This window comes from Scatophagus argus, chromosome 7 (genome assembly GCF_020382885.2).
Source record: "Scatophagus argus isolate fScaArg1 chromosome 7, fScaArg1.pri, whole genome shotgun sequence".
Lineage (NCBI taxonomy): Eukaryota > Metazoa > Chordata > Actinopteri > Scatophagidae > Scatophagus > Scatophagus argus.
Genome location: NC_058499.1, coordinates 8,729,922 through 9,018,279, shown reverse-complemented (window position 1 = coordinate 9,018,279; position 288,358 = coordinate 8,729,922). Strand labels below are relative to the sequence as shown.

The following is a 288,358-nucleotide window of genomic DNA, read 5'->3' as shown; positions in this document are numbered from 1 at the left end:
ATTAGAGGAGAAAATGTAACTTGCAGCGACAAAGTAAGCTGGAATCAAACACTGCGCACAACATCGCCCATTAGACACGCTGTTATAAATAATGACTGGGCAGTCGTGAAAACAAGCGAGGGCTTCAAAATGCGCTTTAGCTTTCAATTCAACAAACATTCAAGTTGGAGACACTTTTGTAGAGCCGTGACGCGTTTCTTACCTCAAAGCGCAGCTCAGTGCCGAAACCCCTGGCTGTGACAAGCTCTTTCCTTGTGAAACGTCACTAAACAGACGGTTTTGAGAAGCCTGTGACTGCTAGAAGTAAATATTCAAATAAAACAAAAAATGCCGATCAGCTGGGACGTCCACGGGGCTGAATGGCAGCACCGTCCCACTAAACAAAAATCCACCGCTCCGAGATCAGCGATCCCAGTTCGGACCAGCACGCAGTGCTGAGGACAGATTGGTATGCAAACAGTTTTCTGAAGTCGCTGAAAGCGGAGCGGTTCATCCAGCAGCCTGTTCTGCTCCGGAGGGCGGAGACTCTCCTTCGGCATACACGCCTCCGGTTTGCCTTCTCTATTGTCACTCCTCTCAACTATATCCAGCTGGACCCTTCTGCGTTATGTGGGAGTGGGGAACAACCTCAGTGGGGTAGAAATTACGCCTTTAACCATCTACATCAACAGCAGAGAACCACCTGTCAGTATTAGCTAGGTGCAACGAACAGGCTAGCTACCTCTGAGCTGAAATTAATTTATTCCAAAAGTTAGCTGTGCTTGACTTATTTCCCTTACTGTAGGGTTATATTAAATTGGTTTTCATTAGCCGACAATATTTTGGGAAAATACACTTATACGCTTTCTTACCGAGAACACCGAGGATTAGAGCTAATTACTTTAGTTTAAACTAGCATGAAGCTAATGTGAGATGACAAAGTGTTACTATGGCTCCCACTGCTTTTCCTGAAAAGACGCGCTCTAGTCAGCCTCTGATTCGCTGATTTGTCGTTCTCTGATTCTGATTGGCTCATCCTAACGTTCTTAAAATATCCTAGCTTAGATGAAACACAATCACAATCTACTCCTGTATCAGCATTGCTGCTGGCTATTTCTTATACGCTTGAGAGAAATGCACAATTGCCTATTCATCAGCCTCTATGCTTGATTCAAACTTTTGATTCATAGTCATGCCTAACCAACACAATCAACAAATGTAACCAGTCAGAAGCAGGGCGGTGAGAGCCATAATAACGCAGCTGGAAATAGGGCTAACAGCCTAGAAAATAGCCTAGTTCAACAATAATCTGCTTACCATTACTTTTCAAGATCACTAATGAGCTTAGGGGTATATTTCATGTATATTTTAAATTGTAAAAATGGCAAATTGCAGTTTTACCAGGGTTTATGTATGCGCACAACTAACCTATTTCTTGGCTGGAAGCAGCTGCTTCCTGTGAGGTTCACAGGCAACCACTGGAGACTAAAGTGAGTTATTGTGCTTGATCAAAAAGATAGTACACAACCCCTTGTTTTTATGGATTAAACAAAGGAGATGCGACTTGTTAATTAGTCAGCTTTAGAGGCTGTTTCCAGTCTTTCTTTGTGCTAAGCTAAGCCAATGGGCAGCTGGCTGTACAATTAGCTTAGCGGAGAGAGCAGTATTGATCCTCTCATCTAACTCTGAGGTAGAAGGTAAATGCACTTATTCCCCAAACTATTTCTTTGATGTTGGGCTTATTATTTGAGTCACAGAATAAAAAGTACATGTGCAGAATTTTGATTGAAGCCCCCCTTTTAAAAAAAAAAAAATCAGCTTCTTTTTTAAGTAATCTCAGATAACAATTACCTTTGTCACGGTGGGCACATGCCTTTTGTGTGTAAATGTAGGACTTACGTCACAAAATAGAAACAATGATATTTTATACATGCAGAAAATCAGCAAGGTATTTATACAGATGGGATGAGATGCAGTCATTACTTGTGGAGAAAGTACTGACAAAGTTTTGGAACACAACACAACAGCAAATAACTGACTCCTAGAGAGTATCCTAAGGGATTAAGTAATATTATCTTTGTGAGAGTAAGGGGTGTTGCTTGTTTGAGAAATGAGCTCAACGTTGTTTTTGATTCCAGCAACAGATTAAGTGACAGTTCCTAGATAGGCAGCGCAAAGTTATTGTTTGTCCCTTGTTAATTATTCATGCCCTGTGCCCCTCTCACATCCAGAAAACAGGAGGAGTGCTTTTGTTTCAGGTTTGGAGGGGCTGTTAGGGGGGGCCTGAAGTGTTTTCTATCCCCCTGTGCTCCTCATGTCACAAAATCTACTACAGATGGAGAGCAAGATAAGCGCTCCAGAGACTGATCTTTTTGCCTTCTCCTCTAAGGTCGTGACACTGACATTCCCAGTGGCATACGTGATATGTCCAACCCCCAGCCTCCTTGTGTTTTCTCGTGATCCCTTTCTTATTGGCCCTTAGGAATTCTGCAATTTTAAGAGCATTTTTGAAGTCAAAAATAAATGACATCCAGGGGTTTAAAGTAAAGTTCGAAACAAGGTGGAGATTAGCTTATGGAAAGCTTGGATTCAGTTGCTCATCAGGAGCTCATTTCTGATGTAGGGCCTCTGCTTGTGTAAGAAAAGTATCACAGGAATGGTTTGGCTGCGTAGACAACAGCTGTGAGGTATTTTCTTTTTGGCTCCTTGGGTATTTTTGGAGGGCTCAGGGTAAAGAAAGACTGAGGTGAATCACTGACTAAACACCCCTACCCGCCTCTGAGTGCTCAAATGGATTGAGGCATTGAGGAGAAGTCATCTCCTCAGTCTCTGACACAGCTCAGTGCAGTCATTATTTGTTTTTCTTAGCTAATCAGTGATTGATCAACAAATGTAGTGATCTGTGGCCCTGGGGATGTAGTACATGTGTCAATACACACCTCCAGAATCAGTTTACAGTCTCAAACTGTGATCTTTCACTGATCGTTTAAGTCACTCTGCAGTAATTCAAGGAAACATTTAAAGCGAAAATCAACTCAGACTATTTATTTCAGTGAAAGCTTCCAATGAAGTCATGTGGATTACATGCTGTGTTCATTACATGTGCAAAAATCATTTGAAACTCATTTTTTTCTGGCATTATGTGGTATACAGTCTACTACATCCAAGCTGCTGGCAATAACATTTTACTCTTGTGTCCATGTTAATCACATAACACACACACACACACACAATGATAGGCTGCCTATGCTAGCTTACAGGCCGTTCCTCATATGCACATTCTTATCGCACACAAACCCATTTAATTCAATTTACACAGCCTGCGCTTCAATTTCACACACATAGCATCATACCACATGCTATCTCATTAAACAGGCTGTGGACATGCTTCACAGGCTCTCACAAAGTAGGCTGCATTATTGTGCTCGCACACACACACACACACACACACCCACACAAACACACAGATCCACACAGGGGACGTAGTCTTAAGGAATTTCCCCAGCAACAGCATAAGAGTAATTTAATATTGCTTTTTTTTTTGTAATGTGATGCTTGATTGTTTTGTCTTTAAATCTTTTTCTAATTTGTAAATATTGAAAGACGAGATGCAATTTCATGATTCTGTTCTGTGGGCGCAGAGATAAAGCTGTTTCTTCCCCACACTGAAGTGTGGCTTATGTTGTGCAGGTTTAAAATGCCACGAAAGCCTCTCTTTCCCAATAGGACTGTGAAGCTTATTTTGTTCTGATATTGACATGCATAGTGTGTAGTGTAAAAGAAAATATGCTTATTTGCTTTCATGCTGAACTTTGTATGAGAAGATCACATCTGTGTGTCAAATATAGCTGCAAACAAATATTTACATTATTTCATTCTCTGATTATTTTCTCAATTAATCATTTAACCATTTAGGCTGGGTGATGTCTTCAGAGTGCTTCTTTTGTCCAAGCAACAGTCTACAACAAAAATACATTATTTACATACACTTCATAGACAAGAGTATTGGGATGGGAATGTTTGTCAGGGTTTGGGCTCAGCCCCTTACTTCCAGTGAAGGGAAACCTTAATGCTTCAGCATACCAAGACATTTTGGACATTTTGCTATGCTTCAAACTTTGTGGCAACAGTTTGGGGAAAGCCCTTTTCTATTCCAGCATGACTGAGCCCCAGTGCACGAAACAAGGCCCACAAAGACATGGTTTGATGAGTTTGGTGTGGAAGAACTTGACTGGCTCACACAGAGCCCTGACCTGAACCCCACTTAACACCTTTGGGATGAACTGGAAAAGAGACTGTGAGCCAGGCCTTTTGGTCCAGCATCAGTGTCTGACCTCACAAATGCTCTACTGCATGAATGGGCAAAACTTCCTACAGAAAAACTCCAAAGTCTTGTGGAAAGCCTTCCCAGAAGAGTGGAAGATTTTCCAGCCGCAAAGCTGTCTATGTGTTTAGAATGCAAAGTCCCTGTTGGTGAAATGGTCAGGTGCCTCGATGCTTTTGTCTATATAACACAACAGTGAAAAGCCACGAAGTCTCACACTGGAGAGGAATGAATGTTTGACATTTTTGCTTATTACAGTATATTATATTATATTATATTGCCAGTCAGTTGGCTGCTGATCAACCAACTGTTTCAGCTCTAGTGTTAAATATGTATCTAGAACCAGGAGACACTAAGCTTAGCTTAGCTTAGCATAAAGACTGATTCCTAAAGACTTTTTCTTGGAGACAATCCGCCAGATGCAACGACTTCTTGGAGCAGACCTTTCTTATTTTATTAATTACAGTTATACCAAGTATCTGTAAAGCTGTAGCACATGAGCAACACATGTAATAGGTCTTGCACAATTCAAAGTCCCGATTTATTGCGCCCACCCCCATAACTCTCGTGTCTGTTTTGGATTATAACTTTGTCTACGTTTTATGTCAAACTGTTCCTTTTAAAGGTGATTGAGTCTCATTCCCAGGCTTCCAACTCAAAACTTTGTTATTTGCCTTCCATTATTCTGACAAATGTAACACCAACAGAAAATCTGGTATTTGACGACTTGGGAATGAGACTCAGCAATCAACCAGAATTGCTTATTGCACCTTTAAAAGTAAAATTTCTGCAGGCATCAGATAGACTCAGTGATTGAACATTAACTGTTCAGATTAGGCTCATTTGCAAAAAGGCAATTAAAAAGTTATTTGGTAGCTTTAAAAAATAAACAGAGCAGAAATCACAGTAGGATGAGAAGCCACAAAGCACTGATGATTGCTTTTATGATTCATTTATTTTAGATTTTTATTTCATTTGTTTGAACAAACAAACAAAGCCCTGGAAGTCTTTCCCCCAACTGTGCAGTTTGCCTCCCATTATGCTGATAAGCGTAACATCCCTAAGACACACAGAGATGTATATAAACACAGATGCACACAGGAAGATCACTGAGCAACCTTGCAGCCTCAATCTGTCAAGGGGCATCAGCCAGTACCTGGGGGGAAATGTGCCATGTCTCATGGCTTCCTGTCCCCCCATGACTCCAGGACGGGATCAAACTGTGAGACAGGGTGGAGACGTGCAACGTTCATCTTCTTGATGCCCTTTCGGAAAACCATACACAAATTCAGTTACACTACTGCTAAACAGGCTTGCAGTCCTTAATTTTCCATTTACTGTATGAGTCATAATTTGGTTTTGCAGAATTTCAACACGTATTTGTCTGGAGGGCAACCTTTAGGAAAACAGTCCTCTTTAACCTAGATTTTTAAGCAGAAACTGTCCTTGTAAGGTAAGTGACAAACATCTTGGCCCCCAAGAATTTGTCTGCGATGTTCGAAATCAGTGTCCTTTCACATGAAAACATCTGTGAATTCATGCATCTCCATTTGGCTTAGTGAGCCTGTCAGTGTCTGTCACCTAGCTGAGCTGACAGAGAAGGGATAGAGGAAGGTGACAACAGTTTCACTCTTAAGCTGGCAGGTAATGAATCATCTTTATTTGGAACCACCTTCATCTTAAGAACTCCTGTGGTAATGCTGTATGTTACCTGGCTGTACCCTAGCAACAAGCCCCGAACACTGTATAGAGGAGTAATAGGACAAATCCGTGGGAAGAGGCGTAAAAAAGAAAATCAGAGTATTAACACACTGAATCTGAAATTAGAAAGCTTTTAGAAGTATCTTTAATGCTTGCGTACTGTTTCATTTGTACTTTTTGTCTGTTTCTGTGTGCATTCCTCTGCATTAAAAAAACACCTGTAGGCAATCTAGTGTGAGACTTTCCTCCACCTTAATAATTATGGATGTCTACCTGCTGAAGCTCAGTCAGTGACAGGAGCCTGAGGATACGAGGGAGGGAGAGGGAGAAGGAGGTGGAGTGGGAGGGAAAGTGGGAGAAGGGCACAGAGAGGTATGTCAATCTGCCTCTACCTACACAGGGGAGAAACATCTGCTGGCTCTGAGTTTAGCCAAGCAGCAAGAAAACACACACGAGGCACCAAAGCTGTAGAGCGAGAGTAAATGGAGAGTACAAAGATGGAAACATGGGATGACTGGACCATTTTTGCCCTTGTTCCCTCTTTATGTACAGTAAGCGTGCTGACCAACTCTCCCTCCTCGCCACCTTGAGTGCAGCCATTTCTCTTGTGTCCTGCCATGACAGGCCAAGCGTGGCTGAACTCCCTGCATATACTGTACCTCCAGTGTTCCCAGGAGGATGAACTGGCTTGTGGATGGAGGAAAGTAGGCCAGGGGAGCCACCACTGCATCCCCTCCTCCACCTCCTCCTCCTCTGGAAATCTGATTCAGGGAGAGGGAAAGCGCCATTTGTCTGTCACACAGAATGTCTCTGCTCCTCTGCTTTATTTTGGGATTTCGTTTACCTCAGAACATATATCTTTAACGCTGTAGATTTATTTTTTTGCATTGAAACAGTTGTTTTAGGTGTGCTATACATTCCAAGTGTGTTTTGACAAGACGTCACTGTTTAGTTTGATTCAAGCAGGTCTGGGCCACTTCTTGTGTCAGGGGGAACGTCAGTGGTTGTGTGTGCAGCACAAGTATGGAGCTCTGTGGTTAATGGTCCAGCCCAGACACATTTTCTGGTCTGGGAGTCTTGGAAGGTGGAACTGTGGGATACAAAAGATTTTTAAAAATGAATTATGATTTGTGGATTGGAGGCGTTGTGGCTCAGTGCACTGTAAAACACTGTAAGCTGATTGAAGTTGAAAGTATAAGAGCTAACTGGCTACACAAATTCACTTTTATGTCTTAAAGAATTTTAGCAGTTTCTGCAGTGGATTCACCCTCACTGTGACTGAACACTGCTTCCTGGTTAAAAACTGAATAAAAGACTCCAGCAGCCACAGCAACAATCATGATGTGACTAGTCTGTCTCAAACAGGATGCTGAGCCATTAACCTTAAGGTTAATAACAAGCGTTTAGGATGCCACCTCTCTCACTCTGCCATCTGAGCTGATGATGGTTCAACTTTTTCGACCTGTAGTTTAGCTTGCCATGTAACTATGGCAACCACTATAATACTAGTCAGAGAAATAATACATGAGCAAATTTTACTGAGACCTGAAACATGCAGAGCAAACAGACACATTAATGAAGACAAAGGGTATTGGAGTTAAGTAAGACAAGTTTTTTTTTCTCATTGTTTATCTTTTTATGTTAGTTAACAAAACTTGTGTCAAACTGCTAGCCATGTAGACAACAACTGGCTGAAATAAAACAAACAAGCTTTGAAACAAGCTTTTATAGGCCTTATACTGAACTGAATGTAGCAGCATCAACAAGCAACAGACTGATAGATACTAAAATGTCAAATAAACTTAAAATTCTAAGATCAATCATCATTTCTTTTGCCATACATAGACATTAGAGTGACATTTCTTTTCCACTTACGTGCTTACAGTAGGGAGAGTCATTTACCTCAAAGTCCTTTTGCTTTCCCTGTTGGAGCCATTTCCCTACCAGTGCTGGAATAAAGACAACATTTGAGATTGTTCCCATTGCCTTCGATTAGCGACTAATACACACCGTCATCAAGGTTAGCACTGGTTCCATTTTTATTGAAGGAAACAACAATGACATAACTTAACTTGTGTTAAAACACACTCAGCTGGAACCCATCATGTGTGTTTCCTTCAAATGACAGGAAAGAAGGGTCAGTATAGTCACACAAATAATGTCAGGATAAACAGAAAACAAGACACAATATAAAACCCAGCACTTGACACTCCATAAGAAAAATGAAATGACAGACTGAAAAAGACAAGAGACTTTACAATTACAAAAGAAAATATACAGTAACCTAAGTACAGCCTTGTGGTGTATTTTTTTTTCTGAATGAACAAATCTCATTTAATCACAGTAAACCAACACATCGCTTTGCCTGTGAAGCATTAAAGTTCAGCATATGCTGAACATGTCTGTTTGGAAACTTCATGAGTTTAATGAACTCTCAGCTATTCCTTCATTCAAATCATCATTTCAAGATTTCAAGCCAGTGGACATCATGTTTCTAAGGATTCATGTAATGTTTTACAGTGTACTTTGGCGACATGTGTGCAGAGGGTCTGGTTTCAAGAGCTTTTAACTGAAGAGCAGTAACCAGGTGAGGAAACAACACCGTCATGGTGGTGACTACTTTTCCTGCATCCAAATTGTTGGGGACCCCACTCACCATGATTAATGTGGAGACCTGTTAACACAGAACCATAACTCTCCTGCTACTGTCCAATTCCACCACTAACGTTATTTTTTTTCTTGTCCACAAGCCGATAATGACGTTCCCAGAGCTTATTTTGGACCTGCTACACTTACACTGCAGCCTTTTTACAGATGCCCAGGTAATTTTCCTGCTTCCCTTCAGAGAACTATAGTATACATAAATGAAATATGTATGCAGCTCAGACATCAACTCCAGCGGCATCCAATCTCTTGAATCAACTTTGGGGATGTTTCTCTGCCAACTCCTGCTTGGATACCAACACTTCCTTAGCAACTGCATGGCCAGCAGCTATATATGTGCATTTAATGCTGACAGGAGCTGCAGGGCTCAGCTGCTGATGGCACACAGTTATCCTTTTTCTCATTACTGTCTGCTCTATGTGAGATCCAACAGGCCTGAGGACAACCATCAGGGACTTACGCGTGTGTGTGCATAGCGTGGCCAATAAGGAAAACAGGCCTGCTCCTTGAAAACACCTGTCCAATTCTCTGTACAGATATACAATACAAACAAAGGATTTTTCCTCAAAACCTTCCAGATGTCATCAGATAAGGATGTAAACACAACTCCCCGAGAAAAATGAAAATTGCTCAAACATGTTCGAAGTGCCAGAGCTTGCATACATAATTTAATTTGTGACTATAAAACACAAATCAGGTGTTGTTCCCGTGAGGGCAGGGTTTGCTAACCTGTTTCTACACGCACAAGAGCAGCAGGATGCTTCAGTTGAAAAACACATAAGACAGAGAATACCAAAAAATCAGTGTCCAAAACGAAACCTGCACTGACTGAATGTTTTTATTTTCATTCTGTTTCTATGGAAAAATGAAAAACACCTCCAGCTGGAGAAAAGGAGATTTCAGGAGAAATAAAAAAGACATCTTGACATTTTATCTTTCAACTGGATATTTCTCTTTACAAGACAACAGCTCTTTGTCTAACTACCTGTACATTTAAAAATATCAGCGGACTCCTGTAAGGTCCCTGGTGGTCTCAGAGGAGAAATCAATAAAAACACTGTTTACTGATTCCCTCCTCGCCATACAGAACTTACTGCTAAGTGGGCTCCCCTACCAGCCCCTAATTGTCACACAAGGTCAGCAGCACAGACTTTCCTCTCTTGAAAATCCCTGAAAATCCCTATGTTCAAAATAGGGGGTGTCACGATACAGCAATATCAACAATAACAGTGATATTATTATTCCATATCTCTCAGTTCAACTGCCCATTTTAGCATGTTTCTGCCTTTTGTTTGAGTTTACAGCCTTTTTACTGTATGGTTAACAGTTATAGTGCTGTTTTCAGTAAAAACAGGCAGCCCTATTCAGTGATAAAAAAGAAAACAAAAAACCCATCTATACATCATCTGCTGAGCATCAAACAGCAGGAACATTTAGCAGCTCACTGGTGAGCACAGTAGAGCATGTTAACAGCTAAACAACCAGATATTTACCTCAGGAGTTAAAGACCAAAGGCAGACTAAAAAGAGCATACGTTAGACTTACATTCATAATGTATACACAAACATGACTCTAAGTAAATACTAAATGCATGTGTGAGTAAGCAACTGTCATCTTAAATAGTGACGATTTGTCTGTGATGCATTCACAGCCTGTTTCCGCTGGAGTCAACATGTCAAAAATTCGCTGGTATGAATATTTGTATGTAAACCTTAAAGGAAACACCATAAACAAAGGAAATGGAATTATAATGTTTGCTTTTTCCATCAGCAGATCAGAACATTTTAGCCCGCAGATGCTTTCCTCCATATGGGTTCTGCTTCTATGGTTCAGTTCTGCTCACAACAACACCGAGCTGCCAGCTCTGCTAAATGCACACCATTCTTTACTCTCACTAAATAATACAGTGTAAAGAATTATGTATAATATAGCATCATTTTAAGATAATTAAAATTCAACTAAAATTAAGGCAGTAATTATGCCTTACTGAAAGGTCATGTCGCCAACAGGCCTGTCAGAGAACGTGAAGCGATGGACAGACAGTTATTTGTCCACCAGGGCAAAGATGAGCCTCATCACGTCTGAGAAATGTGACACATTAATTTAATAATGGATCTCAGTTCCATTATTTGAAGATGTGGTCAGTCTACAAAGACAATTCAGGTGATTGATTGGGACGGTCTATCATGTGAAACTGAGGAGCACTGCTGTAATTATTTCCATACAAGGACATGACAAGGTGAAGGTGGACAGTCTGATTGAACATTTAACCTTGGAGCATCATCGGTGGTGATTCAAGTCTCAGCCAGCGAGGTCACAGTATAAATTGTGAAATATTGTCATGTGAAAGTTCTACTTCAAGATCAAGCATGAAGAACAAATGGCAAGCATGTCTCATACAATGTGAAATGGAGGACTTAATGAAAAGGGAAAGCAATGAGGGTTGGAAAGCAAATAGGAAAAGCAAAGCAGCCCAGGTCGGCTCTCTTCATCATGTCAAAACTCAGCAGGCACTTTCAGGGGACACACCTGACTGCTGTGGTTGATATAAAAGATCATTTTAAATCATAAATCCAAGGCCCCGGGTCCATCAGGGGAGAGCTGATGCCTTTGTCATTTGGTAGTGTACACATTCTTAATAAAAAAGGATCAGATTCTTTAATGTGATATTTATATTCCCTCAGGATGAATGTTCAATTTGCTCCGACTCCGTGGAAGGACTCACAAAGTGACAGGCACATGAAACTTTAACATGAGATGTGGATTCAGGGAATAGAGCTCGTATAAAAACACAAGCCCCCTCCATCGGTTTTTCTCATTTGAGCTTTACAGGAAGACTTGTCATAAATCTGCTCCAGCCACTCACCTTGTGTCGAGAGCTTCCAACTCAGATGCTTTCCGTTTCTTTATTAAACTGTTTATCCTGAAGGAAAGTGCATTGTTAATTACTGCTAACAATGCAGATGTTCACTGCCGGAGGGCCTTGTTTAATAATGAAAACATTTTCCTCCCTCCTGGCAGTGATGTACTCTACAGTAAACTGGAACAAATTACTGCTTGTGTTCTTTTAGGCCGACACTGATCAAAAGATACCACCCATGAGGCAAACTCACCGAGTTTGAGAGATGTTGTGACTATACGTCGACTTTATTTCTGATTTTTATCATTCATATCGTCAGAAGTTGAACTTGTATAGCAGAGACAGCAGGGGGGAAAACTGGATAGGACAGACTTCCTCCCTCCTCTGTAGCACATGGGATAACGATTTCATAGGGCAGGTAGAGAAAGGCCTGATTGCAATCAGCCAGCAATTTGACCAAAGTGAGATCATGTCTTTCTCTAAGCTCCAAAACCAGCAGGTATTGTCTTCTAGCATCCAGATAAGGCACTTTGGTAAAAAGGAGAACAGCATTTCACTGAGGGAATGGAAAAGACATTTTGGGAAAGGACTTATCTTACTTAGCGAGAGCGAGATGAGAAGACTGATAAGAGCACTCATATCTGTACAGTAAATATGAAGCTAGCGCCAGCAGTGAGCTTAGCTTAGCACCACGACTGGAAACAAGTGGGAAACAGGCAGTCTGGCTCTTCTGATGGCAGATTTGTATTTACCAAACAGACATAGTATTGGCATCAGTCGTCTCATCTCACTCTTGGCAACAAAATTGAGGATTTTGTTTTTGATTGATTTCAATTGTATTAGAACACCTAGTTTAAAAAAAAAGTTTCCATTTTTAATTTTCATTTCAAAGAGTTAGTTAACATAGCAGAAGATGGTTTCCGTGTGATTATTTAGGACAAGATGTGGAAAGGGAGATATTTACAGTTTTGGTGTTGGAGGAAGAGTGGAGTGACCATAAGGCCTGGTTTTAAGGGAAAAAGGGAGGTTAAAAATAATAAAAATCCCACTGTCTGTTAAAGGAAGATGTAAATAAAATGCAGACCAAATATATTCTTTACACATATTGTACTCTAAAGAAATTTTTGTTTTAAAGAACATAACTTTTAAAGGGTGAAACAGTCCTGTAGTCATACATGCTCTACAAAGCTGGACTCCAGTCATACTGTTCCTGAGGCTATGACTGTCTGAAAATAAGGGCAAAAAAAGAAAAGCAAAAAAAGAGAGAGATCTTAACTTGGTCTTCAAAGATTAAATGGAAAATAAAGTATAGGCTGCGTCCAGCTTTGAATGATAGGAAAATATTGGAGCCTTTTGGCAGCGCTTCTTTTGTTTGTAACTAATGCTTTCAATCAGTGAAAAGTACTTTTCTTCAGAGTGAGACGCGAGATGGAGAGGAGACTGCAGGCCACATCCTCCATTCACCTCATGCTCTGTGAACCCTCTTCTAATGGCTATTTAATTCATAGTACTAACGGATTATCAAAGCCATTTAAATTAGTCATCATGGAGAAGATAGATTGTGAGACAGTCATGGGAGGTGGGTCTCGTTAACCAAAAGGCCTGGAGGAAAGATGAGGAAAGCATGCAAATGAAATACAAAAAAAAGGATGATTTTTCTTCTCTCTCTGTAGATTCCAGAGGCTCTACTTATGATTTAATCTGCCATAAAGCTGAGCCCACTGTGGGAAGCCCTCAGGGAGGAGTCTCTATCACTTTTACCAGAAATAATGTTACAGATTCAAAAGAATCTGAAGAGAAAGAGTTGAAACAAAAGAGGATGTGTGTGTGTTAGAGACCAAAGCTGGAGAGGGAAAATGGAGGAGCGCAGCATCGAGCATGAAACACAGGAGGCACAAAAGCCAATAAAATATAGATATCAAACATCAAGCTGAAGCGACAGGGTGACCTTGCAGCAAGTGAGTGCCATTTATGAAAAACTAAGAAAAGGACAAGCAAATACAGTTAGACTGGACTGTATTTATTTTATGTAAGCCTGCATTACTCTTCCTGCTCTCTACTTTTTGCAAGGTTGCTGGACTGAAATCAGACCCAGCAAAATCCTGGTCACAATGAGAGGAAAACTGTATGGCACTGAAAACAGTATCAGTGTGGGATGAATTAGAATTGTGTCATCCAGCTTTAAGTTACACAAATGCACAGTAGTGCAAACATAATCCATTTTCAGGCCTCTGTAACAGAGAATAATGATTCAAATTTAGAGGCTTGCTAGAGATGAGTGAGATTTAAATGGGTGTAAAACCCAATAAAGAACATTTGGGTTACATTAAAATCCCACATTATTATTCTTACTGTATAACCGTGTGAGATTTAAGGCTGCTGGGAAATGTACTCGTGCATCCACACATGAGCACAGTCACAAATGTCTGACACAAACCACTTCATCAGCTCATGTCGCTGCTCACCACAGGCCACGGGTTCTCCTCCACCGTGAAAATATCTTCCAAACCACATAAATATTTATGTCCATTAATAGTAAAGAGGCAGCGCGAGTAGATGCACAATGCTCTGTGCTGGTCTTATTTTCATAGGAGATGTACTCCAACTGCCACGTCTCTGTCGCCATGACAACAGAGTTTAGCAAGCGAGCCAGGACTTGGCCCTGTCGGTCTGCTTAGACAAAAGTATGAGTCTCCCAGAGAAGGGAAACAATGTGTACGTCAAGTGTGCTCCAGCAACAACATGCATCTCAATGTGAGCCTGTAGTTACTTGAGCATCACGAGTCTTAGTGAGACGGAGTGTGCACAACATGATCCAATGCTGCCTCTGAGAGCAGGCTACAGCACTGATGTCAAAATGTGGATATGGGCATGATTAGGTGATCTCGGGCCATTTCTAGACATTGTTACCAGACGGCAGGAGCCACAGAATACTTTGACCATATAAAGATGTGGACGCTTATGAGGAAAACAGATGTGAGGAATTACAAGCTATCACATTCACATTCCACAGACCAAAGTTTGCCTGAGTCCAAGTCCAAAATATTGTCTTAACAAGGAGCCAGAGATTTATTATGCTCCTGCTGTAAGATGTTAGTCAATGTGGGAATTTTTGAAAGAATCACTATACATATGAACACACTCACTCATATAAACAGACAAATAACGTCACCCCCAGCTTCACTTCTTCTTCCATCTCGCTCACGCACATGCATGCAGTTCCTGGTGCTCTGGGCTTTAGCCTGTCAGAGCACTGAGGTTTTGTGATCACGGACATGATTTCGCTTTGCCCTGACATCTCCTCCGGGAGCAGCGACGGTTCTGGGGTAGAAGACGGATGCAGAATGAAGGATGGGGTGGAGTGAGGGGTGTCCAGCTACAGCTGGTGGATGAGAAACAAATAAAGGAAGCGCAGATAAAGCTGAGGCGTGTGTCAGAAAGCAGAAGTGGTGTGTTATTGGAGTGCGTGTTGAACACAGCACCTCCACGAGGGATTAGGAGGCCGAGCAGAAGCCGCAATTTGCTCCAGAGACGACAGTTTACCGACTTTCTGCTTTCAAGGTAGCACAGATTTCACTTCCAGACCCAGCATGCATGCATGTTCGGGCTCAAAGTGCATCCTGCAAGATTTACAAGGAAGTTGCTCATTGTGTGAAGAAAATATCCTCCCTCAGAAGCTGGCTGAGTTTTTTTTCCCCCAATGAAAAAAGTTTGTGAGCTGAGGGTTTGCATCATACAGTTAGTCATTTTCCCCATGATGAGAGAGCTCCTCTGTAATGACAAAGGTCTTTCCCCTCAAGTGTGTCCTCAAAGACTTTCACTTTCCAGCAGAAAGATGATCTTGAGAGAGAGACAGCACAAGCTTATTTATAACTTCAAGCAGAGACAACTGACAAAGAGACTATTTGACATGGAATAAATGAGAAAATCAAAGCTACAGGTGTTTTAATTCTAGAGTGGTGAAGGTTGATTCATTTTGTGTGCAGCGTAGAAACAAAATGCAGCTTCATCGTGCTTACGGTTTAAAGCTCTTAATGTCAACATAAAGGACCAGAATTTAGTTCTTATTTTTTAAACAAACTAGAAGTGTATTTTGGACCTGGACCAATTAAGTGCTTCATAAACTAGCAGCAGCTCTTTAAATTATGTTCTACGTAGGTGAAAGCTGGTGTAAAGATCACATGGGGAATTCAGGTTTACTCTCTGAAAAATGCAGTGCATTCAGAAGACTGCAAACAGAAGTGGGCAACTGAGCACATCACTCCTAAACGAAACTCTTATTACAACTTGTGTTTTATTTTTATAGCTCTGGACATCTTTTCAAATTTTATAATGTTAATGCAGAGTAACATCGGACTCTGAAATCTGTACTACAACTGCTTCATTTGGGGGAGAAAAAAAGGAAATATCAATGGGCAGCACACCTGATATCTGTAACTATCCCTCATTCAACAGGAAAACTGCATGCGCACACAATCGCAAAGGGTCAAAGTTGAACCAGGAACTGTGATGGATGCTCATAACCGACAGCTTGGGTTAATAATGCTACAGTTCGCCTTTGTTTTCTCTTCTAAATAAGTTTGGCTAAGCAGTTGCAGTGTTCTCAGACCTCCTGAGAGCACAATGTTATTGCTACTGATAGAAACGACGGCCTGGGCTACAAAAATAACACCCGCATTGAAACAGAGATGATATTTTCTTTATGAACAGGAATAATGTGTTTGGATCTCCTGGTTCTTGTTAAAACTATGTGTAGCCCCGTGTATGATATGACTGTATAATGGCCTTTTTGTTAGAAGCTCTGTCGCATTTGCAGTCGTCCGCACTGCTGGAGATGAGGGAGTGGATGAGCTCGTATGGACATGAAATTTTCTTCGTATTCACATAACTAGTATCCGCTGAAATACTTGTTTTTGTTTCATCACTACTTTGTGTTTTCTACCCATTAGAGGTGATGTTATGTGTTCAGACTGCAACCCCCACCATCCCCCACTCGTATCTGAGTGGGTGTGGGCGAGAGAGACCCCATGTAGAGACAAAACAGACAAGCGTGTGGACAAAGACTGGCCTGCCAGCAGTGACAGCAGGACGTTCCCACACACACACACACACACACACACACACACACTAACTGTCTCTCTTCCAGTGATATCCCCAAAAACAGCAGGAACCGCAGGGAGCAGGAGAGGAGGGTGGAGGGTCAGAGGGTGTTTTTTTGAAGGGGATCTCAGCTGTGCCCCGAGGACAGTGAGACAGCAAAATCCAGGACAGTAACACACACATATAAATACACACACATGCCACTCACCGTTATTAATACAGGTCGTCAATTAAGCCTGACCTAGAAAGCCTGTCTGCACGAAGGCTCCACAACACGCTGAAACAGACTGACGGGGCTCCAAATCCCTCCACTCAGCCTACTGTCTAAAACCCTGGATTAACACACACACTTATCAACACAACATACATGCGGACGCAAAATGCCAAAAACTCTTCACCCCCGAGACTGATTTACAGATGCCCTGACATGCAGACAGGCGTATACAGTTAACACTGCATATTGTGGGACAGAATGACAGATAGACGCGGGGTGCCAACACTGAACCAAGGCAACATCATTTAAAGCCTTTGAAATTACTCTCTGTGCAGTTGTCGACAGAAGAGACAATTAGTTCCAGCATGTCTGTAACTTGTTTCTTGACTCGGCAGGTACGACATATTGTGAGGAAGCTGGCAAACCACGTAAACAACACCAGCCTGCAGTGAGAGATATGCATACCGTCACTTTTTTTGTCTCTGGGCTTTATTTCACATCGTCATCGAGAGCGCAGGGAAAGCAACTGTCACGAGTGGTTTGGTTCAAGTTGAGTGCATTAGCAGCAGATGAGGGGACTGTTGAGGAAGAAGGATGTTCTGAAGGTGAGGAGGGTTAAAGCTGTCCTCCTGTGCCAGGCATGTGCTCTCAGTTAGCGGGCAAGGACATGCCAGGGGCAAGCAGCCGTGTCTGGCTCTGTTCCCTGCACCCAGACTCTCTGCTTTCATTCATGGTCTCGTCTTAAGCGCTTTTTCCTTCTCTATTGTTACACAAGGCCTGTCTAAAGGGTTTATGCCTCTGACTTGTGCTAAGCACTCAGGGTGACAGAGCCAGAGCTCATCACAAATCCTAAAACCCTCTGCAAATGCTTTTCTCCTTCCTCGCTGCTTTCTGTGTTTATTATTGTTTTTTACACCCCCTCCCCCCCTCACCCTCTGCTCTCTTCATATCTTAATGCTTCTATCTGCACTCTCTCTGTGACAGTGCAGTGCAGGCGTGCTCTAATCTAAACCAGATGAGCTAGAAAAACACAGGCTTCCTTCGTCGTTTGCTTTCCCCATTAACCAAGAGGCCCATCATTTCTCTCTCTCTCTCCAATCACAGGACAGACTTCTGAGGTTTACCAGCACATCTGCATACGCACTACAGCAGACTGGCCAGTAAAACTCCTCCATGAGTGATTTATAATGACACTTGATGGCTTTGCTGCTGTCAACTTTTATCTCCTCACCGCAGACTATTGGGCAGTGGCTCGGATCCAGACTCTTGGCACCTGTTGAGAATACACCACTATCAGTTTTACATAATGTTCACTTTTTATGGATGGATTTGGATTTCCAACATATTCAGGATCCTGAAGGGTTTGTTTTTTTTTAGTGTCAATCAAGCAATCAGACTGTCCAGTCGCCATGAGGGTTGAGCTGAGACTCCTTCCTCCCCGTCATGGTGAGTTTGGGATGAGGCTTTCATTTGGGACCAGCTGACGCTTGCCCACTGCTGAGGCAGAAGGACATCATGTCCCTCTGGGGACAGTTTGCCGTCCCGCCCTGTCACTTTCACTCTCTTATCCACAGGCCACGAAGCACAAGGCACACAAGTCCAGACTGCAGTGAGTCAGAGGAGGGAAGAAGAGAAAAAGAAAAGGAAAATAGACAAATTGGACACTTGGCAGAAGACCGCAGATGGCTGGGAATTAAAAAAAAAAAAACAAAAAACAACAGTTAAGAGTTTCTGACTCAGTCTTTATCTGGGTTAAAGGAGTACTTGGGGAAATAGGCTTATTGGCTTTCTTGTGAGAGTTAGATTAGATGATCGATACCACTCTCATGTCAGTGTGGTGAACATGAAGCTACAGCCAGCAGCCTAACAGCATAAAAGACTGCAGCTTAGCTTAGCATAAAGGCTAAACAGAAATAAGTAGTGTGGCTCTAACCCTACCCACAACCCAAAGGTAAAGTAATTTGCTCACCACCACCTCTAAAGTTTCTGAAATAATGAATTATATGTTGTTCTTTTAATGTGTACTAAAACAACAGTGTAAAAATCACGTTTTAATTTTGAAAGGCATTACCTGTGGGACTACTTCTTGGACAGACTTCCTTGTGTCTTGTCATCTTCAAACTCACTAACCCATTAAATCTTGCGTGTTTAATCAAACAAGTGAAACAGAGCAGACTTCCCTCCTGTCTAATCTAGCGGTTGCGTCCTTGTTATTATACAACAATGGGTCTGCAATCCAGGAATATGATAAAAGTCTATGCTATGCAGTGACAATGCTGCACTTGGTTACACATGGGAACAGATCATGCTTTGGCTTAAAATACCAAATTGCCACTTCTGAACATCGTACAAACCTTACATATCTGTGGCTTGCAGAGACATCAGCTTTTTATTGTGGCGATGGGGCTGGTCTCACAGACAAACACACGGTAACCTTACAGAATATGATGCATTGCTGTAGCTTCAACTATCCAGCATATAAAGTAGTTAAAATTGGCTTAAAATTAAACGCCTTACAGCAGTGACTTACACTACTAATATTAATCATAAAGCAGCATGTTTACAGCTTTGTCTCCAAGAAATTATGTTTATCTAGAACTAATGTGCAACAGCAAATACATTTATAAGGGAATTGTAATGGTTACCGGTCACGTTTTCTCTTAAAACAATATGTTATTAATTAATGTCGCAGAAATGTTGATACAGAGCGCATCAGAAAATTAGTTGCTGAGAACGTATTTCGTGTATTTTCTGGAACATTTAATTGAAAAAAAAAAGATGCTTCCATAACCTCAAGTAATGTTTTGAATGCACAACTTTTAACTCTGTATGTGCATACCGTATTTTCACGGTATGGCATTAGCATTTTTTACTAAAGAAATCTGAATACTGCTTCCTTTGACTGCACGTCAAACTGAGCCTTTTCAAAATTCCTCTCCCCTCACACTCCTTCTTCTTCTTCTTCTTCTGCATCCTCCCTTGTGCCACCCCCAACATCCACCCACCTTCAGCTCACCGCAGAGGGTACAGTAAGTGAAGATGGTGAGACTTCAATCGGAAGTAAGATTTAGGGAAAAACCGAAACTTTCCTCTAAGAATTTATCATTCTCCAAGCCTCCCACTGCAACAACTCATCTCTTACACGGCACATCTGAGATGCTAAGTTAATAACACAGTGAGGAGTGCATGGTGCGGCAGGAGGACAGGCTCAGGACCGCACAATAACACACTCACTAGCAAGCCCCACATGAATCAAAATGACAAAGCCAATCTAGCGAAAAATTTTCTCTTGCTGGCAGTAAACTGCTCTGCTCTCTGGATGGATGGATACAGGAGTACAAGCTGGGGAAATTGAGCTCAATTTAAAAAGTAAAATTCAGTTAGGTGTGCAGCCTCTACAATCCCACCTCTTATTCTCTGTGGTGGAGTTAATTACGTCCTCGTTTATGGGGCGAGTATTCCTCCCAGTGATGCAGGCTTTCACTTTCTGTGGGTGCACATGTGTACCATAAAGGCCTGTCAGTGGAGGTGGGAAAGGTCAGTAAAAGTCGAGCGGGTTCACTTATTCCCGCAGCAGCCTGTTGAGAGTAAAACTAAGCAGAACCACAAGCTAACCTCAAGAGGGTACAGTAATCACTCTATATACTGCTCGGCTTCACTGCTGAATTCTGCTGCCTCTAGAAGAGCAAGAGTTATCGCAACCATGAGGCAACAGGTCATCGGAATAGAGGAGTCTTTGAGAACTGACTGGGAAATACATTATAGAAGTGGTGAGATGGAAACATGAAGCATGGAAAAACCACAGGGGGAGAGAAGGGGTTAAGCTGCTTTCTCCATCGAGAGCCCAGGTGCACCATGTCCCACCCCCAGGCTGTGAGAGTCTCCATGCTGGGGAGACCTTTAATAGCCTGGAGATGGAAGCACACTATCCCCAATAACCCATAAAAGACTGTGTTCCTCTGTCCTATTCCCCCCTGTCTGTCTGGTATGGCCTCATAAAAGACTAGAGTGGTCTCACATGACGCCTCTGTCCACTGGCACAGTGATTGGCTGGGTCTTCAGAAGCTGGACAATGCAACTGGACACTTAGATTGCAAAGGACAAGGTGGTTCACTGCCGAACTCATCCTGTCAAATATTTTCAAGAAATAATAAAGTTACTGTCTCAAAAATCTTCAACGATTGCAATTACAATTGCAATTCTATAACAATGTCAACCCAGTGACATCGTCCTTTTTCATTCCAGAAATGCTTCTCCCTTGTCAAAACCTGCTGCCTACATTACTCACAACGCAACCTAACTGTCGACAGTTTGGTGTTATGCTAGTAACGTAATCCTAGTTGGTACTACTTGTGTATCAAGTGTACGGGTGTCCAGAGTTTGGGGAAATGTTTGAGTTTAAATACGAGTTGAAAACTGTTTTGCCTTTGCTCTGTTTCTGGCTCCTAGTATTTACTGACCTTAGTCTTATGCATCTTCCACTGTAGGCAAGGCAGTTTTCACACCCAAGTATTCTTGGGTAAACCTTGCGTTACCCACCGGGGAACAACAAACAACTCAATGCTATACTACAATCAACAACAAATTAAAACAACAGGTAAGTAAAATCTAACAGCACATGGACTGTGTTTCAATGGTTTGTTGTAGAGAGCTAAATACAATCATATGACAAAGGGATGAATGATGGTGGGCTACACATATAAATTGTTATGATGTGGTCAAAGTGTGACCACAGGGTTTGCAGCAGTATGGCCTGGTCACGGGCTGTGTATGGTAACATGTGGGGGACTTTTCCCTGGATGTTTGCTGGTGGTTTTTCTGTTTTGTTTTTCCTCAGCTGGGGGAAGCTGGGTGATGTGACCAGAGTGCAAACACTGCACCGCTGGGATCCATCCCTCCATCTGACCTCTGCTGACCCCTCTCTTTCTGTCACGACGCTGAAGCTGCAGCCACTACTGCTGAAGGAGTGTGTGGCCTGGGGGAGGCCATTAGCACTGGCCTGACTTTTTCTTTTTTTTTTTTTTGGCCTGAAACAGGATTACCTACATGCACACACTCACACACACACACACAAACACACTTCTGCTTAATAGGGGCCACTTTACTCTGGCTGCAAACACCTCCAGCCTCCCTTCCTGCCGTCCACAATCAAGAGTCTCAAGTATTTCCTTAAAAACCTCTCTGTCGCCCCCAACTATCCCTCACTATCCTCTCCCCCGACCTCTCTCTCTCTCTCTCTCTCTCTCTCTCACACACACACACACACAGGCATTCCAACACATTTGTTTCTGTTTCTGCATCTGGCCAATGTTTTACTCTTCCATCTTTCTTTTAAGAGCTCTTATTGCCAAAAAAAGTAATTAGGTCGCAGTTTATCTGAACAAAAGTGATTGCACAATACTCACATCTCTAGCTTTCCCTCTTATGAAAAGGATATGTGCACATTATGTCCTCAAACTGGCTGGATTAAGAGTTTCTTTCTGGGGTCAACAGAGCTGAAAGCCGCAGATGTTCTTGCCATGAACTCATCCTTAAGCTTAGTGAGCTAAAACATCTGGGGCCATACTTTCCCTGCACAGCTTTCCACTGTGCCCAGAGATGGATCTTTCAGGATTTGGCTGGTGGGCAACACACATATACAACGCACACACACACACACATGCTGAAGTGCTCTGTTGAGTGGCAGCACCTGACAGGCTATGATGCACTGCTTATAGGTGAAGAAACCAACAGCAGTGGCCCGTTTGTCATTACTCAAGTTAATGTGGCCCAGCTGCCTGCCTGTCACGCGGCGTCTCACGTACTCAAATCCCAAGATGCTCTGCGTGTGTGTGTATGTGTGTGTATGTGTGTGTGTGTGTGTGTGTGTGTGTGCGCGCACACGTGTGGACTCGCTGCTCCTGAAGCGTTAGAGCACCTCAGGTGGAAGACACAGGAGGGCTGTGCGAAGTGTGTCATGTTAAAAATATGACTCCACAACTGTGATCATTGCAGAGTTTAGTGGAAAAGGCCCGATCCCCTGCTGTCTCAGTCCGGTGTAAACATGGCTCCCTCTGCGAAGAAGGGACACGCAGAGAAGAAGAACGCGAGAAAAAGAGCAAAATGATGAGAAGAGTGAGGGGACCGAGAGAAAGGAACGGCACAGACAGCCACAGCAGGGGGCATGCTGTTCTCCATATTAGGCTGTCAATGAATCTCATTAACATGGCTTCTCTAATCAGCATCCGAGAATATTCCACTGAAGGCCATCCGCTCGGCTCCCCACATCCTTCCTCTCATTTTGATTACACTGATGCATAAATTTACCATTACTTTTTCCCCCAGCTTTTATTAAAAGAGCTCGATTTTAACTGAGAAAGCCATGTCTGCTGTTCTCTGCTTCAACCACATCCAGTGGCCTGTCTTACATGCGAAGCACGGCAGGGTGCCATGTTAAAGATACGCACCCCGCACTTGTCACATCAGGAGAGGCTTGTTTTCCACCATTTCAGCCCCACTTGCTAAGGAGTGGAAATACATGGGCACTCACGCTTTTCCAAAATGACAGCTCACTCCGCTTACTTCCAAACATCGCTCACAATGATGCTTAAAAAAACTGGTTTGCTTCAAAATGGTACAGTAATTTCTGAGACGTCAACAAGAGTCCCCTTGCTTTTATCTTTTCAGATTTGTTGGCAATGCCGACACTTGAGAATTCTTTAACATTTTTCTTATCTGTGCATGTGTGGATGAAAAGCAAAAAGGATGGCAGGATGTTTGCATTTCTAAATTGTAGGGCAGGTTTTCCCCTTGAAAGTCAAGGATGAACTCTCAGGGACAAAGAGATGTCACATGTGTGCCATGACGGGGCCCCAACAGGAAGCTGGTTGGTTGTTAAACAGGAAGGTCTGACCCTATGAAAAGGGTGTTCCTCTTTTTTATTTGTCCATGCTTGTCCTTAATGAGAGCAGCTGGTATCCAACACAAACTCACTCCAGTTATTGTCCACAGACATCAAAACAGCAATATTTGATTGCCCTCTGATACATTTGCGCGGCACAAGATGAAACAGAGGAGATTAGAGTTTGGAAGTGAAGAGTCGTGCCAGAGACATTCCCAACACCACACATGCTCATTCTTTAATCATGATCAAGTCCTGCCAATATTGGGAAATCTGAATTCCAAAGGCTGTCTGGCATCAAATGGGACCAGCAAAGCCTCATCTGTTTGTCTAACATCTGACAGAGTGACTAATGGGAGCTACTGAAGCTTTGCTCCCCCAAAACCCCAAACCTAAACGTCCTCAGCACACTCATCTCCGACTTCGACTTTCTCCTTTTACGCCTTTTGACGCAGCTTCCACTTTACATGCAACAGTTCTGACAAACAGGTCCAGACTGATTTACTATCTGTCCTCCAAGTCCTCTCCTTTCTCTGCACTCTCCAGTGGCTTGAGGCAGCATTCCCATAGTCCTGTGTGCTCTCGGGGTGTGTTCCTGGCACTGAACATGCAGATAGGATAAATAAATCACACACACACACACAGGCCCTCTGGAGAGAAGAGAAACTGACAGGAATGGGCTACGGGGAATAAAGAAGACATCTGGTGGAGGAGCTGAAGCCTTTCTGATGAGGAGAAAATGACTTACAAAAGACATTATGATAGGATGACAAGTGCAGCCAGCTACAGCGACTCTTTATATGTTTAACCTTAACCAACGTGGCCTAGAGGTTGGATAAGCGGCTTGTGACCGTCGGTTCAATTCCCAGTCCGGAAGTGTGGTGGAGTGATTAATCAACGCCCCCCCTCCCCATTAGCTGGATGATGTGCTCTTGTGCAAGGCACTTAACCCTCCCCGACCCCAATTTGCCTGAAATGGCAGCCCACTGCTCCTGTGTGTTTCACTGCATGTTGTATGTGTGTGTTCAATCAGTGATGGGTTAAATTCAGAGAGGAATTTTGATGTACGTAAAAATATATATATATATATATACTGACAATAAAAGGTTTGAAGTTAACTTTTCATGGATTTGTTGAAAAATGTAAGATTTACACACCAAACATATGAACATATTAAATTTGATATATTTTTAAATATTAAACTACCCATTTACTCCCTTAAAATTGTAATATTTGAAGGTCACAACATTTCATGTTGACAAAGTTGGTTGCTTCCGATTGGATGACGCTATGAATGTATCCTGGAAATCAATTAACTTACAAAAAAACCCCAAAAAACCTTAAGTGAAGAAATGTTTTAAGGTCAGAACCTGATTTACTTGTTACATAACATAACATAACATAATATATTGAGGATAGTGTGCTTCCATCTCCACATAACATAATGGAAATTGCACTACAGCCAGTGCAGACCAATCCTGGTGTTATAAGCTGAAAAAGTCTTCTCATTGTGAGTTAAAATCAACCACTGACCAGAAGGACAGATCACATGTCCTTCAGCCAGCACACGAGTTGACTCAGAGGGCGTATGTTGTGTGATAGCACACACTGTTAGCCATTTCAGAGAGACTGTCACATTTGTAGTCCAAGCACAAACGCAGCCACGAAAGCTAGAACAGTTGATCCCCTATCAACCCTGGTCCCTTTGGGTTGGTGAACACAGATCCTATTAAATACTGTAGCTGCTGCATTCGGTAGAGGACAGGGAAGACACACATGCGGCAACCTCCATCTGCTATGGTCAGCTTTGGCACAGATTCAACAAGACTCTCCAAATGGTGGAGCTTACTGCTTACATTGTGTGTGTGTGTGTGTGTGTGTTAATGTACAAAGACGCAGTTGAAACTGAAAGAGGAAAACAGAAACAGAAGGAGAGAGATGGAGCAGGGTTGTAAGTCAGGCGAAGTAAAAAGAAAAAAAAAAAGAAGAGCGAGAACAGTCATCCGCAACAAATGTGCTGCGAGGCTTTCATATCAGGGTGACAGGTGCATTATCATAGGTTAATGAGAAGCCTAGTGCTGCCTGTAGCTTCAATCGAAGGAGCGCGGCCTCCACTAACACCACCATCAATCAGATCAAACATAGACTCCCATTCAAGTGTCGAGAACACACTTTAATACGCACACACAGGTATAAGTATACCAACACATACATGTACAGGTACACATACGAACATCCTCAAGCATTCAGTGCAGGTCATCATAGCTCATGAGGTACACTGATACAACAACACTGAGGCTGCAGTTTGGCACAAAAGATTGCAGCATGATTAGGAGGTATTTATGGATACAATGAGAGATAATTAGCACCTCAAGCACAGCCTTCAGGTGTGATCATCAAAAGATGTGAACTACAGCAGGTGCTGCCGTCTGCAGAAACATACAGTGGAGTTGGATCCTCTACTTAAAGGAACCGATAGCTTCGGATTCTTATTAGGGGTTACAGACTCCTACATGAATACACCACGTTCAGCCAAACCACTGGTTTGCACATTAGATACTTTAGCATTTGTCTTCTGTCTTTGTTCAGCTTCCATAATCAGCATTTAGCAGTACTATAACAATTGGTATTAGGATGTGGTAATGGTTGGTTGTTGTTTTTGTTGCCACGGAGACACACACCACCCTCGATCAAATCTGGTCAACTTACACCCACACACTGCTGATTATTTTCATGACCGATTAATCTGCCAGTTATATGAAAACAAATGTCAGAAAATACTAAAATGCCCCCCCACCATAAAAGTGACATTTTCAAATGTCATGTTTTGTCAGACCCACAGTCCAAAACGAACCGACAATTAGATAGAAGTTAGGAATATTTGGCATTACTGGTTTAAAGAAACAAATAACTGGGAAAAAATGGTTCCATTATAAAAATAATTGCTTTCATGCTAATCAGCTAATCAATTCAGCGCCACCAAGTCCGTCTTCGAGTGCTTCTGGTTTAGTCATGAATATTTTTTATAGAAGCAGAATTAAGATTTAAAATTTTCCGGTACTTCAAGTAAGTAATAACACGCTGTGAAAATAGCCCATTACAAGTAAAGGTCTCATGACAAGCTAACTAGCAAGTTCCCATCACCACATCACCAGCTACCAGCTAACAGTCAGAGTTATGCTAATTAGCATTCAACCAGCGCTAACGTGGACGAGCCGTTCAAACAATTTTCCTCAGCTCCCTAACGAGTAACAGGACACCTGTTGACAAAATGTAATGTCGGGCCGTGATTATGTGCAACCAAGCTTGAAATCCCAGTAATATAAAAATCAACACTTAATCGATTCAGCTCGTCTAAAAGGAGCAACAGATAGCTTGTTCCTATCTGGCTTCAAACGGCTGTAAATACTGCTAAAGCAGCTAATATTGACTATTTAAATGATGTGACTTAAAGGCTAACCTAAAGGGGGTACCTCGCACTTCCGAGTCAGGATAAAAGGATTTTCGTACTTCCCGTCTTGCAGGCGTGCAGCGACGTTGTCCTGTCTAATGCAGCATTACACTTTGCTGCAGACATGCTAACTACCAGCAACCTGCCGACAACCCGTTGGCTAACCAGCTGCACCGAAGCTCCACTTACACTATATGGACAGAAATATTGGGACACACCTCTCTACTATTGAATTCGGGTGTTGTATGTGGCTGTTTTTCAGCGGTTGGGCTCGGCCTCTTACTTCCAGTGAAAGGAAATCTTAATGCTTCAGCATACCAAAACATTTTGGACAATTTTGCTATGCTTCCAACTTTGTGGCAACAGTTTGGGGAAGGTCCTATTTCTATTCTAGTCCATAAAGTTATGATGACAGCTTCTCAGAAGAGTGGAAGCTGTCATAGCTATAAAGCTGTCTATCTATGTAGCGTGCAATATCATTAAAGTCCCTGTCAGTGTAATGGCCATGTGTCCCAATACTTTTGTCTATATAGCAGATCTTACCAAACAAAAATGAATGAAATGAGTTTGACTGAGAATTCACTGCCAGCTGTCAGTATTTGAGACCTAACTTTTTACTGATGCATAAATGGCATTTTATTGTACTTTACTTAAGTAAAGTACACATTCTGTGTATGGGTACAGTACATACTTTACGAGCTGCTGCTTCTGTGGTGTTTTCTGTGGGATATGTGACATGTAGATAGCTGTAGTTTCTTTCTCCCTCAGTCCACTCATCTCTCTCTTTCTCCCTCACCCTCCCAATCTCACCATGCAGGAGTGGAAACAGTGCGTTTTGACAGAGTCATATTGCGGTTTGGCCGTCGCAGTGGAGGTGCAGAAGTGTCTGCACTCACCGGGGGCCAAAGAGGCCTCACGGAGAGGAGAGCTTTCCCTTATCACAATGGATTAGCCCACAAGACGAATAAGAGACAGAGAGGTATGAAAAGGGAGAAGGGAGAGAATCCCTGGTGTTGGATTCTACAAGCCGCTGGGCAGGAAATGAGGCGGAGGACACTCACTGACCTGCAGCCACTTGCCGCCTCTCAGCCTATCACAGAAACAATTTAAACAGTTAATGGAACCAGGCTGATGCTCATGGGCCACTGTGACTCATACTGTTCATTTCTGATTAGAGCTCCTCAGGCTTGAAAGTAATCTGCACCAGACGGGGGATAGGCCCAGCTAGTTATTATACATAACCACCAAAAGGATATGTGTAAGCGAGTTGAGTGCACACTGTTTGTTTATGTATTATCCCTTAGAGAGATTAAAAACAGGAAAGCCAGCGAGGGCCTGCACAGGAGGAAGGGACCAGGCAGACGGGTCAGCCTGCAGGTGGAGGTGGGGTCCGTTGTGGGGTGACTGGGAGGCATGTGGGGGTGCTGCCTCAACATGTTCATGACACAATGTGAACAGGATGCTGGGAGGAAGAGCAGAGGGGCAGCCGCAGAGCCCCCACCACCACCACCATCATCTGTGGTGCATGAGCACCAATGGAGCGGAGAGCCAACTAAAACACATTGATAGGGAGGCAAATACTTACGGGAGGGGGGGGGGGACATGCCTGCAAACATACCTAAATCTCATTTGTATGCATGAGCTCTATGCAGTGGTGTAAAAATGCATGTATGCTCCATAGCGAGCAAAGACAAAGTTACAAAAGATTTATACGTTCCCGAGAGATGTGTTCTTCAAAGCAGCATATTCTTTTGAGTCATTCCAGGTTACTTAGGGCTTACTGAACATGTGGACTTGACATTTTCATTATTCATCCTTTTATTTCATTCGCTCTCAGTGGAATTGTCATCCTCACTGACTGACAGTTATGTGGAAAAAAACAGAGGAAGTGTTCCTTCCTCGTTATGTTTGGCTTGGACATTGTGTGTGTGTGTGTGTGTGTGATCTGATGAGCTCAGCCACAGCAGCAGAACACGATCCTGCAAAAAGGTCCCAGCTAGTTTTCCACAAAGAAAAATCCATTAGTTAACCCGGTGGTTTGCTTTTTAAGGTCATCCATTAGGACTCCAAGCAACAGTTGTTTTCACTGTTTCACTCGATTCATCAGCTCATTTTGTCAACAGAATGTCAAGTGAAAAATCACCTTGACTCCAAGGTAACATCTTTGAATGTCTTGTTTTGACCAAACATCAGTTCAAAATCGCACATAATCAGTTCACTGACATGTGTGATGTTCCATTGAAACAGTTATTTGATTATCTACAAAACGTTGAGAATCGGGTAATCGTTGCGGCTCTCCAGATTGCTTGTTTTGTTTTAGAAACCGATAAAAATCCCAATTTGTTCACACTTTATTATGAAACAAAAAAATGCTCAACTTTTAGGAGCTGGAACCAATAACATCTCTGCTTGCTAAATGACTTAAAAGATTAATTGAATATCAAATTTGTCGATTAAGTTAATGTGGGTGGGGAAACAATAAGTAGAGCTGAAACGGAGGGAATTATTGGACTTTTCTCCCCTCTGTGCCAAAACTATTTTTATGATTCCTGTGAACTTGTTGCAGATATTTTGAGTTTTGATAACACACCTGGAGCATCTCATTGTAAGCATTGTTGATTGTGACTATGCTAAACTACGGCTTCACTATGATGTCAACAGGATGGAATCAGTTTTGTGCCAATATAAACTTTGTCCTTCGCCATGTTGGATATTTGCCTCATGAACATAAGAGAGGGAGTCAAATGTTGTCGGTTTTTTCACTCCTATAAGACTTTGGGAGTTTTAAACTCGTTTGTGGATGCTGTCTGTATCTTTCATCCTTCAGCCACAGCTGCTGCTCTTAAGTTGATGCTTGGCGTTCGAAGCACACAGCGTGGACGCAGCTCCCTGATGAGATGAGGCTCTGCTGAGTTACTTTAAACCAGCCTCCTGAGGAAACACTAAGCTGTACTCATTATGCAGAGGTTAAGTGTCTTTGGTGATAGTGGATTAGAGCAGAAACTTACAAGCTGCTATTGTGTTGTTTTGCTTTAAAAGACGTGCTTGCTTTAAAAGCCGTGCTGGTAAGAGTCAGTGGTGAGGTCTTAGCTTCTGGCATTACATGACATCAGGAGGCTCCTTGTCCTTGATAAGACTTGCTGCACTTAAATCTTCCATATTTACCACAGACAAAAACAAAAAACCCTGTTATCAGACTGAAATAAATGGATGTGGAGCTCTTTGTTCTCTTCAGCCACAGGGTAGTCAGACTAAATCAAGAAGAAAATACAAAGACTAAATTTGGAAATAACAAAAAAATGAGAACTGAATTAGCTGTGAGGTGTAGAACTGTTAAGGTAGTGAAATGAGTAATTTCACAGAATCTGCATAAAACCCATAATTAAACCTGCAGCTTCTACAAATCAGGTTTTTAAAACATAATTAATCTACTGATGAAAAATCTTCCATTACACTTAAATTGCCACAGCACAGTAATTTTGCTCATCTTGTCTAAATGCATTTCTGTCTGAGGCTGTGCTGTTGGTTATATACTGCCATCTTCTGGTGGCTTTAGGTACAAAACCTTCTACAACTGACCAAAGGAAAGGACAAATACGCGCATCTGCCGAACAAATGATGCGTCTGTACGTTCTAACACCATTATTCAAAAATTAGACAGGAGTTCCACAGATCCTAGTGGGTTCAGGTTTATTAATAGTTTTCAATAATATAAAGAAACATTTGATTTTAAACATAGCATACAGGTCCACAATTATTTTTTCTACTAAACAAAAATCTTTTTTTCTTTTTTTGCAAAAGTGTAAAAATACCTTAGACATACAATAAAAAGCCTTCATCTCTCATTCAATTAAATTAATCTTTCAATTTGGCAGGTCAAAAAAGAGAGGCTGAATGTAATGACTGACAGACAAAACTGCTTTTGTTGAATGATCAGTTTCCTCCCTCTTGTGTAACTGCAGCATGATGAACAAGAAACTTGAAATGACTCAAGCAAGATGGCATGAAAAACTAACCAACCACATAAAAGTGCAATCTCTCCACTGAATTAAACATAAATTCATCCATCCAATAGTGTGTTTGAAGTGAAGTGGAAGAGCTGAGATGATGAGATGGAGAAGTGGAACGAGGAAACTCAAAGCGACATTTTTGTAAAAACATTTTTAGCAAAGATAGCATGAGTTGATGAACAGTCATTTTCTGGTCAGAGCGGCTTCTGAAATATGCAATCACTCCTGCCTCTAACAATTTTCTCTGCTCTGGTTATAATACAACCTGGCAAAATGACTTCTGAGAAAACAAACAATACACTGTGGTCACACAGCCGCAGTTTTCATATCTTACTGCTATGATTGCTATGCTATGATTTTTCAAAACGAAGGCAGGTGTTCAGAGGTTAAGCAAAGATGTTTGGCTCAGATGCTATGTTATGATGTCTGTTCATAATCTCATGCTGTGCTAAATAAATGAAAATATAGCTTTAATAACGATGACAGATTTCCAATTTCTCTGATTCAGACCTAAATAGTGCCCACGAGCTCATCCTAAACAACAGACAGGAAATGAAGAACAATAGGACTCTTAAAATAAGAGCATGTGGGTGACAGCTTTCCCATATAAAACACTGACTAAGCACTAAAAGTGCCATAATCCCTTGCCAAAGTCATATGTACAGTTGTAAAAAAAAAACAAAAAAAAAACCTAAAAAACCAAAAAAACAAGACATGATGATGACATGAGAAGGTAAAAAAAAAAAAAGAGCAAAAAGAAAATATACTCACTCAACACATCATACACACAGTTACTTCATGCCAAACTAGTCATTTTGGGAGCTACTGGTTACCAGTCAGACACACCCGAGAGGAGACGTGATTTAGAGATGCTAACAGATGGATCGTAGGAGGGAGGAGGAGGCGGTGGCGGTTGGTGTAAACGGAGGTTAATATAAGGGCTACTGGGCACAAGGAGCTGATGAAAGAAGCCAAAACCTCCACCACAGCAGCCCTGCCCAGGCTCAGCCCTGGGCTTCTCCTCCACCCTCTGGAACCAAAAATACCAGCAGCGGGATCGCATACAGTGGCATTAATCGTCGAGAGCGCCTACCACGCACCCACCCACACCCTCCCGTCTCCCTCTCATCTCCGTGCCCCAGAGTCAGAAGATGCTCCGGCTCTTTGCTCGCAAAATGTCACTAAAGTGCTCTCTCTACTACCATGTTAAGCGCTTCATTGAGGTCAGCCAAGAAAAACAAAATGACACGTAAATGAACACTTGCATAGTATCAAACAGCAAAAAAATCTCAGGCTTTCATCACAAAAACAGTACAGAAACATCATGAACGTCCCCTTAAAACACAACCTGAAATGCTATGACAACAATAACTTGCGGACTCGAGTCCAGCAAGCGTGTCGAGCTTGATTGAGAGGTGTGTGTGTGTGTGTTTATGAGTGTGTGGCGTGAGAAATCTGGACAGCTGCTGAGGCTGGAGAAGCTCAAATGGTGGAGACAGCTGTCTTAATTTGCGGGTGTGTGTTCATAAAAATGTGAGACAAGGAGGGAGAGAGAGAGAGAGAGAGAGAGAGAGAGAGAGAGAGAGGAAAAAGAGTCCATCCATGTGTGTGTGCCGTGAAGATCGCTCTGTCTTCAGCTCAGTACTTCGGCACTTTGGTATAATCCTCCTGGACAACACTCTTGCACAGACACATGGAGAGGATCATCCCAAGGAGCTGCAGGAAATAAAGTTGTCAGCTTAGTTATTGGATTTGAAATTTACTCACTCAAGAGGAGCATTAAACACACATACAACACTTTCCAGCCAAATCTTGGGTAAATTTTAACCAAGTTTCCAGATATTTGGCAGAAGAAAATATGAATTAATGTGCGTTTCTGAGTCGTTCAGTTTCCTGAATACTTTCAGCCTTTAGTAGAGACGAAGCTTTTGTTGTAGATCAGGTCACATGCTTCATGTATGTCATGATTAATTTTCTGAATTAGTTTCCGTTGCACTTCATGCTTTATCAAATTTCAAAGATCAGCTGAAGTTAATATGAGGGCTCATGAATACACAAACATAGTTTGTATTTCGGTTCTGTTAAGTGTAGGTTACCTACTGATATTTTAAACGTACATGTGACTACCGCAAGATATCAAACTGATGAAGTCTCATATTGGCTTTGGCTGAATTAAATGTACTATTTATGTGGATTCAGTTGCATCAGAGAGGGACTGATTCATGGCCAGTACGAATAGAAGCAAAAGTGACTAAACTGTTTTGATTCCCTGTGCATATGGCAACACAGAACACAGTGTTTAGATCTCATCCTTTAGGCCTAGTTGGGGGAAACGACAGATACCTCCACAACTGCCACACCGACACAGATTCCCAGAATAACTCCGCAGTTGTCCAAGAGCCATTTCTCCACGCTGGTTATACAGCCCTGGAGAAGAGAAAAAGGGAGACAGAGAGAGAGAGAGAGAGAGAGAGAGAGAGAGAGAGGTTAAGTAAGACACAGAGTGGGAGGCTACAGGATGACGAGCAGAGGAGAAATGAATGGCTACGTGATCCGAGCCGGACGTGAACAGAGCCCTTTCAAAACACCACTGTTGGCTTTGGACCGAGCCAGTGAGGGGAAGAATAACACGGCTTAGCTGAGCTGAGGAAAACTGTAGAAAGAGGGAGAGAGCGAGTAAAGTTTCTGAAACACGCAGACCAAACAAAAGAACAATGGACCCTTCCTGGTGTTTGAACAAATCACACACCGCAAACAACACGTCGCCGACCACAGTGCCACACTGAGCTGGCAGAGTTACACAACATGAGCCAAACCGAATTATGTAATGAGTGAAGCTGTAAGGTTTATCAGAACAATGCAGCTGTGCTGTAGCAACAAAATATTCCTATACTGTAGTATCACTGCAAAGTGAGTATAAAATTATGATACACAGACATTTAAAGATGTCCTGTGACGGGCAACATGTTTTATAAAGACTTAAAGTTCAGTGTTTTGTGGTACTTCAGAGATATACTGTAAATCAAAGCAAAAACAGCTGAACTAAGCTGCATCCAACAGGTCTGCGAGGGGAATGAATCATAGCTGGTCATCGCTGCAGTGAGGGAGAAAGACCCTTCTAAAGTCTGTTTCATCACAGACAGGCTCAATGAAGAACTGAGCTGCAGCTGCTCTACAACAGCAGTTTCACTCAGTGACCACAACAATTATGAACAAGGAGGAACAGTTGGAAGGATTTTACAGCCATTAGCAGAATTACGCTCCTCTATAACAAAGATTTATCCACATGCACCGGCTGGCTTGATACTTGATCCTGAACTCTGACGGGAAACTTGGATAAACAGCTGTTGGTTTATCACTAAATTCACAATTATTCTTTTGAAGATGATTTCCAACTTTAGTGCAGAAAGACCATTGCAGTAGTGGTACGCACCGTTTCGTAGACGGGTAGCTCTGTGGACAGGTGCTCACACAGGCCGACGTACTTCATCTCTGAACCAGGCAGGGATTCGTTGCGACAGGAACATGGGTAGAGGTTATGGGAGCTGTTCTTGATCACAATGTTTTCAGTCCAGTTGCCCGGACCAGTCCATCCACAGCACTTCATCTGGCGATGTGAAGGAGAGGGAAGACGTGAGGCAAATGATTAGGAGAAACACAAAGTGCAGAAGAAGGAGAGAAAATATGCAAAAAAGGACAAGTTGGGGGAAATAAATATTATGAAGGCGAAACTACAGGAGCAAATCCACTGGCTCAGCAACTAAGCATTTCTATTCTGTGTGTATGAAACCGCTCTCTTCCTGGCTGCTGTTTTCTTCACAAAGATCAGGGGAGAGAGACTTGGCAGGAAAGACAGAGACAGAGAGGGGGAGGATAGAGAATTGCATTTTCTTGATCGGAGTACAGAAATAATGTAATTTCAGCTTGTTAAACATTTGTTTTTATTGCTATGGAATGATTAGTTTAATGAGTGAGTTCATCCACAGTATAAAAAAAAAAATCAAGACAACACGCTTTAAGTGTCTGGTCGTGCAAATTGTTTCACGCACTGTGAGTCTGAGATGTGTGCCAACATGAAACAATAGCACTGAACGGACTCTCCTCAAAGCAATCTTTTAATTAGAAAAAACACAACGACAACATGGTTTTTCTGAAACAATGTGTCCCTTATTCAGGAAATAAGATCTCACAACCGAGCTTTCACAGGGACTAGTTCTTCAGTAGAGAACAGCTCAATGGAGGCAGAGCATCAAAACAGCATGGCTGTTATATGAGCTATGCAGAGATATGCAGAGTTAATTTCGCTTTAGACAATAACTAGGAACCAGGTCAGAAAAACGTTAAGGCTCTGAGGTGTGATTCTGAGTCAGAAGGGGTTACAAGCTCAGGTCAGACTGGACACAACAATTCTAAATATACACACACTCATGTTCCTTTAAGAGTCCCTTTAAATAACAACAAAATGGCATCTGCTAATCCAACCTGCTGCTTTTTATCCATCTACAGCAACATATATTCTTATGACAACATTGGCAGTGCCGTGGTCTGCTTGCACAGCAAAGAGGTATGAAGAACCACCAGTTCCAGAAAAAATATCCAGTTGGTGATTGTTGTAGACATTTTGGGTGTGTGCTATAAAAAATAAATCAGTTTGAAGGGTCAACTCACTGTCCTCTGAATGTAGTCCCAGGTGTGCTCTGTGGTCCTGTTGAGTCCGGTGTAGTTGACTAACATGCCCTTTATGATGTTGGACATCTCATATTTCAGCTGGAGATGGAATGAGAATCTAATATCAATAATAATATCAACAACAAGAGTTATGTATCACAACATAAACAGCATGTATGGGCATGTTTGTATGTAATCCATGGTCAACAGATTGCCCACACAGAATCAATCAATCTTTCAAGCAGGGCAGAGAGACAGTGTGGAAGAAGAGAAAACAAACAAAGAAAACACCCACACTAAATCTTTTTCGAAAATTTACATCTAACATCTAATTTTGATGTTTCTTAGGGCAACACCGCCCAAGGTGGTGGCCCTGTCAAGTCCCCGGCTGAGCTAAAACATTGCACAAATACAGCTTAGCAGGAGCCTGACTGAGTGTTTATGTGTGTGAGACCACAGAGCAGTGGCAGTGATGTGTGTTCAGAGCAGTGTATATGAGTGACTGCCTCACCCTATTCTGGGAAAGAGCACCACCCTGCCCTGTGGTCAGCCTTAAACACAGGCAGTGCATCTAAGGCTACAGTCACATTCATGCTCTCAGAGACACACACTTAACACACATGTGCGCACAGGGCGAACAGCTGAAAGGGGGACATCAACCTCTGCCTATCCCGGGTGCTGCAGGTGTGACTTTTATCAAGAGAAAGGCTTGTTATGTCCTTGGTGGGAACGGCTGTGTTCAGGTTTTGGAACTTGTCCAAGAGTTTGGTGTGTCTAAACACAACACACCCTTCACATGCGCAGTGCAAACATCTTTTGTTTAGGCTTGTGCTATTATTGATTTGAACCCAGATTCAATAGAAAAGGTCTCCGAGGAAAAACATTACCTCAGTCTGACCCCTTTTGTGCTGTAATTTTAGAACTTTTTAGAGAGATTGTGTTGAGTGTGTTAAAGATGTCCATGTGCCACAGATGTAAAACTCAAAACAACATGTACAATTTGATGTATTTTTAACATGTGGCTGCATCCAACTATCATGCTTTTTTTTCCTCTAAGGTTTGGGTTCATATATACTATCATATTTGAGATTTTATTAATCCTGTTTTAGGTGGATCACTTGTGATTTATCTTTTAACTTGGCAGAATCCTGTGCAAAACTGTCATCTTAAAATGTGTGTGAGAAACACACATTTTAAGATGTCTGTCTGTACATACAATGTACATATAATTCATATTGTTGCTGCCCTGTGAAATAAAAAAAAAAACACTCTCGTATTCAGCTTCATGACAATTTGTGTGTTTTGTTTATGTAGCTTAAGATGTAGGGGAACTTTATGAAGCACAAGGAACACTTCATCTTTCTGTTTACCTGGAATATTCATCCATTTTTGAGATGCACAGTTTTCACTGAACACTGACAACATGTGGTTTATTGTGACCTGTCTGACTTGTTTTCTAATGAACCATTTTGACTAAAGTTTCCCCCTAGGGTTTCAAACGCAGGCAGACAAGACTGAAATGTACACAATAAACTCTGGTGAGGTAATGATCCCACCTGTAGGGGGCGATGTTTCATCAAAGACTTCGGTATAGAGTGGTTTCTACCCACTCGTTCAAATACAAAACCAAAACCACAGGAGGGGGGGGCTGAGGTGACAATGGAAACCGTCCCTTGAAGAGCTTGTTCTCTGCTTCCTCTACAGTTGTCACAGGTTTCATTCCATCGATCTGCTTCATCGCACTTTATACCAGCATCCAACGTCACATCAGTCCCAAACTGAAACCGACATCTGACACTTTCCATTCATTGAGGTACACCGAGGTGTTTGATCACATGATGCAGGGGGCTCCATGACGGGTTTCACTAACGCCTAAATGCAGCCAGTTACAGCTGTGAAGATGGGAAGTACAAAAACCCAGTGGGCCCCAGCTGCGTCAGTGGGAGATGGGGTGGTGGGAGGGACAAGGCATGAGAAGTAATGGAAGGTCAAAATAGGGTGGAGAGTAAAAAGGGAAAGCACTAAGAAGACCAAATATCATACTGTAAAGACAAGAGGACAAATAAAAAAGAAGAGAAAGGTAAAAAAGAAAGCAGAGAAGACTGGTTAAGCATTTTAGAGCTGACGTCTTACCCGATCTCTTTGGAAGTAAATGAGAACTCCAGCAGTGACCTGGGCAATGAGGATGAGCAGGAGACAGGTGAAGTACTGTGGGGATTGAAGGACAATGTCAGTACGAAAGATTGAACAGTAAACAGTGACAATACCGCTGGAAATTAACAATATCCTTTTACAAATTATGGAAAATGAAAGAAGAAAAAAATGACTTGAAAACACTTAAGCAACTATAATCAAATATATTAAAAGAAAATGTGAAAGAGTTCACTCCGAATTATGAACCTGAAGAGATTGGAAAGCTCCCTTCTGCTTTACAGAACTTTATAGTCAGCTTTCAGTGCATATGTGCATATTTACCATTCTGGTTCACTTGCACTGCTCTCACAAGGTCAGAGAAAAAGCTCTCAATCAGTTAAATAACCAATAACCAAATAGCAGACAGACACAGTTGGTAACTAGCTGAAGAACATAGTGGAGCATGTAGCCAAAGTGAAAACTGGACTCATATCTAGGGTTGCATATCTAAAAAATTACAGCACTCCTCCCAGTGATTTTTACAGAAATACATTTTTAATGCGTTCAAATGAAACATGGAGCTGTTTCACAATGCACTGCCCTGAAATTCACTACAACACAGACTTTATCGCTGGCCGTGGGCCAATCATAGTCCTGTGCTCGAAATCATTAGCTGTGAGAATAACCATAAAATTTTAGTAACTTCTTTCTAAATCAAGATACAGAAAGAATTAAATATAGGTATTGTTTGGCTGAAGACATTTTGATACTACTTGATAGCTGAAGTTATTTCAGTTTGTACCTTAAATACCTGCGACACAGCCCAACTTACATCCATCAGGTGGACACAAACATGACTTTAAATGACTGATAATGTTGCTCTGTAAGTGCCTGTTTTCACTGCAGGTTTAAAAATCCTGCATTATGGAACAAAACAAGCAGAAAAGAATTCCACTCTTGGGCAGACATTTTAGCCTTTAAATTGTCTTTAATCTCTAAAGCCTTCTGTAAGAATAATGTAAGCCATTAAAGATCTTTCCACAGCTCTTCTATGTCCTTCCCCAGTGTAAAGGTGGTGTATGTGTGTGTGTGTGTGTGTGTGTGTGTGTGTGTGAATTCAGTCAGGGAAGTCCTTTGCCAGCTGGTCGCTGTCACTGGGAGAAGTAGGTCACATCAGTTCTTCAGTTAACCCCTAGCAGGTTTAACGCTGTGAGGTCACGCACCCATCCCCGTTCTCGTTGTACCCCCTACATCTCACTGGCTTTATCCCCGTCACCCCCCTCCCTTCTGTAAATCCACACATGCTGCGAGCCCCCAGCCCACACAAAAGCAGAAATGCGAAAGGGCTTTACTGTCAGCAGGAATTTATCATGTGTTGTTAGCCAAGACTGAGATCTCATGAGATTTCATGCAAAAAATAAGACTGGAAACTGGAACTATTTAGTCGACAGGCCCTTAGATACAAAACCAATACAGACTGAGAATAAGCATTATTTTGGAGCCTCTATTAGATACTCAGACTCATTAAACGGAAATTAAACCTATTCGATGCCTCTGTTAGTTTCCTGTGTGGTAAAGACTGAGATGTGGTTGAATCTTGACAGACCTTGTTTCACAAGCACATTCGGGTTTAAACATCCTTATTTCACTGTACTGGCAGTGGTGGCCCTACGTTGGCTTCTTAGAAAATAAAACCAAGTTACAGCTTGCTTCCATTGGAGCTTTAAGCGAATGTAATTCCTCACCAGACCCAGCAGACAACGTATTTCGTAGATGGCTCCTATGCAGCCGAAGAAGCCCATGGCCATTGACAAGGAGCCAACACCGATGAGGATGTAGGAAGCCACTTTCACAGTGTCTGACGATTCCTCTAGAGAAAACAGACGTAAGCAGTCAGAAAATCACTGGAAGAGCTCAAGCTACAAAAGAACGTCTGACACCTGTAAAGGCAATGAAAACTATATATCTGATCCAACAGTTTTATAACAACAGTTTGTGGTTAAAATCAGTTCTTTAGTTAAACTCAGCTCCCTTTAAAGAGAAAATACACAACCACTTGGCACACAAAATGAGAAAGTGCTGTTTTTGTGTGTGTGCTGGCAAACAAATGCCAGCACACGTTCATATGTAAAACCATTAACATACAGATGGTTAAATCAAGCCAAAAGTTATCCACAATGCAAACATTGTACTTCTGTAATTCAGAGCATTCTGGTGATTTTTACCCGCATTATTTTTATTATTTTAATAGGCTACCAGAGAGAGCTGGACAGAGACAAGTCATCCTGTGGTGAGATTAACTGATTTCCCTCTTTGGTAATTAGACCTCCTGGAGGAGGAGGGTAAAGGGAACAAAATGGAAGATTGGAAGGTTGGAGAGGAGATAAACTGGGGCCATTATGCGGCTGTGTGTTATCTTGGGCTGGAGAAGCTCCAGAGAGTCAGAGCTTGGTCTGCAGATGAAGCCAGAATCTGAGCTCTGTGAAATGGCTCCAGCTCCTAAAGATTCCTGGGCAAGTCTAACCAGCCAGAGTTATCAGACAAGCCCCTTCCAACCATTTGCTGAAGAAGCTGACAGAAACAGCAGCTCCTCAAATGCTGCTCAATGAATATAAAGCAATGCGGCTCCTTTGCCTGCTCACTAGAAAACTGACTAGATGTAGTTATTCCAAAGTGTCTAATGATATTAGCTACTGGGATTTCATGCATCAATCACTATATACAGTATGAATACCATTTTTAGGGCTTCAAAGCTTCAGTGAGAATTGGATGAAATAGGGTGAGGATTCTTCCCAGAGCCGTGAGAGCCGTGCTGCTCTGTTCCTCAACACATCCCAAAGGTCACACACACAGTCCGGGTTCACACAGTAAGTTTTTTGGAGTAAAGTAGCTATCCTCCTGATAAGTCCTGAGCTGTCTAAAACAATTATTTCAGAAACTTGAAGTTGAATTCTGTTTCTTCTGGATATATGCTGATGATTGAAAGCAGCCTTTCGAATCATTCAAGTAAATTATTAAAGAAAACACTCTTCTATCAATACAACACACAAACAAGAATTCACCTGGAAAACTTGTGTTGCTCCACATAATTTAAAAGGCAGTAAAGCCTGCAGGGACTGGTAGTGGTGGAGTGAAATGTGGGTGCAGGGCTATAAATTGGATAAAATAATCTGTTTGGGTGGGTTGGTGAGTTATACATAGCCTTCATGCAGATTCGGATGAACTTAGTGCTGATCATCACAACAAGCTTTCATACCTTCCCCAAACTTGCTGTCATTATTTACTCCTACTATTATTGTAATTATGAGTTGAATATGAGAGCAGGACAGCAGGGGACAAATCAGCTACTGTTTCTGTCTCAGTCCCTTCCTGGCTGGACTGCATTTGTGCATGCAGAGCAGACGTGCTTGTGGATACTGTCCTATGCATTTGTACTGCATGCACATGCTTGGTTTTTACTTTAATTAAATGCCATAGAAGCACCATCAATTTCTCCTTGAAAGAAAAAAAAAAGCTGTCAAGTTGTCTCTACAAGTACAACTCTACTGTATAAGACTGAATTCTTGTACATACACTGAACCAACATGTCCACACATACATCAGACTACATGTCCAAGTCAGCAAGTGGCTGCTTATTTGATGTTGCACCACCTTACTTTGCGGACCTCCTCAGCCTCATAACTCTAATCACAGGATGCAGGCTGTATCATTATCCCAAAGATAAATAAGCAATCTGTAGGGTGGCAGAGAATTTTCCGACCATGCCACAATTCTTTGGAATAAACGACTGCACTCGATCCCAGATGTGAATACTAATGAGGTTTATAAATCAAGACTAAAAACTCACTTATTTCTAAAAAACTAAATTCAAAGGTGCAAAAAAATTAATTTCCCATGAACTGGCGAGACCTTGGGCTCTCATTTTTTTGACATTTTATAGACCAATATCAAAGATATTTAGATTTAAGTTAAGTCTTAAATAAATCTATAAATTCTTGTATATGCATGCTTGCACAAAGACATCATTACACGCATGTGCAACACTGACTTTACATGGGTTACCAGAGCAGTGCATGTTGTGGTGGTTTGAGAATAATTGAAAGCTTAAAGTACTTCAACATATGCAGAGCGCTTAAGTGGCTACTGGGGAGTATTTAAAGGGAAGCAGGCAAGCATAGTGCATGTTCTATATCAAGTCCTCTGCTGAAACATGTTATTTCAGTCAAGCAACAGATGTCCACCGCTTTCTTAACAACAGGAATTACCTGATGAATGTGAGAAAATGCATGAAATGACAGTATCTTCAGTGAATAGTTAAAAGATTGAGTAAGATCATCAAATTACACTGAACCCGCCAAATCAAAGCTTGCAAGAGAAACTTGTTATCTGGTTGGTGTTGTAACAGATCAATATCTATAGCACAGACGGAATAAAAAGAGCAGTGAAGCAAGTTTTAAGTGCCGAATAGCCTAAATGTTTCTTGAAAGCATCAAAACTATTTCACTGCGGTTGCGGCACATTAGACATCATAAAAGAGATTTAGTTAGTGGACCTTCAAAATATCTGTTAGATCACATGTTGGTTTTCTATGATTATTAATTGTGGAAGGTATAATTGAGATTGATGTTTGTATGTGGTTTTCCTGCAGCTCAGTGCTTAAATGAAGACGCGTTCCAGTAAAAACATACACCCTGGAGTTAGAGGAAATGTCATGCAATAAAATGCAGTGTCTCCACTTCTAAAGTTTTAATAGAAGTGGAGACACTGCAGTTTTTCTAATATTCTTGGCAATGCATCTGAGCATACACATCAAGGGGAAGAAGTAGCTAACAATGTAACACATTTAAGGCGACTTTCACTTTCAGTCACTATTTCTGTTCTACATTGTTAAAATGAAAGCATTTTTTTGTGTTTTTTTTTTAAAGTGTTTCCTGTCAGACCATGTGCCAGGTGTATCAAAAATACAGAGCAACAGACTGCACCGTACTGTAATTTCACATACACTGTGTTTGCAGCAGCAATGTGTTTGCCTGGTTACTGTGTTCTGTCGTGTAATATGGCAAGTTTCCATGTAAGTCCCTCCTGCATATTCTAAAATAGTTTCTTGGGTGGTTTCCATGGAACTTTCCATTTAAAGAGGCAAAAATTATGGTGCCCTTCAAGAATGCTGCTGAGGGAGAGGGGGGGGGGCTGTTTGGTATTGCAGGTCCTTCTGTAAACATGACCAGAGTCACACATTCAGCTTGTATAGAGCTGAAGAAATGTCACGATTGAAACTGTGTATGGATTTAAAATATAAACATAAGTAGATCAATCTTCTGCAGAATCCTCAGAGACTGAGCACCCCCCAAATTTTCCACAAAGTTCTCTTTTCTCTGCTCATCACTTTGGAAAGTTTCTGTATTAATCTGCAGCGTGTTTCCAAACTCTGCTTTGCAGCACTCTCCGGCTCACAGAGCTTCTTTCCAAGGTTGACTTTTGTTCCAGCAAAAGGCAAGCTGTGTTTTGGCAAGTTCCAGCAAGATTAACTTCGAGGCATCATATCACCGAAGTAAACTATTACAATGCTGTACTGAGTTAGAGCGGTGTACACTGAGGGGGAGATGCTCCTTTAACTGCATAATAAAGGACGTAAAACCAAAACACTCTTAAAGTTCCCCTGCCTGAAGTCACAGGAACAGCTGCAGAGGCCTCGATTAATGCAACTCATAAAGAATGGAAACTGAAAACACACAGATCCTGTTTATGGTCAGGCAACGGTGCAACCTCTGAAGGGAAAACTCAGAACTAATAAACAGAGTTGCTTGGTTTTTGCTCCTCTAACGGATGGTAAAAGATTTCAAATGAGGTCAGAAATTCAGGGATCCAGGGAGGAGCTGAGGTTGACTCATCTTTGGTGCAAGGAGCAAAAATACACTGAGGAGAGAAGGTTATCAAGCCCCACATAGGAAGGGATATCCTCACAGTATGGGTTCAGCGGGAGCTCTGCTATCTCTAGAGGAACAGCTGGATTATCATAACAATAGGACTCTGGCTGGCAGGGCTGATGGATACTGAACTGCCTTTATGTTCTGGATGCCTGACAAGATAAGCAAACTCAAGTCAATAATAACCTTGGAGCAACTCCTCTCAGAGTAGAGACTTCGAGAGCTGAAGTATGAGCCAGAGAAAGACGAGGCTCAGTCTGACTAGCTTAGGATACAAGGTCAGTTCTGGCTGGTCTTCGTCAAAACCCCAGCCTTTTTACCACTTATTAGTCAAAGCAGAACAGACGTCCAGCCTAAGTATAGATTTCCTTAGCTCTGCTGATATATGTACAAGCTTCCCCAGCTGAGTTAGGGCTGCAACTTATGATTATTTTCACCACTGATTAATTATTTTACATCTATACATCTATTAATTGTCCAAAACCAGCAAAAACCACAATATCTCAAAGCTTGAGATGATGTTCTCAGATTGTTTGTTTTGACTGAAGAACAGTCCAAAACCAATAGACATAAAATAGTGTGAAGCTGCAAATTCTAAAGTTTGAAAAGCTGGAAGAATAATTTAAAATAGTTGCTGATTCATTTAGTGTTCAAATAGGAGCAGGAAATTTCCTAGTTCTTTCAGAGTGGCAAAGTGTTGCACGTTATTACCACATAAGAGGCTGATTTGAACGGGATAACAACTCTAATCATCATAACATAACTTTGTGACCCACATTGTATGCTCATCTCTTACAGGAAAGGGGTATCCCATTGAAAGAAACAAATATTTGACTTCCAACACATATTATGCTTGCCGAAAATAAATTGAAAAAATCTTTCTTTAGAGGCTGATGTTGGGAGAAAAGTTAACTGCTGCTCTCGGCAGTGCTCCATCTGGGATGAATACACTGAAAGCATTTATAACAAGATTTATGGCAACTAAGAGTTTCCATCCGTGGCTCCCTGTTCTTTTCAGGCAAGGGTAGAACTGGGTTTCATAAAGCTTTCTCTAGTGTCTTCACAATAGATAATCTAAGTTAGATGTATTGCTGTCTGTGAGAAAGCTGGTAACTTTGTGTCTTTCACGCCACACAGCATCTACAAAAAGTTCTCTGACAGCATCTGTGAAGGTGGGAAATTGTATCTGTGCCCCCCTGTGTCATCTGGAGAAGCTAAGAGAATTCAAAGTGCAACTCTGTGGAAACTGTGGGGAAAATAAAGTTGCTATTTTCCAACATAATATAAAACAACTCAAGATGTCTTAATAATTTTGAGTCTATCACCTCCCCTTAACTAACGCACTCCCCTGGATCTCCACAGATGTGTTTATCAGCATGTCTCTGTAAGACTGCAGGGCAGCTTTTTGAGGGGCTGAGGAAGTTGTTAAGTTTCATCTGTGAGTCACATTTTTGGTTTGGTGAGAACATCCCGTGGGATTGAGTCCTATGGGATAAAATCCACATTATCGTCATAGAGTGGGCCAGAGGTTTTAGGATTTGACAAGCACATTTTCCAGTCTCTATTTCCACTGCACTCAGGACAGCTGAACAGACATGGGTCAAAACTGCTGAATATTTGCTGACATGAGAGTGAACACTAAAGGACGTGGCAGCAGCACTGTGGGTGCGTGAGTATTACAACACTTACGTAGAACAGCAATGAAGCTCTGGTTATCAAAGAGAACCCACAAGCCAAAGCCCATGATCAGTGCTCCGAAGATCTATGGAGGGAAAACAGAAAAGAATTAGTCCCGGGATCTCATATGAGAGCGCAACACAGAATCTGCGCTGGTGTTTCTTAGACAAAGGGTCTTATTTTGTTTCCTCAGTCTGTCACATCTGGGATTAATCAGATCACATAACTCTTCTTTCTGTCTCTTTCTCTCACAGAAACACGCAAAGGGAACGAAGACGTTGAGAGAATTAAGGGACTCGCTCTACTGTTTTTTCTCACCAAGCCAGTCGCAGTCTTTAATATCCCATTAGGAACAGCGAAGTGAACAGTGTTAAGCAAGGATAAAGAAAAAAGGCAATTAGAAGAATCATCACTTCTAGACTAGAACATTTTATCACTGGCGTCTGAAAGCCCCAGAAAATGATCAGTTTTACCTCATGTACCCTTGTAATGAGGTTATGAAGTGCAGCCCTTCTGTGTAATTAAGACGGCCCGTGTTTAGACGTCGTGGGGCACTGTAGTGGGTGCAAAATACATAGATGAGAGGCTTTGTTGATTCATCAGCTTCAACCTTTGTACTGCCACCCTTCCCCAGACCCCACAACAGTCATTAGAGTCCTGGTTAGAGCTGTTCATTTGCAGGGACTGTTGAGCTCCCAGCAGCCATCATTAGCCCACCACTTCCTGGCTTCCCCTTGCCTCCACTAGTCTAATCTGTCCACATGGACAAACACTGACACAGGCACACACGCTTCCTATTAGACACCAGTTGAGTGTTCACATCAAAAGGTCTGAGTCAGGTTTATGGCCAGAGTCTCACTAGAAAGGTCTGGACATCCTCACAGATGCAGTGTTAGGAGTCTGGGGTAATATCGTCGAGCCCTGGATTTTATGTTGTGCCCAGTGTGAGAAAGGAGGAAACGAACAGAAACCATCTGCTGTTGTTTAAACCTGGCTGTGCTGAGGTATTCATCGTCTCGCTCCCGGCAGAGTCGCAGCGACATTTCCCTACGTATCTCCATTTAGTCTCTGGTGCTATTTGAATGAGGACGCTTACTCAAATAAGAACTGTTGAAAGGCTTCAAACAAAATGGAAGTCATGTGAAGTCATTTTCTGCATTTGCAGCTACTGCAGCACAGACACCAAGCAGTGATGAAGAAATGTGATTACTTACAAAGAAGAGGAGGTTGAAGAGAAATAGGAAGTACTTGGTGACTGTGATGCATCCTTTCCCCATGGCTGCGAGTCTGGAAGACAAAAGTAAACAGAATTTAGTGGTTAAACTATTACATCAGAATGTAATATCGCAGTATAATATGGGTGTGAGAAATAAAAAGAGACAGAGACAAGATGGAGAAACGATACTCCTATTCTTGAAATAGCCTTGCTTTAATGGTATAGTAAGTGAGCCACAGAACAAGGACAGGAAAATCTGCACAGTTGGGTCCCAGATTAAACACAGCTTTAATCTTCAAAGCAACAGCATCAGCTCAACAACAGCCATATATCCCCAGTCTTATAAAGCCCAACCTGCTTTAAGCCCCACTTTCAAAAGACAACTATTACTTTTATTAGACAACAATTGGGCCGTTGTCTTAAAATATTAGGTTTTATAACTTTTGAAAGCTTTTGAAAGCATGTTGGTTAACAAACATGGTTTCATTCTTGACAAACAAGACGAACCACCCTGGTAAGACGGACTGGACAAAATGGCAAGTGGCGAAGTCATGATGACTGTGTGAAGGACACAACAGTATGTGGTTAAGTATGCTATTGTCACCACAAACAGCAGATGAAAAACTCTACAACTGTGTTTACCAGCAACAACAAGCTTGGTTAGAAGTAGTGTTTTACAGTCACTTCTATAAACTATTTTGAGCCAAATGTACAACAAGAGCATCCTACTTAAAACCATAGCCATCATGTTCAGTAGGTCTGGCTGATGTCATATAACCACACAGCAGGCAACTCAGCAATTTTGGGAAACAAACCTTCAAAACAATGTGAGAAGTGTAGCTGTCTGACATTTTAAGTTTACACATCTCACACTGATGTCTGCATTGTTCTACAAACCTATCACCAATGTACACAGACGTACATATAAGCGCACACATACAGCCTGCACATATGCCTGCGTTGCGCAGTGTCTTTTCTGAAACACCTGTAGGCCAAGCCAGCACCACACATACAGTACAGAAGGGAAACTTCATGAAACTCTCTGGCAACATGATTCAGCCTGGGCTCCATGGGTCCAAAGAAAATATTTACCACAACCAGACCTTTTCCTACACTGGGAACACTGAAAATACAACCAGCCATTGTGGTTATTTGAGGAGTCTGAAAATATCCTATAAAGACAACTCCCCGTGTATCAGATGACAAGCTGTTCTCTTCTGCCTGTCTCTTTTACATTGAAACTGTAGGTACTTCAAAATGTCTGGGCCTATACAGTGTGCACATATTTTAAACAGTGTATACTACTTCTGGAAGGAAAAACCCATGACCTTATGCTTATTGTGTACTATTTCTCAATATAAAGGACCCAGTTGGTTAGAATCCTTTAAAAAGATCGGTGTTTGACATCTTTCTTCTGTGTAGGTGGATTTGTGGTTCAGAGATTTGACTAAAGACAGACAACATGGCACTAAAAACTAATACTGTTTTGGGTGCTGGGTGGCTAAAGTAAACCACGTTTCATTAAACAAAATCATTTTCGACGAAAACTAAGATGGTTGACTTAACACTTTTTTTTTTATTATTATTTTTGAACTCAAACGACTTGCGAATATATTTACTCTGCTGACATCTCTCAGTCATTTGCATTTTGTTTTCCTCTTCAGTCATGTGGTGGTGTGTTCTTGTACACACACAACTGAAAAGTGAAGCAATAATACCTCAGTAACATATGCATTGTGACAACAGGAAATGAATTGCAGCATTTAAATATGAAACTGAGTATTTAAAGGGAACAATACCAGTTTAGAAATGCTATCTTGCTGTTCAGTTGCTGATCTTATCTGAATACAGTATAGATTTAGATAGAGTTTAAAAGCTTTGCACTACATGCTAATTATAGTGACACTTTACGATTGGTAGACATTGTTAAAATGCAGAAGTATTCCCAGTTAGATTCAAGGGTTAGTAATTAAACACTTGAAGTCTGGATTCACCAAGTAGTAAACTAGTTATTTAGAGTAAACAAATGCAAACATGAACTAATAAATACGGTATATCTTTCCAATCCAACATGCTTGGCTGGGTCTCAGCTTTATGCAGAAGAAACAATCTGTAGAGCAGGGCCACTACTTCCAATTTTTGAAGGTATATACAATAACCTACACTACACTATTAAATGTACTTAATAACTTAAATACCAACACAGATTCATGTTTTCGAAACTGCAAATAGTATAAAGCCTAAACCACACAGCAGATACCCCTGCAAAGCAGATAATCCTTAAAGGAGATTGCTGGTCTTTATGTCTAGATTGTGAGCAGCAGTGTGGATTAAAAAAGGCTTAGTTATGACAGCCATTGTTTGTTGACTGAGCCCAGTCCATCTGAAAAGAATTTTTTAAAATGCCTCAATGCTACTTATTATATTTTTCAAACAACAAATAAAATAGGCCCAGCACAACTCTATCTAAAGCAGCCAACTCACCATGTTGAGGTTAGCAGCAAAGCCAAGCCACAAATACCCTACGCGAACTTGCATTGAAGTTTTAGCAAAACTTCAATGCAAGTTCGCCCACTGAGCATACATGGTAAACTGTGAGGCTATTTTAAAGCTTTATATTCACTGAACCTATGAATCAAACCCAATTACACTGGACTCCTTGAAAACATATCAAAAATCTGCTCTGAGGTGAAAATAAGGAACAGGAATGAATGTTCAAAGCAGAGCCAAAAGGCATTACAGCCTCGTATAACAGCTAATATTCAAAATGCTGCTGACACTAGAAGGTAGTGTAGTTTATCTAAATGGAATGGCGTAAACAGACAAGCGATAAGCTCAGGATTGTGGTGCCAAAACCATGTGCAGAAAAGAAATAATTTGCTCTAAGAAAGCTGCAAATGAGTCATTTGAACTTTCAAAATTCTGTGACCTCATGCAGACAATATTCCCCTTTTGTAACGCTGTTTGTTTCAAGTCCAGTTTTATTTACTAGGTAATTAGGTACCCTTGGTAGCTCCCTGTTCAACAGTTAACCAGTTTCTAATAAAATGAATAAAATCGTAGAGCGTTAATTTCCAAAAGTGTGAAAGATTTTTTGTGGAAAAAGGGGATTGTTACTGGCCAACTAATCGGCTATAAGCTTTTTCCAGCGAAAACCTATTGTTCTTATATTGGCCTTTGAAAAGGTCGACTACCATTAATGATCACTATCAAACAGTGTTTAGGGTGTAGGAGTTGTTCAATCAAAATTAGTGTTTGCTTATTGAACAAAGAGCCACTACAGAAGCATGGGGTGCAGAGATGATTATGAAGAAGCATCAGTGGCAGATGGCATCAACTGTGTCTGTAATGGACCCAGCATGGATCAGCCTCGTTGTACTCAAAAAGTCAGGCGACATGCCAACCTCCATCTACCACCAGCCCCTATCATATTCTCATATGACCCATTTACACATCTGTGAGGCCATGAGGCTGGCATGAACCTGCCCACACCACCCTGGTACTTAGTCCTTAATACCATTCCAGAATCCTGCTTCAACAATGTTGCGTAGAAGAGCTTAAGTTGGGGCAACTGAACTAACTGAAGTCCAGTTGCCCCAACTTAAGCTCTTCTATGCAAGATGACCAGGCTGACTGAGAATCTACACAGACATACAAGTGACAATGTTGTTTATCTCACGGGATGTCGGCCATTGTGGCATTTTTTTGACTAAGCTGAAAGAATTTGCATAGGCTGAAAAAGTCTAGTCTAGTCCCCATATACATTCTGCTCTACTATCTGCATACATTCACAAGCTACTGTGGGCTCTATAGGCTCGCTAGCTAATGTTCAAACACTGCGTGATGGTAACCATATCAAATGATCATTGTGACAAAAAAAAAGAATAAAAAAATTAAAATAAAATTTAATGGTCCAGACTGTGTTTACTCAGTTGAGTTGCCTGCAGCCTCAACAGATCCTGCCCGGATGGAGGGGATTTCCCCATTTACCATCAGCGAGTGTCCTACTGAACATGATATAAAGAGGTGACCTTCACACTGGCATCTTCCCACCATCTAGTGGAAATTATGAAGCATCTGTGGCAACATAGAAAAATTGAGTACAGCTGGTTGTTTTTGACCTTACTAGGTATTACCGATCATTAGGTTGTATGTATATACCTGATGATGATCAGGTATATACACAAAAAACTGTAACACCCACCAGAAGTCAGAAAAGGATGTGGTTTTGGATAGGATGAATGATGAAAACGTTAGCTCTCTTTCTTTTTCTCTGAGAAACATTAAAAACAAAACAAAAAAAAAAAAACAAAAACTGTGTTTCCATCACAACCAGTTTCAGTTGATGTAATCACCACTCTATTAACCTCTTGAAGCCCAGTCAGTAGCTGCAATGGAACCAGCAATATAATCAAAATGCATCATGTAGGTATAAGAGCTCTTAAGGCCTTCATAATCCTATACACTGCAATTTATACGTGACACGCAGCCGTCAATTACATGGGTAATTGAAGGATGACTGTGGCCAATTGGACCACTTCACCAAACCCAAAGGCAGACACTTATATATTAACAATTCTCCATTTAGAATTCTGTTACAGATTAATTGATGAATCTACTTATTATTTCAGCAGCAAAACTAATTGAAACTCAGGTATAGAGGCAAAACTACAAGATCAGAGAGAAACTGAAAGCTGAAAAGGTGTTTTGCTTGCTCCACTGTCTGGCCAGATATGAGTTTCTCAACCGTGGCAATGGGACATTACCTTGCATTTGGTGTGGTGATAAAGGTTTTTACTCAATTTCTCGTTTTCAGTTTTGTCACGGGATGACCTCTGTACAGATCACAATCTACATACAAATATCCCAACAGATTACATAACATATCCCGCAGAAACCTCTCTTTCAGCTTTGTTGTAAACTAGTTAGTGCAGAAAACTGAAGTCAGAGAATATATAGCTTCACATAACGAGGGCTTTTGATAAAATACACAAAGAATATTGTTAATACAATATATCAAGGCTTATGACTCCGTCATTCAGGAAAAAAATCTCTTGAGAAGTTAAAATACACATTAAAGCTGAGACATTAACAGTACTGTTAAGACAAACTATATATTCTGTAAGTTAGTTAACACCTCTGTTAAAAGAAATATGACATTTCATCATTTCTTCCAGTGGCAGTAAAGGTGCTTCCCACTTCACGTCTTGACGAGAGCGCGCAGAACCCACTTAATATTATGAAATAAATCGTAATATTAACGCCGGACAACATATGTGAGAAGTTAAAACAAATTGACAAAAGGCTGAGATGTGACCATGGCAGCTCATCGTTACAGCTGTTCCTTCACTCATCCCGCAGAAGTTTACCGACTGACACAATTTCGCGGCAGCAAACGTTAAAACGTCAACTGTTAACGTCTCTTGAGCGGACACCGGCTAACCGACGCTATCTGACGTTTTTAAGCTAACGTTCTGTTAGGTTAGCGAAACCTTTCGTCACTGATGGCTCATCTGGAGATATACAGAAAGTAAGTTTTCTCGACCAAACCAGACAGGCTGACAACGGCAACTTTACACACTAACTAACTCTTACTTTATTACTTACTACTAGCTAGGTTTGTGTAACCGAATCGCGACCAGGTTAACGTTAAAACTTACTTTGACTTACTTCTCCAAAGGTGTTGATAAGAGCTGACTGAGGGACCGACCGTCTTCTGCCTTGCGTGCTGTATGACTAAACTCCCACTGAAACTCTGTCTCGGGACATAAGAACTCAGTATGATTGCGTCTGTGTGTGTGTGTGTGTGTGTGTGTGTGTGTGTGTGGGCACGCCCTCTGTCGCGAGCAGACTATTTTAACCCTTTACTGTCGCACAGGTGTACTTCCTCATGTATAACTAGCAGTGGAGAAGTTTTCATACTCTTTTCTTGAGGAAAAGCCCTTTAAAGACACTGTAAGGTCTTATTATCTATTTTAATCTGTTATGAACAAAATGCTTGCATTAAAAGGCTATAAATGTTCGATCAGACAAATGTACTTTAAAGTATTAAAAGTACTCAGTGTACTAATTATACTATATATATATATATATATTAATCTTCATTATCGATTAGTTTGCTGATTATTTTTCGGATTGACTAATCGATTGTTGTGAGAGAGAAGAGCCCAGAGTGACATCTTCATAACTGTTTAAACTCCACTGAAATCATTAAAAATGAGAGCAGCAAATCCTCACATTTAAGAAGCTGAAACCATTAAGCATCACGTAGAAAGAAAGCTTTTCACAAAAATGCCTGTCCAGTCTACTATAACATGATGCACATTATACCAGGAGATGATCAGTCAGTTGTATTTACATGTATGTCAGTGCTGTTGCTGGGTTTTATATACAAGATGGTTCAGACAGCCTTTTAAAGGTGCTGTTTACCACCATGCCTTAAGAAATGAACCAGGACTTGACATATTAAGTGGAAAGTATGGGGAGAATGCATACACAGGGATACATGGGAACTTTTTTTGCCTATAAACAACCCTAACCAAACACACACATTTCCTGTTTCACACAATCCCTGTTTTCACTCCTTGCCCAGCGTGTTTGTAAAGGAGAGAGAGAGAGAGAGAGAGCGCCGGGGATGGCAAAAAAAGTGGGCAGGAATATGCGGTGGGCTACACCAGGTAGAGTCATTTAAATTCACAGACAGTTCTTTGTTTCAGCCTCAAGATGATCATGTGAGGACACGTTCAACACCTCCTAAACAGAAAACACAAAAGAAATAGTGAGATTACATCACATCTCTTTAGTTTATTTGTTCAGACATGTTCGAAAAAAGTCCTTAGTGCTGTTCTGTAAAGTGATGTGTTTTGTTGAATCTAACAGGACATTTTGCTGAAGGCTCTACGCTTTCAAGGTTACAGCGTTTAATAAGGTATCCAGTTTGAGCTGCTCTAGGCTGTTGGCTATCAAATTAGAGAGTGATTAAAAAATAAAACCTGTTTGTAAAGTGATGCTGTTCATCACTGATACAACAGGTTTAAAGCATGCTCAGGCTGTAAAGCTGATGTAATTTCTGGTATTTCAGTACATGTGACGCGATTGTTTTGTCAGCCGTTTAAACTTCATTTAAAACCTTTAAAACAAGATGAATTCAACTTCATTCCCAGTAGACACTTGAGGCTAAATGTGGCTGCTTTACATCAGAAATCACCACACTATTTGTGCCATGTCATACTGACTGATTGATTTCAAGAGGGCTCCACTATCAAACACAAACAGCATATTTCTAAAGCTGCAATCAGCAGTTGATTAGTTGATGGACAGAAGATTAATCAGCACCAATTCAGATAATGGATTAATCATTTTAGACAAACACTTTCTTTCTTTGTTCCACCTTCACAAAAGTGAACACCTGCTGTTTGTGGTAATGTGAGCGTAATGTGAATATCTTTGATTTTAAGACTGTAGGTCGGAAAACACTAGGAGTTTTAAGATATCACACAGGGTTTGAGGAAATATTACTTGTGAGAAATTGTGATTTTTCACATTTTTCTGACATATTATAGATCAAACAATTCATTAGCAAAATAATAAGCAGATTAAGTAATAATGAAATAACACTTTGTTGCAGGCCCATATCAGAAAAGACAAAATACAAAGGTGATTGCATCACTTTTGAAGTCTTCAAAATAAACAACAGTTTCCTTTATTTCAAACTAAATAGTGGAAATCCAAAACAATTCATTTTGAGGTTCGATATAGCACATATATACATAAGAACACAATGCTACAACTTGAAACAGTTTGACCTGGTATGCAGTTCACAACAGTACAACAGCGTATATGTTGGGTCCACATCAGATGGAATGAAAAGATCAACTTACCATTCCTCCAGAGGACACAACTTAGCAATGTTTTCGACTAATTTACGTCAGAGAACCAGGAGGATGAAAGAGACGTTTCTTTACGTCCCTTCTTCTGGCCCCTTCCCCCCTGAAACTGCCCATCTCTTCTTTAAATAAACCTGCTTTCCAGACCTTTTTCATTTCACAAGGCTGATGATTTGAGGACTGTAGTATCAAGGGAAATGGAATTACATTTTTCCTGAACTCCATAATTACCATGCTAGTCAGGACAGAGCAGTAGGTTGGGGCACACAGTGTCACTTGGGAGAGCTGCTTCTAATTAAACACTAGAAAAAAGGGTAATTACAACTTTTAGGAGTACGGGAGACCTCACCCATGTTTCACGTTCCCTATCTAGAACTGTAAGCTCACCCAAGTAACAAGCACATCTGCCTTCAGTGCCCGACTCGCAACTGCAAACCCTCAATCACTCTGACCTCAGGACCACTCCCTTCTTGGGCAGGACTGAACGCGGTCATTTCCAACAATATGGACCACCTTTGGAGGAGACCTACAGTGGGTTTCTTGTTCGACTAAAACTGGTGTTTCAAGTCAAGTGTACAAAATGTGTCAGCTAAATTTAGAGAGTCTTTCTAACTGGCATTAGGTGCTGAGGAGTATAATTTGCAAAGATCAGAGCTGACAAATTGCATTGCCGGTACAGCTTTAAATCACTGGGCTGGGATGACATGCACCCGAAGGTGTGCCAAGCATCAGGAGGTAGAAAATGTACTGAACCTATTGATTGGCTGGACACTGTGTTAAGTAATATGTTTCAAGGCCAATACAGTTTAACTGCCTATGAATCAAATTTTTAGACTTTTTGCCACTTTCAGCATCCATTCACCACCATTAACGTCTTTCTTTATCCGCTTTGTGTTCTAGTTGGTGGCAGCTTGCTACACACTTTCTTTTGCTGGATTATATTGCATGCATGACACTTAAATATGGACAAAATAACACACACCAAGAAAGATCAACCTGTGAAAATCGTTTTTAACTAATACTGGACAAGTTCCTTGTTCAGTTCAGAAGAACACCACATAATAGTAAATACATTTATTTACAGATATACAAGTAGCAGGATGCACGGTTGATGACTGTTCTTTTACGTAGTTTTAAGGCAAGGCTAAGGATATGGTGTATGTAAAAAAACAAAACAAAACAAAACAAAACAAAAAAAATCCCAAACAAAACAACTGTGCTACATCACTTTAGAAGAAGCAGGCCTCAGGTTTGTTTGTCCTGCACACTAACTAGTTTTACAGTAATGGTTACTTTCTGTAAATATGCTCAGGCTTCGGTCCTGCGTCTGAGGCATACTACACTGCTTCTCTTCTATGAGTCAGTTCACATGTGCATTTATCAACATAACATGTCTAAATGTCAGCAGTGTAGCTATTCTGCATAAAACAATACCTTTTCACTTGGGTAGAACCTCAAGGAAAAAAAAAATAGATATATATCACTTTGCTCTTCAAAAATGTTTTTAATGTTGAGCATTTCTTTTGGGGATATTCCTTTTCTGAATACGATCGATGGCCATGACTGAGAGTAAAAACTGACCTTCAGGAGTTTCCTCAGAGTGCTGAGATTAGCTTGTCTGACTGCACCTGAATCTTACACTAAGCACAGTTGATGCCTCTACCAATCAATGCGTTCGCTGGAGAGCTGTCAGAGAAGGATGCAAGAGCAGATAGTCAGGCTTCTTTTCAGTATACACACACAATGTGAGTTGACATCAACAGCATCAAACAGGAAACACATAATACAAACTCAAGGTCCTTGAGTGATTATCAAGTCGTATCAAGAAGCAACATTTTATCGGATAACACTAAATACTCAATCTGGTAATCACGTAGCTGTACATGACCACACCACGGTCAGACATTTGAAATTATTCGGCTCTGTACATATTAAATCATATAACCAGGTGACACAAGAGCACAATGCACTACAAACTTCTAGGTCCTTCTTTATAATAACAGCACTTGGAACTGAACATAGCAGGAATGTGTGTCAAGAGGGGCTTGACCTCACAGCACAGTGAAAGAAAGAAATTTACTTTCACCATGAGGCTTCTCATTCTTGTTGTAGAGTCTGGAACGTGACACTGTGCTTATCTGTTGAATACTGGGGGGTTACAATAGGCTAGGTCCCATAGACGGGGGCAGGGGGCATCCAGTGGTAATGCTCCAAGCCCCAGTCAAACAATATTCCAAACCTTCTGACCCCACGTTTGTGATCTGTGCTCAGCTGTCCCCTCCCTAGTAGTACCACACAGTCAGCTCAGATCTTCTTTGGCTTACGGCCCAGGTGGTAGTAGTAAGCCATGGTGACCACCAGGAAGAGCACTCGACTGAGCAGCAGGAGTATGGCAGCATTGGGTAGGATGCCAATCTCCACTAAGGTGATGGATGTCACTGAAAGCACACAGTAACATTTAGTACTTGAAATATGATTTGTTTTTTAAATGATAAGCAAAAGACACATTTCATATGATTTTTCAAACTCTATTAACCTCTACAAAGTGGATCTCAAAGGATCAGGATAATTTCACGTCTGTCTTAGAACATAACTAACATGCCAATATGTACACTGAAAGTGGGCAGCAAATTTTACAAAATTCAGTTTTTGATGCTCTTTTTTGGAAAGCATTTCCTTTCTGCACTGGGGAGGAGGGATACTAACACAAAGAGAGAATTTTCTACTTTTAGACTGTGAAAGAAACCAATGTAGTTTCTGTAACTGATTTCTGCTTCAGCTGAACTTTTTTTCCACAGATCCTGTAGAATTTCACGTTCAACACCTACATGAAACTGCTTTAGGAAAAGGGGGGGTCTTCAGGTCTAGTACGGGCAGTTGGAATGGTTACAAAGACAAAAATTGTTTCAATGTACATTTTCATTAATTTAATGCAAAGCTGTAATTACAAATCATGAACACAAGAGGGCAGTATCAACACATACATATGCAAAAATTCTCTGGGGACTGACTAACAGTTTGTTTCAACTCTGTCACCATCAAAGTGAGACAGAAAATGATAGAAAATTTTTGATTCTCACAGTTAAGGACAAAAATACATAACTAAAAAATGTAAAATGATATACTGGAAATGTTGAATCACCTAGAAACTGCACAGCAAAATAGCAGGCTTCACTGAGCAAAGTCCACTGGATGACAATCTTCTCTGCTGTGTACAGACCATTCCACATGATGAGGGCCAGGCCTGGAAAATGATATGATAAAAGAGAATTTATAGGTTTGGGGGCATGGGAAAGAAAACAGGAAAAAAAAAGAGGAAGCTCAGGAAAAAATACTCCTACACGTCTAAAGAGCAATTCCATTCACAAAACTACAACGCAGCTTACTTGCAGCTGTAATCTAACTGTAATCTGTGATGCCATGTACACACAGTGATAATTGGCCTATTGATTCTGTTGAATGCTCTGACTCATTGACTCTGATAAAAGCTTGTGCTCAGTCGTGTTTTTTCCGTGCCATTCTTCCAGTTAATCTTCCTGTATTTCACTCCCACTCCCACACACACACACACACACACACACCAGTGAGGTGAGGAAAATGAGTGGGGGTGGGCAGAAAGGTGGGAGGGCTGATGGACAGAATCTTCTCCCTGCCATGTTCCATCTGCGTGGCAGATGAGACCCCATCCTTTGCCTCCTTTACCGCTCCTTGTCTTCTTGGACATCACCCCTTTTTTCCTTGCTACTCCCTGCCTACGCTGCTGACATTTAAAATAAAGAAGCCCGTCTTTCGTTGGCCTTATGAGATTGAAAGCTGCTTCATTCATATCTTCCTGCACAGTGCAGTGTGTGTAAGATTTTATCTTTCCTCAGGCAATACAGGAATCATGCAGATGGTTATTTTTGATTTGTTCAGAGTTTACATTGTACAGATATATCAAGATATGCTTACAGTGTGAGGTTTCTCCTTGGTATTGTCTTGTGATGGTGGAGGAGGAGAACATATTAGATAAACGCAATGGCCTGGCAAAACTTACTGAATATATGCTAAACCTTTGCTCACATCCTCCTTCATTTGCATGCTTTCTTTGTCAACAAGGAGCGACCTTTGTACCACCTGCTTTGGTGTCACAGTCACATTGTGCCTCTTCACGGAGCCATCACAAACCCTGTAATCACTGAGTGACTGACTCACCAACTTGCCTCCCTTAAACTAAGGCCATTAAAATAATCGCTTGCATCTCCAATTTAATATTTGAGTGAGAGGGGAGCAAAGCACAAATGCCATAATTATCTGGCATATTTATGAGGATCGGTTGTCTCCTGTGGGTGGCATGGCACAGGAGAGTGAGAAAATAAAATATATCTGATATGTGACTGAGTGAATGAGCTGAAAAGGCAGATACTGTTCTCACTCAGGTGTCCATAGGCAACAAAGCTATTTGCACCTTTAGCACTTTCAACTGTTGAGTTACCAGTAACCAGCTGCGCTGCATGTCGCTACTAAAGTACATCATTAAGTAGCATGCACCATTATCTCCCCCCCGCCAGGTGTTCCACCTAGTCCCACCCTACAGTGCTTTGATTGGCAAGTACTTGTTGCCTTGACCAATTCATCTACCACAACCTTGTTACTATGCTTCTCCCATCTGTCGTTATCTACGATCATCCAATCATAAGGACACACTGATGCAAGGAGCACCAGCCAACCACAACACATCAGGCCTTTTCAATCACAGCAAAGTAGCGGAGGACTGTGTAGAACTCTCTTGAGAGAAAATAAGGCACTTTGAAACTGTACTCACATACAGCACATATATTGATTTGCCTCAGTGTGTTCACACCAGATTTGGACCTGATTTATGAGGTGATACAGAAGCTACTTTAGACTTTGATGTGAGTATCATGGTTGGAAATGAGCACCCACTCTAACTTGCAGTGCATCTCTCTCTCTAGTCTGCCTGTCTTTCTAAGCTGGGCAGTGCATTTCTCCATCTGTCAGTGTCTGGGATGCTTGCTATCTCCAGGGCTGTGACTTGGTGTCTGACGAAAAGTGAGACTGAAATACAACTATTTATGACGCTTGCTAAAAGACAGATTTTGGAATCCACCGTGTCTGTGTGAGTTGGAAAGGATATGTAAGACATTATTATCAGACATGCAGTTGATTAGTGTGTATTTTTAGCATGTGTGTGAACAAATAAAATGATGTGTGTGAGTACCATTGCAGTACAGTGAAAGTACTTCCTCATGAATAGCGGGCAAAAATTCATGGTACTGTGGCTATGCATGAGGCAGCATGAATACTTATATGTACTCAGACTCTGAATCTTCATTTCAGGACTGAAGACTTACTCAGCAGGGCTCCTCCATAAAGGCGAACTGAGATGTTAATCGTGGAGAGTTCCTCCTCAAAAACAAGCTCATATAGCTGGTTGGGAAAGACCAGGGCCTGTGTAGGAAAACAAAGCACAACACAACTCTGTCATATCAACACCACAGCATTATGTCCTCCCCGAATGCAGCAGCGTTAACAAAGTCTTCCATTTTGTGAGTTAGAATCGGTATGTATGCCCTGAACACTGAGGATATTGAGCATTTAGGCTGTATGGCCGACAGAGATGTAGCTCTTTTCCCAGATGTCCCACAGTGATAAGTTGGAAAAGAATGTATTGTAACTCACTGCTGGACTGGCATAACAGGATTTTTATATTTCTAAGACGAATGCATTTTTATCCAATAACTATAATTCTCTGATGATAAAGACTAAAACTGAAAGAAGACTTTGTAGTCATGAGTGTGAAATATCTTCGTCGCGCTGATAATTTAAGTTACACTTACCATCAGGGCCATAACTGTGAAACCCACTGCAGAGATGAGTATCCACACCCTAAGAAGAGAGACATTACATGACTTCCTGTATCACTCCTGCAATCAACGCTGACTGTACATTTGTTTCCTCAGCGTTAACAACATGTTGATCTTTACTGGATGTGATACACAGATGACCTCATGCAGTGTCTGCTGTGTTAACCGTGAGCTGTTCTGAGTAGCTGATGTCTCACCTCAGCCCGATAGGCTCTCGCACTGCAAACTTCATCTCATTTCCCAGCACCTGACTGATCTGTGAGTGAACAAGGCGAGACAAAAGCAAAAGGAAATGAGTTATGAGAAGGGAAATGTAGCAGCAATTATGTCATCTTAACAGATATCTATTATGACAGCCTTCAACAAAGCGCCACATAACCAAGAATGAAGTGCTCTCCATGGTGGTGAGCTTGGGCTTTGGCGTATTCCATGGTGTGTTCAACACTGTCAACACATCTGTAGCAAACTATTGGAAGGAAGCACATTAAAGCAGGTGAGACAAGAGGCAGAGGGTTAGTGTCGATGTAGGTTCTCAGGGAGGCTAAGTGTTAAAGAAAGACCTAGTAAGATGTTAATTAGAGACTGTAAATGTCTTCACGTGCTTAATCACCACCTGAAGAGGGGTATGTCACAACATCTTTCAGCAAATTGTGGATGAATAACCAACAACCAAACCTATGCCTGAAGAAAAGGCTTATTTCTCACAAATTAATTTAATCCTCACTACACAAGCACCATGCAATACTCAATTTGTAATCCTGAGAGCTTGAAACATTAAGAAGGAGAAAATTATAACCAACTGAAAGTACTGGTGCCACACAGAATGAATGTTATCAAACAGCAATATGGAGGAGACACACTTCAGTGTGTATCTATTAGAATAAACATCTCGTATCACAGATGGGAGATGCTACTGGAATGCTAATAGGTGGTGACTTGTTTTTCTAACTTGACTCCATTAGGCAGTAATACATTCATGTGAAACTTGCCCAAAAAAATAAAATATTAAAACCTCTGAAGCATACTCTGTGGCTCGATTTCTATTTAATCTGATGTTACCAGCATGTCCAGATTATTATATTACAACTGTCTGAGGGTTGGTATAATGTCATGATGAAACAGTCAACTAGATAAACAGTCGATACAGAGAAAATCTATTGACAACACATTTAATAATTGATTAATCATTTAAGTCATTTACCAAATACATTTGCTGGTTGTAGCTTCTAAAATGGGAGATTTCTCTGCCTTTGACAAATTGAATATATTTGTGTTTCAGACTTGCTCAAACAAAGCAAACTGTGTGAAGACAGCACTTTGGCCGCTGGGAAATTGTGTTAATCATGTTACACAACTTTCTGTGCACATGAGGTAAATGAAGAAGGTTTCTAGACAAAGTCTGTGTGGAATCAGTACTCTGTATTTTAGAGGAATTGTGTCTTTAAATTCTTTAAACTCTAAAGCATCCCATGTGCAACACGTTCCAAGTGCAAGGAAAAAGTTATATAATCTCTGTGTATCTGAGTGTCTATAAATATATGGATAAAAAAACAAAAAGGAGGTGAGTTGTGACAACGCAGACACTGATCCTTTTTGCATGTGAGGAGGACAGAAGGGCAGACATAACACTGACATATTCAGACATCATATTTAGTTTCTTAATCATCCTAAAATACACATGGGTAGAAAAGTAAACAAACTGTTGCAGTGAAACCACACAGAGGGCAAGGGGGAAAAACCAACCAAAACCTACAGTAACCCACAGATAAATTACAATTTCTTTTGGCTGTGAAGTTGAATTCTTTCATCTAAAGCCCACGGGTCCTATCACTACCCTAACATCAATGAGTTCCCTTCATCACTGAACATCTCTTCCCCTAACAGTTCCTGTGCTTCACTGAGACACGAATGAAACAAAATGATTCACGGTGTTTTATGATGTTAAAATAGAAGTGAGGAAGATCTGAAAAGATTTAATGCATGTTAACTGAAAAAGAGGAAAAAAATGAGGAATATCTGTTTTCAAGTTTCTTAAAATTTTTTTCTCACTCCATGGCTTCTGCTGGCTTAGATCGGAGCAGAATCCTTGAGAAAAGACACCATTGAAGTTAAAAAAACAAACAAACAAACAAAAAAGAAACATAAAATAAAATAAAATTAAGATAAAGTATTCCAGACCCGTTACACCTCTCTGTGCACTGCAGCTGAAGTGCTTGTACACAAATCTGTCTGTGCCAGCTGTGATCACATGACCAGGTGAATCAGCCTTCCTGTGCCATGGTTTCAGGGGCTGTTTTTGACAGGAACACATAAATATTCATGACTGGCATGAGAAATACTCGAAGGGAACTGAGCGTCAACTGATGGCATAGGGCTGGCTTGGGGTGGAACAGAGCGGATGGGAGTTGGGGAGAGAGAGAGAGAGAGAGAGAGAGACAGGAAAAGGAAGAAATACACAATGCTGTTTGTGGAGAGAGATGCTTAATCACAGCTGCTATGGCCTGGCCTTGTCATCAGTCACTCAGTCAGTCGCATTCAGTAAACAACGGGAACTTTTCAGCCACAGAACGTGAAAAATATTCAGGAGAAATCTGTCATCCACCAGTCTGGAATGTGTCATTTTAACATGTATGCTTCTCAACTGATGTTATCAGTTTTTGCAGTCACATTTAAAAGCGGTGAACAGCATTTCAAATGTCTCTCAGTGGCAATCCTCTGGGACACAAATTATACGCAAAACATTGTGGTACGTCTTATTTATGAAGGCATGGGCTCATATTCGCCACAAAGTGTACCAGCAGGTTAAAGAAACTGACAATGTTACAATAAGCAAGAAGGACAATATCTCATGACAGAGTTGCACTCACATCAGGTATCGCAAATACAAAGCCTCCCTCTTACTGAAGTATGTAAGTAATAGGAACAGTATTCTTATCTCTAAGCAGTGAAAAATGCAGGAAGAGACAGTCAGCAGACTACAGGAGCACTTCCCTCCTTTGTTTACAGGGACCACAGGGATAAAGTCAACTGCTTCCCCTCCAAACCAACTCTTGCTATGCAGTTAGCCTTACTGGCAGATCCCATGGGTCTCTTTGCCACAAACACTTGTGGCAAGGATAAATGGAACAATTTAAGAATAAGAGCACAATGTAACAGAAGCAGGGAACAATTACATTGTAAGAGCAACAATTTAATATCTAAATTAGGGTCAATGCCACAGTTAAATAGGGAAACTTACTATTCAAAACAGCACGCACAACAGACAACATTTGCTAAAGTACTGTGTTATCGCATCACCATTCAATCACAGGCAGACATTATCTAACCTCAATAATCTTTACCAAATTAAAGTATTCTTATTATTGGCGTGGGTGCTGAGGCATTTAATGTTTCTTTTTCCTTCTCAGTATCCATCGATGCGCTTTGTGTAAGGGATCTGAGCAGCAGATGTCTGGGGTTAGGGTTCTTGCTAAAACACTGAGAAAACAAACACTCAGGAGGGCTGAGAAAAGGGGGCCAACATCTCATCACAAGCTATCAGCCACCACCGTATGCCCGCTCCCTTCTGTTCCTTTCTCCCACTTGCCTGATTAATATTTCAGTGAGGATCAGTCTGCTCTGCCTTTCATTCTAACGCAATCTGATTTTAAACAAAAAAAAAAATCACTGAAATCTTGATTTTTAATCCCTCTGAACGCAACAGAAAATTAATACCAGTCTGCAACTCTGCAGCGCAGCATGCATGAATATGACAAGTGTTTTTGTGGTCACAAACCAGCATGTGTGCTGTTGTGTTTTTGATAAACATGTCGCTGCGCACTGTCTATATGAATGCGCAAATACATGTGACATAGCAAGATAATACATGAGATGCAAGAGGGAGGGAGTCTCCCAGAGGAGCCAGTCACATCTCAGTGGAGCTGCAGGAGCTCATGGGATTACGTGATCTAGATTTACTGAAGCATAAGAAGCAAATGCAGACAATGGGACACTGAGAGTGATGAGCCAATTAGAAGCCCAATGCAGCTTTTAAAAGGAATCCATAGCTCTTCTCGCAGTTAATGAATGCATCTGTGGTTGAGTACCATTTTTGCAAATGCACTGCTGTAACATTATGCATTTGAAAGGTGATGTACTTACATCTATATCTACGATGTTGCTAGATGTTAAATTCCCATTTGTGATTAAGTTGTTTGTTGAGCTAATGTACTAGCTACTTGCTTTTGTCGTCCACATTTCTTCCCATACCGAATAAAAATGACATGAATTAAACAGCATGTAATGTAATCTGACCTTTGAGCGGTGCACTTCGCCATCATCGTCCTCGCCACCGACTCCAAGGATCTTCCGGCTCTTCAGGCGGCTTATCAGGTCCGTCTGACTGTGCTTCTTCATCAGAGGAGGGTGAGGTTTAGATGCCATCGTGCACACACCTGACAAAGAAGTGGAAAGACAGGTAGGTAAGCAGTGTGAGCACGGCAGTGGAGGAAATAAATTGATACATGAAGCTGGAAAGAAGACAGAGCAAGAAAATATTGAATTTACAGAACATTATTTATTATTCCTTTCTTATTACCCCAGATTCTGAAGAAGACATCTTTCAACAGCACAGACAGGAAGAAGTACCTACCAATCTACCAATAATCCCCTTGAGGAATCGACTTATGCAACACAATTACATAACACGAGTCGAGCAAATCACAGGCAACCCATAAAACCCTTCTCTTAAGACTGGAAGCAGGAGCCAGATGCTCTCTGGGTCTGCCGAGAGGCCAAACAGATGCAGGTGCCTGCTCAAGAGCCAATGGATCTGATAGTGACACAGGCTTTACACACATATACTGTACAGTATATGTATACACACACACACACACACACGCAAATGAAGCCAGTCCTGCTGAAGACCAAGGGTCTCATTGTTCATATCGATCAAGTTTCACTGTCAACATGTGACTCATCAAGTGGAACATGTTGACGTCAGCCTGTATTTTCAACACAGCTCTACGCCCTAACCTACAGACACATTTATCTCATTTTAAATGCATACTCATTAGCTTTTATTCCAACAATGATTTCACCATCTGATTTCATTCACTTCTTTTAGTTTGTAACAGTTTCCTTTAACTGCCACCGGCATAATTTATTTTTATCTCCACATGCTGCTGTGACTAAAAAAAAAGACCAAAGCTACACTATGAGCAAGCCAGGCTTGTTAGTTTTTCAATAAATAAAATAGTAATTCATAAAATCGAATTGTGACTTTGCTATATTTTTAAAACCTTGACAATAAAGCTGTGATTCCTGGATTCAGCTTCATTTCTATAGTAATAGTGTTCTAGTACTAATAGCTACAAAAACTAGGACTAATTGTAAATGGCAAACACATACAGGCCATTTGTTTGCTTGTTTGCATCATTCTGTCTGTTCTGGCTGTTAACCGTAATCGCAGGACACACTGCAGTGGTCCTATTGATCAGTGCCTGTGGATTCATTGGGGACAAGCAACAGTCCAATCAAGAGAGATCATCATCGCCGACTCAATAATGTTATCTCCGCCGTGGTTCAGCTGGAAGCAAAACGGCATGCGCAAACATGTGTGCACACTTAAACAATGGGACGGCCTGCCTAAAAATTGATGCCTACTCCACAGGGTAATTCTCTAGAGCAGTAAAACAAGAGCAATCATTGAACTTCTCCCTCAAGGATGAGGACAGCACCTCTAACAGAGAGTTTTTTTCCCCAGGAAACAATACAAAACAAAACAGAACAACAAAAAACCAAAACAAAGCATTGCTTGCAGGAATCAACACAGTGTGCTTAGTCTTCCACAAGTCGACAAAAACCATCACAGTTAGAGGCACAATGTAGGCAATAAATATAAAGAAATACGTCCGGTTTTCTCGGAGAGAATGAGAAAGTGCACTGACTAGGCATCAGTTTTATTGATGGCTAAGTTAGAGAGTTGTTGATTTATTCTAATTTTATTCTAAAGATTTAATATAATTTCTGAACGTGTGCGTGTTTTACTGAATGTTCTATTAGAATTTGTGCTTAAACAAGTCGCTGAGTTAATTGTCAGTTTAGCTGATCATAATTTCTCAAGTGTCTCAGTTGATTTGCCGACTCTCTTTCACATTACAGCACATTTAATATCTTTAGGATTTCTGACTGCTGATGAGACATGTGTGAAATTGGAAGACATCACCTTGGCTAACTGGTACCAGCCACTGAAATTGGCCAGTCAAATTGTTTTAAAATATGCATTTAGATGGTATATTTGCTTCACTCACAGGCAAAAATAAAACCGTAATCCATTGATTGGCCGGTAAAATTTGAACACCACCAGCCATCTGACCAATGGACAAATGGCTAGTGGCTAGCTAATTTTTTTAAAGCTAAATGTAAGCATTGTAGGGTCCTCCTTCAACTTTGTTCTCTTTTCTTCTGATGAGTTTGGGGGTGGGGGGGATGAGACAGGTGGGAACCAGAAAGTGGGTTAATCTTAGTACATTTGTGTCTTTGAGACACATGGGAACCCTGACAATGTTCCCTTGTATTGGCATGCATACGCAGGATTGCAGAGGTCAGTGAAGGTTACACAGCATGTGTTGTCAAACATTCCACTTGGACTCCCACAAAATACCTCAAGACATTAGACTTTCCCTTTTCTTTGTCTATTAGCAGGAAGAGGCACTACAGAAAGAAAAAAAAAGAGAGAGGGAGAGAAATTAAACTTTAGTATTCGTATAGGCAAACTTATTTCTTACAAATAGGACAGGACATCCGGTGTTAAAATTTTGTTGTTCAGTTTGAAAAAAATGTCTTTCCTGTTCTTTGCTAATCATTTTATGTAAAAATCAAAAAGACTTGTAAGCTTGTTTTTTAAGCTCAGTGAATCAGCATGCTCACAGGAGGGTTGTGATGATACATTTGCTTCAGGCTAATTTCTGTTAAATATCATAAAACAGACTGTGTATTAAATTAACCACTAACAAAGCAAACTTTACTGGTTTTTAAACAGCGAAAATCAAGTGTGCCACGGTGACCAGAATTGCTTTATTACACCGTATCCTTCATAATGTGATTTTTCATATGCATACATGCTAAATCAAGGCTGAAGTAATGTATATATTGTTCTGCCTACAATAGTCTGCATTCAAATCCTTCCTCATTTCATGCAGAAAAGTGAGCAATTGCATCCCACTATGTCCCCATTCACAGAAAGGTAAACAAATTCTCCCTGCTTTCGCTGCCACATCACTGGGCTTATCTGATGTCCCCATAAATGATGCAAACCTCCACCAATGCCATCGTTACTCCTTGATTGTTGATCTGCTCCAGCATCACCACAAGCCCATCAAAATTTGTGATAAAGCAGCAAATAAGACACAAATGACTGCATTCATCTGTAAATCCCATATGCTAAAAAGCCTTGTATGTTTCACCCTTTGAATCAAGTCAAAGCGCACTGCTAGGGACCAATGCTCCTTGACTTGCTAGAGAAATGCCAATGGTGTTGCTTAGCAACTGCCAATGAACCAATGTCTTCTTCATTACTGAAAACACCTTTCATGAATCAAACCACCTTTGATGATGAGGTCTCGGCTGAGAGCCACTCATGACTCCACTGCTGTTCACTTTTCCTGTCGCACATGACATTTTAGAATAAATGAAGACGCTGATCAATATTCAGTCAACTGGAGTGAAGACATGTTTTTCTAAAGAGTGGCTTCTTGTTAGCATAAAGGATTTTAAGAAGGACTAACTTCAAAAGTAAAGTTGATAAAGTGTCTTCTTCGATAAAGTGAACCTATGTGATGTGCTATATATGTTATCACACTCCTTCAGATTTGTAACGTCCAAATTGTGAACCAAACCACATCTGAAAGAGAGGCCATAAACTCAAAGATGAGAACAAGGTATGAATTGTGTAAAATGATAAATTATTGAGTGAGCTGGACAGGATGATTGAACAGAAACTGAATTTAGGAGTAGATCAACTGAGCCAACAGTCCCAGTTCATCCAAGTGAAGGTAACGCTCTCTACTCATTATGCAATCTTTTAATGTATTAAATTAATTTGCCTTGGAATATAAATTACGTTTAAATGATTTCAAAGGAAGAAAAAACAATCATGTTTAATAGTGCTGGTTTTACACTTTCTGCACCTGTGGAAGCATTCAAATGAAAGGCATTAATTAAAATAATGTAGTGTGTCATTGCTTTTGAGACCAGCAGAATGTCAGGAGGAAATTCCATTTATATATATTTTAGAAGAGCATTTCCCAACTTAAGTGTATACTAGATGAAATAATTTAGAGACATGGTTAATTAAAAACACCCCAGCTACAACAGAGCATACCTACTCAATAATGTTCAGAAACATGAAGGTGGTTAATGTCTTTCTTGCAAAATCAACACTCTTATATCCACAGATTTCTAAAAAGCATATGCATTTGTAGTGGTGACATACATAAAATAGCCTAAAGGAATCTATGAAAAAAAAGAAAAGATAAGAAGCTAATATATCAGTGGTGTAGGATGGAACGCCGGTTATTGATGCAGTCTGACACTTGAGAGTGACTGAGAGTGCAGAACATCAGTGTATGTACTTCCCCATGGGATAAACAAACGGAACAGTCTTGTGAAAGAAGAATATACAAATTAATCAGTGTTTATGCGAATGACGTCAGGTCAGTCCACCTGAAGTGAAGAATGAACCAAAACCAACCAAAAAGTATCAGTGATGATATGAGTAACAAATACTCTCCCTGTTCTTCCGTCAGGGTTTTGTGACAGAACATGTGCTGTGCAAATGAAAAGCATAGGAGGAAGATAATGTGTGAAAAGTGTGAACTCCCTGAGAGATCTCTGGTTAGTGACTAGAAAGATGTTTTGTAAAGAAAAATAATTGTATCACATGAACAAAGCAGTGTGTGGGTGTGGAGGAGCAACTGTGAACAAATGTGTTACTCAAAATAAGAAAGCAGACTCTACAGCCTGCTCATCTCCTCCTCCTTTCCATTAAAAACTTGAGACACGGTTGCCCAACAGCCTCTAAATCCCCTCACCACCATGTTTGGATATAGCAGCTCCATATAATGCCAAGAGACGATGACGCACTAAATAACACCTCTACTCAACAGACTCAAGAAACAAGAGCAAGCAGTTCACCCTAAATGAATTGTTGGTCTCTTGTGCCCGCTCAGATTAATTTACTGACATTAGCAAACGTATTACCCCTCATGGTTAGTGTTAATAGTATGGATTTCTTGAGTCTCTTGGTCCGACTGCATTTTGCTGCCACTTCCAGGGCTCTGTTTAGTGATACTGTGCCTTGCAACCAACGATGTTCATAACTCTGTCACATGTGAACAAGTATTCAATATTTGGTTGTGATGACACACCTCACATGTGCACAAAGCTTTACAACAGTAATGACTATCTAGTGTCTCAGTCAAGGTTTACCTACAACTCAGGACTGATGCAAAATGGAAAACGATGGACTGACCTCAACTATATGATTACACTGCATAGCCGCTATTTACCAGGCAGAGACAAAGCTCAGTATTATATTTTCTACAATTTCTTATTATAATATATCATAAACATATAAAATATAAAAATATAAAATAATATTAACATATCTTATGTTTATGTTATTTATGCTGATTGATTCTGTAGATGACTAGTCATCCTGTAGATGTATCCAGCTATCCAGGGGCATTCAAACTCAAATTTCGTCAAATCACCTAAAGTAATGGTTTCCCTGCCTGACAGACACTGGCTCTGATGTAGCAGAAATTACAGTAAGGTTCAATTCTGGCAAAAGGGTATGGAAAACTGATGAACACAGAAAGCAGTGCTTAAGACAGCTGGTGATAAACAAAGGGCAATAGAGAAGGCAGTGAATTCCTATCTTGAGTCACAACAGGGCACCATTGCATGCCCTGTTAGCATGAGGACAGAACTGTTCCTCTGTCTCTATCAATGGGTCATTATGCTGAGTAAGAGAGATTCAAAATGTTAAATCATCTGGGGACAGTTACCAAGTGCCAATAATTCTTGGGATTTGGAGTTCTCCTGCCTCATAGTCATTTATTACATCATACTGTACAAAGGTAAATTACCCCTTTGTTGGCTGACTGGTGATTATGTAAGAATGTTCCAAGAGTGGATCTTCGGGGATTCACAATTACATGCAAAGCTGGGTGCCCAAGAAGTCACCGAAATGAGATGCTGCTACTATATCTTAGGTTAACATGTCTAACAATGAAAATCTGCTGACAAGCCTAATTTCAGAATTAAAAGAATCATAATTGAATGCAACATGACTACCATCCCTATAAATCCTTATAAAATCAGATATGAATTAAGAAAGTACAATTCTGAACAATAACTTCAACCACTGTCCTTTGCATGCTGTAGGGATTGTGGAGAATGACTTACAGTACAGCAGTCCAGTTGGGTCTAAGGAGAGCCAGTCCTCCATACCTCCTGCTTGCACTAGGGCTACTTCATAAACCAATTACCAGAAGAAAATTACAGCTGCAAGCAGCATTGAAAAGCCCTCACACCCCCGCGTCCAACAGGATGAATTGCAGTCACGGCCTCAACCTCCTGGACACCAACCAATTGACAGGACTTTGAATTTTGATGTGGTTTGGACATTGCATGAAGGCAATCGCCGTCACTATAATCAACACAGTTGCAGCTGCTAAATACAGGAAAGACAGCTGGAAAAAAGGACTGCTAACTGTGTGAATGTGTACATTAATAGGCTTATAGTATCACTACAAAGACAATAAAAAAAGACCCGCACAACTCAGAGGCAGTCTGAAGATGGTCCTTGTACCTAAAATGTCATGGAGCAGTGAATAAAAGCTCTTTAAAGAGGAGCTTCACTGTGTGTAGATCTCTCTTCCTTCCTTAATATCACTGCCTCATCTTTAGGGTACAAGTAGATCTGATTATAGTTACATCTGAGTATTCAGTTTAATTACTGTGTTGCTTAGATGTATTCTTATTGCGTATAGGCTATGACAATTTAGCCTTATTCTTTGAGCCACAACCTGGGAAACGTTAATCAGACTTGGGAGCAAATAAAAAATAAACATATTTTACAAAAGGTACAAGGCTTTAGTGCTTCAGTCTCTGTTGTAGGATGCTTATCAGTATCGGTAATCCACAGCATACATAAAAGTAATAACAAGGGCAAATGCGTACAGTCTGTGGAACTTCATTATCACAACTCTGACGTGTCACAACATACGGCTGAATAAGCTGTCATGGATAAGTTATTTGCACACTGAGCTGAATGAATGATGACCCTGTTTTCCAGAGAATTCATTTGTCAGTAGATTGTCAGCTTTAATATGTTTTGATCTGTTTTCTCAAACATAACCTGCTCTAGAACAAAACTAAATATGTAACTTTGACGAACAGGGAACTTTTATGGGTTCAATCAAGGCCAGGAGAGGAAATTTAAAAGAAACTCCCCAGCCTGATATGATGCAACTCCCTCCAATAAGAGACTGGCTCTGAAGGAGCAGTACAAGCAAGTAACTGTGCCACTCAAAGAGAAGTGTTATGTAAACGTCTAGCCCTCATATACAATACAATCTCCACCGACTGAAACTTAATTTCTATCCATCCATCCATTTTCTATACCGCTTATCCGTCGTTTTTGTTTGCTGACAATGGGCAAGAGGTCAGCTGCACCTTGGACCGGGCGGCAGTCAATCGTGGAGCTACTTAATTTGCAAAACTTTGTCAAAAAAGCAAACCATGGGATTGACACAGCTTTGTATTTAAATGAGCCTACACAATATATAATTTAATGGTGTGTAAGAAAGACAGGTTCCCATCTGTTCCACGAACTGAGGGGGGGGGGGCCTTTTGGTAGCGACTGTTTGGTGTTTCTATCTCTGGAGCCATCTTGACACGGCAGGCTCACCGTGAAGCCAACGCAGAAGCAGCAGAGACGTGGTGAGGTAAAGCAGAGCTGACACTTGGAGCACACGAGTAGCTGGGAGGTGAATGATCTCTTCCAAAGAGCAAAACCACTAGAGCTCAGCAGGGATCCAGCACACACAGAGAAAAGATGACAAGCGTAAGGTCCAGCGTTCACACGTACACACCAACAAAACCAACACGAAGCTTCAGTGCTCTGTCTGCCGCCTTCTGTACTGCGGGGAGAAACAGCCAACCAGTAATTATGACTACTTATAATAATTATCTTAACTGTTAAACGCTGACAAAGAGTTAGGGTTATTGTTGACTTACTCATCTCTGCAGCAGCATATCATTGTACTGTCACTATTGCTTTACGAAAGAAACCAGAAGCAGGTGTTTGCTATTGTAATGACACAACTGAAGCAACAAAACTTAATTTAACTTAATTAACGGAAATTCATTTAAGATTGACTACACATATAGTTGTAGATGCTATTGTATTAGGTACACCTAGCTAAAACTAATGCACTGTAATGCATTAGCCCTGCAATAAATCTTACCTTCATAAAGATTACAATACTCAAGAGAGGTGATGAAATTCCGTTATAAAGAAAGGTGTCTTTTGCTTATCAAACCCTCAATTATATAAGAGGGGAGGACATCCAGAAAAATGAAGACCCTGGAGGGGGAGTGGAGTCTCAGGTAGCAAGAAATGCCAGATGTCAAATGTCTGTTGTCCAGGGAAACTGTTGGTTAGGACTAGTTAAATGATCTAATGAGGCAGGCTTTAATGACACACAACAAACGGTTATTAATGGACAAAAACTCTGCGCACCCAATTATTTTCTCTTCAAGAGTGCTGCCATATTAGAGGAGGCTTTTAAACATTTCAAAGCAGAACCGAAGACCCTTCACTACACAAAACGCCATCACAGTAACAGGGGTTGTGACTGCACTTTATGGATTAAGGTGAATCACATTTCACTGCAAGATCAGATAGAAAGCTGCACTTTTTCGTTTGTGTGTAACAACCAGAATTATTACTTGCATAGCCTTAAAATGCCGGAAGTGACAGACACAGTGGAGCCTTTCAAAGTGCTGTGAAATCAAAAAAATCAAATTTTCTTGGGAGAATAACAGAACAATTAGTATAGTTATAGGCTCGTATTGTATCTACAAGTACATCTTGGTAATAGCTGTGAGAAAAGTGAATGGCTGCTTAATAAGTCACTAAGTCATGGGTAATGGCCAGTAATGGTGATATTTTCAAGTAACAGCAGTGGTTAGAGACTGGAGATTAGAAATGGTGATAATTATGGTCTGCTGCTGCTATTTTTCTCCTGCAGTAAGGGAAAAACAAATCAAAATAGGCACTTTTAAGGTTTATTACACTACACAAAATAATTTTGTGTTGTGTAGCTTCCTGGGGCTAGTATATTAGAAACAGGATACAAATGTTGGTTTCATAACCAACAATTACCAATTCCATTTGGCATGCAGATTTTCAAAAATACACCCACTGTGCTGTTTAGAAAAAAAGCCTAACTTCCTGGATTTTTGATAAATGAATGAATAAGAGAAATGCAGTATCAAGAAAGTATTGTACATAAATCCTGGGGCTGCAGAGATGTGGGTTTAGTTTAAGAGATTGAGGGGAGAACTGCACACTTGGTCTTCTGGGCTTGTGAATCTAAAATCTGAGCCTTGTGTATGAAGTATACTCCAAAACTATATGACTCAAGGTATTCACGTATTTTTAAAGCAAGAAATGTAAGCAGAACCACTCTGGTTCTTCTTTCTCTTTTCATCTGCCTAACATCATTCTTCTTTGATTTTGCTGACCACTGTGCAGAAGAACTAAAAAAGGGAGTGTGATAATCTGCAATAAAGTGGAGCAGACATGTTTCTGTGTTCCTAGGAAACCCCACAGGGCTGGGGACATTTACTTTCTCCCCCTGACAATGAGTGAGTGTTAAAGCAACTGAAACAGTTTTCTGGTCTATTGCCTGGGGTGCCCAGGCTGAACAGCAACAAAATGGGAATACCTTCTCTCAATGAATTTGAACTCATGCCATACTTAAAATTCTTCAAAAGCTGCTAACAAGGACTACTGCTTTTGTCATGGTTATGACTGTTGACACTGGTGCAAATCAGTGTGTGTGTTTCACAATAAATTAAACACTGACAATGGGAAGCAAAGGAGATTGATCCACAATACATCTAATTCAAGCCTTCTTCTTGGTCCCTCTTTCCTCAGCTTGTCTTGCTTGCTGAAGCGCTACCTGGTTGCTAGGCAGCCCTGCTGGATGACGAAGAGTACTAATTTGAAGGTTCAATCTGCGTATCTAAGGATCTCTCTGTGTGGAATTAAGTGCTTGGTAAATGTCAACAAGAGATTCTGAAAATATCCATCATGTTGTCACTGATATTGGCATCTAGTAACAGGGAGTTCATTTCATTAAATGTTTGCTTTTTATCTTCTATTATCTCACTTCCTCCCCTGAACATGTGTAAGATGGTGTATAATCCCCCACTCATCGTTCCACACACAGTAGTGATCATGGATGCACACACAAGTTTGCACAGCAGCAAACACACTTCTAAAGCCCATAAAGTTCAAATGATTCCAGGGTTTTCCCAAATGTTACTAGGCTTAGATGCAGCCAACAAGCCAAATGAATATAAAGCAAAAAGAGCACCAAAAGTAACAAAAAGACCTTTTTCCATATCTAATGGTTAAGGTGGACTTTTTGGTAAGTTATGTCTTTCAGCATTTTGATGTTTATTATTTCTGGCTTTTTCAACATTTTTTAATACAGAGATGGTAATAATAGTGGTCCAAATTGATCTGACATTTTCTTGGGGAGGACCACCAAACCCGCTACCAAATATGTGCAAGTCTCATAAACCTGGAACCAACAAGAAGGTTTCACAGGGACAGCTGACAACATCAACATTAATGTGTGTAGGTGCTAGTCAGCTTTTCATTATTAGGCCAGAAGCAAACTGGCAGACTGGCAATAACGTGGGCTCACTCATTACATAATAAGTGCTGATGTATACATAACAAAGGGTGAGCATTCAAAAGAAAAATGGTGGTTTACATTGTAACCTTATGGCAACGACACAAACAAACACAGAAACAAAGAGAAGAAGACATTTTCTTTGGGACAAGTTAAACAAGCGTTAACCTACCAAACAGTAACTGGCTTTTGTTTTTTTTTGTTTCTGTTTTTTTTGTTTTTTTAAAGCTGTGTGTTCCAAGAGCAACAGAGATCGATGATCTTGGCATTTAATTTGCTGGCTGACCAGTGAGACAAATCCCCTTGCTCTACAACTCACACCACCAATGCACAAAAGAAGTGTTAGTTGTTTTCATGGACTGGAAATGGAACTGGAGGGAGGGCAGGACAGTTCATGCTGAACAAACCGTCTGGTCCACTGACTCCAGCCAAACTTAAAGTTTAAACAGGACTGTACTCTTTGTGCAATGCCAAACCGATCAGGGAATCAATGCAGGCCAACATTGCCCGTTTGATCAGTTGAAGTTTGCTTACTCATCAGACAGAGTTAGGCTGGAGAGAAGAACCACAATCAAAGAGTCGACTCTATTAAGTGTAATATGGCTATTAATATTAGGCCTTTATTTCTAATTCCCTCTGTTTGATGTGTACAGTGTATTTGGTCATATTTTAGTACTAAGTCTTGTTTTGATCCATTCCTATTTGGCTCATTAAAGTTACTGCATTATGCTGTTAATACAAGCATTGTTAACTGTCAACACCCATATCTGTTTCAAATTAAAACTCCTCTAGCGTTTCAGGTTAAAGAAACCCTTTATTTCTTAACAAGGTTTTTATTGTGAAACATTTGCAGTGACAATAATTTGCCGCTCTTTGCCGCAGACTGCCATAAAATAGTGTTTCACCTTCTAAGTTGTGCACTGAACAGTCTTTGATCAGAGCTAACGTACAGAATTATCTACTTTTAAAGTTATGATTAGGGCTTATATATTTGTGTTTAATATTACAACTGCTACACCTTGCTTCATGGCACACTCGATGAAACTAATCTAGACTTGTGCAGGGGACTGTTTCTTGACTTAATCCAAGTGGTCCAGTGGTGTAGAGATGCAGGGAATTTGTTATTACCATACCGATGGGTAGCAGCACCATATGGAAAAAAAGACAAGAAAAGAACAGAAGAAGACTATTACATTGACTCAGTGGGCACAGACAGAAAGTTGAACCTATATATTATTGCATAATATAGTAAACTGCTGTGCAATATTTTGGCATCCAATACTCAAGACTACAGACACAATTTGACTGGTGCTCAAGTACTCAGGTTCAATACCCTGCCCTAATTATGAATTAAGACAGCTAAATCAGTACAGTAGCTAGCCAGTAAAAACATACATTCAGATTAATTCACCAGTGTAGGTTAGAATACCTTCTCTCAGGAGACTTATTCTCCTGAGACATCGCTTGTGTCTGAGCTCTATAGCTACCTCTCAGTCTAAAAGCAAGAACCTGATCTCAGCATTTCATCATCAGACTCCCTTTGTTGTTCTGACTCATCTCTGATGTAATGACAGAAACACTACAATCAATTCCCCTATCAGTAAGCAGAGCACCTTCCACAAACTGCAGTACACACAGATGCATTTATACCAACAGAGGCACACAGAATTCCTGTTACTATTCAGACTCTGTGATTGGATTGTCATCATCCCACACTGCAGACAGAGTGCAAATAATAAAGGTTCTCTGTGACAGAAAATCAATACTTGGTACATGGCGTGTTACAACCACCCTAAAACCTCAACCTTTCTCTTGTTTGCAGGAAATATAAAGCGGTCTTTAAAACATGCAATTTACCTGCATAAACAACATGGCATTCAACTTCAGCTTGTTAAATTACACAGTTAACAGCAGTCAAGTAGCCTCAGTTTGTTGGTGGACAGACAACAGTTATTTCCTTTGAGAAGTTATTACATCTTGTCTTGGAAATGGTATGTCCCTGTTGAGGAAGCGTAATTTGGCCTGCAGCTTGCCAAGAGTAGTAGACACATCCCATTTTACAAGTAGGCAGAAAAGACTAAATAAAGTCAGTCTTTGTCACTGGATACGGGTTTTGTCTAGACCAAAGATTGCAGCAGGTATTTTTCCCCAAACAGCTCTAATTCTTCAAAAAGTCCCCAAACTGTGTTTGGGCATGTGTGTGTGCAGGTGTGTAAGACCTTTGATGTAGGGAAATCACCCTTTTGCCCTAAACACATTCATACTAGACTGCCAGAAAAATCATGGACAGCTTGTTACTAAAACTGGGGGAAGAATTTGCTCAGTAACCCACAGTAGCAGCAATCTGTGAGGACCCACAGCTAACTGGATTACCTTCCAATTTCATAAATGAAAAAAGTTACACTGAATGATGTGTTTATGTTCACATGCTTGATTTTGCTCTCTATATTTTGATTTCTATAGATTAAACATTGATATTTCCAAGCCATATCCAGAAAAAGGTTCTCTAAAACTGGGCCATTACTGCCAGTTTCTGTCACACGCTATATTATCAATCTATCCACAGATATGCCATAGCCACCTCTTGGGTAAATGTGAAAACACCCACGCAGCTTGCTAATCAGGTTTTTACCGAGCACCACAAATGCCATGAGGGCTCAGCAGAGTTTACACAGAAACAAATGAGGATATCAACCTTGTCTAGTGGCAAATCAAGATTGCACATTATAGCTGAAACTTGAGCATGAACAGGTAGATATCTAATCAGGAAAGGGGCTGCACTTGTATGCTTGCCCTATTAGATTCTGTGTATTCCCCTGGCAAGAGCCTGTTTCTTGACTGCATAGTTTTAATCCATTTAGAAGAAAATTACTTTTCAACAGCAAGAAGCTGCTCACTTCACTACTTCATTAATTTCAAAAATCCAGAATTACTGATTACTGCAAAATGATATAAATGCAAAACATAATTTTGCACAGTGCAATGACAAAAAAAGCCCTTCTGTTCTAACTTCTAATACAGACTTACTGCCCAAGGAAAATGAGGCTGAAAACCGTTACCAAAGGAGCCACATAAGGCTAGGAAGAGGATTTTTGCTTGCAGTGTCAAGCAAGCATGTCTGTAGATCTGACACACCCAAACACCCTCAAAGACATAAATGTGACATGTGTGTATATGTGCATGTGTACGTCTGTGTTGTGAGCAGCCAAAGATGGGCGAGGCTGGCTTCAAGGCTGGATTATGTTTTACCCTGGATTTCAATCATTTTGCCCACCAGGGTGGCTAAGATGTTAGCATGCATTTGCATACATTTGCACTGAAAATGCTTCATCCTTCAGACAGCTTAATTTGTACAATGATATGTATTTGTATGTGCGTATGAAGGGAAACTGAAATAAAAACATCTAATATGCTTCTGAGAACAGCAAGATAGTGCAGAGATGGGAAAGTCTAATGCCTGCAAGTGGCTGTGTGGAGCTATGAGGACATTTTGTATTGGAACCATGAGCATGCGTCACTCTTTGCAGCATTCAGGTGTGAAGGGGTATAAAACAGAGGAGCTCGTGTTATTGAGCCATCATGTCTGAATTTTGTTAATTACATACACACTGGTATACACAGTCCCAACATTATTAGTATTTTCCACTATGCTCATTTTTATCTAAAGTGTTCTACAGCGGTATCATTAAAACAACACACTGTAGATGATACACAGAATTTGGTATAATGTCAGCTTTTACCATAAATTTATATTCAGGCTGGTTGCCATTTATAAAAATAAAATTAACATGCTCTTATAAATTATAGAGGAGGAATGACTAATCCAGTAATTACTGAAGTCAGCTAATGTAGTGTTTCTTGGATGTAAACCTACCTGGAAACCTGCTGGGACTGGACACCAGTGGCTCAGAGGTCTGGGAAGGTCTGAGGGTGTCTTTGTATCAGACATACAAATAATACAAAACTATTTTGGAACTACGGCATAGGAACAAGAATCCCATCCTTATTTAAACCATCATGAGAAAATGGTTTAAAGCATCCGAAAATGGTAATCCAGTTAGTTGACTAATCCATCAACAGAAATTTTATCTGCAACAATTTTGATAAGCAGACAATCACTGTGTAACTTTTTAAGAAATAACGTCCAAAGTTCTCTGGGTTCAGGCTGTTTTCTAAGAAAGCAAACTGATTATAATTGGAGAGGCAATCAAAATGCACCAACTTGGCGTGAGAAATTTTTTACTTTTTGCCAACATTTTGGCCCCATCCCAATGTCTACACACACACAAACAAAGAGTTTGGACAAAAAAGGAAAAGTCTGCATATAAGTGTAAAATGCTGCTTTGACATAAATGATTATTTGACAATTACCCCTTGCCTACTCTGTAAGGTGAGACATGTTGCTAGACACTGGAAGACATTCAAATCAGGCAGTCAGCCCCTTAAGTGCCTTGGTCATAAAGAACATTAAATACATAAAATAAAAAAATAAAAAATCCCAAAGCCACAGGGTACTCTGAAATGTCCCATTTCAGGTCCTTGTAGTCTCTCGCACTCAAGCACAAGTTCAGGGCTTAAGGCTTTAGAGAAAATAAGCAGGAGAAAAATAATTAGAGAAAATTATCCAATTTATCAAAACGTGACAACATATCACCCAAATCACTAGTTTTCTAATACAATCACAAAGAAACTACTTTAGAGAGGCAAACTCTCGATGAACCCGACGCATTAAGAGATCCATTTTGCAACAGTTGTCAGTTCAGTGGGAACCAAATGTTCAGTGATGAACTACTGCTGAGTTCCAATGCCTAAATGGAATCAGTGAGTAAGTGAAAAAGACAGAGCGCCGGTATGAGAGGGATTAAGCAGTCTGAATAGAGATGGCTTTGAGGTGATGGGGTGAAACTATGGATAAATAAAAAAGCTGCTTCAAGCCATAACAATTAGCCGCTAAGATATTTCCATCTTTTTGACCACGTTTTAAGAGTTTGTTTCTTCCCGTAAAAAGGTTGCCAGGAAGTCAGTTAACAAGTTGAAAATGACCTGTGAGTGCTGCTGAGGAGAACTAAAAGGTGACTTTGTCCAAATGGCAAAAAGGGGGGGGGGGTGAAACCATGTCGGAAAAGAACAAAACACAAAAACAAGGGACACACACACAGCAAATCAAAACGATCACAATGCTCTACTGTGAACATGAATACATATAGACTCCAACCAGCCAGTGTCCACAGCACGGTTCTCTCAACACAGCCTGGCATTTTTCTCATTTCGGGTGACTTCAGACCTTTTACTACAGACACACCAATTATTAAACAATTATAGATCAGTGAAGTGAGACAAAAACAAAACATTACTCACTGAATACAGATACTCTCAGATGTGGAGTTTACACCTCACTCCTAACCCCAATTTAAGAGGATGCTGCTGCTGATGCTGTTGCTGCTGCTTCCAAATGTTCTGTGGGTCCCCCAAAGTTCACCTGTCAATTGAAAATTATAGCACATGTTAAAAGCAAAAAAAAGTTTATTTTCTATAAAATTTCTGGCATATTACAAAGAACACAGCAGTCTCACAAAGGCCACAGAAACATTTTTTGAGCAAACAAAAGAGGATGCAAGCATGTCTAACAAAAGATAGCACCACATGTTTTACAACATTACAATATGAAGAAAAGGGCTTATCAAAGATAATGAATCCTAAATGAGATTTTGCTGAGTTTAGACAGACAGTTGGAACTGCCTGAGGGAAATGACTTGCCAAATATACACAGAAATAGCCCTCCCTGTTTTGCCACCACCAGACAATGGAATTGCTTTTCTGTCTTCTCCAGATGTAATTAATGAGTTGACCAGCCTATCACTGGTGTAAAACGGCAAAGTCTAAAAAGCAGCATATGGTCTTAGCTTCTTTAATCTTGTCCACTGGAAATAAACAGAAGCACATCTGCTATAGGGTCATTATTAAAGGCTACGGCTAATCCACTGTCACACCAGACAGTAGGAAATTAAAAGCGAAAGGAAGAAAGATATACTCATCGGCAGAACAATATTGCTAGTACAGAGTGGCCCCTGGAGACAGAACAGAAGTCAGTACAGAAAGATGAAAATAAATATAGCTAGTTACGATTTTGCTGAGGTAAATCATATTAGCTGCTATTTCAAGAATAAATCTAAAGTGATCCACATTAAGGGCTGTGCAGAAAGAGGCAAAGATCTTTTACAGTCATTGTTTAGCGATCTGCTACTGTGCCCCACATGGCACAAAAACTAGCACAACACTTTCAGTGCAGATGTGCATGCACATTTCTATCACTAAACTAAAAATAACCATTAAAACTGTAATAATTACAGTTTGTCCTATAGATTGTGGACTGAGTTGTGAATGGAAGTGTTAATTAATCACTAAGGGCTTAAAACAAAAAAAAAAAAAGAAAAAAAAAAGTGGCCACCATCTGCTTTGGCTACCCAGCATGCAAGAGCGTTTCCCTGTGGGACTGCCCCGGGCTGTACTCTGTGCCGCTGCCTGCCTCGGTGCCACTTCACACAAAACTACACAGAGACACATAACCATCTATATATGCTACTGGCTGGATAGCTTCAACAGAGACCAGGTTAACGCTGTATCCAGTCAGATGGAGTACATGGAGACACATTCAACACTTACAAAGAGAAGCAATTATTTTTCATTCAGTTTTGTAGGAAATATATTACTACTTCCACAAATAGTACCCACACAGCGAATGTGCCCGAATGTGTGAGATTTAATGTCATGTGATATTTCAATGGGTCAGAAAGATATAGAGTAGAAGTGCAATTTTCTTGGCCGATTTTGATTTGCGTTTTTTTTGGGGGGGGTTTGCAAGTGTAACCTGCTGATACAGATTTTTGCCAATTCCGATTTTCTTCCTAAGAACTATAATTGACAGCATATACAAACAAAAATCTTTTCCTTAATTCATAATTTTACTTTGAATATAATAAAAGAAATTATTTAACTTTTTTCTGCTACTGGAAAAAGATACAAACAATTAACTCAAAATGAGCTGTACACTCAACTTTATCTGACATATTTTACTCCACCAAACAAAAGCAGGTGCAACAGATTTATATAACAAAACAAATGTCAGATACTTATATCATTTCATAGCATGCTTATAAATTCCCCAGGGCTGAGGTAATTTATCCGATTTCAGAAGCCTCTACTCTCAGCTATGGAATATGTCTGATCATCCAGGCTCAAGAATTCCAGAATTTTCCCTGTAATTATTGTGGTCTTTTCATTGCTTGTACCAGGGAAAAACAGAAGAAGCCGCTGGCTTGTGTCTGGCACTGAACTCTAACAAGCTTTACCTTTAGCTGATCCTCTTTTGCTAGCTTCTGCAAACTGGGCGTGCTCAGCCGCGTGATGGTGTTTCATGTGTCTGATTAAGTTTGTTGTTTCTAAGGTTTTCATGGTAGTCATCCACGGTTTGCTTTGGCTTTAAATGTATTACAAATTGCGAGCTTTGTAAGACACAAAGCCGTGAAAAATGTACAAAGGCATGTTAGCCTTTAGCATGTTAGCATATGGCTATAACATTATTGCCTGCACTGCTCTGCCTATGCTCAGCGACTTGGAATCGATGATACAGGAGACTGACTGGTCTGTCTGCGGTCCCTGGCTAGTCGATCGCTGCATCTCTAGTATTAAGTACAGTTAGTTACAGTTACACTTCTAGGTGACACAGATCGCCACCTTGTTGTTCTACATGAAAGCCATTAGTGAGAAACACTTGCAACAAAAGCTGAAACAGTCTTTGAGGTTGGCTGGGATGAAAATATCCTGCAGTCACAAACGTTCATGGAAAAAGAAAGCAGTCTAAAAGGTCAACATCAGACCCGATCTGACCCATTTACTAGAGCCACTCTTGCATTTGGAAACAGGGCTACGATGTTAATGGTGAAAATGTCTCATGGTTAGGTCATGCTCGCTTCACTTGAAAAGGAAAGGGATGCTGTTGAACACGTACATCAGGCAAGAGAAACCGCCAGCAACAAGCACAGTATGTTCAACAGACATCCCCTGCAACCCACTCCACATCAATTTCATGCATTTTTTCACAACGCTGAAAACTTTGTCACCATGGGCACAAAGAACAGAGAAGGAAGCCCTGTTTCATCTTCCCTCTTTCCTTGGCCAATTAGAATCCCCCGCCCGCCCACAGAGCCTGGGTGACATGTCGATTCCTGATCACAAGGCGATTAGAGAAAAACTGTACGACTGCTGCCATGGGAATAAGACTTGATTCATGAAAGAGACAAACCAAAAAAAGCAATTTATGAGGCTTCATACCGAAGGCTAAAATCCATCCTTTGTCTCCACATTCGACGTCACGTTTTTCATTTTGAGATACAAGGAAAGTAATAGCCACCGTGCTGCTTCCCTCATGTTATTGACTTATGTTTGACCCAAGCCAGCATCTTGGGTTGGATTTTGTTGTGAGTTGAAATATTTGGAGCATTACAAACATGGGCACATCCGTGCACATTGCATTTAGTAGTAGTGTCATTTTAAAGGAAAAATAGAACCATTTATTGTTTGTTCTTGCTTCTAAAACACACAACAAATTCAGTAATCGGAGAAAGGAGAATAAGGTAAGCTTATATATCAGCCATCCAATGAACAATCCTCATGGGAAATAAAACTTTTCCCTACAGACTGCTAAACAGGACGCTCTTAGCTATTTCACAGCACTGGCTAAATTACTGTTTATTCGAAAAGGGCTGCAGCATAGCCGAACAGCTCTTGGGACAAGTCTTGACAGACCAAACACTAACCTGAATTGTGAGGTGTTACAGGTCCACACTGAATGATTCACAGCCTCTCAAGAATGTAACAGCACACAACTCATTGCAATTACAACTTCAGAGGGGAAAATTCCAAGATGTAAATCGGCTATAAACTGTGTACACTCCTTTCATTTTTATACTAACATTACAGCAGGCCACTGTGTATGACTCTCTTCTTGTGACAAACACGGCTGGCTTCACTGACTTCCTTCTCGTTAAATAATTTCAAGTTTTTTTCCATAAATGAGCAATTTCTATCAATGAAACATCCAGACATTGATGTGTTTTGGCTCTACCACACCGGTTAATCCACTTTCATCTATTAAGGCGTCAACTCTGCCACCTCCTTTGAAAATCTTAACATTTATTAGTTATTTGGGGCTCGGTTAGCACAGACAATGAAAATGCTCTCTTCTATCATGTTCATTACTGACAGCATTTTTGTCCCCAGTCTTTCAACTGGGTAATAAATTGTTGCTTGCTAACACTACTCTCTGCCAAAATAACTTTACAGTCACTGGGTGGGGTATAGCACCTCAGCCGTTAAAGCGGTTATAGAGCCAACCGATTTAAAAAAGGAAGAATAAAGAAAGAGGTTAACCCTCTGATTAAGATAAACGTTTTCCTTAGCATTACGTGCCGCCGACAGGACAGACGATAACTTAACGTTTTCTTGTTTTTTTTCGCTAACGGCTTAACGTTATTTGATAAGAGCTGTCGACCACGCTCAACTTCACTTCCCCAGCTTTTACATTTCACATTAGTTTAACCACTGCTTCAATAAAACAGCTTAACCGCGGGACAAAATAAAATATTTGTCATAAAAACAGCCGACAAGCTCTTTCAATCACACAGCGCGAAAAGACAGCAGCAGTTAATATTAACTCTACAAGACGAGGATAAAAAACACATAGCATGAAGCATCTGAAAGTAACAAAAAACGTAGTAGTTGGTCGGAGAAAGAATAGTTGAGATGTTTTAAAAAGCACAGGATATGTGGGGGACTTACAGCGGGAAGCGGAGTGGTCTTCAGAGTTTGCTTCAGAGCGTAATGTTAGCCGTTATTACAGTGAGTGAGCAGAGTTGATAGTGTGGAGGCATATCGCAAAGCTCCCTGCTTTCACAAACCCCGGAGCAGCAAACAATCCAAGGTAGCTGGACATTACCGTAATAACTGGCGCTCACACGAGAGCGCACATTGCATTGCTTCTACCGTAATACATAAACTATCGCAAACAGAGTTAGAAACAACAAAAAACAAACACAAATTTCAATCATAAATATTCAGATCTTTTACATAAGTAAAAGTAGCAGTACTACACTTGAATAACATATGATGATTTACATTTGTGTTCATAATCTAAATATTTTTAATCAACCAGTAACAAGCTATAAAATGCATTGGAGTATGTGAAGTGCAAGTAATGCAAAACTTTTTTGTTTCATGCCTTTAAACATCAACAATCATAATAATAATAAACATATCACTTGTTTTGTGACCCTTTGGGCTAACAAAATTCCGCTGACAAAAATTCTGCTCACTCACTGCGTTTAATAACATATCAGTGCAAGGGTCCATATTTCTTCCTTAATGTCTCTGTCATAATGTCTTTATCTGCAGCATGTTTTCTCAGTCCCCTTTGTCCTCTCTTGTGTGTTCATCTGTCGTTTACCTACGACTAAACCACAACATATCATACAATATAAGTAAGTGACCGGCTGTTCTTCTCTGATGTCTGCCAGCTCAGATTCAGGAAATGCAGTTCTAAGTAAAGTTCAGCAGCATCCTCTGCGGTGTAAACATGTTTCAGAACTGATGTTTGATGAGGCACACCTGTCAGCTCAAATTGGAAACATGTGAAGCGTTGCAACAAAATTAAAGGGTTACATATACTTGAGTTGAAAGAGTCATTCATTATCAGTAGTTTTTAAATGGAAATATACAGCAGCACTGAAACTTATGAAACATCTGTATTTAAAAGGTGATGAAAGTAAAAGGCCAGTTTCATTGTTTTTTGCCGTTTTTCATCGTATGATGATTAACTTCAAATAAACTTTGAAATGCATTTTACACCAATTAAGGACTGTGGATTTTGCCCCCCATCATTTACACTGAAATTTTTTCTGATAAAACTTTATGGACATCTCTTTGTGGTGATAACAGCAAGCAAACCATGTTTCAGCGTTTACATGGGGACCTGACTTTTGTTTTAATGAAAAACTGTGAAGTGCAAAACATGCCATACATGCCTGAGTGTGTATGGATTGCTGAGCATACCTCTGCATATTCACTGTATAGTTATCCTGGTCCTATTTCACTCTTTGTCTAGTCAGAAAACAAATAAGGCGCACCTGCTTCCTTAATTTCTACCTAGTATTTTAACAACATCACTCCTTTCTCAGTACTGTGGAGCAGTTACAGTTTAACAGCCTTCTGTTTCACTATTTTGTATTTGGAGCCCAAGCAGAAAGAGGCAGGGGTTGTTTGTCTTTAATTGTCTTCTTAACAACATCAAGCATACTCATGCAGGTGTTAATAAAACAAGCTCCTCGACTTTGAATAGAGGTGCTGAATTAGTGTTGGAGCGAGGCTCTCTGAGGATTTGCTGGCAGAAGCAGAATGAAAAGTGTGGGAGGGAAAAGGTACACAGAGGTTGGCAGCCAGATGGAGTAGCACACATTAAATAGAACAGTTTTATGGCTACATACTGTACTGTACACACATTTCTCTGAAAGAAACATTACACAGGCTACTGCACATTTGAACCACTGGTAGATGCAGACCAAAAAAAGAAGGCAGAACAATGTGGCTGATAAAGGAAAATAGCCCATGGACAAAAGAAATTGGTTGGATAAAATTTTATATTACACAAGGCAACATTTTGCAAGATAAACCCGCTATGAGCTTGGAAAAAATTCAGAAAAGAATGGACTTACTGACACAAAACAGACTCAACTCAAGGACAACTGATCTGGTGTGATGTGGGTGTAGTAATATCTATAGTATGAATATCCATCCAAGTATTAGTTATTTTTAGAGGCCTATTTTTACTCACCAGATGGTGTCTGTTGATAATCGCAGTCATAGCAATGACACCTATCAAAAGATATTGCAGAACATTTCAAATCAGGGCTATGGTCATGTTTCAGTGGCATTTCTTTCCTCCACCTGCATCATAATGACATCCACCCTTCAGGATATTGGATATTCAGTCATTCAAGGGAGAAGGGAAACAGTGACATTTGAGTGGGACCAATAATAGCAGTGGGTGGATGTTGCGGGTGAATGGCAGACAGGGGCAATTTGTCGAGAGATGGAACGGATGGGGGGGAGGTTGGGTAAAAGAGCGAGAAGAGCAAAGATGTGTGGACGCATTATGAGCGGGGAAAAAAGTCTTCATTCATTCATTCATTCAGCCTTTACTTATACAGAATGATCCAATGATCACTCTGTTTTGTGACTTGTGTAGGCAGGACAATAAAAGCAAAGGCAAAAATCAGTTAGACAAGCATATAACTTACAAGACTGCGGATGAAGGATAACGATAACATTGAGAAAGGAATAAAAACTAGGACGCCATTCAAAATGTGAAACACAACAATATATTCTGTAGGATAAAACCAGCATAGGTCAAATCAAACAATATGGGATAAAAGCCGAGTTAACCTTCAATATCTGCTACATCTAAGCATTGCAGGTACAGTTCAGTGGTGAACTCTGGCATTTTAAAACCTGCCAAATAAATTCAGTAACTTTAAATGTTGCTGAAGTTGATACTGAGATTCTTGATATGAATCTGTGATACAAACATGACGAGTAGATGGTGGAGCGTGTACATGTGAATTCTACCACCCTAGTAGAGCACTGGCCAGATTATTATGGTTTGTGTGTAAAGACATGAGGGGTTGAGACATTAATGTTTTTCCTTTCATTTTGTTTATTGCAACCTTTTTCAACACTTACCATTTTTAGCTCACAGACACTGCAATGTGCATATGTGTTGTACGCTGTTGGAGCAATGAAGAAGAAAATATGGGCTCTAAGACAGGGGCTGGCATGTGGGAGGCATGTGTGCTTTGTCTTCACCCACACTCAAACCTGTCAAACAAACAACACTCTTCTTCCACCCCCAACCCTCAGCAACCAATCATGTTTCTGTATCACAAAAGCCATTTTCTTGTCTCTTGCCCGGTATTTCCCGAACAAGATTGCCTGTAACAAGGTGTTTGATTGTTGTGGATGAAAAGAGGGAACCATTAAATCCTAAAGATCCTGTGTACTTCTAATAATTTTTATGTAAGATGTCAAACCAACAAGGCAATAGAGTGTAAGTGTAACCATTCTGCTAGAATTTATCATTTTTATGACCAAGTGTGACTGTGTTATTCCTGTTTTGCTGCAGGAATGTAAACCAAAATAACTGAAGGAAGAAACAGAAAATCCCATTACTCCACTGAATCCCAAAAGAAACACATTTCCTGTAACACATGAAAATCAAGATAAGGACATAGAATGTTACCTCACTGGTGGGGTGTGTGAGGCTGAGAGATACTTGCTAGATATAGTCGGGCTCACCTCTATGCACCGCTTGAGCTCTGGAACTAACCTTGAGAGGGGTTGGATTCTTCTGTTTTCTGGAGTTGCTTCGGATGAGAGGCGGAGGGCAGGTGTGGGGTTACTTATAGCCCCCCAGCTCGCTGCCTGCATGTTGGAGTTTACCCCAGTGAATGAAAGGGTTGCTTCCCTACACCTTCAGGTCAGGGAATGGGTCCTCACTGTAGTTTGTGCAAATGCACCAAGCAACAGTTCAGAGTACCTGCTGTTTACAGCGGGGATGGGGAGCTGCTGACCTCGACTGAGGGATACAGTAAGGAAGGATCTCCATAATCTCACCAACATGTATTCTGTGGAGGAAACAGAGCTGGAGGACTCACTGAGGTAGTTACACAGCTCTGCAGCGGTGGTGCTCTGGGGGTGGATGAGATCCATCATGTTCCTCAAGTCTCTGGATATTGTAGGATTGTCATGGTTGAAACGCCTCTGCAACATTGTGTGGTCAATGGGGACAGTGCCCTTGGAGTGGCAGACCAGGGTGGGGGTCCCCCGTTTTAAGAAGAGACACAAGATGGTGGGGGATCACACTACTCAGCTTCTCTGGGAAAGTCCATGCCATGGTGCTGGAAAGGAGAGTCCGTCCTTCACTTGAACCTTGGATTCAAGAGGCATAATGTGGATTTTGCCCCGGCCTTGGAGCACTGGACCAGTTCTACAGCCCCTCAAGGGTGCTAAAGCGGGACATTGGAGTTTGCCCAACCAGTCAACATGTGTTTTGTGGACTTGGAAAAGGCTTACAACTGTGTCGCTTGAAGAATCCTGTGGGGAGTTCTTCGGGAATATGGGGTGAATGGCCTGTTACAAGTGGAGGAGTTCAAGTATCTTGGAGTCTTGTTTATGAGCGAGGGAAAAATGTAGCAAGAGATTGACAGGCCGATCGGGGCAGCTTCTGCAGTGATGCAGATGCTGTATCCTTCTGTTGTGGTGAAGAGTGCTGAACCGAAACGCAAAGCTCTCGATTTACCAGTCGATCTGCATTCCAACTCTCATCTATGGTCCAGGGCAGACCCAGGACACGATGCGGAGACTATGTCTCTCATGTGGCCTGGGAATGCCTCAGTTTCCCTCCAGATGAGCTGGTGGAAGTAGCCAGGGAGAGGACGGTCTGGATTTTCCTGCTGAGATGACCCGCGACCAGAACCTAGGCGGCAGAAAACGAGATGAGATGAGACAAGATGACATGAGAGAAGACATGAAAATCAGGGTTCTTGGTAAAGGCCACTCACATTCAACAACAAAGGCTCACTATGAGATGCATGATTTTTGTCTTTTTGTCGCGCTTTTTCAAAAGAATATAAAACAGTCATTATTTAAAATAAGTTGCAGATCAACTCCAATCATCACCAACATCTCAGTGAACCTCAATAGCACCAAGGTCTTGTTACCAGCCCCCTTCCAGACATCTGAACCTCTTCAGCTGATCATATTAGACAGCTGCCTAGGCATTAGTGTTTCATTTCACTGAAGATTCCAGAATATTTTTAAAGCATGACATATCTCTTGTATATGGTAATCATATGGCCTTAAAATGTATTAAAAATCTTTTTTTTGTAATCCTCCCTTGCCCGAAAAAAAGCAGAATGTGCTGTTTAAGAGCAAGATTGTGATGTGTCTTTTATTATAAAGATCGGATTATTTTGGTCTTGTACCTAGCAGGCTGAGAAAACAGTCATTACAAGACTGAGAGAAACTGAGGAGGAGGAGGAGGAGGAGGAGGAGAAGGAGGACAACAGTGACTTCCTGGAAAAGAACAATACTATCCACAGCCAGTAATGTCAGGTGAAAGCAGGGCGCGAATAACAGGTGAGCCAGGGGGAGTCTGGCTCCTGTTAATAAAGCATGAACTCCTCTGAAAATGATTTGTGATGTTTTGAAGGGTCTCTATGAAAAAAATTTGGCAAAACATTTTAATTTTTCTGTATCTTCATCATCATGGATCATGTGTGAAATTAGTCTTTCACTGATTCATGCATGAATCAGTAAAAGCTGATTCACTAATTCACTTTAATGAAGATACCAGCGTGCATGCTATTATTGCCATCACCATCAAAGCATGGCTGCACAATATCATAGACTTCACTCACTTTAACTCACTCCTTGTATTTGATGTCTTAATTGTAGCCCTACTGAGAAATTATTCTGCATCTGATGGGTAACTATCACCAAGGCAGCCTGACATGGTTTCTTTTGATTTATACATTTGTGTTGCAGACTCTTTTGCTTGAATTATCAGTGTCTTTTTGTGCTGATTGACTACAGAATATAGTACATCCCTCTGTGGAATATCCTGTGTCCTGCTTTAGTTTTATGTATTATGTGATGTGGAGTTTGAATGTGGTCATACCTGAACATATTACATCAGATGTGTGGACATGAAGCAAGTAGGCCAACATGCTTGCAGATGTGACCACCCCTACCATATAAAAAAAATGAGCTCCTGTGAAAGTTCACACACTGGATGGAAGGATGTGTTCAAGCGGACAATATACAACAGGAAGATGAGAGGTGATTTCTTGAGAGTGGTGAACTATCAAGAAAATGGAGTGGACTTTGTAATGGTGGATTTTACAATTAGCCATGGGAGAATATCATCCTGTTCTGCGGAAGACACATCGTCAAAAATGGCTGTGATCCTTTAAGATTACTGTATCAAGAGTACGACAGTTCAGCTGTCATCGTCATGCATGAACAAGTGTTTCCTTGTGTTTTCCCCCGTCCTCTCGTCTGTGTGTGTGTAGTGTGGGTGTATCGTGCATGTGGCTTTCAGTTTCTTTTTGCTTTGTTTCCTTGGCTGGTGCACCTGCTGATCATTACCTCATCAGCCTGCTGCTGTACATCAATCGTCGCTTTCCACTCAGTATTCTCCAGATTGTTTGTTCACCATCAGTGGTCACTCTTGAGTTTTCTCCTTCTTGTGATTTCTTCTTTGTTCTAGCATGACCCTCCTGTGCTTTAGATACTCCAGCCCACCTGCCTCAGCCACCATTGTCTTCACTCTGCTTGTCACTCAGCCTCTGGATGATCTTCACTGCTGTTCACTTTCACCTCTGTAATCTGGATTTTCACACTGAACTTTTTAAATGTTCCCACAGGCTCTGCGTGCTGTGTTTTGGGTCCACTCATTACTACACTAACTGTGCCCCTCACATGTGGCTTAACTAATTCAGGCTAATCAAGCAATATTTATCCTGTTTGTTCTCATTCAGCTAATTTGGTTCTTTGAAAGCTGTTTGAGGGCTGAGTTGTTGATCCTGAATTAGGCTCTCTTGACATTGTGGTCTTATTTTGAAACGGCAAAATGAGTAGAAGGTGTTAAGTGCTGATCATATGAAACTTTTTCGACCGTTTCCATACTTTCACCACTGTTGAACAGTTGGATGTTGTCAGTAAATAGTAAATATAGTTAGACTACATGAGCTGCATGATTGATGAAGGTTTGAGATGAGAGGTGCAATAGACCTTTAAGGGAAAAATCATACTTCTGCTAGAGAAATGAAATCTTACAAAAATCTTTTAAAAATCAGCTTTGATTTTCACTGCAGTTCTGCAGTTAACTGTTTAATTTAAAGTCTAAAGTGTAAAGTACAACCATGTATTTCAGTGTCGCAAAGGTGGCACCATGGTAACTTAATGCTGCACAAGTAACTTTTTGTTGAAGGGGTGTTGATCTTGGTGTTCAGAGACCTGAATTAAAATCATATCCAAAGACTGCTGCCCGTTAACCAATTCCTTTCCTAATGAAATTCTCTGTAAGCCTACATTATTTGTGCAAACTTGCTGAGCTGTGCATTAATCCTGTCACCAAAAGAAGCCATGTAATTACAGCAGAGCAGAGCAAACTGTGTTCATCTTGTTGTATTTCTCACCACGTTAAACCTACATGCAGTTGGTGATATGGTAATATTAACACTTCAAATTCAGTATATCACCCACACTCTAAAAGAATGATAAAGGCCCAGCAACTACAGCTGCCACTTTGGGTTATGTTTTCTTACTCATTAAAAAAACAAAACAAAACGATTGGTCTGTTGGCATTTATCACAGATAATCTTCAATCAACAATTTAACTTTGACTGGCCAAATTAAAAGTGATTTCTATGTATTCTTCATTATGTGACAGTGTCAGTGAAATGACACACCAAATGGCCTTTTTCCCTTTTTTATGAGAACTTGCACAGAGCCTGAAGAAGAAAGTCGGGGTTAACAAAGGCGGTTGATATTACCGACATGATACTCTGATATTCCTGCTTGGGATTTTAGGTATTGTTGAGCCAGCTCAGGCAAAGAAAGCCTGGCTACGCTGAATGTGCTTGGAGAAGTGGAGGGTGAATGATGAGCAGCAGTCAATTCTGGCTTGGTTGTTTATTTACCAGTGAGAATCTCCCATGAGGCTCAGCTTAAGCCCAACAGGAGGCAAAGGAAGGAGGCAAAGGTCAAGTATTATTGAAATGTAGACCATCTTTTCCCTCCACTCTGGCTGCATAGAGGCTTATTGACCCACAGCCAGTTAATAATTTCCTCATCCTTTACCTTGAGATTAATCATTGTTTTCTCTATGCGGTTCTGGACCAAATTAGAGAATTCAGACCTTTCCACTGAAAAACCTCAACACAAGAAAACAGGAGCAAAGCAATGTCTTTGTGAAGCTGTTGTTTGTTAGAGAAGCACTTTGGAAATATGTCTCCCAACCACAGAATAATTTGGTACATTCAAAATGATTAAGCAAATGTAAATAGTCTTTTGATATGAAGGAGCTCTCTGAGGCTTTTATCACATTGTGAGGCTGCGTGGGATCCAACTCAATATTTAGCACCTAAGCTGCTTTTCTTATGGAAACAATGGTGTCCCTTATTTCAAGTATAATTAAATTTCCTCTTTGCCTCAGCCAAGAGCTATTTTGAGAACCTCGCTGTTTGCTATTTGCTCCAAGCAGGAGAAAATCATTAACCCAAACATAGACTTAATTCAGATTTGAGGGCATTTCACCTGCAGCTTTGACAACAGAGGTAGACTAGTTGATGCAACAGGAGCCAAATCAGATTTTATGTGATGTACGGAAGATCGTTTCACAAATTGAAAGATGTCCCAGGGGTACTAGAGAAGAAATATAAATCAAATATAAAATATACAGTGTCAACAGGTCTTGCTTAGAAGAAAATGCTAATAATTTCATTATAAATAGATTAACTCTAATTAATTCTGATTTGGAATGACTGTTGAAGAGGTGGCAACAGCTGACTGGATGCACAAACAGGACTGCACATTTGGAAAACATCAACAGCATTTACAGCTTTTAAATTAATAAATACAATCAAAGCCACTTCTATAACACCCACATCTACTTGATGTATGCCATAAATGGTCCGGGGCTGAACAGTTTTTCCCTCTGGATCAACATATTCTTCACCCTCTGGGATGAATGTATGACTTCCTGGACACTGCTGCATGTTTTATTGAGATAATATGTCAACATTAAGGAATAAAACTGCTCAGTGTACAAGATGAATAACTTCATATCTGATGCAGGAAAGCTTCTCCCGTCCATCCATGAGCACAGCAGACAATTTACTGCAGCATACACAGAAACCTAACATGATTTGAATATTTTATGACTTTTCCTGGTACAAGACAGACTTTGAGTGTTTAATGAGGTATTTGTAATATGTAGCAGGAAATGCAGACCTTTCAGACACCTGGTAGTACCCACAATATGACTACCAAATGGTGGCCAAGAGTTTTATACTGCAGGGTAAATCGTGAGGTGACGTGATCACATTATTTTTCTTAAGTTCACAGTATGTTTGCGTGTTCATTTTTAGACTGGCTCAGGTGTGCATGTAGGTAGGAACTCAATACCACGGCTCCATCACCCAGTTACAACTGCACAGATTTTGGCTTCAAATGCAAAGTGGCAGTGGTGGTGAGAAAGAAAAAAAGACTAAACTAAACTTTTCATACGCCTCTCTGACCTAAATGTTCAATTTGGTGCAAATCCTTCCCTTGGTGTATTATCTAAATTTTCCCCAGATATCTTAACAGAATTCAAGAACATGCTCACAGTGTTCAGCACAATCGTAATCCTTTCTTATTTCCCCTGTATTTCAACAGTACAATTAATAATCACAGAAGTAAATGCCAAAACTCCTTTCTTGTCCAGATAACCCGAGCAGTTCAATTTCTTTTCTGTTCTGACTCTTTTTCCACTGGGTTAACATATGAATCTCTGGGTGTATTGTCCTTGAGCTCAAATGCATTCAAGTAAAACTTGACCTGAACAAACAGTACACACATAAACACACAAACACATCAAGATTTTTGGGGAGATGAAAGCATATCATAAGTTGCTAAGAGCATGAATCTAATCCTGCCTGCTTCAATGCCCCACACTTCCCTCCAGCTAAATTTGCTCTTTTTTTATGCTTTCCAAACTCAGCCACTGACTCTGCTGTGCCTCAGCTACTGCTCTTGCAGCCACTTCTCGCCTCTGAATTTCTTCATCCCAACTGTAGTTGCCTTGCTCCATGTAGGCTGCACTATGCTTAGTCAAATATATACAACTTAATGTGATCTTCAATATTTGTTCTGGTCTGGGAGAATACATTAGAGACCCTCAGGGAGACGTAAAAGTGCAGTAGAATGTGAAAAACAGATTAGATCCAGCTGCCAGTGATTAAGGAGGAAGATTCGACTCTCCAGCAAGCTGAGTGATTAGTGCTGAGGTTGTGAGTGGCTGAACAGGGTCCTCTTTGTCAAGGTTCACACCTCAGAAAACACCCCAAAGACCTCAGGTGCAGGAAAAACAGGAGGAAGAAAAATGTAAGAATGGAGGAATATTAAATGGGAGCAATTTATCTTCTCTAGTATGACACTATGACGACCATGGATCTACACTGTACATGAAAAAATTGCTCCTTTAATAAATGTGAGTGAGAGTTTGCTAAAAAAAAATACAAAACCCAAAGTTACCGTATTTTCTGGACTACAGAACGTACCTGAGGATAAGCCGAATGCACCAAAGAAAAGAAAGAAAAAAATATTTGTACATATATAGGCCGCACTTGACTATAAGCCGCAGGTGTCCACATTGTAACATGACATACGTTTTCAAGTTCGGGCCATCTGCTTTTATTACCTCTGAAAGCTTTTGTCGTCTTTTTGCATTGCGTCAGTTCTTCACGCTGCCGTCTGCAACGTCTCACCACTGATGCATTTACGCCAAGCTTATGTGCAGCAGCTCTAGTTCCTTCTTGGACAGCCAGTTCAATTACTTTAACTTAAAAGCTGCATCATATGCATTTCTTCGAGTGTTTTACATGATGAGTGTGTGTGCATGACGCGCAGAATGACTGTTAAAAGTTACGCTTAAAACTAGTGTCTTCCTCTTCGCATCACCGAGCAGTTAGATAGATAGATAGATTAGCCGCATTGTTGTTTAGGCCGCAGAGTTCAAGGCGTGGGAAAAAAGTAGTGGCTTGTAGTCCGGAAAATACGGTAATAAATTGAAAAGATGATCTGGTCAGGCCCATCTCGTGCCTTGATATCTAGCTGAGAGTGTTTTAAACAACTTCAGCTAATCAAAGACCTTCTCATGTAAAGGCACACATCGATTTGTCCTGTAACCTGCTGACAGGGCGGTCGTTGCATCAATGAGAAGCGAGAGAACGGAGAGTTCTTCCCTCTCCAGCAGGAGATGAAAAGAGACCCTGGCTGATACTCCTGAAGTGTGAGGAGAATATGACGGCTCACCAGCTAGGTTTAGGGGTTGGGTGGTGCGGTCACGTCCTCTCCAAAATATGAAATATGGAAATGTGTCCCCCCCCATCTAATGATCGAATAATTGCCCTGAGCACTTTATTCTGTCTTTTACCGAACAACAGACACAGCTGCTGGTTGCAGATCGTTTTTACAAAACAAGCTCTTATACTGACTTTGTTTCAAGTGTGCTCTCCAGAGGTACAGAGGCACAGCTGACTTCTCTTACACCTCCAGCGTTATATCTATGGATCAGTACGCCTTCTACTTTGAAGCACACTCAAAGGTACAAACAAAGTCAATGTGGTTAGCTCCTTCGACATGTTATTTCGGCCCAGAGATATCATTTACGCCACTTGCTCAAAACATATTTGGAGACAAACTTGGAGACAACATATTTAAGACACATGTTAATAGTTGGAAAATTTAAACCTCTGTGAAATGCCAGTATTTTGGATATTTACAGCTATTACTAAGATATTGTTCAGACATTCGTGTTCCCCAGCCATGTCTTTACGGGGCTTTGCTTTGTGCACTGGGCCACAGCCATGCTGGAAAAGAAAAGGGCCTTCCCCAGTCTGTTGCACTGGATAGTTTTGTCTATATTGTTGTATTTAACACTCCTTCCTATTACAGCTTTGATATCTGGCTTAATGTTGTGAAGTGTTTTGCTTGATAAGTGTTATGCGAAGTACATTATTTTTACATATAATATCCTGCCTAATGCATTGCTAAGGCACTCGTGGTACTTCAGAGAACCATCGAGGCAAACACCGCTCACATGCTTACCTTGTTACCTTTATATCAACTTGTGCTTTGAAGAGAATTCAGTGAGATAATTTTTGAGTCATGCTCAAGGATGAAAATGATAGTCAGCCATGGAGACAAAAATATTCACCAGACTGCCCCAGGGACGCAGACGTTATTCACATTTCGCCATGAGACAGAATTTGAGATGTGAATAAATCGCTCAAGTCAGCAAAGGCTCAGAGGAGACAAATGACAGTATGAGAGGAAGATAGAGAGAGTGAACAGTGGGAATTCATAATGGTCTGAATGAAGGCTTGAGCAAATAAGAAAAAAAAAGCATGTCAGACAAATAGTGAGAGCAGTGAAGATTTCATTTTAATGAGCAGACATCATTAGCGGGATCTGGGGACTCATCAGAAAATAGCACAGAATATATTTCAAGGTTTTTCTCATACAGAAATAACATCTGCCACAAATAATCTGCCTGCTCATTCCAAAGACAATAAAAAACACACATTGCAAGAATAATTTGTACTGTAGCTTTTGAGATACCTTGACCCAAGATGCCCTGACTGCAATATGTGCATTGATATCATTAGTGTTCATAAAAGCAGCAGTAACGTCATGATTCATATCGAATATTTCCATCCACAGGCGGAAACAGAAAATACCCATTACATAGAAAACAGTGAAGCTCCCTTCTCCATCAGTGATAGAAAATACATTCCAGGCAACTGAAAGTGGACCCAGGAGGAGGACGGGGGAAATGAAAATGTTGAATGGTTACAATAAGGATGCAATACTTTTGCTCCAAAAGGCCTGATTGCACTGGGTGGAATTTATGGTCTCAGCTTGTTCGCTTCATCTCCTGGTCACAAAGCTGTCAGTTATGGAAATGCCAAATGTTTTCTCTTTCACAGTAGCTTGGTGCCTGTGCATCTGTGTCCTGATTGTTTTCCTTTATTATATATTTAATAAATAAGGTGAAGGTCCTGGGTGTGACCTCCACCTGTCTTGGGACCTTGTCGCACTGTGCACTGCGTGGGGTGCAACAGTTGCTCTGATTGCCTCAGACTGACACAAATAGGTTTACATTAGAGTTGGTTTAAAGCGCCGTGTGTTTCACACACTTTGCTTTATCTTCTTCTATCTGCATCTGTATGAGCCGCTGAGGGACGTGACAAAACGTTGATGTCTGACACCCAGACAATGAGATGAGGCTTGAATAGTCTGCTGTGCACAGGAGAGACAGCCGGATTTTAACTCTTTCAAGCACCCCCCTGTTTTTAATTATTTGTTAACAGCTATTTAACATGTGAGTGCAACATTATGAAAACCTTCCACGAGAGACCGTCTGATAATGTACCTTTTATCCCCATATTTAAATGATAATAAGTCTCCTGTTTCTCTGTGATGGAGGACTTTTCACTGCACCTTGTGAACAGCATTGTCAGGTAAAACTTGGTAGGAAATGTAGCATAGCCTGGTCCCTGCAGGTTCTGGTAGGCAGATTTTAACTTCAAACAGAGAAAGACAAGCAGATCCCGCTTTTTCAGTCTTTATGCTAAGCTAACCAGTTGCCGGTTGAAGCTTCATATTTAGCAGATATGAGATTTCTATCACTTTTCACGTCACTCTCAGCAAGAAAGCAGAAAAACCTGTTTCCCAAAAACGTTAAAATACTTCTTTAAAAATAATGGAACTGATGCAGTGAGGGTGCTGCATGGATGTGTGTTTGTCTTGTTTGTGCGGGAGAAGCTATATATGAACAGGGTCAAAGCAGTCAATGGCTTTGACAGAAACAATGAACTAACTGTCAGAACGTGAAGTCGTGCTGAGCTGCATATGAGCATAATGGGAAGAGACAAAACAATCAGCCATCACTGCAGTGCAGTTAAAAGATTACAAACACAAGAAGGCTCTGTGTCTTTGGCGATCGTGAGAGTGATGAGTAACCTTCAAACTCAGGCCAAAACAAGACAACTTCAGAGGAGAAAGCACAGAGATAAAAAGCCCCACTGTGTCTGTCTGGGGAATGAAGTCGTATGATGATCAGAGCCAAGAACTTCAGTTCATCTCTGCAAATATAATTTCATTAAATCCAACAAAGGTCACAAGAGACTCCCAGAAGACAACTAAAAAAAAAAAAAAGAACCAAATCGGTTTAAAAATTAAGAAAATCTGGTAGTTTCTTTATTGACTGACAATTCAATTAAGTGTATCAGAATTACCCTCGTGGAATAAACCCAACACAATTGGCACTCTAAGACAATCATCTCTCACATATTTATCACTGCAGCCACAGAAAGACCAGATGAAACAATAGGAGGGGATTAAAAAATAAACTGTGTTGCTACTTTGCTATAGCTTATACATTTGTGGGAGGGGCTTGATGTAAGCTTCCAAGTAGTATAGAGGCTTCTCACTTTGGCTGTCTACTGTGGCATAGATTTGATAATATTTCCCGATTTCAAAAGAAAGGATACAGGCCGTTACTCTCTGCCTTATTCACCAACCCTCTTCAACTAAATCGACTTCCTTCATTAGGGAGGTTGGTTCTGATTTTCTGCACAGTTCATCAGTCATGTCACTTTTAAATCCAATCTCTTCTGTTTAAATAAATATATAAGAACTGAGAAGGTATATTTATATATAAATATCTCACTTGTGGAGCAATCAGTAATAAATTACAATTTTTTTTCTCAATAACTGCCTTTATTTTTTCTTTTTTCACAATAGTTTGAAACCTGCCTTGACATAATGATTGTTATAGTCCCAGTGTCATGGTGTAAAGCTATCTGCACTTCCTCTCACGGCGGGTAGCTCAACAAGATCATGACTTTTCCTTGGTGTCTATGGTTGTGGGTGTGCTCCCTGGATGCTGCACAAAGAATTATACCCAATCACTCATTATGCTTTCAGGACCCCCTGCCCTGCCTGTTTAAAATGCCTTCCTCTGCTGACGCACCTGACTCCAATGATCAGCTCGTCACGAAGCTCTGCAGAAGCCTGAAAATGACCCAGTTATTTCAATCGGGAGTGCTGCTGCAGGGACACATCAAATATGAAATATTTGATAATGATGAAAGGCAAAAGGTCACCAGTGCTGATAAACACTGGATTAAAGACCCTTACTTTCAAAGAAAACTTTAATTTAATATGATTTAAGTAATTATGGTCCCAGTTGGTCATAACCATGTGTGAAACCGCATGCTTTCAAGACCCAAGTGCTGCAAAATGAATATCTTCTCCTGCATTGTGCTGTGTGAATTCAATGTTTAATGATCATTTTGGTCCAGACAGAGCCTCCTGTATTTCTCATTTGTCTTCCCCATCTTCCTCCTAAAAATGCCCGGTCTCTACTCACTGTTGCGTAGCGGCTACAATTGTTTTTATTTTTACTGTAAGGCTTTCCCTTCCAAGAGAGAACGTATCCCCACTGCTAACATGTCCCTGACCAAGACACCGAATCCCTGCTACTTCCTGAGGCTCTGTCTGCCAATGACCCTGCACTCTGACATTCCTGCTGAGGGGCCAAGTGAAAAGAGCAGCGGGGCAGAAGACAAATAAATACGTAATGCTAAAGACACTGCAGATATTCTAAGAGATGACAGAATGAAGGGGGGTGGGGGGGCAGTATGTGGGATGCAGGAGGTAGAGACAGACAGGCACCATACTGACAATAGAGAGTGTTTGAAATAGATGCTGGTGCTATTTTCAACTCATCTTGATGTGCTGACATGTTATAATGGTTAAAGGGCGACGTTACAAAATAACAGCCACGGTTAGACAATTAGACACAAGATATAATTGTATGCTATTTAAGTGGTTAAATTACACCGTGCATGACACAATCAGCATGCTTTGCTTTGTTTTCATGCATTTAGAAACTGCACATTTCCGCAGTAGCACAAACAGACACAAGATTTTCATCAAATTGGTTTTAATCATTTCACTGCCGGCTGACGGACGGACAAAGAGACAGACTCGCTTCATGAAAGTCATGAGGTGTTTTTCTGTGGTGCAGTCCAGAGTAAATTGATTTGCCTGGGGAAAGGTGAGGGGAGAGAAGAGGCACGTCACTCAATAAAAGGCCCATCACTTCTTCTGTCTCAGATTTCCATAGACCATTCCAAGGCCGGCAGGTGAGCTGGGTCAGACACGTGAGACTGTCCCAGCTCACCTGAGCTCAGTAACTGTTACCATGCCTACGGGGGGGTGGAAGGGGGTGGACTGTGCCAACCTCTGATAATACTCACAGAGGCAGTGTGCTTGTGTTGCCGCTGAGTCACAGAACACACTGATCTGCATCATTAAAAGCACACCTCACAATTGTACATACAAATTAATGCTGTTTAAAGTTATTATGCCAAAGAGGTGTTTGTATAGCAATGAAAAAGCATTAATGATTAATGGGGCGTGTAACCGGTGGGCTTCTGCGTTGTGTGGTATTGAGGAAGAAGTCATGATACATTGTGAACTTTTGGAGATGACCTGGGTTTATTCTGGTGATAAACAACATAATAAATGTGACATGAGGTTGGCTGTCCGCTCCAGCTGTTATGCAAACTGATGCGGAAAAACGGAAGTTAGCTCAATGTGCTGGAGTTTTTAGGCAAACAGCCAACACTTCTTAAAAAGTTACGCTATAGGCACAGGTATGTCACAGTCTTTGTATGATCCGCCGACAGAAATTGGTGATAAGAACAAGAACAAATACGAAAACAGTAAGAAACGATATGATGCACTGTGACTGAAAATGTGACACTCACCTCTCCCACAGGAGAATTGTACTAAAAGGGAGAGGCAGAATGGGAGTGAAAGCAGGGTAACAGAGGAGGAAATGCGTGGGGAGGGGCCCTGACAGTTCAGAGCTAAACACAGAAACTGCCAAAGCTCCAACAGCCAGACATGAAAACAGTCTGGAACATATTTTGTTTAATTACAACAACAATTTTATATTTGATCAGGTCACAGGGGCATAGGTGCAGTCAGAAGAAATTATACTACTTGACTGGACTTCAATAAATTCTCTAAAAATTGCTAAATGAGCTGCTTTTTCTCATTCAAATGGAACAACTTCTCTCATAAACCTGAAGTCAGATTCCTTGCGTGTGCACACATACTTGGCCACTAAAGCTGAATTTGATTTTACCCAAAAAAGTGTTTCACATGTGTGGGGGCCTGTGAATGACTCCACAATAAAATTAAGGTGATACAAGTATCAGTGATACTTAATCTGCAGGTTTGAGAGGTAAAATGCACTGTTTAAACCATGCTTACAGTCTTTACTCAAGGAATGTTCACCTGAATGTAACATCATGGTGTTTTTTTTCCCAAGTGTTTTTAATCATTTTTGGACGACAGTGAAGTTCTGTGGCACATAGGCATGAGTTATATTAAGCTTTGGCTCATCACAGTGGGTGCTTCTTGGTGGGATAAATTCTCCAATGCTCATTTTAGAGAGGTTTGTAGAAATCTATTTTTTTAAGGCTACCAACTACTGCGTGTCTCAGAGAAGATAGTGACAGTGAACATGTTTGTTATGCATGAGCGGTAACCTCTCTGCTGCCTGTTGACAAGCTGGTAAAGTGGGCTGCAAGCTGATTTCTGCCCTCTCTGGAGCAAAATGTCCTCTCATACTGTTAACGAGTATGTGCCTTCTAATGAGCACAGATTCAAATTAGCATTCATCCAATTACTTCATAGCTTAAGTTGCAGACTGTTCATGCTGTGGGGGCAGCTGATATCATCTCAATGGAAACAAATTCCTGAATTCAGCTGTTCCTGGCATATACTCTTCAATTAGAAATTAAACTAACACTGTCTTCCTGATCATTAGGTAAGTATTTGGGGTTATTAAATGTCATATCTTTCTATATAAAGACAACAGCCTCAATTTGTGCATCTTCTTCCATGTGAAAAGTATTGATGCTACATTTGAGTCACAAGGATGAAAGCATAACATTTTCTGAAAAAAGCAATCTCTGACAGAAAGTTGTTTAACATGAACAACGTTTAAATGTGTTGTGAAGGTATTTCCAGAATAAGTTTCTGATAACCAATTTCTAACCAATACAAACAGGCTAGCCATAAGTGACATTTGTCCTTACTCAATTTGTATCTGAAGCAAATTTTAAAAATGTTAGAATTGTACATATGGATGTTTCTTTCCAATATATATGATTTTTTAATTCCACCAAAAACAATGTATTAAACCTTCGGGTTATCATTAAGCATTGTCAAAACTTCTGGGACTATTAAACATTGTGAGATGTTTATTTTCCAGCATACTGGATGCTCTGTGACTCCAATGTAAAGGCAATAAATGAGAGGCACAAACTGGGGCTGTAAAGACAGATGATTCTGAGTCTTATGAGTCTTGTTATACTATATGGAACATTTCACATGCTGAATGGACCTTTCCTGACTCATAACACTGGGTTTGTCTGATCTTGACCCAGGAGGTAAAGGTTGACTAGAGGCAGATTTTCACATGGAAGAATGCAAATTGATTTGGCTACTGTTCCCAGCCCAGGAGCAGCAGCAATCTGTGCTGCACAGTCACCATTACGTTCACAATAGACAGAAAAGTTGGCTTTAATATTCAAGGGCCCACATCAAATCATGCAATAAATCAAAGTCTCAAAGGGAACGTCAGATTGCTTAGCATCCAAGCAATCTAATGCAAGGTCAGCGACAAATGGATTAAGCTTGAACTGAAGAAGTGTGACATTTTGTGGTAGGCAGGAGGAGACAAGTGGAAGGCTTGCTGCCAACCATCTGGTTGAAAATCTCTGACCTCTGTAATTTTGTGCCATTTCACTTTCCATCCTGACAACAATGATGAGAGATAAAAGCACACAATCTAAACGAGAGTGCTGACTAGGAAAGCTTTGCAAATGAAACCCACTTGACCTACTTACAGCATTGGAGAAGACAGGCATTTCCTGCACAAATGAGCAAATGAGATTCACCTAAAACTAGTTAGTTGAGAGTTTTACGGTAGGCTCCCTTTAATTAAGAATAAATTTTAAAAGCAAACAGCACCTTCTGTTGCATGGCTTTCTGCTTCTAATCTGAACACCAGTAGAAAGGAGCAATATTTTACTGTAGATTAACTTATTATTTCCGCAGAAGGTTACGGTCATCGTAATTCTAAGGCTTTTCAGCGACAAGGCAAAGCAACATCTTCTGAGTAATTTATCACTGTACCCCGTCATGCCACTGATATGGTAATTTAGCTGTGTGATTCTTTGACATATCCCTCCTGAGTGTATTTCACCACAGCAGCCAGGAGTGGGTAGGCGTATCTTATTACACAGGGACATTTTGACAAGTAGATACTTGGGGCTGTTACCTTTGGGATACGGGGAACTCATGATGGGATCACTAATGAAGGCCCCATCCCTTTATTTAGCGATGCCCCATTAGTAGTCAATGTACTGTAGCTGTCCAGAGCACTCGATACTCCAGCACATACATTTTATGCCTTAATAACCATGTGGCACATTATTCCCTGCCAACACACTATAAGCCCTCACCTCATTTCATTTATGGGCAACAAGTCTGGAAAAGCTTTCAAAGGCTGGCTGAGTTTGAGAGAGGCCACTAGATAGACGGGGAGAGAGGAATTTAATTATCCTGTTAAATCCCCCTCCTCTCCCCTTCAGACATGTCTAGTATCCTGCCTTTATGTGGCAGCCGAGGAAGACAGAAAGAAAGCGAAAGCCCACGGAGGGTTTCTGACTACCTTCTGTCATGTAGCTGCCAGTGTGAAATTGTTGCCACGGTCGACTGGCGGCACCTGTGTGGAAGCAAGTTTCTCAAATGTCTTCAATTACACCGAATGACAATGAAATGAAATGAAAGACATTTTGGAGTTAAATGAGTTATTAACAATAACGACAGGGGTTGATTACTCACTGCTCTTTACAAAGCTCTATTCTCTTGAGTATTCTTGTACAAGCTCAATTAATATTTTGATTCAGTCTTTTTCTAATATACCTAAAGTAAATTTATTACTGTCAATTCCAGGGATTTTAAGCTACTCAATTACCCAATGATTTTGGATAAACCCTGATCCATTGCCAGCTGTCCCTGCACCACAGGTATGCTAGTGCTCTACAAATCATCCAGAGGGAGTTTATGTGAAACACCACTCTGATCCCTCTCAGTGACGTCAACACATGCAGACCCCCCTGTCAGAATAAATGAGCCTCGGCATTCACAAGGAGGAGGGCAATTTAGCAGCAGTAGTGATGATGCTACAAGGAGTTTGTCCCAAAGGCAATGTTTGTTATCTGTAAGGCTCACATGCTGTGGGGGCAGCGAGAGCTCAGAGTTAGCACACCAACTGTCACCTGTTGAGGGGAAATACACCAACCACTCACACACCTGTGTTTGCATTCAAAAGCAAATAGGAACTACAAAGACAAGACATAATACAGGTTTTAGTTTGCTTTTGAAACTCTGACATTTTATTATTTTCCACAGGATCAAAGAGATGTGAAAGATGAAATAAATCTGGAACATTTTTACACGTATTCAAAATGCAAATAGGATCAAAATGAACTTTTTCCTTGACAATCTGTTCACTGACAATCTAAAATCAAATTTACAAAGTCCTTATAATAAAAATATGCTACCACTGTCTGGAATGTTGTGCAATGTAAGGCTCAGTATTTTTCAGTACAATGTAGTTAAATCAATAAAATATTCGCAGCATTTGATAGTATCAAAAGTACTGATAATTTTTTCCTGTGGTATAAAAGAGATATGCAGTATAATTTTTTTAAGTAGTATTATATCCAAGTTTAAAATGTTGGTATTGCGACAACTATAGTACAACATTCAGCATTTCTGGTGTGGCACAATTCCAGTACTATCATATATGATATAAAAATCACATTTAAGGATTTTTGCAGAAGCATAGCATTATAAACAGTGAACGACACAATTTAAATCCCCGAGAATTTTACAAATTGACACATTCTTAATGATGGTGATAAAGTGGTTTTAACATTTAAAAAGGCACAGAGCTTTTAGGTGGTCTGCGATTTTTCAGCAGAACTGATATGCCAGTGTTCCCATGTTTAGACCTGGAACAGATCACAGATGGCCAGGTGTGTTTTAGACACAGACAAGGCTGGGAAAAGAGGGTCAGTAAACCTGTGCTTGTAGGAGTGCATTAAAGCTAGACTGCCCCCTGGTGTCACATTAAAGAATGATAAAACACCCTCTTCGAAGTTGAGGAACACGCCTACCCTCTGCAGCCCGTCTGCGTCCACAGGAACCGCCACCTTGTTATGCAGAGCTTCCACCTTCCTTCTGTCACAGGCCAGGCACCAGGAGTACGAGTTGAAGCCCAGGCGAGAGTTGTCCTTTTGGCCTTTCCTCTCAATTTGAGCCTCGCAGAGCCCCACCTTCCAGCGGCCCTCATCCACAGACACGTTCACCTCCCAGTACCAGCTACCCCCCTCCAAGGCACGGGATGCCAGGACCTGTGGGAAAGAGCTGAAGCGAGCCTCGTGCTCTGCGTAGGCCTGCTGGGCTTCACTGTAGGTCACCCTCCTGTTGTTCTCAGACAGCTGCAGCTTGGGATGGGCTGTATCTGCATCCAAGAAGGGGATGCTGCCATCTGTACACAGGAAAGGAAATTTTAAAAGAATTTCGATGAAAACATAAGACTAACTGAATGTGCCACTTCTCAGCCTGAAGGGCGCATTTAGTCCTTTGGATTAATTAACTGTGAATCATCAGTGAGTGGAAAGTAAACAGGTGTTGATTTAAAACAAAACAAAACAAAACAAAACATCTCACAGAGCAGCCTGTAGAGGTCTCTGTCTTTGCCTGGCACAGCGTTGACGACAGCGTCCAGCCGTTTCTCTGTCCACCTCTGCAGAAATTTCAGCCGGGCCTGATCCACTTCCTCTGGAGCTTCGAACTGGTCCACACAGTTCCCTATGTTACTGGCCCTGGTGAAGACGAGCAAAGTGAGAAAATAGTAAAAAGACTTCAGACTATGAAACTTCTTTATTCCTTCATGACCTTTCTAAGAGCTATGTGGACAGGGACACACAACAACAGAAAAGAAACAAATAATTGGAAAACGTCACTTGTTATCCACTAATGTACAAAAACAATACAACAGAGAAGTAATACAGTAAACACTATGGTGAGTAATAGGACTTCATGGGCTGTCTATTGAAACTATGCTTTGTTTGCAGCATTCAACACATTCAACAAATCACCACTTCACATGCAAATAGGCACAAGCTGAGAGGAAGTGACTCACAGTTGGCTGGTCCTGCTGTATTCCTGTCACGTGAAATAGAGGAAAAAAAACATTTTCCTGTGTTAGCGTTCATGAGCCAACTGTAAATCGTACATTTTACCAACAAACAAACAAACAAACAGGTTTATGAGTTAGCATCAAACACACCATAATGAATGCCTGGTCCTGAATACGTTGGTCACCCTTGGAATCAGCCAGCCCCTCCAGGATGTGGAGGCCCTGCTGGATGGCCTGCAGGGAGTTCTGGAGGTGGCCGAGTTTCTCCTCTAGCCCCCCCAGAACCCTTGTCTCCTCCTTCGTTACGCACTGAAGAGTTGATTGCTCCTCCTGCTCCAGGGCCTCTCTGATGGCTCCGTACTGCTGCTGCACCCCTGCTCGCGCCTCACTCAAAACCACCTGAGCAGACACAGTGTAAGTCAGCGTCACGTAATGCAATGATACGTTTTCTCATTGCAGGGAGAGGACTGTGAAAATCTGACTTTTCTTAAGGAATATGGACTTTAAACCAACTTTAAATACTGAAACATTTAACATTGCTATTGCATTTCATTAATTTCACTTTGATAAATATGGAACATGTAATTTACTACATGTGTGACCGTACCATGAACGCACATACAATCTTCAAAATGTAAGAAGGAAGTCACTCCACGTCAAAATAAATATTGATACTACAAAACCAGAATTTCTACACAAGGCAGAGAGACACAACTCCTCCAAACCATAGAGATGTGCAATGTGCACATCAGTAAAAACATGCACATCACTTTGAGTCAGAGAGCTATAAAAATCTTAAAAGCAATCAAGCCAGATTTAGTGAGAACCACAGGGTTAACTCTCTTACTCTGAAGGCCTCTTTCTTCTGTGTGAGTTCAGTCACTTTGTTCTTCACTTGCTCTTCAGTCCCCTGCAGCAGCTTGATCTCTTCTTTGAGTTTCCCCTGTTTCAAAAAGTGCACAGAGACAAAAGGAAATCACTTATTTAATGGTTCGTTTGTATTTACATCCATCTCAAATTTAACTGCAGCTGCTGTGTATCTGCAGAAAATATGATGCCGTAAAGTCTACGCTTACTCTGAGCTCTTTCTCTGCCTCCCTGACGCCGACGCAGACGTGGCCGCGGTGCGAACCTATGACAGTACACACCGTGCACACACACACTCCACACTGCCGGCAAAAGATACGGTTTATCTCCTGGTGGTCCTGGCACCTCCATGCAGAAATGTCCTCCACGGGTGGAACCAGGGTGTGATTCTGGAAGACGGGGGAATCCAGGTGGGGACGCAGGTGCTCTTTACACATGGAAGCTCCACACACCAAACAGGTCTTCACAGCGCACTGATACCCACTTTCAGGGCAGTAGTGGCAGGGCACGGGGCTGGCATTTTTGCTCTCCAACCTGGGGTAGATGCCAATGCGACTTGGAGATCCTGAAGCAGCGGCAGGAGACTTGCTGACATGCCACGCAGGAGACTCTTTACCTGGAGCTGAGACTCCAGGAGAGGGAGAGGAATCAGAATTGGCAGGTGAGGTAGGTTTCTTTGGCGATGCAGAAATTCCTGTCACTTGGGTGTCTTTCTTGGGGGTTGCAAACAGAGGCGCATCACATATGTCTACTTCATTAGAGCTGTCAGAGTCGTCTAGCAAGACAACTTCCTTTGAATTGCCTTGGCTCTGCTGGATTGTGATGTCATTTGGCACATCACTTGCATGTTCTGCCTTGCTGTCTGAGTTGATACTGGAGGATGCTCCATCACCACGCTCTGACTGTGAAGATTCTGGGTGCATTGCTTTCTTGGACGTCACCACACTAGTCGACTGCCTGGGTGAGAAGGAAGTGGTGGGGGTTTCGGTGTCACTGTGCTGCATACAAGGAGCTTCCGCAGTTGTTCGTTTTGTGTGAGGTTGCTCTGCTAGAGGGGTGCTGGCCTTCCTTTTCCCGAGAAGTCGGCTGGTGAGCGAAGGCCTCCTCAATACTGAATCAAACATGCTTTGATCCTTATTACTGGATGTGCCTTTAAAAAACAGAATACAAACAAAGAAAACCTGGTCAGAGGTTAACTAATGGTTTATTCCAAACACAGGAAACTGCATGGACACATGGCATAAATTTGTCAGACCTTTACCCTCAATGATTATTTGAGAAGGTAATATTTGCTGAAGGAAACCATAAACTTTGGCCTCAAAATGGAGATTAGGTTAAGCATATGACCAAAAACAATGGTATTACTATGATCGTATTACACATGAGCAAATGCTTTTAAGAAATATTTTAAATATTTTATTTCACCTATGTGTAAATACATTAAAGACAGGATCTATTGGCATTTTAGTTAGGAAACCCTGTCTGTTATTTTCTCTTCTTATTAGGGTTCCAGGATTACAAAAAAACAGAAACCTAGCCGCAGAATAATGATGAGCTAGATTCAGTTTTCCCTTCAACATTTAGCCTAATAATTTCTCTGAATAATAACGACATATAATGAAATGAAATAAACGCATCCTGCACTGTCCCTCTGAACGGGACACAATAAACAGCGTAAATACAGACTGCAGGCTGCTATTCATGCAGGTGTTTGCAGTGATGACTGAGCGCCTTTATTATTGTTATTATTATCAGTAAAGTCTGCGTGTGCAGACACAAAATAACTGTGACTGTGGCGTCATCAGACGTCGCTCCAGAGCAAAGGACGTCTTTCCGTGTATCCCCTTTCCCTCTCTCCTCACATTATTACCATGCGTCTATCCATCCTTTGTGGTGGGAACTAACACGCAAGGACAGAAGAGAAGACAGAGAAACGTGGATGCCGTTTAAGGGAACTGGGATGCACCCACTTTATCACGTAAAAGGGACATCGCTAACGTTAACTAGCTAAGTTAGCTACCCCCAGCGTTAAGAGCCAGATACAAGTACATGTATTCGGCCACTTCTTACGGGGTTTTTAAGCCCACACGAGCCCAGTTTTGTACTGCAAAGTTACCTGCAGTGCTGCGAGACTGAGCACGTCGGTTGCTGTTGGGCTGCCGTATGAAACTGCTGTCAAACGGCAGCGTCTGGTACACCGTTTTACACGTCGGACATTGGTACGGTCCGCCCGGGGTAGCGCTCCATAAGTCTCCAATACATCGCTGGCAGAAATGGTGGTTACATTTAAGGGTGACGGGGTTCCTTGTCTGCTCGTCGCACACAGGACACCTCGCCGGAGTGTCCAACGATGCACCCATTTTCTTTTGGGTGATGTTGTTGGTTTCAGTTTCCGCGATAACAAACAGCAGAGGCGGAGCTAAACTATTTGAATCCCGCTTCCCCTCCCACAACAGCAGCATTAAAGGTGCAGTTCGTTTATTTGTTATCTGTGAAAGAAGTGCATTCTATAGACAAAAGTATGCGGACACAACTCTTTATTATTGAATTCAGTGGTTGGTCTTGGCCCCTTACTTGGCCCCACTCAAACTGCTCATGTTCATTGCACTACGGTCATTTTGCACTACCCTGTCAGCCATTTTGCACTACTGTTTATACTGTTTACACTGGTGTTTATATCATCTACTGTTTTTCACTTATATTACACTGTTTTTATACTATATAGCATTGTTTATATTTATATTTATTTTGTTAAGAAACTGGGCTGATACTGGGACCGGGGAAACTAATTTCGTTCCACTCATGTTTTACGTGTGTGAAATGACAATAAAGCTCCTTGAATCCTTGAATCCTTGAATCCTTACTTTCAGCGAAGGGAAATCTTAATGCTTCAGCATATCAACATTTTGCTATGCTTCCAACTTTGTGGCAACAGTTTGGGGAAGGCCCTTTTCTATTCCAGCATGACTGTGACCCAGTGCACAAAGCAAAGTTAATAAAGACATGGCTGGATGAGTTTGGTGTTGAAGAACTTGTCTGGCCCACACAGAGCCTCAACCCCATCAAACACCAAATGCCGTGGCCTTCCCCAAACTGTTGCCACAAAGTTGGAAGCATAGCAAAATGTTCGCAATGTCTTGATATGCTGAAGCATAGATTTCAAGATTTCCCTTCACTGGAAGTAAGGGACCGAGACCAACCCCTGAAAAACAGCTCCATGCCACACCTGAATTCAGTAATAAAGAGGCCTGTCCTAATACTTATGTCTATGGGATCTGCTGCTGTACCACTAGACAGAAAAGCATGATTTATGTGATCGGTTGACTTTTGACTCTCAATGTTGTGTGAGGATACAGACGCTCTCTGCTGGGGTTTTCACTATAAATAATGCAAGTGCTGCTGGAAGTTTATCATCTTATTTTCTTTTCTGCTCTTTTTTTTGCAAGAAACTGTTAGACCTCAAGGTCTTTCCAGAATTTCCCCAGGTACCTACTGTATTGTGACTCATTTTATTCTGAGACAAAACAACATTTCATGTTTATACCAGCCGGGAGCTAATAACTAACAATTAACTTAGATCACAAATACTTTGGGTTATTTTTTGAGTTCACTTGCAATGATATGCAGTTAAATATAATGAAGTTTATCCCCACGTTGCACCTTGGATACCCTACACGACTCCCATGAGGACTGCAAATCACACACAGTTTCTAGCTATTCTTTTCTATTCCAAATGACAAAACAAGAAAGAGGTTGTTGCTGTTATGTTTTAAAGCATCAGCTGCAAACAATTAAAGCTAATTGTGGTATTTTTGTGTTTCTCTCCCCCACAACATTCTTTTCTTTATGGTGGTCCAGACATGTGACTTGGATAAAAAGTCACTGTGACTTTTTATCCTTTTGCTGTGACCTGTCAGGGAAAGGATAATCTTTCGTAATCTCAAAGAAATGTTGTCTCTCAAAGAAACTACATTTTGTAACTTGCGTAGTTTGCAGGTGAGAGGTGCAGCTTGATCAAATATTATTTGATTTTTATGCTCTGAGTTTTGACTGTGATCCTGGAAACTGCTGGTTAACATAAAAAAGCAAATTAAAAAATAATGTTTGAAATGATTCTTATCATATCCTGTTGTACTGTAACACATTAAGAAATTACACATCTAAAGAACTGACTCTGCTACTTTTTTCTTTCTCCTTTCTTTTTTTCTAAAAATATTTTGATTGTTGTGCACCAATTTGTTGTGTAAGCTAACCATGTGAGCCCACTGCATATATTTTAAGTTTTTCACAAAACAATTCTTAGAACACACTTGAATTTGCCATTCACATTGGAGTCCATGCAGCTATTTTCTGCAGTAACAGAGTAGCATCAACCATAACCAGTGATCCAGTCTTTTGTAAAACTGTAAAATCAATTAAATGTCTCTTTAGCAAAAATCAACTTGAACAAAATGAAGCAAAAAAACAACAACAACAAAAAACAAAAAAACAACAGTGTTTTACAGTGAAAACCTTTATTAAGTGTTCATATATTCTTAAAGGAATCTCTTAAATTGCTCTAAGTTAATCTCCTTGTCCATATTTGCTAATTGTTTGGTATCTATAGAATATCTATTTACACAGGAACATATCCACAGGTGAGGCTGGGACAGGCCTTACTTATCATTTACCATTAAAGTTCAGTTCTCAGGCACACCAGTCTCTATACACAACATCCATCATGTTACCCTGTATGTCCCAACAAAATAAAGTGAGATGGGGGGGCAGGGGTTCAGTAACAGAAAGAGAAAGCTGGACACAAAGACAGAGACAGACAGACTCAGCTACGGAACAGGACAGTTGTGTATGAGGCTGCCATATTGGTTCACTAGGCCAACAAATGCAACACATTCACACCAACATGCACGTATGTGCACGTGCTCACACTCACTCATGCAACCGCAGACTTCCTGACACACACACACACACACACACACACACACACACACAGTCCTAATAGCCCCCATCACAGTGTAAATACCACAGACTATAAAATATCAGATCTCTCCTCAAACTGTAGCACTGTGCAAAGTTAGCTAGCAGGGCATTGAATGGATTTAGGTAAAATTCCTAGAACATCTTTAATATTCACTGTACATACTTTGTAATACAAGTTTTTTTTTCTCTCAGATGGTAGTATTCTTATAAAACAGTCTTAAATATTTTTTCTAGTAAATGAGGAGGATCCATGGGCAAAAGGAAGAAACTAAAACTTTCATGTCATTGTCAAACCTTACATATGAAACACAATAGATTTACGTCAACCAGCTATTATCTGAAAATGAGCAGTTTCTTCTTTTCACAAATAAAACATGACACACACATTCTGACGGTGGTACACACGGCTCAGTGTTAACATAGTTTAATACTTGTAATTACAGAGTTTGTTGATGTTTTGTTTGAATGTACTGCATGTGCACGTGTTGCAGAGTTGTATTTGTGCATATGAGTTGTGAGGTGGCGCAAGAGTGTGTGTATGAGTGTATGTTTGTGTGTGTGTGTCTGTGCTTGTACTGCAGGTGTACAATAGCAACCCTGTGCCTTCGCAGGTAGGTAGTGGGTAGTCCGCATACTTCTTAACAGAATAACAGTCTCTGCCCCTGTCATGGTCTATCAGATGATGTGCAAGGGTTTGCTCGGTAGACACGTTGGGATAAAAGTGTATTGGGCTCCATCTAAGTGCTGGGGGCGATGATTTAGGGACTGCAAGCAAAATGGATGGACATCAAGGGAAGGTTATTCTGGGTGTTTGGCAGGTAGATGTGACAGGAAGGCTGGCTGGTTACTCGATAATCCTCTCCTTCGGAGACCTGGGTTGCCTCCCTCTTTAGAGCTGATGTTGAGGGACTGGTACATCATGAAAACAGACACAAGGAAATTTAAGAACCTGAAAAAAGGGAAGTAAAAAAACTGTTTGGAAGCGCAGAAGGCAGTTTTTTACGCATTTTTGAGATCATTGTCATTTACATGGGTATTTCATTTTAAATTTCTACTAACTGATGTACCAAAGGGAAATATAGCATTTTAACTTTATTTGACAGATGCAACTTCTAATTCTAATCACTTACATTAAAAAACAAAACAAAACAAAACCAAAAAAAACATGAGATCAGTTTTGAGAACAAAATGCATTGTTAAAGATTAAACCACTGGTTCCCAACCTTTTTGACTTGTGACACTTTACAAAACAGCAATGTATAGTTGGATCTCCTCATCATGTTGTAGTATCTTTAATTAACAGATCGAGAGTGATTTCCACTAAAAATAGTTTTATTCACATAACTGTTCAAGGCCTGAAGAGGTAGAAGTATCCAATCACAAAAAGCATATATAAACCCACCCCATTAATCACCACTCCTACTTCTCTAGCAATCTGACTCTAAAATCCAAAAGCTAACATTAAAGTGTCATAGCTGCGTCAGTATTAACACTCTGATAAAGTCACATGTAATAATATATTGGTCACAGGAGCTACTTTTAGGTGGATGGTTGCTGTATATTGCTGACTATTTTACATTCTTGTAGTAGTATTTTTACTTGAGTAACAAATCCACCACTGACACTGAAATACTTTCTTTGAGTATTTGATGCTACTGTAAGCTTTTCCCCTCCACCATGTTTATTTGATATAGTTACTACTTAGTACATATATTATATTATGGTTATCTGAGTTGTAGCTCCAGTTTACATTACATTTACAATATTGTATCACTCATGCTGATAAAAATGACATTTCATGGCTGTCACATATTAAGGAACAATGATATTGTGCATGCTTACATACATTAATGAGAGGTGACTGTCACACAATGATAAATCAACATTTCAAGGGGCATATTTTGTCCTTATTTACCTAAAGTTCTGGTTAGGCGTTGCCTCCCTCTGCAATCACAGAAACAGAAAAAAATATAAAAATAAAGTGAAACATAAAGGTTCTACAACACGTACTCAAGGTCAAGATATTAACAGAGAACCATGTTCACATGTTGCCAAATAAATGCACCCGTCACTATGACCAGTTGTACTGCACACGAACACCAGTAGATGGCACCAGGAATGAGCTAAATGATAAAACACTATTGAGCTGCAATGAATTATTCATTCCTGACACATTCTCCAGAGCCCTAGACTAAGAAAGAGCACATCAGAGGCTACACAGTGAGGCTAAGTAGTGCCTGGTAAAGCTACCAATAATCCCATTCAAGTTTTCTCCTTTATGATATTGTCTACTGATCTTTCATCTTTCTGTCATATTAATCTGAAAGCCACCATAGTTTGAGCTGAGAGGATAGAAACTGCAAACATTTCTCACACTCTGTAGAAGATATTATAAGAAAGCTCCTTTTGAGCCTTTAAAATATCTGCGTTTTAGTTTTCCTTTCTCCCCACTTTTGTTTAATGTGTTGTTGTTTATTGAGAGACATACCTGGACCCAGGCCTTTTCACAGCTGTGTTAACTTGTGAGAGTGTACACTATATTAAACCCATTATTCCAAAGCAGGCTCATGCTGTCCTTTTGGTTAATGCTGACATTCATTTACAACTTCTAAAATGTAGATTTGGTTTTATAAAAGCTTCATCAAAAGCTCATTACATCAACTTTGAGCACACCAGATGAGATCCTCATGTAATCTGTTAGCCAAACTAGCATATGTTTTGTCACTACTTAAAAGAGTGCCAACCTTCTATTTTCAGTCCACTGGAAAGTCACATGGGGTTTGATGAATGAGGATGTTAATCTTTAAGCAAAATATCCAAATCCAATCCAAATCCAAAGTACACTTGTTTACTTTAAGGGTAAAAAAATGCTGGCAAGTGCTACACTAAGTCCCAGTATGCTCCTGGACCTGGACCTGAACCTGCCTTTTGTTTCGAGTGCTGTGCACAAGTGAAGATTGAATTTACAAAAGAAGATCGATAAAATGTCACATTTTATCAGATTATATAGTACATTCTCACCCTTGCTCTCAGCCAGCAGCTCTTCTGTCATGAGTCCATCCTGCCGGTTCCCCAGGACGAAGGCCAGGAAGGAGAGGATGAGAGCATCCAGGATGCCCATAATAGCCAAAATGTAGGCCCAACGCACTGAGCAGGCTCCCAGGCTGTATTTGTCTGTCTGCTCGCCGCACATCCGCCGGACCTCGTCGCTGTCCCAGCCATCGGGATATATCATACAACCGAGCACCAAACAGACACCTGGCAGAGAGTGGGAGAACGTCAACGTTAGGCGGGACAGAGGGCGAGAGTGAGGCAGGAGAAAAAGGAATAAAAAGTATAAGCAGAACAAAAATGAGTCTGGGGAGAGGGAAGTGCAGAGTAATAAATGACTCCAAGGGGTAATGAGATTTTGTGGGGAAATTGGGGATAAAAAAGAACGATAATTTCAAGTGCTTTAAAAACCTATACCCTCGTATTTTCCTCTTTGGAAATTTTGCTCTGTTTTGATTGCATTTAACACAGTGATTTTCATTCACTCCCTCAGGTGAGAAATAAGTGTCTGGGCACGATGGAGTGCCAGTGGAGGAGCCGTAAAAACAGCAGTAAAAAACCACAGGAACAGTTATAGCCAGACACAACAGCAGCTAGAGACTGAAAGTGTATTACCAGCTCTGATAAAATGAAATGTCCTCAAAAACTGCCTGTTTCTTCACATTCACCCAGTTTACTTGTTTTGTTACACAACTTCATGGATGTCTCTAAACCTCTTGGATTTTAAAAAGTGGTAATATTAGATTTTAACTGGCTGCTCCTCATTCTCAGCGGTTGGCCAAAGGGTAAAATCTCTCATCTTCAATTTGGATCTCTCTCATCTTCAGTTTAAAAGAGATTCTCCTCTGCAGCACAAGAAAAACCGAAGGCTTGAGGCTCCCCCTCCCCTTCTTCGGATTTTAACTAAGCACTTCTCAGTTTCAGTTTTCACCCGAGGGGAAAAAAAATCTCTCTCATCTTCAATTTGGATGAGGTTCTCCTCTGAGGTGATGTTGCAGCAGAAAATCAGTAGACTTGGAAAAAGAAGCTGACTGCACAATTATCTGAGTGCATTGTGCATTAATAATAAAACACACACCCCACTTCTTCTTCTTGAAACCCAAAGCACTCGCTTGCTATGTTTCATCCCTGAATGTTGCTTGTTTACGTATTAGGTTTTTGCTTTTGAACATGTTCTAGTTTTCTACCCATGAAATCTGCACTTCTTAAGACCTACATGCTGTGTTTATTTGTACACCTTTCAAACAGAAAAGTATGTGTAGATAAATTATGTGTATATGTCCTTTTTTGTGTCTTTGCTCTGGCTTTTCTACAGTCTTACAGCCTAAAGTGAGAACAATACGCTCTCTTCTCATATGCATACACAAGCTGCCCACACGAACGCATTAAAGCTCTCATGCATATACACGCACACTACAATTTGTTACAGTGGTGCTGCAGTCTTTAATATGGCTGAGAGACATCAGGGGGTGTTGAGAGACGTTTTGGAGACAACAAGTGAGAAAGAGGGAGATTACAGAGCAGAATATGCTGCAGACAAATTGATATTCTGGACTCTTCTTTTATTTCTCCCCATGGCTCAAACCATCAAAATATATTCACATGCACACAGCGGTTCAGAGAGCAAGGTCTCAGGTGCTTATTCAGACTCAAATTGACAGATGATGAAGTACTGCGACTAAATGTTCTATTTCAGACATTTCTATGCCGTTTGGGTCAGATATTATTCCTTTACATTGCTTAATAGCTGAGCAAACACCCTGCGATTATGCAACAGACATCACTGTCATACTTGGAAGGTCAGTGGTCCAAATCCAGGGTTACATGTCGAAGTGTCCTTGGACAAGATCCTGAACCCCAAACTGCTCCTGAGTGTGTGAGCAAATGGTTTATCGCTGCTGATGAGCAGGTGCCACCTTGCATGTTATCCTCCAGTGTATGAATGTTTGCGTGAATGGGTGAATGATGGCTCGTGTTGTAAAGCAATTTGAGTGGTCAGTCAGACTAGAAGAGTGCTATATAAGTTTAGTCCATTTAACATTTCACTATACTGTAGCAGTAACATCAGGGTTGTGCTACAACCCTTTTATGAATGACTGGTATTCTGTAGCACTCATGAATCAAGGGACAGAGCCTTTTCACTCAAGCAAGCCTTGACTTGGCCTTGACAGGTTGTGATGGGGCTTCTCTGGGACACATGTCACTCAGTCCACCCAAGTGCTGTTCACAGTATGGCATCACAGTCTGTCAAATGTCCTCTTGGGTTCAGTGCATGATTCAGCTTCTGACTGAATGTCACTGAGGCCTTGAGGTACACAATGGACAGTGAAAGGACAGACAGTGAATGGGTCCACTTCTGTCTGCTTCACCTGAAAGCAAATTAGCACAATCTGTCTGCCTGCCCACCTCTTACTGACAAGTCTCAGTCATTGGTACACAGACAAAGACAGTAGTTGACTATCGCTGCAGAGGCTGCAGAGGCTGCAGAGGCTGCAGAGCAGGCCTTGGACAGTACATTTAATGTATGTGGCAGCTGTGTTGAAATAAAACCATCTTTCCATCTTTTCTGTAAAGCATCTTAAGGCAAACCAAAATATTATTTTCGCTACCTTATTTTGGTTTGATGCAGTCGGTGCAGAAGAAAGGAGACAAAGCTGCCTCTCTGTAAAATAGACAAAAATTGTAGCTTGTATGTCAGATGGTGTCACTTACAGCCCAAACCTGAAAACAAACAGCTGTTTGAAAACGCAGTAATTTCTTTGTCAGGTTTGTACTGATGAATTTCTGGTTTTATGATTTTACTGTTTCATTTTATGTCACATGTTTTATGTCTGCCTTTAAACCTGTTCTAAATGTTTTTTAGCCACTTGGGGGCAGTGGACAGTGAACTTTTCAAATAGAGTTGCTTATTTACACATCCTGCAGTAATGAAGCAACATTAACATTTAACATTAACGTTGCCATTTGCACAATACCGCAGTACTGTTTATATATCTTTATTCTGATTGTTTATATCTTTTATTCTGATTGTTTTTTATATTTATATGGTGTTGTTTTATATTTATAGCATTAGGTATTTTGTTAGGTTTTGGGCTTATACTGGGACCGGGGAAACTAATTTCGTTCCACCTCATGTTTCTACATGTGTGAAATGACAATAAATCTCCTTGAATCCTTGAATTGAATCCTTGAACATTTACTTGGAGTTGTGTTTGTGGCCTCCCTCAGAGTCCTGCCAATATTAGCTCTTCTTTTAGCTCTGTTTGTGGCTCCTGTGAACTTCTGAGGGAAATCTGGCTGTTTAGCTGCTAAATGCTCCACTAGGTTGACCGGCTCGTTGCTAAACGAAATGTGTCTGTCTTCCATTTGGTGCTAAGCAGTCTGCTGCATTCGACACTGACATAATGAGAGCAGTGAGTGCGTTCAAAACAGTTGTTTTACGGGCGAGCAGCTAAACAATGAAGTCGAGAGGAGCTGAGGATGATTCTGGTGATAATTCTCACTACGACTGACCCTTTTCATGTCGTCACATTGTGTTCACGCTGTCATTTCATCATGGCTATCATAAAAATTTGGATTGCAGCCTTTTTAAATATCTGACTGAACTCACCGTCAGCTGTCATGTTAACTGTTAACCCTACATTATCTAGGTGCTCCTACATTGGGGGTTTGGGAAATGGGGGCTTTTTCACCTTGGAGCAACAAAAGGTGTAATGTGTGTAACAGGTGTCACTTAACAGAGGGGGTATCACGGAAAGACCAAATAACTTTTGATATTCTGTGAGTCAGTACACATTACTATTCTCTCTCCCTCATGATGCATTTACTACAAAGGCAACAAAAGCTTTTCCAGGTCCTTCTGGGCGTCTCCTGCATGTCTTTGGCTCGATTCAGCTGCATTCATGAATATTACATTGAGACTCAGGAGGGAAAGAGAAGAGGCGCACAGAGCGCTGGAGCAGGTGAGAAAGAAAGAGTGTGTGGGTTCAAGAAAGAGACAAATAAAAGAGGTGCACAGTGACAAATGCTGATAGCAACTGGGCGAGGCGGACCAAAAGACAACAAGAGCAGTGAAATATCTGTCACAGTCGCTACTAAACGCTGTAAGATATCCACTCCAAAGCCTGCCTCTCTGAGGGACGCCCTGGTGAGGATTATACCAACAGAGGGTGCCACATATGCTGCGTATGGTTCGAGGAGGAGCACATGTCCTCTTCATACACTGCAACAGCAAGCCAGGACTCAACTAATCCATAACCACACAACACAACCCTGCTGGCCCAGTACAGCATCCACTTACATAATGAGGAGCTTAATCAGTGAAGGGAATCAAAGACAGTTAAATATAATACACAACATGGCATTTAATCTTAAAAATACTTTTCTGCATGTATAGGATTTGGGAATCCATTAATAATATCTTAAATAAATAATTAATTAAGACCTTAATTGAAGTCACCAATTTGGAGTGTATAAACACATTATAAATGGTTCATAACACACTGTAATAACTACATCTCATTATCGGTTGGTACCTGCTGGCTTCTCCCACTCACACTGCAATGGAGCAGAACTCCAGTAGTAAATGGTGTGCTGCTCCAAATCCTGGCAACAGAAATAACAGCACTCCTGACAGAATGCAGCTGTCAGTCGCAGCAGAGATGAGATTTTAACTGACGGCATTATCCTACCCTTTCAGCTTTGCCCTTCTCCCCGTCTCTATCCTGCGGTCTCTGGAGACCGGAGGAGGGCAGCAGGCAGACGTAGAGAGGGGGAGAGAGAGACAGAGACAGAGAGGAGAGACAGATTATGATGCAGCGTGAGGCAGAGATACATGGGGGGGAGGAGAGGTGGTGAGAGACAGCCCATGTAGGGTGCCGTGCTGTGGCCCTGTGTGTGGCCGCCAGCAAGTACCCAGCGCCACACTAACGTCACGAGCACTGGCTGCCATATGCTAGAGCCCCTCGGTGGAGCTATTCTCAGCTTTTACTCCTTTCTGTCCTTTCCACACACACACACACACACACCTCTCTGTTCGTCTCTTTGCTCTCTATGGGAACACGGGGATCATGCGAGTGGAAACTGGACTGAGAAAAGGTTGCTGGCTCACAGCAGCTTATGTAAGAGACTGTAGGTAGGGCAGATTAGGTGCGAACAGCACCACAGGAAAGTCTGAGGCCAGCCAGGCAGATGGTACAGAAAGGTATGATGGCAGTAGATTTGTCAGAAGCACACGGTTTTATCTTTCCAAAGAGACGACCAAATCCCATCGATACTGAAAGAATCCCATTGCCTCATGTAATCTCTATGTGTGTCTCTTGCAAGTAGTCTAGGTGACTGTAAGTCCAAAGCGACAAAGCAGCAGCTTGATTGGATTTTTGTGCCTGGTTTGCAGACAAAGAAAAACAAATCACAAATACTGTACAATGCCTTTGAAAGGAATGGTTTCACATTTTACTGTGTTGTCAGTGTTTCGGCATGTCATTGATTGCACTGGTTGGCAGATGGAAACACACAGTTATTTGTATTTCCTGCTCTTTCCATCGCTTACACATCTGAAGCACATCCAAGCAGCCGTGAAAAGGGATTCACAATTTTTTTTAAACTCCCATTTTCTCCTCTCCTCATTTAAATAACTGTGACAAACTGAATTATGCATCCACACATCCCAAACTACTCCATCTCATGCTGTATATCCATGTCTACCACACGCACGCACAGACATCTATACAAGTGAACACCGCGGCTTTAAGTGCTGAACATCTTATTGTCACTTCTCATAGTGACACATCTTGGTGCTGATGAATAAGTGAGTGTGTTTACTGAAGCGTCAGCCTCTCTGGTGAATGAGCCAATGGCTGCCAAAGTGGCATTTGAGGCAAAGTCTAAAAGTCAGCTCAAAAAAAGAAAATTGGCACAGACACTCTGAGAACAGCTCTGAGTGTTTCCCAGGGCTTCCCATGATTATGCGTAGGTAAGTTTGCTTTAATGTAATAACTGATGTTACACTCCCACAGGTGAAATGGTGACCTGAATGTGGGCAAAAATCTAACATTCTCTTCCGTCTTCTTCTAACAGAAAGAAAACTGATGGGAAACTCAGACAAGACAAGAAGATATACGAAAAGGCGGTCAACTTATTACTCATATCCAAAAAGAACAAAATAACTGGTTGTGATTATTCACCATTGGCTAATAATGTGATTCCACAGGCCCTGAAGACACGGTTCATCCCTGATGCTTGTTGTCTGCGTTGCTGTTCTCAGCATTAAGCTCCAGGCAGAGTGAGGTTCCTGCCAGTGCTGAGGCACAGTGTGACAGCATGGCTGAGTGTTTGGATGAGTCACGTCGCTGAGACTGGAGGCAAGCAGCCCAAACATCACTTTGTGGGAGAGAGGTGGGAGCGGCAGCGATAGCCTTAAGTTTCAAGGACCAAAGTTGGCTCTGCGTGTTTCAACGGACTGATGTCGAAGTGCATATATTTTACATTTCTGCAATCCTTTTTATTTATTATTATTATTTTTTTAACTCACACTAGATGTCTGGGTTTCCTGTGGCTCACCTGTTTTTACAAGTTGATTTTCAAAGCCTGCCTGTTCTTTTGGCTTCCTTACCTCAACATGTTTCATGGAATTTCATGCATTCTTCCATTAGCAGTTTGCAGGTTCCAACTGCATTTTACAAGTCATTTTACAAATCAGAAATCTGTGCAGACTTCAGGAATTACATAAATATTCAGGCCTGTCATTACAGAGCAACTTCTGTGAGCTTGATGCTGTTGAATAATCAGGGTCTAGAATGAAACTAATTCATCTAATCTTTGCCATGGCCAGTCATAACGCAGTGTGGGCAGCATCAACCCCCTTTTCATGCTGGAGAATTACGATTTCTCCCTGGCTCCAAAGATGAGTGGATAACTACCAAAGAACGATGGCCTAAGACTGTGACAATGATATGCCATAATTGCATCCAGATAAATGGGGCTATTTAGGGTTCATAATCTATATAGTGTGACTAAAGAGTGTGAAAAAATGTCACCACTTACGTCCAGGTTTGTGGTGTTGGATGAAAAAAGAGGGTTATAAATGTGAGAAATGTGCAGTTATAGAAACACTGAATTGTTTTACTTTGTTAGTGTATGTGTCATTTTTACATGGCTGCGAGAGAAAAATAATGAGAAATATGTAGGAGTTAGAGTTTCATAGACAGGAGATGAGCATTTGTTTTGACAGCTGGCCGGACACAAATTTAAAACAGTTCTCTAAAAAATAATAATAAAAAAAAAAAGTGTCAAGGATACAGCGGAAAGTGGAACAAGAGAAATGTTAAAACTGACTCCAGCTATCTCCCCTGGAAGATGAGGAGCATGGTTCCTGAGATGAGCTGTCTACAGTCCAAATCTATTTCTGCCTCGGTTGCTGGCAAAACTCGCTGGTTGCTAGAGGGGAGCAAGGAGCTTCCAGGCATCCTCTGTATCCTTTTCTGTCAACATCTTCAGCAATTTTCTGCATAACGAGCACATAATACCCATAGTTCACCTCCCAATTCAATCCAAAAGATTAGAAGGACCAAGAAAAGGCTTATTTCAGCAAATCATCTCTGTTTTGTGCCAGGACAAGTTTCGGAAAAACTTTTTAATCATCTTGCAATGCTGCAAATAATCATCCCACATGAACACAATGCATATTATAGTGTACCTGTAGGCTGCAGGAAGCGCGTTGTCTTTTACAACAGGGAATAAAACCCAACTAGAAGGAGATCTTTAGGAATATCATTTCAACTACAGCTTCAGAACAAGCCTGAAAGAGAAAAAAAGGGACTGAGAGAAGAGACAGACTGAAAAAGACACGTCCGTCTATCAGGAGAGGATGAAAAGGTTGAAATGTCTCTATGAGCACCCACACACAAATACCCTGAGTCAGTCGATCAGTTAAACAAGCAACCGCATGGAGTTGCACCAGCTCTTCATAAATTCATCACCAAGTTTCTTCATGAAGTTCTTCCTAATTTCTTAGTTTCATATGAGCGACTGACTACAACAGGTTACACCATTAAAATTACCGGCAATTACTATCTATCTATCTATCTATCTATCTATCTATCTATCTATCTATCTATCTATCTATCTATCTATCTATCTATCTATCTATCCCTTTGGAGCTGATGATCAGTGACTTGTCCTCTTTAAAAGCTTTATTTTAATCCTGCATACTTTGGCAAAATCCTATATATTCAGACAGCGTGTGTGTGTGCCGACTCTTAATGCCCACTCAAACCATCCGGTGAGACGACACCTCCTTATTGCACATTGATCGAAACTGGTGTTAGAAAGGAGATCCGGCTACCTACAGATAAAGCAGGACCTACAGTGGGAAGGACACAGGGTGCTGTGAAATTATCGAGTGACTACACTCAAGCGAAGGTTGACACCAGAGTGAGACATGTGCCTCTGTAATGAATGGAGCACTTTAGGTTAAATCACAGGGACGGATGCGGAGGTAGAGGGAGGAGGGAGCAGAGAGACGAGTCGCAGGAGGTGCGCAGAGTGAACTGCAGTGAGCAAAGCAGGAGGGAGTCAGGCTGGGGTGGAGGGCTTATGTAACAGGTTTACATGTGACCTGTACCTCCACAGAGGATAAAGACTGGCAAGGGCAAAAGGGGATCAAAAGAGACCTTTGAATTCTCTGTGAAAATACTGAGTGGACCACCAGCTCCGTTGGCCTGTGGCCCCCCGTTATACTATCCCATTCGGGGCAGCAACAGGGGCCCAGCCGCTCCGCGTTTCACCGGCCTGGGGCCACCCGTGACGCTACCCTATTCAGGGCAGCGACAGGGGCCTGGCTGCTCTGCGCAATTTTGATGCCATTCAACCTGCATGTGGCACAGAAAAATTTTACATTTTTCTTCCCTTAAGTGTGCATGTTGTTGCCAAACCTGGATATTTCTAATTGGTTTTACTCAGGACATTTGGTACATTCGTTGCTGAAACTCTTTGAAGGGAAATTTCTCTAAATCTCTTTCTAAATCATAGAGCACAAGGGGTGTGTTTCTTATGACTTACCAGTAGATGGCATCCTGAAAGAGGCCTTGTCACTCCAGTGGCGCTGTTTTACTGGTCGAGGACATGAGACGCTCTATAAAATTAAGCTTATCTCAACTGACATGCTTTTTATATGTGCTTAAAAACGGTCTGACACATTTGTCGCACTGCAGGCCTTTTTTATATGTTTAACATGTGAGTTTAATGCTGTCTGTGTGTCCTTTTGCCTCTTGTACAGCCTTTTCATTTTGCCTGTTAATGCATTTAACAACTGGGAAGTACTCTTTTGCTGTTGATACAGCTGTAATAAGGGATGATATTTTTTTTTCCTTTTTGAGTTGACAGAATTTGAAATGACATTTGAACCATTTGCAGGTGATGTATTTTTTTACTTGTATTCCATGAACAACAATTATTTTATTTCCTCTGTGGAATAAATCAGCAGCCTACCCTCCCTGAGCTCTGGCCCAGCCAGGCCAGTTCTGAGATAACAGGGATTAATTCCTGCAAATCTATCATCCACACGAAGCATAGGGGAGCTGTGATGACTGGGCTGGCATTTAGAGTTTGTATTCCACAGCACTACACCCAAACTCACAATGTGTGGGCTAATTAATCAGCATTGATCTGTTTGGTTTGATCCAAAAAAAAGAGAGAGTTTCTTAAATCAAACCAACTGGTCTGCATTCACAAACAAGTATTAAATCAACAAACTGGCATTATGGAATAGCAGCACGTCCACCCCTGTGAATATCTAACTGAGCTGGAAAGACCTCGCCATGATATGCCACACTATACATGAAAATTACTATGTATGTGTGTACAGCATGTGTCATGGTGTGTGTGAGTGTGTGTGTGTGTGTAGGTATCCACCATCCATTCTCTGTTCACCGGCGGCAGGACTGTGAACTGCATGGACGATGATTCACGATGCATCCTGCTGGCTATAATTAGGCGGTTCAATTAGCTGTATGTATCTCTTAATTACAAAAACGCAGTGGAAGTGGAAGGGTGTTGATTTGAAAACTGATAACCTGAACAGACATGAGCAAAATGGGTGGCTGTGCGAAAAAAAGCAAGAGGAAATGAGAGAGACAAATTTAAGGAGAAACACACAGACATAAAAACAGCTATGGCGAGTCACAGCAGTGAGCCTCCCTATCTCACCTCTGAATGTCGAGCTGCCTGCCGCGAAGCTGCCTCATGTGGATTAGTGCACAGGGCAGTGCTGTGCATCCAGCTGATTTGATTCAGAAAAGACCGTTGGTCTTCACATTCATTTTCAGCGCTGCTCTGGAAAGACTCAGTGAGAATACAGATTGCCTACGCAATTATCCTGAATCAGCTGTCATCGCTTACCACCTGACTGCCACTGTCATGTAAACCACACATCCAGCGTGGATTTCAGCCAAAGATTTCTCAAGCCTTTTTAGAATTTGAGAACAACTCTGCAGAGGATTAATACACTATATAGACAAAAGTATTCAGACAGATTTCTTTATTGTTGAATTCAGGTGTGGTATGGGAGGCTATTTTTCAGGGGTTGGGCTCAGCCCCTTACTTCCAATGAATAGAAATATGAAAGCTTCAGCACACCAAGCACACCATTCAAGGTCCATAAAAACATGGTTGGATGAGTTTTGTGTGGAAGAGCTTGACTGGCCCACACAGATACCTGACCTCAACCCCATCCAACACCTTTGGGATGAACTGGAGATTGTGAGCCAGACCTTTTGGTCCAACATCAGTGTTTGATCTCACAAATGCTGCATGAATGGGCAAAAATTCCCCCAGAAACACTCTGAAATCTCATGGAAAGCCTTCCCAGAAGAGCGGAAGCTATTATAGAATGTGATGTCATTAAAGTCCCTGCTGGTGCAATGGTCAGGTGTCCCATTACTTTTGTCTATATCTTTCTGATGCTTCAGAATCTCTCAGGTCTTGTCTTGTTTTTCATAGTTAAAAATGAAATGCGCCTTATAACAGCAGACAGTATTTTCCCCTGCTGTTTCACTGTCTGCGCTATGCAAATCTGCTCCACTGAGTATCTCACTTGATGTGCTGTGGGGAGAAATTGCTCCTTACTCAGTGTGTGGCTGCAGCAGTGCGACTGACTGCATACATCAAGCTGCTTATCACGTGATGATGACAACTGGCAGCCTCCAAGCTGTCACAGACTGCTGTAAAATAAGAAAAAGGTCCAAGGTAAGATTAAACTCCCATCACAGGCTGCAGTTTGGATGTGCCAGTGTAGCATTTGTGAAGGTTTCACGTCAGTCTACTGCACATTCATACAATTGCATAAATTCAGACTACAAAGACTGCACAGGCAGGAGGTACCTGCTTAGCGAAGTTAATCTGACAGGCCACAGGTAATTTATTGATCAGATTAGGGGTATAATGTGGACATCAAGTCAAATCCCTCCACTATTTTTACCATTTACATAAAATGTCAGGTGACACTGTTGATCAGTCACTGGTTTGTTTCTCCTGTCCTCCATCCAGTTAACATAATTCTCATTACAATGCGTTCCAAAACTATGAGGCAAGCGAGTCTTCAACTAATATTCACTGTTACAGGAAGTGACAGACAAGTTTCAAAATCTGATCTATTACACTGGAAAGTCAACAGTTACTTTGCTTTATTACTTTGAGTTACTTTTACTGGGTTGCATTAATGTAAATGTAATGTAATGTAATCAAGGCTCAAGTTTGAGTTTGAGTTAATTGCAAATTCAGCAGTGGGTGATATTGTACAGCCTAATGACGGCTCTCATTTGGAAACACAGCCTCTGATTGGTCACCCGACTCAGCCTTAAGGCATAATGTTATCCCTTCCTGTTGTGACTGGACATACACACAAAAAATCAGTGAGCTAAAAGATGCTATAAAGCTCCTTGGAGGTGAGGGGAACTGCAGAGTTGGGTGATTATCTGCGAGGTCACCGTTGTGGACGCTGCATGTGGTTAGTGGTCCATTATTAATATAAAAACATTCATTCACCTACTTTAAGTAAAATCAATGGAGATGTGGTGCATTAACTTGGTCTTTTTGAAATACCTCACAAAGACAAACTAAATGGAGATGAACTGAATGGATAAATAATAATTCACAAGCTTTGATAAAGCAGTAAAATATTAACTTAAATCTTTAGGGTAAACACAACGCTGAGTGAAAATAGTCGAGCTGACTCACTTGAACTCAATGCGACATGCAGTCGTCACGCTGCAGGTCGTACAAGGGTGACTGACAAAAAAGCAGCAGAAGTCAGTCAAAGATGTAACTTGTTTATTTTGTTTACTACTTTGGGATCAAGACAATTGTGGACAAAGTTTAATAGGACATCAAATTTAAAGTTGCTAATTTATAAATGTAAATGTTGTTCATTTATATGCTAATTTTTACTATAGAATAATGTTGTTTGGAATTAGAACTGGGTAATTTGCTTTTTTTTACAATGATGCAAGTGGCCAAAAAGAAGTTAATTAAGCCCTGGGCAGAGATGGTTATGTATTGCATACAAAGGATGTGCAGCTCTTGTGTCTAATACATGAACGAGAAGCAAGCACCTGTCCATACGCAAACACAGGAAGGCAAATGTGACAGAAACAGCCTTTACCTCAGTCAAGCACTAATCTGCTTTTAAAGACCTGATAGGCATCCAGACATAAGTGCTCATTTGCAGCATTAACTGTAGCACACAAGTCTGATTCGTGCTGCAGTGGAAAGTGCAGCTCTGTGACAGGTGCTCTCATGTAGAGCTCCACCACTTTCCACCTCTGTGCTCACAACGTAATTCTCCTTTCATAACAAGCCTCTCAATAGAGCTAATGGACTATTGGAGTGAGAGCCAACCATAGAGAAACACAGACAATGACACACAGGAAGAAAGAAAGGAGGAAAGAAAGAAGGAAAGAAAGAAAGAAAGAGATGACCCCCAAAGGATCAGTTTGTCTTCTCTGAGCTCCGTTATCAGATTTGTTTTCTGTCTGCTTTCTGTCTGCCTTCAGACCTCACGCTCCTCTCTCATGTCATCTCCCAGTTTTTTTTCTCCCTCTTTATTGTCATCTGCTTCCCCTTTATCTTCTCAGCACTGTCAGGCGATGCAGGTTTTTGATGGATTGATTCCCCTTGACGAAACTTTACCCATCAGAGCTTATCTAAATTTAACTGATTTCTTAAAGGCTCCACTTGCTGCAGCAGTATACTGTTGCATACAGTATAATCATATACTTATATATTCAGTCATACATTCACAAGACGAAGGTCAGCAGTAAGATTAGAGCTGTAACTAATGATAAAATCACATTGTAATATGGCTTATACTAAAGTACTAATTATTAATTGCCAAAGTGGTGCATTGACAAGAAATTATTCTCTGACTATTTAGATAATTTATCAATTATTTAAAGCAATTTTTCAAGCAAAATGCTGTAAATCTTTCTCTATTTCAAGATTTTCAGTTGTCAGACTTTTATCTTTTAGCTTTTTTATCCTTCATGATTTATGACATTTTGACTTGTCACAGGTGGGAAAGCATTAACAACATTAAACATTGCTCTGTTCTGTTCAAGTGTCCCAATAAGTCATGACAACATAACAGCGAGCCAGCACACACAATACCAGGACCCTGAAACCAAGGCAGCTAAATGGAATTCAGCCATCATTCATTTTTTAAAATACCTTTGTTTTTCTAACTGTGATATGCCAAAATGTCACAATAAGAAAAGAGAAACCCGATGAGTCTTATATGACTGTCTAATGAAATAAAGTTTGAAACTCTCACACCATAAAAAATGAAGAAATGATAAGGATGCCTGTTTTACAACACAGTAAAAGAGCCATATGTATGGCAAAAGTACAGAAACTACATGTACAGTCGGATTTGGATCGAGTGGCCATCAGGAAAACACTTACCAAAAGTAGCTCATTGGACAAATGTTAATTGTGTTTAAATATACTTGAGCTTATCACCATAGAAAGTCAAGAAAATGTTGCAGAAATCACTGGATCACTGAAGTTTTAACTACCAAGACAGGAAAATAAAGTATATATTTGCAAATACAATTTGGTCATTTTGCTATGAATTCTAAAGCGTATATTTTGTTTCTTGGTTATTTCAGGACAAAAGAACAAGTAAGTAAATACAGTCCTTTGAAAACAGTCCAGTCCAGATCACCCACCCTCAGTCTGCACATTTGTTCTGCTGACTTTACGGAGCTTATGACTCTATGAGTATGACTCACATGTTTTTTGAAGGGAAACTCTCTCATCTAATATAGAAAACGGCTGGCAGCTGACAGAAGAGAGTAAGTGGGCAGGGTATAAAACAGTGAGGTAATTATCATTGACCTCACAGTCTTCTGAGTTAACTGGCTTGCAGACCCCTGAAGAACTGCAGTTATGGGACAGGAAGAAAGAAATGGACAGCACATATAATACTCGCTGAAACAGGTTTATGAAGAGAAATGGAGGGGAAATAGGAGTCGAGAGTTTAACAATAAACAGCGTATGAAAAGAGAGTGAAAAAAAGGGATAAGGTGGGGTCAAAATGAACAAGTGAAACGATTTGAGATGCACAGAAGGGTGAAACCGTGTAAAGGCAGTAGAAATAGATAAGGTAAAGGAGTTCGTGCATCGAGTACGTTGCTGTGCTCAGCTCAGCGGAAAAAAACACACGCTTACATCTGCATGCCATGGACTTGAACAGATGCACAGGCAGAAATAGCTCCGGTGAGGGAGGTAAAAGAAGGATAGAAGTCCATCTAGGGCAGGATGGACGCACGAGCACTTCTGCACTCAAGTTTGTTTGGCTGAGGTAGACATTTTGAGAGATCTAACGTGTCCTGGTGGTTCGCTCTCTCATCAAACATTCAGCCTTTTTTACCTGGGCTTCACAGAAAAATCTCTTCATGGAGATGGCTGAAGATGTGCGTGTACTCTCACAGACAGAGTCACTGGAGAGTAGCTTTGTGCAATGGGGTGAATTTGATATAAGATGTTGAGCGTTTACCCACAACCTTCTGACCTCAGCCCGAGGGGATTTGTGAAACCTGCTGCAAGAGTAACTTCCAGTATATCGCTTAAATAACATATATGTGGCCAACACATGCAGTATGACTTTGATAATAAGATGAGAACGTACCTGAATAGCCCTGTCTGCATGCTATTTTTGCCTGCAATAAGATGGGTGACAACAAGTCGAGACCGACCCACTGTCTCAATTTTAATGTCAGCTTGCATTATTAGAACAAGATGTGACATCCATTTGTGCAGCCGGAACGTTTCAGAATAGTGGATTAAGGCAATGGCTTCTTTCTTTCTTTCTCTTGCATGCACACACACACACACAAAACACACATGCCTCCAATTTATTACCATCATTACACTGATGATTTGTACGTTCCTATCAAAACGTCAGCTGACAGCAGACAGGGGCTCATTACAGATGCCAGTGGGCCACCTGTCCTCCACAAGGCTAGCAAGTGAAGGCAGCGTGAGTTTAACCTTCAGCTAAGTATAATGCAGTCTGACAGTGCTAAGCAGTCAGGCTTGCTCATTAGGCAACCCATGTGCCAACTAGCTGTGGTCAGGGTCTCCTCTATTGGCTTTCTCTTTCATCTCTTAGCTGCGGAAGTACAAAGCCCAGAGGTCCCCCTCATTAGACAGGCCGATTGCATTAATTCATCCCAACATAACACGCAGAGCTGGAGTTGGTCCAAATCATCCCCCCCCCCACCATATTCGTGTTTGTTTGCGAACAGGAAGCCGGCTGCTTCGACCACTGATACAGCTGAGTAGACAAATGTTTGGCAACGCTTGGACTCCTTTCAGATGATGGAGTACTCCGCTGACACTGGATGACATTAGCTCACAGTTACAGTGACAAAATGCTGCCAGCAACTGAACCACTGACCTCTTTGACATTTAAACATCCTCAACACCCCTAACTCTACCACACACACACACACACACACCCCTTGGCTGCAGATCACATTATATTTAGCTGCATTGTTGCTATTAGTGCTACAATATCGGCATCATCGTATAATTAGGAATGTGTTTTATGCAGTTGCAGACTCAAGTTCATCATCTGTTACCAGTTTATGTTATCTGTTATCAGTCTTTGATCTCAGTATGAAGGTATGATGATAAGCAATGTTCCTGCAATATATTATCCAGTTACACTGAGCAAACATTTCTGACCAATGGTGACAGGTGTTAAGCCCTTTTTAGAGATTTTAAACAACATACACAAAATAATAATAATAAAAAAAATACTATTAACATCAAGGTACCATTGACTCTGCAGTGCTCCGTAAAGCAAAGGCTGATTTGATCTCAAGGGCAAGAACAGGTTCCTGGTGTAAACAAAGTGGCTGCTACTGACCAAATATTCAAAACACAGGACAGGAATTAAAGATGCACCAATTCAACTTTCATTCCTGGTATCAAGTCCCATACTTAAATTGAGGGTCTCTGCCCATACAGTGTACCGATCCAAACCCAGTCCTCTCCAACACCTCACTGTGTGGACATCAATAGGATCATTTGTATGTAAGGTGACATGAGGCCAGTGATTGTGTGGTTGCTGAAAACTGTGAAAAAACAATCTGCAATGACTGGAGGGAAACAACTTGAACTGAATAATGACTTTGACATTGGTTTGGTCATTCCATGGTCAGTACCTGATGGGCTTATTAAGCTCAGTGATGGGCGTTGATGGTCACATCATTTCCTGTGATCTCTATGAAATTTCTAACAGGGATTTAGTGAGATATTCTGAAAGAATAATAGAATAATAAGTGACGAAATGCCACATCTATGACTAAATCCGTAGCTTACACAATCAAAAAATAACAGTAAATTACTGTAAATGAAATAGTGACGTCCATCAGCTCCTCAGCAAAACTTCAGCACCATGGACAGCGGTCAGCAGTGTTGCTGTTTATATTTAAATATGTAGCGGTGTTCAGTGTAGCTGAGGAGATAACCGAGTAAAGCTTCATATCATCATAGTTTTATACCACACGCACACATGCGCTCCCTACATTTCTTGAATACAGTGACAATAAGCCCCTCTAAGCCCCTTTCAAGGTCCCTTCCAGGCCTCGCACTCCACTTTGGGAGACACAAAATCGTACTTACCTGATGCTGCTTGCATCCAGCCACAGATCTTGTACACGGTGGAGGTGCTGAGGAGGAAGAAGAGACTGAAGCAGCCGATGCAGGAGACAACCAGCATCATGGACATTCCAATGAAGAAGGAAGCGGCCTTGAACGCACCGGACGGGATGGCAGAGAACTCAGTGAAGCTCCCCTGGCAGGTCAGCTCTCTGGAGAGTCCGTCTCCGACGCAGTAGTGAAAAAGGCCGAAGTAGCCGGCCTGCGGCGTATCCACGCCATCCCCAATCCAATAGGGCTGTGAGAAGATGGTCACGTTAACGATGCCGAACAGGATAGTGAAGATGGCCCATAAAAGTCCGATGACACGGGAGTTGCGGACATAATTGGTCTGGTACAATTTCGCAGCTTCTGCAGACGGTAGCATTGATGCGGCAGATCCAGGTATCATTTTATGCAATCCCAAAGACTAAATGAATATTGCGATCTGCCCGAGCAGCGCGGCGAAGGCTTCACATTTAACACACAAAGCGTTTCACAGAATCTCCCCCGGAACAGCGAGCGAACAAGCGGAGAAATCTACGCCCGTGAAACTGCAACACAGCAACATCTGTCAGGCGCGATCAACTCATGACGTCGCATCCCAAAGCCAAGCGAGGAGCTACAGCGGAGTGCTTGAACCCTGGATATGGCCGAAAACTCCTAAAACTCAATGACTACAGCGGCAGAAACAGGTTCCCTCCCACTTGCTCCGCGTAGCCGTCGGCCGCGCACATCGCTGCCGCACCGTGTCGCTCGCCGATGCCCTTGAAAAGCCTCGAAAAGCCGACGAGCGAAAAAAAGAAATGTATTATTCACAGCGACCTCGTCTACACAACCTCTGATGCGCACGGTCTATATGAAGAGCAGGAGAATATACAGAAGCAGGTTATAGCTGTTATTTATCTGAACAGGGTCGCGTCCACTAACACATTATAGGGCCTTTACTTACAAATTAATGCAGCACACAGTAACCACTCAGAAAAAAATACGACGCCCAATTCCAGGATAGTTAAAACGGGAATTTATTTTTCCGGTTTATGGCAGCATCACCGGGCTGCCAGTGATGCTGGGAGTCAGTGAGGGAGGGGCGCAGAAGACAGGAGACGCACCTTCTGGATAGCGCTGCGCCAACGTCCACTGAGCTGATGAAATACCAGGCCTTATATCTACCAAAGGGTGCTGTCATGTCTGATTATTATTATTATTGTTATTTATTTATTTAGCAGGGTAACAATCTCCTAAATCTCCTGCGGTTGTCCTGCATGTCAGCGTTACCTGCAGCCACCACAGCTCGGCCTCACGAGGCGCTCGCCAAGATGTTACGTAACACTTAATGAGAAGCAAGTATTCAAGTGGGAACAAGCATTCACTGCACATAAATTAAAGAGTAGGCCCACTGTTAAGGCTTCATCAGAAACCTAAGCTCCAAGGGAAAAGCAAATTATCATACGAAGAAAACAGCGCTTGTCCTTGCACCTTAACAGTAGTGGTTGGTGTGTCACACATACTGTGCAAGTGCCCATCTTACATGGACATGGGGCTCCGATTATTGTTTAAAACTTTAAATTTTATAAGCTTAAAAGGCAACTACAATCCCAAATCTTATTCTTAGACCAGAAATCAGAGGAGGTTGAGGACCTTTTAGAAAACAAAATCACCCTTTGCTTGTCATGTAATGAAATACGCTTTATGTTCCTGCTCATCTCTACTGCTAATAATTGTGTTACCAAACATAACTGTGAACAGAAACAATTTTGAACTAATATAAATGTTCCACTGAAGCAGTTCCATCAAGTCTGGTTATTCTCTTGATTACTTATTGTAGGTTAAATGTGCTAAAATCATCATTTCTCACCACATATAACCTGACTAATGCTTGGTACTGTTCTACAACCCTTTAATTCATTCTCTGGGCTTATTTTCTGATCCCGTCCTTGTTTTGTTCCCTCGATGGCTATACTCTGCACAGTGCCAGTTGCTCATGGATTAGTGTTCAGAGGATTTACTGTAAGAGTTCAATGCAGATTTTTGAAATCACAGATGGATTGGAGTCTATGCACCAGAGTGAGAAGAGACGGCAGATTCATGACATCAGTGGCATCTCTACACCGAAACAGAGGTTTCACAATTTGGAAAACTTCAAAAAATATAAGATGTACAACCCTTTAGGTGGAATGCAACAAACAATGAACAATTACTATGCATCTATCCAAATATCACACCACACAGATGTATGAGCCTAATACAAATCTTTGTATGGATGCCAGAGACACTATGCTAAAATACTTTGATCAATTTAGTGGAGGAACATTTTGGTAAATGTTAGCTTTAAAAAGATAATGATAATGAACAGCTAAATCAGTGTTTGACCCTGATGTTGGTGCTTTGTGATTAATATGTCAGCTAGAGTATAATACAACACATCACCTTGACAACAGAAATAACTCTTAACAGCACATACTAGCTGGGGCCACACACATAACCAGAGTTCAATTACCTCTGTGCAGAAAGTCTAACATCACAAATGTATTGTCAGGCTTTTGTCAGGGCATCATTTTGAATTACTGGGTCTTCTTCTTTTGTGTCTTTTCTAAGGTAAGCTCCTGAACAGAGAAAAACAGGAGCCCGCCCCCACTTTAAAAGGCTTATGGTCTGCGTGCACAGCGGACATTTTGTCATGTTACAGCAGGAAACTACCAGGTGCATTACTGATTACTGCATTACATTTCGAGGAGGTTCTGCAGTGACAAGTCAAAATGTCTGCTGTGCAACCGATCCATTTGGAAAATTGTATTTAAAATCAATGTGAATCATTATTCTAAAGAAAAATTAATCAGACCATCTGAAGTTGACTGCTTTGATAATTTTCTGTTTTTTTTTGTTTAGAAAACAAAATGAAATAATAAAAAAGCTGTGCTGTCAGCAACACCCTGTTAGATTGCATTGTTCACCTAAATATGCATATGATGCTGAGCTTATTCATTCATTTTGACAAAAATAATAACAATAATAATAATGTGAAGTCATTGGATAAAAAGTAGGCCTCATCAGATGAAAAAGGTGTGATTTAAGTGTCTGCTAGTCTGATTCCTATCCTTATTAGCTTGGCTTCATCTTGGCTATTCAGTTTAATACAAAAACATTTAAATTTATCCAGGTTTTAGCGCACATTGCAAATCTTTCACTGCAGATCCATCTGCTATGTAGTACACAAATTTATTTGTTCCTGATTGAGACTTAACAAACAACCTGTCTTGTTTTTGTAGAAATGTCAGGAAGTGTCACACTTGCAATCACACTTGCATCACACTTCCAAAGGGATTTATTAAAGTACTGTGCAGGTGGTAATTTTACATTTTTGGATTGATATTGAAGTAAATACTACATTTTATAACTTTATTTGATCACAGTATTGAACAGTTATTTTCAGCCAGGATTTTCTTTTCTTTATCAAATATTTTTCATGCACAACACAACACAACACCCAGCTTTTCTTACAGTATTTGTAGTACTTCATCTGACCACCAAGGGTCAGTGTCGCCTAACATTAGACCGTGATACAGGCAGCTGATAACATCTAAGAATGTCGCACTCTGCCTCATAAAATGTAAAGTACTGCACCAGAGACATCAAATAGCGTGCATTATGTTATGTCTTTCTGAAAGAAATGTTTAGTCATGTTAAGTTATAATGTGGTTAAATCTGGCTTGATACAACAAATGGATCTGCAAGATGGTATTTGATGTCACTAATCTCTTGTAATCTATCTTCTGAACCATGTGAGAATCAAGGCGCAGACATAAAGGCCATGCCTCTCGTGCTCTGTGCCCTCTGGACCATCACTCTCACTAAGCCTGCTGCTGTGCATATCACAACGGAATCAAGTGGGAACCAGCTTTGGCTCTTCTATTGTGTTGCTCGATGTTGACACAGAGCAGATAATAACAGAGTTACCACTTCAAGTTGTCCATAAATCTCTATGTACTATAATTTAACATGATCTGGGGTTATTTCAACCGCATCTAAGTAGTAACCCTACCAACTGAGTTAGTCTGTACTTGTTTTGGCTAATGAAAAAAAGTATTGTCACACATTCTATGGGCTTCCTCAGCTGAACTAGATTACTTCAGGAGGCAAAAGCCACTGGACTCAAAAGAGAGGATGAAGAGTGTGCTATGACAGTGAATTGGTCAACATTTGCCAGGAAAAACAGAGAGATTTTAGAGGCAGTGCTGGGGCAGGAGAGGGAACGGTGCCTGAGAGAGTTGAAGAGAAAGAATGGTTGGTAGAGGATGAGAGAGATTTGCTTCCATGAATTTTGGGATGAAAGATAGGCTTGTGTGAGTGTAGTGTGTGCGTGTGTGTGTTTGTATATTCAAGAGAGAGAGAGAGTGAGTGGATGCCAAAGAGAGAAAGCCTGGGTGTGTTGAGATAAGCATGGGTTGATGTGAGGTTGTTGTTTTCCGGGCACATTGTGGTGTGCATGTGCCTGTTTAAATGTGTGCACGGAACGGCTGTGACTAGTTATATAGCAGTGATTTGGGACGCCATGTAGTTCTTTCTGAAATGTCGACCCTAAATGGCGCCACTCTCGATAAGCGTCTCTCCTCCTCCCTCTTGCTCAGTCTCCTTTCTCTTTTTCCCAGATGCTGTTTCTTCTTCAGAAATGAGTGATTACGCATTTCCAAGTTTCTCAACTGTTGTTGTTACTTTTTTTTTCTCTTATCTTCCTCATGCTGGGATTAGTGCCTGTTTATGATGTCTTCCTGCCATGCAGTCACTACTCAGAGGCCCACGCCACTGCATAAACTCTGTGCAAAGACTAAATTTGTTTTCTGTGATGGTGGATGGCAGAACTACGTGGGTTTGACCATCTGTTGATTTGTATTTAATTCACTAGGCGGACATGAAATCTGTTTTGGTACGCTGTGCAGGATTTTACAATCCTGACAGTAAATTAACTCTTTAATTGGAAACCTAAATGTACTCATACCACAATGTTCAGCTAAACAAATAATAACATTAAGTTCATCCCATTAGGACCATCCCTATTTTCTTATAAGTTAACTTACTATTCATTTTAATTAGAGAGCCTAAGGTGATGTCTTCAAATATCATAAACCTCAAAAATGTTCAAATTAAATGATATGAAACATGAAAAAGCAGCAAATCCTCACATTTGAAAAACTATGAACAATATATATCTGACATTTTGACTTGATTAAATTACCGAAACATTTAATTAATTTTCTGTTGATATTTGACTATTTGTTACAGTTTTACCTCCAGCCAGTCAGGCTACAGTCCAATCTAGTCCAGTCCAGAATATTTAAATACCTTCATGCGTTTCTCCCGTTTTAGCAGAAACATAAAGCATAAAAAAAAGTTATTTCTACATTTGTTGTTGTTATTGAGAAAAATGTGAATATGTTTCAACATGTAGAATTTTGATCCGATCTTCATACCTAATACACAATCCAGTGTTATTCATTTCTGAGATCCAAAGACTAAAAAAAAAAAAAAAGGATGAAATCTGGCAAACATACAAAGTCTTGTTGTTCATCTTCTCTTTTATCTTAGCTTATAGTAAACAAATCAGCCTTGGTTTTATCCTCTTTATGGGTTAAGCCATTCATTGATATCCTTTGGCAAATCCTTGTCGCCTGTGCTTTGTTTTTCTTTTCTCCTTCAACGTCAAAATTGTCTTGTGGTGCTGTTGATGCTAAATCACCACCAGCCTGCTGCGTGCCGACTCACAAACGATGCCTGAAAGGGCTGGTTGGATTGCGAGGAAGTTTCCGGACTTTTTTATTTCCCAGTTGAAACTCAGGCTCGTCTATTGTAGAGGTGACCCCCACTGAGTCGCACAAACGCTCCCTCGCAGACTGTTTACCATCACAATGCTGACACTGGCACTTTCCCTCGCTGTCAGGAGGACTCATATTTATGTATTTTCATTGTAATTACATGGCAGTGTTTTTATATTTCCAAAATGCCCTTGTTTTCCCCCATTGGCGCTTTTCATCCACGACCGCAGATCAAATTGAGCTACTGCCAACACTTTGCTTCCCCGAGCCACTGAGAATAAAACCCACCAGTAAACAAAAGATAAAACACCCAAATGAAAGCTGGAGAGGGAAGCAAAAATCAACACAATGAGAGGGGTTGTTGAATAGTGGTGGGAGTGTGTATGTGTTGTCTGATGCTGGCTGGTGTTGGAATTTGTTGATTATAGAGGGGGAATGTGCACTGCTGTGTGTGCACAAGTGTTTCTCAATGTCTCTCTGTGTTTAGACCATCTACAGTTTAGTAGAATTATCTGCAATGTTTTGAAAGCCTGAACTAACAAATAGTCTAGTTAGCGTCTCTTTCAGAAAAATAGTTCCTGGCAAAGTTTGTTTGTTCGAACAAAAAAGAAGAGAAATCCATTGATGTTGACTCAGAAACTTCTAGAACAAGAAATATTACTCTCAGTCTGATGATATTTTATGTTTTTTTATATTGTCAGGAAAAGCCATGATCCTAATATATCGTCTGTGTATCCAGTGCCTGACATAGCTTATCCTTCCTCTTCCTCTCTCCCTCTTGAACTCAAAATTGAGCTCAGGTGCATCCTGTTTCCACTGATCATCCTTCGGAGGTTTCTACAACTTGAGTTGAGTCCACCTGTGGTAAATTCAGTTGATTGGCCATGATTTGGAAAGGCACACATCAGTCTATATAAGCCCTCACAGTTGACAGTGCATGTCAGAACACAAACCAAGCCATGGAGTCAAAAGAATTGTCTGTAGGCCTCTGAGACAGGATTATGTCGAGGGGGAAGGGTGCAGAAAGATTTCTGCCGCATTAAAGGTCCCAAAGAGCTCAGTGGCCTCCATAATCCATAAGTGGAAGAAGTTTGGAACCACCAGGACTCTTCCTAGAGCTGGCTGCCCAATTAAACTGAGCGATCAGGGTAGAAGGGCCTTAGTCAGGGTGGTGACCAACAACCCAATGGTCACTCTGATAGAGCTCCAGTGTTGTTCTGTGGAGAGGGGAGAACCTTCAAGAAGGACAACCATTTCTGCAGCACTTCACCAATCAGGTCTGTATGGTGGCCAGACAGAAGCCACTCCTCAGTATAGGTATTTTGTGTGGAATTTTGAGGCTAAAAATGAACTTAATCCATTTTGGAATGAGACTGTAACATAACAAAATGTGCATTAAAGCGGAGTGAATACTTTCCAGATGCACTGTAGAAAAATCCAGACTGTTGCCCTTGAATAGACTAATGTTCATATCATGACATGTACCAGTGTACAATGTGCTGATGGGTCTGCAATCTTCTGCACTGTCTCCTGTTTTTTTTTTTTTTTTTTTTTTGTGGCAGGATGGGAAGTCTGTTCTGTCTCTTCCTTCCCAGTTCTGACACTCAGCTGTCTCCCTCTGTTTACACTGCTCTCATTAGACTGATAACACCGTGCACTGTACTAATGAGTTTCAGAACATCTGTGTGTGTGTGTGCACTTGCCAACCGATATAATAGCACACTTTCCCATCGTGACCACAAATTAATCAGAGTAGATTTTTCAGGTCCCTCTTGAACAGGCTTTAAATCCAACTAAAATCACATCTAAAACCCTCTTGATTTTTTTAAAAACTTTTGCCAAGAAAGTGTGCGAGTGTCCATACTTGGTACAGCAGCAACTTTAACGACCCATTCGCACACGTCGTTATTTTACACTCCTTTGAAATATGAAAGACTTGAAGCCCCTGGCGGTCTCTCTGACTGTAGGGGCTATTTGTGAAGAGACCACTCTGCTGAAATATGATATTATTTTTGTTGTTATAGCAAAATATGAAGGCCCAGCTTCAGTGGATGTCACTAGCTTCAAGTGCTACTCGGTATTACAAGAAGTGGCTACCCAGAGGGCAGGGGGGTAATAACTTCTGTTTACTTTTACTGTCAATCCATTACTGTATAGTGATGATGGACAAGCTGCAACATTAAAATGCGATTATGTGTGTAAATTGGCGTTTAAAAGTAACACTGAAATCATGCATAATACTACATCAAGTAATCTTTAGAATTAAAGACTGTTACTCACAATGGAATAGTTATTCTTCTTTTTTCTCTTTCGTCTTCTTCCTCCCTCTTCCTTTGTGCTTCTCTCTTTCTTCTTCGTCCTTTAGTCTCTCCTCTTGTATGGTCCTGGTACTACTGCACAAATGTACTTTACTTTTGCAACTTAATAATGTGAGTGCATCAGTGAATTTTAGCTAGCAGAACAATACCTTTTTTTTCAATCAATTTCTTTCTGCATAAACTAATAAAAGATGCATACATGTAAACTTTTGAACAAGAATCAAATAAAAGAGCTCACAACTGAAAAAATTTGTAATTGTAAAGAACTAAATATCTGAAACTATGAGCCTCATGTGTTTGTCAGAACTGGTTTTTGGCACTTAATGACACTTGGTGCAACAGACATGTTAATGTGGCTAATGTGTAAGACAGATGTTTGACTCAGTGTCTAGCTGTTGCTTTGAGTGATGACCATCTTTGCTGCGTGAAACCACACTGCTGGAGTTGCATGTTACTTTGATGCAATCGTCAAGGCTGGTGTCAAATGCTGGAACTTGTTCCATAAAGCAATTTTCCCAACTAAATTTTAGCTGATAACTGATTTTCCAGTTGATTCTGGTCTTTAGAGCAGCTGTGTCATTTTTCTGGTTATTCTTAGTATGTTCCTAATGTTAGGCTTTGCTCAGTGGCTGTGAATATAACTGCTCTGTTTTTAAACGCAACTGTTTGCCAGGTTGGATTGATTGTATGTGTTTGACCTTTGCTATTTCAGCTTCTTCTCTCTTTCTTCTCCTTTCTACTCCATTCTTCTTCCTTGTTCTCCTTTCTCTGTTCTTTGTTCTGTCTTCTTTTCTTTTTAATTCTGTTTTCTTTCTTCTACCACTATTTTTACTTTTGTCCTTCTTCTCTTTTCTTCTTGATTCATTCTTTGTACTTTTTCATGATTGTCTGTCTTCTACCTCCTTTTGGACTAATTCTGTCTTCCTGTTTCTTCTGTCCTTGGTCTTTCTTGTTAATTCTTCATCCTTGTTCTTCTTTGTTCTTCTGTGTTCTTCCTGTCTTTTCTTTTTTCTTTGTGATTATTGTCTTTGTCCTGTCCTCTACCTCCTTTCTTACGACTTCAGTCTTCTTCTTTTTTCTGTCCTCGTTCTCTCTTTTTAATTCTTCATCTTTGTTTGTTTTTCTTTGTTCTTCCACTTTATATCTTTGTTCTTCCCTGTTATTTATTGATTCATTCTTGTTCATGCTTCTTCTTTCCCTGTCTTCTTTTGAGTTCAACAACCAACAAAAACCAACACCAACAACGAACAACAATGCAGAGTGGCCCCCCGTGACGCTACCCCATTCGGGGCAGCGACAGGGGCCCGGCCGCTTCGCGCGATTTTGATGCCATTCATCAGATGGTGAGAACCTGCATGTGGCACAGAAAAACAGCAAATTTGACAATTTTCTTCCCTTAAGTGTGCATGTTGTTGCCAAACCTGGATATTTCTAATTGGTTTTACTCAGGACATTTGGTACATTCGTTGCTGAAACTCTTTGAAGGGAAATTTCTCTAAATTTCTTTCTAAATCATAGAGCACAAGGGGTGTGTTTCTTATGACTTACCAGTAGATGGCATCCTGAGAGAGGCCTTGTCACCCCAGTGGCGCTGTTTTACTGGCCGAGGACATGAGACGCTCTATAAAATTAAGCTTATCTCATCTGGCTTGCTTTTTATATGTGCTTAAAAACGGTCTGACGCACTGCAGGCCTTTTTTTGTATGTTTAACATGTGAGTCTAATGCTGTCTGTGTGTCCTTTTGCCTCTTGTACAGCCTTTTCATTTTGCCTGTTAATGCATTTAACAACTGGGAAGTACTCTTTTGCTGTTGATACAACTGTAATATTGTATAGGGATGACATTTTTTTTTTCTTTTTGAGTTGGCAGAATTGGAGATGACATTTGAACCATTTGCAGCTGATGTATTTTTTTGCTTGTATTCCATGAACAACACTTATTTAATTTGATGTGAAATGTTATTGCCTGCTAATCTGGGCTTCCACATAAATGAAATCCCGCCAAGCAATTTTAGTGATTGGTCTGTCCTCTGCATTGTGCGGAGTTAAGTGCTTCCATCCTTGAGTTGTTACCACTGCCCGACAAAGCTCTCACAATAGCTGCGTTGAGGCTTCAGGAATGTTAGAACTGGGGAATTTCCAAGTACTTTAACATTTTGAGGACAAACAGGCTCATGAGCAGTGAATGTTCTTTCACGGCAAAAAATATGTGCTCTCTGTGTGTGTGTGTGCTTGCACATGTGTGTATTGATTGTTTGGCATTGTGAGACAGAACAGGTAGTGTTTGCAGTGCGTGACTGACTAAGAGCAGAGCACCAGGAGCAGACAGCTGTGTGTACCCATGGACAACGTCTGAACCACCAGGTCAGATCACCTTCAGCATACGTAGAAACTCCTCTTTCCTCTCGCTGTCTGTCAAAAACACTGGTCAGCAATTCCTTTTCTCTCTCAATCTGTCTCCATCTTTCACACCATGTCCATCCATACATCATCATCCTCCTTCTCACTCCCTCTCTCTCTCTCTCTCCTCTCAGCTCAATCGCACCACACCGGCTCTCTTTTCTTAGCAAACCTTTCTCTCATCCATTATTGAGACTTGTTTTTTTTCCTTGAGTCTCAGAATGAAGAGGGGGAACGGATCTTTTGAATTTTTTATGCACCACATGAAAAATGTAGTGTCAGTCATTTCTTAATGATATAAACTGGTAAACTTTTAGCAGGACACAACTCTCCCAGTCACGAGATGATGTGTGACAGTGAGAGAAGAGAGGAGAAAAGCCCTGCAGCCTCTGACATGGAGAGGTGCAATAGGACACTGGTGGAGGACAACAGGATATGTAAAACCTCTGGAGTGAGATGTGACAGCATTATTCCCCACAAGCCTTGCAGAAGCACACTCATCCATATCTCACACAAAACTAGAATAAAAGCAAAAGGGCATGAAATAGACGGTGAGCAGACTGAACAAGCCTGGTTGAGACAGATATTAACTGTACAGAGTAAGGTTTCTGCTCTCAGAGAGATAATCATATTCAGTGAATACCTGGAATGAGTTGAAAAATTTTAGTCGATATAGTCTCAATCCTTCTGTGAGTTTGATGTCCATCAGGAAATCCTGTTAGAACCCCTCCCAGTCATCTAACCCAGCACCCACTCTCCCCTCCCCTCTCACCTGAGCCCCAGAGCATGCTCTGCAGCTCTTCAGCATTTAGGGCAAGGTCAGCGTTGTGAAATGGTAAAGACCTTTTTGAAGAGAGATTCAGTGCCCCACATCAGGTCTGGACCACATATCCCTGCATGTGATGGGATTTGTCAGGGCCCCAACAACCAGCAAGACAGGCTGAAGCAGGTGGAGAGTGGGACTGTGTATGCCATCAGTGAGAAAAAGAGGGAAAATGAAGCTGTGCATGTTTACATGTTAAACATTGCTGTCACACACACACTTTTTACACTCTTTCTTTGGTGTTTTGTACCAGCAGCTATAGACGGTGATTTAAGCACCGGCAAGAAGCGGAAAATTATGGAACATATTTTCACGATGACTGCATGCCATGCATCAGCTGACGCTACTGTGTGCCAGACAGGAGACGAGGAGCTGCATGAGGCAAGAAAAGCAGAATTCAGGTAAAGCATTATACTCATAGTGCAGTGAGCTTTCTGAAAAATATACCACTGTACATGTGACAGGCTCATCTGCCCTCATCTAGTTATCCAGATCATAAATCTGACTTTCTGAGGGGGGGAAAAAAGCCTCACTGCCTTCCCCCTCCATCTTTGTTTCATACATATATACATCTCAGAGCTCAAGGTGGGGGAAGAAGCAGAAATGGACCTATAGCCTGAGGGGGTCGTATATTCCTGCCATAAGCCTGGAGCATGTCATCTATATTTATGCGCTCATTTAGTTGTTTGTCTCTGTAAATTGGCCGCAGCTTGTAGTAACCCGTAAATACTTCTTGGGCAAATATTGATGTAATGTACAGTAACCCCCATGCCCCTCTTTTGCTTTGCATAATCTGAAATAATGCCTACATATACAAATGAATGAATGAATAGATGAATCAATGAAGGAATGAATAAATGTGCATATTAATACAGTGGGGGGCCCTTTAAGAATTTTCATGTTCATGTTTGTGTTGATAAATGTGTAGGATCCTCTAAACCAGAAAGTTGTACAACTCCTCACAAGACCTTTTTGGTGAAATAGTTTAAGCTCTGTGTGCTGCAAAGGAGAGTATTTCACTATTATTTTCACTGTTATAGTGTTGTTAGTTGGCTTTCTAATGTTGGTTGTTTTTATTGCGTGTTTACGGTCTCTAGTAGCCTTGGCCAGCTTGTCGCTGATTGCCAGTCATCCGTCAGGGGGAGCGAGGTAGTCTAGAGGACAGGGACAGGGAGGGGCCCACTGTTCTAGTTTCAGGAGTCAAATTGACAGCAGGAGGATGTTTCTGCCAGAGGCCTTGGCTGGTTATGACAGTCAGGAGGATCCATTAAGGGACCTGCCCTCATCTATAACACTGTCTCTCTGTGAACCCCATTTAGCCAGAGGTACTGCTCTTACACACAGCAGCAGCACTGAAGGAGGCCAGGAGTGTGGTTTATGTTGAGTTTTACAAGGCATCTGGGTAGACAAATGATGTTCAATCAAGACAGGATGCTAATAACTGATTTCTTTAAACTACACCGGCAAGTTAATTTACCCTCTCATTAATTCACCAGGCCATGCAAAGGATTTCTTCTCTGCATTGCCATGAAACCTTACAGTATACTGCTGTTGAAAAAAACCTAATATTTTACAGTTTGTGTGTGTGTGTGTGTGTGTTCAAAGCAGGTGTTTCATATGTGGGTTTCATCTTTACATGCACAATATGCAGAATGTATAGCCCGCGGCAATGGACAGAAATAGAACCAACAGCCTGGCAATGAACTGTCAAGAGACGAGGAGCAAGAGGTTCAGATGAGGAGGAGGAACAGTACGGGCCCAGCTAATGAAAGAGGGAACCACTGAAATTCCTCCATAACAACAGGAGGGAAACCAGAGAACATCTATAATCATTTCTGACAAAGGTGAATGTTTTCTGTCTTCATTTTAATGCCATTCCATTCCTTCTCATGGCAATGAAGTTCTAATAAGGAATTGATTTTTTTTTTAGGGAGAGGGGAGGCAGTTAAATGGGTGACCCTCTAACCCCATTGCTCATTGTAGATGTGGCAGGAGATGGTCCTCATCTCTGACAATCGATGCAGCAGACCTCATAACCACCCGCAGCCGATTTCAGAGGCCCAAATGTGTCATCACTATGTCATTGAGCATACGTCTTCGCCAGAGGCGACAGGACCTTCCCCACCCGCACCCCCTCCCCCTGTCGGATGAGAGGGCGGAGAGTGGCATTTCCCCCAATTCTGTGAAATGGTGCAGAAAACAGGAGAAAGAGGGACACGCCCCACAGTGTCTATCAATCCTGAGTCTGCAGCAATGAAACTGAAACTTCATCTAGATGCCCTCATCTATCTGTCAGTGAATAGGAAAGGAGGTAAAGGAGGAGGGGGTGCTATTGGAGCCAGCAGCCAATCTCTCCTCCCTTCTCAGATGCATAATTCAGTGTTTCTCTCACAACAGCCTGCGCTACGAAGGGCTCAGCTTCCCCCAGCCATGCGGCGGGCAGTCTGCTAATATGAAAGAAGCTCAGAATCCACTCTGTTGTTCCTTCAGGCTCTCTGGCTCTTCACTCTCAGTCATACTTGTATGATTTATTCAGCTCGTTCAACCATGGCGTGAGACTCAGACCCCAGTGGATGAATTGGGAAACACTTTTGTCCTTGTCAAGATCCAGCCACAGAACTTGGCAGAGGAAGTGTGTCGGCATCACTGTGGGTTGTCAGAGTGACACTGGAGTAGCTTAACCTCCCACTGGTGGTTAGTTTTACTGCTCCTTCTGAGAGGCTCGCCGCTGAGCTTGTGTACAGCAACCCTGATTTGGCCTCAATAAGCAACCAAGGAAGGAAGCATGGAGGACAAGAGCACAGGGTGACTCTTCCTGTTCTACAAATACAATTCGTTTTTTGCTTAAGTCATTGAAAGTTCACTAAAAAGCTGTACCTATATGAGTTTTTTGTTGTTATTTCTCAATTTAACAGCTTAAACAGCGTTTATACACTATGTCTAGTACATATACAATAAGCTGGGTTTGTGATCCTGATTCATATTCCCACCAAACTTTTCTCATATGCAAGGGACAGTGATGGCTTGTCTGTTAAGGGGAGGAGACCATTATTTATAGAGTTAGACCTCAAAAAGACTCAAAAGTCCACGCTGAGAGCCTCCTCACAGAGCTATGGGACTACTCAATGAAGTATTATTGAAACCTGACACCAGCATGGTCAGAAAATCTTATCTCTGATCTCTGTCTTATCTTACCTTAAATCTTTTGCTACCACAATGCACTGAGTAGGAGGAAATGTTGCACTTTTAAGTGTTGAAGTTTGTGTAGACATAGCTCGGTTATAGTTCCACCAATTCATTGACACTGTTACTGGGATTTCCATTTACTTCTTATCGCACCACACCGGCTCTTACAATAATTTGTAATATTATCTTGAGCCTATTTTTAACACGTGCCTAAAAGTTTTAATGTGTCTCAATAAGGGAAAAAAAAGAAATTTCATTTAAATAAATCTGGCAGAGGAGCAGATTTGGCCCACGAGTCGTGATTTGCCCTCCTCTGTTTTAGGATCCGGATTGACCTTTAGCCTCTCATTATATCGTTGTTTCCCTTGTGTACGTGATGTTTTATTTTTTGTTATGCAGGGCCTTGCTGTTTAATATGTGAGCGTATTATTTCACTTTCTTATCTCTCCTGGAATGAACTACTTTGTCCATTTGGGTGCTTTTATAATGTGTTTATGTTTTGCTTCTGAGGCAGAAGACCATGGCGATTCTTTAATTGCTGCTGTGCTCCCCTCTGACCTCACTGCCCATGTGCTGCCCCAGGTCAAACATCCGATTGTGACGTCAAATTTAATGAATTGGCATAATAGCTTGTTAAATAGCTTGGCGTAAATGATGGCGAGCAGAGGGGTGGTGGGGGTGAATGAGCCTAACCTGGCCCTGTGACAACACGGCTCGTGCTCATGACCATAATCCATCACTTTCTGCTGATGATGAGTTCCCCTCTCCCAATTCATGACTGGAATTGCCATTTAATTGCATGGAAAGTTTCCACCATGGAAATGGATTTGATCTAACTCACTGTTGTGTGAACATTTCATATCCCATCCTTATCTCTCTGTCTCTGGTGCTCTCTTGATCTTCGCTCTAATAGAGAAGAGCGTAGCTTGGGGAGCAGGTTAATTATGGAGGAGCTCATTACTCATGTTTAATTATTGCAGCTAGATTTTTAGCTGATCAAAATGTGTCCTCTTCTTTTCATTGTGTGGAGTGGAATTTCTCCATTGTGTGTTCTACCACTTCAGTGATTGATTTCACTTTTGCTGAATATTATTTTCTCTTACAAAATCTCTTCTCATTAATCCTCGAGGACTAGTTGAGCAAAGCAAAACATGTCAAGCAAATGATTCATTCGAATTATTTCAGCTGATGAAATCTCAGAGCAGGTGGACGCCTATAATTTATTTTTAGCAACCTTGAAAACTTCTTTACCTGTAGATGGTCTGACTGTCACACAAAGGCTTTGCTCAGTATAAGCTGTCACGGAGCTGACAGTGTAGGACTTGGTCATTAGCTGGCAGTCATTAGCAACTTGTTTAATTGAACTCATTTACAGGCTGTGCTAATCTGCTGAGGTGACCTTGATTCTGCGCCTGGGTAATGTTTATGCAGTGCAGCAGAGTGTGTCTCTGTCTGTATGCCATTATGAGCACAAAATGCAGTTAGGTCCATGTTTGGCCATAAAAGCCTGCACTTCATTAGTCATAATTACCTTTACTGTTGCCTGAAGAGGTGATGAGTTTCTGAGCTCTCAGACCACATGCCAGACTGATGCCTGGAGAGCAAAACTCATCAGCAGAGGTGCTGAGAGCACAGAGTGCTAAATTCTCAGCTCTCATTTCTTCTTCTATTTTTTTTCCATGTTTCACTTTTTTTTCTTTTTCACTGCTCACTGTATATCAGCCTAACCTCTGCTGGTGAGAAGAGAGGTAGTAAATCTGGGGGCACTCGTGCAGGACCAGCACCAAAGGCATAGTGGCGGAGAGGAGTGAGGGGCGTAGGCGGTGCTTGTTGGAGTGACAGATTAATGAGGCATGGTCTTGTCTATGGGGGGGTGGGGGTGGGGGGTATGGTTCTCTCCGTATCTCCTTCCTTCGGTACCCATGTTCCTCCTCCTCCCTGTTTCTGTGGTCCACCTACCAGTTGTTTGGATTTTGTGAAAAGTGTTTTCAGGAAGAATGGATTTCATGTGAGCTAAAGTATATAAATAATAGTTCATCCCGTACCATTATGAACAACATTAGTGAATGACCAACAAACACTTGAGTGAAGATCAGCATTGTTATCGTGCCCTGCCTTGCAAAGGCGGCCATATGTTGACACAGTGACACAGTAACACAGTGACTGCCGCGCACAGGATGAACTTCTCCGGGCTTGTTACGGGAAACAAACACAGTGCAGTAACACTGAGGGAGAGAAATTGATTTTTCTTCTCTCCAGGTCCAACAAGTTGAAAGGGAGAGAGCATCTCTCAGGGCAAGAGATTTACTATGTGAAGGGGAGAGGGAATAAGGGAAGAATAAAGGAGAGAGTAGAAGAGAGGCTGAGTGAGTAACTGTGGATGAGCGTAGGAGAGAAAGCTTGACGAGAGGGCAGTGATTGAGAAAAGGGCAAACACAAAGAAAATATATTAGTCGAGCATCTGCGGCAGCAACAATACTCGGAACTGCACGGGATGCCAGAAGAGCAAGCAGAGGAAATTAATGGGAAGAGGTTTAGACCACTACTTGGCTCTCTTAGACATAAAACTGGTCAGATCAGGGAGGTGAATATACAAAGGATGTAAGCCTGTGATTGGCAGACACATTTGTGATAGAGACAGACAAAGAACGAAAGCTCTGTGAGCACAGTCAATAGCCATTTAGGGGAGACGAAGTGAGAGATGACAGCTGAGCAGAGAGGGTGTGAAGAGAGGAGGATAAATGAATGGGGGAAATGCTGGGAGGATGAGATGAGGAGAAGGGAGTGGGGGAGGTCCCATTGTATATTGTGGTAGGATGGGACTGTCTTGTGACCTCTGACCTGTAATTGGATCAATGAGTGTGTGGAGCACTGTGCTGAAGGACCTACAGTGGAGGATTCAGAGGGCCTTTTCATTTTGTGTAAAGGTGTGGCTGTGTGTGACGGTCATGTGTGTTTGCACCTCTCTGTTAATTACAGTCTCTAGCCATCGTGATGATGGTGGAGCAGGTGTGCGTGGGGCTCTCTTCACTTTTCCGCCGATGTGCTGCAGTGGAAGCTATTGTCCTTGGTTTTTATGATTGAACATGCAAGTGCGCAGTGTCCTTTTTATTGCTAACTGAATGGAAAGTCGGGAAACTGATTCCATGCAGATTCTACGCTATCGTCATCATCATCTCTTTTTCATGTTCACTTTCTCTTGAATGATAAAATACTCCACATACATCACTTGATATGACTGTGTGGGTGTGTAGTATTTGCATTTTGGTAGGTTTCACTTTATTAAGAAGGACCGTTGTTATTGATTGACTCCCTTTAAATTCGACTAGCTGTCTGTGTGTGTCTGTGCATTTGTTTGACTTGTTGATCCCCTCCATGTGGGACCACCAGCTCCTAGTCCACTGACCCATATAATTAAGGGCAGAGGGCTCCCTCCTTCTATTCTTAGCCACAAAGATGAAGGGCACATTATCATCTGTATCATCTGTCTCACTTTGTCCCCATTAAACACCACCACCCCCTTGTCAGTACCTCTTCTTCCTCCTTTGTTGATAGTTCTTGAGAGTCCGAGTGTGTGCTCCGTTTAAAAGATATTGTGTCATGTCTGCCCAAATCTGTTCAGTCAGAGCAGGATGTTCATCCATCTGTGTGGGGTTTACATGCCAAACAGCCGTGATCCGTTGCGTCTTACCAGCACCCACACCCACGGAATCCACATGCCTACAGCTACTACTTATCCCTGCTTGTTTACACAATGCAGTGCAATATGGATCTGGCTACAACTAGGCTTAAATGAGGTGGAGGGTTGCAGCGTTTAGCCTGTTGAGCTCCAGCAGACTGAACCCAGGCGGTAAATAATAAGGTTGTATGCCCGACTGTGGTCCTCTGCGTGGAATTTATCAGATCCCATGACGTCCATGCCTTTCTGTAATTGACATCAGTCTCAAATTCAACATAATAAAACATGGAATATAAAATGGAGCCAGTTGAATGTATTACAGTAGACTCAATGCAGTGTGGACCCTGCCCCCTCCTGCAGGTTGATTGTCAGGTGTCACACTCCGCGCTGGTGTGCTCCTGTCAGAATTCATCGTGGGAATAAAGGAAAGCAGAAAACGCAGCCAGCGCAGAGCTCCTTGTCCATGTCTCCAGAGGCCCAAGATAGGTGGGATGGATGGAGTGGAAGAGATGGATGCTGGGTAGCAAGTCTTTGTGCTTGAAACCTTGATCAGGGATATGGGGAGGAGGAGAAGGAGGAGAGCAGGGAGGAGGAGTGGGCTCCAAGAGAGGGTGTGAAGCTACTGGTTTAAAATGAGATTTTCACTTATTTATTTATTTAGCTGAGCTCATAGCTCAAGGCTGTCTGCTTGCTTTTTTTGTTGTATGTTCTGTGGCCTCAGCGCCCCCCTCTTCCACCCCCCCTCCCTCCCCCCTCTGTGTTTTTAATCTGAGTGCATCTGCAAGTGCAAATATGTGTGCATGTGCACCAACATTTACACCTCTACCAGTGCGGCCTGTGTTTTTCGAAGAGTGTTTATGTATTAGCATGGTGTGAGTGAGAGTCTGTGTGTATCTCAACAGTATTTATGAGCGCGTATGAGAATTTTATCACTGCTTTGTGTGTTCATGTATCCTCTATCTTATATGAAGTGAGAGCCTGAGCTGGTGTCTGGGGATGAATGGTATCTTCTGGGATAGATCTGTTTTATTATGTGTGTGCCAGACATGCTGTGCATCTATTGCACACACAAGGCAAGGCACAAAGCAACCTCTCCCAGGCTGTTGCTGAGCACAATGCCTGAAAACCACTCAGATGATGCAGGACATAGCGGAGTGAGAATAAGAGCCGCTTTGTCTTGGATTTTTTTTTTTTTTTTTTACAAGTTTATGGACATTTGCACCAACCACACTAAAATCAATATTGTATCTATTGGGCTATAAGTGTTTTCTGTGAATGCAGAATGTTTTTTTGTGAGTTTGCATGTGGGATTTCAGATGTTAGAACATTTCTCTGTCATTGATTTTCAGCCACGCTCATACTTATGCTCTCTCAAACATAAGTGAGTACAGGGGGGAAACAGATGGGACTCAGAGTTAGAATGCTGAAAAGTTCACGTCAGTAGGTCAGTTGACTGCCCTCCTTTGTACAGGAAACTGATCCCGTGTCAGCTGGACCAAAAGCGCATGGATCCACCTCTAAACAATAAAACATGTTTTCAGCAGTTACCTCAGTTCACTCCCCTCTTGACCGAAACACTAGCATTCCTGTTTTCCTTGACTCGGTGTCCCACATAACTTCTGCCTCTTGTCCTTTCTAATTGCTTGCGTGCTGGATGTTAGGATGGGGAAATAGCTGTCTGTGGTGTCAAACCACTCAGCACCCGCTCCGTCTGTCTCTGTCACAATGTGGCCATGTGTCTGTCATCTCCCATGTCTCATATTCCTCAGCTTGTTCTTTCACAGCTCTGTTACCATGACTGCAGGATGGGATTGGGGGGGTTTGCTGTGATCACAGTGAACTGGGAGCTGAACTGAAAACGTGTAGTTTGGAGAACAGATTTCATGTCTAGCTAATGCAGAAAAGAAAAGGAAAAGGTACGAGGCCAACAGCCTGTGGACGTAAGCAGCACTGAGCAACACACTTTGCCATGCCGAGAACTCAGAAAGAACTATGACTCACAGCTATTGAAAAATGCATCACGCTTAAATTGTGCCCGGCCATGCGCCTCAACCATTGAAACTCACACACACATACTGACACACATCTGTTGTATAGCCACTGCAGACAGTGATGTCTGTCATGCCTGCAGTATATGATTGCTTTGTATTTTTCCTCAGTAAACTCCTGGGTTCATTTTTGTGGAATAAAATGACAGAAGCAGAGTCAGTCCAGCAGGACAACAAATGTGCGCCTGCACTCATTTAACCTCTACTTATTTCTGTGTGCGCTCAGAGGAACAGAGGGCCTGCAATGAAAGCCAAAAAGTGCACTTACATCTCTTTGCCAAGGAAGACAGCGGGGAAGGGATATTTGTACAATAACTATTCTTAAGTGTGGACTGTACCTACATGACATACTGTAGCTGAAATTTATGTATCTTGCTATTTCTGTTGTTAGGCCGTCACTTGTTACTTTAACCGACTGGCATTTCGGGTACCGACGTTTCAATGATTAGTCGACTAATCACGCACCCCTGTGGTGTGCCTTGTAATTTTTTGAAAAAGAAAAGAATCTTACTGTAGTAATTTATGAATTTATGCTGTCTGTCATAATGAAATGTTAATGATGAAACTATAGTGTAATAACAATCAAGTATTCAAAGTCAAATTCTACACTGAAATACTGGCTGATGGCACAAAGCCATGAGCTGACTACAAAAAAACTCTATTTTATTCTTTTCAAAAGTAAATTGAAAGTCAAAAATGAGAAATGAGCTAAGGGGCCGCCAAAGTCTGTGTCGAATTCTGATGGGCCATGACAGGTGTTCCAGTAAAAGCCACGTTATAGAGAGGATCATCAGTTCACATGTTTCTTCAACTCAAAACAACATCAGTATGCTTCTTCAATATGTTTTTAGTCATGCAAAGCAAAAAGAAAATCTCTGTGCTAAGCAGCTAGCTTAGCTTGAGAGCATAACAAATGGTCACCAAGACTGAAGACTCTTTCTGGTTAGGCTAACTGCTAACAGCTAACAGTCACAACTGGGGGAAAAAAACATAAGAGAAAACCCTTAAAAGAACACATTCATTAGTTTGCATATCTTGACAAATCTCCGTATGACATCAGAATGTACGTCTTGTTTAATTTTAACATACATGTTTTCTCAGTCTTTTGAAAGAAATTGTTTCTATATCGAGAAATAAAATAGTCTTGACTATTTTGGTTTTCTCAGACGAGGTCTGCTGCTTTTCAGGGGCGATCAGCAGTTCAGTGTCGTCCAAAACTGGAAAACAAAAACAACTGACTTATCAACATTATTCTGTTTTGCTAAATTCTCAGACACACAGCCTCATATACCATGCTGTTTAACTGTTATCTCATGGTGTCTGCCAAGTTTTCCAGAAATGACAGTTTCATTTAGACGACTTAGAACTCATCAATTTAGCACTCAGACAATTTGTGTTGCCTCGTCCAAGCAACAGATTTGGGTCTGGTGGTCAGTTGTCTACGTGAGAGGAGGAATGTTGATCCTACTGTTTTTTCAATGGATGACGCTCCACTTGGTCTACAGGATGGCTTCATTTGTCAAGGTGTCAGTAAAGCCACTTCCAGAGGCTCTCAGTCTAATCCTGGAGGTATGGGAGGGAGGAGGACAGGGGCCTCTTATCAGCTGGGAGAGGGGGGCCTCACATTTAGCAGCACTGTATTTCAAGAGGCAAGAATCTGAAACCCAAAACTCTAAGAAAAGCGTACAACAAACAGTACAACAACGGGCTGTGATCACAGTCAACATTTCACTATTTTTAGGAAGTATAATCAGGCCACTTGTTGATAACCATAAATCAGTCTTAACAATTGTAATGATTAACAGTGATAATTATTTCAGCACTGGCGGCAAACAAAACAAAGACAATTTGAATACAAAATGAAGTGAAATATTTTCAAAACATGTTAATTGCGCCTCCACTACCTGCCCCTTTAAAGGACTGAACGAAGATGGATCTGTCAGTAAAAGAAATCATCATCATCATCATCATGGCCACAACGGTAACCGGACATGAATCTAAAGGATCCTGTTCAGTCCTGTGAACCATGATTCACTGGATGCAGTCAAAATAGAAGAAAAATCAAACTTTGTATAAATGCAACTAACTTTGTATTGTCTTCTCTGTCTGTCTTCTCTGACTTGGACGATTGTTTGGACAGTTTGGTTACAGACAGATAACTGACACCATTCAGCAGTGGAAATCCCCACTTTGTTTCTGTATTTCAGAAGTCAAAACACAGTGTTTGCGCTCTGGAATACTGGCATTAAACTTTTGTCTGTGGCAGCAGAACACATGGAAAAGAGCTCTCCTAGACTGTGTGTAGTGACTTAAACTGGGGCTAAGTTACAATGGAAAAACACAGACAAGGACTTGTGTGTCAGCAATGTCTTGCTCAAAATAACTATATCTTCCTCTCTGTGTCCTGTTGTGCACAGTCAAATCTTATTTTTGCAATAAGAACGTCTTTAGCAAAACTGTTGGTTTCTCAGTATCTGCCCAGCTTTTCTGTGATTATTACTGTAAAAAGAAATACAGTCAGTGTCAGTAACTAAACCGACACAGAGTAAAACCCATGCCTGTGTCATTTCTGGTCTTAAGACAATCAAGTGTCTTTGGGTGAGTGTTTTCATTGTATATGAGACACAACCAGCAGAGTTTGCTCCTTGTGTGCTGGCCCAGCGAGTGTCTCAATGTTTGGGACTTCAGCTCTCCCCTCTGTGACAAGGCATTGAGTTTTTTGGGGTGATCCTGGCTGGTTTTATTTACACATCGACCATTGCACCCCTCCTTTTATTCCTTTCTCGGGGGACAAGCTTTTCATGAGACTAATTGGAGTGTGCAAGCCATCATAGCCAAAGTGCTCCCGCAGGGCCTCTCTTTCTCTCTCTTTTTTCTCTTTTCTTGCCTTCTCCCCTCCTCCAACACCCAGGCTTTTATTATCATTTGCCATATCGAATAAACAACCTGTTAGTGTAAATTAGGGTCCAGTGAGTGATGAAGCGACACATGCAACCCCTCCTGCTTCCCCTGCCTCTGCTTTCCCTTCTCTCCCTTGCCATCACACTCTTTCCATCCCTTTGAGCTCCATCCTCTTTTGTGCCCCAACCCTCTGTTCTGCCTTGTTTGGCACGCAGCCTTTTCAAAGACAGCGACAGTGTTGGTGGTGGTCTGGGTTTGTGTGTGTGTGTGTGTGTGTTTGCGTGGATGCAGGGGGTCTAGAATGAAGATTGAAGCGGACAAAAAAGCCCTGGCGCAACCTTGAGGTGGAAATTAATAATGATAAAAATAATTACTGCCCCACTCCCCTCACCCACGCCTCCCCGACCTAGTTTTCATAATGGAGAACGATAGCCCCCAGTCGCATGCTGTGTGTGTATGTGTTTAAGTGTATACTAGTGTCTGTGTGTGTGTGCGTGTGTGTGCACATTGGGGAAGGGGCTGCAGAACGGAGGTGGTGTAGTAGGGATGGATGTAGGACAGGACCTACATGAAGAAAACACAGAGGCCGTCATGTACTGGGATGTGTGTTGCTGTTCATAAAGACTGCTACAGGTAAAACAGATGGCCGTCCTGGCACGCGCTGCTTCCCCCTCTCGTTCTGCCCCTTGTGCATCAGAAACACTTGTGCTGCTGTTCATTCCGTGCTGGGATCCTGCTCACCGTGTGTGTGTGTGTGTGTGTGTGCACGTGTGCGTGCGTGTTTGCACTGTGAGCGTGTGTATTCGGCAAGGGTGTGTGGAACAGACGGTGAACACTGTGCTGTGACCGACCTCTACTAGCAGCTCCCATCAAAGGAGGCGGCAGAAGGTCACACACAAACACACCTGCAGTATGTACATGCACACACACACTCACATTTTATAATGATGACCTATGACTCAATTACCTTTTTTAGTGACCTATAGATAACACATTTTAGTTATTATAAGAACAGGGTTGTCTGTGTCACAAACACATTACATTACTAATCTCATTCCACCTGATGGTCCCGTTCCGATGAAGGCCTCTAGTAGTAGCGTTAAATGCTATCATGGTGTAGTCATGTGGCTGCTGATGTGTGGAAGTGAATTATGTAAAACAAGCATGAACAGACTAAAGCCATTTTAAAATAAAAATACCCCTACAGCGGCTGCAGTGTGTTATGGGATCTGCACTGGGACAACAACTGTACCAGGATCAGTTTTTGGCAAGTCAATCCTGAGCTTCTTGGTCAAGACCTAATCATCTGCAAACCTGTTGTGACAGTCCAGTGGTCTCAGTGAAATGAATGAAAAGGCTCTTTTCTGAATAAGTGGGGGATAATTAAGAATAATGAGCTGCGTGGGTTGTCAGTGTAAGAGTCATGTAAACTATCCTGTAGAAATACTCCAAGAGTCCATCCAGGATATGAAATGTTTTTATGTAAATAAAGAAGCTACACATGGCTTGCAGTTTGCTTGGTCAGTTGGTGTACACGAGGAGGCAAACATTATACTGGGTACGTTATTGAAAAACATTATCAAATTTCAAATATTTTCCAGTGAACCTGTTTACTTAGTTTCTTGGGCAACGCCTGCTTCCCTTTCTTACCCGTAGATGCTAGCTAGTTATCCAAACCAGAAAAGCCTTTTTCTTCATCCACTGCTGATGCTCCTCAGTGGGTTCTTTATTTAGCACCAAGATGGGCACTGAAGACCTTCTGACCACTGCTTTGACTAATTTTTGTAGTGAAGTGACCTTTGAACATGGTCTTTTCAGATTCCATGTTCCCAACCTCAATGCAGGACCCCCCGACTCCCATACAGTTGCACAGGCAGGCCTCTCTTCCTCAGGGCCAAACTCGGCAGGGAGCTGAGGCTGAACTGTTATCTGTGGAGAACCACTCCAAAACTCTTCACTGACACACCAACTGTGGACTTGAAGAAAAACTTTTTTTTTTCCGTGTCTCTGGCAAAGGCCACTGAGGTTGTTCAAGAGGGGGAGATTCGCCTTGAAATTTTAAAAGCTGAACAATGTAGAGGCATTGTCTCTTCAATATTACATGGAGAGAAATGGATTGTGGTTTCCCCAGTGGTGACACCAATTATTGAGGTTTCACACAGCTCAGCCTCACCTTCTCCTAATTATGTCATAACAACGTTTCTCAACAGTAGGTGCATTTCCATCCACCTTTATGTACATTTTCAATTTCTGTATAACAAAGAGTGGAAATGCAATACACTCTGAGGTGCTGAGGTGGAAAAGTTGATTTGATAAAAGCAAAACGCAATAGAAACAGATTTATTTAATAAATCAAGACATACTAAATCTTCCTTTCAGCTCAGTGAACTAAAAATAGGGGCATCAGATCAGTGTGGAGCAACAAGGAGTCTGTCAACTTTCCTTGAATGAATACAAGAAATGTCATCATGCTGTGTTTTTCCACTATTGGAGGTTTCATCCCATTTCACTCTCCTCTTCTGCAGTGTTTAATGACACCTGACTGGAAAATTAGCACTTAGCAAGCCAACTCCTAATATTCACATAAGAGTAGTGAATGGAAATGGGCATAAATCTGCATTTTTTGGTGATTTTCTGAAAATTCAGTGAAGGTGTTTGCTGCATTTGGATGAAATCCATGCTAACGACTTTTCATATTATAGCTCATATCCTTCTGTTTGATGGATGAAGGAGCCTGTCATCTAGGTTTGGTGCATTTTATTGTCCATTGTTCAAAAAACAATGTGTTTGCCACTTGATTGACATGTGTAATGTTTTGCAGTGTAATGTAATGGGTTACTGTCACACTTTCAGTGGAACATTCAAAGGAATGTTCCATATTCCATATTCCATAACCCATATCAGGATTGTCACATTCAACATAGAACCACCTGAGAGCATACATTGCAAACATAGTATGTCACTCTGAAAGTAGTGCCTCCTAGTATGAGATTAATTATATGTATAGTATTTTCAACCATTATTGTCTATTTGAATCAATTTGGATTGAAAATTATGATGTGCTTTAAGTGACTACTTGAAATTTGATTTCATTTTCATTTGAAAAACGACATAATTTTAAAGGCAGATCAGCTGTTTTGTTCTGGTTTGAAACCCAGGTAGCAGTCAGGTAACAATGAGCTACTCTTACATCCCCTGTGTGTCCCATCTCTGACCTATCCATTACCACTGAGAAATCTGTGGAGCCTGTGGCTTGGACTGTTGGGTGTGACACTGGATGACCACCTGTCCTTTGCTGCCAGTATTGTTTCGACAACCTGCTTCTGCTGATTAATTCTCCACAACATCAGGAGGTCCAGTTCTCACCCAGGAGGGAGCAGAGGTTCTGGTCCAGGCTCTTGTCATCTGACTGCTACAGCTCACTCCTGGCTGGAGCAGTCTTCAACCTCCCCACATTCTCCAACACTGCACCACTCCTCAGCATCCTGCACTGGCTATGGCTGCTCAAATCACACTAAAGACACTTGTACTTTCCTACCATGCTGCCGATGACCTATTCTATGTCCAGGACTGGGTCAAACCATAGATGTCGCTCCACTTGCTTCTGTCAAACAACTTGCTAAATTCTCGCTACGAGGGAGATTCAGCTCCTGGTTTAAAAAATATCACAACTGTTTGCTTTTCCCAGCTCAACAATGGTGGAACGACCCATAAGGAACGTCTTGTCTGCTTGTTATTGAAAAACACAAGTTTAATACTGAATGCAAGTTAAAACTTGAAAGCTAAGAAGTTTATATTTTCAGTGCAGACTCATGAATATAACTAGTAGGGCAACATTTACGGTGAGGAATGCTATCGACGCTGCACATACTGTAAGGACTTAAGCCCTTTAAGAAGTCTCACTGGTGAGTTAATGCAGTTAGATTAATTAAAAGTGCTTAATTAAGGCAATGAGGAGCTGGAGGGTGGCTGTGGACTGGTTAAGAGGAACAGCAGAGGAGGACAGAGATAACCTCTGACCTCGCTCTCCAGTCTCAGCAGAACGGTCCACCTAACTGACCTCGCACAGCAACTGGGGAGGACACACCGTCTCTGAAAAGTTACTGCCTTCACTTGAAACATACCCTGATTCTTACTGTACTTTCTTTTCCATTGCTGTTCTCACAGTGCTAGAATGCACACACTTGACATTGTCTTCAATGGGCATATGAAAACAAACATTACAACACACTTGTGAAGCGACCGTCACACTTTCCACATCACTTTATTTTGCCTTCTGATGTTGTGTTGTCCCATGGGCAAAAGTAGCAGCAGGGATGTGGTCACAGTATTACCTTAAACTCTGTACGAGAAAAACAATTTCTTTCTCTTTTGAGCAACTGTGATGACTTATTTCTTTAAGGTGCTAAAGGCTTTATGAGAGAGTTGATGCTGTATGTCCATGGATGAAAAAAAGCAAAAAGCTGCAGAACTAAAACTCAAACACATGATCTCATCAGGCATAAAGTGCTCTCCATGGAGAATGAATTGTGAAAGACTGTGGCGAGGAGAGCACTGAGCAGGCGTTTATGGGGGGAAAAAGAGCTGCGCTTTTTGTGTCAGACCTGAGAGAGTGTATTTAAAGCATTTTTAGGCTGTGAAGTTTTGTCTCACCTTCATGGCTTTTCTGACTGCAAATTAATATAGGTCAGACTGGCCAACCTAATAGAAATCCACAAAATGAATGAAGCTCCACCCTTAAAGTTGCATAATATCTGCTTTTTTGGTCCAGCCCTCTTGGATGTCTGAACTGCTATGTGGATAAACATGATGACTGGAGCTGTTCCTGTAATAGCTGGCCTGGCAGGTGAATTACTTTTTTTGAAAAAAAAAAAAAAATCTTTCCAAGTATCAAACCAGAGAGAAAGAAGAAGTTCTCCAAGATAAAGTGTATGGCGCACATGCATTTTGCTCACTTTGCATGTTTGCTTTTCATGTGTTTTGTGTCCAAGAATGTGTGTGTGTGTGTAACTGTGCAAGCATCTGGCCGTGCCGGCCTGGCCGTGTGCTCCTGCTGCGGGTCAGTCAGGCTGTTTGGACATGAAGCGGCTGTGAGTGTGTGTGCAGCTTGCTGGCTGGGGAGTGTTTATGTCTGTAATAGGCTCTTAACCACACACAACCAGCAGGCAGCTAAAGAGAAACACCAGAGAAGACGCTCAGTGGTGTCAAGAGCAAGTTGCTTAGGTTGTGATAGTTTGGTTATTTTAATGGATTGAGGTGTGTGTGTGTGTGTGTGTGGTTGGGGGGGGGGGTACACACTTTATAGAGCACGAGACGGATGAGCAGAGAGCAAGATGTGAAGGGAGTGTGTGACTGAAAAGTATGAAGTTTGCAGGTTCATGTTCATGTTTGTATTGTTTTGGGGTGTGTGCACAGGATCTTGGTGGGCAGAAGAAAGTCTTATTATGGCTCATGTCTGCACCACAGTAGTGGGTTAATCAGAGACAGCTCACGCTGCTCTGACAGAGGAGAGAAAAGTTGGAGAATCCTGTGGAAAAGAAGATTCTGATGGAAAACCCATGAAAAAAGCAACAGCAGAGAAGAAGAAAAACAAATTTGAGCGCTGCTTCGGACGAGAGGAGAGACCGAGGGGTACGGGGTTGGAAAAAGAGGGAGAGGGAGATCGAAAGAGGGGTGGGGGACTTAGTGGGAGAGCTGCAGAGAGACACAGGGAAGGAGAGGGAGGTGAAGAGAGCGGAAGAGGGAGGGAAAAAGGAGGTGTGATAGTGGGTGGGAGAGGAGGAGACAGTCTGGTGGATGGGCAAAAAGACAAAGGAAAGAGGAGAGTGAAAGGGATATGTCAGTGGGCTGGTTATGGATGAAGAAACTAACAGATGCATGGAGATAAGAAAGCCAAGGTCTCAGGAGGGGGATACAAGAGTGCACTGCGGAGCAACACAGTGGTTTAGTGAGAGGTAAAGAGCAGGAGAGGAGAGGAGAGGGGGGAGAAAGAGATTAAGGAAAAAGGCAGAGTGATAGACTGGCAGAGGAGAGGGAGGAGAGAAGAGCTGGATGAGAGAGAGGAGGGAGGCCGTCTCATAGAGCGCATACAGCACGCGTGGAGCTGGTGTTGGAGCGAAAGAGAGACAGAGAGAGAGGGAGGGAGGGAGGGTGGGAGGAGAGAGGGAAACAGAGGGAGGGGGTGAGGTATTTAAACGCTGGAGCAGGACAGCACAGGCGAAGCTCTGAACTCCCCGAGAGTGAAGGTAGGACAGGGAGAGGAAGCAGGAGAACAGAGCTCTGTAGTTTTCCTGACAGCCAAGCCCACACACTCACACACATAAATACAAACACACACAGACGCACACACTCTCACGCTTGCACTTTTGGACTTTGGACTCATCTGTGGACTCCACAAGCGGTCCTCTGGAACTCTACCTGTGCCTTCCTCGCTCCCACTCATCACTCTCCTCACCTCTTCACCCACACCCACTCCCACAGTCCCTTGCGTGGTGAGGGCAGATGGCCGTGGCGCGGGCCTCTCTCGGGGGTGCCTTAGGCTGTGCCCTGCTGGCCCTAGTCTTGGGGAGCAGCAGCATGGATTTCGGGGCACCCCCTGCGAGCTTCTACCCCCGTTTCAACCCCTTCTTCTTCCTGTGCACCCACCACGGGGAGCTGGAGGGAGCCGGGGTGGCAGAAGGTGGGGGAGAGGTGTTACTCACCCTCCAAATTACAGGCAACCCCACCGCCTACACCCCTGGACAGGAGTACCAAGGTGAGCACACCCCCTATGGTGTCCCCTTTCTTTTTTGCTGCATGTTAAAGAGAATGGGTTTTATCATTATCAATACTGTATCACGTGAAACAAGAAATGTGTTGAATTAATCAGTGTAAATTGTGTGTAGATTGTGTAAAAGTGTAAATTTCATTGTTTTTAGAAATTCTGTGGTATTTAATTTTTAAATTTTTTTTTCTTTTCTTCACTTTAAAATTGTGGAGGTTTCATTGCTGAATTGTACCAAATTAATGTACAGTGTAAGGTGAATACAATTTTGCAGGTGTATCGGTTCACACATGAGGTTCAGCTGTGGTGTGTGCGTATGAGAGTGTGCAGTTTGTGTGGGGTGGCTGCTGTTGGAAATCAGCATTTATGTAACTGTAATAAGTAGTGATGCTGAGTGGGACTCCTGTTCAGTGCAGCTTTGGTGTTTTACCGAGCTCTGATCCTGATGCTCCATGTGTAGGTGGCTTTTCCACAGGACTAACAACAAGGTCCCTTCAACTGAATGACAACGAGAGATAGAGAGGGCGAAAACTGTGAGTGAGAACGGACAAAAGGAGCCCTATAGAAAGACATGCTATGAATGATGGGAATAAAGATCTGGAAATCAGTAAACCATGCATAGAGGGTTAAGAGGAGATGTGGATTAACGTCTGCTTTTGCTCACCAATGTGCCTGCACCTGGTTCAGGAGAATAAGATCCCCTCTGACCCTCCCATACTGTCATCATTGCTCAGTCACTCGTTCTTGCCACTCACTTAACACTGGGGACAGTGACCCGCACAGGCCACCACAGACTGAATAAGGTCACATTCCCATGCTGCTATCCTCTTCTCTAAGGGTCGGTTGTGTGCACATTTTATGTATATTACTGCTTATATTTAACTTCCTAAATGCGCACACATTTTGTGTACATTCCCCATATCTCTTCCTATTCCAGCCCCTGTTGTATTTCACATAATCTTATAAGGCAAACAGTGGATTTGTTACACCATTCTTGCGTTGTTAACAACTGTATTTCATTATCATGGCAAATAAACCTCTTGATTTCAATAAGGATATGTGCCACCGAGTTTGTGTATACAGAAAGAAAAGGAAATGAAAGGGCCAGGAAAACAGACTGGGAAAGGAGAGGAGTCTGGAAGAAGCAGTATTATCCTCTCTGAAAATAACAGTCCGGATCAACCCTTCAGTCAAGCACCTTTTAACTGGGACCGGGCTTGTAGGGAGAGCGGGTGGGGAGAGATTTGAATAACTAGCTGGTGGATGGGAGGGATAGAGCACACGGAGAGGTTTAAATAATTAGCATTAGAAATGTGGTGGACTGGGAGGAGGGAGAGATTTAAATAGGGCCACGGATGGGATCGGATAGAGTCAAGGGAGATTTAAATGACGATGAGAGGATTGAGCAGATAAGATACCAGTAGCAGGGCTCGCACAGAGAAATGACAGGGTTCCAAGCTGCTCACTTTCTTTTTTTTTTTTGTCTCCGTCCCATGTTTTGGCACATGATGGCAGCTCATTGTTAAATTTGACTGAGTTTGCATGGGGATGGAAGGATAAATGGCAAGTGAGCAAGTGCAACGTGGCTGGCTGTGCGCTTAGTTAGTTGTGCAATCAGGAGCAATACCAGTCTATGTTTGTCTTTCCCAGCTTTCTCTCATCTTTGTAAACCTTGTGCCAAATATGTTCTTACCCTGTGCCGGTGTCACTGTAGCAGCAATCAGGAGCTTTGAGGGCTACAAATACAGGTGTTGGATTGAGGATGGACATGTATCTGCCTGTTCTGCTGAAAACAGAATGAGAGGGAAAAAGATAGAAAGGGCAAAAACACTCAATCACATTCTCTGGCGATGTGAAGGAAAGGACAAGGAAAGTGTTCGGTGCCATTCTTTGTTCATTTCTGCCAATGACTGTTCGTATTTCAGCATGCATCTTTCATTTGGTTTCAGTTGTTTTTCCTCATTGCTTTTTATGTGCTCTCTGGGCTTTAGTTTTGGATTACATTTGGTTTAATCTTCTAATAGCAACGTGTGATCTAACCACTGAACGAGCTGCATGTGGAAATGGTGGGCGGAAGGCATTAGAAATGCTGGCCGTGTGGTTGTTGAAGGGCTGTAGAAAAGAAAACTGAAGAAAGAGCGCAATTGAGAGAGCTTGTTAATGGAGGGAGGGAAAGTTAGAAAAAGGAAAGAGACAGATGATCTCGTATAAAAGAGGCAGGAGGTGAGTTTCTTAAAGACCAACCTCTGCATTCGGTGCCAAGTAAGAGGAAGATTCTGTGTGGCTGCTTTGGCGTACAGTAATTGGGTTTCTGACCTTCTGCCTCTCTGTTGCTTTTGAGTGATAAGACCATGTGTGGGCAGCGTACACTGTGTGTGTGTGTGTGTATTGTAGACAAGATTACTGTGTTTTGCTATGAGAATGAAATGACCAAGAGAGGTTGCGTTACTCTCTGTGTGAAATGCTTGAGAGGGTGGGTGTATTGGCAGGGTCGTAGTGGACAAAATGGAAACAGAAATACTGTTGAGACACTTTGAACTGCTGGGAAACAGAAAAAAAAAGGAGAAATGAAAAGATATGCGGAGATTTGTGTGTTCGCATTCACTCTAGGGGTCAATCCTTTGAGCAGAAAAATGCAGACCAAGTGTCATTCACACACACACACACACACTCACATGCACACTGCCCACATACAGCCTTATCTTTCAGAAGAGAGAGAGAGAGACAGAGAAAAGTGAAAAGAAGTAAGGTCACGCTGGGATTTGAGCCTGTCCTCTAAATAATCAAACGACCCTTTTGAACCACTTTTACAGGAACACTCTGGAAGCAGTTCTTTATTTCTGTCAAGCATTTTTTTTTTTTTTTAAATTTTGTGTCTGACCTCTTTTAACACTGCTGTGGGAACGCGGGAGGTTCTCCATATAGCAACCGCATGTTTATAGGAAGCAACATCAGAATACAAAACCCAGAGCCTCATTTTTAAACACAGTCAATCAGAGAGTGCTGTTTTTCATTCTTGTTGGGTCGGAAACTTACATGTCCATTTTCACAGATGAATGAGATTGTTCAAGGAGGGATGGTAACTGAGCAGAGGGAGAACAGTAAAAAGCACATTTAATTCAAATCATGAGTAGATCGTTCTACTTTGCCATGTGATTAGAAAGCACAATGGAAAGAAATTGGTGAAGGAATTATTAAAGTGGCAGTACGGTGTCCTTTGCGAGTCAGTAGAGAATAGCTAGAAAAATGGAGGTGCATGAGCAGAATTGGGGCCAGTAAGATTGATTGAGTGCCTTTGTGTGTCTAGGAATTTATACCCTTTTTTTATTCTGTTTTCATCCTACTTTGTAATGATGCGTTTGCACTTGTGATGAAAGCTGCAGTTGTGTTTGTCTTGCTAGTGCTTTGAAGCACATTGCATATTTGTAGAGTGCAGTGTTATGTCTTGTTCAATTAGTCTGCAGTTTATGGCATTTAAAAAGCTCAAGTGAGCGCATGTACTTGCATACAGTGTTGAGTTTTGTATGCAGCGTTATGGATGTAAAGCCCTGAATGAGCCATTCACTCAAGCCTCTGTTTGAGGCAGGCAGGCTCAGGTACGAAGTGTGGCTCTCCGTGTCAACTGTATTCATTGTTCATACTACACTATTGAAAACCAAACAGTATTCAGTAGGATTCAGCAGTGCGTTGCTAACACAGTGCCACAATAGAAAAACAGGGAGAGAAACAGTGGGATGGAAAAGTGAGGGAAAGGGAAGAGTGACAGAGGGTAAAACAAGAGAGGCTTCTTAGAGGACTAGTTGATGGTATACAAGCTGAAATGGCCATTGCTAATCTGTCAGTGGTCTTTACAGAAGTCCCTGTTGCACGGACCTTTTCATGTGCTAATGATTGAAGAGGCCCAAGAAACAATCAACATTTCAAGGGGATTTGGACGTTGCCACCAAATGGCATTCTTAATGGGAACTTGGAGATAAATTCATCCTCACAAAATGCCATCAGCTCCTCCAATGATAACCTATCAGACTAGACATTGTGAATTACTTCAGCCACTCTGCTGCCAACCACCAGAAACAACTCCATGTGCTTTGCAATGGGAAAGAGGACATTATCTATCTGCAACGTCGATTACTCGTTGGGGGAGTTTTTTTTTTCCGTGGGTGTGCTGTTGACTGATGTGTGTAGAACAACAAGTCTGTTGTGTTGAAGTGAAGGTCACAGACACAAGGCCCCAGCAAGGCTCTGGAAAAGCAGATATTATCTTACCATATACCAGGTCATATCAGGAAAGCCACAGCAAGACATCATGGAAACACAGGGAACTTATTTAAGTCTTCACAAACATTCAGTCCCAGTTGTCTTGCCAAAATGGCATCGATGTGCAGCGACTTCAGCAGCTTGTCGGATGTCAAAATCGCCTTCTGAATCACTTAACCTTTGAGGCGACTGTTAAGGGTCTGTTTTTGGACCACTTCTTGTCAGTGCTACACTGGTTGGGGCGCTATTCTTGCAGAGTGATTAGATTTGGCTCTTCCTGTCCACCAGTCTAGGGCTCTTTACATCTCTGTCCAGCTAAACTGTAGCATTTTATATGATCTGTATGAACCTGTAATGTACAACACATTTAAGGCCTTGCCCAATTAGTTCAAACAATTTTGATTAAGCCAGTCACTGTTGCATAAATCTCTCTGTGTTTTATTTTATGTTATGGCAGCTATGCACCTGTAGCGCAGTGTTTTATGTCAGCCAGCAAGGATTGGTTTGTCAGAGCTGAGCAGGGGAACAACCGTTGCTACAGAACAGGCTACAACAAACATGGCAAAGCTTATGGCATCAGAAACATGTTGATAATCTTTATGTAATTACTCTCACTGCCTTAAGGGGGAGACAAAAGTTCCACACTGCGGGTTTAAAAGACCAGTAAAACTCATTTAAGTATTTCTTCTGGTGCAGCAAGCATTGGTCAGTGAACCATCAAAAGGTCGGCCTAGTTTTCATGCAGACATCCAATTTAATGTAACAGGGATTTTAAAAAGAGGGTAAGAAAGGGAGGAAAGAGTAGAGGGGACAGTGGCTAATGGTTTAATAGCAGATAGGGACTAATGGTTTAATAGGGCTCTCATGTAAGCAAAAGAAAAGCAACATGCAGATTGCACTCACACTTTCAAGTGGTCCAGAGCTGTGCACTCATTGGCTTCCCAGCTCTTCAGCCTCTCTGCCTCCTGCTGCTTTGTCTGAATAGGTCACTTCACTGAGTAGAGAGAAGTGTGTCAAGTGTATTACTGTTTGTACGGGCTTGCTGGGTGTGTTTGGGTGTTCTGTCTTTGTCGACGTTGAATGATGAACCATTTAAAGAGCATTGTATTCCAAAAGATATGCCAGTTTCCTTCATATGAAGGAGCAGATGGGCGAGAAATGAGAAAGGATATTCATTGGGAGTCTTCCCTTTGTCACACATGCACGCTTGGCCATGCACACAGCACTCAGCTCTTAGTGGGTGATCCATCATGACATAGAGACAGGTCAGATGTTCCACTGGCTAAACACAAATGTCCTGATCAGTGGGCTATTACAATTCTTTGTGTCTATGATACAACAGAATACAACATGATGATATGAACAGGAGATTATAATTTTCCTCCTGTCAGGCGCTAAATGGCTGTCAGGTTGTGTTCACGGAAACATGCCCTAGCTTTTATAACATACTGTACAAACCTGTGATGCTACAGCAAACTTGCTCTGTCTCTGCCTTTACATTTTCTCATAAAGAGAGGGCGAACCGCAGGAGAGAATTTGAAGCCCTGATAGTTGAGACTGCCCAGATGCCAGCTCTGATGCTACTTTTCTGGAAAATTGATTTACTGCATCAGAGCACGCAGAATCGCCTCAGATAACAGTGACATTGTTAGCCTTTGCCAGGCTGGTGCCAGAGTGATGCCAACATGGTGCCAGGTGTGGTAGAGAGAGCTAAAAATGAAGGCAGTGAGTGGATCCCTGCCAGGCAGAGGTGTGTGTCTGCGCCAGTCTTATCTGGGCAAGCAGCAAGAAGCTCTTGCATTTTTTATTTTCAATTTCCTCAACGGACTCATTTTCCAGCCAAAACAAGAGAGCTCTTGACAAGAAAATGTGAGTTGTGTTTTGAGTAACTTTCATGAGAAGGACGACGGGTGGGCGTAAGTATTTTCATGTTGTTGGAGTGTGTGCTTGCCTTTTGGGGGTTTGCCTGATTTGGTTGTTGATAATACAAGCTGGTGTGTGCAGATGCTTGGTTCCTGCGGTCTTAGCATGTACTTGCTCGGTGTGTTGCCCTTGTGTCCCTTTCTGGTGTCTGGAGGTTTAAGTTTTAGGCAGCCGAAGAAGGAAGAGAGATTCCACTCCTGGTGCAACTTTACCAACATGTAAACAGCACAAAACATGGTGACAGCAAACATTTCCATGCCTGAAGCACATAATGTTTGGTGACATTTTTGCCAGTTACTTACTCACATTGCTGATGTTGATGAAGATTACATTTGATGAGGAATGCTGCATTTCAGTCATTGTATATAAATCAGTCCCTGTGGTAAACCCTGTGAGCAACAGAACACCAGCTCAAAGAGCCCACACAACAGACTATAGACCCCGAGGAGGTGAGGATGAATCTCAACCACACTGTATTTATTGCCCGGGTTTTTCAGCAGAAAACACAAGGGACGCCCTCTTCTACAGTCTGTTTAAATTATTTTTTATTGGCACATTACAGTTTCCTTCCTTGCTTGTGCCTCTGCCCCTTTGATGTTTACTTTCAACTGGCAGACAGGTTGTAAACATAATTACAGAGGGATTTTTTTAAATTTCAGAAAGCCCAAATACCAGGTCTACATATGACATTAAGAGCCTTGTGTGTCTATGCAAACTCATGCTAATGTCGCCATCCCAATCTCCCTCATAACAATGGGCCAGTGTTCATTCTGTTTAAGAAGTACCAAGTGGCCCTAAGCTGGATTTTGAAAAGTGATGGATCCTTTTAAAACCTTTTTCCCTCCACCCCATCCTTCGTGGTGGACGTGTTGTTCTCATGGGGTGGTTTCCCAGCCGCTGTTGATTAGCGTGTCAGCTTTGCCGATGGCCTCTTCCTTTTGGAGAATGGAGCTCCTGTTGGAGGATTGTGTGCCTCCTCCTCCTCCTTCTTCAATACCTCTTGCTTTGGATCCTCCTCCTGGCTGCTTTATTGAGAGAGCTGTAATCCCTGCTTGGGGGGCAGTGTGTCGTCTGTGCTGATAGCATTCAGAAGGCCTTGTAGCGCTCCAATGGACCCACTACAGAGGAGGCGGCATGGTGCAACTGGCTGGGTGCTGGGCACATGGCGCGTGGCACAGGAGGATTAGCCCCAGCTCCACCCCCCATTCAGCACCAGGCTCCTTCAAACAGCCAGACCCACTCTGCCCACAGAGACACAGCAGGCTGGCAGAGGCAGATTATACCTCTGCGCTCAAGCACAAGCTCACACATACTCCATTTTTGAGTGACCGCATGGGTGAAGGGGCTCTGTGTTTACAGGGCCTCTGAAAATATTTAATTCCCCTTATGATCATTGAAAAAAAAAACATCTCTTCAAAATCATAGTTTTCATAGGTAACAGACATTTAGAAAAGGGCTATCCAGGAGTCTTTTTAAAAATATATAAATATCCAACACCAGAGCAGCATGTTCTACACCTGAGTGGGTCAGGTGCTTGATTGTATCTCACTTGTCAGGGAGTCTGTGATTAGAAAAAAGAACAATAAGTGAGACTTCACCTTCCTGCCTCACCGCACTCTAGGGAGTCTGACTGTCCATTCAGTATAAAGCACGATGTTCCTCTCTCTTTGCCTGGTTTCTGCTCTTCACTTCTTCAGGAATTAACGGGGAGCTGGGAACATGTGTCTGTCACCTGGCACTCATTCTCACTTTCACAGGGAGTAAGAATATGAAATAAGGCCAACTCTTAATCACACAGCAAAATTTTCCTCAGCCCCTCAAGAGGAGGCTGTCATGATATTGTCATGCCGTCATTATATTTACAGTGTTAATTATGAGAATATGGCAATGAGAATGTTGCCTTTGCCTCCTCCACTTTGTTTCTGGGACAGAGTTAAATTCGTCTGGATTGGCAAGCGTCTTCATTTTTGATTTTCCACAATGCTTCTAAATAGATCTGCTGGGAGGTTGTATCATTGGACCTTTATGCTATGTCCGCTGGTCAGCTTATATGATAATAAAAGCCATGCTTTGGAAGAGAATGTGGTGTTTCCGTTGAAGCTGAATGAGGTCTCATTCTCTCATAACCCTTTAAATAAATGTAAAATCAGTCCAGTGTGGTGCTATTGTGTCTCGGGTAATAGCAGTCTGAAGGGCTGAATTTCATCCAATGGAAACCCATATTCTCCATCTTTAATTTTCAAGTGCCCATTCAAGTTTGGTCAATGCCATCAATGGTATGACAAAGGGATTCATTGTTTTGGGTTTTTTTTTTCAGGGAGAAAAGCCTATACTTTTTTGTAGACCTCTCTATCCCAATTTAATTTACAACATTCCACTCTTTTTTAACTTTTTTACATTCAGTTGAGGACAGTCATGAAGACATATGGGGTCCCTTGGCAGGCTCAACTTGAAGAGCACTCCTTGCTCAAAGTATTGCGTGAGACTCGGGGAACAAGAGGAATCGTCTCCAAATTATGGCTATATTCTGGAGAAAACATGTCTCGCCTTGCAAGTAGGTTCGTCATGGCCATGGTTAGACATCCCTGACAGTATCCCAAGTTGTGATTGGGATGGTGTTTGGGATACAGTTAAGCAGTTACCCTGACCACCAACAAATCCATGTAAATTTCTTTCACAGGACGTTGCAAACTTCTGTAAAGTGGGCAACTGAAAATCTGCCAGCTATTTTATAAGCTTCTGTTGCCCATCTATACTGATTTTCAACAACCTCTCTCAGATTTGATCACAGAAAGCCCAAAGTGCATGTTTTTTTTCCAGCTTGATCACTGCTAAGAAAATGGTCGCAACTAAGTGGTAACTTTTCACCTGTTATTTTATGTATTTTATTTAAAATTTTTAGTTAATCTTAACTGAGTTATGATTTCCCCTTTTTATTATTGTTACTTTTTTACCTTCATTAATGTATTGTAGTCTGTATGTTTTTAGCTTGATAAAATAAAAGACTGATCATAAAAATAAAATTACAGCAATAAGAACATTCTTCAGTGTGATTAAGACTGGATGTCAAGAGAAATGCTCCCCATTGATCCACTGCCAGTAGAGACCATCTAGGCTTTCATTACTGCAACCATCTTGTTAATTAGAAATCAATCTTGTCCCTGTGCTCTGTGAAACACCCCCTCCACACCACTGTGCCACTCTCCTTCCAACCAAACATTCATACCCAAAAGCTATGGAGACATGTCAAACTTTGACTAATGTCAGTGCTTTTTCAGTTAGTTGGCCATGATATGTAATTTTCATGCCAAGAAAGAGCAGGGAGCGGAGAGCAAAATAGTGAGACACAATATCCTGGCTTCCTTTCCAGCTCCCAGGATGTCTTTGAGTTTATAAAAGAAATTGCCAAACTTGCTTCAACACTGAGAACTGAATTCAAATTTCCTATCTGAATAACCTTTATCATGATGTACTTCTGCTAAATCTGTGGTTGTTTTTTTATGATCAGTGAGAGGCTTGTAGATATTTTCTGTGAAAAACTAAATGAGACCATTGAAGTGTTTCATGTCAATAACAAAACATTTGGGTAAGCCCATTTATTGACACTATGATTATGTACTCTTCTGAATGAAATAAGCAAGATCTGTAAAAATAAATAAATGGAAAAAAAATATGAATGGTCTCATTATAGTATATACAAGAAAAAGTGCTGCAATGTTGAAAATATTGTGTATATATAAAGGAAAGGTGGGTGTGGAAGAGATGCTGAACAGGATTGACGGGGTGTGAATGTAAAGTGAATCTCTGTGTAAAATGACGGTTCCATTATTCATATTAGAGATATTATATCTGTGATAGAGGAAACGTGGTTGTGGCTGCTGTCAGCTTGGAATAGCGCAGGCAGCTTGAGTCTGGGCTTGTGCTGTGTTTGTATGTGCTCGCATGTGCATGTGTGTGTGCATACGGTAGCTGGTGCTAATAGGCTGAGCAGCTGTCTGGTTTTACAAAAGAGAGATGTGTCCAGATGTTTCTGGGCAGTAGGCATTCAAAAGTGGGTACAGATGGTACAGTATTACGAGCTGAGGAAGATGGACCGATTTGTGGACTAATTGTGTGTCAGCTTAAAAACAAGTCAAGATATTACATTTTATTCATTAACTTCATTATTTTAGCGATTAGGGAATGCAGTGAAACCATACCACTGCCACTTGATTGTTACTTTTCTGTGAAGTGTGGACCCTGAAAGCTAAAGCAGTGTTACCTAGGAACTCACAGACTTGTTGAAAATCCATTCACACTGTTTTTATACATACAACATAAAGTGATCACCGTGTTTTTTTTGCTTTACACAGAGCGCAAACAGTTCTCAGCAGAGTATCAACTCCAGAGTATCAGTTTCTGGTTGATACTCTGATAAAAACTGCAGTTTGAAGTGTCAGCCCATGAGGATAGCTGAGAGGAGGGCAGGTTCACCTGGTGCTAAGGTTCTTACTTATTCTCTTTCATCTCATAAGTCTAAGTGAGCTGGGAATATGCAATGTTAGTAATACAGGGGTGGAAATTCTGCCACAAACAGCAGGACTGTATATATTGAATACAATATTAAAATAAAATATTTACTTTTTAAGGCTATTTCATCTCTCTTGGAAATATTTCAATACAAGCATTGTGAGTTATTTTAATAAAACATGACTGAGTGGCTCCAAGACATGGACATTTATTAACTTTGCTGTTTATCTCCTTGCATGTGAGAACTGGTGTATGATGTGTGTCACCAAAAACAGCCCATCTCGAATAAAACACGGACTTGACTCTACAGTCTCTATAATTTGACTCCAGTGCAGGTGGAGTTTCAAGCTGAACTCTACACCGTCATCTCTGCAGTGGCTATCAAATTATTTATCAGTATAATTATCATTATTCCTAGCATACTGTACGTTAAGTTTTTGAATGCCATTAAATAGTCAATTATCATTATATTAAAATAAATGGAATTTGAAACTGAAACGCCCTGGGTTTCTCTCTTTTGGTTTTTGATTCCATGTGTCATGTTTCATGTGTGTCTTGTGTTTTATGTTCAAGGTTTTTGTCATGTCCTGTTTTATTTTGAAAGTGTCACTTCCCCTGTGTGTCTCTGTTTCATGTAGCTTTGCTTTTGCTTATTTGCATAAGGATTGCTTTCTCCTCCCCTTATGTGTTTCACCTGTGTCTTGTTATCTCGTCTATTTAGTCCTCGTCTTCCCTGTCACTGGTGTCTGTGTGATATATTGTCTTCAGAGCAGGAATTATACTGTCTTTGGATGATTTCTCTTGACTTTTTCCTTCATGCCAGGTATTTCATGTCTTGCTTTGCCACGCCACGATTTTTGCCACAGTTTTTTTTTGTTGATCCCTTGCCACAGAAAGTGTGAGCCTTTTTGAGTTAAGATTAAATTAAAGAATACTATTTTGGAGCTCTGCCTCGCCTCCCTGCCTTTTGACTCTGCATTGGGGTTCAACTCTCTGCATCAGCGACGCCATACTACCCGCTGTGACACTTTTGTTTGATGGGTAACTAATTCTAATGACATTTGTTTCCAAGAGAATAGTAGAAAAGACAAACTGAAGAATGAGGACACATTCTGGGTGACTTTATAAGACTTATATACTGAAAGTCAATAAAGCCAATCAGATTTGGTTGCACTTTTTGGTTTGTGGTGAACTTTATTAAGTCCTGAAGAATAACCTTGTATTACCAGAAGTCATACATCACACTACTTTGGATCATATTGCCTCTTTTAATGATGTTGTAGCATGCATACTGAACAGAACAGAGATCCAGAGACGGAAGTGATTTGGTGCATACATAAATATTAGATATTTTATATGAAAGCCCATGGGACATATTTCCAAAACATCATTACAGGGAGACTCATGATTCTGAGCACAATGGCTACAGTGCTGCTGATCTTTAATGATCAGTTAGTGCAGACATTGGATAAATAAGAGTTTTTCCAAGATAGTTGCATGGTTGGTCAAATGATGTGACTTCTGTGGCTATAGGTTAGAGAAACTGGACGGGAAGTGTGCCACTTTTGTTTTGTCTTTAAATGTCTGTGCAAAGCCCTGCTCCTCTTTGTCCAAAGTCTCAAGGCCTTTTTGTAACAGACGTCTTCCAGTCATGGTTCACTCAGTGGTAAAACAGTTCAGGGTGGCAGCATATTTGGGAGGTGAGCGTCAGACCAGCTGTGGGAAGGGGATGGAGGTCACTTAGGGCAAATGGCCTGGTGCTCCCAGTGAGGGACACTGCGGACAGTGAGGTTATAGCCTGTAGATGACAGTTTGGCCCTCATTACTTCCTTCCTGTTTCCTCCCTGTATCAGGGCAGCTCCCGATGGAGCAGGTGAGATGGAAAGGGAGTTATGCAACAGTGTTGGTCTGCATCCAGTGTCTGTATTTTGTCTGTGTGTACTTTCACAGCTGGCTTGCAGGTTGGCTATGTGCGTTTGAGTGTGTGTTTGTAGGTGTCTGTGCAAGGAGGTGTCTCTTATGTGTATGGATGGATGTGTTTATTGGATCTGTTAAGCTTGCCTAAGGTTTTTCTTATATATATGTAAATTTGGTGTTATAGTGTGTGTTTGGGAAAGGAGTTGTGGTTTGGGCTTTACCCCAGTCTCCGAGGCTGACTGGGCTTTTCATGTTTTCCTACATTCCTTGGATTTTCTCTGGGGAAGGCTAAGCCATACACAGTGGCAACTTTTCTCTGTAATGCATTAGTTTACATTGAGATTGTTTATTTTTTTGTGTTATAGAGGTTCTCTTTGTTAGTCACATTGGCTTTTAACTGCATGTTAGCATGTACAGTATGGCTTTGATGGATGAAGGATGATGCTTTACTTGTCAGGGCTGGATGACTGAAGCCTTTTCTCTGTCTGCAGAACACATGGTGTTGATCATAAGGACAGCTCACTCTTCAGTCCTGGCAGGCACCAAGCGACAGAAGGAAAGAATCATGGTGTTCCTGAACCCTGTTACAATATAACCCTTTACAGCAACCACCAATTATGCATCTCATGCTGAATGATATTCCCTTTATGCTTAATGTTTAGTAACTTTAACGCTTTATAAGATGAATGATTATGAAGCAGTCTGTTGTTCGCTGCTTCAGTTTTGTGATGTTTTCTTATCTAGTTATCTATTGTTGTTTCACCCTTTCTCCTCTCATTCTGTCAAGATTTCATCAAGATGGATGTAGACGACGTCCACATAGCTCATCAAAGCCCATTTAGAGTCTTACTTTGATGGGATCTGTGAGCTGTTTGAGTTCTTTGTACAATGAACCAATGAATAATGTTAAAAGCTCAGAAAGATGATTTGCTGTCAAAGCCAATCTCGGGTAAAAGGAATAGCCTTTGAGTTGTCCCAACTGGGTTTCCCTCAGAAAGGCTGTTAGGCCTAGTAGAAAGTACCTTTTTACCGGGGCTGACAGCCCAATGTGGTCTTATCCAACAGAAGTTGCTGGTTTTCAACCACTGTGAGCTACCCCACAGTAACTGTAGTTAAAAACATCTTTTAAATTAGGGCAAGGACGATATGCTTATCTCCCAATTCAATACTGTCACTCTATGTGGTTGCCAATTTGATTTCGAACTGATTCATGATTTGGCCTTGCAGTACACTGATCGAAACCATACACATCGTAATTTCAGTAGCGAACTATGAAGAAATTTTCTGTCATGAGCGATTGATGATTGGATGTGTGTTTCCTAAAGACATAAAAATGACATGTCTAATAGTCTGGATATTTTGGAAGATATAAACTGAAGTTTGGTTTTTGTGTACAATAACTTTCACACCTGCGCTTGCTTACATTCAAGCATGTGGCACATAGGGTCATATATAGCCACACACATACATTGCATCGTATGAGAGCAACACAATGAAGTGTGATTCTGAAACAGATTATGTGTGAGGAACAGGATGTGTGCGACAGAACTGCCTCTTCACTCCTGTTTTTCTCCACGGCTGTTGCAGGGGTGAAGCCAAGTTAGGCGGGCAGGAAAGCTTCAGTTCTCCTCCTTGGTAAACAGAGTAGAACCTCAACTGAGTGAATTGGACCAAGAGCAGGAATAGTCTGTCCGTTATGATCTCTGGCAGTGATCATGAAAGGATCTGTAAACTGGTCCCAAGAGATTAATTGCTTTCATTCAGCCCTTTGTGAAAAAATGCTGGAGATGTTGTAGTTAAGCAGACCTGTAGAAGCTCAGTGGCTGATAGGTTGTCTCTGATCTAGTGCTTCACAGCAGCAGATGGCAGTGCCGGCAGGCCAGGATGGTGCCAGAAGGTTACGCAATGGAATGATGCCTCTAAGACCTGACTGGATCACTGCATGACACATATATGTGCAGAAACACACTTCCCACACAAAATCTTCCGAAACTGTACAAAGACGTTGATACTTGCAAGATTCAGGTTGCTTGCATTATTGAACTTGCAGTCAGTTTAAAGGACCAGTCTTACCCTTCCTCATCCAGGAAACAGCGACATATCCTTTGCCATGTCACGCTCAGGTGACTGACAGTTTGAACCATTTCAGGAAGCTCAGAGTGCAGTGGCACCCCGACATTGGCATGGTCACGGAAACAGATGGAACTATAGATTCCCTATGGTCTGGCCTCCATTTCCTGGTCCTCTCTGGGGCACGTGTGTCTGCCAGTGGGATATGGGTCAGATGGTCGGCTCTCTTTATCCAAGTTGTTGCCAGGAAAATCTCCATCCGTTTGGAAACAAAAAGGGCGTCCTCCTCACTTGGAAAAGGAATTGGGGATTTCATTGATAATACTGTTGTCTGCTACAGTATCTGTTTTGTAGTGTCTTGCATTTCAAATTACTTGCCTCACTATTGGCTCGTCCTGTATGCAGTAATTATGCAAAAGTACAGACTATGATATTTTCTGTCTGTGATGTAAGTGGGTGCTTCCAAATCAAATCTTGTTAGGGCTTCGTTGTGTAACTGTGTCTTTCCAGTCTTGGGTACTTTCTAAATGTTTTTCCAAGACTTGTTTAAGTCAAGTAAAGGTTATGAATGTGGGTGTGGTGAAGACTGGCGGGTGTGTACATACAAAAAGTGCATAAAGGAGCTGTTCAGGCCATGCCAACCACACGGGAACTTCTGTGCTAGTAGACAAGGCTACGATGTAAAGCAGGTCTTCTCTCAGGGCTCTCAGATGTCAAGGTTCAGGCTAATCCCTGCCATAATGTTTTCTAAGAATGAGATCATGCTGTCAAGTGTTGCCAACCACAGTGTCAACTATGCTTTGCGGCACCTTATGGAGGCAATAGTGTTGCTTTTATGCTGCCAGTGGGGCCCTTTTTTGTTTTTATTTATGCCCTTAATATGATTGCTAACCCACCACACAGTGAGCAGCACTTTGGTCTGGTTTTCACTACTAAATAGACTTGCTTCTTATTCAAGAGGTCGACCAAAACCATATATCAATCATGGCTGCTCCCTCACTGCTTGTTCTATAAATAAAGAAGAAACAACCAGAAAAAAATCGATTCTCTGTCTACGTCAGGTGCATCACCGCACACCGCTCTGGGACCAGTGTAAAACCGTACTCTAGTATCTAATCAAATTTTAAAGACCTGCTCACTGTCTTCTTCTCTTGTTTGCCCCATGTTAAGGATGCTTTTCCTGCATTCAGAATAAGATGATGCATCTAAGTAACACGAGGAACTAATGCAATCCTGCTGTTCTTGATTTCCAGGTAATTAGAAGAAGTTGGGAAATTCTTGCCGAAAAATGAACCAAACAAATTCAAACCAAGAGTTTATAAGTTTATAAGTAATAATGTTGAGGAACCGAAATGACATATAGGCTTTAATTTTCTGGCGAATATTTTGCTGAATGGATAGTCACAAAAGCTTAATTTTCCATTACTGATTAAATGTCACTGTGTGTGTTCTGTGTGAGTCTGCTTGAGCTCTGAGAGAAATGTCGGCAAAGCCGATCCTGTGTTTGTGAATATGTGTTTTGTTGTGCTGTGTTGGTACTTTGTGCTTTAACATTACTCCTGGTGGATCCAGAGAGGTGAAGAAAGCCCCAGGCCCATCAATAGTTGAGTAGGAGCACAGTTGTGTGTGTCTGTAATGAGGCTTACCACATCGTATCATCAATATTACATGCTAGCTTAGGGCCAAGGGATATGCTCTGTGGTGTGTTCAAATATAAAGTATGAGTATGTGCAAGTGCTATGTATACAGTGTAATGAGTGTTCTGCCAGACCTCAGTCAGGAGCACTTGCAACTGCAGATACAAGACCTATCCAGAAGCACGAAGAGGTCACGATGTGGCATTAAAGTGGGAGGGGGGGAAGATCAAAGGGTGCACCTGACTACTAGAGACACAGATCAGCTGTAACCTCCACATCCTACTCTGCAACCACCCAACCCACCCCCCAAGTACTAACCTGACAAACTGACACAGTTAACATACAATAATGTATTTCCAGAGAATTAAAGTATACATTTGGGTGCATTTGTGAATGTCTGCATTATGTCTGTAAACCAGAGATTCTGTATGAAATGAAGCTATTTTAGGACTTCTGAGTGTGCTTAAAATTCAATCCAGATGTTTATATCAGTCTAACACCTGGCATGTTCACCAATGAAGAAATCACACACACGGGCACACGTGTGCATACACACATGTTCACGCACAAAACCTGCTTATGTGTTGGATTGAGAGTGTTGGAAATAAAGTTCACCCCATTCCCCCCTGATGGCTTCTCATTCTCCCTCGGCCAAGTGCGCAGTATTCAGAAATGAAGTATGGACAAGAATTTTAAAGGCTACCATCAAAGGCCGCCAGCCTCCTCCTTTAGATCTATGTGTGTGTGAGTGTGTGTGTGTGTGTGTGTGTGTGTGAGAGAGTTTGTGTGTGTGAGTGAAATACCCCCACAGGTGATTGGATCTCATCTCATCTCATCTCCTCTGATTGGCTCATCTGTCTGTTGCGTTCCACAGGCGAGTGAGAGAGGAGCGTTGGAGGCCTGTCTAAATAATTTAGATCTTGCATTTGTATTGATCAGGTAGCGCTGCTCTCCGCGGAACACTCCGCTACTACCTATCCTCTCCATCCCTCTTCGCCCCCTGTTCTTGTTTTTCGATGGTAACCTCATGCCCCTAGCTTTGCCTCCCCTTCACTCCTTCTCCTCCAAAACTCCACATCAAACAGAGTGCAGACGCATCGCTGCAAGGGAGCAGAAAATGCATGAGAAGGGAGTAGACGGGGAAATGTGCAGGAGAGGGCGTTTTTTTTTTTTTTTTTTTTGAGTGAGGTTGGAAGAAAGGTGTAAGCTGTGGATAAAGAGAAAAATAGACAGGCAGAGGCAGGGAAAATAATCTTTTGTGTGTATATGTGTGTGAGTGTAGCCCATATGCAAGTATCTGTGGAGAGTAATGGAGTGTGTGTAACCCTGGTGATGCAGGTCAGTGGAAATGTAGAAATGAGCGTATTGTGTGTACAAAAGCTGGTGAAGCCTGGTCCAACTCAGTGCTTTAAACCGAGTCCATTACGCCATTAAATACTGCATCATGCCACGGCCTTGGATCAATACAAAATAATGTAAACACTCATAATCTATCTCTCCACACCCTGGAATGGATTCGCTGAATAGATAATGTTTTCCCGGGAGCAGAAATAGCATAAAAGAGGAGCACATGTATGCTCAGGACATGATAATTGCTTGCCTGAATGAGAAGGCCTTTTCCCTGCATTCTGTTGGTATTACAGTGTTAGAGGTGCACTGAGCAACATGGAATGAATATGATAATGTTTCTGTTGCCAAGCAAAATATCTGCCTTTCTCACAATACGGCTTCTTGTACACGCTGTACATGCTGATAAAATCTGGCAGTGCTCGCAGCTGACAGGAAAAGGGAATACAGAGAAATTACTTGTTGCTCACGCAGTGTTATTGTATCGGAGCCTTTCATACAAAAGAAAAATATTTGCAAAATATTTAGAAGTAGCTTACGTTTTATGTTGTTAGTTGATATGAGGCTACAGAGTGTATGGATTACACCATTTCTTTGACTATATCAGATACAGAGGCCAACATGCGCTGTACTTTTCAGCAGAGTTGCAGCAAGAGTCACCTAAATGCTTGGATTCGATTACTTAAGTGGGCATTTTTTTAGATTTTGATCTAAAAATTTAGGTTAAGTAGCTGTCATCTACTGTTGTTTACAGCAGTGGAGCAGAGAGCTTGTTACAGCTGCATTTCTGTATAAAAACCGCGACAGGAGAAAAGAGGAGGAAATGTCTGGATGTAATAAAGAGAGTTGTGGGATGAATTATTGAGGCTTTGATATGGAATGGAGAGATGGGCTGAACTACCCTCTTAAGACAGGGCGTAGCATATCTGTTATACACAGACACATGCAGAACACACACACACAATTGCTGGGCGCCTTGTGTGAGGACATGTTAAAGGAGTCACCCAGACAGACAGGCAGGGAGACTGGGCCACACAGGAGTCGTCTCTGCCCAGATTCTCACATCGAAAACACACCAAGCCCCGAAGAAGGAATGCCCTGTAATGGTGCTATTTTTACTAAAAACACACTGACGCCTCGGGTGTCTCCTCCTCTTCCCATTCACTTTCCCCCCAACAGCAGGGGGATTCCAGGGTCAGGAAATAACAATGCCTCCATCCCTCCCCACTGCCAAGGATTTTATTCCTCAGTGTGTAAAAGTGTATTTTTTGGGAATGTGTTCTCCTTTGAGCCACAGACTGTTCCCCTGTGCTCTGATCTGTCTGGCTGGATGGAGTCCAGGGGCTGAGCTCTTTTCCTCCAGCCGGCTCTGTGGTCCCATCACTCAGGGCCTTTGTTTACTGGGTAAATCAATAGCTAACTTGCTGCTGGATACACTAAGCCGTAGATCTGTACAGCTGGATATCAGACAGTTGGCGGTTTTCTGCTCCGTTGCTGTTTGTGGTGACCTGTGATGAATAGAGGCTCAGTAAGGCTATCAGGATTACACCCAATTAGTTCATCAGTCTCTTCTAATATGGCTGTCAATAGGGACAGGCTTTGATTAAAGAACTGTGATTTGTTCAGGATGAGTTAGATCATGCTCTTGAGTCTTTTTCCTGTGAGACAGAGAGTATTGCAATGTTAGCGTGTTATTTGTCATATATGACACACTTAGTTTAAAATCACCTGAATTGTAGGTGCAAGGTGTGTAATAAAAAAACACCTGCTTGCACTTGTGTGTGATCTGCTCTGCTCCTGCAGGGCGTTTGGTCTCACTGGCATCCCAGTTAATGGTCACTTTACATTTACATTTGTGAACACCTGGAGTCTGTGCTCATAAACAGCAGGGTGTTAGGGATGTCTAATTCATATACACTTTCAGACATCCTGTCCACATGCATGTGTGTCACACTGACTAATTACTGGTGTAACTTGCAAACGAAGTGTGAACGTAACTTAATGCTTTTGAACTCTGACATCTTATCAGTGGTAAATCACAGTTTATTTTTCAGTTATTTTGTGAGTTATCAATAAGGGTTCACTAAAGCATGAGAGGATGCTGTAAAATCTTTTAGAGTTGTTGAAACATTTCTGCTTTATTAATGACAGTAATATTGACACCCATGTTAAATATCTTTCTTTATCTGTGTCTCTTCAGTAACTATCTCCACCAGCGTATCATTTGATGGGCTGCTCGTGACCGGCCTCTACACTTCCACACCAGTCCAGTCAGCTCCCATCCCTGCTCCAGCTGCCTTTGGCTTTGGTAAGTCTTCATAAGATACCACTGTGGACCGCACAGAATGGCTTCCTCAGCTCCTCATTAAATGCTCAACTTAGCTTTGTCTTTTAACACAAACTCTCAGATACTCTAGATAGTATCACAGTGCTGGAACTATTGACTATCACAGTGAGCACAACCCAGCTCAGTGATCCACGTCTGTTAACAGAATTATCTTAAGACCGCTTCCCCATTGTGGCTGCGATAGGCCCGTGATGGATGAGGAGTGGGGATGATGCGACCATGCATTCGGCCAGATGCACTTTCACTGATGCTTGAGAGGAGAAAAACAGAGACTGAATATGAGATGAGAAAATGAAATTGGAGAACAAAGCAGAAAATCTATGTGAGGCCTCTGAGAGACAAACCCAAACATCAAATAACAAAGAAAAATATATTAATGATCAGCAGGTCTGCTGGTCAGATGTTGAGTTGCAGAAAAAGTGCAGGAATCTGGCTGAATTGCATTTTACTCATCACATTGGTATGAAGTAGATAATAATTTAGAAAATAATTTAGGAAATTGATTGTCATCTTGTTGTTGGTTTTCTGTAGAAAACTGTATCTATATGTCATATCTAAACATACACCTGTCTGTGAATTTATCGTATGGTAATCCTTTATTAAAACATGGTGGAAAAAGTTTATTTCAGTTTTGAGGATTTTTAGCCTAAGATGAAATTTGTGCAGGATGGGGCCTCTGTGTGCTTGGGCAGGGGGGGTCTCTTGTGATGATGGACTGGCCATAAAGAACTCCTTAGAGAACAGGGCTACTGGCCCAGAACTGCTGCCCAGTGGGCTCATTTGTCCTGACTAACTCCCCTGTTCTTCACACGCTGACATCACTGCGGCCAAGGCAGCTCTTCACTCTTGGCAGCGCTGTTTACTGGGGAGGCATCCAAGCAAGGATTGCGTCACCTTTGCTTCACTCTCATTAATTTGAAAAGTTTTAAGAGAAGGGCTGCACAGACTGATAGGCAGCAGCTTGTTGGGCTGTGAGCTTCTGCATGGTGTGTGTTTAAATAAGTCTGCAAAGCCTTCCGTTACAGTATGTGTAATCTGCTAAGCAGTGATGCCGTCCAGGTTTCATAGCACCAGTCACTGAGTCTGTCTGCAGCTCCCTGCACTCTCTCTGCTCTGATTCTCCTGCATCCTCTCTGAGTGGAGGCTTCAGGACTGCACAAAATCAGTGATTTCTTAAAGCCAAAACAGACATAGTCCTCTTCACAGTGCTCATGGTGGCACTGCCGTCGAGACTTTTATTTTTCCTTTACTTGCAGCCCAGCTGGTCTGCACACCATGGACCAAGGCATTGTGTCACATCTGTGAGAAGGCTCTTCAGCCTTGGGAGGGCTGAAGAGAGATGTTCCCAGAGAGAGCGCTTCATCAGTGAGCTCATGGAAACCCAGTGACATTGCTGTGCATAAGAGAGCAAGTGTTTGAGCAAAATGCTTTGAAGATAATGCAGTGGAACAATAACAGAATGAGACACTGCTTGATATCCATTGTTGGTGTGACAAACATTAAGGGATCTGCGAGGACAACAGGGTCACGCAACTCCACGAGGGAGCTTTATGAGCCTGGTGTTTAGTGTAGAGCATCTAAGATGGGGTGCGGCTCTAATCCCCCTCGATGAAGGCATGTAGGGGACGTGGATACACAGTGACAGCAACATGCATACACACATACATAGAAGAAAGAAACAAGAGAGAAACACCCACCCACTCTCACACACAAGCACATACACACACTTCAGCTGTGTACAGCTGTTAGCGCCGTGTCTGGCTCGGTGAACATGTGGCTGACAGATGTATCAATGCGGGAAGCAACATGAACCCCAGCACGGGAAGAATGAGACCTCACTGCACGGCCACCACAGGATGGCAAAACGCAGGGAGAACATCAGTGGTAAATTAAGACTGCTGAATGTATTCGAGACTTGAAATCACAAGATAGTATTAATGAAGAAGAGAGGGAGGACTTTTAAGAGTTAGTGGATTTTTTCTTTTTGCACGGTAGAAGTCGGTGTAAAGAGAGCAAGATGATGAGCAAAAGGAAGACAAAGAGGGACTTATAGTGGGATGATAGTCGCAGGAATGGTTTGGAACTTGGAATAAAAAGATAACGGCTGAGATGGAGACAGAGACGTTAGTGTTTGTACACTCAGTGTGGGGATGTCTGGTGGTTTTTGTGGTCAAAGCTGTTGCAGCAAGTAGACAGAATGACTGCATGCTGGCCTCCAAAGAGAATTTCCCTTCTGTGTCACCCTTCACCGCTTTTTATGGCGAGCTCATGAAAGCAGAGCATGTATATGTGCATGAGCACACTGCATGTAAATACGCGTTCTCTATCACTGGTCTTCTTCTTCCTCTTGTCTTTTGTGCTTTTTTTTTCTTTATGTTCTGTCCCATCCGTACAACAATGTAGATCCTCTCTAACACAGACACCACAACGTGGCGACAGGGAAGTGAACATTTTATTGGCATCCACTCCCTCTGAATAACAATGCACTTCACACTATATTTATAATAAAAACGCGACGCTTTGAGGGACTAAGTTTTTACTGCGTCGTCAGAACTTAACACCCACTCATTGTCAAATTAGCTGTGATGGAGCAATTTGGGTGGCAATTAGGGTAGTCTAAGAAATGCCATAGTTTTGGCTTCTGGGCTGAGCTGTGGCTCCACTTGCCTGAGGTTCGTTCCTCCGCCGTCTAAAGGCGGGAGATCCCCCTGAAGCCACCGAGTGGCTAACCACAAACCTTTATAATGCTTTAATTGCTTTGCTATGGCTGGTGCAGAATCAGACAGAAAAGACCTTAAAACAATATTAATAGCAGCAGAACACTGGAGTGTAAATTAACTGTGGTTTTTATAAATGTGCCCATCAGGGGTCTGATAAACTAGTCTGGCTGAGGCACAGCTATGTTTCTGATTCAGGTTGTGAGGGACTGGAAGGAAAGACTCAAGGTGTCACAGTGTGATTCATGTAGACACAATTTACATTTAATGGATGAGGTAGAGTGTGTAAAGTGATTCATCTCATTATATTGTGTAGTATAGTTTGAAAACCTAATTGCTCATTAGAGACTTTTGCAACATGATTTACACCAAAAGTTTTTAGACACTATGTGTGTGTGTGTGACACGTGTGGAGGGGATGTCTTTGCATTCTGCCAGAAAAGCAACATGAGTCTGGGGTGAGTCAGCTGCTGGAGAACTCCAACTGCTTCGTGTTTTTCCTCCCTTGACTTTTATTCCATTAAGAACTCTTTTTTTTCCATTCCAGCCTCTTGGCTTTTCAAAAGGAAATCACACACTGCTTCCAAACTGGTGTCTACCCCAAGACTATATGCTGACAACAATGACTTGTACAATGTACATTATCAGCATTTTTGTTATATTTCATTCAGGTTTGCATAAGGACAGGTCGCCTATGTGTGTTGCATTGCAGTGGTGAAGTGACATATTGGACTCCACACACCCTGGCCTGGATTGGAAGGAAATGTCACATGTGGTCCGACTTGTACTGCTTCCCTGATGGCAAATTGTTTCCCATCACATCATTATCCATTCAAACATAACGACAGAGCAAGTATTCATTCTAAATGTCTCCAGATTTATAATTATGCTGATGAATAAAAGGCACTTAAAATGGAGAGAGAGCTTTGAAAATAGGCTGAAGGAAATGGATAGAGGAACGACGTTCCAGCATGGGGCAGACAAAGTGTTTGAGATTAAGGGAATGAGTGTGAGAGGAGAAAATTGGAGAAAGTGTGGATGAAAAGTGGGAGCAATGAAAGGGAGACAGTATGTGAGTGATATAAGGAGGGGGAAGGAGAGAAGGAAGATGAGAGGATGGAGTTCCATCACTCCGTCTGATGGAGTGGCTGATTGGTGTTGCTGTGCCAATGCTGAGACACTGAGAAACTGGTCATTGATGGATGGCTCGTTTGCAGGGTGATGTTTATTTTCTCGTTAATTTGCATATTTGTATGTATTTGCAAGGTGGTTGGCTTCTGTTAGCAGGGATCAGTCCCCATCTCAATATGATGGATCTGGCTGCCTGACAAAATGGACAGCTTAGTGACAGAGACATCCAGCCGACACTGCGTCCCCATGACGGATGGGTTCATGCTAACACACAGCACGATCGGAGATGAAATCCTGCTGCACCTTGACCTGTGGAGGAGGGGCCAGAGAGGGCATGCAGCCAAAAGTGTAATCATGCCATACACACATTTAACAGGACTCGTGCAGAAATAGAAAGATATGAAAAAATACACAACCATGAATTGTCTTTCCTCATTATGCACAATTATGCATTGAAATCCTGGTATCCAGATGCTCATCCATCCCAAGGCTGGGTGTCAGCTGCCTGTGCCCTCTTGTCACCAAGACCACCAGACTGAATGTCAAGCAGAATGTCAGACTATGAGAGATGGCAGCTCATCATGTCAGTATTTACAGAGACACACTCGCAGGTGTGGTTCATACTGAACAAAGCCTTGTTTTTGGAAGTGCTAACAGTCCCAGGAGAGCCCAAGTGTGCTTCCGCATACCCTCTCCATCAATGGGATGAGGAGAAAGACTGAGAAGAAGATGCTGTTTAAGGAGAGATGGAGGATAAAGAGGAATGATATAGAGAAAGGGCGGTGCAGGGAGGAGAGAAGGGCTGAGGGGGTTCCCATGGGGAGAGAAGCTGTCAGTCCCTGGGAGACTTCAAACGCACTGCAGCCCTGTGATCAGCCTGCTCCCTGACTCTCTGCTGACAGCTCCCTGACTGCGCCGCTTAGACTCCTTCACACACACACACACACACGTATACACACTTGCTTGCTACCATAAGAGCGCTCACATCTCATACCACAACACATTCAAATTCCATTGACATACACACACTCACGCTGATTCTCACACTTAGGATGCAAATCTGTGACATATTTGCTTTGACACCCATCCTGGCAGTAACCTTGAACACTGCTTAAGTTTTCCTGTTGCTACCCTGTCAAGGACACCACACAGTCCCAAACTGTTGCTCCTGAACTATGGGCTTGAACAGAGGCAAGGTGGTGCTGCAGCTGATGATGTTCATAATGGAGATGATGACTTATCTGAGCCATTACTCCTTCTTTGCTCAGGGTTGAGGCACCCAAAGGCAGATCCTGCCCGATGATGAATTCATTAGCGTGGAAGATGAAATGAGTTGTCATGGCCAGGGTTATGTATGGGAGGTGATTTGTGTTCTCTGCGGCGCAGTGCTAGATCAGACTGGAGATCCGCAGGGTCGACTTGCTGTAAATCTCCCTGCTTTGCTGGCACAAGACTTTCCCACCCCTTGTGCCCAGACTGAGCCTCTGTTCTGTCCCTCCCGTTGCCCGGCATGTCCTCCCCCACCGATCTCACAGTGCCTGGGAGCTGCTAACAGGTGGCTAAACATTTGGGTGCTCTCAGAGTCCAGAGGAATGCTTGGGTGATTATGCATCACAAGTCATGTAGCTGCTTTCTATGCGCAAAGCCTCCTCAGAAGCAAAGAATTTCAAACAGAATACAGCAATAATCCATGACTAATTTAAGCTTCACCCACAGCAGACTCTGGACTTGTCCATTAGTACTGGCCATACATGCCAACAGCATTGGTCTTGCTCTCAGGTGTGATGGTACAGTAGACCTGCTGGGAATTTACTGGTTCACTTAGTGTATACTAGCTCTCTTGGAAACCATAGTCCTTTCTTTGAACTCCCACTGCTTCACTAGGTGTGCTTACATCTGTATGTGTATGCGATGCTCACTATGTGTGTCTTAAGTTCATGCATATGTGCATCTATTTGTTTCTGTGAGTAAAGCTGTGTGTGTGTGTGTGTGTGTGTGTGTGTGTGTGTGTGTTTGTATTGGCTTTTTCTGAGAGCACACACATGTATTTGTATGCACATGCTGAGAATGTGAGTGCTTTTTCCTCTCTTGCTGCTGTGTTTTTTGCATCCAAATGTATGGTAAAAAGGTCCAGGGTGACTGAGAAAGTAGAAATAGAAGAAAGCGGGAGCTGGACTGACTGTGATAGAGATTTCAAAGTGGTGTGTCAGATGTTGGCCGGTTTTTTGTTATTTTTATTTTTTTATCCTGTAGGAGAGAGCAGCAGGCGTAGGCTGTTTCTCCCATGTGTGGTCTCTCTTGAGCACAGCAATGTTATTTTCTTCCATGCAGAGAGGTTGGTTACATGCCAGAGAGAATGAGAGAGAAATAAAGATAGAATAAAGACAGAGAGAGCTTTGACTCAAAGACTGCTCAGTTTGACACATTTCTGTGAACACTAGTGGGTTTGCATCATTTCAGCAAAGAGGCAAGCTGACTTTGAAATGTACCTTTGTTGTGCTGTGATATAAAACTCCTTATGCTCTATACCTCCATATGCACCTTGCAAAGTGTGTGGGCATCTGTGGGTTTGGTGTGCAAACGGAGAGAAAGTGATTTTACAAAGTCTTCTCCACAAAGTGCATTCCATCCAGGCTGCACTCTGAGGTCTATTCATTTTTAAAGTTCCCTTGCAGAGAGTATTAGAAGAAGTGGAAGTGCTCTTTCTGACTCTGTGAGATGAGGAAGCGTAGTGGTTCTGCTGGTTTCTCCCTGTAGGGCCCTGCCTGGATCTGGCTCTCCACCCTTTAAAAGCCTTAGAGAAGAAAGGGAATGCACCACTGCTTGGCCCACTTTCTTATTTTTTTTTATTTTACATGTAAGTTATCTGTGAGCAACTCACCCACATTCAAACTGACCCATATTTTGGCAGCAAAAATAGTTGGTGACCTTCTCTGTGTTTCGCCCTCCTTGTAAGAGCCAGGCTGTTGCCGTGATTAGTTCACTGCCTCCCAGCACTCCTCTGTTAGACCAGGCTCAGCTCCAGCCTTCTCCATAAACACATTTAGGTATACACGCACACACATACAAAGGCAGCATAGGCACCATGCCATGCTTTCCCTAGGCTTTCCATTGGCTCCTCACCTGTCGCCCCAGGTCCCTATCTCTCATACACAACATGTGTGTCAGGGCAGAGCCTGCGAGTCCACGGCCTCACCAGTTTGTTTGTTTGCTGCATTGACGGGTGGGGAGCAGAGACGTGGATGCAAGAAATTAGCACAAGTCAAATCAGATTAATTAATCTACAGCTCAAACTATTAGCCGAGGAGTCGTGTTGAATTAAAAATCAAATTAGCCCTGGCGCCTGCCACTGAAGCTGCGGTGTGTGCCTGCCAAGCTACAATGACACACACACCCACAGAAGGCAGCTGCTCATGGGCTTTGCTGGCGGATGGACGTATGTATGTATGCATGGATAGATGGAAGGATGGAAGAAGAAATTGGTGCTCAAGGACTAGAAGGGTGGGGGAAGGGGAATTTAGTGACTTTGCCACCCAGTGTGGTAAGCTTCTCCTGGGGCACGGCGTTGGCTGCCCTCCACTGGGTGCTGCTCCACAGGCCTCACACCACGAGCACTCAGCAGGCTCAGCTATGTCACTCCAATTAGGCCTTTCAGCAACATTTCACCCTGATGCTTTATAAAACACATACACACACACACATCTTGAGCCTGGGATTGAAAAACAGGGAAACAGGGAGAGTGAAATTCCTTTTATATACCAAACCCTGTAGAACTTTATGTTACAGCTTTGTAATAACCTGGTAATAGTGGGGTAATACTAGGACAACAAAGAGATAATGATTTTAATGATTTAATACCATGTGATTACCAATACCTAATACTAATAATGTTAATTGAAACAAACATCAAGAGGCACAGTATTTAAACGTCTCATACTGTTGATGCCTTGTACATCATACAGCGTAGATTCAATGCAGAAAGAGAAACCAGTTTAGAGACCTTTATTTTGACATTTTTTTTGAAATTATGTGTTTTGTTTCTGGTTTCTTCTCTTTCCACTCAAAATCTCCTTGTGTTTCCGTTGATCCCTCGGTAAACCAGATTTATTTGAAAGAGAAAATAAAGTTGAAAGGTAGAATTATTACCTAACTAATCTGGTCCAAGATGAACCAGGCAGTCTGTAAAATTTCACCTCAGTTTATAGACTCTCTGTTTCAACTTGGACCTACTTTTCACAATTAGTTTTTGTGAGCAGTGAAGAACATTATCAACATTTCAGGGGCTCTCAGTTTAAGTTTTACCTCCAAATAAACTGCTATTGCTAAACTGTTGCATTATTCACAACATGTGCGGCTGTCTGACCCATCTTGTTTTTTTTCAAACTTTGTTGAAGCAATGTTGTGGTTTTTTTCCAGCAATTACTTGAGCTTGTAAAAATCTTACCATTACTGATAGAAATGATAGCCAAAACAATAAAAATGACATCCGATTTGTTTTCATTTAACTGCTACAGTGCATTCAGCAATGTACGTGGCAGGTGTGCATGCATGTGCACACAGGCTTGTGTTTGGTTATGTTACGTTTGTGTCTGTGTGTGTGTGTGTTTGCAAGTATGTACGTGTGTCTTTGAGATGGATTGCAGTGCTGTGTGGAGATGTAAAGGTCTCATCTATCATACAGGGTGGGGCTAAAAAAAAAAAGAAACTCACTACACTTGTTTAATTCAGGGCAACATTCATTTCAATTGTGAAACATTAGTTCGTTGGGGGGGGTAATATGCTCCAGTAGTGTTTCTGTATTTCATTTATCATTCATGCTTGTATGGCTTGTAGCTCCTGATCATTAAAAGGAAGCAGCACGCAGCCTCAAGAAATAAACAAATTTTCTTTTTAATACATATGAGATGTTTTACAGAAGACTAAACAACTGTATATAGTGTTTGTATTAGATAATTGTGCAAGTATCACTATATGTTGTTGTGTATTTACTCTCTTTTAGCTGTTCGAAACCACACTGGCAGCTCCCACAATAAGCCCCGGCTTTGTGTGTTGTGGGGGTGTGTGGGTGTGTGTGGCCTCGCCTTCAGGAGTTTATGGGTGATGGATGCTGTGAGACACAATGGAAGCCTAAATGAAAGAGCAATTGTTCTGCGAATGTATGTGTATGGGCGAAAATTGGTTTGGTGCATGAATACATACATTTTGTCTACACACAAATGGTTTCTGTCACACACCAATCAATTTAACGTACTGTGCACACATGGAAAAACATAATAATGTAAACATAAGCATATGCACAGCAAGTCTCTTATATACAATCTTGCACATGCTAACCTACGCACACACACACACACACACAGCGCAGCAGACCTCCAGGTGTCCTTCACTGCCAGTTAAACTCCCTTTCATTCATGTGGCAAACGTCCCCCTCAAATTTTCCCACAGAGTCTCTTACCCCCCCCTCTCCCCCTGGCCACTGGCATCTTTTACCACCCATATTAACACACAGCTTCCTCCTGGCAACGCTGTGGCGGACCCCTGCCATCACCACAACGCTGCCAACCCGTCTCCATGGTAGTATGATTGGCAGATGCTGAGATGGATGCCCGTTTCAGCCAATGGCCGATCAGAGTCAGGTTGTCATGCGCCGACCCTGCAGTGGTCCGGCTGACCAGCTGAGGATGGTGTTTGGAAGAAAGGGGAGAATGCGACGCAATAGGCGCACACAAACACACACACAGCAATGGATCATTCAGCAACACAAAGTGTATGGGGTCCCTGCTTAGGCTGTCATTACTGTTGTGATGTATCATTTATGTCGCCATTGTGTGGCCCTCTCTTCAAACATGTTGACAGAGGCATTATTCTGGCTTTTGACAGATTCCCATACATTCACAGGGTTTTAATGCTCCAATAGGTTTATGACAGGTTTTCAAATTACTGTATGAAATACGAGCCTTTAATGAGCTTGATCTCCAAATTATCTGGGGTATTAAACATTGAATTTCTAAGTCTGAGCAAATGGGAGACCAGTCACTGCTTATCAGGCTTTTATCTGTCTGAGTGTGCACATAAACACATACTGCAGCTCTGGAGGACAATAGTTGTGCATCGCAAGCATTAATCAGTGTTTTTTAAATGAGGCCCATTTCTCTGTGTTTAATCAAAAGGTATATAGTGAACGGTGACGAACATAAATTCCTAAGACAAGAATCAAATAACCTAATCAGCTTATAGCGCATTACACTTCTTCATAGGGCTTTCATTAACACTCCGGCGACTGCTATGAATACACAAGCATTTTATTGTTCTCTTTGGTTGCATTTGTATGCGTATGTGCAGTAGTCCAGGTTATGAAAGTGCATGCATTATGTGTGTACTCTAGTATTAAAGGTGCTTATGAATACAATAATAACATTTGCTCCAGCGAAGGGAAAGTTGGGCCACTTTACTTGATTTACATTTGGGGGAAGAGGAAGCAACAAGCACCCAGATTCCTCAGAAATCTGCAGGAAAAACTTCAACTATAATGAAATCATCTCGAGAGCTATTTATCACCAAAGGACACAATCAAATCAAGCAGATCACTAAAACTAATTGTCGTCTGTTTCTCCACAAACCAGACACTGCTGAAGGACAGTTATGAAATGAGTGCAAAATACATCTGGTGCTTACCAGATGTCAAATGGTGTGTATAAATTCTGAATGATTCTGGTAAAATGTGCACATCAATTTGAATGGTGCCTCTCAAATCCTCGCCACTCTGCCACAAAGCCCAACTATCACTTCTAATGCCAGTTAGACCGGCTCCTGCTGGTCCTACAGTGTGAAGTCGCTGCCAGGCTGAGCCACTGATTGCCCATCTGCTCCACTGGGGAGAATTCTCACTCCATCTATTTGACTTGTTTTGAGCTTGGCTGTGGAAAGCTCATTAGCTTTGCAATGGGAGATAAAAAGAGAGATAAAAATGCTGTCTCCAAACAGAGAGATGTTTAAGAGGACACAAACAGATGTGAACTGAAGTGTTTACATATTTAAAAGAAGCAAGACCAGACGGAAGGGAAAAAACGTGGAGAAGTCTTTGCAAGTCACTGCATGCATGAATATGAATACATAAGAATACACTCGACTTCCCACTTCCTCTTTGTGGTGCGCTTAAAAAATTCAGCACAATTAGAGATTGATGTCAGGGTGACAGTCCTATAACCAACAGATGACCCTTAAAATTCTAACACACCCATTTCCTGTGTTTCTCTCTATCTGAGTGAGTTTGTGTGTGGGCATGCCCAAGGGTGCATGTATAGGCATTTGTGTGTGCGTGTATGTATGTGTGTGTGTGTGTGTGGGTTTATATTTATGAAACATGCTCTGCCCAGTCATACCGTGGGAGTTAGCAGGTCATCTTCCCTTGCCATTAATCACCGCCGACAGCTCATAAGTGCCAAATCTGCATGTGAAAGAACTGCATGCGTGTATGTGTGCGTGTGTGTATTTGCATATGTGCATCTAACTGTTGATGTGTGGTTACAACAACCCCGCCGCCGAGATCCCCTTCATGGCTGCCTGTTGAATTAGAAGAGGCCTCTGATGATACTTACCTAACATGCAGCACTCAGGCATCACTGGTGGCATTTGTACTGAGGCTTGTGTCTGTCCACAGAGTTCTGCATGTGGCTCATTGTGTGGTAACAAGAGAACAAACAAAGTCACAGCTGATGAAGCATACAAATGTGGCCACAAACAATTAAAAGTTTTAAGTGGTTCTTACATTTTCTGGAAAGTAAATATTAAAGTTATTGGTGAGTTCTTGCTGTCAGTCACTCAATATTATGTGATTTGTAATAAAAACATAACCGCAAGATGTGCTGTAATAAGAATAAGAGAATTTAACTGGGATCAATACAAACAACACAAAGTAGGAAACATTAATATGAGATGGTGGGGGACAACTCAGAGTAAAGAGAAAATTAATTAAAAGACTTTGCAGTCGGTGTGACCCCAGCATATAAGGTGACAGGAAGGGCTTTGGAATATATTTTCATTTTCCCAGAGACAAAAGAGTGCGTCTTTTCCCGTCTCATCTCCATGGACGGCAGCAGGCATGTAAAAGAGTTCCTGTCCAGGTTCACTACAGTTTGTTGCTTCACTGGAACATTTGGGATTTGGTTCTCATTGAATAATGGCAATTTTTCTCTCCCTCTCTCTTTCTGCACGCCCAGACATGAAAGGGACTGGTTTCGTTATTTGCATTTTTACGCCTGAGTGTATTTTTCAAGGGGGAATAGAAATTCTATGAGCTGTGTTGAGTCTCAGCGCTGCAGTGTCCTGGACTACATCAGTCTGCCTTTTCATCTTCACCTTACTCTAAATGCACCCTGCTTTTCTTTAGCCATATACACAGTTCATCCCTCTTTCTCTGCCTCCCTTTCTACCTGCTGCTAATGTCTTTATGTTATCACAATGTTTGGCTCAATTTTTGTTTCAAACATTGAATTCTGTGTTCATTTCATTAATTCAGTTTCTCATTTCAGCAAGAGTTACGGTCGCCTGTGGCAAATTAATTAGGGTTGTTTTACATATTGAATTCTGAAAAACCACTCTGTACAACACTAAAGTAACTAACTCTTTCTTTCATTCAGTGATGAGTATGGCTGTGGACCTAACTTGTCACTTTGAGGTTATCAGCTGAATTATGTCGGTACGACTGATTCACGTTAAATCAATCTGTGGCAAAATTTAGTACCAGAGAAGGTGAGACTACATCACCCCTGCACTTTTAAAAACTCAGCACAGACATCCATCACTGCAATATCTGTAATGTGAAGTGTAATGTGCTATTCCATAGTTTTTGTCTCGTGTCTGTGTTGTCGTGTGATTTCCTGTTTTATTTTGTCACTACTTCCTGTCTGTGTCTATTGTCGTCAGCTTTGATTTTTCCCTTTGTCTGTGTTCCCTCCTTTGGGATTACCTGTCTCCGCCCTGATTGTTTCCACCTGTGCCCTTACCTTGTGTGTCTATATAGTCCTCATCTCCTTTTGTCTTGTGCCACTTTGTCTTGTCCTTTGTGTCAGACAACCAGTGTCATCCCCATTGCCAGGTCTTGTTGTTTTGTTACTTTGCTCTAGTGATTTTCTGTTTTCTTAGCGTAGCCTCAGTCTAGTGAGTTTTTGTTTCTTAGTTTAGTAGGTTGGAGTGATTTTCAGTTTGTACTTTTTTTGAATAAAAACTTTATTTTGAAACTTTGAGGGTCTTTAAACAGCTTCCTCCTTTGAAGTAACAATTGTTGTTTTTACAGAAAGAATAAAATACACCCAAAGTACTGTTGGGTACTGTACCAGTACTAGGCATTGGTCCGAAAACCAACGGTAGCCCACCTTAGTGATGAGTGGTGGCACTCTAAATGAGGATATCGTTTGAATGAATGATTCATTGTCTCTGTTCTCGTGTCCACACTGGTCCACACAGCTCGTTTACTTTCTCCTTCTGCTATCTCCTCTGCTCAGTCTGCCGCTCATCCTCATCACCACACTTCTCTCTTTCTCTTTGCCTTTGCAGTTTTCCAGATAGTGTTTCCATTGCCACCTCAAGAGCTAAGCTTGTATCATGCACATCTGCAGAGATTCTCAAATTGCGCATTGGCAATGTGGTGAGAAAGATTCACAGCATTTCTGCTTCTCTTCTTCTGCCACAAATTTGGACAGTTAGTGGCATTATTGTTGTCTTGACTGCCCTGGATGTCTGGCATGTGACCGTAAGAAAACTGTTCTGGTAATGACACTCTTTTGTGTCAAAGAGGGGTTAAAAGAAGATGTATGGGTATGTCAGTGCATGTTTTACTGAGTGCTACATGAGAACAGCATTTCAGGTTTGTGTGTCATGGTAAAGATAAGGCGCTGAGGAGGTCTCACCCAGGCAAACAGCAATGCAATAACCCCAGACAGTAATGTGTGTTTATGTGTGTTTCCCTGTGTGAGTGCATATGTGTTTGCCTAAGAGTAAATTGTGGCCATTATGCAGAGAGGTTGTAGCTGGGGTGATTAGAGAACAGCAGTACTATTAGTGGGTGATTACATCTCAGTCTGTTACTGCACGAGCAGCTCCTTTGCAATGTAAGAGGCTGCGCTGCTCGACACCTCGTAAATCTGACACGCGAGGTCCACACGCTGCTTGCACTCACACATAATGACACAATATGTTGTTGTCATGTGAAAGCTCTTAAATCATGTAGCTTTGATGGTTATTCAGTTTGAGCTCAAGTTAAGGAGTTTGATGTCCCTCTGCACGATGAGAAAATGCACAACTCCTGGGTAGAAGAAAACCTTTGCAAATCCCACAGGGTAAATGGTTAAATGCACCATTTGCATTTTTTTTTTCATATGAGAGCAATGGTGGCTTGGTTTGTTTGTGTCATGGCACACACACACACACACACACACACACACACACACACACAGACACGCAACATAAATTTTATGCAAACTAACACCACGCACGGCTGGCCGAGTCGTTCAGAAACATTTATGGAGCTGTTGACATTGTGTGTATTTATGGATGCAATCTGCGAGGTCAAATTTATTACTGTCAGAAATGGGTGGAATTATTTCTCTTTAAGTAATTAGTTTTTACCACACACACACACACCCAATGTTAGCATATTGATTTGCACATTGATTCAGGGGATATTAAACCTCTGATGTTATCAATCATTGCTGATTATATTTTCAATGAGTTGAGTTATGATGGCGAAGAGGGTTGTGTTTGCAGGTTACACAGAGCAGAGGCCAGCCGCCACAGCTCTGCAGCTCTGCACACATCTTCATACTCAGAGGGGACATCGCATACATTTTTAAACTGGCTGAATGTGTTTTCTCCTTGTGCACTGGACCAAACTATGCTGACTTAGTGTTGCGGAATTATGACAAATTCCCAGATTGCACAATCCAAACTCTAGTTGTGTTGTGCATTTGTGACAGTTAGCAGCACAGTTTGGATGCCTCTTTGCCGACATATAAAGCCTTGTAGTTACAGTAAATTATTAAACTGTGCTGTATGTTCCCGCAGTGATTGATGAGTCCGGCGGCGTCCTGCCCTTGCCCTCTGTGATGTGAAGCAAAGATTGTGTGACATGATGTCATCCCATCGGTGCAATCATAGCCGGACACAGATCCTCATTAATAAGAGCACAGTTATGTAGTGTCAGCTCACTGGGACCGAGCAAAGATGGTCGGGGAAAAAAAAAATAATGATGAAAGGAGAGAAGCAGAGATTGGAAAAAAGAGTGAAGGAGAGAAGGTGGATGAGAAATGAGTGTGAGGCAGGAAGTAATGAAAAAAGTGAAGCTGTGGGATGTCTTTGGAATGGAAAAAATAACAGAAGAATGGCATGAGATCAAACGAGTGAGGGAAGAAATAAGAGCAAATGGAAAGAAGGGAGGAAGGGATAAGGTGTATGTAGAAAACTTGATACATTGGTGGATGTCAGTACTCCTCTTACTTTCATTATCAACAATGCCTTTTTGGAATTTGTTTTGAACTTATACTGATTTCACTGTAAGGATTTGCAGACTTTGCTGCAAATGCACAGAACTTTGATTTCATTGCTGTGTCTAATTAACCTGTTGAGACTTGGTCGGCGATTCATCACAATTAACATCGTTTCATTTTTTTGTGACTGTATGAAACTGGTGAGAGCTTTCAGTTCAGGAGACCATAAATTAAATATAATGCACATTACACCACATCCATGTTTTAGTACTTGTTTGTCTTTCGGTAAGGTTTTCTGACCCATGAACACACAACACAGTTAGACTATATAAAAAAATCACTTGTAAATGGGCTTACCACACAATGATAATGTACCTTTTACAAATGCAGCCTACAATATAACACAGGTTTTATGTGCAAGTTGACTTTAACATTATAGTAAAATGAATGGAAACCAGCTGCTGCCTAGAAGTCAGGCATGACAATTGAAAGTCTAAAGTCAGCTTTGGAAAATGTTTGGTAATAATGAAATTATTGGATGGCACGAACCATTCCAAATTTTTGGTCTCTCACGTATTCTCTTCTCCTGTCTCCTCCAGGTGTGATGCCAGAGCGGCAGTTTGGTGGAACGCAGTTTGTTTGCAGTGTGGTTGCTTCCCACGTCAGCCACCAGCCCTCATCCAGCTTCAGCTTTGTCTGGATCGCCCCACCGCCTGGCACCGGCTGCGTCAACTTCCTGTAAGTCACGCATGAGTGTATGTGTCTGAGAAAGAGAGCAGCTACGAGAGAATAAGACGGACACGTATGTGATTCATAACAGGATTTTAACAGCTTCCCCACATCTAAGCCAGAGAGTCGTAAACTGTAACATTAATATCCTTAAATGCTGTGTGTCTACATACTGACCCAGTAAGCCTGAGTGAAGCATATCAGCTGACATCATGGGTGGTGTTTTTCTTTCCTCCGTCTGAGCCACAGAAGGGATGTTAAAAGGCCATCGAGTTAGGGAAAGCGTGCAAGATTCCTGGAAAGGGGTTAAACTGGGGACACAGATATCGTGTGTGTGTGTGTGTGTGTGTGTGTGTGTGTGTGTGTGTGTGTGCATGTGCTTGTGTGGTTATAACCTTAGTACCTTGCTTGGCCTGTGCAGTGGCAGGTGTGAATGTGTGAGTTTGCCCTGCTGAGAATTACAGGAAATATCCTCATCCTGTCATTCAACAGGCTTGGTGCATCTTCCCATTGGAAAATGTGTGAGTTGTTGAAGAGATCCGCTTATCCCTCGAGGATGGGTGTGACACACACACACAAACACACACACACACACTCTCTCTCTCTCTCTCTCACTCACTCTTTTGAGATAGAAAAACTCTGGTTGGCATGATGCTCTGTAACATTACATAAAGGCAATGATAAGGAGCAGTTATCCACTCTCACTGGTACAAAGGGCTTCTATTAGGGTCTCAATTCAGATTTTTAGCCAGTTGCAACAAACTCGGGGGCTGTAAATAGTTGATTGGGGATACTGCGTAGGTCTGATTGTGTGATGTTGCTCACTGGTGTTTCGCTGAACCTTACATATTGTTTGCACGGCCCAAGTTGGAAAAGATCTGCTGTAGTTTGATACGTCTGAGAGCAGCTATGGTCTTTCTCCTTTATCTCATTTTCATCCCGCCCCTCCTCTGTCTAGTCTTGCTCTTCATCATTTTCTCCATCTCTGTCTGTTGGAAACCTCCTCTAACTCTCTTTCCTTGTAATTCTGGCTGGTGATTTACAGCCCCATGCTGATAATCAGTCAAAATGCAATTAGCAGCTGTTGCTTGAGAAGCACGAAGGAAAGAGGAGGACTCGGCTGACTCTGCCCCATGCAAAGTCACAGCAGCACAGGACCACATTGCGAAAATCTTTTAGAAATACACCCATAAAGATTGGAATATTTATAAATATGACTATGCAGTTGACAGTATGTTTATAAAATGAAATCTGAAAATGAAAACATCTCTGGCCTCATATGATTTTAGTCCCCAGACAGTCAAATCAAACTGCAAAATAGTCTCTTATTTTCTGCTTTTTTATTACCACTCATTTTCTTTCCAAAACATCAAAGACACTGCAAATTGCACATCAGCGTTTCATACAAAACACAACTAAATTAAACATTTTGGCAGTACTCAAAAAATCCCTCAATGAATTCCTGGAGGGACGTGATAGACTATCAGACAGAGACTTCTATGGACAGACTGACAGAAAAGGATTCAGTTGGGGAATTTGCTAAAGTGGAGCTGCCATTTAGACAATATCCACCGAGCCAAACAGATTTACTGGCTTTTTCCTCTGCCAGCAAACACATTTACAGTTGAGCGTGTGTCAGCTTACGAGGATTGTGTGTTTCCTCAGTATTTGTGTGTGTGTGTGTTTGCATGTGAGTGTAAACCATGGAGCAGCAGCGTGCCAGTGCTGATGACAGCGGAGCTGGCAGGGGGCCATGACTGTATGACAATAGGGGCCCCTGTGGCTGACCTTATCAAAGTCAGCCAGTCACACTCCAGCTGTCTTGAGACTTATACACACACACACACACACACACACACAGACATGCACACTCTTACTGCACCTTGTTCCAGTTCAAAGCTTCTATCTCCTCCAGTATATCCTCATCTCCAAAGCTGCGACCCCCTGGGTTCAGTGGCATGACTTTGGGAGAAATTCAACAGGCGAGGCCCTTGTGACCAAAGCCACGGTTACCTTGGGAGCCAAATGCATTTTCCCAGCACTGAATTGTCAGTTTTATTACTCTTCAGGTTGAGATGTGTCCAGACAACTGTCTTTTTTTGAAATTTTTTTTTTCTAACTGAGTTGCTTTAGTAAATGAACCACCAAGTGTAGTTTTATGGCAAATCCTCCCGTCATTTTAAGAGGAAGCAAATTGATAAAAATACAGGTGTAAGAGAGATTTGTCCTGACCTTAGAAAATGTAAATAATAAAATGTCCTGCCCTTGCCCACAGTACGCGTACCCTGATTGATACAAGGACCGCTTTCCAGAGGCAGCATCCATGAGTGTTTAAATTAAAGGCACAGACATCTTATGTCCTTCACAGGGCTGGAGCTGCATCGCCACTGCATCAATATGGGACCCTGTGAGCAGTTTTATGGGCAATATTGTGGGAGTGTTCCTGGTAACCCATCACCTGCAGGAGTGTGATAGAGTGCAGTGATGTGGGCATCCAGAAGAACTCATTTTCTGGGCGGCTGTAAATTGCCACCTAAAGAGAAGGGGAGGCCTTGGAGGAAAAGGAGGATGGAAAACACATGCGCCCAGAAGTAAACACTGATCACTCTGTTCAAACACAAACTAATCAGTCAACAGAAAATTAATCAGAAATAGTTTTGACAATGATTGATTTATTGAGAAAAAATGCCAATAAACGTTTGCTGGTCTCAGTTTCTTAATTACAAAAGCAAGTTACTTCTCTGTTTAATATTCCTATTCCAATTAACATTTCACAGACTTAACTATTGATTAATTAATCAGTTGATTAACCAATAGACTAATCTGTAATAAATCTGGTCATTAGGTGCATCCTGAATATGAATCACTCACAGTGAAGCTTAACTGTAGGCCTGGAGTAAACCGTCTTTTGCTCACAAAATGCAAACCGAGTCATGCTTGAATGACTGCATAAAACACAGTTGTGCCCCACTTTTTATTCTTCTCGCCCAAACAAACGATACTTTGCTGCACTTAACAGAGGTGAGAATGGTTAACAGCCTCTTCTGGTGAATGCAAAGATGCCCTGGTGTGTCTCTTCCTTTCTTTGCCTTTATTCTGCTTCACTTGCAGCCTGGAGGCAGTCAGTGCTGTGTTTGTGTGTGTGTGTGTGCAGATCTAACTCTAACTCTTGCTTATGTATGGGTGCTGTACGGCCATATCTGGATGCTCTATGCAGTGAGTGTGTGTGTGTTTGAGGGGTGTTTTTGACATGCAGTGTTTTGTACCATCTCCATGTGGGTCTCAGATGGCTGCCTGGTTGCTTGTACGTTTGTTCTTTTTCTACCTCTCTTCTACTTGCAGTCCCACTTTTGAGTCCTGGACTGATTGTAAGAGCAGTTAGGAGGAGAAACAGAAATGGGGCAGGTGGGCGCTCAAACACTCTCTTGTCTGGTTAGCTGTAATTGAAAAGGAACGGTTCTTGTGCTGTAATTATGCCCGGTGTTGTTCTGTTGTTGTTAGTACCATCTGTTCAAAGTGGGCAGGCCTCTGTGAGCATGAAGTTTGTGAACACGCACTACAGTGTTGCATCTTATGTGGCTGGTGACAGTCCACTGTTGCATGGGAACACAGATCTGGTTTGGCTGCTTTTGTGGAACAAATCTCCACGTGGCTTTGTAACAATGGCCGTAGCAGGTAGCCATCGATTTAGAGAGGTGCTGCTGCTTTTAAGCGTGCTGTTAGAAACTTGGGCTGATCTTTCCATTTTGTGACAACAATATGTCTGTAAGCTGTGTCCAGTCAGGTGACCGGCTGGCAGGATGATGGAAAGCTTGTGACATTAATCAGAGGTCAAAGGTCAGAGTTCAAGCATCAGGCCGACACATGACCTATCTCACCCAGCACCTAATTTTGCCTGGTGTTCTTCTTCTTCATTGATTTCCTGTTATTCAAGTCAATCTTTGAGTCTGTTTTAACATAAAATCACTAGTTAATGAGCTCCTCTCTTCACTAAAGCTCTATTCTAGCCTGTGGCTGTCTGACAGATTATCTTAGACACTGGGCAAGTGAAAATGAAATATTGGTTCAAGGTAATCCCATTTGGGCATTGTAGATATAGAAATATGGGGTAGAAATGTGAGGCACGATGGAGCACATAAATCTGATCCAATTTTTTTCTCCACAAACCGACCAGAGCTGCAAATCTGACACAGCCCACCCATATAATTCCAATTTTCATATATCACACATTCACATATAAGACGGCAACTCTTATATCTCTCAAATTCATGTGTTTAACCTTTCTTAAACTTTTAAGATGTGCCAGGTTTTCAGAATATAAGAGTAAATCTTCCACTTCTCGAGGCTAAACCCATTCCTGATCACAAGCCGGACTCCTGTTGCTGTTTACCCTAAAGGTCTCTGCATCCCTGATGTGGTCTTATTTCCCAGGGGGATGGCCTGTGACCTCTGTAATTATATTCATACACCTGTGTACACAGAGACACACATGCACACACATGTACACTCAGATACATGCATATTACACATCAGTGCTCTGATCAATATCCCCCAAACTGTCTGTCCTGCACGATCATCATACATTGACCTCCTTATCAATTCCAGATGAAATAGAGGGCACAGATTGGAAAAAAAAAGGGGGTGGGGGGCATAAGGCATGATTTTAAATGCAACAGAATGAACCATGCTCAGGGGAGAGCGGGTCTGCTCCACATGTATTTTGTGAGAAATGATTGCTTCTCATTCTGCGCTGTTTGTCTCTGCAAATGTACTCCGTTGTGACTGACAGACACGGCTTGTTGTGTGGACTCGTCTCTCCGTTGTTGACTCTGGGTCAATACGGTGGATTCCTCTCTTTCTCCCCCTCTTGTCCTGGTCTGACCCTCACTGAGGAAGTGAGAAAGGGAGACAAAGGTTCTTGAAAGACAGATTTTCATTCAGATATCCAGTTTTTGAAGTAGCTGTTTTCAAGGCTAATTCAACAGCTGTGAGACTCAGCTCTCTTTCTCCTCACATATTTACTCCTTAGTGCTGTTGTTTCCCTAATCCACCTTATTATTACTCGCTAACAATAGTCAAGGTCAATTACTCTTCTCCTGGCTGTATGCTGAGCAGTAACTGTGCTTTTTCTGGTTGTATTTGGAGCTGTAACTCTCTTTGACCCTGTGCTAACAAGCAGGTAATTTGCCAAACAACTCCCAAATCCCTTCTCTGCGGAGCTTCATTAAATTTGCATGTTCTCCAGGAGCCTTTTTCAATTAATTAATTTAGGGGCGGAGGGAATGGAGGGGTAATGTGATTCCACAAAGCCAGCCACACCTTCTCATGCCCTGACTGGTATGAAAATATACAATGCTGGGCTGAAAACAGGAAACATTTCATCAAAGCACTTGATGAGTAGTTTTCCTGGGATAACTGAAGCAGTGGATTTTTGTTTTCCCGTTTAACATGCCTCTCTCATCGTCCTACTTCTCCGTTATTTTACCCGTCCTCCCTGATTGTGGTGCCATAACCACAGCTGGTCCTCAACGTAGAAGATAAATCAACCAATTCGGGTGTATTATTTTAAGGGCTATGTCCAAATGCACCACATCAGTGCTGGAGACTGGAACTGCGCCCCACTGAAACTCCTCCTATTAATCATGATTACCAACAGGCCTAGTGAGCTGAGAGAGAAAATGAGCTTTTAATTGGGATTTGAGGAGAACAGGAGGGGAGAGTCGAGGGAGGCAACGTGTGTGTTCTCCATCCTCAGATGTAATAGTTTGAGCAAGGAGAGAAAATGATCTTTTCACTGCGTTTGTATAAAAAAACTGTTAAAAAGTTTGCATTTGTGTGGTCAGTATTCAGTGTTCAAGATAGCAGATGCTCTATTTAACTGCATGTATATGACTTTAGGGTAAATCAACCGTCAGTGTTCCCTGCTGTGTGTGTGTATGTGTGTGTGTGTGTGTGTGGTTAGCAGGGATCTGTCAAGCTGGCTCTTGGGGGATACTTATGGCCAACAGCAACATGTAATCTAACATGGAAGACATGCTTGGTAATTACCCACTCCAGGCCCTTTTGGGAGCTCTTTGACTGACAGCTTGTCCATCTGCATACATGTTAAAGCTCACATGTGGCTTGGAGCGTGTGTGTGTGTGTGTGTGTGGACTAAATCTCTACCCTTACTCACAGGCCTTGCTATTTGACAGCAGATTGTGGACTTTGAAAGACGGCCATCTAACCCCCATTTCTATTTCCCTCGACCAAATCCCATCCCCCTCTTCCCCTCCATTTATCCATATCTCTCACTCAGTTCGTGTCTTTTTCTTCCCCCCCACCCCCCACCTCCCATCTCTCAGATTTGCTCCTTTTGACTAATGAGAGGGGAGAGGATGACACTTATTTTTGCAAGATGAATGATCCCTCGTTTGAATTAGAGGAGAGGAGAGAGGAGAGAAAAAAAAAAAACATCAACACATTTAGGCCCTTAATTGCTTTTTTCCCCCCCAAAGAAAGTCAAATTAACATTTAGATGTTCAAAAATGTTTTGTGTGTATCAGTTCTGTCCTTTGTGTGTGTGTGTGTGTGTGTGTGTGTGTGTGTGTGTGTGTGTGTGTGTGTGTGTGTGTGTGTGTGCGCGCGTCTCCCAGACTGGAGACGGTAATGAGAGACACACGCTGAGGAGCCGCTGGAGTGTGACGGCAGGACAGACGCTGGTGTCGCGCTGCGCCGATCACACACACTCGCCGGCTCAGACTAAATGCCCTCTCCTGGCGACAGTTTTAATGACATGACACGTTATTAAGTCACACATTGTCAGACCACTCAAACACACACACACACACACACTTTAAAAGGAACATGCACTGTTTCCCACTGAATGTATCTCCTCTGTCATTGTTTGGTTGATGTCTCTCTATTTATTAGAGGGAAAGGAGAACAGCATCATTCAAAACTTAGGCAAAAGTGCTCTGAATAATTCTTCCACAACTGCCAGCTTTGCAGGGCTTTTTTCTCCTACCTGGCTCGTTAAGGGTTACTGTCACAGATGTGTTCAGTGAGTGTAAAAGATGTGTGTCAGGTCAAATGTGCTCTTTGATGGAGTCCTTCTGGCACTTAACAGAAGCTGTTTAGTGAACTTGAGCTGAGACTGTGTTTAGTAAATATTTAAGGACCTTGTTCCTACATCCCCTCCCGCTGTTCGTTACGCACCATCTTTTATTCATAAATACCAAACTCAAATTAGTTTTCACCCAATTCTGAAATATGAGTGTAATTAAATATGTTTTCTCCCCAGCTCTGCACGGGCACAAGAGCTCTTTACTAATTAATGAGGGGCCTATTCATTATTCATGAGCTTAGATGAACGAGTAAATGCCTTGGCACCCATAAAAGGCCTGATTCTGCATTTTGGACCAGGGTGGGGTAGAGTTTGGGAGGTGCGAGGAAAAATCCACACGGGACTGTAAGGAAGGAATGACAAATGAAGCAGGAGAAGGAGACAGTCTGAAGCAACGAGGTGGGGCTCACTGACTGAGGCATGGCATAAAGTTTTGCCTATTTTTAATCCTTTCCTTAGCTCTTATTCTCAGCCTGTTTTGTAATGGGCAGTATGTCCACCTGATGTGGCACAGCACGCACACACATAAGAAATAAAACTGTATGTATCACTTCCATAGAGTTTGATGTATGGTGAAATCACAGTGGAGTTACCCAGTGCTCCACTTTGTTGGTTTGTTGTGTGAAGTGTCTGGATTGTGACAACAGAGTGTCCTTACATGGCACAGAGCAAGACGTTTAAAAAGTGCCCATTGAAGAGACTGTTGCACTGCACGCCGATCAACAGCAACTTTAACACCACTGACAGGTGAAGTGAATAACATTAACCACCTGCTTACAGTGCAATGTTCTACGGGGAGACAGTAATGTGAATGTTCACATCCGCCCTCACCCCCACCCCCTCCTAGCAACAGCTCTTCCTGTTAGCAGCAACCTCCCCCAACTCCCCAGATCCCCACCTGATAGCAAATCTCTGGGATACGCCAGAATAAGCAGAGTCCACCCTCCCACCAGGTGTGGGGTCTCCCATCTGGGGGCTCAACCCTCAATGCACAAGACCTAAATGATCCAACATTCCAATGCAGACGACCAACAACATACCTCCAGAGGTCCTGTGTTCCTTCCCCTGACAGGTCAGAGGTGTTTTTGCAGCACAGGGGGGACCTACAAAATATTAAGCAGGTGGTTTTAATGTTGCGGATGATCGGTGTACGTGGGTGACTCCCATGCTGTAGTTCTGTGTAAGTGCATGTTGCTCAGATTTACAAGCTACAGATGATTTTCATTATTATGATCAAAGCAAAAATACGTGTTAGACAGAAGAGACGAGACTCTAACTGCCCTACTCACCATGACGGACATGCAGGAACACTGCAAGCAGTCTGTCAGCACACACGTCATGGCTGTGATATTTATCCTCTTTATGTTTTTGACCTCAATCTCTCTCCAACTGTTTCCCCTCTGTACTATGAGGGGAAGACGCAGACAGGAGTAATGCAGCTTTTACCAACCACCTTAAAATGTGTTGTTGCTCCCATGGTCACTGGACTTTCCTTTATGGGGCCACTACATATCTCGTTTTGCTGCTGCCGCTGACTAGAATGAGCTACAAAAGGTCCCAAGGTGTTAAAATTTTACAGTCTTTTCCCAATAACTCATTTCAAGGACTCTGAAAACTGCAGCTTCTTCCACAGTGTGTCCACCTCAGTCTCCCCACGTCTCCCAGTGTGGGCTTTTATTTTTGTTATATTCTATTGATATTATCCACTGTTTGTGTATTACAACAACTTCCACATTTTTTAATATTATTTCCATTAGTAGCAATTGAAGTGGGGCTAAATATTATTACTGGAAGGCGTGACAGTTCTATATGCCACAGCTACTTCCACAGTTTGCATCTTTGCTAACAAAGCATACGAGAGTGGATCCCTGTCTGCATGTCTGCAGTACGACAGAGCATGTCTCGGTGTCTGGTGTAAAGGATCTTACTGCACTCCAAGTCAGTTCACCCTCTTATATTTTTAAAGCTCTCTCCATTTTCAAATGAATAATGCATTTCATAGCCACCGGAATGAAATTGTATAACATTCCATACATACAGCACGCAACGTACAGTTCGGTTTACACTGGCATGCAAGAGTGCAGTGTGGTAGTGCAGGGAATACTGGAAGATATTTGATTACCCATGCTATTTTATATTGCATGAGCACAAACATGTCATACATAGAATAACGTGAATGTCCTGGTCGTTGCTTGGATATTGAAATGACAACTAGTTAGAAGATATGTAATCATAGCAACAAAAATTATCCGCTTTGCTCACCAGTTACTGACTTGCTCTGTGAGTAATAAAGTTGCGTATGTGTAATTAGCTCAACTTGCTGTTCTGCTTTTTTTGGTCTTTTTGTCATATTATCCTCTGTGGTTACCTCAATCTCCCATCATCATCAACCTCAGAAAATGTCTTCCTGATGTAGCGTCCTTGAACACATTTCGGTGTTTTAGTTGGACATTATGCCATCTGTGCCACACTGATCTTCATATATTAAGGACAGATCAGTGCTGTTTGTGTTAATGCTCCTTCTCTTTCTCTCTCTCAGAGCCACAGCAACACATCGAGGACAGATCATTTTCAAGGATGCTCTGGCCCAGCAGCTCTGTGAGCAGGGAGGTGAGTGGCAGTTGCAGGGACGACACAGACATCACCCTTTATGACAGAAGCATGTGCGTGTGCTGCACCTGCAGGCAGATACGGTCTATTCATATGTGAATAGACACCTATATGATGAAGCACGTATGTGCAGCGACATATATGTATACCACATCCCCTTTCTCGCTTCTCATTACTGTCCATCATATGCACAGATTGCCAGAATGTAGATGACACAATATGGTTGATATGCTGCTTCTTCATGACAGTGGCATTGCAGCATTTCCTGTCTCTCTCTCTCTCTCTCTCTCTCTCTCTCTCTCTCTCTCTGCCTAATGATGCAGTCAGAGCCAGAGATATTTGGATGTCCTATATTGCCAGCTTAATTTCAGCTTATGCTAAACTCAGCTTTTTCTCCCCCCTCACTCTCTTTGCCGGAGATTTACGCTTTATGGCCGACACTTCTTACATCCACTTCCTGTGACAGCCTTAAGTAGCTATTGACAGACAGTGCAGTCCCACTCTGCATGCTGAGTGTGTATAATTGCTTGTTTACAGGAAAGAAGCCTCCTCCTCACTCATGAACTCCTCCTTGTAGATCAAATTTGACTTTAATGCTGAAAGTGGAGAAGTACACTGACTGCTGCTGGGTTCTTTTTGCAAGCTGCATCAGTGGAAAAAAAAAAAACAAATTTCAGCTTTGAAATATGCACTTTGTCTTTATTAGGAAAAATAGCCTCTGTGGCAAGTCTCTGAGGACTCTTCATGACAAACATGTCCCTCTGCAGGTCATTCGAGACACTTTTGATGTAACACTTGCCAGGCAGAAAGTGCTTAGCTTCATGGCTTCATGCCCACTTGGAAAAGCTGGGGCACAGAGTCCTCAGTCAGGCCTGGTGAAGAGAGAGAGAGAGAGAGAGAGAGAGAGAGAGAGAGGACGGCAAAGCTCTTCTCCTCTGTCTCCTTGCCTAAGAGCTCATCATCTCACCACCACTGACACACTGCCCCAGTCTTCTCCCTCTGCAAATGAAATATCTGCAGCCAACAACAGTCATTTAGTTGTTTTGTGCCAAGGCCCTGCAGTATCACACTGGCACACAACTACTCACAGCAGACAGGCTGGAAAGCAAAGATTTAGACCTTACGAGGCCTTGGAGGAGACAAGTTGTGAATGGAACTAGAAAAAAAAAAGTAACAATGAGGTAATGCCAAAAAAAAGAAAGCAATCTGCAAAGAAAATGTACAGGTATGAGAGGTACAGAGGGGTTTGAGGTGAGAGAGAGACAGTGGTGACATTGATAAGGATACACAGGAGCTGTAACTGATTGATGTAAAGCTATAAATTACCTGTATCAGTAATGACAGTTTCTGACAAATTGGGAAAGGAGAGATTTGTAGGATGAAGAGATAGTAGTAATGAGAAACTGAAGGTCATAAATTGCAGGTGATCTGAGTGTTTGGTGAAGGCAGTGGGATGATTAAACATCATTAACAAGGAAAAGTGAGGAAGGAGTCGATGTGACAGGATTGCCGACCTTGTTGTAGGCTAATTCCTTTGACGGCCAATGAGGCAGTGCACTCTCTGTTGCTGAACTATGCCAGGAAATCTGAATTACAAATGAGAAACGAACATGCCACAGGCAACAGAAGGTGAAAGGAGACAGAGGAGAGATGAGAAAGAGGAGGAAATGGAAACAGAAATGGGTCTGATCTTTTTTGGTCTCTTGCGGATTGTCCAAACAGAGAAAGGCATCATTTTTCTTCAGTCCACTGATCTAACTCACTGTAGTCGTTTCCTTTTCCTCTTTGCAAACCAAAACCTGCTACTTCAAAAGAGAAGTGCAGATTTAAAAAACGGAAAAAACGTTAAACTAGAATGTGCAAGGCTGTTGACATAAAAATGAAATTCAAGAAATTCTTTGAAATTAAACAAATTATGCTGTGGTGCGGCAAAAAGTGTAAGAAGTGTGACAATGAAGAAGCCAACTCAGATAAAAGTGTACTCAGATAAAACTATACATAAATTATGTTTACTGACTTCGTTTCTTCAGCCAAGTCAGTCTTAGCAGCAGGTGAGAAAGAGGCCAGTAGACTTTTTGCTTCCAGCAGGATCAAATAGGCTACCATCCCAAATTCAACTGCTGAGCGTAGGCTGCTCTGAGCAAAGTTACTTCAAATCTAGACATTAGTATTCAAAGTGGAATAAAAGATACAGGGCCAGCTCAAGCCACTTCAGAAGTTCATATGCTTAAGACTCAGACCGGAGAAATGAAAGCTATCTAAAGCAGAGTTATGATCCGCGGAGGAGGGGGAGGGAAGGAGCAAAACAGAAAGGAAGAGATGGAGGGAGAGAATCAGGCTGCTCAAGAAGGCAACTGGGGATGATCAGCCAGGGTGAGGACTTTAAGAACAAATGGGCAGATTAGCCAAGGAGATTGGAAAAGGAGATAATGTTGGAATATGAACTTGAGCTTAGCTTGGTAAAGAGATGGTAGAAGAAACTGTAATGTAAATAAGAGATTTAGGTAGGATAAAGAAAGAAAATGAGAGGTGTAAGCTTTAAACTCGCTGTGGAATGTCTGACATGCAGCACTTTGCTTCTCAGTAACAGAATGTCTGCCTGGAAGTTCATGGATACAGGTGTCAGTCTTAATGTTTCCTCTCTGGTGCCCCTCAAAGCTGGCTGAAAGATAAGCTAATGCTAAATTTGTGTTTGTGCATGTGCGTGTGTGTGTGTGTGTGTGCGTGTGTAGTCCCAGACACATTGCTCTCTCCTGTGCACTCACAGCTCCTTTCTGCTCTGCCAGCACCTTTTTTTCACTGCATTCCTTCATTCAACGGCCAATTCATCCCTCTGACTTCTCTTCTAGTTTGCTTTGATCTACAGTGCATTACTTTTCTCTACAACCAGCCCGGAAAAAATTGCCATATTTTCATCTCATTGGTGAATTCAGGAGACAAAACTAATGGGAGCTTGACAAATGATGCTGCATCCGAATAAAATGCACAGCACACCAGAGTAGTTCGTGGCACCAATCAGCACATTGCCAAATTGTTTGGACAGGCTCCTAGAGATGCTTTAGAGCGTGACACGGCAAAATGCAAATTACCACCACAGTTTTAAATTATTGCAAGTATACGAACAGACAGGCAGGAGGATGAAACAGAAGTACATTTCCTTTCCTACTGAGTGACCACAAAAAGACTTATGAAGCCCAAATGAGAAGAGCCAAGGCTGGGCAGGGAAAGGGTGTTCTGTGCTGAAGGGTGGAGTGGTTGTGGGTGTTGAATTGTGCTGCAGGCCGTCCATCAGCTCTATCTCCTGACAGCAGAGGCAGCAGTCCCTGCTTCCTGCCCAGCATCGCCAGGTTCTCTCATTTCTAGCGAGGGAATAAATCAGGTCTTTATGGGCCTGGCCGTGTCCACTGCACCCCAGATGGATTATTAAAGGGACATATAACTCAAAGAGGCCACTGCTCCCTGAGGGACGCCTGATCACAGTGCAACAGAGGAGGGACGGGTGGCCTCCACTCTTCCACCTCCTCGCCACACACCCAGTCTGCCAGCCAGCCTGCCTGCCTGGCTGAACGCCGGTTCGCCTGCCATCCCTCATCATTCACCAGCAAGAAACCTTGAGACCTCACTATCTAGTCTATATTCTCCTCTTACATGCTGACTGTCTCTTTGAGTCCAGTTTTCTCCTTTCACTTCTCTTTTGATTTCTCCCTCACACAAAAGAGTTTTCATCCTTTGCTATATGTAATTCCTGTTGGAACTAGCAGAGGGTGGTGATATGTGGTGGAATATGTGTGGTGTTACTGCCTAAGAGGTAAACACAAAAAGCCATGCTAAATAAGCCTGTACTCATGTTTTGAGACACTCAGGCAGACTTTTTAAATCTCACAATCTGTCTCACCTTGGCGTCCACCTTTATTTAAAAACTCAGCTAAAAGGTAATGCAGAAATTGTAAAATAGTGTTTCTCTCTTTGCTGTTCTCCACTCCACTCATCTATGATTCTTGTAATGATGCCAATTGAAGCCCACACAAAGGCCCTGGTTTTTGTTAAGTGAAACGATGTGGTTGCCGCCTGACCTTGGAGAACTGTTTCTTACAAGTGGTTGTGGAAGAAAAAAAAAAAAAAACAACAGCATCCTGCATCCTGGAGAGTTGGTAATTGCAACCGCCAGTTAGACGGGAGCAAACTTGACTTCAAACGTGGTTCACGTTGTCAAGGAAGTGAGTCAGACGGAGGGAAAAAGAGCAAACGGGAGGAGAACAAGCAAGATTGGGAAGAGTGGGTGCAGTTTACGGGGTGGAGAGGAGAGAGAGAGAAGATTAGAGCTGGAGGATGTAGAGAAGAGGGGGAGAAGACTTAACATGACTTGTGCCCTGCGCTCTTTGTGCCAAGATGTCTGAGTCTGCCAAAGCTTATGCTCATTTAGTCCCCCCCAAGTATCACCCCAACCCTGCTGATCAGCACCATGTGATTATACTCCCGAAGTTTACTGAGAAACCCCTCCTTATTGTTTTTTTTGTTGCTCTTGTATATTATATGTGCACATATGTGTGCATGTGCACAGCAGCATAGCAGAGGGAGCTGGGTCAGCTGTGGAAGGCAAAACTGTGTGTGTGTGTGTATGTGTGTGCGTGCGTGCATGTGTCTCTGCTTGCTTGTGAGTATAAGCCCTGGCCAAGGAGATACAGGCATTAGCAGAGATGAGCCGCAAATAGAGGAGGCAGTAATTGAAGTCTTTAAGAAAGTGAGAGGGGATTAATCCAAGTGAAATGAGCGCCACTGTCTGCTCCCGATGCACAGAGGGTTAGGCGGAGAGAGACAGAATGGGTGAGGATGGGGGGGTGGGCTGGAGGGAGAGAAGGCAAGCGAGAGAGACAGCAGGAGAGCGTGATGAAGCATGGAGAAAGAAAACTGTAAATGAGGCCTTTTTGGAAGCTTGAAGGGATTATCCACCCAAAAAAACAAAAAAAAAAAAAAAAAAAAAATCTTTGGGCCTTTCTCCAACCAAATGGCCTCACTAGAAAGACTGAGAGCGATTTAGAAGAGTTCGTTTAAGAAGGAGACAGGAGAAGACTGTAGAGAGCAGAATACCAACCAAGCATTTATTACAGTATGTCAGTTTGAAAGGGTGGATTACCAGGAATCGGTTTTCGTACATGCTCTTTTCAGGTTGAGTACGTAAGATGAATACATACTCATGTAAACTCAGCAAACAACTGCATATTTCATTATTATAGTTTAGTAAGAATGTTAATAAGGAACAAACATGAGGGAGTCACATATGCTGGGGCTGATAGCTCCTCTAAACGTGTTTTAAATCAGCAGACATTTGAGGATTAGAGGGTGAGAAAGGGAGAGAGCAAGAGAGACGGAGAGGGAGAACGAAGACACTTTGATCTGATTTTAATGGGCTTCATTGTCGAGCCGAGCTCCAGCCATGGAGCAGCAGCAAGAGTCGCAGCCACTGAACCGCCCAGCTCTGTCACACAGGCCACTAAGACTTCTGCAGTCAGCGGGAAACGTTACCACCGCTCTGTGAATTGTAAATCCGAGTGCCCTGGCACTCGGATCCAATGTGTAGAAATTTGGGAAGCTAACAAAAATGAAGCTCGAGCTCAAAGTAAAGACATTTACAGAGCCATTACGATAGTAAGAAACCCCCCATTTTTTAAAATAATCCCTCCTCTCGTGACTCAGCTTCTCTTGTTTATGAGGGGTTTTAGGTGGGCTTTCTTAAATGTAAGCCCATCTCTCAGAGGAAATTTTGGAACTGCATTAAGGTTTGAAAGGAAGTCTTAAGTAACTTGAAATTAAACTTTGGAATGAGTCCTCGCTGCGATATCTGAGTGCGTTTTATCAGGTGGGTAGGCTCATCCTGGATGGAGAACACTGTGGCAGATTATCCTTCTCTTCAGTCTGAAGTAAGGCTGTCTTTAAAAAAAAAATCAGAGGACAGTTAAGAAGATCAAAAGGATTAAAGGGTGACATGTTCACTTAGGTTAAAGTCACTGTGCCACTCATCAGTGACTGATCATGAAACAAGGTTAAACTCAGATTCTATAATAAGGGCATGCAATATAAACTGTGGGTATTTGCTTAACAGGATAACACAAAGGTGTGCAAATTGCATTTTAGTTTATTTTCTTAGTGGCTCAATCTTAAAAAAATGTCATTTGCAGGTTCTCAAGTCCAGGCAAGTCTGATTTTAGTGACTCACTGTTACCCACCGAAATGCATTATTTGTCACAGCTTTTCTGTCTCTTTTTTCTGTCCCTGCCAGCTGATAAAACAATTTCCACAAAACTAATCCATCAATAAAAAAAATAAATCCTTATGAAGACTCAAACCTAGCTACGTACCACCTCTTCCACTTTCTCAAGCACAAAGGTCACACCCTTACTCTACAAATTCTTGATTTTGTATTAAAATGTGGATGCAGAGTGTATTCTACAGAGTGTTCTTATTAAAAAGCCATGTTTGATTCATTAAGCCTTAGAACTAACTACCCCCTTCCATTCACTTCCCTCCCCCTCTCAGGGCTGTGCCATCCCCTGGGAGAGATTGATGGTTGAGTGTGTTAGTGAGGCAGTGGCTGCAGATTACAGCACACCGGCGCCTCTAGGGAGGACGACGGTTAATTGGCAGTGAACCGTTAATCATGGTTGCCCGGCCTTTCATTACTGGAAGGAATTAACATCAGCGGCAGCCAGGAGACTGCAGTCATGGCAGGCCAGGACACGGAGAAAGTTTGTTTCACTCAGAGATGATTTAAGAAAGACCTGTTTCCAGGAACTGAGCAACTAATACAAACTTTGTTCATTCAGTCATACAAAACTGCACAGATATCAAAAGGCTGTATAGTCTGTACATTTACTTTTGTTCATATATTTACACAGATGTTCACACATGCACTCCAGCTCTTGACCTGCCCATGAAAAACAATAGTTGTTTCATGTTTAGGCCCCAGACTGTACCAACAAGATGTTGCTGCTGTCTGACTATATAACAATATTTGCTGTGTTTCTCTGTCTGTTTTAGCTCCAACCGAGTCCCCGCTGAGACCTAATCTTGGTGAGTCTGTACTTCATTACTTGCGGTTATTTCTTTTCTCTTGGTATTCTAATCACACAGGTAATTATGTCATGAAAAGGCAAAGCTGTCACAATGATTGTGTCTAACTGTGAGCATGTGGTGTATGTGCTTAAAGTGGAGCTCCATGGTAAACATGCTGTGCTACGTGACGACTTTGACTCCAATCTCCATGGAGAGCTGGACTCGAGCATCTGGTAGGTGAAAAGGTTACAACTCCATTTGTAATCTTAGGGTGCAATCACCATCTAAACATGCGCTGCTCTGGCTTGATCATTTTTGCTTTTGTTATAAAGCAAATTATTAATATAAGTCAGCTTTCCTTTCCCTTCTCCTCTCCTCCCCACAGGTCTGAGTGCAGTAACTGTGAGGTTGGAGAGCAGTGTGGCGTACTGATGCATGGCAGAGCGTTGACTTTCTGTGAGCCCTTTGGAGAACGAGAGCTGGTAACTGCCATGTTTGACCACACTGCGACCGCTGTACATTTTACGGCCCATTGACCACACATCCAAACCAACCAACCACTCAGTAGCCACAACCGCAACTGAAGCAAATTACAGCATACGAGTTGTAACCATAGTAGAATCTCATGTTTAAACATCTCTGTGTCTGTCTGAAAAGCTCTACATCATTGTGCCATTCCAACAAGGCGAGTGACGTCTGATTGTGGCCAGGAGTAATACAGCTGTGGGAAGTTGCTTTTACAATAAAAGCATCCATTAGCCACAAACTAAATAACGCAATGTTCTATTCATTATTGTCTGTTCCATTTATAGTGACAGTTGCCTAAAACGTCCATCTAGTGAGCAGAAGCAAACTTAGATAAAACAAAATCACACATGTGTTACCACAAAAACATGTCTCTCGATTTGTTCTATTTTCATTCTTTGTGTCAACAAGTTGCACAATTTTTATAACTTGCACGAAACATTTTTCATAATATTGCTGCACCTGTTCAACGTCATTGAGTTTTTGCTCCAACAGAGTTACAGACAACTTCTCATACCACTGCAGGACACAGAGCTTTAAGATTTTAAAAGCAAAATGAAAACAGAAGAAGCACAAAGGCCCTGCAACATTTTACAGTGAAGTACAGCAGTATCAGGATACCGTCTGACAACCAGTGTGGCACACTCATCATACCAACACACACGCTTATAATTGCTTGTCAAACCTTTTCATGCCTTCTTTCTATCTTTACAAAGTTGATTTCAGACTGTTTATTCTGCTGTAAGAGATGAAAGCCAGTCAGCGGCAGCAAAGTGTCTTCAGTGCTTCGCGATTCTGCGTGCTCCTCTGATAAGCGTTTGCTTTGTCTGTCACTCTTCCAAATGTTTGATGCCGCTGCTGGCAGCTCTTCTGTCAAGTGCATCAAGCGCACACATCCAGAAACACTGATGCATTTACATGCAGATAATCACAAATACAGCATCATCAACGATGTGAACATACTGTATGTTCATGCACAAATAGGGACAACACTTGCCATTTAAAGAGCACAATGTTCTCACCTCCAGAGGAAGTTTTCACCCCTCTGCAGTGAATGTTGACTTCATGCAGAGTGTTATGTTAAAAACTGTTCATCCTTTAGGTCAACAATTCATGTTTGAAATGGTTCCACCCGAGTTAGTCGTATTTCATGTGATTATTTATTGGTGATATTGTAAACAGCTTTGTCTCTCTTCCCCAGATTACTGTACCTCTCAACACGAGCACAGCGTCAGTACTGCAGTTTGCGCTGGGTGAGTATCCACATTCATTGCAAACAACAGCTACATTAAGACAGCCTTTGTGTAGAAGGCTTATGTGGTGACCTTTTTACCCCGTTCAAAATATTTCATCCCTGTGTACAACAGTCTTTTCCTTCCAGGACAGGAGGCCTCTTTGTCTTCCTCAAGAAACAGCCCTGTTACGTGTTAGTAAACCAGCTGATACACAGTGTATTTCTGTGTTCCTCTCTCTCCCTCTCTGCCCTCCCTCTCCTATCACAATAATGAATGATTTACAATATTCTGGAAACACACCCAGAAGGCCATGGCAGAGTTTTTAGAGATGTTGTATTTTTCATGTCCATTACATGCATCCGCCACTTCTCATGGGAACATGACTGGGAGGAAATTAGAGTACACATTGTAGCGACAGTCCCTCTCACCCTCCCCCCTATACTTCTCTCTCTCTCTCTCTCTCTTTCTCTATCTATCTATCTATCTATCTCTTTTCCCCATCTCTTATTCTGTCTGGCTGGGCTCTCGTTTGCAGGTCATTAATAGTAGTTTGTGATGCAGTAGTGCTGTGTGCATCTGTGGGTGAAACAGTCCAGTAGTGCAGAGCAATGAGGTAGAGGCGGGTTAATGCACAACTGTATTCAGTGGGGAGGGAGCGGCATAGCAGGACACTGACCTGACATGGACGTTGCAGGAGTGGGGGAGAGGACAGGTGGGGATGCGGGGGTTAGCCTGCTTCATCCATTAGCAACCTTTGACCTCCACCAGGTCCCACAGCACCCTCACATGCTGGAATTTTAAAGGTGCAAAAATAGTCTGATCTCACACAGACTCTTCAAACAAAGATGCATGAGAGTATGGGCACACACACACACACACACACACACACACACACACACACACACAGAAGCACTATCAAGCTACTGTGTCTTTGGGCCTACATCAGCACTTCTCCTCCCTTCCCCTTCGTACCGCCTCCTAGCCTTGTTAAGCTGCTGATCACTTAGTTCCACCATGACACCATTTAGACATGATTTTCCACTTGGCTGAGGGCTAGGATGTGGGAGCAATCCGTCAGAAGAGGCCATGCCTGGCTGTCCCTCGGGGCTTACAAAGGATCATTGCCCTGCTGATAAAATTCAAGTGTTGAAACTAGCTAACACTTTATTTAGCTGTTCCCTCAACAGGAGCATGTAAACGGTCATATGTCTGTCCTCTGTGTGTATTCCCCAGGCTCAGGCTCCTGTCGGTTCAGTTACTCAGACCCCAGCATCACTGTGTCATACAGCCTCAGTGGTAACGCCAACACCTCAGATGACTGGATCACACTGGAGAAGATCAGGTCTCTCACTCTCTCACTCTCTCCTCTTCTTCATTCTTCCTCATCCATCCCACAGTCCTTCCATCTGTTAAGAACACCCGCCCTCTTTTTTTTTTTAACCTCATTCACACCTCCCCCTCTCATTTTGTCATTCCTCTTCTGTTTGTGTCTCTATGATCCCCCTGTTTTTCATCCAACTATCCCTCTATCCCTGTGCTTAATCTCAATAGTCAGCAATAGTAAGTGCACATTATGCTTTTGTATGCACAGAGAAATAAACTCAAAGATCATTTCAATTTTATATTTCAGCCTTTTTTTAATGCATTAACATGTAAGACTTAAATACACAAGCACTGGCACATACACACACATTCACCAAGATGCTCATGCTTTATGTTTTCATCTCCTCTAGAGCTCCTACCAATAGCAGCACTGTGGTCCATCTGCTTCCCCTGCCACATCACTCCAAGGCTGATAGTGTTCGTCTCCGCTGGACTCAGGAGGCCCCCCAAGGCCCTGAAGGATATGAGTCCTGCTGGGGGCTGGACAATGTGCTTGTGGTCAATGCTGCACACAGAGCCCCCCTCATGGAGGACAACTTGGATCCTCCTGACACTGCCAACTGGCTCTTCTTCCCTGGAGCCACCGTTAAGGTACACTGATAAAATAAGTAGACATTTAAATGGATTACTTGATTTACACATTTCATTTTACAAAGGGTCAAAGCCCTGTCATTGGAAATATAATAAAAAGCTTAAGGGCCAGTCAAATTAATAAGGAAACTCACTGTTGCTTGGAAGATTTTGGAGATTTTCACAATTTATGAGTTGCTGCAAAGTTAAGGCCATAATCATGACGTGTGTTCGACGTTTAAGCAGGGGAAGAAAATTTCCACGGGCAAAGTGTTCCAATTTACAAGTGATTTTCTTAAGACACTACTTTGTAAATTTGGTTATTGGTTGCATGTGTTAACTCCTACGTTGTTATGGGACAGCACGCCTGTCAGTCTGAGGGCAATGCCCTGTATTTCCACGGTGGTGAGGGAGCTGGCCAGAGCTTTGCGTCCACCAGAGATATCGACCTGCATCGTGAGGAGGGAAGGAGCTACTGGGAGGAGGACTTTGAAAGCTCACCGCCCAAGTAGGTTCAGACGATGGTTTGTTCCCCAACAGCTTTAGTTTATTGGTTTATCTGAGTGTATCTTACGTAAGTAAGTAAGTAATCTTTATTCCTATTGCATCTCTCAAAACCACAGTTACACAAGTGCACATAAAAATTGTAAGATACGACAAAGCAGTTACAGGAAAAGGTCAACCTAGACCATTTAAACTACAACAAAGAAGCACTGCAGTAATACTTTATTAAAATGCCAATCATTACAGGTTTACAGTTTTTTAAAAGCTTTATCAGACGTGGCGCAGGCTCAGCTTGTCTACAGCAATGAAGATATATTGTGAAACCAAATGTGGCTGCCAGCAATACTTTGAAAGATTAAAATATATTACAGAGCCAAACCACAAAGTTTTAAAAACAACCAGAAAAAATCTCAAACTGTCATCAAAACCAAAACAAGACAAGAAAACATTTAATGAATGTAGGGTCTGTTTTGGGTGACCACATTATTAGCTTGGAAGGAGAGAGCTAACAGAGGAGGTGGATTATGGTAGGAGATCGGTGATCTGGCATTCCTCTGTTTGTGTACGTGCGCATGCTTTGACACCTGTCACTTGTCATATGTCAAGTGATGCGACATGCAGCGTGTTGCTCAAGCTAAAGTCGAGCATGGGGATTGACACAGGTGAATGCCATGCCTCTGACTGTTACATATACAGGAGTCCATCTGTTCAGAGTGAGACACAAACACACACACACACACACAGACGTAAAGACACAGTGGACAGCAAACAGCAAGAAAACACTGTCAGAAGCGCTGCAAGAGGCGGAGAGATAAAAGAGGAGAGATGATAGATAGTGTCACTGCCAGAGAGTAATTAACAGGCCTCATGCACCAGGTCTGTCACTACATATTTCCATTAATGAGAAGGACCTGAAACAGGAGTGTGTTTCTACGGCCGCCCGACACCCTTGCGCCTTCCTGCAGGGTGGCTCATGCTACACGGCATGGTGGCTCTCACCCATCAGCCGTCATGGGTTGACACATGTGAACGGTTAGCATGGCGACTTTCTTCCTGTGTTAATGCAACAATCCACTAAGTGTCATTTAACCCAACGCTGGCTGTGACGGAGACACACCAGTGTATATACTGGATGGCAGAAAATAGAAAAAAAATTGGGGGGAGAGAGGAAACACAGGAGAGGGCTGACATACTGAGTTAACTTCTGTCAGTGCTAATGAGGATCCTCTCTCCACTGTGCAGAAATATGTGTATGCATGTGTGTGTGTTAAGTCCTCTTCCAGGTGATTTATGCTGGCGTTATGTGTTTGTTCGCTGTCAAGGTGAGAATTATGGCAACTGTTTACTGACTTCAGTAATACTCCAAAGGGAGATGGTGTGTAAAAGAGGCAATCTATAAACACGAGTGTTTGCAACCTATAATTTCTCTGTCTGTGTGCTGTCATGCCAGTAAAGTCTCATTTGGGGTTAATATTTGGCTAAGATTGTTCTTAAAATACAATAAATGTGGCCCCTCTGTTTCCTTTTCTATTTATTTAACCGGAAATTATATGCTACATTGTTATTTTCACACTTGTTTTTCTTCTTTAAGAAAACTTACTCTCAAGAATTAATTTGCTGTTACTGTTAAACTAAGTTCAAGCAATAAACCATCCGGCCACCAATGAGTTATCAAAGTTTTTCAAAGAGCAATACATCGTGTGAAATGCTTGCTCGTTGGCTTGTTTTTGAGGTTGATGAAACACTGCCTCGTAAATGCCAAGTACCGTTTATTTTCCCAAGTAAATATATAACGTCTGTGTTGAGAACTGTCACTGACTTATTAAACCCCCACACCACAGCTGGGACATAGAGGGAGCTGCCTTTGGGACGCAGTGCGGAGAGATCGAGTCCGGCTCAGCTCTAGTGTTTGAGAAGGAGGGTCGGAGGAGAGTGTGCACCCCCTACCTCGATACGACGTCTTATGGAAACCTTCGCTTCTACTTTACCATGGGTATGGTAATACACAATATGGACAAAACCTCCTTAGTATTGAATTCAGGTGTTGTATGGGGATGTTTTGTAGGGGTTGGGCTTGGCCTCATACTTCCAGTGAAGGGGAATTTTAATGCTTCAACATACCAAGACATTTTGGACAACGCTATGCTTCCAACTTTGTGGCAACAGTTTAGGGAAGGTCCTTTTCTAGTCTAACATGACTGTGCACAAAGCATTGTTAAGCATTAAAAACATGCTTTGATGAATTTGGTGTGGAAGAACTTGGCTGGCCCGCACAAAGTCTTGACCTCAACCCCGTCCAACACCTTTGGGATGAACTTGAATGGACAGAACCTTTCATCCAACATCAGTGTCTGACCTCACAAATGCTCTACTGCATGAATGGGCAAAACTTCCCACAGAAACACTCCAAAATCTTGTGGAAAGCCTCCCCAGCTGCTATAGCTGCAAAGCTGTCTTTGTATTTAGAATGTGATGTCATTAAGGTCCCTGTTGCTGTGACGGTCAGGAGGCCCAATGCTTTTGTCTCTGTAGTGTACTTTGTGCATGGCCTTGCTCTTTGTGGTGCCTCGTGTAGTACATTGCATACATTTAGTGAGACGTTTTTATGTTTAGGTGGTGGTGACTGTGATCCCGGAGAGTCCCATGAGCACGACGTGATCATTTTTGGAAGGTCTGAAGGCAGGAGGGAACGTGTGGTGCTCGACACCCTTCCATACTCTTCTTACAGGGTGAGACATACAAATGTTCAAGTTATTTTTAACTCCTAGTCAGCTATCCCACCGTTTAAAATTGTAATGATATATTTAATTTGACTGATAAATTTCTATGAGATTAAACTGATGAATGATTAATAGATCACAAGGCATTTTGATAACCGATTTATTGTTTCATTTTTCAAGCAAAAAGGAAGAACGTTTAATTATTCCAGCCACTCATCTGTGAGGATTTGCTGCTTGTCTTTGTCTCAGTAAACTGAATATTTTGTCTTATTTGTAAACAAATCAAGCAATTTGAAGACATCATCTCGAGCCTTAGGGTTTTTCTAATTAGCACCTTCCCTCTGCTCTGGGCTGTTCTTTTTATCTTCCATCTCTCCTATCTCAGACTCCTGCAGTCGTATCTGTAGCGCTGCCCACTGAGCTACAAACAGCAGTCACCCAGTTCTGCCTGGAGCAGCGGTCACATGGAGGTGCCAACCGCCATGTGTGGGCCGTGGACTTCATGCAGCTGCTTCCCGTGCTGCCTGGCACCCACACACATGTCGCTCAGTTCTCTATCAACCTGGGCTGTGGCTCCTACCAACCTGCCAACAGGTGTGACATATTTTAAAACTAGGTTAGGGAGTGCTTTTATTTGGAAATATTGCCACTCTTTTTGAATCAAAAACATGAAATTGGGCTCCAACAAAAGGAGAGTTCCAACCGACAAATGAGACATCCTAGATTCACTCAGTTATTTTTTTGTCAGGAATGATAACTGGTGCACACGGGAAGCTTAAGCACATAATGCCATAATGCTTTCTAAACAGCAGCATCCTGAGAAAGGTGAAATTAGTTGTTCTAAGAAATGTGAGTTTGCAGAGTTGACTAAGATCATGTTTCATTTCTTCCCACATTTAATTCTTCAAGTTTCAAACTGCTGTCATTTGAATCCACAAATGATTTCAAAAGAAAGTCTCATCATCACTTCTTCCTTTTTTTTTCGTTTTTCTTCCTAATCTTAGCTCAGAGCCCTTCAGCTATTCCATACTATTTTCTGTTGAAAATGAAAATGCTGAGTAAGATTCTCTCTGTTATATTTTCATTAGCGTGAGTCTGGAGTTCTCCACCAATCAAGGTCGCTCCTGGTCTCTGCTTCACACCGAGTGCCTGCCAGAGCTCTGTGCTGGACCCCATCTACCTCACAGCACCATCTACTCCTCTGACAACTACAGCGGGTATGAATGACTCTGGGCCTCTGTATGTGTTCAGCCTACCTTGTAAGCGTAGCTTTGTTAGTCAACTGTGGCTGTATGTAATAACACATACATGCACATTCGATTTTCCTTCTCCAGGTGGACCAGAATCTCGATCCCTCTGCCCAATGCAGCCCTGACAGAGACAACACGGTTCCGCTGGAAACAGTCTGGCACTGGAATGGGAAGCATGTGGGCCATAGACAATGGTTAGTATTATACACACAGTTTATATATTCAGTGTCACAACAGGCCATTCTTGTCTTGTTCAGTATTCAAATAAGTCCACAAAACCTCCTCCTTTAAAGCCCCATCCTATAAAATACAGTGTCACAAAGCTAAATATGCAAAAAGGATTTTTTTTTTTTTGCACTAAAGGTATAAATGCAATTTTCATGTCTTTGTTGTGCTTCAGTGTATATTGGTCCTGCCTGTCTCCGATTCTGCTCTGGGAGAGGACATTGCTCTCGCACAGGCTGCAAGTAAGCATGAGCGTTTTTATTAAACCAAATAAATCCATGTCTTTCCTTCAAAATGAGTCTGTTCATTATCCACCTAATGCCTTACAGCACCAATCACCATTGAAAATTAATCCAGTTGTATTATGGTTATGACTTATTAATGGATGTTCATTATCTCCGTCTTCTTTTTCTCATTTATATCTTTCACTCTTTTTAATGTCTCATGTCTTCCCCTCCTACCTGTCTCTCCTCTCCTCTCCTCTCCTCTCCTCTCCTCTCCTCTCCTCTCCTCTCCTCTCCTCTCCTCTCCATCTACCAGATGTGACCCGGGTTTCAGTGGTCCAGCCTGTGAGCTCGCCTCCCAGACCTTCCCGGCTTTCCTGTCGGAGGGTTTCTCCAGCCCACGGCTCTCCTCCTACCACAGTTTCTCCTCACTTCGTGGGGCTGAAGTCAGCTTCGGCTGTGGGGTGCTGGCCAGCGGCAAGGCCTTGGTCTTCAACAGGGACAGCAGGAGACACTTGGTTACCGCCCCACTAGACAGTTCCCAGGCCAGGTAATGAAACTGTTGATAAAGAAAGGGATCATGCATGTAAAATCAAAACAAACTGCTGTCATACCACATGTAGATATAGGCAGAGACATGTGGACATGCACGTGTATGCTCTTTAACAGCGTGCACACAAGCAGGTTTAGTTTCTGCTGATTTTGCCATCTGTAGATTACTTTGTAAAACTGTGGCTTGTTTTCATCAGGTGTCTTTACTGATTTATACTGCAAATGTTCCAACCAGTCAGCTATCCACTCTCCTTCTTTGTCAACCACTCGTTCCCTCATACTCGGTGTTCCTATGCTGGTAGATGGATTGTGATCATGGCTAGGACTGCAGATGAGGGGAGAGATGAAAGACGAGGATGAAAATGTGTGTGTGAGAGAGAGAGAGGGAGAGGGAGCAATGAAGTTAGATATGGCATCTGTGTTAGATTGATTATGTCTGTTGTGGCTTTCAATGTGCCACCTGATGGCCATATTTAATGCCAGTTTCCTGGCTGATTGAGTGAACAGCTGCCTGAATGAGGAAACTGCAGCTCTGCTGAAAGCACAACTCAGCCAAGGACAGAGAGAGTGGTGGCGGGGGGGCAGGAGGACTGGCAGTCTGAGATAGATGATGGAAATTATAATAAATATTTCATTAGTATAGAGGATAATATGTCAGCCAAAACAAACATAAACACCTAAGAGGATGAAAACTAATGCTACTACAGTACAGCCTGAGTACATGGACATGAACTCTGACTCTCATTCACTCTTTCCGTCTTACTCTTTCTTTCCCTCCACCTCCTCTCATCTAATTTTGTCCTCATTCATTTAATCATCTCATCCATCATCCTGCCAACTCCCTCCCACCTCTCTGCTGTGCATGACTGTCTGTTTATCTACCCCTTTACCCCCCCCCCCCTCTCTCTCTCTCTCTCTCTTCTCACCTCACTCATGGACACCTTACTTTTTCATCTACTCATTTATCAACCTGCCCTTTTCTCTATTTCTGTGTCATTTCCTCTTCTTACACTTTGTATCCCCAAACTCCCTTCTCTCTCCAATTACTACTACTCCTCTCTGGTTTCATTGTCCGTCATATTGTTGCTTTCATTCACTGCAGGTACCTGCAATTTACACTTCGCTTGGGCAGTCGCAGCACCCTGAGCTCATGTCCTGCGCCAGACCAGCCAGGAGAGGGTGTCCTGCTGCATTACTCCTCAGACAACGGCATCACCTGGACGCTGCTGCAGCACTACGCGTACCAAGGCTTCCACGAGCCAAGGTACCTCCTTATGTAATGTGTGTGTCTGTCTGCCCTGGTATGCTTATGTTTCCACAGAGACACCATAACTCCATTAACAGACACACATTTGTGCTGCTAATAGCATGCTGGAGGTGTAAGCAACTGGGACCCATTGAGTCAGTTAGTGCCATCTATGTATGTAATGAAGACAAAGTGGGTTGGAATCCAGCTGCAGGCTGGGTCTCAGAGCTCTTCATCAGGAACTAGAAAGGTCAACAGGGGCCAGTGAGCCACAGACGGGTGCTAGTGCATGTTCTTACATGTGTTGTACGTATCAATATGTATAAAGAGACATGATAAAGAAAGCAATCCCGATAAAGAGAAATACTGTATCTGTAGCAAACAGAGGGGGTTTTAAGAAACTAAAGAGTGAAATAAAACACCATATTCGTAAATATTGGTTATTTTGACCATCTGCATTGTATCAGAAACCATTTAAGATTGTCCAAGTTTACATTATATACTGTACAAACAGCAGACTGCAGTTAAGTGGGCTTTAGATAAAGTCTGAGTCACAGTTCAGTCAGCTCGTGTGATTAATTCCAGACCAAATGCATCTCATTATTCCTAAATTTGCACAATGGTGTCTATGGCACATGCACTACTTACGTCTTTCCATTAAGTGCCAGAAATGTTCTGTATAATAATCTTTTTCTCCCCCAACCAGGATTGTGTCAGTTGAACTTCCTTCGGGGGCTCGTAAGTTTGGCGTGCAGTTTCGGTGGTGGCAGCCATACCATTCAGGCCGTGGTCATGATGTGTGGGCCCTGGATGAGATCAGTATGACCTCTGTGCTCTTCAACACCATAAGTCTTGACTTCAGCAATGTGCTGGATGTCACCCAGAGTCTTGGTTTCTATCTTGGCCATGTCCAGCCCTACTGCCAGCATGACTGGACCCTCAGGTGAGTAGACCTAATATTCTGATGCAAGTACTGGTGTATTTGTTCAGTATTTGGCATTTCAATTTCCAACTTATTCTGGCTATTTTGTCCATTTAAAGAGAAGTGGAAAATTTTGTGGTGCCATCTAGTCAATCTGTCAAAAAAACGAACAGTCTATGTAATGAAGGCAGCGCATGAACACTTTTTTCACCAGGGTTGCATTTGTTCCTACAAACAAGAAATGTTCTCCATCAGCCCAGTTTGAAAGATGCTACAATCACATAAAAGTTCTACACATGGAGCCTTAAAGAACATATATGGCAGCATCTGATATGCAGTATGATCTCCTCTCTTCCTTCACTTTGTACTCTAGTTTCTCTGGTGAGCCCAGCCCTGGTTCCAGTATCCGCTATGTGGAAACTCAGTCAATGCAGATCGGAGCCTCCTACAGTCTACAGTTTTCATTGGTCATGGGCTGTGGGCGCGAGCCCTCCCCTCACATTGACACACAGGTCCGCCTGGAGTTCTCCACCAATCATGGTCTCACCTGGCACCTGGTCAAAGAGGTAAGGAGCGTGAAAAGTGCTCAAGTTTGTCTCCTATTTGAAGTGACTGTTGATATCCGATCCCTTATCCGAGCCTGAATCACACCGCTGTTTACAGCTAAAACTTGTAGAAGTCATCCTCGAGAGAGACAAGGAAACATATCATTTATTCATGATCATGAATATTAATTTACTCATTACAGCCTCAATAATAATGTGTAAATAATGAGAGTCTTTAAATTTGGCACTTTGTTTCAGATGAGAAATTATCGCAATTACTTTTTTATCATCCTGCTATTAGCAAATACATGGCAATACTTGAATCAGCAAGCAGATTATCTTCCCATGATTCAACAAAGATTTTCTGTGATCACAACTGGCTCATAAATATTCATAAGGCCCCAAAGTATCTGCCAAGATTTTTATTGCCTTTGGAATTGAATAGGGCGTAATGAGCCCTCCATCAGTGAATTTTCTTTAATTCTCCCATGTGCATGAAAATGCAGTCATCTGGCAAGTGCAGAATGTAACTCACTGAATGTCCTGTACTGTTAATCCTTGCTTGTCTTCCCATGTTCAAGGTCAGAGATACTAAAATCTTGCACCAGCCTTTTATATGCGCATACTGTGAGGCTAATGCAAGTTCAGGGTGTGTCTGCAGTATGTCATGTTGTCTCTGAAGAATTTTAGCTACAAAACAAATCCACAATGATGAATGTTTTTTTTTCTTTTTCTCCCCAAATGGGTATGTAATAAAATGTGTGTTGTAATCAATGTTTCTGTCACCTAGGCCTGTCTGCCTGGCATGCCAAGTTGCTCTGAGTTTACAGCTCCAAGTGTCTACCACCCATCAGAGTTCAAAGACTGGAGACGCATCACTCTGTCTCTGCCTCAGAAGACTTGGTAAGGAACGCACATCTGAACAATAAACAAAGTAAAACAGATTCAGAAAGTGCCCTCTGGGATAATTCGTTCTCTGATTATATTTTCATGCTGTTTTCTTGCAGTTAGCAAGCATAAAGTGCCTGAAACACAGTCAGGTGTACAACATAAATCTGAAAACAAGAGCCCATAGGAAGCATCCAGGCCTGTTAATGACCGCATGTCCACACATACAATAAATATATAGAAGCACATCCCCCACATTCATCCATACACAGATACGGACATGTGCACAAGCTGTTTTAGAGCTTGCTCTGCTGAAAAAAAGTGGAACATGCATTGTTCGCATGTGTTTTTCTTCTTTATCAACAACTCATACTGAGATTTTAATGCACCCAACAGGGGCTTTTTATCTGAGTAAGGTGAAATATCCTCATCCTCAAACGCTCATGTCGTGGAAAGCCGTGAGGGATACCGTCACAAAGATTTGCACACATTTTATGCATCTATCTGGTTCACAACTCCATGTATGGAAAAATATAAAAATATTGTTTTTAAATGTAATTAAATATAATTCAACATATAATTCAATTCAACATATAATTAATTATTTGTTTTGTTGCAAGGGCAAACAGAACTGAAACAAGTCCCACGTTGAACCCATGGTGTACTGAACAGCTCATGAGGAATGCATGTACTGTTAACAGCCTCAGCCCCACACATATATCAACTGGAATAATCTCATAAACCTTCCTCAGTGAGCGCCTCCACCTCCATCTCATTCTGCTACCCAGCTCCTAAATAAAGGTGGTCTAATCTCCTGCAGGGTGTGATGAGAGGTCACAGGGTCATGGCAGTAAATGATAATAAAACAGTCGTGGCCAGCTTTGTATGATCGGGAGGTGGACTGGGTTGATATGGGTCACCGAAGCTGTGGACCAAGAAATCTCCCTGCTGTGTAATCCCCAATATACCTGACTATCTGTGCTTTTACAGCCATTTGTCACTGCTGTACATGCACCAGACAGCACAAACATACGTGTACCCACACTGCGCACACATGCACATCTACAGCCTACCTTTAACAGGGATGATGTCATCATGATACTGCCCTTTCTCTGACATTCGTTTCACACACATACACACACACATGAAATTAGACCTACACACATGTGATAAGATTAATCTTTACCTGCCAGAACACTTAATCCAAAATCTCTGTCCCTGCTAGAAAAGTAGATTAGTGAGTATAATATGATGATGTGGTTTACGTGCAACAATCATTACATTACTGTTGCAATAAATGAGAATGTAGTTAAACTGTTTTTCTGTGTGTTTGTGTACCTTTTGTGTTCAGGTCCAGTGCCACCCGTTTCCGCTGGATCCAGAACTACTATGGAGAGCAGGACGAGTGGGCCCTGGATGACATCTACATCGGCCAGCAGTGTCCTAACATGTGCCATGGACATGGTTGGTGTGACCATGGCCACTGCAGGTCAGCTCTCACACACATTAAACTCCTCAAGGTTTTCCTTTATTACTTTTTCACTTAACACGGAGGTCCATAAATACCCTTTGAAGCTGGACCAGAGTTCTATTCAGTCGCTGTCCTGTCTTGTAGGTGTGATGATGGTTTCTCTGGAACAGACTGCCAGCCCTCCTCCCCCCTGTCCTCCAGTGTGCTCTCTGACTTTGAATCCCAGGATGCACTGCTGGCCACTTGGCAGGAGGTGATTGGTGGAGAGGTGGTCACCCCCGACCTGGGCTGTGGGGTGGTCTCATCTGGATCGTCCCTGTACTTCAGCAAGGTGAAACAACTTTGGAATTGCCTTTGTCAAGTAAAAAGTGACGTGTTTTTGGTCTTTCTGTCAGTTTCCAGTTTGTCGAACAAAGTTCAACCAACTGAAGTTTAAGTTTTGATGGAAAGTTATTGGAAAGTTGGCAGGTGCACATACAGTAACAATTAACATTACATTAACATTTACATTTTCATATTTTTTCATAAACTATGCCACTTAACTCTCAGCAAGAAACCAGGCACATGAATGGATGAAGTCAAATATAAAAATATTTTGTGTTATCAAAATAACTAATTTAGAGGATTGTCCAAAGTTGGCAGAGGTAAAGTATATAATTTCTGATTGCTTTCTTGTTTTACTGCCAAACACAGCTGAGCACTGATGTCTAAAACATATATTTAGTCATACCATGGCTCTGTAGAATACTTGATTCTGATTGGATGGAGGGTGTCTACAATTTTCAGTCAGCTGCACACCTCTGATGTATTGGCGGAACCTCATTACTTTCCTAAATTAGTACACATAGCTATAAATTGTTGCAGCTGTAGCCAGGAAACAGCATCTCCTGTTTGTTGGAATAACATTTATTTCAGGAGTGACAAAGGTATTGGCAAAACAAATAAACTTTAGATTTTTGAAGACTGGAAAGAGGCCATGATGCAGTAGGGGTGGTACATCTTGTCTGTCCATGGTTCTAAAATATAATGCTTTACAGTTTGTCATGCAAATCTGTGTGCTGTTGCCCAGTAATGGAAGAAATATTCAGATCCTTTACTTAAGTAAAAGTACTAATACTACATTGTGAAAGTACTCTCATCCAAGTACAAGTCCTGCATTCAAAACCTGACCTAAGTGAAAGTATGTAAGGGTAATCAACAAAATGTGCCACAAGTATGAAAAGTAAAAGTGTGTCATTGATTTACCATTGTATCTGATGTTTTTGGATTAATACTACTGCTGCATATGTATGTTGCATTTTACTGCTCAGCTGTGGATTTTTAAGGTTGAGTTTGTATATAAAATGTTTTATATACACCTCTGGATAGTCTAATCTAGGGCAATGCATCATATTCCTTAATATACCATAATAATACTGAAGCACATTGCTTGAGTAAATGTGCTTTATTGTGTTCCACTACTGCTGTTGTCAGGCTGGGCTGAGGCAGCTGGTGAGCTGGGACCTGGACACAGAGTGGGCAGAGTTTGTGCAGTTCTACCTGCGGGTGGGAGGAGACTGGGCAGAGTGTAACCAGGCCGACAGCAGAGAGGAAGGAGTGCTGCTGCAGTACAGCAACGACGGAGGCATCAGCTGGGGCCTCATCGCTGAGATGTACTTCACGGACTTCACTAAGCCTCGGTGAGAAACCTGGGGATGAAGAAAGTGGAAGACTGTTATGTTTCATCTTCACCAGCGCAGAACATCTGTTTTACTATTTGGTGTAGTGTGCATAGGACAAGAGTTTTGCCAGAAATTTTGGAAGAGAAACATCAATAATGTCTTTCTTCTTCTATTCTCAGCTTCGTCCACTATGAGCTTCCCTTGGCCTCTAAGACACCTTCCACAAGGTTTCGCTGGTGGCAGCCTCTTCACTCTGGGGAGGGCTACGACCAGTGGGCAATTGATGATGTCATAATTTTGTCAGAGAGGGAGAAACACATCATCCCCATGGCCAATCCAACTCTACCACAGGTCAGGAAGGAACTTTAGGAGTTAATCATATAATTCGTCTTTTGTGCTCTAAGCTCATGCAGCAGGTTCCGTTTCATCTCAAGATTTTTATTGTTTTGTAGTAATGGAAATGTCAGCCACACTGAGACAGAGCAGCTATAAAATCTTGAATCTTTCCAGAAGTGTATCCAGTTACCTTGTGAGAAATGTGCTCTGTTGTAGCCACCAAGTACCTGTTAACACAAATCACTACAGTGAATTCGTTTGTGTTCTGTCTCGACAGAATTTTTACGAGAAACCAGCATTTGACTACCCTCTGAACCAGATGAGTGTCTGGCTCATGCTGGGTAATGAAGGCATGGAGAGGGAAAGCAACAACAGCTTCTGTGCCCCAACGCCCTCTGCCATGGTGTTTGGACGCTCCGATGGGGATCGAGTGGCCGTCACGAGGGACCTGGCCCTCCGCCATGGGTACACCCTTCAGTTTAAGGTACCCACATGGAAAATTTTAAAACTAGAAATGAAGGAGGTATTCTAAAGGTTACCTTTTTAGAAAAGGGCACTCATTAGCAACACATGATAAAACTATAATAAAGCAATAAAACTGTTTCCCTGCCAGCTGAACATAGGCTGTGAGTCAGAGTTCAGTGCTGCTGCTCCAGTCCTTCTGCAGTACTCCCATGATGCCGGTCGAACCTGGGCCCTGGTGAGAGAGGGCTGTTACCCGGGAACTCCAGGGGCGGGTGTCTGTGAGGGCAGCGGTCGTGAGCTTAGAGAGCCCACTGTCTACAACACTGGAGACTATGAACAGTGGACCAGGGTCACTGTGGTCATACCACGCAATGTTGCTGCCAGGTAGCTTTGCTATGCTTCTTTACACCTAGTTGACTAGCATAGTTTAAATGTCTAGTGTATTTCTCCCTTTTCCTAATCCCCTCCCCTCATTTCCCCAGTAAAACCAGGTTCCGTTGGTTCCAAGAGAGCAGCGTGTACAGAGATGCTCCACCTTTTGCTTTGGATGGAGTCTACATCTCTGAACCCTGTCCAAACCACTGTGGGGGTCATGGAGATTGCATCTCTGGAGTCTGCTTCTGTGATATGGGATATACAGGTACAAACTGAAAAGGAAAGAAATAAAGAAAAAGATCATATTTTTCATGCATCTTATGTGTTATACTCGGTTATTCCCTGTTTTGTCCATAGTGGAGCAGGACAGTTGTGTTCCATCTGTAGCCAGTCCCACTGAACTGACTGAGGGCTTTGAAGGCAAGTTAAGCCCACTCTGGCAGAGCCTAAGTGGGGGACAAATTGGAGGCGGTTGTGGCATAATTGGTGAGGGAAAAGCTCTTTACTTCAGTAGCCCTGGGAGGAGAGAAGCACGCACAGTCCCTCTGGACACCACCAACACACGGTGAGTGTGTGTCTATAAATCTCTCATCTGTGCTTGGATGTTTAATTTCAAACTGAAATTTAGTTAATTCTATTTACCTACAGGTTGGTCCAGTTCTACATCCGAATTGGCAGCAAGAGTTTGGGGCCCACTTGCACCAGGCCTCGATCCCGCAATGAAGGTAATTAGCACATTTTGTCGTGAGGCCCTCTGCTGCATTCATGTGGCTGTTCCTTAACAGTGCAGTCTGCTAAGAGTAGCTCCACATCTGATCTAATCATTCCATCACTGGCTTGTCTCCATCTGCTCCTTTTCAATCTTTTTCTTTGATCAACCTCGTGATCTAGCTAAAGCTGCATAGGTGCAGATCTGTTCCTCGCTGTCAGGGCTGTCAGCCTCCTAAACAGTGTGTCTGTAATGTTCAGGGCTTCTGGACCACTGTTTTGAAATTATGTTGCATTTTATTCTATTGTTGCTTTTACTTACTTTTACTGCTCAGGTCTCTATTTGTATCCATTTCCCATCTAAAAAGTGCTATCCATGCTGCTTTTTGTTTGTTTTTTTGTCCCACAATTCTAGGTGTTCTTGTTCAGTTTTCTACCAACAATGGTGTCCAGTGGCAGTTCCTGAGAGAGCTGGACTTTAGCTCCTTCCTGGAACCCCAAGTGGTGACCATTGAGCTGCCACCTGCAGCCAAAACCCCATACACAGTATTTCGGTGGTGGCAGCCACAGCAAGGTCAGTGCATGATTAGAGTGCACAATACACCAGATAAACAGATATCTTTTTATCTATCAATATATATATACAAAGCTTTTTGAAATCACAGCTTTCAATCTTCCATTTTAACTTTGTATTCACTATCCTTGTAGGGAAACACTCTGCCCAGTGGGCGTTAGATGATGTCTTGATTGGTATGAACGACAGCTCCAGAACAGGTTTCCATGACAAGTTTGATGGCACAACCCCACTGAGGCACAACTGGTATCGCATTCAGGGTGGAGAGGTGACTGTAGACTGTTTGTCTCTGGACACAGCACTTACCTTCAACTCTGAAGCCATTGACAGTGAGTCACACAAACACATTACTCTTCATGAGCACATACATTTGAGAAGAGGGCTTATGACTACAGGACTGTCGGTTGTAATTATGTGCATGGAAAGTGATGGAGTAACTTGCTGATCCCTCAACAATCATTGTCAAGTGGCCCCTTAGTAAGACACTTAACACTCAAGTGTTTCAGTAGAGCTGCAGTGTTTGAAGAGAGCAGTCCAGTGTGAATGGATTAAAGTGATTGAGTATAAAGCAGGAAGTTACGGCACAACAGCTGAGTTACTCAGTTAACATCAGTAAAAGATAAAACAATACACACATACGTGCAACTGCCCATCTAGTACACTGCTGACAGACACACACACACACACACACACACTCAACAAACCTCATAAAGGGCTGTGCACTGACATCTCAGTATTACCCACACAAACAGGCTGAAATTGAATCACCCATTTTCTGTGGCGCCGTGGGTCCTGAATTATTAATGAGAGCAAACCTGAATGAACATCCTGCTTGTTATTTATGCTTGCATCAAGCTGTGAGCAGATTTACTTTGCACAAATATTACATTACAGCAGGGCCCATTCATTAAGCGTGCACAGCAAGAGCAATTTAGCAACACGTCTATAAACATAAAGCTTCCGTGCCCCTGTGTGGACGCATAAAGCACTGGTTGCCAGATTCCATGGCTGTTCTCATAGGAAATTCAGCAGTACCTATTATATTCATGGAAATTTGTACATTTGGACTTGTACTGAGTTTGTGTTTTTGGTGCACACTTTGGCTTGGGGGTTGTCCTTGCACCATATGGGCAGACACAGTGCACCTAAAGCAGGACCCTCGTTCACCTCATGTTTGTGGGTGTTGTAACTTGAAAAGTTTCTCTTTAACTTGTGAGCTTAGTGAGCTTAAAGACACATGCATACAAGCTAGTTTTATCTTGAGGAAGTAGTTTTTACGCACAAGCAGCAGTTGAAACGTGCTGATTTATAGATGTATGTCTTGTTAAGACCTTGGTGAATAAAGTCATTTTCAATCATTTTAATCTGGTGTGGATACTATAATCAGGTTATAGTAAAAACCAAACATGTGATGTTGCTTTTACACTGTGTCTGCAGAGAAGCCAAGATATGCAGAGAGCTGGGACTTTGAGGTGTCAGGCTCATCTTTCCTGCAGTTTGAACTGAGTATGGGCTGTAGTAAGTCCACTTCCTTCTCCCATGGTGTGCGACTGGAGTACTCCACCGACTGCGGTCATCACTGGTCTCTCATCACCCCAGAGTGTGTGCCCCCAGCCATCGGCTGCGCTGGTTATACTCAGAGTTCCATCTACACCTCAACCCAATACAAACACTGGAGGAGGGTCACAGTCTACCTGCCCAGTGCTGCTAAGTATGTGTTTTTGTACTTTTAAACTAAATTATTTGTAGACAGTATTGACACTGGTGTAGTGTAGAGTATATGCAGGTATACCTACTTACTTTTTACTTTGCATTAAGTAAAAATCCCATCTGAAGTGCATCATTCAGCAGTGTGCTGCAAGCCAAATTTCTTTTGTCTTGGTTGATGAAGGCACGTTTGTGTTGGGACATGACTTCCCTATACTAAAATATAACTATCCACATTGAGCTCTTTTTAATCCCAGAGTGTTTTTAACGTATGTTAGTTGATGCAATCACCATTTTCATGTCATGGGAGACACAGTTGTGCATGTGTGTGCATGCTCACAGTTTGAATGAGTTTCTGTACGGTGCATTTGCTCGGTACACGTGCGTGCCAAGCCGAAAGACCCATGCCAAAAATCTTTAGTACAGTATGAATACACAGGCATTCGTCCTTTGCTTAACAGGCCGCTTAGCAACACGAGGATGCCAATTACTCCAGGCACCGCTACACCCTTATATATTTGTATATATGAAATGCAAGAACTCCTTAAGCTACTTGTCCTCATAACTTTCGATTGAATCCCTCAGTTCCCCCAGAACTCGGTTCCGTTGGATCCAGACCCACTTCACCCCAGGCGCAGAAGGTTGGGCCCTGGATAATGTGTTACTTGCCCCTGGCTGCCCCTGGATGTGCTCAGGTCATGGACTGTGTGACAATGGACGCTGTGTGTAAGTAAAATTGCCTTTTCTGCATAGCTGATGAATTGTAATCTTGTTTACACTTTTTCCCAGGCTACATGAAAATGCTACTTCTTCTTCTGTTCTCACACAGGTGTGACAAGGGTTATGGAGGGGCACACTGTGTGCCTTTGGCCCCCCTGCCGTCTGTGCTGAGAGAGGACTTTAATGAGAACCTGCAGCAGGAGACCTGGCCTGAGGTGTACGGAGCAGAGAGGGGAACTCTGAGTGGAGAACCTCTTAAATCTGGCACTGCCCTTATCTTTAAAGGGGTAAGCTTCTAAAATATCATACCGTAAAAATTATGCCATAATAAAAGTAATGGCAATAATAATGTAGTTAAACCACAAAGATATGACTTGATGTCTTTGGATCACTGACCAACAACGTAATCCTTTTCTGTTTGTTTGCAGGATGGCATGCGAATGATAGTGTCACGGGATCTGGACTGCACCAACACTCTCTACATCCAGTTTTCCTTCAAGTTCATCACTAAAGGTCTTATATAACTCAGTGTTTTCTCTTGGTGTGGCTGTATTTGTGATTCAAATCATTTTTTTCCTGTCAAGATGTGATCATAATAGTTCCTCCTGTGGGATTTCTAGGTGTCCCAGAGCGTTCCCATTCAGTGCTGCTGCAGTACTCTGTGAACGGAGGAATCAGCTGGCTGATGTTGGATGAGTTTTACTTCCCAGCTTCCACTGACACTCTGTTCCTCCACCTGCCGCTGCCAGCCAGTGCTCAGACCAACGCTACTCGCTTCAGACTTTGGCAGCCTTACAACAGTGGTGAGTGGACACATTGTCTGGTTGCATACTAAAGTTTCTGTGCTCTTCCGATCTCTTGTCTGTTTCTCTTCCACATTCTCTTCAAGCCTCTCAAACCTGTAAAATATCGGTGTGTAATAATCTCCACAATATTATGCCCTTCAGGTAAGAAGGAGGAGGTGTGGGTAATAGATGATCTCATCATTGATGGCAGCTCCCTGCACAACCCACCAGTGGTGATAGACAGCTTTGAGGAGGGCCCCAATGAGTCCAACTGGCTGTTCTTTCCCGGGGGAAACACTGGCCTCTACTGCCCCTACCAGAAGACTGGACTGTAAGAGAAACATTTCATTTTGATTGTTGATGCTGATGGGTACCTCAACAGTGTTTCTGTTTTTAAATCATCTGAAACCAATGGTGATAAAACTTGCAAAAAAGATGTTTTTACCCCTGACTAGTCTTCGTGTTTGTGTGTGGGATTGATGCAGGGAGGAGGATGAGTCAGCCATGGTGTTTGTCTCCAGCGAGCTTGGAGAGCACTCTATTACCACCAGGGACATTGACGTAAATGAGAACACTATCATCCAGTTTGAGGTACACAAACACAGCCTTGATGACTTCTTTTCAAAACTAACGATCATAATACTGACTCATTCAAGGCATAAATCATGGCTTGTCATCTTCACTAATTTGTACATTTATGTATCTCCAGATCAATGTGGGGTGCACAGCTGAGAGCTCCTCAGTTCACCCAGTGCGTCTTGAGTTCTCAAGGGACTTTGGTGCCACGTGGCACCTTTTGGTGCCCTTGTGTGCTGGTGTACCCCAACCCTCCTCACTGTGCTCCACAGAACTCCACCCTGCCAGCATTTATTTCCCTGGGACAACTCAGGGTTGGAGGAGGGAAGTCATCCACTTTGGCAAGCTTCGCCTCTGCGGGTACGGAAGAAAATAATTCGGGGAAACATTTTGGAAAAAAAAGTTATACTTTTAAATGCACGATACCTGTTCATTTCTGTCTGCATCTCACTCCCTCATCCTTGCACTTCCTTTCTACAGGTCAGTGAGGTTCCGTTGGTATCAGGGTTTCTTTTCAACGGGTTCTGCCCCACCAACATGGGCATTAGACAATGTCTACATTGGCCCACAGTGTCAGGACATGTGCAATGGTCACGGGGCTTGTGTGGGTGGCACCCACTGTGTTTGTGACCCTGGATATTCTGGATCTGACTGCTCCATGTCTGACACTCCAAACCCAGACTTCCTCAAAGAGGACTTTGAAGGTACACCAGTACATATATGCGTACAAAGCACCATCAGGAAGTATGCAGCAAAAGTATGCATGTAATTATGCACCTGTGTAGTATTTATTGATCAGTCAGAGTTAAAGTCACAACTTTAATAATCATAAAATATTTTTTATGATTATTAAAATTTTGTACCTTATTTTATACTTGATTGTTCAGTCTTCAAGAATGCTGATGTATTTCTTTGTATTTTTGAAGTATATTTGATTAGTGCTCAGTAAGTTAAGGTCCAATTAGGATTCCAGTTTTCCTGTTTTGTTTATAGTGTATGATGGATTTATGATGGTGTGTTTACTAATTTGTTGCTTTCTATGTATGTGTTTATGTGTAGGGGGTGCTGTGGATGCGGAGCGTTTCAGACTCCTAAGTGGTGGTAAACCATCCAGGAAGTGTGGTATCATGTCAAGTGGGAACCACCTGTTTTTCAGCGAGGACGGCCTCCGCATGTTGGTCACGAATGACATGGATCTGTCAAACGCCAGGTGAAGCAACAGCCACCAACTTCACACATATGCACCATCAAAATGTTTTTGTTGTTATTGAGTTCACGGTTTTCAGTGACAATGTTATGTGTTGACTGACTGTACTGCTCAGGTTTGTTCAGTTCTTCCTACGTCTTGGCTGTGGTAAGGCGGCTCCAGATCCTCGCTCTCAACCAGTTTTGCTGCAGTTCTCTGTGGATGGAGGTCTCACCTGGGGCCTCCTCCAGGAATTTCTCTTCAGCAACAGCAGTAATCAGGCTCGCCTTGTGGCCCTGGAGATCCCATTGCGTGCCCGCACGCCATCCACTCGCATCCGCTGGTGGCAGCCCTCTGAGAACGGACACTTTTATAGTCCGTGGGTCATTGATCAGGTACAGTAAGTGAGGATTCATTCAACCATCCATCTCCAAGTCTTTGAATCATTTCCATTCACGCATTGAACCATCCTGTCTTTTATCAATCCAAACTTTTATTTTTTCCATCCTTTTGATAAATCTCATGTGAATTTAGTTTCTGCTTTCTCTGCTTTCTTCCCATTAACAATGCAAACATGCTTCTTTTTCTAGGTGGTTATAGGTGGCAGTGCCAGTGGCTGGGGACCTTTGGAAGATGACTTCTCCTCAATCGATGGGCGCTCATGGCTCCTCCACCCTGGAGGAACCCGAATGCCTGTTTGTGGTTCTGACGGGCCAGCATTTGCATTCATAGAGAAGTCAAACACTCGCTATGCTGTTACCACTGACATCAGTTTGGGTCAAGATGCCTTCATCCAGTTTGACTTTTCTGCTTCTTGCTCTGTCACCAACTCCTGCTATTGTAAGCATTAAGAAGCTTGAATAAGCTATATTGGTAGTCAATAATTAATAGGACTGCAACTAATTGTTTTCAGTTATCATCAATTAATCCACAGTCCAGACGTTCATTCACTATATATGATAAAGCAAATGATCAAATTCTCACATTTTGGAAGCTGAAACCAGCAAATGTGTGGCATTTTTGCTTTGAAAATTACTCAAAGGCGTGATATGCAGAGTATTTGACTCACTATTTAGGAAATTGCTGAATATTATACCTTTAACTTATTCAAATAGTTACAAATATTTTTTTTGCTGACTGATCAGTTACTGCATCGTTGTCTATGTCTATATGAAAGAGGAGTAAATCAGTGTTCAGTGAGTGCTATTTTGAAAGGATTTCATCTGAACATTTTCCAGCTGTTCCCCTCTGAAACAGCTTTAGTGGAATGCACTTCAATAAAGATACTTAAATTCATATATTCTGTATTTATACTACTTCAACTCAGTGCGCATGTGTGGAAACGTGTGCAGCCTGTTACAGACGCTCCAGACCTTCTTCAATATTCTGATTCTGATTGTGTTGGAAGTTGTTTATGCAGTCTCTTGAGTGACATAATGATGGTGACAGTTGTGTTTTTCTTCTTTCTCTGCAGCCGTAGAGTTGGAGTATTCTTTGGACCTTGGTCTGACTTGGCAACCTGTTGTCAGAGACTGTTTGCCTACAAGTCCCGACTGTTCTTCCTACACCTTGCAGAGGCTGCTGGTTTCTGACATTTACAACAAGTGGGGCCGTGTTACCCTGCCTATCCCATCATATGCCAGGTCAGCACTGACCTAAACATATCCATCGAACACATGGACAAACTTTGTTTAGTTTCTAAGATACCCTGACTTTGCAGTATACTTTAATTACTTTACAGAATAAAGTCTGTAAGCAGCCCAGCTACTCCTTTGCAAACACACTTAGGCTACATTATAATCTGACACAAATCACACAGCGCCATGTCAGGATTTAGAGTTTAATTCCTTGCAATATAATTTGTTTTAAATGAACCGTTTGTGTGACTTTAATTTATGTCTTTAGGTCTCCAGCCACAAGGTTCCGTTGGTTCCAGCAGGCTCCTTTTGACAAACAGCAGACTTGGGCTCTGGATAATCTCTACATTGGAGATGGCTGCCCAGATATGTGCTCTGGACACGGACGCTGCCAACAGAGCTCTTGCGTGTAAGTAAAGGCATGCAAACTACTGCTAGTAATGAGTAATGTGCTTATGGAATATTGTTAGTAAACTTGCTATAACCTGATGGCCAGCTTGTCTTTGACTCTGATTATCTTCCTCCCCAGGTGTGACCCAGAGTGGGGTGGAGAGTACTGTGACGAGCCTGTGGTCCCTCTGCCCTCCCAGCTGAAGGACAGCTTCAGTCGAGCTCCCTCGCTAAGCCACTGGCACATCCTCACCGGTGGGAAGCTCAGCACTGTGTGTGGAGCTGTGGCCTCTGGAGCTGCTCTACACTTCAGTGGGGTAAATACATCTACCATCAGCTTTTGATTGTTTTCTTTTATCTCTTTTTATTCTTTCCTTCTGTCCTATTCACTTTCTTAAAAATATTTCCTATCATGAAATGCTGGAGGAAAAATTCAATTAATTGCATTCATATTCTGAAATACGGTATTCACACATCCTCTGGGCATTTACTGTATGCACTGGTTTGTACTGATTAAAATGCCTGACGCATGTATTTGTTGAATAAAAGACCACAAAATAAGTAGCTGTCAGCCTTTATGAACAGCTTAAGGCTCTTAGTGCAGTGTTGTAAATGGATACCTATTGAAAGGGTAATCTTGGACCGAGATGCTGACAGAGAAACCTCTCAAGAGTGACCATTAACATCTAGAATTAAGCTGCATAAAGATTAATAACTGCTCTGGATCACCCAATATATTTATACCTAAGTCAGTTATTTATTTTATTATTCTGATTATTTTCCGGTAATGCTCATTATCTTAAAAATAGCACAACAAATCCTGTTTGAGGATTGTGACAGAGAGACACGCATCCATCCATCGCAGTCCTGTACCAGCCGAGCCCCTGACTATGTTTCTCTGCGTCTTTGCACAGAGTTGCAGCCGTCAGCTGGTGACAGTTGACTTGAATCTGACCAACGCAGAGTTCATCCAGTTCTACTTCATGTACGGCTGCATGATCCCACCCAGCAATCGTAACCAGGGTGTGCTTCTGGAGTACAGTTTGAATGGAGGAATCAACTGGCACCTGCTGACGGAGATCTTCTATGATCTGTACACCAAGCCTGGGTGAGATTTTTTTGCAAAAACCACACATGGACATGCACGCCATTCAGTGAGTGAAGAGTGAAGCAGGATGTCTGTGACTCACTTTTTTTTCTGTATTTTCTTTCTTCATCTGTGTTCAGGTTTGTGAATGTGCTGCTGCCCCCCGCTGCACGTCAGGAAGGAGTGCGTGTCCGCTGGTGGCAGCCCCAACACGAGGGAGCAGACCACAGCGACTGGGCTCTGGATAACGTCCTCATCGCAGGCTCAGATCCACGAGCGCAGATATCTGACACATTTGGAGGGGTGGCACTGCCCAATCATGAGAGGGCTCCTGCTGATGGGACCTCAGGAAGGATAGGGCAAATGAGCGAGCAGGAGGAAACACCTATAGGTATTTCTGAATCAGTGCCTCAGTTAAACGAGTAATTTTATATTTTTCATTGCATCTTGGTCTTATAAGTATCTTTTTTTTTTCTCTTTTGTTCTTTACTCTCAGTGAGCGATCATTGGTTGTTCTCAGAGGACTGCTCAGTGCAGCGTTTCTGCAGCTCTCCTGATGGAGTGATGGTGTGTGGCAATAATGATGGGAGAGAGGTGTACGCTGTCACTCATGATATTATTCCTGACAAGGGCTGGGTCATGCAGTTCAAGGTAACTAATGATCCTAAAATGACACATAGGAAACAGAAACTTTTGGTTGTATAATGTGATGTTGCCATGATGAAATGTCATATAATATTACTTTTGTGCTGATTTAGATTGCAGTAGGCTGCAGTGTGCCAGAGCGTCACGCAGATCGGCAAGTTCATGTTCAGTATTCAGTGGACTTTGGAGTGACCTGGAAGTACCTTGTGCCCCAGTGCCTGCCAGCAGACCCCCGCTGCGGAGGTCAGGTCTCCCAGCCGTCAGTCTTCTTCCCTTCTGAAGGCTGGAAGAGGGTGGTCTATCCCCTCCCTGACAGCCTGGCTGACACGTAAGTCATCATACGCTACTGTTTTATATTTAATGGTACCATCATGGTGTGCATCCCCTGAATTATAGATAAATCAAATGATTGTCATCATATAAATAATTAAAACCATTGTCATATAAATCATGCAAACGGTTTGCATGTTGTTTAAATAACCTGTCCTGTCTTTTCCTCAGTGCCGTGCGGTTCAGGTTTTACCAGCAGCACTCAGACATTCAGTGGGGTGTGGAGAACTTTTACATCGGGCCGGCATGCGACTCTCACTGTGGAGGACATGGAGATTGTCTGGATCAGCGCTGTCTCTGTGACCCAGGATTCACCGGACCAAACTGTTATGCCAGCACTGCTCTGAAGGTAAAATCTGGCTCTCGCTCATAGATTAGAAAAGAAGAAGTAGAATTTATCTGTTCGAGGTTTAGGTATGTGATGTGTGCCTTTTTTGGTGTAGGCATCTCTCAAGGAGCGGTTTGACTGGGAGGGGACGGCAGGCCCTCAGTGGCAGGTGCTGGAAGGCGGCAGACCCTGTACAGACTGTGGTGTGTTGGTAGAGGGGACAGCCCTGTACTTTGGAGGGGCTGACGCCAGACAGGCTGTCACTGCTGATCTGGACCTCCGTGGAGCAAAGTTAGTACCCAGTTACTCAACTCCTGTCAACCACGGCCAGAATCTTTCTGTTTATCTTTAACTAGTGTGCTACTCTACATGCATTTAAAACTGCTCATTGTGGATAGGTTTGTGGAGTATTGGGCCAGGATTGGAAGTGAAGACAACATGACCTTGTGCCACCGTCCAACTTGTCGTAAAGAGGGAGTGCTGCTGGATTACTCTACTGATGGAGGTGAACTAACAGCATATTTACAGTGCATTGTGTATTTTTCCCTTTTCACTGTCACAACTTCATGATTGCTTCTCTGTGAAATTATCTTCCTTCTTTTCTTTTCTTCTCATCCTTCCACACCTGTTCCTCAGGTGTGACCTGGACACTGCTGCATGAGATGGACTATCTGAAGTATGTGTCAGTGCGGAGAGATTATATCGTCCTACCAGAGGGAGCTCTGACCAATGCTACTCGTCTGCGCTGGTGGCAACCGTTTACGATTTCCTCTGGCCTTGCAACGCCCAGCCTGGAAAGAGCCCAGTGGGCCATAGACAACATTTTGGTGGGAGGTTCAGACATCAACCCATCCACTCTGCTTGACACTTTTGATGATGGTGAGTTTGCTTATGTGGTTGTAATCAGGGCCCAACAACTCATGAACAGGTAATCATTTTGGCTACTGTCTTTCCGCTATTTTTATGTTCTTGCTTTCACTAGAGGGCGTCTCTCATGAGGAAAGCTGGAGCTTCTACCCTAATGCTGTGCGCACAGCTGGCTTCTGTGGAAACCCCTCATTCCACCTGTACTGGCCAAACAAGAACCAAGACAGGACACACAACATCTTAGCTACCCGAGAACTGATAGTGCAGCCTGGATATATTCTACAGTTTAAGGTGCAGCACTGTAAGAAAGCCACAAAACTGCTATATTAAAACCTGGAGGCTGTATTCATTTACTGTACATCTCTCTTGTTGATGCAGATTGTTGTTGGCTGTGAGGCAGATACCTGTGAAGACCATCATTCTGTCCTGCTGCAGTACAGGAAGGATGCAAGGTAAGAAAGACAAGGAGAGGCCACAAAAAAAAATCTTGTGTAGTTTAAATGTTCATTGCCATTCACAGTTATTATTTACATTATTTGAAATTATTTTTCTTTCATAGTATTTATTTTTACATGGGCAGTACTCAGCTCTCACTCTCTCCCTTAAGGTCTGACTCTTGGCAGCTGGTACAGTCAGAGTGCCTCCCCTCCTCAGTCAACAACGTGGGCTGCTCTCCCTTCCAGTTCCACGAGTCTACAATCTACAGTCCGGTCAACAGCTCAACGTGGACCATGGTCACCGTCCAGCTGCCGGACCACGTCTCCTCAGGGTAGGAGCACATAAATATTTCACTTTCTCGTTTAGCATTGTGACATATCATGACTTTTTTACATATCAGCCGAATTACAGCCAATAGACCTCACTGTTGCTAACTTGAGCAATGAAAGCCTTTTTCGATTTGTCGTATGTTTCCAGGGCTACCCAATTCCGCTGGATCCAAAAGGAGGGGACGGGAGAGCGGCAGAGCTGGGGAGTGGACCATGTTTACATTGGCGAGGCCTGCCCGGGGCTCTGCAGCGGCCGTGGCTACTGTACAAGTGGAGTGGTCTGCATCTGTGATGAGGGACACCATGGTGGGCCACAAACAGCATATTATATTCAATTACAATACAGTTCTTTTCATGCACTGTTTACGTTTTCACTTTACAAATTGTGTCAACTATGTGGTCTTTATTTTTATTCTTGTTCACCTCTTCCTCTCACCTCAACAGGGGACGACTGCTCCCTCTCCAGCAGTGACCTGCCCAGCTCCATCAAGGACAACTTTGAGTCAGGCAGTGTGTCTCAGGAGAGCTGGCAGTTGATCCAGGGTGGCGGAGTGGGCAGCGGCTGTGGGCAGCTGTCACCGCATGCCCATGGAGACTCACTCTACTTCAATGGCTGTAAGATGAGGCAGGCAGTTACCAAACCGCTGGACCTCACTAGAGCCAGGTACAGGTACTACCAAAACATACTGTACTTATACTAATAATGTAGATGTTCACCCACCTGTCCGATAGCAACCACAGATTACTTTTCTCCAGATGAGGATCTGCATTGTCAGCATTTCATGTTTCCTTCCCTCCTGTCCCATTCCTTCTCTGTGTCCCTGCAGTAAGATCATGTTTGTGCTGCAGATCGGCAGCGTGGCACAGACAGACAGTTGTAACATAGCTCTGGATCAGGCTGACACAGTTGACCGGGCCGTGCTGCTGCAATACAGCGTCAACAATGGCGTCAGCTGGCACGTAATCGCCCAACACCAGCCCAAAGACTTCATAAAGGCCCAGAGAGTCTCCTACAACATTCCACTGTGAGTAACGCTCACTTTAAACCATAAGGGACCCTTTATGAAGGTTTTATAAAATGTAACTGATGACTTCATTGATGTCAATTAATCTTATACTAATGATTCATAAATGTTACCAAATCATTGATAAACGGCAACAGAGATGTCATCATGTTATCAGCTAGTAATATGCAATTATACTTGTTAATAATTAATTAATAAAAGCTGTCAATGAATCCATTTTTGATCCAGATGCCCTGCAGCTGTTTTTCATGTTTGTCCACAGACAGCAGGAAGATAAACATATAGGACTTATAATTGATTTATAAAGAAGTAGATGATTTATTGTAGATCAAGTCATCAGTTATGATTCCTAAACCATTCGTAATCATGCCTTATTAAAAGGTGACGTTATTTAAACCAGTGTGGTAAACTTCATCATGAGGGACTGAAGCTACAATAATCACTGATGACCCTCTCTGACATCAATGTTTCTCATGGTTTCTCCAGCGAGGCGAGGGTTAAAGGAGTGATGCTGCGGTGGTGGCAACCACGCCATGATGGCGCAGGACATGACCAGTGGGCGTTGGACCATGTGGAAGTAGTTCTGTGAGTACCCAATTCCCAGCTGGCCCATGCTCCTCCCTCCCCCAGACTGGCCCCCAAAAGAGTCCCGATCTGCCCCAGTCTCAACCTCTGCCTCAGCCTCACCTGTAGAAACACAGGGATACAGTATACACACACATATATTGTAATATCTACATCTGTGCTGCTTACCACCTACAAACATCCTCTCAGCAATTGTTCAGAATGTACATCATGGCTTCCGGTGTGAGGCAAGCTGAGGAGAAAAATATCACTGCAGTCTGCTTTGCTGTTTGTGGATGGCTGTTCTGTGTAGATCAACTCCTGCTGTCAGAGCATCATATTTTCAGTGTCTTGTGGAACCCATGCTTCTCCCAGATAAAACAAAAAAAAAAGTTGTTTCCACTGAAATGTCTAAAAGGTCTCACGTGTCGTATAGCATGTCCCATTTAAAATCTTCAGAATGTGTGAAACGCCCATTCAGATATCCATCCATTATATCCGGATTCTTGTTTATATCTGCTGCCCCTAGTGGCCATCACAAGAACTAAGCTGAACTAAAATTATACTGTAATACAGTAAACTGTGAGGGTGGCTTTGCGTTTCTGACAGAGAGTGTTTGTTCCACAGTGAAGTCAGCATTGTCACAATGCCCATAATCTGACTGGTCTATTTTTGTTTTCATTTTCACAATCATTTCATTTGCTCAAATGGTCCCACATTTCATTCTACTGAGGATATATTTATATTTTTACAGATTCTTAAATTTGATTTGATGGAACTTACAGTCACCCTGCACTGATTCACTTATTCTTTCTTTCTGTCTTTCCCTTTTTACATTTGTATTGCATTTTATTCTCTAACCAGGACCAGTACAGCCTTTCTCTACGTTTGAAGACAATGCGAGTTTTCTAATAAAAATGGCACAGCTGGAGATTCTGCAGGGCACTGAAGATATCATGAACATCTATGCTCAGCTAGCACATTCTTAACATGGCAGTACAGTAAAGCATTTCGAATGCATTTTCTGCATGTTGCTGTGGGTATCAGAGCAATGTTCCCTCTTACGTGGGTGCCGATTGTTCATTCAGACGTGTACCCAATGCATTCAAATGCTGCATTCAACAGTCATATAAGGCACTCCGATATTTCATGTACAGTTGATATAAAAGTTGCACATACGCACAAACACACACACACACACAGTAATGCCGAACCTGAGCTGTCCCTGGTCTAAGTGGTCGTGACCTGTCCCACTCCCTCCCTTGCACTCGCACGGTTTTCAACAGTGCTGAAAAGAGTGACCGTGATCCTCACTTTGCTCTGTTGTTTATTTCTCTCTGTTCGCCACTCCTCCACTCCTTCACACATTCTTCCTCTCACTCCTACTCCGGCTCAATCTTTTCTTTTGCTCCACCTGCCTTTCCTCCCTGCTGCTCAAACATGTTTGATCATGTGGTCATGCTCACTCCTCTGCCTGTGCCGCATTGTAACCTGCCTTACTTCACCTTCTTCCTCCTCCTCCTCCTCCTCCTCTTCTTCCTTTCCTCGTTCAAAACTCGCTCTTTCCCTTTTTCTCCTTTTCTCCTCCCATTCTGGCATACAACGGATGGATTACTTCTGTATATCTTGCTCTCTGTCTTCACCTTCTCCCTATGGTTTTCTCTCTTCATCTTTGTTACATTTCTCCGTTGTCTCCTCGCCACCGACTACTCCTCTGCTCTCCATTCTTTCTTTCTCATTTTCTCTGTCTGTCCACCTCACTATCACTTCTTCTTTCTTGAACCTCTGACTATCTTTATGCCTCTCCTCTCTCCTCCCTTCTCCCCACTTTGGGCCCCTGCCTCCCCAGGCTGGGGCTCCTACCCCCCCAGACCTTTCTGCGAGACAGCAGTCCCCTCCTCCTGCTTCTCCCCTCTCTCGCTCTAACCTCTGCTCTCTTCTGTATTCTGCTCCCTCTGGCATGGCTGTAGTGTCAGGTAAGTTCTCCGCCTCTTCCTGAATGCAGCCCCCTCCCTCACCCTCCTCCCGACCCTTTTTTTTTTTTCCTCCCCGTTACACCATGCACACCTTTTCGTCACCTTCACTGACACAACCAGCCCTCCTCATCATCACCACAGTCATATTCATGCCCTCGCTTTAACTCGAGTCCCAGGCAGGTGCAGCTGCTCACAACATCCACGTGGAGACAGACCGATCCAGCACACAGATCTCAGAAAGCAAAACGATATTCCCGACAACACAGTGAACTGAGGCGTAAACAGGGCAGTAAAATATTGAGTGGTAGCAAATTTTGAGTTTCAATTTTAAAATTATATGACATTCCCTAACAGGGGTTCAACACAATGTCACCAGATGAAAACAAATTCCTGTCGATATGTCCTGTTGTATGTGCAGTGTACACAATACTAGAGGGGTTTTTAATGCAATAATTGACATCTACAAATGTCAATGGTACTGTGTTTGTGTGTATATGTGTGATGTAATCCATCACTATACCTATATCTGTTTGTTTTGTTCTTGCTACTACCTCTACTGCAAGCTGTTGTACTATTTTGTTTTGTTTTTTATCTAGCTGCTAATCTAGCAGACTCACACACACACAATTGAATGAGCCCAACTGAGAAGGATTACTGATTGTGTGTCCAGCATTTACCTCACTCCAGCCAAAGCACTGAAAGTCTTTTTGTTTTTCATTCATGTACCAACATCAGTTGCAATGCAGGGCATCTTGCATCTTTAGTTTCAAATGGAGGCCCTTTTGGTGGGAGAGTTTCATCTGACTAACCTCCTCCATCCAGCTCTTTGCATGGCTTTAAGGATTGACTGTTGCAACAGCCATCCATCCTCTTTTTCATTCATGGCTGTCTGTCTGTCTGTCTGTGGACAACAACAACATGACTCTGAACCAGGAGGTTCCTCCTCACTACCCTCTGACCAAAAATCAGAAAAACAAGGCCTCACACAAACACACATACACAGTCTCTCTCTCTCTCTCTCTCTCTCTCTCAAACACATGCAGTTTACCAGCCATCCCTCCCATCTGCCTTGACACTCCCACCTTCACAGCACCACTCATCAGACATACACGCATCATCCTTCACCGTCCCCCCATCCCTCCTGATCCCCCACCCCCCGCTTCGCAGAGGCCCCTGCCTGCCCTGGCTGCACTCCTGGCTCACTGGCATCGCCCTGCTGGATGGAAGAGGCAATGAACAGGCTAAGCAAGAGCGATCTTCCGCAGCTTTTCTCTGTGTCTCTTAGTTTGGAAACCACCCCTTCTCTTCTCGCAAACCTGCACTTTTACGGCTTTGGTTTAGTTTTTTTCCTCTTTCTCCCAGTGATGGCTGCTGACTCTGACCTCAAACACTCAGAGTCAGAGTTTCCTTCTAGTACCTGTGGTAGTGTGTTTGTAGACTTTATGTCTCATGTCTTGTCTTGTGACATTTGGTCTTGGATACGTGTAGCTAGTTCTGCCGCCATGTTCACTGTTTAGCTGCTCAGTTTTGTGCAGAACATAAACAAATCCAGTCCTGTAGAGTAGCACCATCCATTCTCTGAGCCATGAGACCCATACAGCTGTTGAGTGTTTGAGGTTAAGGCTGAAACGTGATTAAAAATGCCAGCATGAACCTGGGTGCGAGTGAGTGTGAGAGCTGCGTTCGACCATTCGTGCATTTGCGTGCATGTAGGAGAGTGTGTGCATGGGAATGTGTGGATTTGTAGCGCCCTCAACTCTGTCACTAATGGTCACACTCCTCCTTTTTCCCCTCCTTCTTTCACTGTCTTTGTATCCCTGCAGCACCCGTAAACAAAACTACATGATGAACTTTGCCAGACAGACCGGCGCACGTCACTACTACAGCCGCAAGAGGCGGGCACTGCTACAGCGTGCCTGAGCCCACTCACGAAGGGATTTGCCCTCTGACCTGCCAATCACACACCACCCCGCCACGCTCATCCTTTTCCTCCTGACGACATATCGCCCTGTCGAGTGCCATCCACCAGTGGATTCCAGTCAGCCTTAGACTTCCCTCACCCGCCTCCCCCCTACCCTCTGCCACAAACACAGGCCATCCAATCAGTTTACGCCAGCCAATCAAGGCCTACCCAAACACATGGGTTGGTGGGAACGAAACTCAGAAGAAAGGAGTGAAGCGGCCATTTTGTTTACTTTTTCCATGGACGGTTGGGGTTTCTAGTTGTTTTCTAATTGTTGCTGTGGTTTCTCTGATTCCTGTTCCCATCTCTGACAACCTTCCCTCTGGCACTCCCCCTTCCCTCTCCTCATCCTCCTTTTCCTACCACACTGTGAAATCGAGAGATAATATATCACTGCTAAACTGACTAGTCGATTGGAGAGTTGCCTCCCAGTTCCACTGAGCCGCCTGGGGGAGCGAGAAACCCTCCACTGCCACCAACCAGTACGCCAAGAGAAAGACCATGACAGTGATGCTGACCATTAAGAGGAATAACGATGATGAAGAAGCTCAAAAAAGGAAAAAAAAAAAAAGAGTACTGTGTTTTTGCTGTTCTGTGTGTCTGTGGGTTCTTTTTGTGATGAGTTGACTGTGGTGTTATGTTCATTTGTTTGTTCGTTTTCTACTAATTCATATGCTTTTAAGGGGGGAGGGGAGGGGGGTGCTGGGTTCTGTTTCCTTTTTCCTCGTTTGTCTGGAACGGATGTGGGCAGGGCAGGAAGAGCCCGGCCTCCACGGAAAGAAGGAACAAAAGAATGATTTGCACGGTGGGAAAAGGAGGAAATAAGAAAAAAAATTAAAGACTGATTTTTTTTTTTTTGGTTTTTGTTTTTTTTATCATTTTTTTTTATATATGTTGGCTCCCGAAAATACAGATATTTATGGTAAATGGTTCTTCACGTAACCTATTTAAGATGCACTGTGCGTGAAATCTGTATGTTATTTTCTAGTGTTAAGTTATTAGGCAGTCGAGTCGAGCTCTCAGACTGCATCATCTCCCCTCTTCCTTCTCTTCCCTCTTCTCTTGTGCTGTTTTCCCCCTTCCCATCTCTCTCTCTCTCTCTCTCTCTCTCTCTCTTTCTCTGCTGATTTCTGAAACCTGAAACCTGGAGGTGAGGCTCTATTAGTGTTGTTTTTTGAAGTCTGTGTAATATGGACCCTCTGCCCTCAGTGTAACTCCAGTATAGCAATCTCCTGTATATATATGTATATCCACTATGGGGAGACCCAGCAGCCTTATAAAAGGGAAATAAAGAACTGTCCGAACCTCATACTATACATGTTGTTCGACCTGCTCTCTTTTACTTTGACTCCTGAAAGATTTTTTTTCTTTTCTTATCGTCAACAAGTCTGATGTTTTGATGAGTATTTACAGCAGTATGTGTGAGATTGACATTGAAAATAAGCATTGTGGCTCTTTAATAAATGCGGATGGAGCATTTAAAGGTTCAGTGTGTTGGATTCGGGGGGGGCAGAAATAAAATATCCATAATTATGTTTCCATCTGTGTATAATCACTTGAAACTTGTCACCATGTTTCTACAGTAGCTCTGAATGGACAAACCTGCCACATTTTTTAGTGTTTTTTGCAGCCACCATGAGGCAAGGAGTGTTCATTTGATCTGCAATCACACCATTAGATGATACTAATTCCTACACACTGGACCTTTAAAGAATTAAGAAAAATACATAATATCTCCTGAAACTATTTAAAAGGGCAAAGAATATTAGTTTTTATTCAAATATTTATATAATGACAATAAAACACAATAAAAATAGGCTTTGTTAATATGACATTGCAAAAAAAAAATAGTATTTGGAAAACATGATGTCTTGGTGCACACCTCAGTGTGTTCAGACTGGGCATTCACCTCATATTTCATACTTCAGCAGGCTCTCTGCATTACTCCATTCTCTACTTGCTTGGTATTGAACCATAAAAGTATCTTCCCTTTGACATAAACCGCTAAAGATGCATAACAAAGCACATTAGGTGTCTTCAGTCACAAGCAGCTAGTCATCACAGCTACAGTTAGAAGTGATACACTGATGTAGAGAGATCTGGCTGCAACTCCTGGGCAGGAGTTACAGTACGACCAATCACAACAGCTGTAGCTCATGGCATACATGGTTCCTTTGAGGCGGATGCTATGCACCTGGCTGCAGTCCCTCTCCGCCATGCAGCCACTAGCCGACAGGGCGCTGTGGTTTCCGTAGCGACCATCTGCCTTGAAGCACAGCTCGTCAGGAGGGCACTCGGTCACAATGAGCTCGAATGTCTTCTCCTTCTCCAGGATGGGGCTGTAGTAGCAAAGCAGGTTGTCACAGAGCAGCGAGGGGAGGAGAAGGCAGAACCACAACACAGCAACATGCAGGAGCTGCAACATGCTCGGCCTGCAAGTTCAAGAGACGCATTTGGTATTTTACAATACAAACTTATATTGTACCCAGTTCCACTTCCCCAGTTTGTAATGCAGGCTTAGTGTTAAATAATTGTGGTTTCACATCACTTGAGTAATTATCTCTGTCTTGACAAAACACCTTCCATAGTTTCAAAAACATGTAATATGACAGCCCTGCAGCTCCTTATCCTCATATTTTTCTTCGTTAAACATCATCAATGACATCGAAGAAATTCAGCAAGTTAACTGACTGAAAATTATTATCCTTGAGTCTTATGCACAGGTGTCAGTGATCCATACTGATTGGCTCATTTTAAAAGGCCTCAAGCTGTAAAGGCAGAAAACGATGGCTTAAACAATTTCAGTGTACAACATTAAAAAGAAAAACTGTATTATGAAGACTCACCTGCTCATTTTTAAGACTTTAATGCCTGTCAAACAGGTGAACGTTTGATGAATTCTGGTCTGATCTTACCACTGACTCCAGAGGCCACACCTTCCAACACACCTGCTGTACAATCAACACAGAGCAACGACACCAAATGGTAGCTCAATCATGGTGCTTTTATTTTGTCACATCAGCAACCACAACCACAGAAATAATGCAATAATTTACTAGGTATACCAGAAGGATGGCTGATAAATCCACCTTTTATCTCATTTCCACATTAACTTAACAAGAAGTGATAATAATCACAACCATGTAAACATTTGACTGAATGTCAGTCGTGTTGTGGAGACTCTGGTAAGTACCTATGGCTCACAGGCCTCTCCCCAGATTTCTACAAGCACTTCTATGATGCAGTGGTAGGTAATGTGGAGCTCCTTGATGATGTGTAATTTGCACATGAATGCCAAGGCTCCTCCTTAAACACCTCAGTGATATTGACGTCATCCATTTTGTCCGTGACCATCCCGAGTAGTAACTTCAGATTGCTGTCAGACTTTGGCGGGACATTACATTTGTCTTTGCAGCAGCAGCCGTGGCTGACGTTGTACTTGACCCCCCGATAGGAGATGATTTCATGGGAGCCACAGAGTTCAGCATCTATACAGCCCTGACCAGAAAGGATATGGATGGAGCCGTAGTGGCCTCTGGAGCTGGAACAGCGCTGATCGGGCAGACACTGGCTTGTGATGTTAGGGCAGGACTTTCCTTTGTGCTGCAGAGGACAGTAGTAACACAGCAGGCTGTCCAGGTTCAGAGCTGGGAGGACCAGAGCAGACGAGGCCAACAGGATGGAGGTCAGGCACCAACATTGTCCCAACAGATTAAGGTCAAGTCTGATGTAAATACATACAAACACACACAGGTCAAAAGGAATGATACAGACTGGAAACCTACTTTGGTATAATTTGTCATATTTGTTAGTTATCGGTTTTAACTGTTTCTGTAGGTGTGTTGTTCACCTGCTCTTTCTTTCTGATCCCATTTTCCTGTACTGTAAAAGCTCCCAGAACATGTGAATAGAAGACATATCCACCTGAGGAACCTCTACAGAACTGCAAATCCCCTGATTACCAAGCAGGAACAGGTGTGTCTTTGAAGCTCTTTGAGGTGAAGTCGTAATTAATTTTAGAGATGCACACACAAAAACAAGCAGCCTTTAAATGGGATTTTAGGTTTCAGTTTATTGCTCCAAAATATCTTGTCCTTCATAACACTTTGTATGCATGTCTTTTGAAAGAGAAAGGGAAGTTTTCAAATGAGGCAAGAGACGGGACTACAGCGCCATCTGCTGTCCACTGCGCTACACAGAAAACACTGTGAGGAAAGAAACTGAAATTAAATGATCTGATGCAGTGCTAGTAGCTGTTGAATGTCACTCAGATGCTGTTTTTAATCCTCATGGGGAAGACCAGTCTTTATCTGCATAGCATCTGCAATATATGATATAAAGGAAGACATTTTCCTGTAACTGGGCACATATTTTTTCTTGATTTTCTGTTCATGTCCCATAAGCAGATGAGGAGAAGGAGAGCTTTCCTTCCTTGTACAAAGGTTCCTGTAAACAGAAGCAAATTCTGTAAGTTCATTCCTGGTCCCAGTTGTATGAGGATTGCTGAATACTATCAGTAAAGTCTGAGTGGTTTGCTCACAGTTAGCTCCTCCTCCTCGTCCACATTGTCAGATTGTTCCCAGCCGTCCTGTTCTTCTGTGGGGTCGTAGCTGTACAGAGGAATCAGCCTGTGGCGCAGCTCCTCTAATCTGAAGCAAAACAAAACAAATTTTGACACAACATAACGCAACATACCAAAATGATCTGAACGTCACGCTTAGCAGGAACCAACTTACCTCGATCTCCTCTTCATATATACAACCTGAAGAGAAACACAGCAGTGAAAACTTAAATAAACTTAAATAACTTAAAGATAAGCCTGTGATGCAGTCATGTGAAATTACCCACGCAGACAGTATCTTACCATTGCAACTACGCATCCGATCAGCGTGAGTACTACAAAGGGGATGAGTACAAAGTATCGGCGAAATGCAGGTTTGGGGTCTGAGGGTGAAATGTGGGGAGTCGTGTGGTTGAAAAGCATTTCTTTCTGCTCCATCTCCTCCTTTATACACCCCCCCCCCCCCCACACACACACACCTTCCTCTGTGCACCTCAGCTGACACCTTTGTGGCACATTCAGTGGAGGACCGTTGCTGTCATTCCCACTAAAAGGCCACGTTTCTCATCCCCAGGAAGACTCATGATTATTGCTACAGAGAGTCAAACAGACAGAGTTTACTAAAGATCAGTGATCCACAAAACTAATTTTCACTTCAATTTAAACACAAGTGTTTAAATGAACCGTGTACAAAGTTGATAGCACAAAGGAAGCTTCCTGTAAAGTCCCAAACGTTTCTCATCTTAAAAACAAAACAACAAAAAAAAGACAGTTATTTTAATCTTACCTTATGTGTCATATGTAGAGTACAGGAACACACGTTTCCTTCTTGCTGCTTTCATTTCACTACATATGAGAACCTGCTCACATACCTCAACCTGCTCAACAGCATTCCCAAGTTAGGAGTGGATATAATTAAATGTTGGTTTGGTAGAACTGGATAGATGTGTTTCTTTCATGCAAAGGAAGCTGTCACGTTTACATTTTTATCAGAAATGTATCAACATCCTGAGGGTTTTCCAGTATGAATAATCATTGCACAATAGTCAAAAGAATTCACAATGAGTTCAAAAAATAAGTAAATCAAAGAAATTGAATTCAAATGAATTATGCTCAAAAATGCAAATATAGGGAGATGGATGGAGAGTCTGTAGCCATAACTGTACAAAAGTGAACATGAATAATGAATAGTGAAAAGCAACCAGAAAAACTTATAAACAAAAGATCCCCAAGACACAACACACAATATGTGCAAAAACATTTTAGCCAGTATTATCATGTGTAGCATTAACATTAACATTTCGTTTATTTTTTCATTATGCACTCTCAATCTTGATTTGTAAGTTTGATGTTGGCTTAATTTATCCCTGCAAGCAACAATGCATACACACTTGCAAAGTTCTTTGGCCTCCAGCAGAGGGCGTGTGTGTGTGTGTGTGAGTATGAGGGGAGGGACACTGGCAGGGCTGAGCTGAGGAAACACAGATGGGAAGTTTTCCAATACTTGGACAGGTCTAACTTGTTGTGCATGGCTTCAGTCACAGTCACCTCGTCTAGACGAAGTGGGAGCTTTTATGGTAAGTTGCAAGTGCAGAAAACATCATATTACCATTTGGATCTCATCTAAAATAGTCATATGTGAGTATGCTGTAAGTAACTGTCTGTTTTGTTTTTATTTTACTTAAAAATACCAGACTTTGCTTACAGTTTTGACTGAATTCATCACTCCAGTGAAATCAGGTGAAGCATTTGGAATGAAGGTTTGAAGATAGACACCAATTGTATTGAAGGCTTTTGTCGTGTCTAACTTCATATATGTGTGTGACAGATTTAGTGGCGCTCACTGGTAGGTTTCCTGTGAAGATTTGAAAGTCTGTTAATTATTAGACCAACGTAAACCCTCAGGTTCAGTTAGGACTCCGGCCGTAAAACAGCTTACTTGTGCTGTCAGTATGTCTTTAATGAAGTTAATTGCTAATTCTGCTTTTCGTTCTCTTCTTTCCACAGTTCCACATTGTGTCATGATATGAAACGAGGACATGCCGAGATTTGGCACCACGTAGCAGAACTTGTACAATTTCCTAAAATGTGATGGATCCTCCTCAAAGGCAAAATGGATCAATCCAGAGGCAAGATGCAAGCGACTCTGACTTCCCCTCGCCACTTGCTGAGGAAACGCACATTTATGAGTACCTTGAAATCTTTCCAGAACATAATGAAACACATTTGTATGAGACCACCTTGGATGGGCTCATACCCCGAACTGAATCTCAACCCAAACCTCCAAACCATCTCCAGGATCAAGGGGGAGGACACCCTGGGAGTACAGACCATCAAAGCACAAACGGGTTTCGTCCTGTTCGTGCGCCCCCCCCTCCACCCAGAAACAGGCTTCCCAGCGCATGTTTGCTAGGAAGACAAGACCAAGGACCCCCTCCTGTTCCCCCGAGGCCAAGAGGCCTCAGCCAAAAGCTCTTTTCCTGTGACCTCACTGAGCCTACTCAGAAACTGAATCGTTCCAAGACAGAAATAGAAGATCATGTGAGTATCCCTTGTAGTTTCTCGTTCAGAAAAGACAAAGACCTCCTTTTATGATTTAATGAAATTTTCCAAATTAAAACTGTTTTTTCAGGACCCATTCAGCATCAAACTAATAGACACTCCACAAGGCAGCACCAAGAGTCTGGCTTCTTTTTGTGCTGAAACTTCCAGGTAAGCGTGGGAAAATTTAGATTCTACCTTGTTTTTAAACATTATGTCTTTGTCATGTATTGTTGTGTTGTCATGTATTTTATGAAACACACATAAAATGCTCTATTATAATGAATTTAAACAGTTTTATTTGAAATATCCACCTTTGTGACACCTTAACTGAAAAGATGTAGTTTTAAATTTGGATTTTACGCTCTATGTCTGACTCAATTTTAATGAACTGACTGAATCTTGGTTTCCTCTTTTGTTCTCTCAGCTTGACACTGTTTTTGTCCCTTCAGCGAGACGATAGGGATCGTGATGCTTCAGTGTGGAGCATGCTTATCATCATACTTTCACATTCACAACCTGTTTTTCTTTTTCTTTCTGGGCAGGTTACAGTCCAAGTACAAGCACACAGACAGCATTCATAACTCAGGTTTGGTATGGGGTCGATTGTTGCAAATCCATCCTGCCCTGCTGCAGCAGGTGGAGGTGATTGTCAGTGTAGCCAGTGAATGGGGCAGTCAACAGCTTCCCATCCCCACAGCAGGTAAGAATGACCCAAGAATGATCCATAGAGTGCCACGGTTTTGGGTTTTTTGTTGTGGTTGTTGTTGTTGTCTTTAAAGTGTTTTTATCTTGTGTGAGCAAAGATAAACAGATAATAAAAATAATAATTCTGGGGAACTTCAGGAGCTTTGCTGTAAACTCTAGGGGCAGTCGTGGATCAGTGGTTAGGGTGTCGGACCCGTAACCGGTGGATCGCTGGTTCGATTCCCCGTACTGGTGTCCATGGCTGAGGTACCCTTGAGCAAGGTACCTAACCCCCACTGCTCCCCGGGCGCTGCACGCGGTCGCCCACTGCCCCGGGTTTGCTGTGTGTGTGTGTGCACGTCACTTGGGTGGGTTAAATGCAGAGCACAAATTTCGTTGGAGTGAGTTCCCTCCAGTGACAAAATATGTCACTTTCATCTTCATCTCTTTTTTAAAACTATGTAATTCCTATTAATACATGCTGTCCTCATGTAAATCCTATCAGAGCTTTGTGCGAATCCCACCTGAGCAGGTATAATCAACCACATAGCTGAAAATGCCTGTGTGGGTGTGCAGGACCTTTCCTCTATAATAAAGCATGACATATAACATCTGTTGGATAAATGTATCAAGGTTAAAAGCACACTTTTCCCTCAAAGTACTTCAGAGTTTTACCTTTGTTTTTCATGTTGGTTGTATTGTAAGATTCCATCACTGTTTGGCTGTTATGCACTGCATTATCACTTCAGCTCGATCTTCAGATGCTGCTCATGTTAGCAAAAGTGTGTGGACTCTGAACTCTAATCTTTATCCAGTGAACAGGACAGTGAAGAGTCTGATTGATGAAATCTTGCAGCTGCTGGACCTCTCTCCCAGCACGAGTGGGAATTATGTTTTAAAACTGTGCAACTCTGAGGAGTACCTCCGAAAGTAAGTCACCAGAAACGTTAAACTATGAGCTGTGAAGCTGCTTTTCTACAATCATTCTTTTATTTGACGCACCAAATGCCATTTCTCATATCTTTCCTCAGTGAAGAGCTGCTGGGTATGCACGAGACTGTTCAGATGTACTACAAGTGTGAACAAGAAGTGCCCCTCCGACTGCTCAGCTTGAACAACATCAAACGCTGTCTGGCCAGAGATGTAAGTCAGCTCAAATTCCTCCTGTTCCCGCCTACGGAATTAAACATTTACCAACAAGGGGTGGGCCTGTCTTCGGTCTTGAAATGCTGCTGTCACAAATAAGTGTGCCCCTGCCCAGCTTCTTATCATCAGGGCTTTGAAAACCTCCACCCTGACTTCTTGACTTTGTTCTGTTTACACATCACGTCATGGCTGGTGGCGCTTAGCAACACAATAAAATAGAATAAAGGTGAACCAAATGTGTTATTAGGCTGGTTTTACACGCTTCATATAAATTCTGAGATTCTGTTCTTGCCGCAATTAGACCTGTCACGTGAGTTATGTTATTGACTTATTGTACGTATCTTATCGTACATGTCTCATTGACTCATTGTTTTGACTCATTTTTTTTTCCCATTCCAATGTCTGAATATTCTTAAGGATTAAAATCTTTATTACTCTTTGAAAGGGTAAATTTGCATTATTATGCTGTTATTATTATTATTATTATTATTATTATTAGTAGTAGTAGTAGTAGTAGTAGTAGTATTATCCATGCCATCAAATGTTCTTAAGATGACCATTTTAAATATGTTTAACTGCAAAGTACAATCAATATACTGTCCAACAAAAGTAGTTATCATGACAGGCTTAGCCACAGTCCTGCACAGCAGTCATTAGTTCAGTCTGTGTTTCTTCTCTGAGGGGGAGGATGATGGAAACTCGTGTCAGCTGTACAAGCTCCTGCGTCCCGTTGGCGTCTTCAACACCTGCAAGTAAGATGCCGATCTTTTCCTGCTTCCCAGTTCAGCTTTGTAAAATGGTTTCAGTGATAATGACACCTGTTCAGTGGGTCATGTGTCAACAAGCACCTGTTTGCAGACAACAAACCTGCCACTTTGTCATGTGTGGTTTATGTTTGACCTTTCCTCCTCTCTCAGGCTGAGTCTCCATGAGGTTCTCAATAGCTACAACAGGGAGATGACTGAGCTGAGGAGAAGTAAGGTCGGTAAAGACGGGATAGCCAGTGGGACGTTTGTGTCTCTCACGCTCTCTCATTTTGTTTTTAACTTGCAGAAATGTATAATGTAGGGTTTACCGCCTCAGGGTAATTCAGGTAAATCAGTAGCAGTGACATATTTCTGATGTTTCCCTTCACGTCTGCAGACTGGGATGAACGTTAATGTGGTCGTGGACTGCGTTCGCCTCATCACCAGTCTTCTGTGTGGGTTGTCGTCTAAGGAGCTGGAGGACTCTATTGGCAGACTTAACCGAATCAAACCCATACCTCTGGTACGACAGGAAACCATTTGTGATTCTATTCTTACAAGGACTACTTAGTCATCCGATCCCTCTTCCTAACTGCCAAAGGATTGTGACATCGCAGCGCACTAAAAAAATGTATGAGATACTTCCTCATGCCACTGATCAACAATAAAAAGCTGTGTTTTTGTATCTTTTCTTCCTTGCAGAGTCATGATGAGAACTCTGAGTGTGAAACTGGTGAGTAATCCACGGTTCTCACTTGACAGGAAGCTCAACGAGATCTTGACTTATCGTTGGTGTATGAGGTTGTGAGTCTGAGGTCAGCTTGATGCTGAATGAGCATCCTACACCTGATCAGGCATTGTGTTGTGTGAATTAGACTTCAGGGTTTAATGATACTTTTGGTCCAGACATTTCCTGTACTTTTCATTTGTCTTCTTCCTGATCTTGATTTGATAACCAAACCAGTTGTCGTTAGTTACTGCTTATAACTGCATTTAAGTGTGTCATAAATCATGTATGTGTCATTAAATGTTTGTGTACTTCTTCTACTCTCTTTGTTTACCTGTTTAGCATGATATTTTGACTGTATGAGCTGATTGCTTATTCTCTGCTTTCCAGCCATGATCATGCTCCACAGTGCACTGCTCAAAGTGCTGGAGATCTTTTTTGACAACTTCCAGTCAGACTTCAGAGGTCAGGAGGTGACCAGCAAACCCCAAACTCTTGACGTGGAGGACAACACTGAAATCTTCCAGTTCAACATCGCAGCTCTGTACCAACTACAGCCCTCCTGGATGACCAAGTATGTTTTCATTTACAGAAACACCCATGCACTTGCACGTGCATACAAATGAACCACAGCCCTGATAAGAACGTTGAGATTAATTGCTTTCTGTTTTCCTCCATCATTTTTTAGCTATGAGAGCTTCTCCGTTTCCTGTGAGTTGACTTTTGGCGCAACAAAGTTATGTGACACCGGCATTTCTGAAAATATCAGCACTGCCTTGACATACGCAAATAAGATCCAGTGTAACCGCATGTAAGAGTCCCCATTGTCATTTTATAATATTCAGCTTCCCCTGTCCTTGTTCATGGAACAATTCCTTTGTCATTGATTAGCCCAGTGATCTTCAAGACAGCTTGCTGTCCTTTCTTCTCATCAGACCTTTAAGTGTTTTTACTTATGTCTATTTTAGTGCAGATTTCTGAGAAAAGAGCAAGGAATAGGATTTATGAGGTAACAATAGATGGTACAAAAAAAAAAAAAAAACCAACATGTTTTTGACTGCATGTTTTTTATTCCAGGATGGTGTTCCCTGTTCAAGTCAATAAGCTCCCATATGAGTGCATGCTGACATTTTGCCTCAAGGGCTCCAAACGTGGCAAGAACCCTGAGCTTTTAGGCTGGGCTGTGCTGCCTCTTTACAGGGGCAGGTAGGTGTTTATGCCTCATCTCATAAAGCCTTATACTGTTTGCTAATACATGAGCAGGTCAAGGAGGTGGAGGGAGTTACATTTCTGATAGCAGGCAGCAATGCAGCACCAAGCCTAGTAATGAATGAGCAGCGGATGTTTCTATGGGCTGCTGATTTTGGAACAGGTTGAAGACATGCATGGCAGGAGGGTGTATGAAACATGTGATCTGCCTGTCTGAACTACTCCAAAACAGTAAAAATCAGTCGAGTGCCCCTTTAACTGATTTTTTAAGTGAAAGAAAATCACTTTCATGTTTTAAACTTTAAAACAGAGCTTTTCCTTTGACTGCTCCTTTCTTGCCACTGTAAATCTACAGATCATTCATGATGCAAAGATTTTAGCTGATACCAAACTGACAAAAATTTTTTCCCCAATTTTACTGAGTCTATATTTGTTAACTATACTATACTATGTATATAATAGTTGTAGATCTTTTCCAAGTGAAGCACAAATTGGACCCCTAGAACATCTTGAGGACTCTAAAGTAAACATAACTTTGTGTAAACAAAGGCTGTTATTATTTTCTGTTATTCTACAGTTGTTCACGTTCATTTTGGAAGCTCAGCTTTTTCACCACTTCCTGTGCTCTTAATCACAATTTGTGACGTTTACTTTTTGCACTCTGTGAGTCTAGGACTCTGGTGATGGGGACTATTCTGCTCAGTATGTCCACGCTGGCTGAACTGCCTGTTCCTCCCTCTCCTGCCCTGTTTGACAGCCACAGAAAGCCTGTGGGGGTCATACTGCAGGTCAGTAGCGCTGAACAACTCTGCTTCCCTTTTGACAAAAACACAAGTGATGACACATTACCTGCTTAATCATTCATCCTCATATTGTTCCCCAGCTCGAGTTTCTGAGTCAGTTTGAGTGGAAGTATCGAAGGCCCATCGGGCTCCCGGATTCAGCCATATTTACTCAGCCTTGTGAGGATTTGCAAAAGAAAATGTTGGATGTTTCTAAGAAGCACTGCCTCTGCTTGTAAATAAACAACACACATTTTGCAAGCATACATGCACATGATTTTCATATCTTTGTAAATTAATAATGTTTTTACTTTTGAATTTTTTTTCTCTTATAATGGAATCCTCCAGTCTGACAGAAAACGAGAAAGCTTTCCTCTGGAGTAAGCGTCACTGTAGTGACAAAGGAAGTACTTTTCTCCACCTGCTGTTGGGTGGAGTCCCCCAGTGGCAGCCTGAAGATTTGACAGAAATCTACACTGTTGTAGAGAACTGGCTCATTTATCTACCTGAGGAGGCACTCTTCCTGCTCAGTAACAGGTAGGCTGGGTTCACACCCGGAAACAGCTGAAAGGACAACCACACAGCAATACACAGCCACTCACCGCCTTCACACCCAGCTGTTACATTACATCTGGAGAGAGGCTTGTTTTGTTGTTGTTAGGTTTTAGTTCATAGTTACAGTGCGTGCTGCAGGAGTGGAAGTACAGGCAGTAATACCACAGTGTAACAATACTGTGTTACAAGTATAAGCCCTGGTAATAATATCTCAGAGTTAGTTTATCAGTTTTTATTAGTATTTATTAGTTGATATATTTTGTAGTCCAAATCTGCAAAGTAATTAGTCACCAATTAAATTTAGTGGGATAAAAAAGAATAAATGCAATATTTGCCTTCAAACTGTAGTGAAATACAAGTATAAGCAGAATATAACACAAATACAAGCATGTCAGAATTGTAATTAATAATGGGGATAATGCTTGAATAAATGTGATGTGTTAATTTCCACCCTGTCCCTGAAGGCAGCAGACTGTGGCCAGGGCATTTCAATGTGCTGACTGACTGATGCTTTTGCAGTACTATATGCAGTGCTGAGTGGCCCTTTGGCTGTTTGTATCTTTCACTGACTTTCTTGTGTTGGAACCAACAAATAAAAGAAAAGTTTGAAAGGACAAACAAAGAAAAAAAAAAAAAGAAAAACCTCACTGAAAAGGATTCAGTTTTTAGAGAAAGTGCTCTCTTGTGTTCGTACACCACTGTCATAAACAGCACCCACAATTTTAAAATTTTTATTATGACTGTGATGTGTCTCCAGATTGTCAGAATCAATAATAAATTCTTTAGTAGTGGTGGTACTTTTCTAGTAATTGAATGTGGTTTTGTAGGCATGGTGATTTCAACAACACAAGCAGACCAGTGATTTGACACCAGTGATCTGAAACCTGCAGTCATAACTGTGATTCAAGTTTCCATTAATCTTGTTTGGTGATCTTTTTCAGCTTTCATGATCAGACTGTGCGCAGGGCTGCAGTTCGCTACTTTGAACAGATTCCAGATGGAGAGCTAGAGTGTTTTTTGCCACAGCTGGTCCAGGTAAGCCCAGTAACACACACCACTGCTATACACTCTGATTAAATAAAACATGAGAACAGGTGAGACACTCTGTAGTTTCCACACTGGACTGATGTTAATTTGATCGCTCGTGCTGTCCTGCAGGCTCTGAAGAGCGAGTGGGAGCTGGATGGACCTCTGGTGATGCTGCTGTTGGAGAGATCGCTGAAGAGCATACAGATTGCCCAGCAACTCTACTGGTGAGCAGCAGACTCAGACATCAGACTGAAGGAATGTACTGATTACACTGCTGCTTTAGGTCAACTTCATTCATTTTTATTATTTCCTTTAGTGTGTATTTATTAATGTTGTACATGCTGGCAGGATGCTGGAGGATGCCCAGAATGACCCCTACTACCAGAGCTGGTTCAGCAAGGTTCAAGCTGCGCTGAAGCACTGTTGTGGCAGGGCACTGAGGCAGGAGCTGGAGCATGAAACCCGCCTGATGTCAGTGCTTGTACAGGTGGCCAAGAAGATTCGCACTGCTGACAAGTCTCAGCGTCAGGTCGGTGAACACATCTCTCATATACTCACATGTTACATTTCACTGACTTATAAACCTACGCTGTCACTAATTTATTTAACCATTTATGCATTTCTTTGCAGAAAGTTTTGAAGAAAGAAAAGTCAGCGATTTTTCACTTCTTCAGAGATGGTATCGACTGCTGTCTGCCACTGGATCCTGCAATTCGCGTCAAGGCACTGGATGTGAATGTGAGAACTGGACACAGCACATTACGCTTTTTATATTATTGCTGCAATCAAATGTGTGCACATTTCTACAGCCAGAGTCTTTACTCATGTGATATGTTACCTACAGGCCTGTAAGTTCTACAGCTCCAATGCTGCTCCTCTGGAGATCTCACTGATCTGCTCTGACCCTTTGGCCAAGAAAGTCAGTGTCATCTGCAAGGTTGGTAATAATATGTTGCTTTATTGATCCAAGCACCTCATGCAAGAACATTTTAATATTCTTATCTAAAACTTCTCTAATGTTTTTCTTTGAGGTTTGGTCATACCAAGTAACTGTTCCATGTTAAATTCACCAAATTATCTCTTAACTTAACAAACTTCTCATAAATCACTGCTTTTGGTCTGATGAATGTGACCCGAATCGCTCATATGCGCAACTTAAGAAAGGATCCATTAGTATGAGTAGTTTTTGCAGGAAGGCCATTGTCTTTTACTCTTGTCTCGCTCAAGGGGACGTAAAAGCTACAGAGTACAGAGCAGCTTGGACAAATCGGCTGCCTTGCTGCATCAAAAAGCAACGTTTTATTTTTTTTTTTTTTTTGAAAACAGAGGTCATTACTCAGTTAAATGTGTTGTTCAGACAGGAGATAACCTGCGTCAGGACATGCTGGTACTTCAGATAGTCCGTATGATGGACAGGGTTTGGCTCCAGGAGGGTCTGGACCTGAAAATGATCACCTACAAGTGTCTTTCCACAGGCAGAGATCAGGGTCGGTTTATTTTGTTTGTGTTTCTGAATACAAATTAATAGTTCTTTTGTCTTGTATTGTCATGACTGGATTAATGTTTTTTCACATATGTTCTATGTGATTGTCAGGCCTGGTGGAAGTGATTCCAGAGGCAGTGACCCTAAGGCAGATTCAGCAGGAGTGGGGTCTTGGTGGCACCTTTCGAGAAGACACACTAGAGAAATGGTTCCACATGTGGAACAAAACTAAAGAAGGCTACGAGAAGGTTAACACCACTGCAAAATGTTTGATAACTTCAACATATTGTGCATGTGCTTCTGCTTGAGAACAGACTTGAATATTCACTTTGCTCTCCTTCTGTGTATTCGCAGGCTGTGATGAACTTCATCCACTCGTGTGCAGGCTGGTGTGTGGCCACTTTCATCCTGGGTATCTGTGACCGTCACAATGACAATATCATGCTGAAACACAGCGGACACATGTTTCACATCGATTTTGGCAAGATTATGGGCAACGCACAGAAGTTTGGAGCCTTGAAAAGGCAAGTCAGCAAAAAGTCAAGCAGCATTTTGAAAGTGAAAAGTGTGTTTTTGTTTGAGCCGCAAGGACATCCAGAAAAGCATAAAATCAAAGACAGTAATGCGAATTAACAATAACCTTCCCCTGCTCTTTTTTTTTTTTGCAATGATAGGGACCGATCACCATTCATCTTTACATCTGAGATGCAACACTTCATCACAGGCGGGGGGAAGAAGCCTCAGCGCTTGCATCGCTTTGTGGAGCTCTGCTGTGAAGCTTACAACATAATCAGGCAGCGCTCAGCACTGATACTCAGCTTGTTGGAGCTCGTAAGACCTTCACTAATGACACCACTGCAGGAAGAACCTCATAGCTGCACCTGAGAAAAGATAGCTGCATATAGCATATTTTCATTTGTGGTGTGCATGTGGTTTCTAGATGCTAAATGCAGGAATGCCAGAACTGAAGGACTCTAATGACCTGCAGTATGTCCAGAACAACCTCAGACCTTCTGACACGGACCTGGAGGCCACATCCTACTTTACAAAGTAATTTAATGTATACACAAATACACACAGTCTTAAAAAAAAATCCCATATCCTACTTGTGCTGCTGTGTTAGCCTGACTCTCACAACAAACGGTTTGTATCTCTCTTCATGTAGGAAGATCAAAGAAAGCATAGGCTGTGTTGCAGTCAAGATTAACTTCCTGACGCACAGCATGGCTCAAGGGAAGAACCAGGGACCACTAACCCGGAACGGCATCCCCGCTCCCAGCACCAACATCCAAGAAGCTGTCATCCAGAGATACACCGTCAAGGGAAAAGATGTGGTGAGGCTGAGTGTTGCTCTTTGTGCTGTGGTAGTTTAGAAAAAATGTCACGGAGAAATTATTCTCGATGCACCACAGAGCTTTGTGATGGACCCTAAGGAAAACACCTGGAAATGACAGCAGGGTCTCACATATTTGTTCTGGGAGGAATATCCCCCCTGCCTGTGTGTGTGTGTGTGTGTGTGTGAGTGCTGTCACTGTGGCCTCCAAGGCAGCAGCACTGTGTTTAGAAAGTCTTTCCTTCGTTCTCCAGAGTGGATTGAAGACTGTTGCTGGTGTTTGCTGGCATTTCACTGCTCTTTGATCAGAATAGGTTTCCTGATGTCAGGTTAAGCTGTTTGGAAGCAGAGGTGGAGCACCTTGTCAGTCAACAGAAGCACAATTTCACTGAGTGCTTGTTTTGTGGGCACTGTTTGAGAGCTTCATCTTGGATTCTTGAGTTATCAGCACTCTCTCCTCATATGTTCACCCTGCAACTTAATGAAACACTATTGTTTTGTTTGATTTGCAGATCTATGACCTGAAAATAACCATTGATGATGGTTTCCTGAACATTGAGAAGACATTTGGGCAGTTTGAGTTGATCCATAAGCAGCTACAGAAACACTTTATTGAATCAATGGTGCCTCAGTGAGTGAAGGAAACAACTGCTTGAATTTTAAAGCCCTGCTTTTTCTTTCACAGCAATGGCATAAGTTGATGCATGTCTCCTTCTCCCTTTTAGGTTTCCTGGCTGGTATAAGATGTCATTCACCCCCAGCAAGAGGATGTCTCTGCTGAACAAATACCTAAGACAGCTTTTTGAGGGACCATGCAAGGGAGTAAGTTCCTTTTGCTACTGACTGGTTTCTCTCAGTGATTTCTTGTTATACCTGGCTCTAACTTGCAAACCTGCCTTGCTCTGCAGAATGAATTTGTGTGCAGCTTGTTCCTGGATGGCCCCAACATAGCTCAGGATAGTGTGGTGACAGGTAACTTTTTGCTCTTGGATAATAATAAAAAAGAACATCATGCTGAAGTTAGTACTTCAAATGTGAGGATTGGTTCCATCCTGAGGAAACCTTTATGATAGTCTAGATATGGTATGAGATGTGTCGTGTGATTTCCTGGCACTGATGTGCTGATCTGTTGCAGGAGCCCGTCCCCAGGTCCAGCTCTACATTTCTTACTCTGACTGTAAGCTCTCAGTCTTAGTAAAACACCTGAAGAATATTGTGAGTTTCTTTTGCATTATTGCATCGTTTGTAGCTTTAAACAAGAGGAAAAAATACATAGCGAATGCATTCTCTCCTGAAAAATTCTTCATGCTTCTGGCTCTTTTTCTCTTTTCAACAGAAGCAGGGAAACAGGTCTAACCCGGATGCCTACGTGGTCATGCGTCTAAGACCAGACCCTCAACAGCGCTCCAAAAAGAAGACAAAGGTGGTTCGCAATAATGACAACCCCATCTTCAATGAACTGGTACAACATCCATTCTTCCTATCCTCTATCCATGATTTAACACAGACAAAAACATTTTTTGGTTTTCCATTAGATTAGTGAGCATGTTTAATCCTTTCATAAAGGGCCAGTGCATAATTCTGTACGTCCATGTATCTTTCTAATAAGCTGTTCAGAGCAAACCTTAACTTCCAAACTGAAGTATTCTCTAAAAACAATAAGAAAACACAGTATTCTGTACAAAAATAAGTATGTAACATTAACCTAGTGCATATACCTCCTCAGCTTACATGCACTTCAGTGTATAGTGACAATATCAGTTAATATTAACTAAGTCAGCTTTATTTGTAAAGCCCCAAATCACAAATTTGCCTCCAAAACATTTGCAGACTTTGCAGCATACAGCACCTTTTATTCTGAGATTTGATTTCTTGTCAAGCTTTTCAGCTATCCTATATGATAAAGGCAAAAAAAAAAAAAAAAAAAAAAAAAAACCCACTAAAAAAACATCCACACTAACTTTATGTGATGTTCACGTTTTATGTATGCTCCTCCTGTGCTGCTGCTCTCTTCACTGTGAGTCCGATGAGATCTTTGAGTAGTGAACCCTGCAGACTCCGAGCAGTAGCTTCCCACATACTTAATAGCCTCTTATTACCTTTTATGTTGGAAAGTGAAGTGCAGCCTTAACCAAGCTACCTAGAAGAAATTTTTAGATGAAAGTGAAACTATTCAAAGTCCTCAAATTACTGGATGTTCTGAATGTAGAGCAGTTTCATAACCAAAATGTCTGCCCCCTTATTGACAGCTGGAGTACAATAACGTCCCGCTGCTGTATGGGATGGTGCTTGAAGTGACAGTGAAGAGCAGAAAGACTTTTGTGGCAGCAACCAACATTAAACTGGAGAAGGAGCTGCTTGACAAGGAGACCTGGTTTCCCCTCGGGAACTGTGCAATCTAAGAGAGCCGCACTGTAGGCCTGCTGCCAGCAGAGGGTATAACCACACTGAGGGAAAAAAAACTAATCCAAAGATTTCTCAGATTTCTCAGAGTGAGTGAGACAAATTCACCTGGGCAGAGGAACTGTGCACATTTATACCCATTTATCAGATGTAAAATTAACCTCAATTCAGTGCTGGCAGTGGATAAACTATTTGGATGAAGTTACAAGGCTGAGGAAAACTCAGGCAAGGAGACTGTTTACTATGTGAAGCACCATTTATCAATTTTTTTTTGTGGATATTTTTTTAAAAATATTTTTATCCTTTGAGGGCCTTTTATTAGCCTGATTTTTGGATGTGGCCTTGATGATGAATGAAGGAAAAAAAAGATATTCCTTGTATCATCAAACTTGCACTTTCATCTCTACTATGACTTAGTTTTCCTCTCCATGAGTCAAAACTGTCCTTGTAAATGTGTGTGGTCGAGACAGTTGACGCGACAGATTTAAGAGGAGGTGATGCAGCGTTGTTAGGTGCTGCCTGTCTGATACCTGCCCAGACAGAGTGTGTTTGTCCCTTTGGGCTGTGTCAACTGGACGTCCTTGACCAGTGAAATTGGAGGCAGGAGGTGGGGGGTGGGGGGTGGGGTGATGGGGCCACGGCGAGTGTGTGAGTAGGATGACAACTCTGCCTCTTTGGCCTGAGGGCCTGAGTTAACACTCTCCCCCTCACTCCAACCTTTGTCTTATCCGTCAGTGGCATTCAGACACAGTTATGCACATGCATGCACAAACGTGCAAAGGCAGATGCTCACATGCCCACACACTCACTCACTCTCTTTCTAAGGCTGAGGCAGGTCTTCATGTTATCTTAATGCTATCTTCCTCCTGACGGGTCCGCTGACTCGTACCCTCCTCCGCCTCATTCACAGGACTTGGTGATGAACGAGGATAGAAATAGACCTCTCTGCACTGGATTTGATTCAATAATGTATACCTCTGTGAATGCTATTTATATTATTCCCCGCTGGGTCTCTCACAGTAAGTGAGGCTTGGAAGAGAATGCTGGCTGCTACTCTTTCATAGTAGTGTTCATGGAGTATTAATGTATCCTGGCATCACACATCAGCTTTAGATCTAATAGGAGAATTGTATTTATTGTTTTGGAATAGATGAGGAATCCAAAAACAACACTGTGTCTCATGGTTGGATAAGATCTTCTTATGTGTGTTCAACTCCACTACAATAATTGCACTTGCATCAATTATTAATTCTGTGATAAGAATCTAATATCCCACTCCAGGGATTTCTCCAAAAGAGAGTTTTTCTTCATTAGAGTGTCTTTTCAGCCCTGCTGGAACCTTCTGGTATTTTCCTCTGCGGCACACAGTGCAGGCAGCAGAGAAAAGGCACATCTATTTTCTGACAATAAAACTGGTATTTATATCTGAAGAAATGGTGCTTTTGATTTATTTATATATTTTTGTTGTTGTTGTTGTTGTTGTTGCTGGATCAGCCACGCTTCTCTATCTGTTGGCGAGGAGTATGCGTGTGTGTGTGAGTCTGATATGGAGAGCTGTTTTTAGGAATACCAAACAAAGACGAAGAGGGAGGCTGGATCCAGGCTGCATCCGTCTCGGGACCGGAGAGGCACCCAACGGTAGCCTGGAGGTAGAGAAGGAAGGTGGGACGTGAAAAAATATATGCATAGCTGCTAAATACATGAGCATCACAAATGTGTGGAAATATTTCTATAAAAACCCCAGACTTCAGTCCTGCTGACACTGTGAATGAGGGGAAATACAATGATGGTCACACAATGTCACCTGATGTAATTTAGCTCTTCTTCTGCCTCTGCCCCCCCCCCATGTGGCTCACCTTTCTTCAGGCTGGTGAAGGGCAGCGTGTACTGGCCCACAAAATCACTGCTGAGAAGGCCAGTCTGGTCTCGCACACAGAAGCGGATGAGGCAAAGCTCGGGGACGCTGATGCTGAAGTTCATGTCAGCATCCCAGTAAGGACTCAGAGCTGTAAAGGTTATCAGAATGAACCAGTTGGTTAGAATCAACAAGCATCAGCAGGTTTAGAAACAAAATTGTTATAAGCAGTAAAAAAAAATCTGTGAAATTACTATGTGTAAATGCAAAGGTGTAACTGACTTCGCAGTTTCTTTAATGTCACTTGGAAGTTGACTGTTTTGGTTCACCCTGTTAATGTTCTCATAGAACAGTTTCATGGCAGGTGTTTTCAGTAAAACAGCTCTTATAACCCACTGTATGTATCTGCTCAGTACCAAACCTCAGACAGACGATGTGAGCAGCTACGTTAGTTGATGAGAATAGTGGAGGATTTAACATCAGAACGGACAGTCTTCTTAAAGGCTGGAGGAGACCAAAGCCAGAGATGAAAGTAATGAGAATATTGAACTCACATTCGCCTGGCTGCCAGAATATGATTCCAAATTAATACTAACCTTGATCTGTGCCTAGCAGATGTGTAAATGGGGAAATATTTGTCAACAAGTTGACCAACTCTATAGTGTGATAATATGATGTGTTTGCAGCTTGTTTCTGCTTCCTCTAAGTGGTCAGAAATATGCCATTGCAGCTTTAAAATATGACACAAGGTTACATTATTATAAAGCCAAACATGGAGACAAAAGTTAAACAAAAGCCTTTCTACAAGAGCTTGTTTTAACAAGTGATATTTAAAATGTCACTGATGAGGCTCTTGTGCTTAAACTGTCTAAGCTCTTGTTTAGTCACAGTGCTTTGCACCCTCACATCAGAGGACAGACAGAAAGAGCAGAGTCACAATCACCAGAGTAAGAGAAAAATAATGAGGTTATGCTGTAAAAAACACATTTATTCAGTGAATTCAACTTACTGTTAAACAACCACAGTTCACAGTCCACAGCCATGCTAGCAGATGTGTAAGGCTATACTTCTTTGAGCCGTATGCTAACAGTGACAATGCTAACATGCCATGTTTAACAAATATAATGTTTAGCATGTACACCTTATTAGTTTAACATATTAACATGCAAACATTTGCTAGTCAGCCCCAGACACAAAGTACGACTGTGGCTGGCAACAATGTCACTAGTGTGCTGATATTTTTTAAGTTATTTAAATTAATGTTCATGGATTAAAAAGTCCAAAACTGACATCTTCATAGACAGAGTAAATTATTGTCAGATCCACAGTATGATGACAATACATGACAAGTTATTTGAGTTCAATATTGCTGTGACCACGAGAAGAGCACTCCTAGATTGCTAATGAATCACCTCTGCTGCAATTCTGAATCCATTTTTGATTCAAAAATATTTTCTGAAGTTCCTCTGTATCATTCAAGTTTTAGTCTAAATCCACATTCATTCGTATTCACCGGTGACCTTATCTGTTTCACAGTGTATAACGATTTTATGATTTATGCCCATGCATAAGTGCCCTGCACCCTCCAGGTTTCTTAACTATCTCTTTCAACCCCTCTCTCCTTCACTTTCTTTTTGTCTTATCTTAATTTAATTTAATGTTGACCCTGTTAGAAGACAAAAGCTCCAAATCAAATGTGACATACTGTATGTTCTGTGATGAACGACAGCTGAAATAAGATAAGTCAGAAACCTCAAAAGCTGAGGGTTAACTTCCACATTTAAGGTATAATGAGAGTTACAGTATTTTTTCATAAATGTCATTATAAAATATGATAACCGGGCATGACTGACATGATTGTGATACTTCTCAACACAGAAATATTCTATCTAGCTAATACTGCGGCATTGCAGCCCTTCATCCTGTCTGTAGTGACTGACAGTTAAATGTTTCCAGTCATAGCAATCGTGCATGACTGACTTCTCTTCACAGGAAATCCACTCTTATATTCTGAAGAAACTCATCAGCATGTTTCTGCTCAGAAGGCCTACAGCATTTTACTGGGAAACAGAAGATAAAAGGAAGATAAAGCCCCAACAGAAATGCTGTCATACAAAAAAAAAAAAAAAAAAACCTCTCTGGAATCCAGTTTAGGTGGTTTCCATGTCTTCACTTAAAGGTTTACATTGCCCTGCAGTATGCAGGTCCTAAGCGTCTTGTCAAATGTCTTTTGTGTCTGCATTTGTTAGTATAAAACCGGCATGTTTAGGTCTAGGGATAGCAATTTCATTTTCCTGCCATTTTGATTTTCATGGTTTTTGGACGATGAATCCCACAGTAACTATTATCCAGTATCGAACAATTTAAGTCATTGTTATGCAGCAGCATTTTTGATGCTGATACTTCAAAGTGACAGTGGCCAAATTCGAAAAAAAAATAATCACACGTCATTCTTGATTTTTAGAAAATTTCAACGTTTTACACTTACGGAAATTTGTCATTTTACTCAAGGTAATAGTGAGTTTCATTTGATCGCCTGTCACTAAGTGCCGGGAGCAAGTCAGGGTGAAGGAAACACGTTGCCGAACGTGACTTAGGCAGATTTTCATGGCCAGGGCCAATGTTTAACAGTGGAGACAATCCCTGAGGTCACACGCTACTTACGTCTTGTGTTTTCACAGAGTTTGGATAGTAGTTTGTTTTGCAGTACTTACAGTTGTTTTTGACAGCATGTGTGTTTTTTCTGCGTGAATCAGATGCAATCCCATAAATCTCCACTCTGACAAAGGGGTCCAGAGCTTTGCCAGTTCTGGGGACAGGTAGGTTGGACCCACTGATGACCTGTAGATAAACAAATACAAACACACAGGCCACAGTGGTCACATGGGGGGTGTATAAGAATGTAATCAAGAAATTATAAAAAGAAGGGAAGAAAACAGGAGAGCCAGTACAAGCAGAAAAAAGAAAGGAAGACAGATGTAATTACACTCGTCTGGAAAGAGGCAGATTTATCTGCAGTCCTCTCACACTGAGCCTTTCCTTCCCCAACTCTGATCAAAGACAAACCTGCATGTACTTATCACGACATGCCCCGCTTGGCACCGATGGAGCTCAACAGTGTCCGGCCTGAAATCACAGACCCTTTCCTATCCTTCAGTCACACTACAAGTCACCCTGCATTATGCTAATTCACAGTTAAAATGGTCCATACTCGTGAGTGTATAGATGTAGATGTGGAGTTTTCATTTCATAAAGATTTGCTATTGAAAAACAGACCATTGTTTATAGCTGACAGTTTTATGCTAAATAGTCTTGTGAAAGCTCAAGGGGAAATATTGTTTTCCTGAGCAGATGAATAACCTACTGTTTAAAAATTGAAAACTCAACCCTGCGTAAGTTACAACACTGCATGCTGCTCATGACTCTGATTCCCCCACTGAGTTTTGAGCTGAGTCAAGATTGCAGGATTTTCCCTGAAGTGATCAAATAATACAGAATGGTGATGTGAATAAATAAAGGTGAGTTTTTTTCCCATGGCATCCCAAAACAGGGCGCACCACATTTATATTTCATGCACTGCTGGGAAGATGTACACACATCTTCTCAGCAGTGTGTGTGTGTGTGTGCAAGACAATGACTGATGTGCTTTTGTTTGACTTGAGTTGTCTGATGAAGATTTCTTCATCATCGTCAAGTAAAGAAATAGCCCAAGATCCAAGGCTGACCTCCCAAAGAGGGATTTTAACTGTAATTTTGCTTGTTAAGGGAAATATCTAATTGGCCAATCACATGGCAGTAACTCAATGCATTTAGACAAGGTCAAGATGACAAGTTGAGGTTCAAACCGATCATCAGAATGGGGAATGAAGGTGATTTAAGTCCTTTTGAACATGACGTGTTTGTTTGTATGTTTGAATTTCAGAAACTGCTGGTCTATTGGGATTTCTCCAGGGTTTATGGAGAATGGTTCACTGAGCAGCAGTTCTGGGGGCAAAAATGCCATGTTGATAACTGAGGCCAGAGGGGAATGGCCAGACTGGTTTGAGAGGATAGAAAGGCAACAGTAACTCAAGTAAGCACTCGATACAACCAAGGTGGGCAGAAGACTATCTCTGAATGCACAACACGTCGAACCTTGAAGCAGGTGGGCTATGGCAGCAGAAGACCACACCAGGTCTTGCCAGCTAAGAACAGGAAACTGAGGCTATAATTCATACAGGGTCACCAAAATTAGACAATAGAAGATTGGAAAACTGTTTCCTGGTCTGCTACGACATTCAGATGGCAGGGTCAGAATTTGGCGTAAACAACATGAAAGCATGGATCCATCCTGACTTGTATCAATGGTTCAGGCTCATGGTACTGGTGTAATGGTGTGGGGGGTATTTTCTTGGCACACTTTGGGCCCCTTAGTACCAACTGGGGATTGTTTAAACGCCACAGTCTACCTGAGTATTGCTGCGGACCATCCATCCCTTTATGACCACAGTGTACTCATCTTCTTCTACTTCCAGCAGGATAACACACAATGTCACAGAGCTCAAATCATCTCAGACTGGTTTCTTGAAAATGGCAATGAGGTCACTGGTCTCAAATGAACCTCCACAGTCACCCGATCTCAATCCAAGAGAGGACCTTTGGGATATGGTGAAATGGGAGATTCTCATCATGTATGTGCAGCCAACAAATCTGCAGCAACCGCCTGATGCTATCATGTCAATATGGACCGAAATCTCTGAGGGACGCTTCCAGCACCTTCATCTATGAAGAATTAAGGCAGTTCCAAAGGCAAAATGAGGTCCAACCCAGTACTAACAAGGTGTACCCAATAAAGTGGCTGGTAAGTGTACAGCTACTCATAAAAAGTCCCTTGTGATTCCAGTCAGTTCCACATGTTGTCTTTACAGAACAGCCTCACATGTCTCTCAGTCCCACCATTAAGTCCTTTAAGTGCAAACAGTTGCATGTCTTTAATTAGACTTAGAAAAGCTGGTGTGTGAACATCATCGTTATGGCAAACCAAAGTGATGTGACTGTTCTCTACTAGCTCATTTTGTCATATGGCTTAGAAACAGTACATTGCAACTGCTGTTACTGCTGTTACCTACAAGATGCTTAAAATAATGGAAAATGGATGATTTATTAATTGGACCCCGGGTCTGTTTGCATTGGAGCACCCCTCTCCCTCCTTTTATTTTCCAAGGGAGATAATCTAATTAAACAGAGACACTCTCAGGGAATTTTACATCATTGTTGGTTCAAGGCATCCAGCAGGAAAGCATTTATCTGGAGGCGAAGAGTAAGATGATTGTGAGGCATAGACACACTCATATGTGCACATAAAGCGCACACACAGTTCTGTAACATTAGACCTTAATCCATAAAGCACCCCTGAGTAGATTATTCTGCTGGTGCTCCTTAACTGTACCTTGAGCAGCAGGTGTGTGGGTTTGAGGTCGTGCTGGCTGCAGCCAGGATCAAAGCTCCTTTGACTGGACATGAGCACTGCTGGCTTCAGGACGTATCCACAGCCCCCGTTGTCCAGGAAACGGCCATCATTAAGGTCCATAGGAAAGCCCAGGGACTGGAAATTGAGAGCCACTGCAAAACACCGTGGGACAATCTTAGAACAATGAAAATGAGGAGCAACAGAGCAGTGGCAATAGATTTAAAGGAACAAAACTGAGAATGTCTAAAGCTTGTTGAAATAAAAAGAAGCAGCATGAAATAACCTCCCGCATACATTTTCTTTTTTAAGGCTCTTGTTCATCCTGCAGGAGGGAGCTAAATTATACAATGACTTGAAATGTTTCTGTAACAATAGCGTACATTGCATCAGGGACACTTTCACAATCACTGACCGTGCAATAAGTGCATGTGTAGTGGGTTTACAGCAGTGCAAAGCTCTGCATAGGCAACTGTGCCTCATGCACCATGTCCTCAGAGTCATTGGTGACTACACTTTTCAGACATGTGAATGGATTGTCAGATAAAGAAAGCAGCAGATGTAATCCTACTGGCAGGTCAGAGCTCGGTCTCTTGGATTGCACTTTTGCAAAAACGCAGACAAATATGTGATGAAAATGTGATAAGTATGCAAACAAATGTCCTTACAACCCATCACAATGCATCCCTCTGCATCTTTTTATAGACTTTTCCTCTGTGTGTCACAGGATCCCTGCTCATCTAACTGTAATTGATCCATCCATGCTGCTGCTTTGTACTGCAGTCTCTTGCAACTGTGAAAAGTGCCGATCACCATCTGCACAGCTGCCACCAAAGCACGTAGACAGTCTGTTCAATGAGCAGCAGGGCTTCGTGTCAGAATCAGTGGCTGGCTGACTGAGTGATGGAGACAGTTGAAGAGGATGTGTGAAGAAAGGTGGGGTGACAGGAGCAGTCGCCAAGACGGTGCCAGACACATCGGCTTGTGACTTAAAGTTCATAGGTAATCACACATTGCCATAAGGCTTTAGGATATAATGTTTAGGGATGATTTTTTTAAAGCATATTTATTATCAAGGGCACAGGGATGTGATCTGGAGTCAAGCCTAATGCTCATGCTTGACTCTAAAGAAATGATAACTGTGCGACAAAAAAAAAACAAACCTGTGACCCAGACAGGGATGTAGTTTAAAGAAAAATACATTTAGGAGGGAGCAAATCGATTTAGAAAAGGTGTGATAAGAGCCAGGAGAGGACTCGCTCTGGGGGAAAACACAGATGAGGTGGTCAGGCTGTGGACTGGAATGAAATGTTCTTTTCATTGCTAATCAAGAGGACACTTGGCCAGGTGGTTTTCTTTGAAGTCTGACAAACTTGGTTTCCAGACTGCATTTCTCTCCGTTTGTTAAAAAGAAGAAGAATAAGGAGAGGAAGACGCTTGTAATGGGTTGTGGTTGTTCGGTGTGTGAACTTTTTGGCTCCTGCTGAAACTGTTGACGCAAAGGAATCAAAGAAGTTCTCTTTTCATATCTTTTTTGAATGGATATTTTCAGGGTTTCCGCTTTTCTCTTGACCAAAATAGAAAGAGAGTTTACAGCAAAAGTACAAATAACTTCAGGGACATTTCATGACCTCTTTTTAATTTTACATTTTTATTATTAATTTATCTCAAATACAAATAAATAAAATGCCTAATAATTGAATCAGTTCTCTGGTGTGTTAATTTATTCACTTGCAAAATGTTTAATTGATTTCTGAATTTATTGAACAGTTAGATGTTGTTAATCTTCAAAAAGATGTGAAAATGAGTTAAGTTTACCGAGTTCAGTGCTTATAAGTGCACACAGACCACGATCATGAGATATTTTTCCTATTTTGAACAGGCATATAGGCGCTCTCTCCCACTGACCGAGCTGTGAGCCGACGTTCCAAAACTCCTGAGGGTTGTAGTTGGAAGAAGACGTCCTCGAGCCTGCTGGGTAAATCCTGCTGAGGAACCTCTGGTTATGCTGAACAAAATCTGCTCCTGCAACAGACAACACAAGACACCCAAAGGTCAAACGTCCCCTCTGACACATGCTCATTAATTTAGACTTCACTTATGTCCTGCGGTCCTTTACATTTCAGTCTTACTTTCTAAATGACTTTGAGACGTACGTTTAGGTTTATCTACAAAAACGTTTCTGTCAGAAAAATATTATATTCTAATTGTGACAGATCAAAGTTCTTGACATTACAAATATCATTCTGGGAACTCTTTCTTGTTTGTAACTTTATCGAATAGCTGCTTGTATTTGAAATAAGCTCACATGAATAAGATATATCAATATATATTGCCCATTTGTCTGGATCAGGTTTTAATGCCTGTATAATTATCCTCATTCTGGGCAGACTAAAAACAAAACAAAACAAAAATACTGGCAAACAGTTTCATTTTCCTGTGTGTGTTATTGTGCCATAGCCTAGCTGTCCTGCCGGACTTGATGATGACTAGAGATTGGTTGACACTGTTCATGGTCCCTGCCAACAAAGCCAACTGGCTCATTCTCTTTCTACAATATACTGCAGCACAGGGGCACAGTGACAGTTTAACTGATTATCAATTGATTCTCTGTGGGCTCTTTCCACATCTCCAACAGGGAGACTATGAGGCACATTTCACACATATCATGAGACTTGTGCTGTTGCACTTCATTCCCTAAAAAGTACTCCTCTGTGTCATATATGTCTCGTACAATATGCTCGCATTATCACAGAGGTTTATGGCACCAGACATAACTGCATTTCTCATCCAGAGAGGACTTGCAGAGACTTTTCCTTTGATAAACATAATTAGAAATCATTCCAGGCTCATCACACTGATATTCTGTAATATTTGCAATTAATTATACCTATTATACCCATCTCTACCGCTTCAAAATCAGGCTTTCTTTTCTTTCTTCCCCATTAACCCCATTAACAACATTTTACCTGAGGCCTTGGCCAGTTTCCGAGCTTTCTTCTCTGCCATGGATGTGTTCTCATAGGAGTTCTGACTGTCCCTGGAATGACTGAAGCTGATGAACTTGACAGACCTGGTGTATATGATCAGGTCAGATAAAGCCTCTGCCACCACCACCTTCTTCTTCTGCTCATTAGATTTCAAATAGAGAGGAAGACAAATTAAAGAGAGTATTCATCAAATTATAACAAATGGTGATAGATTAAAGCTTTACTTTTTTATTTTCGCCCCATCATCTTAGTGCTTAAAATCAACTGTATCTGTACTATATCTCCTTTTATGAACAGTTTGCGTCTGTCCCTGTTCCTCTCGTCTTAAATCTCACTGACTTACTTTAGTCTTTGACCCTGACTTTCTGGGAGACCAGAACTTTGCTTTTGTTTGATGATCCTCTTCCTCCTCCTCCTCGTCCTCATCCTCCTCCTCCTCACCCTCATCTACACTCTCCTCTGCCTCCGTCTTAAGCCTTAGCTTTTTATTCTTGATGAGGATTTTATACTTCAGGTCCTGGCATCCCCACAAAAACACATGCAGTATGAATGTACACATGAATAAATGCAATGGCACTTTAATTATAAGACCGTGCATCCAACTCAGCACCCGTAAAACCATCACACAATTGCCTCAGTCAAACAAACTCTGCATCTGCATCCTAAAACTTAGGACATAAGCATCAAAACACTTGTTTTGCACAAGCCGCCCCCTCTCTAATTTGTCAAAAACATGTTATTCTTCAAAGAGTCACTGGTTACATTCATATCAAGGCATAAATACAGCCCAGTTTGGTGGGCTAAAGAAGCACAAAGCAGCAGGTGTATTCAGTCACACATCTGCTGCTACATTTTACCATCCGGGCTTCAAATCTGTTCAAATCAGTTCTCTATAGGGTTCTTTATGCAGATGAACAGCAATATGCTGAGAGTAAGAAACATTATGGTCCGGACAGCATCGCACACTGTATGTAAGGCAAAATATACCAAAATAATTACAGATCTGTCAACATTAACAACCTGTAAGAGTTCACACAGCACGAAAATTATAAGCTTCCTTTGGCACTGCACTCTTTCATTTTTCATTGGTATTACACAAAATGACACAGTCTGCAGAGCTGCAAAAGAGGCTTTGCTTTTGTTTATGTAATTTAGGACATCATGTGAGGGTTCTTGAAGAGAATTATACCCATGTTTATGCCCAAAATAGAATAAAGTACAGTAATAACAATGGTAATAATAATAATGGAAAATTGGTGAGACAACTGGGTTTCCATCTTTCCTGTGGCTCTGACAATTTGGTAAACAGATTTGAAACCTTTGATTTAAGTGGTTAGAGTGGTGTATAGATAATAAACAGTTCTGAGTATAGCATATTTTATAATTGGATGGTAACTTGGGCGTGAGGCTGCGTAAATGTGATACATGAACACTGATTCAGCGCTGGGGGTTAATAGTCAAGATGAAACCGCTTTGCTCCGATGCGAGCCTTCCTGAGTCATAAAGATAAAAAAATGTTATGGGGAAGAAAATCTCAGGAATAAAACGCAACTCATTTTTTATACAGTAAATTCCAAGGCAGGAGAAGTCAGAGGCAGCAAAGAAACTCCGGTGAGACAGTGCACATTCATCCACCTTCATCCTCCTCGTCAGTTCAATAGACTGGAGTGACTGTGCCAGCCTCTTTCTGGCCAGTTTCTCTCTCAGTCATGGATTGAGGGAGATGCTTTCAGTGGACGCGCTGCAACCCAAACAGGCTAATCTAAATGAACAATCAGTTCAAGTGCCTCAGAAGACTTAAAACGACGGCCACTTCTCCGGCTTGACCGCATCGCATTAGATTTTATGAATTTGCGAGAGATTAAACATGCTTGCAAATGCAGACATCCATCTAGCCCTTTGGTCCTAGTAAGGAGAGAGGCGCAGGAAGCCTCAGACTAATGAGGCTCTCCATGACAACTAAAAGGTCTCATTTTCTCCGTGTTTTGTTTTGCTGTGACAGACGATGACATTTTATACACACGAAAACACACAACATCCCTCTATCTGTACCAGCAGATCTGACAATAAACGCAGATTCTGCCTCTCAGATTCTGCCTCTGATTCATCGTTCATATGGTTGAGCTTTCACTTTTCTGAGTCTTACGTTTGGGCTTGGGATGTCCCCAGTGGTTGAGTGATCCAAGGCAGCTCTCAGCAGCTTGTCTCCCAGGATGGAGATGAGATACTGGGCCATGACTTCCTGCTGCTCTTTGCAGCAGTGGTTTTCTAATGACAGGATCACAGGATACGCAGACACCTGAAGAAGAAATAATCACATATCACAAAAAATCATGATTCCACCTTCATTTCTAACAGTTAGCATCAACCTGGATAAGCTCTCTGCAGGCTCTAAATGTTCCAGACACATCGCAGAGGATGGCCTTAACCACGTGAATCAAAGACAACTTGCAGGCAAAGCATTACTACCAGAGATGTTATTAATTAGAGCTAATGCAGCTAAACAGGGACTCCTGGGGCTTTCAGAGGCAGGAGTGAACACTGAGTTAGATGCCTGGGGCAGCACTGCAGGATATACATGTCATGCAACATGTTATATACCTCGAAGGCATGTTGCTCCACAGTGGTGATGACATCCTTAAAGAGTATCTTGGTGGTCAGGGTGTAGCCGTGGTAAACTACAGGCTCCATATCCGGCCCATCCCAGCAGTCAATCTCTAGACAGCGACAGCCTTTCCTCAGAGCGCTGTGCCACACACACGCACACAAACACACCCACAAAAGTACACACACTGAGCTGTGGCAAGGCTAGGATAAGCTTGCATAATGAACTACGAAAGAAATCAGAAGTGAAGAGTTTAGACACAAACTGAGCGATTTCCACAAGCATGTACAAGTTCAGGTCCCAAGTCAAACCGTCATAGCCAGTTCCATGCACGTGACACGTATTTTGCTAGTGTACTTTTTGGCAGTTGTATTTTTTAACTCTCTGACAGAGCCGGGCTAGCTGTTTCCCTCTACTTTTAGTGTTTAAGCTAAGCTATAAGCAGTCAACATAGACTCTTGTTGATGTTATACCTCTTCATTCTCTCACCTATAACAAGTAGTTTAATTTCTAAAAGCCACCTTCGACTGGTGCCACTCCTCTTTTTCTCCTCTCTGTATGATTATTTCATTATCTAAGTAAACCAGAGCTTCCAGATCGCTGGTTTGGAGGGTTCCACTCTTCACATCGGCCAGGGTGCTCAGCACTTTCATAGGGACCATAAATACAGCACTTCTGCTGCCATCAGCCCCTTTTGTAATCACCTCCATTATCCCATAAAGGGATCACAGCAATTTCACTGCCCGCCTCAGCACACGAGTAGGTCAATGAAATCAGAGGAAAAGAGAGATAACACTCACGCAGATCTGGAGAAGAACCTTAGAGGGAAGATAACAGCATATTGAGGGGCATTCTAGATCTGTATCAGAGCCCAGTGGTGTTTAAATTGGCCTTATCATTTATTTTGAACTACATAAATCAGCACATTAGTGAGAGTATTTGGCAGATTAGTTAATATTGATTTTTTTTTTTTCAAATAATTTAAGCTAGGTGCAATTTATATAGCGACAGGATACAGAGGTGAAAATGTGTTTTTTTTCACATCATGTAGGAAGTTCTTGCAGTGGGAAAGATTTTCAAAAGTGCTGTGCTGTATACACTTCCCTACCATACGTAGGCATCCAAGTGGCTTTTCCCTACAAGCTGATCTCCAGTCAGGTAGGTGTTGTGTGATGAGGAGATGAAGTAACTGGTGAGAGGCTGGTCCATGTCTTGGTACACAGATAAGTGAGCCGAGTTGAACACACAGCAGTCCTTGGACTCCATGTACCTGAGGAATCCTTCAAATGTCATGCACCTGCTTTCCCTAGCTGGAAGAGGAAGAGGAGCAGACATTTTTTTCACTCTCAGCCAACATCAACTTTTCTACCAAATGCAAAAAAGAAAAAAAAAAAGTTTAAAAAGAGGACTAAACTGGCCAGCTCAAGCATAAGTTCTGTTCCTACACACTTAATGCAAATCACTTTCAGCCAGGTACCACTTGAGATTGGACCTTAACTTTCATAATAACATCCTTATGTTTTGTTTTGTTTTTCTGTTATAATGAGCAGCAAGCAGCCTGTCATGGTACGCAACTCTGCCTCCACTTACCCGTCTCTTCAATCTCATATTTAGCAATCAAACTCTCGGCCGTCTCCTCATTTGCCGTGAGCTCCATCTGCTCCTTGTGGAGGAACCTGAGGAGGTCGCAGGCAGGTAAAATCGTCTGTCCTGAGGCGTAGCATTGGTACAGATGCTGGATTTCAACTCTTCTGGAGGAAGGGGCTTTGCTTTTCTTCATCCTGCCCTGCACACAATTATTACAGTCTCTAAAGTCTCTCTTATCATTGATCTTGGGAAGTTATTCTTTAGTTTCTTTGTGATATTTCCAACTTGAAATCAACATGCATCTGAGAATAGCATATACCTACTTCTAATTTATTTAAGACTTGTACTTTTATGCAAGGCTGAATATCTGCCCTGACAGTGTGAGAAGGAAGAAAATGTTGAATTTAGGTACATTTAACTTGCAATACATCAGACTATTCTTTACAGTGTCATCTTGTAGATATTTTAAACACTTGTAAGTGTTTCAAAGACACAGCGCATCACTTGCTCTCCAAAAATATACAGGAAATACTGAATAGAAATGTCAACTGAGAGATGTCTTCCAGCTTTTACCTGAGTTCACTGTTGAAATGCCACTTTTTCAAACTCAGCATGAGAGAGAATACAAGAGAAGTGAGGGTCTTCATTCTGCACAAAGTTCTGCCATCCTCACACACTGCCATCCCCACCCCACCCCCACCCCCACCCTGTATCTCTTACTTCCATCAAATACTAAGGCAACGTCTGTGTGACTTTCTCATTTTAGTCCCTCTCCTCTTCTTGTCGTTCCTCTCAGTCAGAGAGACAGAAGTGTCTGTGACTTTCTCTGGCTTTATGTGCCTCTCTCTCTCCCTCCATACCTTTCATCTCTCTGTTATGCAGCCCTTGACAGCTGAGATGTATGCCTAAGCCAGTGCTGTCACTGGGTAACCCTGCAGTGGGCCGGCCCCCCTGCCGCATCTGTCGCCTCAGAATGAGCAACACAGCCACCTCTGCTATCATCTTCATTAACGTTTAATGCAGCTGCAGCAACTGTATCTAACCAGATTTAAATAAAGAGGTATCATGTGTGTAATAGCTAACAAGAAAAGTAATCGATCTAATGGAAAGTGTGGATAAACCTTTGCGTTACAGCTATACCACTTTCACTGAGAAAGGGATTAGCTAGATGCAACAAAAGTGGGAAAGGTTGACTGAATTAAAAACTGAAATACTGAGTGTACTCAGTGCAACATCTTGTAACTAACAGCCTACCTCAGGTATTGACGGTCTTCAGCCTCTGTATGACAGATATTTATCAAAAAGAAAATCAGCAGGAGATAAAAATATTCAAATTAATCTGACTTTTACAGCAGGTTTCTGAGGAAGCACATGAAGTTGTTGCCATAGTGAAAAAACATTCTGATTCTATGTTGCATGTTGTCCTTCATGTTATGTGAATTTTTTCTTTTTTTTCCTGAGGATCATAAGCATATTGCACACAGCTTTCTCTAAAGCATGGCAGAGGGAGATTAAAACTCAACTCATGTCTGTCTCCTTTCATTTTCTTTTTTTTTTTTTTATTTCCAGCACGAGTGGCGGACTTAGTGGCAAAACACAGACAGAATAGAGTATGTGAAGAAAGAACTTTGCCTTCATGTTCCTGCCTGGTGAAAACTCTGTCAGGGGTGAGTGAAAAGCCTTTTCCTTGCATATTTTTTTGACAAAGTCATTATATCTCAGTGTGATGTGAAGGCTTAATCTACAGCATAACACTGTGATCATGCAGCCTGCACCTCACTGCTCTTGTTTTGTTTTACGATGCTCTCTGATATTTGATTGCAAGTTGTTGTCTATTTGACATATGTGAACACACTGAATGAACTCAGACGACACAAACCAAACCTAGACCACTTTGGGAGGTGGTCTCATTTGGATTCACTTCAAGTCCAAAAAGCGGTTCGCTAAGCCTGCACGTTGTGAACAAAACAAGGTTTACACTGCCTTCTTTCCACTGTATTTTAGCCCTTTAGGTTTGCTATAGGTACATCATGTGACGCTGTGCTCGAAAAAACAAAAAAAAGAAATATGGCTACATATATATTCATATCCATAAATGTTGTGTTGCTCTCCACTTCACCAAGTGATCTGGCACAAATGAGTTTTTGCTTGTATTTTCCACCAACAGCATGGTAAACTGAAGCACCATACCATCTCCACTGTGTGCTACAGGGTGAACTGAGCTGCTGTCTGAATATCATGCAAATAAAGGATGATAGTCTACAAAGCTCCAGAGACTGATTTCGGTGGTATTAATTTTGTGGAATCAAGTCCACATTCTCAAAAATGTCAAAGCCACAGAGAATGAAAATGTGAACGCATCATGAAAACTCATCTGTGGAGGAGTCAGCAAAGCTTACAGAACATTTCCACTGAATCTGTGTTGGTTGTTTTAGCTAGTTTGACAAGAGCTTCCTCCCTGGTTGCCTGTGTAAATCTGAATGTTATTGGCATGGTATGAATCAGTGGTGCACAACAATAGTCACTGCCTTGTCATAGTACAGCAGAGTCATTTCTGTCCGCACCAGGCTGTAATGGCTCGGCCTTGAGCCTGTCAGAACCATTGGGCATGCGAGTTTGATGTGCTAATTCCCAGGCAGTGAACATGAAGCCCTGTGTATGGCCCCTGTTTCTGCATCACTGCTCCTCCCTCTCTATGGTCGGTTACTTGGAATCATTTGGGGGTAGAGTGTGCGAGTGTATGAGGCTGATGGTCTGTGCTCCTGTGCTCATGTGCATCTGTGCATACTGCAGGGTTGATAGTGTGTTTGTTAAACGTGTGGAACTCAGATGCACCGGCAGGCTGCGGCACCGTCCGCTCATTGTGGGAAAATCAGATCACTTGGCTTCGTGTCACATTTTGATGTGCAGAGACCACAGCTTTATCTTAACCCAGGGCTCAAGTCTAATACTGTGGCAAGTCACAGTCAAAACCACACCTGTTCAAATGCTTAAGATGAGAGGAGCTGAGACTTGTGCACCTTTTTGAAATGTGACTCTGTACTTGAAAAAGGAGGGTGTGGGGCAGAACATGTTTCCTTTTGATAATGTATTCCCAGCTGGATTTCTACC

General features: G+C 42.0%; 10 protein-coding genes and 3 long non-coding RNA genes across 27 annotated transcripts in view; 4 read left to right on the top strand and 9 right to left on the bottom strand.

Annotated features, from left to right (window-relative positions):
* LOC124062033 (tetraspanin-18-like) overlaps nt 1–926 on the bottom strand; it is a 32,212-nt gene extending 31,286 nt beyond the window's left edge. Inside the window, exon 1 of the mRNA XM_046394457.1 lies at nt 203–926. The gene's annotated coding sequence lies outside the window, so the exon portion shown is untranslated. The remainder of the gene's footprint in view (nt 1–202) is intronic.
* Nucleotides 927–5,064: 4,138 nt separating this feature from the next.
* LOC124062436 lies at nt 5,065–27,377 on the bottom strand. Its single transcript, XR_006843920.1, has 5 exons — nt 27,196–27,377; nt 7,907–7,953; nt 6,664–7,094; nt 5,460–5,568; nt 5,065–5,363 (listed from the first exon to the last, which is right to left on the bottom strand). It is a non-coding gene; the product is annotated as an uncharacterized LOC124062436 (long non-coding RNA).
* LOC124062437 lies at nt 18,252–27,310 on the top strand. The gene is made up of 3 exons (XR_006843921.1): nt 18,252–18,451; nt 20,656–20,660; nt 27,189–27,310. It is a non-coding gene; the product is annotated as an uncharacterized LOC124062437 (long non-coding RNA).
* A 3,469-nt stretch (nt 27,378–30,846) lies between the features above and the next one.
* On the bottom strand, nt 30,847–52,622 carry LOC124062119 (CD82 antigen-like). Of its 2 annotated transcripts, none has more exons than XM_046394639.1 (9): nt 52,475–52,622; nt 46,803–46,875; nt 45,601–45,673; nt 39,730–39,854; nt 37,985–38,059; nt 35,852–35,950; nt 34,617–34,790; nt 33,527–33,610; nt 30,847–32,899 (listed from the first exon to the last, which is right to left on the bottom strand). In XM_046394639.1, exons 2-9 carry the CDS (start codon nt 46,863–46,865, stop codon nt 32,822–32,824), a joined length of 771 nt encoding a protein of 256 aa, XP_046250595.1. In that variant the 5' UTR covers nt 46,866–46,875; nt 52,475–52,622; the 3' UTR covers nt 30,847–32,821. The 2 variants fall into 2 exon arrangements, with proteins under 2 accessions (XP_046250595.1, XP_046250594.1); XM_046394638.1 differs by having other exon boundaries at nt 52,465–52,620.
* A 3,061-nt stretch (nt 52,623–55,683) lies between these two features.
* Nucleotides 55,684–86,115, bottom strand: LOC124061795 (tumor protein p53-inducible protein 11-like). Of its 2 annotated transcripts, none has more exons than XM_046394036.1 (8): nt 85,910–86,115; nt 80,894–81,014; nt 64,851–64,990; nt 60,755–60,813; nt 60,531–60,579; nt 60,045–60,141; nt 57,833–57,934; nt 55,684–57,128 (listed from the first exon to the last, which is right to left on the bottom strand). In XM_046394036.1, the coding sequence occupies exons 3-8, from the start codon at nt 64,977–64,979 to the stop codon at nt 56,995–56,997; spliced, it is 570 nt and encodes a 189-aa protein (XP_046249992.1). In that variant the 5' UTR covers nt 64,980–64,990; nt 80,894–81,014; nt 85,910–86,115; the 3' UTR covers nt 55,684–56,994. The 2 variants fall into 2 exon arrangements, with proteins under 2 accessions (XP_046249992.1, XP_046249991.1); XM_046394035.1 differs by lacking the exon at nt 85,910–86,115 and adding an exon at nt 85,373–85,528.
* A 19,822-nt stretch (nt 86,116–105,937) lies between these two features.
* si:dkey-29p10.4 (E3 ubiquitin/ISG15 ligase TRIM25) lies at nt 105,938–111,066 on the bottom strand. The gene is made up of 7 exons (XM_046394951.1): nt 110,758–111,066; nt 108,851–109,791; nt 108,622–108,717; nt 107,925–108,173; nt 107,778–107,800; nt 107,303–107,457; nt 105,938–107,120 (listed from the first exon to the last, which is right to left on the bottom strand). Exons 1-7 carry the CDS (start codon nt 110,999–111,001, stop codon nt 106,576–106,578), a joined length of 2,253 nt encoding a protein of 750 aa, XP_046250907.1. The 5' UTR covers nt 111,002–111,066; the 3' UTR covers nt 105,938–106,575.
* Nucleotides 111,067–113,056: 1,990 nt separating this feature from the next.
* On the bottom strand, nt 113,057–134,999 carry LOC124062498 (LHFPL tetraspan subfamily member 3 protein-like). Of its 2 annotated transcripts, none has more exons than XM_046395295.1 (4): nt 133,857–134,999; nt 116,640–116,876; nt 115,534–115,562; nt 113,057–114,527 (listed from the first exon to the last, which is right to left on the bottom strand). In XM_046395295.1, the coding sequence occupies exons 1-3, from the start codon at nt 134,281–134,283 to the stop codon at nt 115,546–115,548; spliced, it is 681 nt and encodes a 226-aa protein (XP_046251251.1). In that variant the 5' UTR covers nt 134,284–134,999; the 3' UTR covers nt 113,057–114,527; nt 115,534–115,545. The 2 variants fall into 2 exon arrangements, with proteins under 2 accessions (XP_046251251.1, XP_046251250.1); XM_046395294.1 differs by having other exon boundaries at nt 113,058–114,567.
* Nucleotides 135,000–142,999: 8,000 nt separating this feature from the next.
* LOC124061987 lies at nt 143,000–148,506 on the top strand. Of its 2 annotated transcripts, none has more exons than XR_006843849.1 (5): nt 143,000–143,342; nt 144,272–144,363; nt 145,479–145,623; nt 146,874–147,066; nt 147,153–148,506. It is a non-coding gene; the product is annotated as an uncharacterized LOC124061987 (long non-coding RNA). The 2 variants fall into 2 exon arrangements; XR_006843848.1 differs by having other exon boundaries at nt 144,268–144,363.
* A 14,765-nt stretch (nt 148,507–163,271) lies between these two features.
* Nucleotides 163,272–252,878, top strand: reln (reelin). 5 transcript variants are annotated; one of them, XM_046393450.1, is made up of 64 exons: nt 163,272–163,790; nt 183,660–183,767; nt 199,736–199,874; nt 209,510–209,580; nt 216,616–216,648; nt 216,785–216,863; nt 217,016–217,112; nt 218,357–218,408; nt 219,624–219,732; nt 220,124–220,364; nt 220,706–220,851; nt 222,689–222,840; nt 223,461–223,576; nt 223,953–224,161; nt 224,656–224,784; nt 224,902–225,011; nt 225,218–225,284; nt 225,583–225,816; nt 226,921–227,082; nt 227,771–228,007; nt 228,360–228,552; nt 229,322–229,434; nt 230,771–230,908; nt 231,035–231,221; nt 232,364–232,569; nt 232,731–232,902; nt 233,165–233,371; nt 233,501–233,736; nt 233,835–233,992; nt 234,085–234,292; nt 234,376–234,452; nt 234,851–235,009; nt 235,144–235,338; nt 236,447–236,720; nt 237,302–237,442; nt 237,546–237,723; nt 237,865–237,949; nt 238,057–238,239; nt 238,384–238,552; nt 238,707–238,812; nt 238,931–239,157; nt 239,278–239,501; nt 239,857–240,007; nt 240,120–240,378; nt 240,574–240,823; nt 241,458–241,626; nt 241,889–242,029; nt 242,150–242,327; nt 242,925–243,118; nt 243,238–243,488; nt 243,594–243,748; nt 243,856–244,070; nt 244,244–244,421; nt 244,516–244,691; nt 244,799–244,905; nt 245,037–245,279; nt 245,383–245,558; nt 245,646–245,719; nt 245,875–246,036; nt 246,183–246,340; nt 246,479–246,698; nt 246,862–247,059; nt 247,546–247,644; nt 251,423–252,878. In XM_046393450.1, the coding sequence occupies exons 1-64, from the start codon at nt 163,538–163,540 to the stop codon at nt 251,517–251,519; spliced, it is 10,431 nt and encodes a 3,476-aa protein (XP_046249406.1). In that variant the 5' UTR covers nt 163,272–163,537; the 3' UTR covers nt 251,520–252,878. The 5 variants fall into 5 exon arrangements, with proteins under 5 accessions (XP_046249406.1, XP_046249405.1, XP_046249407.1 ...); XM_046393449.1 differs by having other exon boundaries at nt 246,479–246,704; XM_046393451.1 differs by lacking the exon at nt 251,423–252,878 and adding an exon at nt 249,594–249,618 and having other exon boundaries at nt 246,479–246,704.
* Nucleotides 252,879–253,308: 430 nt separating this feature from the next.
* Nucleotides 253,309–254,510, bottom strand: bncr (bouncer). 2 transcript variants are annotated; one of them, XM_046393464.1, is made up of 2 exons: nt 254,409–254,510; nt 253,309–253,994 (listed from the first exon to the last, which is right to left on the bottom strand). In XM_046393464.1, the coding sequence occupies exons 1-2, from the start codon at nt 254,414–254,416 to the stop codon at nt 253,604–253,606; spliced, it is 399 nt and encodes a 132-aa protein (XP_046249420.1). In that variant the 5' UTR covers nt 254,417–254,510; the 3' UTR covers nt 253,309–253,603. The 2 variants fall into 2 exon arrangements, with proteins under 2 accessions (XP_046249420.1, XP_046249419.1); XM_046393463.1 differs by lacking the exon at nt 254,409–254,510 and adding an exon at nt 254,177–254,373.
* A 37-nt stretch (nt 254,511–254,547) lies between these two features.
* Nucleotides 254,548–257,035, bottom strand: LOC124061545 (sperm acrosome membrane-associated protein 4-like). 3 transcript variants are annotated; one of them, XM_046393462.1, is made up of 6 exons: nt 256,911–257,035; nt 256,427–256,715; nt 256,299–256,324; nt 256,103–256,211; nt 255,413–256,008; nt 255,069–255,209 (listed from the first exon to the last, which is right to left on the bottom strand). In XM_046393462.1, exons 2-5 carry the CDS (start codon nt 256,559–256,561, stop codon nt 255,952–255,954), a joined length of 327 nt encoding a protein of 108 aa, XP_046249418.1. In that variant the 5' UTR covers nt 256,562–256,715; nt 256,911–257,035; the 3' UTR covers nt 255,069–255,209; nt 255,413–255,951. The 3 variants fall into 3 exon arrangements, with proteins under 3 accessions (XP_046249416.1, XP_046249418.1, XP_046249417.1); XM_046393461.1 differs by having other exon boundaries at nt 255,146–255,286; XM_046393460.1 differs by lacking the exons at nt 256,103–256,211; nt 256,299–256,324; nt 256,427–256,715; nt 256,911–257,035 and having other exon boundaries at nt 254,548–255,286; nt 255,413–255,928.
* pik3c2g (phosphatidylinositol-4-phosphate 3-kinase catalytic subunit type 2 gamma) lies at nt 255,452–272,198 on the top strand. 2 transcript variants are annotated; one of them, XM_046393455.1, is made up of 33 exons: nt 255,452–255,537; nt 258,131–258,664; nt 258,756–258,835; nt 259,210–259,367; nt 260,167–260,281; nt 260,383–260,494; nt 261,179–261,249; nt 261,415–261,478; nt 261,641–261,766; nt 261,946–261,976; nt 262,361–262,544; nt 262,659–262,781; nt 263,048–263,176; nt 263,853–263,967; nt 264,063–264,196; nt 264,310–264,498; nt 265,458–265,551; nt 265,675–265,769; nt 265,894–266,074; nt 266,176–266,283; nt 266,390–266,482; nt 266,903–267,032; nt 267,140–267,276; nt 267,383–267,552; nt 267,703–267,859; nt 267,969–268,078; nt 268,194–268,362; nt 268,874–268,992; nt 269,087–269,183; nt 269,270–269,333; nt 269,497–269,576; nt 269,698–269,823; nt 270,611–272,198. In XM_046393455.1, the coding sequence occupies exons 2-33, from the start codon at nt 258,215–258,217 to the stop codon at nt 270,761–270,763; spliced, it is 4,164 nt and encodes a 1,387-aa protein (XP_046249411.1). In that variant the 5' UTR covers nt 255,452–255,537; nt 258,131–258,214; the 3' UTR covers nt 270,764–272,198. The 2 variants fall into 2 exon arrangements, with proteins under 2 accessions (XP_046249411.1, XP_046249410.1); XM_046393454.1 differs by lacking the exon at nt 255,452–255,537 and adding an exon at nt 257,553–257,700.
* On the bottom strand, nt 272,189–286,630 carry LOC124061544 (1-phosphatidylinositol 4,5-bisphosphate phosphodiesterase zeta-1-like). Of its 3 annotated transcripts, none has more exons than XM_046393456.1 (12): nt 286,502–286,630; nt 285,251–285,446; nt 284,769–284,970; nt 283,657–283,801; nt 283,202–283,354; nt 281,399–281,572; nt 281,035–281,191; nt 279,974–280,090; nt 278,048–278,220; nt 275,334–275,460; nt 272,621–272,770; nt 272,189–272,407 (listed from the first exon to the last, which is right to left on the bottom strand). In XM_046393456.1, the coding sequence occupies exons 2-12, from the start codon at nt 285,438–285,440 to the stop codon at nt 272,325–272,327; spliced, it is 1,671 nt and encodes a 556-aa protein (XP_046249412.1). In that variant the 5' UTR covers nt 285,441–285,446; nt 286,502–286,630; the 3' UTR covers nt 272,189–272,324. The 3 variants fall into 3 exon arrangements, with proteins under 3 accessions (XP_046249412.1, XP_046249413.1, XP_046249415.1); XM_046393457.1 differs by having other exon boundaries at nt 285,251–285,441; XM_046393459.1 differs by lacking the exon at nt 281,399–281,572.
* Nucleotides 286,631–288,358: the final 1,728 nt, after the last annotated feature.

Coding starts and splice junctions, on each gene's coding strand:
- LOC124061545 (XM_046393460.1), bottom strand. CDS start 255,480: ATGTCTTCTATTCACATGTTCTGGGAGCTTTTACAGTACAGGAAAATG. Junction 255,287..255,412: donor GGATCAGAAAGAAAGAGCAG/GTGAACAACACA, acceptor TATTTACATCAG/ACTTGACCTTAATCTGTTGG.
- LOC124062119 (XM_046394639.1), bottom strand. CDS start 46,865: ATGGGGAAAGGATGCATCACAGTCACCAAGTACTTCCTATTTCTCTTC. Junction 33,611..34,616: donor AGCTACCCGTCTACGAAACG/GTGCGTACCACT, acceptor TCTCTTCTCCAG/GGCTGTATAACCAGCGTGGA. Junction 32,900..33,526: donor TCGGTGTGGCAGTTGTGGAG/GTATCTGTCGTT, acceptor TATTTCCTGCAG/CTCCTTGGGATGATCCTCTC.
- reln (XM_046393449.1), top strand. CDS start 163,538: ATGGCCGTGGCGCGGGCCTCTCTCGGGGGTGCCTTAGGCTGTGCCCTG. Junction 216,864..217,015: donor GAGCTGGACTCGAGCATCTG/GTAGGTGAAAAG, acceptor TCCTCCCCACAG/GTCTGAGTGCAGTAACTGTG. Junction 244,906..245,036: donor GGATTACTCTACTGATGGAG/GTGAACTAACAG, acceptor CCTGTTCCTCAG/GTGTGACCTGGACACTGCTG.
- LOC124061544 (XM_046393456.1), bottom strand. CDS start 285,440: ATGAAGAAAAGCAAAGCCCCTTCCTCCAGAAGAGTTGAAATCCAGCAT. Junction 283,802..284,768: donor CACTTGGATGCCTACGTATG/GTAGGGAAGTGT, acceptor TGTGTGGCACAG/CGCTCTGAGGAAAGGCTGTC. Junction 281,573..283,201: donor GGGACATCCCAAGCCCAAAC/GTAAGACTCAGA, acceptor TGGGGATGCCAG/GACCTGAAGTATAAAATCCT.
- bncr (XM_046393463.1), bottom strand. CDS start 254,196: ATGAGGATAAGGAGCTGCAG. Junction 253,995..254,176: donor ATGAGGATAAGGAGCTGCAG/GGCTGTCATATT, acceptor TTGAACTTGCAG/GCCGAGCATGTTGCAGCTCC.
- LOC124061795 (XM_046394036.1), bottom strand. CDS start 64,979: ATGGCATCTAAACCTCACCCTCCTCTGATGAAGAAGCACAGTCAGACG. Junction 60,814..64,850: donor GCGAAGTGCACCGCTCAAAG/GTCAGATTACAT, acceptor GTTCACTCACAG/ATCAGTCAGGTGCTGGGAAA. Junction 60,580..60,754: donor CGAGAGCCTATCGGGCTGAG/GTGAGACATCAG, acceptor CTCTCTTCTTAG/GGTGTGGATACTCATCTCTG.
- LOC124062498 (XM_046395295.1), bottom strand. CDS start 134,283: ATGATACCTGGATCTGCCGCATCAATGCTACCGTCTGCAGAAGCTGCG. Junction 116,877..133,856: donor CTGGATGCAAGCAGCATCAG/GTAAGTACGATT, acceptor ACTCTCTGCCAG/GTGTCTGTTTGGTGCTCGGT.
- pik3c2g (XM_046393455.1), top strand. CDS start 258,215: ATGGATCCTCCTCAAAGGCAAAATGGATCAATCCAGAGGCAAGATGCA. Junction 258,665..258,755: donor AGACAGAAATAGAAGATCAT/GTGAGTATCCCT, acceptor CTGTTTTTTCAG/GACCCATTCAGCATCAAACT. Junction 269,334..269,496: donor TCAGGATAGTGTGGTGACAG/GTAACTTTTTGC, acceptor GATCTGTTGCAG/GAGCCCGTCCCCAGGTCCAG.
- si:dkey-29p10.4 (XM_046394951.1), bottom strand. CDS start 111,001: ATGGGTGCATCGTTGGACACTCCGGCGAGGTGTCCTGTGTGCGACGAG. Junction 108,718..108,850: donor AGGCAGAGAAAGAGCTCAGA/GTAAGCGTAGAC, acceptor TTTTTGAAACAG/GGGAAACTCAAAGAAGAGAT. Junction 107,458..107,777: donor TACAGCAGGACCAGCCAACT/GTGAGTCACTTC, acceptor CGTCTTCACCAG/GGCCAGTAACATAGGGAACT.